General features: G+C 37.9%; 2 protein-coding genes across 4 annotated transcripts; both read left to right on the top strand.

Annotated features, from left to right (window-relative positions):
* Positions 1 to 7719: 7719 nt before the first annotated feature.
* CAV1 (caveolin 1) lies at positions 7720 to 42231 on the top strand. 3 transcript variants are annotated; one of them, XM_047763232.1, is made up of 3 exons: positions 7720 to 8027; positions 9448 to 9612; positions 40022 to 42231. In XM_047763232.1, the coding sequence occupies exons 1-3, from the start codon at positions 7998 to 8000 to the stop codon at positions 40361 to 40363; spliced, it is 537 nt and encodes a 178-aa protein (XP_047619188.1). In that variant the 5' UTR covers positions 7720 to 7997; the 3' UTR covers positions 40364 to 42231. The 3 variants fall into 3 exon arrangements, with proteins under 3 accessions (XP_047619188.1, XP_047619191.1, XP_047619189.1); XM_047763235.1 differs by lacking the exon at positions 7720 to 8027 and adding an exon at positions 8618 to 8748; XM_047763233.1 differs by lacking the exon at positions 7720 to 8027 and adding an exon at positions 9227 to 9315.
* Positions 42232 to 149045: 106814 nt separating this feature from the next.
* MET (MET proto-oncogene, receptor tyrosine kinase) lies at positions 149046 to 264772 on the top strand. Its single transcript, XM_047763212.1, has 21 exons — positions 149046 to 149427; positions 177758 to 178974; positions 205390 to 205581; positions 216168 to 216299; positions 217216 to 217389; positions 222390 to 222550; positions 224363 to 224465; positions 224572 to 224708; positions 225387 to 225548; positions 225848 to 225947; positions 230285 to 230503; positions 237272 to 237418; positions 239295 to 239451; positions 239653 to 239793; positions 242807 to 243037; positions 245421 to 245501; positions 247805 to 247986; positions 251509 to 251618; positions 252834 to 252999; positions 262359 to 262495; positions 262602 to 264772. Exons 2-21 carry the CDS (start codon positions 177772 to 177774, stop codon positions 262810 to 262812), a joined length of 4146 nt encoding a protein of 1381 aa, XP_047619168.1. The 5' UTR covers positions 149046 to 149427; positions 177758 to 177771; the 3' UTR covers positions 262813 to 264772.
* Positions 264773 to 288358: the final 23586 nt, after the last annotated feature.

The raw sequence follows: 288358 nt of genomic DNA, 5'->3' as shown, positions 1-288358 counted from the left end.
TCTAAAAGGTGGTCATACTTTTGTTTCACTTGAATAGGAGGAAATGTAGTCACTGTCCACATCTCTAAATATTCTACTTCTCTCAATTAGATGTAATGTAGTAATCTGGCTTACCACTTGACCCCAATTTTTCTGAAAAATTGCTATGCCCAAGCCTGATGTTAAACATTTTCAATCTTGGATTAGCTAGGGCAGTAATTATTATTTTTATTACTGCTATAAGTCTACCTAGATTAAAAAAAAGACACAAATATATTTATCTCTCGTGTCATGCTGATTATCCCTTGATTGTATTAGTATTTGGCCTAAGACTTTCTCTCTTTAATGAATGCTAGAATAATTATTTTGGTAGGGCTATTATAATCCAGTTATTAAAATAGTCAAGGTAACAGTTCTCATTGTGGCTCAGTGGGATAGAGTCTGACAATGTCTCTGTGAGGATACAGGTTTAATCCTGGCCTGGCTCAGAGGGTTAAGGATCTGGTGTTGCCACAAGCCGCAGCAAAGGTCACAGATGCAGCTTGGATCGGGTGTTGCCGTTGCTGTGGTGTTGGCTCACAGCTGAAGCTCTGATTCAACCTATGGGCAAGGAACTTCCATGTGCTGCAGGTGTGGTCATAAAAAGAAAAAAAAAAATAGTCAAGGTAGGTAGCTCTCCCAATTTCATGGCAGTTAGACTGTTTATAATGTCATCATAATAAGATGGTGAATTGAACTTGGAATTTTAAATGGACTTTAAGCACAAATAAGAAAGAACCAGTGTGATTTGTGTTTGCTTATCATTTAGCATTTTCTCAATATTTAGATTTACTTGTATGCTGGCAAATCAGATCATGTTATAATTTTGTTTTCAATGTAATTTTTGGGGAAAAAATAAAGTGAAAAATTTGCAGATAAAAGAAAAACCATGTGTGTAAATTTTGAATACCTACTTGCAGAGACAAAAATTGCTGCATTTTCAAAGAAAATCACAAGTTTCATGTTACTAAATTCTAAATCCAGAACAATAATAATGGTGATGACAATAAGATGGCCTAATTTTTGAAAGTAAGATAGTCATCTGCCTTGAATACTGTATTCTGCTTTAAGGCAAGAGACTATACCTTGTGGTCTGCTGGGCCACTCATTCTGAGGCCCTCTGACAAGCATCATTTTGAGAATCTTCATACAGAAAATCTGTATTTAATTTAAGAGATTTTAATAGAAGACATTCAAAATATCTTCTATTAAACAATTCTATTTCAATTGTTTAATAGAAATATTTTAAAAATATTATGTAAATCTCTCTGAAAATAGAATAAAAAATAGGAAAGGATATCTCAGAAATTAGATTAAAACTTGAAAAATTAAAAACCAAAAACCAGTTTCCAATGACCACACACGGATGTTGTAGATTTGGGCCCCTAGCACCTTGCTGCATTTACGACTTCGGCTTGGCCTCATTTTGGTGGGATTCAGTTCCTAGTCCCTTCACTTTGGGCTGAGTCTTGTGACTTGCTTTGGCCTATAGAACAGGGCAGAAGTGACAGTGTGTTTTCCAAGTATAAGGCTTCCAGAAGCTTTGCCTGCATATTTTATCTTGCCCTTGTGCCTCTGCTACTCCTTGAAGCATAAGAAGAACCCGCCCTGATTAGTTTGCTGCTCCAAGGAGGATGGGAAATGCGGAATAGAGCTAGCACAGATCTGTAATGAGAATCACAGCTGCCCCAGCCACCCCAGCCTAGATCAGCTGAGCCCCAGCTGAGCCAATTCATAGATCTGTGAGAATAAATGGTTGTTCTTTACAGATTTGTAGTATTTTATTTGTGCTGAATTATCATAGCAATAATTGATATACCCTAAAATTCAATTTTAAAATATTGTGTTAGAAATGTGATAACAAAAAAAAAAATAGTTTATTGCACCTTTCACTTTTAATTAGCTGTTGTAAACTCAGACATAGTCATAAAGCCTCATCTGTACTGATCTGGAACTTACAATACATTTATAACTTTACCAATTTTAGTTAGAACACAGGCAAGAACTGCACTTTTCTACACAGGATTTGCTACTCAAAAGTTTCCCATCAAATTATATTTATTTCAATAATACTAAGGAACCAGTCAGATTGATTTTTTCTTGAATAACAAAGATTTGATAAGACAATTATATAGTAAACTGATACGGTAAAAGCTAAAGGCTAAATATATTATCCCACCATCAATATTCTGAACTAATTAGAAAGATAGAATACTTAATGTAAGGCTATCAATGAAATATAAATATTGGTAGAAGTTCTAAAATTATATATTTGTAATTTGAACTTGAGAGTTTGTTATAATTCAGAAATTCCAAGTAGACCTTAAGAGATATTGCTAGTAATATCTTACCAAGATTATTTTTACTTCCAGTTTTACTGAGACATAATTGACACATAGTGCTATATAAGTTTAAGGTATGTAGCATAATGATTTCACTTATATACATCATGAAATGATTATCCCAATAAATTTAGTGAACATCCATTTCATACAGATACAAAGTTTTTAAAATAGGAAAAAAAAATTCCTGTGATGAGAACTCTTAGGATTTATTGTAACAATTTTCATATATAACATACAGCAGTGTTAATTATATTTACCATGTTATATACTACATCTTATTACTCTTATAACTTGAAGTTTGTAGTTTTTGACTACCTTCATCTAATTCCCCTCCAAGGGAAAAAGAAAAACTAGTGAATGATGACACTTTTGAAATGTTTACCGATGTTCTTTTCTGGATACTCATGGAGTGTTCCCCTACCCCAGCCACCACTATACCTAGAAAGATTATGACAATAGAAAAGCAGAGTAAAGGAGCGATAAGGCTTCTCTTGATTCCAAAAGCCTTAGTCCTGGGGGAATTCAGGACATTAAAAAATTGGTGATATATGAACAAGACTTCATGCTCAAGGGATAGGAAACTGGGAAAATAAGTAATTTTTGATACATACGCATCCTTAGCATGGGCCCAGATAAGCAGAAACTAAGAGCAGAGGTGCTTGTGCCTTCTGCTCTGGGTAAGTCCATGGAGATAGCAACCCTCTGACATTCCTCTGCGCAGTGGCTGGACATTCACCATAGGAGGCTCCATGAGGCTCCAACAGGCCTGCCCACCCAGATTCATTAGACTTGTACAGAGCCTCAACAAAAGGACAAAAGTAGCAAAAAGTATCTCAAGTCCTAAGGGTCATGTTGATTGAGCATGAGAAGCACTCTAGCAGTGTCCCCAGTAGACCAATTGCTGAGAATAGACCTGACGATATATCTATCAGCAAATCCAACATGTACAACTAAGGAAGAGACTCTCCTCTACAGACCTACCCCAAGATTCTTTGGTAATAATCCCCTCGAGTTTAAAAGCAATACAACCTTAACAAAAATGGAAGAAACCAGGAATTGATTGAGATGAAGGTTCTGCCACCTGAAGGAATGGGGATTTGTAAAAAGAAATTAAGTTCAATTATTGTTGTTGTTATTATTATTATTATTATTATTGTCTTTTTAGGGATGTACCCACGGAATAAGGAGGTTCCCAGGTTGGGGTTGAATTGGAACTACAGTTGCCAGCTTACGCCATAGACACAGCAACACGGGATCTGAGCTGCGTCTTGTACACACAGCTCACAGAAACTCCACAGCAATCCCAGCCGCATCTTGTACACCACAGCTCACAGCAATGTTGTACACCACAGCTCATGGCAACACCGGATCCTTAACCCACTGAGTGAGGCCAGGGATCGAACCTGCATCCTCATGGATGCTAGTCAAATTTGTTTCCTCTGAGCCATGACAGGAACTCCAAGTCCAATTATTAAAAAAGAGAAAGTTAATTTCATACAGGACTTGAATGGTATCTATGTTATCCACTTTAAAAAATCTGAAGCAGGAGTTCCTGCGGTGGCTCAGAAAAAGCAAATCTGACTAGTATCCATGAGGATGCAAGTTCGATCCCTGGCCTCACTCAGTGGGTTAAGAATCCGGTGTTGCCATGAGCTGTAGTATAGGTCACAGACTCGGCTTGGATCTGGTGTTGCTGTGGCTGTGGTGTAGGCCAGCAGCTACAGCTCCTATTTGACCCCTAGCCTGGGAACTTCCATTTGCTGCAGCCATAAAACAAACAAACAAAAAAATCTGAAGCAAACCAGGCCAAACAAAATTATTTGATCAAGGTGATAGTTGCTGTTCATTATAGTATTTGATATATCTTAAATGGTTGAACTATTTTACAATAAAAATACTCTAAAGGAAAATACATTTATTGCAATCTTGAATCTGTGGTCTGAAATTTGTCCCCTTAACCCAAGCATTTTTATGATTTAGGCAGCATCCTCAGCGCTTTAAATGCATCACCTCATTAAAAGTCCATAGCACCCCTCTTGGACAAATGCCAATCATAATCTTTCACTTTACATTACAAATAAAGAAAGTAAAGGCAATTTAAAGAAATCAGTATGAAAAGAATACTTTTTGAGCCATCTTGGTCAGAAAGACTTTTAAGATGTAGAAATAGTTGTTTTCTTTTTTTAAGAAAATAAGTGGGAAAAAATCATTTAAGAGAGTCAAAATGGAAATTTCCAAAAAGAGGAAGATTTCAGTGAGGCCTTCAAGCCAAAACAGAGACAGGAAAGAACAAGGTGATGAGGCGAAGTCTTCTACTAGAAAGCCATGTATAAAATGGAAAATATAGAAGAAGGTGTGGCAAATATGGGAAGAGGCCTGAATGGAATCTGGGTTATGGGTGTTAATAGGGGAAGATATGAAAGGTGGTGATGGGGAAAAAAAAAAAGTAAATATTCAACTGAAACACTGTTTGCAAAAATAATGATATTTATGTACTTGCATATAAATAGTCACTGCTCTAAAATGTACTCCCTCCCCTCTTGTCCTCCTCCCAAGGGTCCCCAACTTCCCAGGGAGCTAGCAGCAAGCCAGCAGGACTCTAAGGCATAGCTCCAGAGCTGTGACCCAAGACTGGAATGGCTGCTTGGTGGCTCTGTCATACTGATTATTGTTATATCACACCAAGTGATAACCCCTGTTATAATCCAAGCTATATTTCCCTTTTTGAACTAACAAAGGTACATTTGGGCAGTCTCAAGCTTCTGCAAGTTGGAAAATCTTAGAAAAATGACTGCTTTTCTAAGAAAAATTTTCTTAGAAATAAATCTGTTTTTTAAAACCTTCATATCATTAGATATGGTCAAACTTTAGATTCCTAATCCTGGAGTGTGGCATTAGATGAAGCCAGTTGAGAGTATGAAGAGGACCTAGGGTGGTGGAGGTGGGAAGAGGAAGCTGTGCTAAAGGGTCAGGAGGCCTGGAAAAGGAGAACACAAAAGGCAACAAACTTCTGTCTTGCCATGAGCAGGCCTTCATTACACTATTTAAAAATCACATGACACTTAAGTTGTTAACAGGTGCTAAGTTATTTATCAACTTTAAAACACTTCATTGCACTACAAAACTCCTTAAGAACATTTTCATGCATTTATTTTAAATTTCAATTTCATTTCGAAAATGGCTATCTGTGTCCCTTTTAGTCTCTATATAGTAACATAATGCATGAGCTGACCTTTAAGGCTGCTTCTTAAAAAAAAAATAGAGGGTAAATGATTGCCACTTACTTACTTTTTTTTAGTAAATAATTGAATATTTAGTAAATATTAACTTGCCTCTAAAGTCTAAAGTTATCTGTATATCAAAGAAAAATAATTTTTTCCACATAATTATTCATTTCAAACCTTTACTCTTCTAACAATGTACTACTTCATCTTTTCTTTATATCTGTATGAGTATCAAAGAAAAAAAATTGGTTTTTTCCCACATCATCTATTCATTTCAAATCTTTACTCTCCTAACAATGTACTACTTCATCTTTTCTTTATATCTCATAAAGTTGGATGGAGCCATTATCCAAATTAGCTGTTATAACCAGAATATGATCTGTTTCTCTTTGGTGCCAGATTCCTGTTGGGGCAGGTTAAAAAGAGTGTGTGGTTTTTCCTCTCATTAGGAATTCATTTTGGCATTGATAACACTTCCCTGGTCTTTATGAGTCCTTGTGCTGCTGCTGACTTTCAGGTGGACTTCCCCAGTAAGGCCGCTTTCCCTCTTTGAGTGCTAGTTAAGCATTCACTCACAGGCCTCCCCTCAAAGGCCATTCCTTGCTGGAATGCAGGACATGCTCTCTCCCTGTTCCTGTTGACTTTTTTCACAGTCAAGATTACTCATCGCAGCTGAAGACTGAATAACAATAGATGGGAAACAGCTTCCACATTTTTCCATAGAACAAAACCTAACAGCTTTGCAGCCAACATTTACAAGGAAGAGTTAGAGAAACAGCCATCTTTTAGCAATCATTAGAGGCTGGGCACTACACAACATAGTGGCCCTGACACCACCCTCTTCTAAAATATCACGTTTGTTAACACACAACCTGTTCAAAGTATTTAGAAGTGAAATTTGGTAGAAGTAGAATTACGAAAACTCAACTTTGGGAAGACCTTTAGTAGTTTAATAACTTGCCAGCATAATTAAAATCATGACAGCATTTGTGACATTTTCCTTACGATATAGTTGAAATTGATCTTTTCTTCAAAAATCGTATTAGCTTTTTGCTATTAACAATAACAAAAGCCTGTGCTTTGTCCTTAATGTCTTCTCTCCACCTAGATAATCAACTCTAGGAGTTCCATCCTCTATTTCCCCTCTCCTCCTCTTGTGCTCACCCTCGTACTCCCTTTTCTAGACTGCCAGTAATTTTAATGTATCCTGTGCCCTTTCAAGTATGGTCCCAGCTTTTTCATTTCAAGTCATAATTTGACTTTTGATTGCATATGGAATGTAATGTAAAATGTCCTTTCCATTTTTGGATAGTGAATTTCCTTATTATTGCCACAAAGTAAAAGGACCGATTCAATTCATCTTGTGCTGCATTATCATAAGGTAAAGAGAGAAGCCCTCAATTTGGGAACACATAAAATACTTTAATTGCTAACAACTTTTTAAACATTCTAATTAATTATTAGAAAAAACAAGCCTCCCTTAACTCACAGCCAAGCACATTTTTAAAAATGAACCTTCTCTGGTAAACTGGAAACAATCAAATATTTGTATAATTGTAAAAATTTTATGTATTAACCTGTTGGCACAAATCTCTGTTCCAGAAAAAAAAAATAGTGATAATATTACGAAAGTTAAACATTTTTGCTTCTTATTTCAAAGCATTTGGGAAGCATTTCAGAAATGGTTGGGAATTGTTAAATTCTGCCTGCCTGCTTCTCCAAGTTGCCATCCACACAGTGGAGATATAAACCAGTGTCACCAAAAGCTCGCCCCCGACACACACCCCACAGATTCCTTCCTTGTGTTTAGATGTGAAATGTACCTAAAAGTTCCCTGACATTTTTCACCCCTTCCTCTGTGAAAAGAGGAGACAGTTGTGTCTTAAGCAGCGATGGAACTTGGGCAGCATGAAGACAAATGGCTTAGAAGAGGGCAGAATTCTTCCTGAAGCTTGGGTGCCCATACTAGGCATCTCGGCAGGGAGTCAACTCCCTCTGCTCCCCACCCCTGCTGGGATGATGCACTGCGAAAACATCTGCTCGCCTCAGAATGCCTCTCAGTGGCTTACAGCTGGAAAAATGTTGCCCCAGGTTTAAAATATCTGCCAAAGCAACCCAGTGCGAGTGAAACGCTTTCTCATTGCTCTTAGCTCCCTACGGGCGCTCCCGCCCTCTGCTGCCAGAACCTTGGGGATGTGCCTAGACCCGGCACAGAGCACATCCCCGCCAACCGCGAGCAGAACAAACCCTTGGCCGATTGCCAAGAGGCTCCCTCCCAGCCACCGCCCGCCCCCCGCCGCCAGTGCCTCCCCCCCGCCCCCCATACAATACAAGATCTTCCTTCCTTAGTTCCTTTAAATCACAGCCCAGGGAAATCTCCTCAGAGCCTTCATCCAGCCACGGGGCCAGAATGTCGGGGGGCAAATACGTAGACTCAGAGGTAGGATTGGGTGGGTGCGCTCTCGGCTCGGGCTCGCTCGCAAGGAGCGCTGCTTCTGCTATCTCCCACTCCAAATAGTCGAACTGCTTTGCTTGCCCCAGCCCTCTCTCGACTTTGGAGCACTCGCGCTGGCATTGCAGAGGAATGGGCCTGGGCGGGGAGGTGAAGAGGAGGCAGGAATGTTTTATTATGTTTTCTATTAGGAAGGGACACCCTAAGCTAGAAGATCGCGGAAGAGATGGTGCTTGAGGTCCTGAAGTTAGGTCTGCCGAACCGACGAAGCGTTTCTGAATGGCTCAGGGGTGCTGACTTAATGCAGGGACCCTCATGGTCTGGCCCCTGCCTGCTGGGAGGCGGAGAGCTAGAGCGCTGGGTGGGAGGTTATTCACCCGCAGTCCTGGGGACAATCCCCGCCAGGCGCCTGCACCGGCTGGCCCCGGCAGCGGGCGCGCGTCATGTTTGCACTTTCCGAACCTCTTGGGCCACCTCAGGAACTCTTCCCGCTTATCGGTGCCTTGCAGGGGTGTTGGGAGAGGGGCACACTTCCCTTCCCCCTGACACTATCTCCCTCCCTAACACTGTCTCCCTCCCTTTCCAACCACCTCCTGGCGCTCGGGCTCCGCCTGGGTGTGGAGACCTCGTTTTCCCAAAAGCAGCCGCCGTGCAGCGACCGGCCGACAGCCTAGGAGTGACCTAAGAGTGGGTGGGGGAAGCTGTGCAGGTGAGATACTGTTCTAGAGGAGTTTAGGGGGTCTGACACTCGGCTCCGCACAAAGACTGGGGATGCACAAAGACTGGGGAGTGGAGGGAGCTGCTGAGGGACCTAGAGCGAAGAGGGAGAATGAAATGCGCGGGCAGATGCAAGGGAGATGAGACGCAGCCAGGCAGCAACGAAAATAAGGTCACTCCGTGGGACCGGAGGTTCAAAAGGGATCTTAAGGATGAAACTAGAAGGGATTATGGAGAGAAAGGAAATGGGGGCCAGGGACGCGAGCAGGTGAAGCACTCGGGGAGAGGGTGGCGTGTCGGAGAGAGAGGCTGAAGAAAAGTCAGTCAGGTCCTCTCCCTTGTGGGGGTCTCGGCAGGGTGCTGCGGGCAAGGGCTTGCACAGAGCTGGGGCCAGGGCTGACCGGGCAGCGGAGTTTGTCCCGACCCCTGGCGGTGGCGGGCGGGGGAGGCAGGAGCTCCCTGCCTGGTACCGAGGGGTGTGGTGTCCTCTCCTCGATCCTCTTAAAAAGCTTGCGGCGCCAAGGAGTTTACTGTGCGCGGAGCCACCGCCTCTGAAGCGGTTAGTTCGATTTTAAGCTTCGAGGTTTGCCCCGCTGCCAGGCTGACTTTTCTGATTGCTGATTTTTCTTTTTGAAAATTTCTTCCCACTGCCGGTGCCACCCTCCCGTTGCTGGCCGTCCGCCCTCTACAGGGACATCTCTACACCGTCCCCATCCGGGAACAGGGCAACATCTACAAGCCCAACAACAAGGCCATGGCAGAGGAAATGAACGAGAAGCAAGTGTATGACGCGCACACCAAGGAGATAGACTTGGTCAACCGCGATCCCAAGCATCTCAACGACGACGTTGTCAAGGTAAGGTGAGGCAGGCGGCCAGCAAGAAAGAGTTTTGCCCCAAGGAGAGGCTGGCAGGGCAGGGCCAGATCTCCTCTGTCTGGCCAGCAGCCTGTGTATCTTTCCCTGTCTTTGCCACACACCCACCATTTTCTGGGTTTGACCTGCGGGAACTCCCAAGGTCCTCGGAAATGTTACATCTCTCCCCTTCCTCACCACCACCACCTTCTGCCTGTTGGTTCAGATGGAACTTAGCTAGCTTGAGTTTTGTAGGAGTTCATGTAACTGTGCCCTTCTTCTGGCAAATGTACTTCCAGATCTCAACAACAAACAGACCTGCACTCCTTGGGAGGGTGAGATATTTGCGCTGTCACCCTCTCTCTCTCTCAGTTTTCAGGTTGACTATCTAGTTAGAGTGGTACTCCACTGTACACAGAATTAAAGCAGTGAGGGTTTTATTATTTTTTTTTTGTACAGTCTTGATTCAAAGGTGATAATGGAATACTAAGTGGGAAGATTCCCTCAGCTAAAATTAAGATAACTTAAAGTGATTTTCTTAAAGTGGGTGGAAGGAAATGCTTCTGACTAAAGATGAAGTGTGTGTGGGGGGGTGTATGTGTGTGTGTAGAATATTTAATATTTAGGTGAAGGGTATTTTAACTGGAAAAACATGGCAGATATTAAACATAGGTAAGCATATTTATGCAACCAAAAACAGTATGTGCCTCCTAATTTCTCCCACAAACCTCTAGTTAGGTATGGAAAGTTACTTCTTTAGTGACTACTTGGGTAAGTTTTCCCGGAGTTAATGGGACATTCAGGTTGGAGTTCCTTTTTATGGAACAATTTCAGGATGTGTTTGCTGGGATTAAAAATAGGTTAATTGAATGGGATAAGGGCCAAACTTAGATCTGTCTGGGTGGTCAGTTCATGATTATCATTATGTTATTCAACTTTGACCCTTTTAGCAAACCTCATCAGAGGAATTTATTGCTTGAACCCATTTTGATTGGGAAATCATAGGCCTGAACCATCCTTGGCAAAGGGTTTCCTTTCAGGAATGGGAAAGGCCAAGGAAATTCCTAGCCTGGAAGTTTAAAGTGTAAAGACCCCCAGAGCAGGGGTGGATAAGCAGTTTCCACCTACCCAGCCTCCTATCCAGCATGGGAGGGGCCATACTTCAGAGAGTGTTCACATTTACGAATAATATATTTCAAAAAGGGGAACAATTTAATCTGTAACTGGAAGGAATATGTAACTGTCAGAATTGACTCTCTTGGCTTGCTGGTGGAGGAAAAAGGAAAATTGGAGCATTAGCAAGCTTTTCTACTAGCCAGATTATGGACTATTTAAAAGCAGCAGCAACAACAAAAGTGCCTTATAAATTAGAAATTAGAATTGCTAAAAACTATTTACTAAAAATATTACCTTAAAGGAGTAAAGGGCATTTTTTCTTTTTTCCCTTCTCATGTAGTCTTGGGTAAGAAGGAGAGGTACCAGGAAAAGAGGTAGATTTCAGAAAGGCCTAGCTTCATTAGAGCCTCCCTGTTGTTCCATTGCAATGTGAGTGGGATTCCTGGAGCAAGCAAACCTCCCAGATGAGTCAGAGGCCAGCAGTGTGGATGTGGGTCTCCACACACAGCATGACTAACTTGAGAAAGAAAGGCCCCACTGGGAAAAGAGACTTCAACACAGATGGAAAAAAAGCATAACTGGCTTAGTGGAAATAGCAGTTTACAAAATAGCTTTTCAAAGAGCAAATGTGGGGATCCTCGCATTAAAGAAATTAAAAGGAAGAGTTAGAGCAAGCTCCTGCTGGCTTAGAGAAAGCAAACCCCACCCTCTTGCTCATAGAACTATGAGCAAAACAAGACAATCAGACAGAAAAATCCACTTTGTGAAGAATTTGGTAGGCTCACTTACTCAGATGCCTTGCCTAGAGAGGCCTTCAGAGAATGCCCTGCAAAGAGAAAGCAAAAAGTACTAACTGCTGGTAGGACCAGCAAAGGGGGCCTGTAGCCAAGAGAGATTCCTATTGTATAATTTTTAATTTCAAGACCAAATGTAATGATAAAAACAGGGATACTCCTCTCCATGTTACTATGACAATAAATAATAAATTTCCCTAAATTTTACTTTTGATGACATAGACTTCTTAATAGATATCCAAAGCTTCACTCTTAATGCATGGTAGCTTAAAACTTCACATTATAATAAAGAAACGGTGGTCAACTGAATCTACTGTTAGAGTTACCAAATCAGGTAAGAAAAGGTCTATTATAAAAGAAAGCTGCTCTGTAAAAGCTGTCAGTTCTGTCCAATTATATAATCACTAGCCACTTGTCACTAACTCAATTTAAATTCCAGATAATTAATATTAAATACAATTTAAAACACAGTTCCTCAGTTACACAAGCTACATTTTGAATTCTCAACACTTAAGGCTAGTAGTACTGGACAGCAGAGATATATAATATTTCCACCATCATGGAAATTACTATAGAACAGCACCAAACAAGAGTGTTTGTTCTCTCCATGTTAAAAAGGTCCCCATACCAAGCTTAGAAACTTGTAGATAGAGAAGAAATGAAACACTGATGTACAATGTGAAGAGCAGATACTATACTGGTACGTACTACAGTGCAAGGAGCTACATACTACAAAGGGTAATTCCTAAAATAAATCCTAGCAATCACAAAAATTTGAGTTGGTGAAGACAAAATGCATACAGATTAAAAATACATACATATAAACACAATATCACAACAGTAATCACTGCCAAATGGTAACTAATTGGTCCTTTTTGCTTTGACTGTCAGGAAACATAACTAGATTTTAAATTTCATTAATCCATGTTACTTACACTCTCCTACATATGTTTGAATTTTCTCTTTCTCATTCAACTGGCATGCTGTTTTATGTGGTCTCTATTGTAAACTTTCTCATCATCATTTTGGAAACAGACCAAATATATACTATAACAAACCAAAAAGTAAGTAGTATTGAATATTGCATAATAAGGTTTTTTTTAAAGTGAATCATCTTTATCTTGGTAATCATTCTACAATATGGATCTATATCAAGTCATCATGTTATACACTTTAAATATTATATTTGTCAATTATTCCTCAATAAAGCCTTTTAAAAGTGAATGGTATGGATATTAAGTGTTAGACCCTACTGTGGGGAGGGCAATAGGGTGAGAGAAAAAGGATACATTATAGATAGTTTAATGGAGAAGGGCATGAAGGAGGTGCAATCTGAGTTGGGTCAAAATGGACAGATGGAATGCAAATAGCTGAGAAAAGTACAAGAGGACATTAAAGAAGTTCAGTTTTGGTTTGGTAACTGACAAGGCATAGAGATGGGAATGTCTCACAAAGAGCATTAAGTCTGGAAGGATAAGTAGCCCATTTTTATTGAAATTAGAGTTCATATGGCATAGTGGTAGGTCACAGAAATGAAAAGACTAATTGTGGCCAGGTAATAAAGTCCTGAATCCAGTATTCTTGATAAGTTTGAACTTTATCATGTCAGCAGTGAGAAGCCAGGAAGACCTCAAATTTGGGATGCCATGATGAAGGTGGGCTTTTTGGAAGATGACTGGTTAAGGTATAGGATATAATCAAAGGTAGCCAGTTTGGATGAGGAGTAAGCCAGTCTGGATGAGGAGCAAACAGTTATGGTGTAATTGCATCATGGTCCAGACATGAAATGAAAAGGACAGGAGGTAATGACACTGCGAATAAAACCACATAAGCACAAAATGACAGAATTTTAGAACTGGAGGGGAATACAATGGTTACAAGTACAAAATTAACCTCCAATTTTTTTTTTTTTTTTGGCTTTTTAGGGCCGCACCTTAGGCATATGGAAGTTCCCAGGCTAGGGGTCAAATCAGAGCTGTAGCTTCTGCCCTATATCACAGCCACAGCAACATGGGATCTGAGCTGTGTCTGCAATCTACACCACAGCTCATGGCAACACTGGATCTTTAACTCACTGAGCAAGGCCAGGGATCGAACCTGAATCCTCATGGATACTAGTTGGATTTGTTACTGCTAAACACGATGGGACCTACCAATTCCTCTTTTTTAACATTAAGAAAAATTTAACAGTTAAAAAAGTTTAAATTTTTATCCAGGTTTATACACGGTTACTGTCCAAAATAGATATTTTTGAAATATATCATAAGGGAAGAATAATCAAGATTATGTGATGTTCATGGACTATTGTCAGGAGAGAAGAAATGAGATGATTCTGAAGCTAGCCCTGAGACAAATTAGTACACCTGGAGGAGATCTTTGTTGAAAATAAAAAATTTGTAACTTTCTTTTCTAAAACTTGAATGTAATGATTCTTAAATAGACACAGATACAAAATTTTCTTTAGCAATCAAGAAAAGACACGTGCAGAGTTCCCACTGTGACACAATGGGATCGGTGGTATCTCTGCAGTGCCAGGATGCAGGTTTGATCCCCAGCCTGGCACAATGAGTTAAAGGACCCTACGTTGCCACAGCTGTGGCTCAGATCTGTGCATGTGCACAGTAATCAGATCAGTTTGGGTTTGATAATGGCCTAATGCCACTATGATCACTTTCAGCTATAAAGCTAGATTCTAGAGCAGTTAGTGATTAATATCAAATAATAGTGATTTTAAATGTTATGTTTTCTTTATACACTTAGAATCAAAGCAAACATTTAAAAGATCAGATTATCCCAAAACATTCAGTACCATGTTAATAGTCTCTTCTGTTGGAATTGGATTTGGTTTGGCTTGTTTGTTGAGGAGATAGTCTCACAAAATGATGATTGGTATTCTGCCACACATGAGATTATGCATAGAATTCAGAATCTAAATCTTGTAAAAAAAAAAAATCTATGGTCATGTTCGGTGGGGAATTATTCTCACATCACTGAGCAAATAACCATATTAAAAAGGCAAACATCATTCATTCTTAAATGTCTGAAACACTTTCAAGTTTAATCAACAATAATATACATTTTAAATGCTTCTTAAAAAAATGTATGTTTTCTTTCTTCATCTCCTAATGGTGGTCAAAAAATATTGAAGAATTAGCTCAACTTTTATTCTTTTTTATTTTTATTTTTTTCTTTTTTTGGCTTCACCCACAGCACATGGAGGTTCCCAGGCCAGGGGCTGAATTGGAGCTACAGCTGCTGGCCTACACCACAGCCACAACTCGGGATCTGAGCCGCGTCTGCAACACACCACAGCTCACGGCAACACTGGATCCTTAACCCACTGAGCGAGGCCAGGAATTGAACCCACAACCCCATGGTTTCCAGTCAGATTCCTTTCCTCTGTGCCACAATGGGAACTCCTCAACTTTTATTCTAACAATAAAATTTCATATTATTTATTAAAAGTTAGGGAAAATACACCAAATATTCTTGAATTATTAAAAAGTTCATAATGTAGGTTATTATTCCAATTAACAGCAGTGTTGGCTACATTTTAAAGGGATTTAAAGTAAGAACAGCTGCAATGGTAAGCAGCATCTGGAAAGTCCAGTAATTTCAGAAACCATCTGCTTATGCATCCTACCCACTCAAGTCCATAAAATATCAAACACTTTCATATTCCAAATGAAATTGCTTTTTAGTTTGCTCTACTTTTAAACATAAGTTCTCATTCTCTATGGCGAAATGTTCAGAGTGAGCTGGTCCCTAGGAGAAAAGGGCTATGTGAACTGATCTATGTGATCCTGGGCCCTTTCATGATCCTCTGGCCAGATTTGCAGCAGGAAGAGTAGGGCTACTATTTTCATACAAAGATGATTTAGGCCAAGAAACACACACTCTTTTCCGTGCTCTGGACCTTATACATATATCGTCTATGTTCCTATACACTAAGGTCCTGGAGAAAACGATTTGCATACTACTTTTAAAAGAAGTTTTCTGAAAAAGGAGCCCTCAGCTTCTATAAATATGCTTAACCATAGGTGCTCAGAGGCACCTTGACAGAATAGAAAGAGTATTATGCCAAGAAATGAAATTTTTGCAACTTTTGTAACTTTCTTTTTTAAAATGTGAATGTAGGAATTCCCATTGTGGTGCAGCAGAAATGCATCCGACTAGTGTCCATGAAGATGCGGGTTCGATCCCTGGCCTCGCTCAGTAGGTTAAGGATCTGGCATTGCTGTGAGCTGTGGTGTAGGCTGGCAGCCACAGCTCCAATTGACCCCTACATTGGGAACTTCCATATGCCACAGGTGTGGCCCTAAAAAGAGAAAAAAAGAAAAAAGAAAAACAACAGTGAATGTAATGAGATATATAGACACAAAATTCTGTTTCTTTTAAAGTCAAGAAAAGGCATGCACCTAGTAATCATATCAGTTTTGGTTTCAACCTAAAGGTCAAATGCTTTCATCGTCTCTTTCAAATGAAAAATGTCCAGTCCTGTTGGTGTGGGACTGGATACCAAGGATGGAGGGCGAAGGATGTCAGGACAACAGATTCCTCTTCCTTAGTAGGCACTGAGGGTGGAGTTTATAAACAAAGAGTAAACTTGATTGGCTAATAAAACCTAATAAGCACCAGCTAATAATAAGCTAATAAGCTATCTTAGGCTTCTATGCTTCAACTTTTCTAACTATAAGGAAAAGAATGAGAGCTATCCTCATATAATAGCATTCTCCCCAAACCCATTCACCTTTCAATAAATGATTATTATATATCTACTATTGTATGTTCAGTGCTACAATATGGAACAAGATAGATATGAGCACTGCTCACACAGAGTTTATAGTAATTTCCTTGCCTCTCTTCATGCATTTTCCTTTGAAAACTTTGGCTGAAATTTTTTTACCAAATTCTATTGTCTATTAAAACTTTAAAACCTTCAGGGCTTAGTTTTTTAAAATGCCTCATCTATAATGCCTTGAATTGTTCCTAAGCTAGTAAATAAGGCTAGGAGAAAATAAGGGGCATATGTTTTTTAAACAATTTGCCCTTGCTTCAGTCCTATAAAAACTGTAATTAGCTTATGGAAAGTATTTCACTTCTTCTCTGATATTCCCTCCTTCCATATTGGTGCTCAATTTTTAATCTTCCTGTTGAAAAAAAATAAAATTTCAGCCTCATAAGCTCTTTACAAATCCAAGCAGGCTCTCATATTTGCCTGGACATCAGAATCATCAGAGGAATTTTTAAAAATACAGATGACTGGGCCTACTGAGATCTACTAAATTAGAATATCTAGGGATGGGGCCTAATCTAGGGCCTAAATTAAGCTCTCTAGATTATAAAGTCAAGCTTAGAAATGATTGTTCACAAAGGTGGTTTAAAGATACACATCTCTATATTTCGACCCTAAGAGAACAGATCAATCACATTGTGAAATTCTAGATGAGGTTCTCCCTGCCAGAAGAATACTTGGTTAAGTCAGTTTAAATGTTCCAGGGAGGGTTTTTTGTTTTTGTTTTTTCTTTTTTTTTGTTTTTTCTTTTTTTTTTTTTTGTCTTTTTGCCATTTCTTGGGCCACGCCCACAGCATATAGAGGTTCCCAGGCTAGGAGTCTAATCAGAGCTGTCACTGCTGGCCTACACCAGAGCCACAGCAACACCAGATCTGAGCTGCATCTGTGACCCACACCACAGCTCACGGCAAAGCCAGATCCTTAACCCATTGAGTGAGGCCAGGGATAGAACCCGCAACCTCATGGTTCCTAGTCGGATTTGTTAACCACTGAGCCACGACGGGAACTCCCCAGGGGGTTTTGAAACACCATAGAAGGTTCCCAGATCAGCCTTGCTCAATGATCCTTCATCCCTTGAGGCCACTTGGGTTTATAGCCAACCACAAGCTTGGAGCCTCAGAATGACCTAGGAGTGAGGTTGCCATGTGTTCTAGGTTGTCCCATGCAGACCAGTTAATATTCATCAGCCCTGAGTAACTATTAATAGTGCCCCTTCCATGCTCAAAAGTGTCCCAGTCCTAGTTTGGAATAAAAATGGTCATGAGTAAATTGGCAATGACCTGTCGCTAATTTCTATACCTGGAATACATCAGAAGTCCCTACTTGCAGTATTCTTTTAACAAAATGGACATATTTTCCACATTCTAGGAATGTCATGCTTTTCTTTCCTCTCCAGTCTCCAGTATCACCTCTCTCTTATCTTTCATTGAGACATCAAACTATCCTAACTTAGAGGAGGAGCTCTTAAGGGCCAATCTACTCTATCCTCAGACTTTGGTTTCTTTCCCTGCAGCTCAGGGTTAATGAAACTGATATTATTCCATCGCATATTTTGTCAACTACTCAATCAAAGATCAAAATGTTTAAAATAGTTTTAACTTTTTTTCAGTTAGTTCAGGAAACATAAAATGGCATGCTTTCATATGAGCCATTGTTTAAGGTGGGGGAAGTGTTTTTAATTTTGCCTTAAAGGAAATCTGCATGACCCATGTACTCTGCAACTACCAAGGGAATTTAACTGGTAAAACAGATTTACACCTGCAAAGAATACATATTTCCTGCCTCTCCTATATTGATATTTTAGATATAAAATATATTTTGTTTTCTTTATAAAACCTTGAGAAGATGTCTTTTGTTGTCCATTATTTCATACAGAGGAAATACATATTCCTCAACTTCCTCTTGGCCATTGTTAGCTACTTGGGTAATTAAGAGCCAGGTATTTTTAATTTTGAAGAGGCTTAAATAAGTTTTGATGGTATATATATGTGCTTAATGTACTATCTCATAGCAATTTAAAAGTGGAATTTTTTCAGGCTCATTCAATATATAAGCCTTTCTTGAGCCCAGCAAGGACATTACAATATAAATGGACATTGATAGATTCTATATAAAAAGATAGATTGCATCTAGAGATTGCACTGGGTCATCTCATTATTTGATGCATGCATCAATCACAATTTCTCATTTATAATGAAGAACTGAAAAAAATATGCTGATTTCTGAGCCCAAATAGTGAGAAAGTAGGATATTGAGAGGAAAAGGATCAAAAATAAAGGACAAGTCCCTTTCTGCCTCCTCTGCGATGCATTCTGTGCTAGACTGGGCTTTGCACATAGCAATTCCAAGATCCCAACATCCATTGCTTTGTACAGTGCTGCCATGTCTGATGATGCAATCAGGTTCAAGCACTGACTGAGTATTAACTCTCAGCTCCTGCCTCCTAGAGTTTATCAGGAAAACACATACATGTAAACAAATCTGAGTGAGTTCATGTAACTTAGAGATGGGCTAGAGTTGGACACAAAGCAGAGAGTTCTCATTAATATCCAAAGCTGAATGCCAGGCATGTGTTGCAGGAAAGGGATTCCAGCACAGGGAGAAGCAGAAGCAAAGGTCCAGAGACCTGAGGGAAGCTAGTATGTTCTGGGCACCAACAGCAGGTCTGTGTAGCCAGAACAAGGGACACAAGAGGGAGCCAGATTAGCAGGGCTTCCTATGCCCAGCCAAAGTTTTTGTCCCTCTGTAGGTTGCAGCAGTCCACAGAGGTGTTTTCAGGGCAGGAAATGACCTGATGAGGTATGGACCTCTGCTAACACAAAGAGCTAACTGGAGTGCAATGGGGCAAACCAAGAGATGCCAAATGTGCAGGGGGAAGTGAAAGAGGACATGGAGCTTCCTGCGGCATGTTCTACTGGCAAGCTTGGTGGCATAGATTATTTTATTTATTCCTCTAATGGCCCTTTAAGAAGGTGCTACTATTCTCAATGATATTCATTTATTAGATATGGAAATTCAGGCCTAACCATTTGCTCAGGATGGGTAGGGAGTGTTAGAGTCAGAATTTGAACCCAGACAGTGAGACACGAGGACCAAGGTTTTTAACAACTATTCCAGGGCCTCTCTGTAATAGATCATGATCCAAGCAAACAGTAGTGTCATCATAGTGAGGAAAGAGATAACTGTGTTCTCATACTGGGGTCTCATACTGCATTTTGCAGGGGGATTCCAGACCTGGTCTATTTTCGGAGTGACAGGGCTGCAGTTCTGAGGTCAGACTTTAGGTCCTGATAGGTGAGGTGGGGAAGGAGAAGGAAGGACCAATGTAAAGAGTAAGATAAAACCCCACATCTCAAGAAACAAGTTGGGTGAGCTCCTAGCAAGTCAGGGAGGGGTAAACCCCAAAGACTACAAGTGGGGTACAAAGTGAGGAGGTGTCCCAATGATTAGAAGTGGAATACACAATCAGAACCAGACAAGCTGCAATGCTGTCATGTTGACTTACATGAGTCTTTAAAGCACCATGACTGCCCAGGTTGGCCATAGCTCCTGGGCTGCTGCTGTTCCTGCCTGGATGTGCAGGGAGGGGTAGGTGAAGCAGGTCCTGACAGGCACTTTACATTTCACAGCTTCATCTAAAATCCTCAATTTGCCTGTTCAAGTTCTACAGATATTCGTGCCATTACGACAGTACATTGTAAAAACAGGATACAACTGAGAAAAACCCTAGTTTTACGCTAGTGGGAGAAATGCCTATTTAATCCTGAAAGTAGTTTCTCTGAGACTTCCTCCCTAGTGATTACATGTTTATGCTCAAAAACAAATACCAGAAGTAAGGAACAGACTTAATAGTGCATTTTACAAGGTATCATTAATCTCTCAAAAGAACAATTAAAATGTTCCATCAATCATGGCTTACTATTTGCCTTTTCTATATTATTAGCAGTAATGATATATAACTGGAAATGGGCATACCAAAACATGTCAAGGGGAAATGGGATTGTAGTCATTAGATCTCATAGCAAATTATTTTGGTTAGGTTAACAGATGCCTCTATTTCATTTGTTCTTGAGTGTCAGGCTTTTTAGTAGGGAAATAAATTGTTTGTCCAAAGAAGTTAATAACCACTAGTTCACCAAAATATTTGGGCAAGCCACTCTACTACTCTAGTTATAAAGGTAGGAATAAGAGTCATTCTCAAATAAGGTATTCCCAGAAAGGCCATTCAGCAAACATTTAGTAAGTACTAAATCCTGGTGCACCTGAGGCTGCACCACAGCCATCTGCCAAGGCTCACCGCAAATACTGGGGCCTCTGTCAGCCCAACCTGACTGCCCTCATCAAAATTTGTCATCTCTTCTCTTGACTCCCACCACATTTTGTTTCTGTTTTTATTTTAGCATATCTCAAAGCCTTCTAAGTATTCTGCTTCTCCATCCCCATGCCTTTCTTTCTTCTTCTCTTCCCATATCATAAGAGTCTTTCAGAACAAAACTATGGCCCCAGGACTATGGCTGCCCAGTGCCCACTCAGGGCCCCACACTGAGTCTGCTGTCAGAAAACCAATGCCACACTGAATCTACTGAAAAGAATCTGAAATTTCTTTTTTAAGTTTTTTAATGTCTTCAGTGAGTGAAAAGGCAGTAGGATTAAGTCATTGAGTGTCTTCCTTTGCTCCTTATCTCTATAGTGGCCACATTTAAAACCTTATAGGAAAAATATATCCAAATAATTAATAAAGAAATTAAAAAATCACTCTATTTTTAAGGTAAAGAGAAAACTTGTTTTATGTGTGTGTGTGTGTGTGTGTGTGTGTGTGTGTGTGTGTATATTTATCATTAAGAATTTTTTAAATATCCGGTTTGAAGATACAAATATGGCTTTCCTGAGCCTTCCAATAAGCAGGCTAAGGCAACTGGACAATCTCCCAGGGCCCATAGGATAAAGTCATAGCTAAGTATCTGGAAGGCAGAGCAGGCAAATTCCCAGACTGCCTAGAGAGGCCATCACTGCTACTTGGCATTGCTCCCTGGGGTGGCTAAAATTTGGGTCTCAGGCCACACAAAAACTCTTCTGCCAAAAGAGGGGTAGAAGGATGCCCTGTCAGACTCCCTATATACCCCTGGACAATTTCAAACATCAGAGGAATGACTAGGTCAGACGATAGCCCTGAAGAAAAAAATCCAAAACCTGAAGAAAAAAAAAAAAACCCAACACCTAAAAGAGACAACAGCCTTGAGAAACCCAAGACTCTTCTTGCTTCTCTTTCACTTTATTACTTCTAGATATTAAGCACAAAGATTTTAGTAGCTGGGAAGTAGTGACTATTAATCCACTATTTCAACAGTGCAAAAGTTGCTTTGTACCTGATAGATGGTCTCTCAGAGATCACAGATCTCTTTCTCAGGAAAAAAAAAAAAAAGGAGTTCCTATTGTGGCTCAGCAGTAATGAACCCAACTAGTATCCATATCCATGAGGATTCGGGTTCAATCCCTGGCCTCGCGCACTGGGTTAAGGATCTGGCATTGCCCTGAGCTGCAGTGTAGGTCGCAGGCAAGACATTGCTGTGGCTGTGGCTGTGGCTGTGGCCAGCAGCTGAAGCTACAGCTCCAATTCGACCCCTAGCCTGAGAAATTTCATATGCTGAGGGTGTGGCCCTAAAAAAATACAAAAAACAAACAAACAAAAAAACCCATTCAAAACACTTGTGTTCCTAGGAGAGGTTAGACATCACTTATTTCATTGTTAATGTCTGGGCCAAGTGAAATGAATGTTAACTAATTTTCCAGATATGCTTCTTTCTCTCATTCTCCTGTGATTGGAGTGGATTTACTATAACAAAGATAAGAGTAAGACTTGTCAATGTGACCCCAAATAGTTTCCCTATCAACAAACTAAGTATAGGAAACTAAGTATAGGAAAGGGTCAATATTCAGTTAAGCATAGGCAGAACTAGGAAGAAGCCATTTAAAAAGTGTGATGATATGCAAAGCGAATTTTAGGTGTGACTGGTATCTAATATACATCTAGGACCATAGTCCTAGAACATTTAATATTTTATCAATGACTGGAGCGAACAAGTTAAGAGGATCTCAACTTACAAATTACACCAATTACAATGACCTTGTTAACATCTCTGATAAAAATAACATTATTGATTTTGGCAAATTACAAATAGCCCATAAAAATAAGATAAAAACCAATACACAGTGAGATAATGCTAAACGACTAGGAATAAAATGTACAGACACTAAGTGGAAAACAAATATGTAAACAGATGAAAAATAAGAAAATATCAGAATTATCATTTCTGTGGGAGCTTATAATGTGGAAAATGAAGATGCTTAGTGAACACAATGATTCCACAGTCCCCAAAGACCAAAATCTCCTGGATGAGAATCACTATTGTAAACACACCCTTAAATGCTCCATACCCCTTAAGCAATAAGGGACCCAAACTAAGTCTATCAATTGTTTCTGAACATTAAATATCTCAATAATTTAATGATATTTTAAAGGAAGTATAATGAATGGAATGCTGTTTTAAAATGTCATAGACAAGATTCTTTATTTGCTGTTGGCCAGACTTCCTAATTATGGGTTCTGTTTAGATCTAATTAGGGAGGTAGAGATGCTGGAAAGATCCTAGGGAAGAACAAAAGGAAGGAGGTAAGGGATGAAGAGAAACCCACAGGTAGCGCTGGAGAGGGACTGTTTTGTCTGTTAATTTGTTAGGAGAGTTGAAAGGGAACATAATATGGCAACTGCCTTCAGGTATTGCCAAGTTCTTATAAGACTGACAAGGAAAATACTGCCCAGACACAATCATCATTCAAGACAAGGAAATGGGAGGACGGGATTATTTAAAAAAAAAAAAAAAAAAAAGGTGTTAGGGTGTTAGGTTACATGGGAGAAGAAATTCCAAGTAATAAGAGTGGTTAATCCAAGGAATGTATCACAAGAGGTTATTTTGAAACAGTTGTGTGCTAAATTCCTTCTCAAATCCTTCTATCTCTATAATTAAAACTTGGTGTATAAGAACACTGACACATAGTCTCGTACTTAAGCATAGGCATATGTATGAACACTTTCCTCTATTCCTGCAGGATACCTGGTTTGTTTGGGGGCAAAGAGGAGTTGATGTGGCATTGTTTTAACAGTGGTTGAGAAGGCAAGTGGTAAACATCTGAAAGTAGAACACTGCAAAATGCATGCATTGTATGTACCAAAAGGTCAGTATGAAACATTATCTTTATGGCAAGCCTGCCCAACCACTCCCTCCTACACATTGCATATTCACACAATTTTGCAGCTTGTATAAACCCCTATTGTGATTTAAATTCATGAAAGAATGCAGCTTCTGCAAAGGGTGGCTGTTTTGTGACCATCGGTTATTTTACCCTAGCTGCAAATCATGTGGGGGAACATTTAAAAATACTGTTGAGCACGACCCATTCCCTAGAAATTCTGTTGAATTGGTCAATGATGGGGCCCAGACTATGTATTCTTTTTTTTTTTTTTTGAAAGCTCCCCAGGTGATACTGATATACAGCTGGAATTGAGTATGGTTTTAACTCTCAGAATTTCTTGGTAATAAAACTGTATATCATGACAAAATTTCCAGGACCACAAGGGCCACAGTGGGAAAATTATTACTTCTCTAGATCCTCATGTTGCAGAGTCATTAGAAACTTTTTTGGAATATGATATTTGTCACTCAAATTCCTATGACAAAAAATACTTTCTGGAATTCCGTTATAGTAACTGCATAAGATGGACTTTGTATATGGGGATATATCTCATGTCATATCTCTTATGTAATCCAACCCTGTTGTTTTTTCCCTTTCCTTTGCTTGCTCTTTCTATTCTGCCCAAGAGGAAGATCAGCTGGTTAGAGTGTCAGAACATCATTCCCATCCCCCTTTTTTGGGTCAATGGTGCAGGCATACTATGAATGGAGCTGAGAATATGCACTGCTTTTTCTCCTAATGGTATAGAGGCCACAGGAAGCTTCCCTGGACTTAGGGATGGCAGAGAAAAGATCCCCAAGTCACTGAGAAGTGCTTTACTAATGCCAATCACTCCTCAGAGCAGATGGGGAAACTGAGCCTCAGAGGAAACCTGAATTCCAACTCTCTTTGACACTGACCTCAAGTGTCACCTTGGGCCTTGAAAAAGTCACTTGGATCCTCTAGACAGCAATTTCTTCATCTATAGCAATTAAGAAGTAGAACTAGAAGATCACCAGGTCACTTTATTTCTAAAATTCTATGATTCCAGTTAACCAGTATTCATAAAAGTGTAGAACATTGTAAAAGTGTATAAAAGTCCACGCAGAAAGAATGGTGGAGGACCCTTCATCAATACTATTTTTATTACCTTCTTCCTAGATTTTAACAATTGTCATTCTCACTCTTGATATGAAGGCTGTGGGATTTAATTAAATCATCTTTGAAATGCTGAACTATTAACAGATGGCATGCTGAATGCATGTATACCACAAACAAACATTTGGCCTTGAAGAAGATCAAGAACTGGAGTTCATTTCCCCTTTTCATTTGGGTTCAGAACTCTGCGGTCTTCCCTTTTATTGCTCTCGCCTCCAAATTGGCAGTTTGTGTTCCAAGATGGATCAGAAAATAAGTTCCAAAGTTGGTTACAAACTTTTTTTTTTTTGGTCTTTTTGTCTTTTTGCTTTTTCTAGGGCCGCTTCCTGCGGCATATGGAGGTCCCAGGCTAGGGGTCTAATCGGAGCTATAGCCACTGGCCTATGCCAGAGCCACAGCAATGTGGGATCCGAACTTCGTCTGCAACCTACACCACAGTTTACAGCAATGCCAGATCCTTAACCCACTGAGCAGGGCCAGGGATCGAAACTGCAACCTCATGGTTCCTAGTCAGATTCGTTAACCACTGCACCACAACGGGAACTCTGGTTACAAACTTCTGGTAATTTTTTGGTTATTTTTTTGTAACCAGTCAATTCCCCTTAGTTCATATAACAGAGAAGCACATAGTTACTTTCAGTGTGCGTTAGAGCAATGGTCTTAAAAAGAGCTAAATAGAAAATGCTCAGATTTTCTAAGTGCTGACAGTTGTCAAATTCACCTAGTTCATATGGTCACATTTCTGAAGTTCTTTTAACAGCTGTCTGTGAGCAATAGGATCAGATGACTAAGAACTATAGGGCAGAAGCACTATTACTTTAAATCAGGTTTTCCCATTACCTAGATATAAAGAGTTTGTTTCTCTCTAACCCATATGACGTTCAGCATTTAAGTAATTTTAATCTCATCACTTAGCACACCAGCTGTATTAATCTGAAGGTAAACATGAGGTTATTTGAATTCTGAACATTCTCAGCTGAAAATTCATCAGCTCCATAAGTAAGCTAAGCTATGTCTAAATCTGTGGGTTTGAACCAAAATTTCATGATAAACAAAAACTGAATATCTTCCCTGTAATTACTCAACTTTTTGGTCACTCTTTTACCAAAATTACTATGACTGGGTTAGAATAACAGCCAATAAATGCAATCACTTACTCATGGGCAGATAATAGCACATTCAGAACTTTCTTTCTTAAAGGAAATTTTATCAGGTTGGTGCTCTTATAAATAGAAGAGAGAAATATAATTTAGCAAATGGAAGCATTCACTAATTTATTCATTTATTCAACAAATATTAATGTAGTACCTACTACATTCCAGGGAGCTTACAGTCTGGCAGCAGAAATAATCTCCCATACATAAAAAAAAAAATCAAACCATTAAATCAGTGCGGATAGGCTGAATGAAAAAAAATGGTCTGATCTAAATTCAAAAGGTTAGTGATTTGGGTAGGATAGAGACTTCCTTTATTACCTTAAAAGTAAGAGAGTGTACCACAGAAAGGCATTGCCCCTCCTTGATAATGATTCCTCAGAAAACGTGAGCAGCCAGAGACCATGTCTATTTTATTTACACTATATCCCCCTTTCAGTGACCCACAGCCAGCTCATTGACCCTATCCTGGCTGTTTCCTCATTTCACTTATTCCATCCTCAAAAAGTAGCTACTTCATAACTACTGAATGAGTGAATGAATTAATTAATAAATGAACATAAAAGGCCACAGTACTGTAAATCAAAAGTGCCCCCAATAAATACACATTCTAATCTTTAAATATTTCTAAAGTTCAGGTCCTGTCTCATCATAGCATATTCTGATTTTCTAGAGAAATAGTTTTCAACTAGCAATAATTTTTGGCTTCCCGTCCCATGGGACATTTGGTAAAGTCTGAAGACAGTTTTAGTTAACACAATTTAGGGGCTTTTAGTGGCATCTAATGGGTAGAGAACAGAGAAGTTGAGAATCACTCTACAGTGCCCAGGACAGTACCCTCCCTTCACCTCAACAACAAAGAATTATCCAACCCAAAATGCCAACAATACCAGATGGAGAAACCCTGTGGTAGAAGTTGGAGGCTGTGTCATGAGAGCCACATAATGGGCTATGATTATCCTTGTTTAGACCTTACAAGGGCCCTAATGTAGATCCTTTCGCTCACTAGCCAAGCGGTGTTCAAACCTCCAGAGATTTATTTCACTCATCTTCTATTTGTTTAATAAACAGACTCAAAGCAGTGGAGGGAAAAATATTCCAACAGTGAGGTAAGATGAATACTATTAGTAACCCTAGTTTGACTTAAATGAATGGTAGGAAACAAGCTCTGCCATCAGGAAGTGAGTTGTAGAAGCTGAAAAGAAGTTAAGAGTGTTTAAAAAGCTCTGGTTCAAACAAATGTCTATGTGAACCAATGGGTAGCCTTAAAAACAGTGAAGACATTTCCGTTTCTTATGTCTTTGATAGAATGAAAAGAGCTTTTATTTTCTTTAGTGTGGTAATCATTCATATTTGTCCCATGACACACCCAGATGTTTAAAGAATAACAAACTCCCAATTGTAAACACAAAATTTTGTGAGCTAGTCAGGCCTCTGGATGAATCCTTATCATTGCATGTTTGGATTAAATAAGAATCCTATGTATTAAACAATATAAGACTTTCTATTTGTGAAGTGAGCTTCCAACACTTTGAAGGGCTAGAGTTATTTCTCCTCAAGGATAACAAACATAAGCACCCCCAAGGTATGGCTCTTCCTTATTCAAATTCCTATGCTCCAGTCTCAGTGCTCCTATCACTGGCCCTTGCCTGACCTACTTTTACACTGTTCACTGTTCCATGTCACTGTTCAGTAACACATAACATCAACAAATGTCACCAAATCAATACCAGAGCATAAAAATTAAAAAAGGAATAAAAAAAATATGCAGCCTACTTTGTACCAAGCCACCCAAAACTAGGTGCTTTTCGTAATAATGAAAATGTAAGGCCATGTGGACAGGAGCGATGGTTCCAGATTCCCGAGGAAGGCTCATGGTGAGTTGGTCTCAGATGTACCAAATGCAGTTTTAGGTTCCTGTCTGGGATTCCCAGAAGAAAGGAGCCTATTTGAGGAGGTATGCTCTGGAATCCCAAATCATCTTATCATTGAGGATAGTTTTTAGTAACTTCAAATAGATAGATATTCATTTTCAAGGGACACCTTAAAAAACCACAAACTAGGTGGCTTAAAGCCAAAGAAATTTATAGTTTCATGGTTCTGGGGGCTAGGTGTCCAAAATGAAGATGTCAGCAGGGCCATGCTCCCTCTGAAACCTGTAAGAGAATTGTTCTTTGTCTCTTTCTAGCTCCTCCTGGTTTTATGGCAATCTTTGGGATTACCTTAGCTTGAAGCTGAAAAAGTCTAATCAATTACATGACCTTCTCCGTGTGTCTTCACTTTACCACCTTCTTATGCCAGCCATTTCAGATGGAGAGCCTACTCTATGCCATTATGACTTCATCCTAATAACACAACAAGATCTTGTCTCCAAATCAGGTCACATTCTGAGGTATTGGGGACTGGGATCTCAACATATCTTTTTGAGATATGTTGTTATACAATTCAGTGCATAACAGGATGTAAACTGGGAATGTATATTTTTGTTATCAAAATAGGAAAATTAAAAAAAAAAACAGGGAAATTTAAATTTTGAAAGTATAATACAACCCAAGGATCACTTAGACTGCCTTCTAAGAAGAGCAAAAGATGGAAAAAACCTGGTGATTGCCTTCAGGCAAGAGGAAAGGAAGAGTAAGGCAAAAAGGAATTAAACTAAAGCAAATAGAGTCCTGTCTAGTTTATGTTGGTGCTACTTTCAGACACATCCAGACACTCAGTCAGCTGGGGCATCTTCTCCTCCAGGGCATATTTGATCTCAGCATACCTCATGTTTATAATAAACTCCAGGAGGCAAGGCACGGGCTAGAAATGAGCTAATCCTTCTTGTTTGCTAATGGCAGAATGCAAAATAAGAACCCACCTGCACAAAACGATTTCAGGAATGCCAAGAAGTTCTCCCTTTCCAAAATAGCTTCTCCATCCTCCCAACACTGTTACAAAATCCCTGATACTTCCCCACTTCTGATTTCCATACTTGGACAAAAGTTCCTGATGTAGTGCCCCTGGCACTGTCCCAAACATTTTGCATTAAGTCATTTGATACACAAAATAGTCCTATGAAGTAGGTACGATTATGCCTATAATTTTTAGATAAGAAACTAAGGCAGGGAGAGGTGTGGTAGCTTAGCAAAATTGAGATACAAAGTAGCCCCCATGCTATCAGTCAGGGTACCATACTGCCTTTCAACAGAACAACACAGTAACTAACTTACAATCATGCCCCCTCAGATTTGAGTGTTAGATTTTTCAGATCCTCTCATGTTAGCAGAGACAGCAAAGACAGCATAAGACAGCTTTTGTTTCTCAAAGTGTCTTCCCTATACCACTTATATCAAAATGGGGGAGGAGTACAGATACCTGGATCCTACCTTCAAACAACTGATTCAGAAGCTCAGTGCCGAGAAATCTTCATTTTAGCAGACAAATGAGTGTACTAACGTTTGAGAACCACTATCTCTACAGGAATAGAAGAGGTATAATGTCGTGGTAAACCAGGAGAAGCCACAGAAAGGTGAAGAGCAATGGGAACCATGGTAACCAATGGTCAAAAGAGTCAGAGGATCCTGACCAGAGAAGAGCTTGGGAATAAGGGTAATGCTGGGAACAGAGGTTTGACAGCAAAAGAAAGCTAGCCACATCCTCTGGCTTGGATCACACACCCTGTCCTTGTAGAACTGGTTATTTGCTGAGTTAGGGTAGCATGTTCTGTTAGTTTGGATGGGAAGCATGGTTGCAGGCAAGGGAGAGCAACCAGAGCATGTGGATTCAGAAATTCCTACATGACTCTGTTTGAATGAGCAGGGTTTCATAAGCAGAACAAAGACTTTTGTGTGGGGTTAAAGAGAGTACTGTAATGGAGGATCTAAGAGACCTATGTTCTGCGTTTTGTTCTGTCACTGATTACAGCCCTCCTGAGACTCAGTCTATTGGTCTGTAAAAGGAGGAAAATAACACTTGCCTTGAACGTCTTCACATATAGGATGTGATGAACCCACTGAGGCATATAATGCTCTATACTGTACCTTATTGCTATTCTAAAACCTCTGTAAAAGTTTCCTGTCTTAGAACATATCTTCCATAGCCATGCCCAAAGTCCACTAATGACACAATAAAGGACAATTGGCAATGATGCTCTGCCTTGCTCTTTGCATCCCTCTACACTCCTGACAGGAAAGAAAATATAATCACCTAAATTCATTCTAAAGTACAAATTACAGCACAGGCCTCCTCCACTGGGGAAATATACATACACAAACATGAGGAAAAGTGGAGACTAGAGACATCAAAGAACAAATTCACTCTCCTTGTCCTATCCCTTCCCCACTGGTGTGCTCTGCTGATCCCCCAAAGGGCTGGGCTGGACTGCTACTTCTGCTTCTGCCTCTGCTTCCCCTCCCTAGCATGATCCAGTGAGTGCCCCCTTGCTTTGGGGCCAAATCTACACAACTGTAATTATTCAAATCATTGGGGCAAAACCCAACCAAGCAACAACATGCTTTAATCAATATTTTCTGGAGTTCCCAGTATGGTGTAATGGGATTAGAGGCATCTCTGTAGCACCAGGACACAGGTTCAATCCCCAGCCTAGCACAGTGGATTAAGGATCCTGTGTTGTCGTAGCTGCGGTACAGGTCGCAACTGGGGCTTGGATCTGATCCCTGGCCTGGGGAACCCCATGTGCTGCAGGGTGGCCAAAAAAGAAAAAAATAAAGACAATTTTTAAAAAATCAATATTTTCTAAATCATCCTTCCTTAAAGGTGAAGACTTCTGAGTTAAAATTGTCCCCTCCTCTGTGGGCTCTTCATGCCTTTCAAGTAACCTAAATGATACCCAACCTTCCACTTTATTTTGATCAGACTGTGATATTATAGTACTATGGAGAAAAAGAACATAATTTTGTATAAAATGGGATAGCAAAAAAATTGACAAAGGAACATTTGTGATATCAGAAAAAGAATTCATAGTAAATAATATGATGGTTAGTGAATACCTACATACTTTCAATGAACATTTATAACTGCTTTAAAACATTACATATATTGAAGGAATATTTGCTAATTAATGTATGCCTAGTTCTACTAGGTATTATGCAGGATACCAAGATGAGTGCAGTGGAAACAGACCTGCCCTAAGTCCTGGTTTTGTTCAGTTATTTATTAGTTAAGTGACCTTTCCTTACTGGGGAAATAAAAAGGCTATTTCCCATTCCTATTATAAACATAACCTAGAACTTCACAAGCTTGTGAAGAGGAGCTGATGGGTTTAATAGCACACTATATGTGTAAAATATTATTATTCTGAGGCCTCTGAAGTGTCTGAGAAGCAACAACAGGAGGTCAGTCCAAAGGGAGAGACAAGGGTCTCAGCTAGAGGCCCAGGCCAAGGACTGCAGGTCCCCTCTGTACCCTTCCCCCTATCCCTGACTCTCTTCTATCACAGAAGTAGGTAAATACCCACTTTTCTGTCCTCTTCCAGTTTGAAACCCTGATAAGTAATGCAGCCCCCTCTCTCTAGATACAGAGGCAATCCTGTGCTCTTCTGCAAGACGAAGCGGCCTAGCATCTGCCGCTTGAAGGCACTCTAAGAACACATCAACGTTCCCATCACAGGTTTACATTTTTCCTAGGACTGTGTGTGGATGCTCTGGAAATCCAAGTAATCACAAGCATTAACAATACAATCCAAGCCTACTATTTTCAGGGGGGCCTGAAAGAACACTGCAGCTTTTTCCTGCAATAGTGCCAGTTTTGCCAGTAAATAAATGGGTGTTTGCCCTTGCCCATAAGAAAACACATGGGCATTGGAGAAAAGGTCCTATGTTCTAGTTACATTTAATTGTGCTTGTTCTCAACCCTCTCTAGCCCATACCCTCACACACAACATTTATTCCACTAACTTCAAAGACCATTCAACATGTTGGAAATAGGTGTGAGAACACCAAGGGGAATTTGAAATAAGTCTCAGCCTTCTTTCTGTATGTCTGGGTTTGGTTCTTGCATTAGGATTTTAGAAGTATATATTTGATTTTTAAAACATGCATTTGTTTATACTGGGTTTAGAATCATGAAAAATAAATCAGGATTTCTATTGCCAGTTTTTGTGTTTTTCATAATAAATAAAGGTCATTTATCCTTGCCAATGATAAATATTTATAGGTTTAAATCAGAAAAAGCTTTTCAAGAGAATTTCCATTCATTCATTATCCACCAATTTCCAGATACCACCCAGCACATGAGATGCTCCCAAAAAGAAGCAGGAAGTGGACTAGAGCTTCCAGGCATGGAAAGGAAAGAGTGTCAGGGACAAAAGAAGTTGTCACTAATTCCAAAGGATGTGACATTCTCTAGCTTTGTCTTTTGCATAAAATTCCCCAGGCCCAACCCCAATGCGTATGATCTGAGAATGAAGTGGGCCTGAGCATCTGCATTTTAACAAGCATCCTCCCTCTAGTTGATTCCTTTGCTATACTACCTCCTGCTATAGTGCCTTCAGGACATTATATTCCAAAGTCCAAATGTGGTGATGGGTCTTCTAGGTGGAGCTGGCTTTTAGTCTTTGGTACAAATCCAGGTATTAATCCAAGTACTTTAGGGATATGAGCTGATAGCACTATCAGTAGCCTAAAACTTTTCAAATATTTGAAAAGTTTGATATGAATTGTAGAGGGTTGGAAATGCTATATTTCCTTCTCATACATTTCTGGACTTTGCTCCAGGACCAATTTCCAGGATATTTATACATATTCATCATATATATTTTCCTATAAGCATGAAATCTGAAATATATAACAGAAAAAGCAATATAATAGAAAATAAACAATGATCATCAAAATAAAGGTGGATTGTGTTGGAATTATATTAGTTATCAATAGCTGCATAACCAATGACCCCAAAACTTAGTGGCTCAAAACAACTACTTATCTTCTAACTGTGTCAGAAACCCAAGTGTAACTTGCTGAGTGGTTCTAGATCAGGGCCTTTCACAAACTAATCCAGGTGTCAGAGCTGGTGTCATCTCAAGGTCCGACTAGAAGAATACCCACTTCCAAGCTCACTCACGTGGCCAATGATGGGATTCAGTTCCTCCCAGGCTTGGAGAGAGGACTCAGTTTCTCAAGGGCTATTGGCTAAAGTCCTCCCTCAGTTCCTTACACATAAACTTCTCCATGGAGCAATTCACAACATGGCAGCTGTCTTCCAACAGAGCAAGCAAACAAGAAAGTAATAAAGGAAGCAAATGATGTCATGGTCTTTTGTATCTTAATCTCAGAAGTAACCGCCCCATCACTTTTGCCATGTTTTATTATTTAGAAGGAAATCAGCAAGTCCAGCTCACACTCGAAGCGAGAGTGTTACACAAGGGCATAAATACAAAGAAGTTAAGGAAGGGGGATCATTGGGAGCCATCTTAGATACTGCCTATCACAGAATACATTCGTTTTTTTTCATAGTTAATTTATCATCCTACTTACATTTTGCTAAAACTAAATGTTAATGCAAGGCAAACATTTTCTGATAGAGGTGAGAGAGCATATTCTGGGAATAGAAGAGTGTTGGAAAGATATGTTAAGGTTACTAATTGAACTCAGGTTTCTAAATGAGTATATCTACTATGCCAATCAACAGGAAAGAGTGTTCATTACTGTATCATTTAAGAATGTTTTCTGCCATATCTAATTGAAAATCTGAATAGCTGTGGCTTTGAAATAAGGGTGTAAGAAGAGGTCAAGAAGCAGAAAGATACTGGCATTGTTTCAATAGTTTGGTAATTGCAAAAGTGGCATCTTCTATTCTCTTGGCCTTTTAATTATGCCTGTCACTTCATGGTCACAAGATGACTTCTCCATGTTAAGGCAACACATCACATTCTAAGTAGGATGAAAGGGTAAAAGAGCCACCCCCATATGCCTCTGCTTCTTTTCATAAGGAAGGTAAAAGCTTTACTGAAAGACTTGCCCTGCAGTCTTCTACTTAGATCTCATTGGCTAGAACTAGGTCACATGTTTACTCTAACCCAATTACTCACCAGGGAGACTAAGATTACCATGGCAAACCTAAACCAACTATAACTATCTCTGAGATTAAGGGATTATTTCTATGACCTGAATAAATGAAGATTCTGTTGGCAGAGAAGTGGGCCTGGGATGGTGGGCAGGCAACATACAAGTCTTCTCTAGACGTCTTGCTTATTATTATTTATGTGTTCCATATATCCAATACAATCACAAGTTCACAATTTTCACAAGAATCTAAAAATATATTTTCCCATAGAAACAGAATATGCAAGCATAATTATTTATTAAATTCCAATTGAACTTAAAATTTCCTTCTTGGGAGTTCCCTTCATGGCTCAGTGGTTAATGAACCTGACTAGGAACCATGAGGATATGGGTTCAATCCCTGGCCTTGCTCAGTGGGTTAAGGATCAGGTGTTGCCGTGAGCTGTGGTGTAGCCCAGCAGCTGTAGCTCAGATTTGATCACTAGCCTGGGAACTCCATATGATGCAGGCGTGGCCTAAAAAAAAAAAAAAAAAAGGAGTTGCTGCTGTGGCACAGTGGAAACGAATCTGACTAGGAACTATGAGGTTGCGGGTTTGATCCCTGGCCTCACTCAGTGGGTCAAGGATCTGGCTTTGCCATAAGCTGTGGTGTGGGTTGCAGACAGGGCTCGGATCTGGCATTGCTGCAGCTGTGGCATAGGCCGGCAGCTGTAACTCCGATTAGACCCCTAGTTTGGGAACCTCCATGTGCCATGAATGTGGCCCTAAAAAGCGGAAAAAAAAAAAAAAAGTTTCCTTCTTGAAAATTCCTTATTCAGAAATAAATTGTCTATATTTTGAGACAAAAAAAGACCGCATATTTTTTAATCCTCTGTACATATAAGATATTTTTAAAATACTGCCATCACATATATTTAACAAGATGAAATCTAAGATTTATTGAATTAGCCAACTATTATCAAAACACAACAAAATGGATTGCTTTTCTTGATGTCTGCTGCTAGATTTTTGTTAACTTATGTTTCTGAAATTAGAGCATTATAAGTCATAGTCAATTTATCATCCTACTTACACTTTGCACAGAAGTATTTAATGTCATTTATAAAAATCCACTAATATAAACTGTTGACTCTATAGAAAGCGTCTATTAAGACACAGAAATATCACTGAAGCATATTTATGCCTTTAATCTTGAGGTCTACATAATGATTCTTACCAGAAGGGCAACTTATTCCACAGATTACAGAACTGAAAATCAGTTCCTGGAGGAGCAGCTCAGCCTCATCAAAAGCATCCCATTCTAAGAAATTAAGTGGCACCTGCATATCTTGGTTTTTGTGTTTATTTGTTTAAATGCAAATCTCTAATTAATTATATACTCCATCTCTAGGTGAGCAGATAAAGTTCTGCTCTGAGCAAGACTTGTCCTCTTATAGAGGTGTAAGAGGAGCATGTCCTTGAGGAAATGGGACTTCATACTGACAACTCTGATGAGGGATTAAACCAAACTGATGATGCATGTGAACCACAAGCACACCAAGGATCATCAGAAACAGGCACCATTATTCATTCAATGATGTTCAAATTCGTATACAGGCCTAGCTTCCTTTTGCATTGGCTATGTAATGTAGAACCCAGATGACTAAGGATGTGTGATGATAATAGACAAGAGAAATAGGAGAGTTTCAAAGGCTGTGCCTGCCATTAAGTAGGAAAGTATCCTTGATCCAGTCATCCAACAGCCTTGCCCATCAATTGCCCACCAATTCTTTATCTCAAATGGAACTCTTTTCCTTTATGGATCCTTTCAGCTTTAAATAATTATGAATCTTCTGGAACAACTATGCTTTGATTGATGGAATTGCAAACTGCCTTTAAATGGAATGACTGATTACAGGCAGAACTTTGTTGGGTTCAGTGCATTGTGAATACATGTAAAAATGTATAATGAGAATTTTTTTCAAAATAATCCCTCCAGTTTTCTTCACCCTAGATAGATGTACAGAAATGTCTATATTTAACTTGAGAAAAGGACATTCCTCCTAACCTCACACAGAGGTACATTTCAAGTTGATGTCTTAAAAGAAAGGAAAAGACTTACAGGAGACCCAGAGATATGAGTCGGGTAAGCAGAGAAAAAACATGGAGAGAGAGCTATTAAGTTCCTGGGGGAAAAGTGCAGAGCACAGGGCTGGACCCAGGCCTGGGAATCAGGAAGTTAGAGTTCTAATTTCAGCTTTTCCACTTATTCACTTGGGACCTTGAGAATGCCTGGCTGATCTAAATCGTGCCTCAGTTTCCTTATCTGCCAATTAGAAAGAAAGTCCTTGGCTAGGTGCCCAGGATTATGAGAACACACTGTGCAGGACCATGAAAATACAATCAGTACCAAAAATGCAAAACATCCTAGTTACTAGATGTCCTTACTTAAAATGGAAACATTAACAACAGTAATTCCTTTAATAATCAAAACGTGAATGTTTTAGGAAGCATAGCTATCTGTGTGAAAATTAAGCAAATAAGACTATGAGAAGAATGTATAGTACCAAGGATGCATAATCAAAAAGAAGTCAGACTTAAGTAGGACAAGTTCCACTTTTGCCACTTAGCATCTGTGTGACTTGTGGTAATTTCTTAACCTTCCACAGCAGCCTCATATGTAAAATGAGAATAATGGCATGCGTCTCAGAGGTTTGCGGTAAAGATAACCCCAGATGGAAGTTAGTTCTTTTGAAGCACTGATGAGATTTGAATTCACAGCCACCATGTACTTTGCAGCTGATAGTTACTTTTATTGCAATTGCTTATTAAAAAGGTTAGTTACTCAGAGAAAGGAATTTTTCAATGCTGCTTTTTGAGCATTTACTACATGGCAATGTTCTATCCTCATGCTAAGCACTTTACATAAATTTTCTCCTGTACTCCTCACAAAACCTACTACTATTACTGTTGCAGAAATGGCGGTAGAGAGAAATTAAACATTATTTCTGGTTTCATTGTATTTCCTTATCTGCCTTACTTTTTCTCAGCTGTGTCTAGTTGGCGCTACTTTTAATATTCTTTTAAGCCACATTAAATTCGCAAGACTAAAGCAGCAACTAACTGAATATATTTATATAACATGTTATTTTTGTCATGCCGTTCTCCACCCCGGGAGACCTGCTCTAAATTCACTTGGATATTTGAGGATAAATCATGCTCACTGCTGTTTCTGGAAAGCACTGAGAAAGCAGCCACTCTGAAATTTTCTAAGCAACTTAAAATAAAGCTTAAGAATTTCCAATACGATCACTGAAAGAAAGCATTTACATTTATGTTTAGAAAAATTAAGTTATTATCAAGAAATTTTACATAAATGCATATGTTTATATATCCTAAAAACCAATTGTGTATATGTATGACCTCACTGTAACACTGCCTTCAGAAACTATGCTGTGGGAATTCTTACAATTACCAGATGGTTAAATACGGTAAAACTCTTTTTTGTTAATGTGACTTTTAATTATGAAATATTATAAACATCTCAGAAAATTTGAAAAAAAAATTTTTAAGCAATGTGGAATTGAAGAGTCAATCTAATCAAACTAGATTGGCACTTCAAATCTACCTCTTATTTACGTGGACAATTTATTAAGATTTTTAAACCTCACATTGTTTCTATGAAATGGAAATAATAAATTACAGAGTTGCTGTGAATTAAACAAGAAACAGTGTTTGATCATAATAGCCAGTCAACAAATGTTAGTAACTCTCCTTTCTCTTAAAAAAGAATCTCTAGGTAGACATGCTTAAAAGTCCATTCTGCAAAGAAATAGGAATCCCTTGCTCCTATAAAGTGCTTACCAATCTCCTTTGGTGATAGACTTTTTACTTTCTAATGAAAGTAATGGACACTCTTCTATTGTACACTACAAATGTATATACCCATATCAGGGCATTCATGGACCACCACTGCCCATCCTTTGGCTCAGATTAAGAACACCTGTTCTGGTGCATTCATTTTTAACTTTACCAAATACTCTTACAAAATAAAGTCCTCTTTAAAAACATAAAATTCTCTGAGTACCTTTCAGTTGAATGAAGGAAACCCAAGGGTCTTTATTTTGAAGACCCTTATGAAAATTCAGTATCAGAGCAAAATCCCATAGTAGACAAGTATATGGCATAGAAATTTCATTAAAGAATGATCTGACTTGCCACATATGTAGTACAACCTTTTAAAACATCCAAGCAAACGTTTACTTCTCAGTCTATATCTACACAGGGAAAGAAAACTTTAGAACCACAATTAATTTATTTAACTTCATTTAGATAATTGTGGACATACTATTTTTACATATAACATACTCTTAGGACAACACATCAAGAAATAGAGCGTTCTAGAAAATAACCTTTAGCTACTGGTAAGCATCATGTTCTTTTTCCAAAAGGAGTTTTATTATGTTGACTCAAAAGTGGCTCCTTGGCACTGAGAGGCTGCAGTGGAGTCACCCAAGTCCTCATTCTCTAATCTTGAGTTTGGCTAGATTGCAGCTAGTAGTCATAAACTTGTTTGGATTTCAAAACACATTAGATCCCTTCATATAGCCGCCACTGCCAAGCAGTTAAGATGGCTCTGTCTTACTCTTCCAGTGGTAATTTATTTTATCCTATGCTTCAGTTTTGTCTATATTATCCTTCCAGAGAGATAAAAGATCCTGAGAATGAATTGCTTAGATGAACATATACTGTGGGAGAGAATACTGTTGCAAAAGGGGCCAAGTTTTCATTCTGTCTTCACCAATGCTTTGTGTTTGACTTTAGCAAGTCACTTTCACATCTGAACCTATGTATCTTCTTTTGTAAAATTATAACCTTCCTTCCCTGGTAGATTAAAACCCCAGATCACATGGAGACAATGCATAAAAAAGCACTTGGTAAAAGTTAAGTGCTATGTGACTGCACACTCATTTGATTACTTCCTAGTCCACCAAAGGAAATTACTACAGGTGTGGACCACTGGTATTTGCATCTGTCCTTATTCAAAACTTTATTGTTTGGTCAGTTAAAAAAAGGAAGCGCTCTCTCTTAGCATTTTTTAAACTGCCTTCTTAATTTTCTTCTTGCTGTTAATATCACCTCTGTTCTCCTTAGCAGGCAAATACGAAGCCCAAAGCTCACCTTAGGCTTTTCTCTTCCCTATCCTTGAAGTAACCAAGTCCTATGGATTCCTCCTTTAACATCCCCCAAATTCTTTGTTTTTTCCCTTTTCTTTTTTCTTTTTTGTGGCCACTATTCCAGTTTGGGCCCTACCATCTCAAACTTGGGCTACATCAAGAGTCTCTCTACCTAGAATCTCTTTTCCCTTTCTCCCAGCCTGCACACTGCTCTCAAATTCATATTGATAAATGACTACATTGATTATGGCAGTGTTCTTCTGCTCCATCATCTTCGATAGACTCCCATTGTATTAAAATAAAATTAAGCCTGTCCTCAACCTCTCTTTCCAGACATGGCCACACAGGTCTACCTGTCTGGGATACTCACTGTTTCATTCTTCCTTATTCCTGGGGCCTTCCTCACAGCATTTCCAAGATCACTTCTTCCTTCATTTCCAAATCATATCCCATTTTCCAATTTCTGCTCAGGTCCCATCACGCCATGAAGACTTCTTGAATCCTCAGAGCTCACAATGATCTAATTTCCAAATATATTCTACCAGCTGAGTGAAGAGTTGAAACCCAGTTATGACCTCATTACTGGTTAACATTGTGTACAGAGTTGTCTTGGAGTACAATTAACTTAGGTCAAGTCACTTACTTCTTTCTGAGTGCCTCATATACTTATCCATGATGCTAGGTTTTACTTGAAAGCAGGAATCTTATCATATCCATAGTTTCCCCTAGAGCAGAAGTTCTCAGCCTTTCACAATGCAAAGAAACACCTGGAGAACATATTAGAAATTATCCTTGATTCCACCCCTAGAGATGCAACAAAGTCCAGGTGAGGCCAAAATCTCTGCATTTCCCGCAAATTCCAAATGATGCTGATGCTGCTGGATACCTTTGAGCACTCACACAGAACCTGTACATAAAAGCAAAAGTATATTCGTGCATATGTAGAAATGCTTTTTTCTCTTTTTTCTTTGATTTCAAGCTCATGTCTGTTACTTTTTCCTTTTAGATTGATTTTGAAGATGTGATTGCAGAACCAGAAGGGACACACAGTTTCGATGGCATCTGGAAGGCCAGCTTCACCACCTTCACTGTGACGAAGTACTGGTTTTACCGTTTGCTGTCTGCCCTCTTTGGCATCCCAATGGCGCTCATCTGGGGCATTTACTTTGCCATTCTCTCCTTCCTGCACATCTGGGCGGTTGTACCCTGCATTAAGAGTTTCCTGATTGAGATTCAGTGCATCAGCCGTGTCTATTCCATCTACGTCCACACCTTCTGTGACCCGCTCTTTGAGGCTATTGGCAAAATATTCAGCAATATCCGCATCAACATGCAGAAAGAAATATAAGTGACATTTCAAGGGTATAAGTATACCCGATTCTTCTTTGTCCCTTTTAATTTTCTTGGTGCCAATTTCGAGTTTCAATTTGCCAGTACAGCAACACTATATGAATGAATTTTATTGATTCAGAACAAAGAAATCACGCTCAGTTTTCATAACTATTATTTGTCTCTTCTGAGCTAATTCATCTATATTTGGGGTGGTGAATTTTTAAAAGTCATTTAAAATATTTTCCTTACATTTGGATCATTGTTTTATTGGCTGAGATATGAACCTACTGTTGAAAGATAATTTGAGGGAAATATGAAGAACTGAGAAGAAAAAAAAAATAAAAGAACCACCTCAACTTCCTATTCTAAAATGTTGATCATTTTATGGTAAGGGAAGAATTCCAGGCTATGGCCATTGAATGTACAGGTCTGTGGGCAGTTTTAAGCAAACTCTTCCCTCTGAAGTGTTAACGAATTGCTGCCATTCACTTTAATGATCCAATAGGATCAAATATCAAGTTAGTAAGTATAATCTGCACATATGACTAATGCCTTACTCTCTTGAAATTTTAACCTGTGATTACTTTCTATGCCCAAGTATTTGTTATATCAATGATGACACGTAAGTGCCTTCCTGTTCTTCAGGTTTTCCTTTTCAAATAGGGTCCAACTCACCAACTTTCATTAGGTCAGCAGCCTCCCTAAAGACCAAAATTAGAACAATCCATCACCTAGTTCTTCACACTTGTCTTTGACTCTCAGATACAGAATGAGATGAAGTTCATGTCTGCACTTGATCACACAACATCTTAATGCATATTGAGAATGGTCCACATCAGCGCCATGAAATGAATTAAGGTGGATAAATGGGGTCAAGCCCTCTCTGGGCTGGCAGGAGTGGAAGCCAACTTTTCCTGCCTCTCACCAGCTGAATGAGGTCAGCATGTCTATTCAGCTTCGTTTATTTTCAAGAATAATCACGCTTTCCTGACTCCAAACTAATCCATCACCAGGGTGGTTTAGTGGCTGAACATTGTGTTCCCTTTTCAGCTGATCAGTGGGCCTCCAGGGAAGGGCTCATAAAATGGAGGCCATTGTGTGAGACTGTCAGAGTTGTTGCAAATGTGACCCCTTCAAAGTAAAGCACTTGCAACTGTCTGTTATGCTGTGACACAGGGCCCCTCCCCCTGCCAGGGCTGTGGATCTAATCCAAGCATCACTTGTCTGAGAGAAAAGATGGGGGAGGAGGCAGTAACGAAAGATTGAAGTAATTTTGCTGGAATAAATTCAAATTCTTCTGAACTCAAACTGAGGAATTTTACCTGTAAACCTGAGTCATACAGAAAGCTGCCTGGTACATCCAAAAGCTTTTTATTCCTCCTGCTCATATTAAGATTCTTCCCTGGGGGACTTTATTTTTAACCTTCAGTTATGCTTTTATTTTTATTTTCATACACCTGTTGGAACCCTGCTTGATTTTTTTTTCTTTTGTCTCTTCCAATTTTCCTGACACTTTAATTGCCAACCTGTTACCTACTTAGGTTTTTTTTTTTGCATTTAAAACAGACACTGGCATGGACATAGTTTTACTTTTAAACTGTGTACATAACTGAAAATGTACTATACTGCATAATTTTTAAGTGTAAAGATATTTTTATCTTTATATGAGGAAAATCACTTGGGAATTACTTTGTTATTCAATCTGTAAACTGTGTATCCCAAGACATGTCTGTTCTATATAGATGCTTAGTCCCTTGTGCAAATCAAGTGCTGGTCCAAAAGATTGCTGAAATTTTATATGCTTACTGATATATTTTACACTTTTTTATCCTGCATGTCTTGTAAAGTCATAAGTCTACACAATAAAAATGTTTAACAGTTCAACAGTCAGCTTTATTATTTTCCCCCAAAACAGATGTGTACATGTTGATGTGTATATGTGTATGTAATAAGCTTGTACACAGTGTGTGTACATGTCTGTTGTGTGTTTTGGGGAGTAGTAGTCTTTCACTTCTCAACTATTACAAAGTCATTTAGTTGGGATCTTTCTTCCAAGAACATCACCATTCATGAGTTACTTCAGATAAAAGTTATAATTAATAAGAAATATTTGTTTAGCAGTTTACTCAATGTTTTATTGTATGTCATCTAATTTGAGGCCCCAGCAACTTTGTGTGATAGATATTAATTTTCTCCATTAGTAAATGACACATGCAGGTAGGGGGTAATGCCCTGATTTTTTGCCACTTCATAACTGGGAATTTTTTTAAGATTCACATTTCAGAAACAATTTATTTTGGCCTTGGCTAAGTTTACATTCAGAGCTTCTATAGCAGTCAGGGTTCTCCAGAGAAATAGGACCAATAGGAAATATACATATGAAATATACATATATATGAATATATAAGTATACATATATATATATATATATAGAGAGAGAGAGAGAGAGAGAAGGAGGCTAACAAGTCTTAAGGTCTGCAGACTAAGGCAACAAGCTGGAGACCTGGGAGAGCCATTGGTGTAGTTTCAGTCAGTCCAAAAGCTGGTAGGCTTGAGATACAGGAAAAGCTGATGTTTCAGTTTGAGATCAAAGGCAGGACAAAACCAATGTTCCAATTCAAAGGAAGTCAGGCAGGGGGAATTCTCTCTTACTCAGGAAAGGATCAGCCTTTTTTTTATTCAGTCCTTCAGTTGAGGCCCACCACATTAGAGAGGGCAATCTGCTTTACTCAGTCTACCAATTTAAATGTTAATCCCATCTAAGACCATCCTTGTGGTAACACCCTGAAAAATGTCTGACTAAATATCTACACACTCTAGTCAAGCTGACACAGAAAATTACAGCTTCCAAACAAAATTTTGCAAAGGGGATCTTCTAATTTCTCTCACCCTAAAATTCCTTTCATGTAGCTTACAGAGTCTTGCTCTTTACTGGGCTCTCAAGCGAGGACTGAGTCTGCTTATTTAGTAACTCAGTCTGGTATTTGTGTTTACCCAGCAAATTCAAATCTAGTATGCAGTGTGGAGATATGGCTTTGACCATGGCAGCATGTGAGATCTTGGCCAAAGTAATGCTCCCAATTCAAGCAGAATCAGTGAAGTAACTTTAAAGAAAAGCTTTTGTGTAACAAAAGAAACCAGCAAAAAAAAAAAAAAAAAAGACCATCCACTGAATGAGAGTAAATATTTGCAGATGATGTGCCTGATAGAGGTTAATATCCAAAATATATAAATAGCTCATACCACTCAACATCAAAAAAAAAAAAACACCCAATTTAAAAATGGGCAAAAGACAGAAAAAAACATTTTTCCAAAGATGACATACAGGGGACCAACAGGAACATGAAAAGATGCCCAACATCATTAATTATCAGAGAAAAGCAAATTAAAACCACAATGAGATATCACTTTATACCTGTCACAACAGTTATCATCAAAAAAGAACAAAAATAATAAATGCTGATGAGGATATGGAGAAAAGGGAACCCTTGTACATTGTTGATGGGAATGTAAATTGGTACAGCCACTGTGGAAAATGGTATGGAGATTTATCAAAAAAACTAAAAACAGAACTATCATATGACCCAGAAATTCCACTCCTGGGTATATAGCCAAAAAAGAAAAAAAAAGAAACGCTAATTTGAAACAATACACACACCCCAATGCTCACAGCAACATTATTTACAATTGTCAAGATATGGAAGCAACCTAAATATCCATTAACAGATGAATGAATAAAGAAATACATTATATATATTATACATATTATATATTGTATTGTATATGATAAAACACACACACCACGTCCTCTTTATCCATTTATCTGTTGATGAACATTTAAGTTGCTTCCATTATCTTAGCAATTGTAAGTACATAGTGGAATACTACTAAGCCATGAAAAAGAATGACATTTTGCCATTTTCAACAACACGAATGGACCTGGAGAGTATTATGCTAAGTGAAGTAAGTCAGACAGAGAAATACTAATACTTATGATATCACTTATATATGGAATCTAAAAAATACAACAGAGTAGTAAATACAACAAAAAAGAAGCAGACTCACAGATATAGAGAACAAACTACTGATTACCAGTGGTGAGAGGGAAGGGGGAGGGGCAATATAGACATAGAGCATTAAGAAGTAAAAATTTATAATGTATGAAATAAGCTACAAGTATATAGTGTACAACACAGAAAATATAGCCAGTATTTTATAATAATTATAAATGAAGTATGAACTTTTAAATTGGAGTCACCATATTGTACACCCATAACTAACTGATATAATACTGTACATCAACTCTAACTCATAAAAAAAGGATTATCTTTCTATTGGCTTTATTATTTGAGTTTCTAAATGAATGCATTTTGAGTTTTCTAAATGAATGCATATTAACAAAATCAAGATTTTACATATTTACACTTTGGCTCACTCACACAATACAGAAATATTTCCTACATGAATAACTACATGGCTTCAGACAACTTTTATTCTTCATTGTCAATAAACAACTTCATGCTTCACACATGTCATAAATGTTAGTTATATAATAATACACAACAACTTAGTGGAATGGGACTCCATCTGAATAGCTGACATACCTTCTCTAATATAGGTGCTTATATTTAAATGTTCTGGTTTTAAAAATTTTTATTACAAATGTTCTGGTTTTTAAATTATAATCCATATTTATAAAATTGAGAGAGGAGGGGAGGGCTAGAGAAAGACACCCTAACATTAGATAAAAGGATGAAACCATAAAAGATTGTGAGTATGATAAATACATTAAAATGTTATATTTCTATATATCAAAAACAGTAGAAACAAATACAAAACATGATAAAGTGCACTAAAAGAAAACATGTGAGATTATATATATATGTATATATATATAAAATACAAAGAATTATAACATTCCTAAATTATAGAGGAATTTTATAAATCAAGAAAAAGGTGAACATGCCAATAGAAAAATAGGTAAGCTATAAAAAGATAATTCACAAAAAGAAGTGTACAGCAATAAAATAAAAAATTTAATAGTAAAAGATTAAAAAAATCAAAACAATGAGGTACCATTTTTGCCTGTTTGCAGCACCAGAAGTAAAAATCATATCTAAGTTGGTGAGGGTGCAGGGAAGCAAGCCCATTCATCCATTGCTTTCTTATAAATGTAACTAGTAAGTCTTCTGGAGGACACTTAAATGTACATATGACTGAACCAATAATTTCATTTACTAATAAATAAAAATAACTGAGGTATGGAGTTCCTGTTGTGACGCAGCGGAAACGAATCCGACTAAGAACCATGAGGTTGCAGGTTCAATCCCTGGCCTTGCTCAGTGGGTTAAGGATCCAGCATTGCTGTAAACTGTGGGGTAAGTCACAGACGCGACTTGAATCTGGCGTTGCTGTGGCTCTGGCGTAGACGGCGGCAATAGCTCCCATTAGACCCCTAGCCTGGGAACCTCCCCATGCCGTTTGTGCGGCCCCAAAAAGACAAAAAACACAAAAAATATAACTGAGGTATACCAAAGGTTAATCATACATGTTCATTAGTTGATTGTCAATAGTAGGAAATGTCGCAAACACCATAAATATTCAGAAATAGGAAAAAATTTGGTTGAATAAATTATGGTATATACACTTAATAGGCTCTGTTAGCTTTTAAATATTTTTATGTAATAGAATATTTAATGACATGGAAATATGTTCATGATATAATGTTAACTTTAAAAGTAAAGTTAAAAAATTGCATGTAAGATATGCTGCTACTTTTATCTCTTAAAAACATGGTGGAGAAGTTCCCACTGTGGCTCAGTGGATCAAGAACCCAACACAGTGTCCATGAGGACGTGGCTTTGATCCTGGGCTTCACTCAGTGGGTTAAGAATCTGGGGTTGCCACAAGCCGTGCCTTAGGTTGCAGAGGCGGCTCAGATCTGGTGTTGTTATGGCTATGGCGTAGGTCGGCAGCTGCAGTTCTGATGCAACCCCCAGCTCAAGAACTTCCATGTGCCTCAGGTGCGGCCTTAAAAAAAAAAGAAAACAAAATGTTGGAGGGGGATTCAAATAATTTAATTATTTCTAAGTGCCCATGAGACACCTTATAGGCATTATGTCACTGACACAAGATTTCAAAATGGTATTGATGTCCTCTTTTCACAAATAAGGTTTAGTTTTAGTGAATCACTAGTTCATACAACTAATAAGCATCAGAGCTCTTATTTAACCCAGATGTGTCTGACATCAAAGCCCTGATCCTTTCACTCCTCTACCCTATTCTGTGTGGTTTCTGAGCTCTAAGCCTTCCTACTCTTCATGAAGTCTTCAGTTCCTGCTAGCTTACAGAATCATTTCATGCAACCTTAAATACATAATAACCAAGTAATGTGAACAGAGTTGGACTAAACTTTAGCAATAGTTAGGTAATAGTGGATAAAACATAATTTCTGCATGTCAGGCAATAACTCTGTGTGATATGTACTGTCATCATCATTCAGCTTTACAGATTAGGAATTTTAGGCACAGAGGCATCAAGTAACTTGTGCAAGGTCACGCATCCATTAATGGACATAGAGCCTGGCTCCAGAGTCTGGGAGCTTATCCCTGGCACCAAACCTTAGAGTTAGTGATAATGCCAAAAGCCTTAGAAAGCAAGTTGTGCCTATACTGAAAACAAGTATTGATCAACAATATGTTGCCAATTAAAATGCAAATTAAATCATTTTTAGATCTAAGATATAAAATTGAATTTTTCTCACAAATTTATCAAATTTTATTTAAATAAGTTTTCATGAAATAAAAAGTGTTCATAATCATAAAATGATCATAAAATGATTGAGTGACAAGTTGATGTACAGACTCCAGGACAGAGGATTCAGTGGTGGAAAGAAACACAAACTTTTTGAAATGAACCATAATAGTTATATTTATTCATACAAAATCTCAGTAATGTAATGAAATCAGATTAGATACAGGTAACTGATAGAACAATTTTGCCATTAAGATGCCAAACACTTCTAGCTTTTTCCCTCTAGGAACCCATTCATTTACTTGATTTTGATTTTCATTTTCAAGTTTGCCAGAGGCTTGAGCAAAAATGAATTTCTCTAGGTGTTACTAATCAGCCAACTTACTGAAGCCATCAATGTAAACTCTATCTCCTCTTCCCACAATGCCCAGCAAATCTATTTATATTTGTTTCCATCTTCTCTTCTCCTTCTGCTAAAACAGAGGAAGATTCCCTATTCCTACCAAAAGCTATTCCCTCCACATATGTTCTAAATCTCATTCTTTTTATTTTCCCAAGAAAGATCTTTGCTCCTTGGCCATCTCTTCTCATTCCTTTACCATAAATCATTCCCTGTGTTCTGGACTGTTCCTATCAGCCTACAAACATCAATTAAAAAAAAAAAAGTTTTGTCTGGATATATGCCCAAGAGTCGGGTTGCTGGGTCATGTGGTAGTTCTATATATAGTTTTCTAAGGTACTTCCATACTGTTCTCCACAGTTGTTGTACCAGCTTACATTCCCACCAACAATTCAGGAGGGTTCCCTTTTCTCCACACCCCCTCCAGCATTTATTTGTAGACTTTTTAATGATAGCCATTCTTACTGGAGTGAGGTGGTATCTCGTGGTAGTTTTGATTTGCATTTCTCTAATAATCAGGGATGTTGAGCATTTTTTCATGTGTTTGTTGGCCATCCATACATCTTCCTTGGAGACACGTCTATTCAGGTCTTTTGCCCATTTTTCAATTGGGTTGTTGGCTTTTTTGCTGTTGAGTTGTATAAGTTGTTTGTATGTTTTAGAGATTAGGCCCTTGTCAGTTGCATCATTTGAAATTATTTTCTCCCATTCCGTAAGTTGTCTTTTTGTTTTCTTTTTGGTTTCCTTTGCTGTGCAAAAGCTTGTCAGTTTGATTAGTTCACATTGGGAGTTTGGGGTTAATAGATGCAGACTATTGCCTTTGGAATGGATTAGCAATGAGATCCTGCTGTGCAGCACTGGGAACCATGTCTAGTCACTTATGATGGAGCATGATAATTTGAGAAAAAAGAATGTATACATTATGTGTAACTGGGTCACCATGCTGTACAGTAGAAAAAAAAAAAAGGTATTGGGGAAATAAAAAAATAAAAATAAAAATAAATAAAATGATTAAAAAAACCAACTTCCCTCCTTTGACCCCAGATTATCCTCTAATCATCAACCATTTTCTCTTTCTTTTACAGCCAAACTTCTCAAAAGTATTATCTACAAACATTAAACACTATCAAATTATCTTAACCATAACTATATTCTTAAGCAAAATACATTTTTTTTAATTTTTAAAAAATTTTAATGAATGTATAGTTGATTTGCAGTGTTTTAGGTATATAGCAAAGTGATTCAATTGCACATCTATATCTATTCTGCTTCAGATTTTTTCCATTATAAGTTATTACAAGATACTGAATATAGTTCCCTGTGCTATACTGCAGGTTCTGCTGTTTATTTTATATATAGCAGCCTGTATCTGTTAATCTCAAATTCCAAATTTATCCCTCTTCCTCTTTCCCCTAAGCAAATACTTTATAAAAAGAGCTCTCCCTGAATAGAATTGACAACTATGGCCTTCTATACATGATAATCAAGAAGGAATGAAATACAGTCAGCCCAGCACAGGATGGAAAATGAGGGCCAACTATTCAAGCAGGGCTACATTCATCTGAGGACCATTTTGATTTTACTCTGTCACTTTATACAAGGGGCTTGAGCATCTGAGGATTTCAGTATCCACATGGATTTCAGTAACTGCGTGGGGAGTGGGGCTCCTGGAACTATCCCCTCCCCCACAACCAGATAGCAAAGAACAACAGTACGAACAAAAGGAGAATAGCTGCCTCACTCCAGTTAATTCAGTGTTATTTAATATTAAGTCTTCATAGAACCTAAAACCATCTTTGGTTTTATATATATATATATATATATATATTTTTTTTTTTTTCCCACTGTACAGCAAGGGGGTCAGGTTATCCTTACATGTATACATTACAATTACATTTTTCCCCCACCCTTTCTTCTGTTGCAACATGAGTATCTAGACAAAGTTCTCAATGCTATTCAGCAGGATCTCCTTGTCAATCTATTCTAAGTTGTGTCTGATAAGCCCAAGCTCCCGATCCCTCCCACTCCCTCCCCCTCCCCCTCCCATCAGGCAGCCACAAGTCTCTTCTCCAAGTCCATGATTTTCTTTTCTGAGGAGATGTTCATTTGTGCTGGATATTAGATTCCAGTTATGAGTGATATCATATGGTATTTGTCTTTGTCTTTCTGGCTCATTTCACTCAGTATGAGGTTCTCTAGCTCCATCCATGTTGCTGCAAATGGCATTATGTCATTCTTTTTTATGGCTGAGTAGTATTCCATTGTGTCAAAATACATTTTTTAAATAATTGTTTACTTCAGGTACTCAGCTATAGGCATAGACATAATCACAGTCCAGTGTCACTATTGGTCTATGTTGTTGTTCTCTTTGCTTTGGTTTTACCTACTTTGTTATTAGTTATCATTAACTAGCACCTGTGAATTCATCACCTAATCAAAGAACTAGGACAATAATAAAAACCCAGAACTATACATTTGTTCCTTCTCTTTGCCATCACCTGTTCCTCTCCACCCATTTGAGGTAACCATCCTCTTAAATTTTGTATTTATCATTTCTTGTCTTTTCAAAAGAAATTTAGATAAAACAAACACCCAAGGAGAAAATAATAATAATCATGTTAGCATTTTTACATCTCTTTTAAGAAAAAAAAAGTGTTATGTGAAATGGATGATTCTGACACTTGATTTTTTTCTCTTTAACATTACTTAAGATTCATCCAGATTATTGAATACAGTTATCATGCATTCATTTTCCCTATATATTAGTTCATCGTTTAAACGTACAATTCCTCCAGTTGCCTCTTGATGGGTACATGAGGTGCCAGTGGTGCTGCTATAATCATACTTGTTCACTTCTCCCAAGGAGGCCTCATGGACCTAAGTTCCTCTAAGGGTTATCACTAAGACTGAATTGTTCAGTCTTGACACCTGACATATTCCCAACTTTTCTAGATAATGACAAATGGCTTTACAAAGCAATGATAGAAATTTATGCTCTCACCAGCATTTGAATTGTCACGCTTCTTAAATTTTGCTAGTCAAATGGGTATAAAATAGTATCTTATTATTGCCTTGATTTCTAACATTCTGATTACCAATAAGGTTGAGCATTTCTTTCATACGCTTACTGGTCATGTGGGTTTTCTCTTCTGTGACATGACCACATGTCTTTAAGCAATTTTTCTTAGGATGGTTTCTCTTTTATCATCAATTCACAGGATTCTGTCAGTTCCATCTCCACTATGTATCTTGCTTTTGAACTCTTGTCTCATATTCACTGTTACCACCTCAGTGAAAGCAAACATCATTTAAATCCTGGAGTATCCTAGTTAGTCTTTCTGTTTCCACTCTTGCCCTCTCAATCTAACTCATTTAGCCATTTTGCTATACAGCAACACAAACTGTCACACATACATTCATATACACACAGTTTAAAACCCTCTAGCAACTTCTCATTGCATTCAGTATAAATTCTAATCCCTTTATCAACGCTTACAGTCTTACACGACCCAGATCCTGCCTATCTCTTCCATCTTAGCTCATACCACAACCTTTTCAGTATCTGTGCTACGGACACACTGATTGTTCAATCCGAAGAACATGTTAAATCCTACCTAGCCACAGGACTTTGTACAACTGTTCACTTTGACTGGAATGTTCTTATATTTTTCCTCTCTACTTTACTACCTCCTTCTCCCACTTTAGGTATCAGTCTCAACATCATTTCTCAGAGAAGTCTTCCTTTTTGGGGGGAGGGAGGGGCTCCACCTGAGGCATATGGAAGTTCCCTGGCTAGGGGTTGAATGGGAGCTGCAGCTGCCAGCCTATGCCAAAGGCACAGCAACTCAGAATCTGAGATGTGACTTGCACCACAGCTCATGGCAACATGGGATCCTTCACCCACTGAAGGGGGGCCAGAGATCAAACCCCTGTCCTCAAGAATACTAGTCAGGTTTGTTACCACCGAACCACAACAGGAACTCCAAGTCCTCCCTTCTCAATCTCCATTTAAGCCTCTTGGCTACTTCCTTCACAGCATATATCATATTGAAAAATTATTTTGTCTTTTTATAATTTTTTAGTCTTTATCTCCCTTAAAAAATAAACTCCAGGAGTTCCCGTCGTGGTGCAGTAGTTAACGAATCCGACTAGGAACCATGAGGTTGCGGGTTCGGTCCCTGCCCTTGCTCAGGGGGTTAACGATCCGGCGTTGCCGTGAGCTGTGGTGTAGGTTGCAGACGCGGCTCGGATCCTGCGTTGCTGTGGCTCTGGTGTAGGCCGGTGGCTACAGCTCCGATTCAACCCCTAGCCTGGGAACCTTCATATGCCGCGGGAGCGGCCCAAGAAATAGCAGCAACAACAACAATAACAACAACAACAAAAAAAAAGACCAAAAAAAAATAAATAAATAAATAAATAAACTCCATTAAGCAGAGATCTTTACCATAGTAGACATTATTTAGTATTTGTTGGATGGATGGATGGATGGTTGGATGGATGGAAGAATAAATGGTCAGACCATCCTGGAGACTACAAAGGCATGAAATGCCAAGTTTCTGCTTTCCCACTAATAGTGTCATGATGAAGGTCACCTAACCCATTCTGAAATAAATACGGTATTATCAACAATATACTTGCCATTTGTTTTCCTTTTCCCACTTCACTTTATTTCTCCATGATTTTGTTCCCCCATCAAAACTTTATTTATTGCATCCATTTGAACACTTTGATATGTTAAATCATGAGTCTCCCCAATGAAAATTTTATCAAGGACTACCATGGATATTTGATACACATAATTTTCTTCCTTGAATAATAGCAAACACATGTTGATACAGTTATTAAAGAAAAAAGATGGTTTTCCAGCAGCTGTTGACTTCATCAACTCCACTATGTGATGAGTCACTAAAGCTTCCACAGAGCTAGAAATTTACAAGTAAGGAAGAGGGTTTTGTTCTGTTTTGTTTGTGATGAGAGAGGAGTGGGATAGGTTAGACATGGGAAAGTGAATAAAATCAACTGGAATGAGGGATTTGATGCTTTAGAAAGCTGAGTAATTTAATGTCAAAAGGAAAAAAGTAATCTACCTAGTACTTTAACAGAACAACTTAAAAGCATGTGGAAACTGGCATCAAGGGTGGGGTACTTGCAGCAGGAAGAAGGCAGTTATTTTCAAAAAGGCAGCAGCTGCCAGTCTGAGCCACTCTATGAATAGGCAACAAAGAAACCTACTCCTCTCCTTCATGTATATTAATATTGTGCCAACTATTAATGAGATAATAATTATGCCAGGCATTAGTCAAAACCCTTTTTGAGAGGATATTTCTTAAACCCTTTGTCACACTGCACAACCTCCTGGAAAAAATGAGATTTAGTTACCCACCAACTCTCAAACAGAAAGTCCTGTCAACTGTATAACACAAGTAAGCACTCTGTGAAATGCATAGCTCAATGTTCACGTTGATGGACACAATTTGTCTTGACACTGACTTCGCATTTTAATGGTGATTTTTGTCCTTTCCGTCATTGTCTTTCCTATTGCCCTCAAAATAAAAATAGCTTTCATTTGTTGAGCACATACTATGTGGCAATCAGTATGCTAAGCATTTTACAAATACTCCTAACAACAGTCCTATGGCTTATGTGTAATTATCTAGGTCAAGTAGAACCAGTGCTCTTTTTGAGATCAGAAAACAGAAGTTCAGAGGGGTTACATAATTTACACAAGGTTACCCAGAAAGTTTAACACCCATGACTATTAGCTCCAAAGCTCTTCTTTATGAAGAATCTCACTATGTTCTTGGGAGAAATTGTAAAAGTGGAGCACCATTTGGCAGTATTAAAATAGCACTGTGTCATCAAGGGGAAAAGAAAGAAAAATAAATGGTTAAGAGCCATGAAGATAACATATTCTCTAGACCAAAGTTCCGTTCACATAGTTGTTCACTTTATTCCTTCAGCAGGCATTTATAGAGCAACTCTTTGGTGCAGCAGGGAATAGAAAGCTAAGTAAGACAATGATGGGTAGGACAAAGGCATTTGTCTTCAACGAAGCCCAGTGAAGCATCAATGAAGACAAATCCAAGATGGAAATAATATTTTGCTATTTTTCTCTGAGAAAATAGCTCTTTGTAAAATAAAAAGTACAGACAATACTTTTATGTTTTAGTACAGTGGCTTTAAAACTGTAGAATATAGAAACTATGGAATACAGAAGTACTGACGAGCTGGCCAGAGGTGGGCTAGGAGCAGAGATGAGAGGAATAGCATTTACCACTTTCCTTCAAACAAACAAGCTCCATTTTCATTTCTTTACAGATGAAATTTCAGTATAAGATTTTGTTTGACTAAATAGTTCATTCACCAAAAAAAAAATTAAACATCACTGATTTGATGAAATAGACATCTTTTATACCAACTTACATCTTAACTGAAAAGCTAGTGCTTGCTTTTGTTATTATCACTCGAATATCTCCTGATAATGTTTTTGGAAAAGGCAGAGTCAATTGAGGTGACTAAACTCAGAAAATATCTATCAAAACCATGAATAAATATACAATAGCCCTGGAAACTCTCATACTCCATGTCTAACAGAAATGAGTAATAATTTGAGTAGGATGAGTAGGAAAAAACTAGGAGTGTCATTTATATTCCTGAGGAGAAAATAAATTTTAACAGTGAGGTTTTTGGCATTAGGACAAATATCTGGGATGATGTCAAATATTGCTTAGGCAACTTACAAATAAAATATTAGCTTTCAGTATCTACATTGGCCTAGAATAATTTATTTAGTTCTCATTTAAACTTCAACCTTAAACAATAATGAATGCCAATAATAAGCTATCCTGTAGCAGAAAAATCTTTGAACTTAGAAGCAGGAAACTGTCATCAAATCCTCAGTGAACTTCAGAAGCCGCTGTGTGGCCTTGGATAAGTCACAAAACTATGTTCTCTTAAACCAGCAGTCACAATGCCTCCTATCTCATGAGACTGTGGTTCAAATGAAAATGTGAAAATGCCAAAAATAGAGCCAGACCTCATGGGAATTAGAAAGTTACAGACAGTCCCTCACTCCATCACCCTATCTCATTCTTTCCAGTGCCTCAGTGGCACTTACCTGTTTTTCTTAACAGAGGCAAGCCATCCTCTTGCTTGTCTTTATAGACCGTATTTCTTCTTGAGCTTGTCAATATTAACTGAATCAAAATGTCAAAAATTTACCGACTTTTTTTTGCTATTTCTTGGGCCGCTCCCATGGCACATGGAGGTTCCCAGGCTAGGGGTCGAATCGGAGCTATAGCCACCGGCCTACACCAGAGCCACAGCAACGCAGGATCCGAGCTGCGTCTGCAACCTACACCACAGCTCATGGTGCAACGCCAGATCGTTAACCCACTGAGCAAGGGCAGGGACCGAACCCACAACCTCATGGTTCCTAGTCGGATTCGTTAACCACTGAGCCACAACAGGAACTCCTTACCGACCTTTTTTTGAAGGACCTATCATTGTCTAACTTCCATTTCTATCTCTTTATATTCATACTAAAGGGGAACAGCTAACTGGCTCAGACTAGATCATTGACTGGCTTCTCCTACATTTGTTGTCCATCTGGTCCCATTAGTGGCAGCTATGGCAGCAAAGTTACCCATTCAGGGGGTTGTAGAAGGAAGGGGATATAATTCCAAATAGGGATATGACCAGCAAACTAGCAAAAATGTCTATTACAATCTAAATAGCCATAATATTCTAATCTCCCATATCTTCCACAACCTGTGTCCTTCATATTCCCATGAGATAGGGTAGTGTACTCACAATCTCATTTTACAGATGGGAAGAATAAAGCACTAAGGACAAATAACTTACCTAGGGTCACTTAATGAAAGATGAGTTGAGCAAGAAACAAATCTGGATTTTCTGAGAGCTTAGGCAGACTGGTCCCTAACAATTAAGATCACAAAGATTTCAAAATCCATCAAGGGCAACAAATGCTGCATCAGTATCGATTGTAAAGGTGGAAACAGGTACAGCTAGAAGAAGGAACTACCCAAGCCCTCTATAGTAAAGGAATAAACCAGCTTGAAATAGACTTCTATCTTGACAGTACTGTGTTTTCACTCCTGGGCAACGTCGTTCTGAAGAGTAACAAGAATGCCAATCAGGAAAGAACCTAAGGGTTAAATCTTGGCATCAACCCTGTAGAGCAATGGAGAATTTTCCCTCCATAATTCAGCCAGCGAATAGATATCCCTCACAAAAATCTCAGAAAACACGGTTAATATTCAGCCATTACACTCAAATTAAATGAGGTGTTATCTTACTCTAAAGGAAACAACTCTTTTTGTTATTTGTGTAGATTTAAATGAGACATGATAAAAGGATAAGAGACACAAAATAGCTGCTGTTGAAAATTTCAAAGACTACCACTGGCCACTCTTAGTACTATGGGACTACATTAGACATAAATGTCTCCAGCACTTGGCCTATGGTGGGAATAGGAGACAGCAGGAAAGTTCTCCCTGATTTAAATAGCAAAGTGCAAAGAGAAGCATCTTTGGCATGAAGTCTAACTGCCCGCTTATGAACAATGTCAGTAAGCAAATTTGGGAGTTGTCATGGTTCCCACCCTATGGTCTAGGCTCATTTGTAAAAGAGAGCAAAGGGATCCCAGCGCTTTGAGAATGCCAATGCAAAATTATAATTGCTTCTTATATAATACAGTTATTAAATTATTTTCTGTGTTGGTCAGGAAACAAGTCATGTACATGGATAGAGAAGAAAAAAATGGGCATAATTGTGTTTTCCTTTTGTAACTTTCCCAGGCAGAGAAAGTTACTCTGGCCCTGGAGGCCCTGAGACATTTTATTCATATCTCCACTGAACTATAGGCTACTAGAAGGCAGAGACCAATTTTTAGCCATCAGTATGTCCACAGAGTTTAGCATAAGGTCTGACAATAAATATCTGCTTAACTGAACTGACACTCTGTTATAGAACTTACCATGATGTATTCTGTTCTGCTATAGACATGCAATAATTATTAGTTTTTAAAATGGAGGGCCCCAGTCTGATCCCTTTACATCTTTGTAACCATGGAGCAGTGCCATCCAAAGAATTTTCAAGTATAGAAATGCTCTATTTCCAGTATAATAAATGGAAAGCACTTAAAGGCATTTTCTTCCTTTTAAAAAGCTGTATCTGCACTTCCCAAAAGTAGCCGATAGCCACATGTGGCTGTTGAGTATTTGAAATGTGGTTAGTGTGACTAGAAACTGAATTTTTAAATCGTATTTCATTTCAACTTAAACCACCACATGTGGTTCATGGCTATTATGTTGGACAGAGCAGCACTGGAGTCTAGGCTGATGCTTGGCACATAGTGGTTACTACTCAAATGTTTCTGAATGTATCAATGACTACACACACCTAAAACTACATCCCTCCAAATAGCTCTCAGCTGCAGAGCACTGGGAGCATTTAATACCTAATAACTAACTTGGCTCAGCTGGGGTTAAATACGTCATCTAAAGGAAGAGAGAATTTGATCATTCACTGGATATTGGGAGGAAAGCCTCTGTGGATAATTTGAAAGATACATTTCAAAATAACCGATTTGCTTAAGAATAAGTCATCTACAAACCATTTCTTTCATTGCCAGTCTTATAGGTTAGGGCAGAATAGTCAAATGGAAAAATAGTCTACTTGGGCTCTAATCCCACTGAACTGTCTACTGGCTAATAGACTTTGGAAATCAGTTAACATGAAAAGCACTTGACTTTTCTACCTGCAAAATGACAAAATCCTATCTGGCGTGGTCAACAGCGAATGAGTCACATGCATGAGAATATATAATGCTAAGCAAATGTAGATTATTATTAAAATATTACTTATCTTGACTAAGTAATGCTTTAAAATAATGATAATCATTGTAATGATGCCTGTGCTACTCCAAAGGACTGAATGTGTACTTTCTTGCATAGAAAAAAAAAAATGTGCCCTCCAAAAAAGGTCAAATTACTTTCTTTCACTTTAATTTCTTTTTTTTTTTTTCCATGCCACTTTAGGAAGTATAGCTATTCCTCTCAATAGTCCCTCAATATTGTTGGATGTGGCTATAAGCACAACAGGGTTACATTATAGGATTAGTGTGTGTAGAAAAAATTTAGTATTGGCGTATTATTTTCCCAGCCACTCCTCCAAGAATGAGATTTCACATTGTGTTTCTAAAGACCCTTTGAATAGTTATTATATAGTATCCTTTCAGAAATGAAAGGAATGGACAAAGCAAGACTAAAAGGCAATTTGGAGAGTTCCCTTCAAGATTAGGGAGATAGCAGAAGTGTGTGGATTCTACAAGCACTGGGTGCCCCTCCGCTGATGTCTTGCAGTGACTCAACATGTGACAGGACCTCAGAAAGGAACAGCCACATAGAGAGTTCCCAAGGAGGCTGGATCCTGGGCACTGAGCTCTTGGCCTTGGCAAAAACAAAACAAAACAAACAAACAAAAAAACAAGGCCCTCAAGACCTCCTGTCTTGAGGAATAGTACAGCTCTGAACACTGACTACAAAAGCTGTGATCTTCAGAGACCAAATACAAGAGGACCCAGGGCATTCGCATGGAAACAAGAAGGACCCTATCATAGCACGGTTTGACTTTTCCATCAGTCAGGCTAAATAGGAACTTGGAGCATATTAAATTTATTTAGAGAAAGGAAAGAAATGTAATATTACTCACATCCTGTGTTTTGAAGAAAATCATGCTGCTATCAACTTTATGACTGTCTCAAAGCAGGGCTTCCTTCCACTCTACGTTTTTTATAGAGACCATAGTGAAGTAGCTTTTTGACTCACCCTTTCTCAGAACCTCTATCATAGAACTGTGAGGGCTAAGCTGGAGATAAGCTCAGTTACAATCACTAGGCTATCTTCAAAAACCACTGTTTCTCTTCAACCTCAAAAAATTGTCCTAGATCATGTGAGTGTACCTAGGGAACTGACTTAAGCAAATGTGGTTTTTCATGAGTTTTAGGCTATTTTGGCAGGTATCAGTCACCTCTGGTAGCTATGAATGGATGAGATTTGTAATTATCCTCCCCTACAATCACATTACCAAGGAATATAATGAAAGCGCATTTCAGACCAAAGAAGCCACATGTGCAAATACTCATTACAAGAAGACCCGGAAACAACTAGAAAACCTGAGACATGTGCAAATTAAGTCCCAGGAAATACTACGTATGTATAAAATGGTCATTCAAGGCAGATGTATAAGTATCCTGGTAAAGAATTCAGGTATATTTCTGGGTAGAAGCCAAGCCACAGGATCCTGCTTTGAGCTGCTGAACTAAGCCTTAGTGAAGACCTGGTCCAAGAAGGCCTCTGTGAGGCTCTTTCTAGATTCTTACTTCCTGTTGTTCAAAAAAGGCAGCCGTGCATGTATACAATATTTTCAGCTAATCCACATAACTTGATCACCACTCTTTTACCTTTGAAAAATCATTCTAGTATCTCTTATGCTAACTAGGAAAACTTCTTGTCCTTATTGGAGATAAAGTTATAAGAGGATTGCTGGTCACAGTTTTTCAATGCGAGTTGCCTATCCCTGAAATTGAAATTCCTTAGTCAAGTATTTCAGAAGTTAATTATCCACCTCTATCCACTCTAAAAAAGTACATGTGCATGTAAGCACACACGTATCCCTCTGTGAGCACTAGATAACTATAAAGTAATTCAGAGAATATAATAGCACTGCACTCTCTTCTGCAGAGTTCTCTCCTGAATGATTGAGAGGTTTGAACTCTTGCTTGTTCCCAGTCATAGGGCTTAACCTTGGAGTGCAGTTTCCTTTCATTGTCTTTCGTCTAAGTGTCCCATACAAATAAGTCTCTGGTAAACCACAGAGCTGGCTATAGATAACCACACATGTATGAGATCATGATTAATACACAGCTTGTATACACCTTGCACCTGGTTTTCCAGCCAAAATACTACAGCCATTTTTAAAAGCAAATACAAGCCCAGTAGTGCTGTTCTGAACCTTCAAGAGACTCTTGACTTCCAGTTCTCTATCTGTTACAGAATCCCATAGTGCATGTTCTCACTGCAATGCAGATACCTAGAAAAATTCCCACATGGAGAATCTTGGTACCTGCAATATGTTGATTTTTTTTTCTTTCTTCCAGGAACAGAGGATGTTAATAAATTGTGGGTTCTATCAACAAAGGTTATCGCACAACTATCCTGAGGGCCAAAGAACAACAATTTTGCAAATCTCCTTCTTGAACTTTCTTCCTTAAATAATACTGTAATGCCAGTATCTATTTTTAAATGGATCTCCTTCAGCTAGTGTTTCTCAAACTATTAGTGTTGACCTATCACAGAACAGAAAAATTCATTTAATGGGTAATGGCTTTCATTTTTAAATGAAAATAGAACAGAATGGGATGGATTGGAATGGGATTGGATGGGATGGGATGAGATAAGATAGAATACGAATATCAGAATAGATCACAGATAGCAAGGGTAATATGATGAGTTTAATAAGACGTTTCATTTTTATAAGTGTGTGTGTGTATGTGTGTGTATGGTGAGTTGCAACATAGAGCATATTTCTTACTGAGGATAATACCAAATAATCTTTTGGGACTTTCTTTGGGTCCCAAATAAAATAGAAGATGGTTCTAATGGGAAATTGCCATGTACCCATAGAGATTAGCTAGAAAGGAAGGTTGGGGGTAAATTACACCATGATCCCAAAACATTTGCCTGGGAAAACATTATTTTTCTAGTGTCAGAATAACCCCTTCATGCAGTCCAGACTATTTTCCGAAATAGTAGAGTCATAGTTTGCATACTCCCAGAAGCAGACCCTGAGACAAGAGATTCAAATGCAAAATATTTATTTGAGAAGAGCCCATCAACTGGGAGCTAGGAAAGTGATAAAAGGAAGAGAAAGCAGCTATAAGAGTCAGCTACCATGAGCAGTTTATGTACATGGGAAAACTCAGGGAAATGGTACAGGACATGCCAGAGAATTACCCCAACCAAGGTGCAAGAGAGCAGACATTTATATCCAATTCAGCTGAAGTCTGCTGCTGGGGCTGAGGGGTGGAAATGGCATGTGTTAATTCCCTAGCACTTCCAGTCTGCCGTGCTTCTGGGCAGAGTGAGGCAGAGAAGTTTCCACTCCTCCCGGGAAAAAACAAAACAAAACAAAATCCGTGTACCCTGAGATGCAGATGCTGAAATGTCCAAGAGTTATGGGTAGAGCACTGCTGTCAACATCTGTTCACATGGCTAATGCTATAGAAACTCGCCTAAAAGGTTGTGGCATCCTCTCCATCTTTGCCTACACACACACTCCCCTGGGGGACAATGCTTGTCCTGAGCTAAACACCTGGTGTGACTGTGGAAAGCAGTATGAGTAATTTCAAGTACTGTTTGTGCTCTAGAGTTTGGAAGAAAATGAAGGATGGGTAAAACTTTTTCATTGTCCTCAAATTTCAATAACTATGTGATAAGAACAAGGTATACATAGACCTAAGAGGAAAGCCCTAATTTTGGCAGATTTTAAACCACATATGCTAGTTTCTCTGGCTCTGAATGATCAGCCACATATTCCAACTTGGCCTGATGTGAATCTGGTCCTCCGAGATCTAGTTCAAAGATGAAATTCTGGGTTATGAACTTCTTCACAGTTTGCTAAGTAACCTACTCTTCTGACTTTGTTGTCCCCAGCCAGCTAGAGGGAGGAGTGGGGGCCAAAAGCAATCCTCTGACATTTTGCCCTTCCCTCACTCTTCCGCCTCAGGACTAGTGCTGAGTTATATCAGTTCTGCTTCCTGGGACCCTGCCACAGTGAAGGGAAGGGGAATTTGCTAAAGTTCTATGGCCACTTGGATTCACTGAGCTAAGACGGACAGATCCAAGGAATCCCCATATTCTGTACAGGGATATGTATTCTGTACATCTCCCCACCTGTGGGAGATGTTACTCACAGGTATGGAACAATTCCACAGAACTACCAAGAGGACTGGTAATTCTACACTTTCTCATCAATCATGCAACTTCCAAGTTCCTGGCACTTCCAAGTTGTTAAATAAATGTAATTACCAAGATGGATTTAGATCTGTAGTGAAACAGTCCTTGGAGACTCAACCACAATGTCAACTAGAGGAAAGAGGAAAAAGGGAGTATTAACTCTGAATCCTCAACCCTAACCAACTGAATAAATTAAACACCTCTGCCCTAATCAGATCCAGGGTTAATTCTGCAGAATCTGATAGAGACAACTCTCCATCAGGTGGTATAGTTTGTGCATGAGATTAGCTAGTTTTTGCACAAAACTCTTCTACCTTTTCCTCCTGGACCCATAGCTAGACATTTCCCAGCCTTTCTTGCAGTGTCCATGTGGCTCAGATCTGGCACTGAAATTTGGGAAGAAATCATGTACTCTATTTCCAGGTCTGAGGCATTAAAAACTTCCCATGTGTTCCTCCATCTGTTGACTGGAAGTCTAGACTAAGGGTATCTATGAAAACCATGTGTTGAAATGACAAAGCATCTCTCAGCTTGGGTCCTCCAAAGACTGTGTAGGAAAGGGCTATCCCCTATTCCACCCCACTCTCTAACCCTAATGGGCTTTTATATGAGGAAAACTGAACTACCAAGATTTCAGGGGTTATCTGTTATAGCAGCTGCATACACATTAAGCAATGCAGCCACCCGTGACAGAGACTCGGCTTGCTGCCAAGTTGGTTACCCTAGCTGTATACAGCCTGCTCCCCTCTTCCTCACAGCTGTGGAGGTCCCAGTTTTCTTTACCACTAAGGAGGCAGTTTTAGACATAAGGGGTGTGTAAGATGGCTGGGAGACACTGTTAAGGACATGATTCTCCACGGAAAAACTTTGTTCCATGTTTGTAACCAGAAGTTTCTGTGGTCACACAGTGAGTCAGAAACAAAGCAAGAATTCATGTTCTCCTTCTGCTGGGGCAACTCCCCTTCTGCAGGATGGGGGTCTAAGTTCTGTGCTTACAGATGTGGGATATAAATTACAAGAAAGGTCACGAAATCAGGATCCTACCTTCCAATGTAGACCATTGAGAAGGCTTTAAGCCCACCAGCCTCAGACAGGTGAAGAATTTTAAAATCAGCTGGATAGTCCCTTTTTGGTCTAAATATAGTACTTTTCACTCCTTCTCCCAAATGACTTGCTCTCACATCTGCATATTGTTAGGATGCATATTCCCATTATTTAATCTGTAAACTACATAGTTCAATTCTCTTGTACAAAGAAGCAAATTGAAAAGAACCACACTTGACACCTAAGTGCTGCTACCCAGATGCACAGTAAATTAGTTTAAGAACTAGGAAGAAAACAGGTTCTAACAGGGTGTCTTGAGGCTTTCAACTCTGCCTGGTCGCCAGGACCAGTTGTTTTCTCCACAAAACTGTTCATGCAGCTCCCGCAGTTTCGTTTGTCCTCGGGGAATTTAGGAACTCCCTACCCTGAGGAGAAAGATTCCTCAGAGCAATGCAAAAGGCACAGGGCAAAGCAAGGGGGAGGAGGCTCGTGACATGTAGCAGGCCTCTGTCTACAGAGAGACAACTGGGCCTGGGAGTGCTTGCTTGGCCTATATTTAGTTTATCCAGTGACATCTCTGCACCTCAAAGCCATCTCTCACGCTAGCAAAGGCCTGTGAGACCAAAAGTTTTTCTCATTGTAGCAAGGCTCTGACTCACTAGTTTTAAAAAAATATATGAGAACAATAAGACCCAAGAGGACAAGAGAATTCAAAAAAATAATAATAACACTGAAAGAAACAGTTCTGCATTCCTTGCAGGCTGAATTTAAAAAAAAAAAAAAAAAAAAAAGATGGCCCTAGAAAAGTTTTATAGGAGGCTTCTAATAAGCTCTTTTTGTTTTTTTGCTGGAGCACTAATCCAAACTGTAGCAAACACAAATCCAAACTGCAGTTTATAATTTCCAATAATTTCCAGAAAAAATAAGTCAATTTTTATAATGAATGTTTGCAAAATGAAAAACTGTCAGTGTCAACTACAGACCAGCATTGTGTTTCACTGCCAACAGACTTTGAGAAGTTGACTCCAAATGGCAGAGGTGCCACATTCAAGCCAAGTGATGGCCACTTTTGGTTTGGTCTTGACCCCCCAAAAAGGTTAGAGACAATCTGAATATTTTTCAACCAAATCTCCTCCAAATCTATGAATAACCTACTGCCGGGGTTAGCAAAAACTTTTTCTGGGCAGATAGTAAATATTTTTAGGCTTTGCAGGACATATGGTCTTTGTCACAACTAGTCAATTTTGCTATTCCACAAACTGGCTGTGTTCCAATAAAATTTTATTTTACTGGGGAAAAATATAGGCAACAGACTGAATTTGGCTTGTGGCCATAGTTTACTGATCCCTGACTTAGTGGTCAGAGCCAGTATTGATGAGGCCAGGCTCACAAATACTACCCAGGGCTTCACCCTGCCCCATGGCCAGGGATATCCCCCCACCCCCACCCCAGCAGGCTGTTTCACAAACTCTGACCTGGCTGAGAAAGCCAAGCAAGAAAAAGTGAATCTATCCCTGTGTTTCTATCTGTACCACAGGATTATCACTCAAACTCCAACACTGTAGGAAACAGAAAGCTAATGGAAATCTGAAAGAACTGCATATTCTTTTAAGTTTGAACCTGAAAAGAGAATGGAGGCGTTCCCATCGTGGCACAGGGGAAACAAATCTGACTAGGAACCATGAGGTTGCGGGTTCGATCCCTGGCCTAGCTCAGTGGGTTGAGGTTCCGGCGTTGCTGTGAGCTGTGGTGTAGGAAACAGATGTGGCTCGGATCTGGCGTTGCTATGGCTGGTGGCTACAGCTCAGATTAGACCCCTAACCTGGGAACTTCCATAAGCCACGGGTGCAGCCCTCAAAAAAGAAAAAAAAAAAAAAAGAGAGAGAGAGAGAGAATGAAGTTTCTGGCAACTCTTGTATACACCAACAGGAACTGGCCTCTTAGCCACCTTCTTTGAAGTTGGGCCTTTGTAAGACTTGGCTTTTATGATTATAGATGGATCATGTTCTGGGACCATTACACAAAATTTGGTTTCTAGGAAGCACACACATCCAGAGCTGTGTAAGTTGTTTTTGTGAAACAAGGGGGCTGATGGACTAAATTAATTATTGTCTAAATAAAATATTAATAGATGGTTGAGTGATCAACCCAAAGTGTGACCATTTCTGCTTTCATGGTATCAGGTTGATGTTCTTTAGAAAAATGACAAAAGGAATTACTCACCTGATAGAATGAGAATTTATAAGTAACACATTTAGGCATGTATAATTAATACATTTTTCCCAAGGAAATGGTAAACTCTTACTCTTCCACGTAAAATCTCAAAATCTAGGTCTTGGTTTACTTTTCATAGGGCAAAAAGCATGGGTTAGATACAAAAAGAGGAGGGTTTTGTTTTGTTTTGTTTTGTTTTCTTTTTAAGTCAGGATAACTTTTATAAGACAAAAATTCTGAAAAAGACAAGGGCCTGATTTTGATCCAGCCCAGCTGTGAAGGTCAGATACGGAATAGGGCACATCCAGCCCATGTGCAAGCAGGACACAACATCAGGGGAGGAGGTCAGGGGGCAATAAATAGACCAGTGTCATTTGTCCTGGTCACCGATGTCTAAACCTGACTAATTCACCCATCATCAGTAGCCAAGGAAAGAAGCAACACATGTGACTGTGTACAAGAAGAGCACCTGAGGTACTTTTCTCATGACTCTGTCCTTGCTCTCAGTCCATCCTCCCAGCTCTGCCCACCTTATGAACCTGGCCTTTAGTGCAGTGGTTCTAAACCCCAGAAGCACATTAAAAACCACCCGGAGAGTTTGTAAAAATCCCAATGCTGAGTCCTCATCCCAGACTAAATAATGAGGATTTCTAGGTGCAAAGCCAGCTATTAGTCTGTTTTAAAGCTCCCTGGGCAACTGGTTTAAAATCATATGCCTGAGTTTGAAGTCTAGCAAAATCAGTGACCTATTCTAAGTCTCAGTTTCTCCATCTGTAAAATGATGATGATCACAGTGTCCATACACATACTATATGTATATTATAAGGCTGTAGGGATTAAATGAGTTAATGCATGTCAAAATCTCAGCAAAGTTCTTAAATGTTAGCTCTTAACCAAGGATCTTCTTCCTGGCTTCCCAGTTTTGAACATCAGTACCTTCCAAATACTTAAGCTTTCCCTCATCCTGTGTCCTCCTGTATTAAGCTGCTTTGGGACCAGGTCTGGGTGCTGCCTCTAACTCCAGGCTCTGCAGTTGGCACCTTGGCCCAGGCTCATCCCTGCCTACAGTAAGGGCTATTGGACAGGCACTGGAGGGTCCAACAGTGAAGAATACATCAGCAGACTGAGGACAGTTACAGGTTAGGTGACCAACTGTCCTGATTTGCACAGGACTAAGAAGTTCCCCAGGATATGGGAATTGCAATGCTAAAACTGAGACAGTCTGACACAACCCTAGATGTTTGGTCACCCTAGTTAGACCTTCAGGGAAGTCAATGCAGGCAAGAGTTATCTTTAAGGAAGTCAATTAGCAGGAAGTAGGGGTCTCAATATTAGGCTCCACTTGTGAACAAGGATGAGGTTTAAGGAGAAAAGGGACTGCAAGGGCAAGGTAGACCCCAGCTCTAGAGATACCAGGCCAGTGCTTTTTAAGGAAAGCAAGAACCCAGTTAACAAATCTGGGATTCAAGAAGGCAATATTATAAGGTCAAGGCCCAACTAGAGCATAGGTGGCATGAATGTTGTACTAAAATTGCTTAAATCCTTAAGATTTCAATAAAACTGAACTATCTCGGCCCCAAGGAAAAGAAAGATGAAGATGCTGGCCAAAGCACTCTGCCCTGAACCATCAATTCTTGACCTCTTCTTTTTAACACTTCTTAAATTATGGTAAAATACACATAACATAAAAATTATCTTTTCATCAGTTTGGGTTTTTTATTTGTTTGTTTATTACTAGGCTAGGGGTCAAATTGGAGCTGCAGCTGCAGGCCTACCTACACCACAGTCACAGCAACACTGTTCTGCATCTGCAACTTCTGCCACAGCTTATGGAAACACCAGATCCATAACCCGCTGAACAAGACCAGGGATCAAACCCATATCCTCACAGACACTATGTCGGATCTTAATCCTCTGAACCACATGGGAACTCCTTCTTCGTCAGTTTTAAGTGTACAGTTGAGTAGGGTTAAGTATATTCACATTGTCATGCTACTAATACCTAGAATCTCTAATCTCGAAAACTGAAATTATGTACCCATTAAGCAACAATTCATTTCCCACTCCCCCAGCTCCTGGCAACCACCATTGTAATTTCTGTTTCTATAAGTTTGGCTGCTCTAGATAGCTCATTTAAGCGGAATTATACAGCAGTGTCTTTTGGGGCCTGGCATATTTCACTCAATATAATGCTGCATCTATGTTGTAGCAGGTCAGAATTTCCTTCCTTGTTAAAGCTGAATAATAGTCTATGGTGTGTACATACTACATGTTGTTTATCCATTTGATGGAGAGTTGAATCACTTCCACCCTTTGGCTACTGTGAATAATGCTACTATGAACATGAGTTTACAAATATCTCTTAGAAACCCTGCTTTCAATTCTTATGGATAAATACCAAGATGTAGAATTGCCTTCATCTCTTCTTAAACTCTCATCCAGACATTCACGCCTCTTTGTAGGGAGCCACAGAGATTCTGTGGCTATTCTCAGAGAGACAAGAGCTTGCCACCCTTCCTATGGAACAGCTCCCCTCTGCTACCACCACCAAGGATGTAGTTGCTGCCTCTGCTATGCCCTCAAATTCTTGGGATTAGGATATTAATTTTTTCTGCATGACCATCCATTCATTCATTTACTGAAGAAATACTGACTATGAAGCTGAAATACAAAGACTGAGAAGATGATGGCCAATGAAAAATGGTGGGGAGAAGAGCATTCAGAGTCAAGCAAAAGGCAAGTGTGAAGATTTGCACCTGATTCATGTCCTCTCACCTTCTCTAATTTTCTACTACATGCTCTTCTACAATCAAGCCACATGCCCCTTGGCTTCAAACAGAGTCAGTGACCTCACCTGGCACCTTCCTAATCCTTTGGCTGGAAAAGGTTGCTCCTGGACCTCCTGCTGACCCTCACCACCAGCTACAGCCACCTCATCACCTCCAGCAGCCTCATACTTTCTTATTTCCAATTCACAGCAGATGCTCTGAATTCAGTGACTCCTGGAAACAATGATTCTTCCTCTCTGCTCCCCAGTGGACTTGGGTGGGTTCTTTATCTTTCCCAAGTCTTCTGAGGTAGACAAGTACCACCCCCAAGGCAAAGATCCCCTTGGAAACTCCTGTTCCTTAGGGGAAAACATTCCATTATCATTTTCTCTTTCTCTTTTCAAATTCCCCTTTGATAAATCATTTTGGAACTCTATATAAGCCATTTTGCAGTATTTAACATTAATAACTCCTCCTACAATTACCCATGAATTATGTCTTCAACAGATAGGGGAAACTTTCCAGAGGAAGGTATGTTGCTAGTCACATTTAAAGGACAGCATCATAGTCTAGAATCACATCTTCTAATCTGCTCCTTTCTAACAAATCAAGAGAAATTAGCTTATTGAGTTTATCATTCCAGTGTTTGTGGACATTTTAATAATATCTCTTGCTTTATTGTGCCAAAATCATTTCATTTTCAAGCAAAATGAAACAAAAAGCAGACATAGGTTCCATTTATATTGGTTCCTGAAAGCTAAAAATGAATCAGGAAATAGCTTATAGTGACTTTCAACTTAATAGTATGAAACTTCATCAATGTTTCCAAGATGCAGGTTTTAAAAAAGCTACCATTAGGGTTTAATATGTGTTCTGTGAATTCTAGTGCATAGACCGCCATCTACTGGGCATTTATGATAAAAACTAGCTAAACTGCTCAAGGACTAGGCACATTTAATAGCAAGCAGGATCTATAATAGAAAAATACACCACAAGTGTTATTAACTTTTACAATAAAGATGAATATCTAAATGGATGAATGGAAAAATATATAGAATATGCAGTCATAGCAATATTCCATCTACAAATACTTGTTACTAAGGAGTTTTCATTTGTCTCTCTGATGAATATGGAATAGCTGTCTGTGTTGATGCTAATAAAATGATTTTTGATGTTGCTGTGGCTGTGGTGTAGGCCGGCAGCTACAGCTTTGATTCGACCCCTAGCCTGGGAACCTCCATATGCCACAGATGCAGCCCTAAAAATTTAAAGAAAAATGATTTTTTAAATGTGGTTCCTTGATATGGCAGAAAGCAGAGATAATTCATATCATGCTTCCTTGTGGTAAAGTCAAAGTAAATATGTAGAATTTCTCTTTTTTCCAAAATGATTACAGAATAAGACATTCTGTCCAATAATACATTATGAAAATATACATTTTAAGCATCTGTACAATTATGTAAATCTACAGAACTTACCATTTTCTAAGAAACTGAACTCACATCACATTCACAATGCTGAATTTTTCATAATTAGTTCAATCTTCATTTTAGAAGGTAGTTCAGGGTTTTGTAGTAGTACCTTGTGATCATTGTTGAAAACATTAATTTTTTATAATATTGTAAAAAATAAACTTAGTTAAGCTTTGGTATGTTGTTATTCTGGATAGATAAGTTGTATTCTTTCATAATATGGCATAAAAAATACAAGGGTTTTGTATTTTTAAATGTACGAAGTAACTAGTGATGAATATTTGACACACATATGGAAGTGGCAAGGTGGGTTTTTTGCACAGTAATTTTATAATAAGGCAGAATTTAGGGTACAGCAGGCTTAGGTGTGGAAAAGATAAAATTCATTATAGATGTTACAACCAAATTTTATAAGTCACATGTTATTTTTCTACTTATCCTGGACCAGATCTTCCCATGCATATGCACATTGTTAGAGAGGTTCTTTCAATAACAATATAATAAGCTATTTCTAGTCACCCTAAATCTTAAAAAAATGTGTATTTGTGTGTATAAACGTACATGTATACATCTTTGCGAATTAGTATGCATCATGTATATGTCTATGTGTATTTTTTGTGTGTATTTGTGTTCATGTGTGTGTGTCTGTGTTGGATAAGTTATCTGGGTAAAAGTAAAGGTCTTCTATGGGGTAAAATTAAAGTATCTTCCATGATGTCAATAATAGAAGTCAAGACAGATTATATGCTAATGAAAGAGTTTGATGAGTGGGTTTAATTTTAACTGCAAGACCACAAAAGAAAGTATATCTAATGATAAATAATTTTGAATGAATTCAATGGGATGAGGTTTCTATTCAAAATCCTTCAGATTTTTAAAAAGCTAAAATTTAACTTAAATAACATTTTAAAAAAACTAAGTATTTATTTCTCTGTGGACACCATTATAAAAAGAAAATTATATACTTAGTTATCTCATGGGACACAAGTTTTTTTTTAACCTGAACTCTCAAATGCAAAAAAAATAATAATTATAATAATAATAAGTTTAGAAAAATAACTGTAGGGGGTTAGACACTGAAATTCACATTTACTAAGTATTACTAAGTGTTCTCAATGTTTTTTCACGTTTTAATCCTTGTTTGTGAGGCAGAAAGAATATCTTTGCTTTACTTTAATTCAATTAAACCAGACCTACATAGCTGAAACCATGACAGAAAATACAATTACGGAATAGACCCTAAAGGGCTTGCATGGTGAATTCTGGCAAAAAAAAAAAAAAATCGGACTGGTGAGTGTGAAATAACAAGAGTAATGTACAGCCAATCTGCATAGAAAGCAAATTAAGTATATTTGGTGAATACCACCCCAAATTCATTGAGAAGTTCCCATATTTCCTATACTCTATAAATCTGTATTGTCCAAGATGATAGCCACTAGTCATATGAGACTATTAAAATTTAAATCAAACTTACATTAAATAAAATTAAAATTTAGTTCTTCGGTCTCACTAGCTACATTTTAAGTGTTAAGTATTGAGCAATGCAGATATAAAACATTTCCATCATCACAAAATCATTAAAATCCTATTTTAGTTCTTTGTTATAACTCCTAAGATCAGTTTTTATTTTTTAAGCAAATAAATAACAATACTCCTCCAACTAATTGTTTTAATTACTAATATATTGGGAATATATTCCAAGCTTCTGAATGGAGTTGGCATATATATCCATTGCTTTAAAAAGATATCTCACAGTGTACTAGAGTTTGAAAGGGCCTAGAGATAAATAAAATATTACATCGCTCTCATTTTACCAATGTGGGCACTCAGACAGACTTGAAAAGGAAAATAGTTTGCACAAGAACACAGGAATTAGCCAGTTCTACATCTAGAACCCAGCCTTCTGACTTCAAATTCTATTGCGCAATTTGCATGTAAAAGAGTAAGCTGAGATCTATTCTGAGGTGATGTCATAACCTGAATAAACCTCACAAGGTATATAAGATAATTAAATGAAACTTTTAACTAGAGACTTTAATACATTTTCTGCGAATTATTTAGCAATACCCAAAACTAACACTAGGTGTCGTATCCTTAGATTTGAGAAAAACACAGAGTTGCTATACATCTGATCAAAAAATGATCTGTCTTCCAAAATTCATAGCAAAGTTATACTACATAGTAAAGTAATTTTGCTTGACTTGGTTGTCTCTGTAGATTGGAGTGATACAATGAATCAGTCTCTACTTCTGATCTATGTTCTAAGAGAATAATATTTTCTGAATTGATTTTTGTTAATTATTTTGGAATATTTTTAATTGTTCTCTGCATTTGAGGAGAAACCAAAATAGTCAATCCTTCTTAACTTAAAGAGATTTAAGGTTGCATCATATTTCACCTTACAATGTGTGCTTAATATCTGATAAAGGTGGTATAGCTTCAGTGCAAATAATTTAAGTAAAAAGACTCAAATATAAGTCAAGAAATAGAGATCTAACCCTAACTGGCAGAAGACAACATAGCAGGTTGAAGACTATGGACACTAGGGAAGATTTACGCAGAGGAAGGAGACAGTCCATGGCAGAGCAGATCATGGGTTTAACAGAAGGGCATGTGGCAAAAAATGATGTGAAGGCCAAAGCCGGCTCGGGGACTGAAGGGCAGAGTGAAGAGGGAAGCTTGGCAAGAGAAGGGAACAGGAAGGAGTGTAGGTAGAGATAAGGGCTACAATCTAGCCAGCCAGGACTCTGCTCTTCCCTCTGAAGATGGGAACTTGGTATAAGGGTAGTCAGGGGACAAAGTCAAGGAAAGAGGCAATAGAAGTGGAAGACCTTGATAGAAAAATGAACTCGCTGTAACTCTGGGGAAAATGAGAAGGATGAGATTAAAGAAACCATCAGAGTTCAGATCCCAAGAGAAATTCAGATGAAAATATTCAAACAAAAATATGCACATATGATAGCACTTCAGCATTTGAGAATAGGAATTCCACAATCAGTGATAAAGTTGATTTGACTTGATAGAATTTGCAGCAGATCATGCCATGCATATCCTCTGATGTATGGATACCCTGAAAACATCAAGGTTACCTCATGCATATCACTCGAGATGCCTAGACTTATGTTCCAGTTGCCTGACAGCCTACGCAATCCTCCTAGGGCCATTTTCAGGTACTGCAGGAAACAGGCCATGTAGTTGAAAAAAGCAAGTGGACAGAGTTTGCCTCTGGGAAGATATCCTTTTAATGTCCTCTAACCTTTTTTAGGAGCCCATCTAGAAGTTTGCGAATCATTTAAAACTGCCTTTCCATAGCCCCTACTCCACATATCACAACATTCCACCAAATCTTATTCCCTCAGGATATCAAGTTTCTAGCCTAACAAAAAAAAAAAAAAAGGTATATGCTAATGGAAAAGTTTGAGGTTTACAACAAACACATAACACATTGGGCTAGCTGTGCATTACAAGAGAAAACCCATAATTACATTAAGAACACTTACAAAGCGAGGAAACTCAGTTTCCTAAGTGCATTTCTTCTTGTTATTTGTAGGAATCAGATTTCCAATGTTCTCAAACTGATCCCTTTGGTTCTGCATTTTAAAGACAATCTTATAAAACTGAGGGAAACCCTGCTGCTTTATGTCTGTATTTCTAAGTCTAGGAAAATAAAAATAACAGTTAAAAGTCTATACTCATAGAGTAAGAAAAAAAGGATTGTTTTTTCCAGAGGTTTTTAAATCCCAAGGAGTTATAGGGTGCCACAGGGAAGCCTTAGAGCTTTTTATTGGGGAATGACATGCTCTGGCAAGGGGAGAAGCCAACTGGGTGTGGCTTATGGCCCCTCTCCCCTAACTTCATTCTTCATTTGTTTTATATATTAGAGTTCACATAAAAATATTTTTTAATGGTTCTACTGGTAAATGTTTAACAACCAGCTTTCCAGAGAGTGCAAAAAGCTCTGATGCGTATTGTTTTCTACTTTGCATGCTGTAAGTACCCCAAGTATGGCCAATTTCAAACTGCTAATATAAAGTCTCTGAATGCAAACTTGGGAAGAAATGCATGGTCAGCTCTCATGAGCTGGTATGAGCCAGTTTCGGCACACTTCTACACAGCTCATTAATGGATGGACCAGAATTGGAGCTTAGCATGATCACAGTAAAATCAATCCCATTACACATTCTAAACTACAAATAATCCAGAGCTAAAATTACCCAGATTAATGTTTAAACCTCATATGCAAAAATTTAAGTTTGAACCTTCTTTGTCAAGGCTAATTCAAATGCTGCACAAGTAACAAACATTCAGTTAGGCATGTAAATACTGGAATCATATATTCAGGACTTGCAGCCTCAATAGGAGTTTAGAGGTTATTAGTCCAACTATGCTTCCTATGTCTAAATCCCTACCATGATTGATTTTTTAGCATATGAGTAAATTCCCCAATGACAGAAAATATACCACCTGTCAGATGACCTTTTACATTTTCAGTTATGAAACACTGTTTCTTAAAGTAAACCAAATATTTATCACTTTGATGCTCTATCCATTTTTCATTAACCTCTTGGAGCCAAGCAGAACAAGTCAAATTAAGTTTAACATTAACCACCTCTTGGCTTGAACACTAACATGTCCATGAGTCTTCTCTTTCCAGTCCAAGAAACCTCTGGTTTTCTTTGTTCAAGCCCAGCACCATCCTAACCTCTCTCTTCTGAGCTTACTTCAACTTGCTTGTCTCTATGCTTCTCCAAGCTTGTCATGAGTGTCCAGATGTGCTGTGACCGATTCAGAGTAAATCAGGACCAACTCCTTCTGTTCACCTATTTCTCCATAGCTGCGATTTACGTTATCATTCTTTGACACAAAGACTTTCCCACACACACCACTGCTAAGACATGTCTGTCTGAAACAAGCCTCTCAGAATCAGGTTCTTGAACCCAATTACAGATATTTACATTTACCACCACCTCCTTAAATCTTGTGAACTTTGGCGCATCACTCCTTACCTCTCAGTACCGTTTTGCTTCCTGATTCTCTCACCCAATGTGTCTCTATTTATTTTCCTGAGATTCAGGCAAAGGACAAAATCATGTAGAACCACCTGAAATTTCCCTTCCAATGATATCAAACTATTAATCAACAACATCATTTGGGTATCATTATTTCAATTCCCCTTTGGAGAGTTAAAAATTATAGATTAATTAAATGCTCATTTTGGATTCCTAAATAACCATCAGCTTATCACTATCACCAACACATGAGAGATCCAGAACATCTCGCAAATAGGATTGACCTCAAAGTACATGCCCCTTTTATCAGCAGAACAGTCTTCTTTCATTCAAAAGGTCAGAAAAAGAAAGAACTGGGGAGAGTAGACAGGGTTCTTGCTATCTGGTGTGTGTGTGTGTGTGTGTGTGTGTGTGTGTGTGTGTGTGTACTGTTCTTTTCAGTACTTGATCTCTAAATAAGTACCTAGATAATAGCCCCAGATAATGAAATCATCTATTCACAATGTCTGTTGTACCAATGTCATTCTAATGTTCACTTTTCATTCACCACTAATTTTTTTCTTTCTTTCTTTCTTTCTTTTTTTTTTTTTTTGCTTTTTAGAGTTGTACCCATAGCATATGGAAGTTCCCAGGGATTGAATCAGAGCTACAGCTGCCAGTCTATGCCGACAGGCACAGCAACATGGGATCCGAGCCATGTCTGTGTCTTACACCACCGCTCATGGCAACAGCCAGATCCTTAACCCACTGAGCAAGGCCGGGGATCGAACCCATAAACTCATGGATCCTAGTCAGGTTCGTTAACTGCTAAGCCACAAAGGTAACTCCACTGCTAATTTTCATTTGAATATTTAGAAGACTCTTTGAAATCAATACCAAAATAAAAGGACAGGTAACTGCTGGGAGAAGTCAGCAATTTGAACTATCTCAGGGTAGTTGCATTTGGTCAGGAGCTAGAATAAATGCAAAAGCTAAATGACTGTTGGTATTAATTAATGCTATATAACAAATCTGGTCCAATGGTTGAGTAGCTATGGAAAGCTCTAAAACTACTCAAGGGTCTCAGATAGAGAATTCAAAAGTCTGAGTGGACTTTCTACTATTATGGGGCATTGATTATGGAGTGGAGTTACTCCCAGTTCAAGGAAACCCTCAAGTGCAGGGGTTGAGGCCAGGTAAACTCTGAGACTAGCCTGAGTCCTCTGGTCATATGGAACCCTTTGGATCCTGGTCACCCAATAAACACTAACTGTGGCATATGCTGAGAACTTGGGTGGGATTGTTTTAGTATCCCTGAAGGTAATAATATTTTGTCATCCAAGTGAAAAAAATCTAGAACTAAAACAAAACCCTCAAGCTTAACTCTGTGGCCTATCTAGTTCACCTAAAGTGGAAGCTGAATGATGAACATAAAGGAAGAGTAGGCCTCATGTGGACACATTCCAAAATTTACAGGAGGTGACCTTGTTCATGGATAAAGGAAGGAAGTGAGTATGGCCCCTTGTGTTCAGTCAGGGAGATTTGGGGAAATTCATTCTAGGAAATGTGGACAGTCCCAAAGAAATCCTTGTCAAGGACAGTGCTACTCAGGAAAAGCAAGGAGGAATGCATTTGAAATTCCCCTGGAAACTGGAACTAGAAAATGGCCATGGATTTTTGTTGAGCGTGTAGTAAAAGGGGGATAAGAGAAAGATTTAGAAAAAGTGTGTAAATACCATTTTTTTCAGTTTTTATAACTTTAATTTTACTAAACTTATGAAATAATGATTTCTGAATCATTATGCTAATGAAAAAATTAAGTCTCAGAAAGGTTAAAAGATTGGCCCACGATCACAACTAGCAAATAAAAAGTCAGAATTCAAAAATGAGATTTGTCTGACACCCAAATCCATGCTTTCCACCAATAAGAAAGAAGAGAGAGATTAGAAAAGAATGGGAAAGAAACTTAATGTTAATTGAGTTCCTAATATAAACCAAGTACTTCCTAGCCACAGCAATCAGATAAACAAAACAAATAAAAGGTATCCAAATTGGAAGAGAAAAGGTAAATTTGTCACTGTATGCAGATGACATGATACTATATATAGAAAACCCTCAGGACTCAACACAATAACTACTGGAACTGATCAAGGAATTCAGCAAAGTAGCAGGATACAAGATTAGCATTCAGAAATCAGTTGCATTTCTGTATACTACAATGAAATATTAGAAAAGGAATATAAAAAATACAATACCTTTTAAAATCACACTCCCAAAAAATTAAATACCTAGGAATAAAACCTGACCAAGGAGGTGAAAGACATATGCTGAGAACAATAAAATATGAATCAAGAAAATTAAAGAGGATTGAAAGAAATGGAAAGATAATCTACGCTCATGGGTTGGAAAAATTAATATTATAAAAATGGCCATACTACCCAAAGCAATCTACAGATACAATAATACAATCCCTATCAAATTACCCATGACATTTTTCACAGGACTAGAACAAACAATCCAAAAATTTATATGGAACCATAAAAGACCCAGAGTTGTCAAATCAATCCTGAGAAACAAAAACCAAGCAGGAGGCATAACCTCTCAGACTTTAGGCAATATTACAAAGCCACAGTCATCTAGACAGTGTGGTACTGGTACCAAAACAGACATACAGACCAATGGAACAGAATAGAGAACCCCAGAAATAAACCCAGATACCTATCGTCAATAAATCTTTGACAAAGGAGGCAAGAATATAACATGGGAAAAAGACAGTCATTTCAGTTCATGGTGCTGGGAAAACTGGATAGCTGCAGTTTCACTGATTTAAATGAAACTGGAACACACTCTCACACCATGCACAAAAATAAATTCAAAAAGCCTAAATACTTAAATGTAAGATAAGACACCATAAAACTCCGAGAAGAGAACATAGCCAAAACATTCTCTGACGTCAACCTTACAAATGTTTTCTTAGGTCAGTCTCCCAAGGCAACAGAAATAAAAGCAAAAATAAACCAATGGGAACTAATCAAACTGACAAGCTTTTGCACAGCAAAGGAAACCACACATACACACACACACAAAAAGACAACCTACCAAATGGGAAAAATAGTTTCAAATGATGGAACTGACAAGGGCTTAATCTCTAGAATATACAAACAACTTACACAACTCAACAGCACTTTTTAACCAACAACCCAATTGAAAAATGGGCAAAAGACCTCAATAGACATGTCTCCAAAGATGTACGGACGGCCAACAAGCACATGACAAAATGCTCAACACCACTGATTATTAGAGAAATGCAAATCAAAACTGCTATGAGGTATCACCTCACGCCACTCAGGATGGCCATCACTAATAAGTCCACAAATAACAAATGCTGGAGGGGGTGTGGAGAAAAGGGAACCCTCCTGCACTGTTGGTGGGAATGTAAATTGGTACAACCATTATGGAAAACAGTATAGAGGTACCTTAGAAGACAAAATATAGGTCTACCATATGACCCAGCAGTCCCACTCTTGGGCATATATATCTGGACAAAACTCTTCTTGAAAAAGACACAGGCACCCTTATGTACACTGCAGCACTATTCACAATAGCCAAGACATGGAAACAATCTAAATGTCCATCAACAGATGAATAGATTAAGAAGATGTGGTATATATACACAATGGAATACTACTCAGCCATATATAAAACAAAATACTGCCATTTGCAGCAAAATGAATGAAATTAGAGACTCTCATACTAAGTGAAGTAAATCAGAAAATGATGAATACCATATGATATCACTTATATCTGGAACCTAATATATGGCACAAATGAACCTTTCCACAGAAAAGTAACCCAGGGACTTGGAGAACACACTTGTGGTTGCCAAGGGGGAGGGGGACAGAGTGGGATGGACTGGGAGTCTGGGGTTAATAGAGGCCAACTATTGCATTTGGAACGGATAAGCAATGAGATCTTGCTGTATAGCACTGGGAAACATATTTAGTCACTTATGATGAGCATGATGGAGGATAATATGAGAAAAAGAATGTATACATATATACATATATATATATGTTTGTGTGTGACTGGGTTACTTTGCTGTACAGTAGAAAATTGACAGAATGCTGTAAACCAACAATAATGGAAAAAGTAAAAATCACTAAAAAAAGAAAAATATCAGAAACCTTACTAGTTATCCATAATGTGATAAAGATTTTTATAATTAAAGGAGAGAGAAGAGGAAAAACATATTATAATAAAAGATAGGATTTAAGTAGTGAAATGTGAGGGTTTCTTTAAGATAGTCTATTTAAAATTATGACTTGCTGTGACAATGCTAGTGCACATCAATAAAATCCATCAATACTTTAAAAAAAAAACAACCAAGTACTATGCTAGGCACTTTACACTATATACTTATTTTTATTATGTAGTCTTTAAAACAAATGATACCATTGGTATTTTTGTTCTGCTTTACATTTGTAACTGTGGTTTCCTGTGTAAGTTTGAGAGTCCTATAGATCATTAATCCCCTCCTGTCACTTTTTACCCACCCCCATACTCTCTTCCTTCATATGCTCAAAGTTTTAGGCCAGAATCTAAGATATTGAAGGGCCAGACCTATTGATGTCTCTGGAGCTACAACTCAGACGAACCATCTTAAGGCTGAGGAATCTCATCATTGACACAAGAAGCAGATTGCTCCAGAGTAAACCAGTGCTCCTGGTGTTGCCTCAAAAATGAGAGACAACTGAACAGAGCGGGCAGCCTGAAGGCTCCTCCAATGCTAGAGGGCATTGTTCCTATTTTGTCCATGGTTGTACTTCTGCCACCACCATGTTCCATATCCCTGAGCTCTGTCAAGGAAGAACAGAAGGTATCCGTCCTCCTCTCCCCCAGTACAAATTACAGCCACTGACACTCCAAGGCAAAGGAGCTCTGGCCAAACCTTGCAGCCCTTTCAAGTGGTTCACACAGAAATCTCACCAAAGCAAAAGCAGTTCCCCTTAATTTCCCCAAACCAGTGATCACGACTCACCCAGTGATCCTCTCTTACTATACTCACCAGAATTTTATTTTAGGATCCTTATTGCCTATCCTGTCCCTGGGCCTTGCTCAAGAAATCCTGATCAACTCTGACAAATTTGCTGACTTGAATCACTGAATCATAGAAAGACTGGAATGGGGGGCAGTATGTATAGACAATAAGAAATCTGGGCCCCTTCCCTCCCTGGAGTTTTCTAGGCTCCTTATGCAAAATTACTAATTACCTATTCTATTCCCAAATTGTTATTATTTATCTCATATGAGTAAAAAGTTTGCCTCCCATGTTGCTGGATTCTCCCTACATAGATGAAAAAACTGAAGTTATAACAAAGAGGAGGAGGAGAAAGGAGAAAACATACCCAAGTTTTTTCAGCTAGTGAAATAGAGATTCAAACCCATGTCTGATTCCGCAATGCCATGAGCCTACACAAAGCAATTCTCTGAAACTCAAAATATGGACCATTCATTCTTGTGGTACTCCCCCAGGAACCCAGCCACCATGCTAGGAGAAGCTCAAGACACTGAGAGGCCACTAGTAGGTACTGTAGTCCAAAATTCCAGCTGAGTCTGGCCTCTGAGTTCTCCCAGCCCAGAGCCAGAAATGGACCCTCCACAGGATCCAGCCCCCAGCCATTCTAGTCACCCCCAGCTGTTCGAGTCTTCCTAGCTGAGGTTCCAGACACCAAAGAACAAAGAGGCCATCCCTGCTTATATCCTCTGAATTCCTGACCATAGAGCAGTGAGCACAATAAGATGTGGCTTCACCCCCTGAAGCTTGGTGTGATTTGTTATGTAGTAAAAGATAACTGGGGAAATTTGTCAGGAGGGCTAGGAGATCAAAGGCCCTAAAAAGTAAGGTTTTGTATCTTCCTAGACAAACATTCTGTCTAGAATGGAAAGTGCATTCTGTCACATAAGTCATCGAAGTGCAGGTCTATTCATTGTAATTTTGGGCTGAGGGACTCAATATACACATTGTTAGGTATTGTTAACTGAGCGTTGTTCCTGCTGGGCTGGGAAAACCTTTACTTGGCAACAGTGGAACATTTGGATGTGGAATTCTCTGCCATGGAAAATATAAAAAACATTCTTTAGTGAAAAACACTGATCATCTGGAAAAACCTTTATCGGTATCTTACTGATGCTTTTCGCTTTCTTTTGAGGCAAAAACGGTTTCCTCCTAGGGCTAGGTTATATTCATAACTTTTAATAAATTGTCCCTATGGAGCAAATAACATGAAATAAAACATGAGAAACTATCCAAATTGTGGAAAAGATTAGATAAACCTATGAAGTATAAGACCCATAAACATGGGATTACTTTCATATTTCTTGTTACTTTAACACATGTAGAGTATAATATATCATATACGTGTTGTATACATGTATGGATTTATAACTACGAAACAAAACAAACAAAATGGACTTCCATTAAATCTCTTTGTTCTGTGTAACTGAAACATAAGGATAAAATTTTTGATAGCCCTATTTTCATTTCTCTATTATAGCAGCAAGCAGTTAAAGTCAAGCAGGACATATAACTTTATATATGTTTTTATAGGCTTGTAACTGTATACATTTATTTATAGACTGTCGTAGTCTATTCATGATGCTATAACAATACCATAAACTTATAACAAAAATTTATTCCTGAATGTTTCTGAAGGCTGGGAAGTTCAAGATCAAGCCACTGGAAGCTGTGGTGTCTAGTGAGAATCCACTTCCTGATTCATAGATGGCCATCTTTTTATTGTGTCCCCACATGGTGGAAGGAGAGAGGGAATTCTCTGGGGTCTCCTTTATATGGACACTAATCCCATTCCTGAGGTGATTAGGTTTCTTCACATGAATTTGGGGGGTACATAAATATTCAGTCTATTGCATAGACTGTCTACTATCCATAGTCAAATATTGATTCATTGAAAAAATATATATCATCAACTATGTATCAGGCAGTACTGGAGACAACAGTGGTGAATAAAAGAAACAAGATCCCCTCCTTCATCTAGCTTACATTCTGGAGGGGAAAGTTAAATGATAAACATGTGACTAAATAACAAGAATATGGCCTTTGAGGATTCAAGGAAAAAACAGATTAGATAAAAAAAACTTTTAAAACCTAAGGTAACACAGCAAAGAAGCAGAGGAGACATTTGTTCTTCAGCTATCCAGAATATCACTTCCCTTCCCCTATCAGATTGGTCTCTGTTTAAGTGAAACCTCTTGATAAAAGTACAGCCAGCTCCCACAATGGAAACCAATGGCCAAGTGCCTCCCTCTCCTCACCCTGCTATAGTGCAGAAGTGGGCATACCACTGAGATTTGGCCAATCAGGACGTCAATCCTTGATTGACAGATTCTTCACAGATCTCAACAGCGGCAGGCTAACCAGGCCACACCTACAAAGAGAATTTTGCCATTTGCAATGGTAAATTTTAATGTCAACTTGGCTGGGCTATGACAGCCAGATACTGTGTCAAATATTATTCTACATGGTTCTGTGAAGGTATTCTTTAGATGATATTAATATTTAAATTAGTAGATTTTGAATAAAGCAGATTACTCTCCATGATATAATGTGTATAATGCCCATAATCAGTGGAAGGCCTATTGACTTCTTGATAAAAAAGGAATTCTGCCAGAAGACCGCGTTTGGACCCAAGCTGCGACATCATTTTTTCCCCTAAATTTCCAGTCTGCTGGCCTGCCCTGAAGATTTTTGGACTTGCAAACCTCTACAATCATATAAGTCAATATTCTAAAATAAATCTCTAGATAGATAGATAGATAGATAGATAGATAGATAGATAGATAGATAGATAGACAAACAGACAGATAGGGAAGTAGGTAGGTAGGTAGACTATCTCTTTCCCCCTGTCTCTCTCTCAGGATATATATAAATAATTTTCATATTCCATTATATATGTATATAATAATATATTCCATCATATATATTCCATTTCTTCAGAGAGCCCTGACTAATGCTCTATGTTTTTTGTCAACCTAGACCTCCAAATTCTCATGCTTCTTCCTCTTCCAAGCCTGGCCCTTTGGTCCTGTGTTGTCATGCCCACCCCTCAAATTTTGATAATAGTCCTAATTAAAGGAAAAAAGCTATGGATCAATTACACAGACCAGCATCACAGAAACACAACTGAAATTTTACAAAATCTAGCCATTTCAACTCATACATTAGTCCAAGGAACTTCCTCCTGCTCATGATGGGCAGAGGAGCCTGTAACCATGCATCTTGGCTGATACAGGAAAATTGTAGCTTTTGAAACTTGTCATCTCTCCAATACCTTCTGTTTAACATTTTTTGCCTTTTCTTCCCTGAAGTATTCCCAATCTCTTCCTGCCTCCAATAAATCACATACCTACTCAGAACATTTTTGGCATCCTTACATTAATTATAGTTTGATTTATGTGTTATGATTAAAGGTTTTCTTATCTCCTTAGCTAGCTCCTTCAGAGAAGAGATCATGCTTTATACTCCCTCATGCCACTCACGGCGACCCTTCAGGATCCTGCTTGTGATGGCTGCTCAGCAATGATCTCTTGAGGTGGTGGAGGTAAAATGCCTCAATGAATGATCAACTTTCAGTTTGAGAATTATGTTACCTCTGGTAGTACTGATTAATATGATTTATAGTGAATCTTTGTCCCAATGAATTCTAAACACTTGGGCACATGATTTCATGTGTGCAAGATAAATTTTGTCAAATTATTTACAAACAGACATCCAGTAAAGACAAAACACTGCAGTGATTTTTCTAGGGATAGACTCATTTAGTTAAGGACAATCTTAGAAAAAAGGCTACAATTGTCCTTACTTTCAGTAAGCTGTGTTTTTAAAATGCTAGTCTATGGGATTGATCTACAGCGTTTTTCTTTAATTGGGACAACATTTTGTCAATATTTGAGATGAAGATAAAAAAAAAATGGGATGTCTCCCCACATATCTTGACTAAAGGGGAGAGGACAAAGAGAGGGGAAAGAGTATGGAAAGTGGGAGAGGCATTAGAGCTATTCATATCCATTCAGAAAGTCAAGAGACAGAATCAAAGCAGCCAGAAGGAGATTGAGTGTATCATCTCTCTCACTTCACCTCTCTATATTGCTATGCATTAAAGAAATCAGGCAAAGGATTGAGGCAGATGGTAAAGGTTTATGGGCTGAACACAGCTAAGATGTGATATTTAGCACATTAATAATGAAGAACTATTTATCAATTCCTCTTAAGTAGAATTGTAGTTTTAAAGCATTCCTACTCAAGTAAAAATGTTTCCAAGGCAGCTCCCACTTTTCAATGTTTTTCATGAGCTTGAAGTTAAGTTTAAGAGTCACAAAATAAAAGATTGTAGATATGAGTCCCTCTCTTACTTGAATAAAAAAAAAGAGGAAACAGCTAAGAGATGTCAATTCAAATTCATTAAGGGTATGTTGCTATCTGCTACTGGCACCCATTCCAAATTTTAATTAGTAAATTATTAATTAGATGGCCAGAAAGTTAAAAGGCCCGAGATAGTGAAAATTGCTAGGGGAGAACTTAAGTAATAATGGTATGATGATGGTTTTACATAGCCACGAAAAAAGGAAAATTCAGCCCCCACAGTTTTAAATTCTCTTATTTGAATTTATTACAGAGACCATTAACTGTCAAGCTTAGATGCAAAAGGCAATGAGACAATAAAGGTAAAATTTAAGGCTGAGAGGGAACTTGGCTTCCAGTACAACTTTCCCATTAAATTACTCTCATCACAGACTCATTTTCTCACAGTCCAAGTTACTGGCTTTTACTATGAGACTCTAATAGGCAATACAGGAAAACTCTTGTTCTGCTACAGAGCTCCAAACACAGTGATTACATTACTTCAATGCCTCATACATACCAAGAGCAGCCATAAAAACCCATCATGAACAGCTCTCTGCATGCGGTGCCTAGTAAGTGTTATACAATGCTAATTTTTGTAGATGCTTAAAACATGGACAAAATGAGCCCCTCAAATGAAATCCAGCTCCTAAAAGTGTCATTTACAATTCTTACCCAAGAAGTAGGGCTTATACCTGGGCTTCAAGTACATAAGGGCTACCGGGGCTTTGCACAGTTCACTTTACCTCTTAGAGCTTCAGGGTTCCCATGTGTAAAATAAAGACAGCAGTGATAACAGCAACAAAAAAGATAATAATAACAGCCAACACTTATACAGCCATTACAACCTGTCAGGTACTGTTTGAGCAACTCACATGTTTAACCCAACATTCCAAACAACTTTATGAGGCAGGTACTGGTATTTACAGCCCTCCCGCCACCCCTTCCACTGCCACCTGAAGTCTCAGACCAACTTAATCTCACCTCATTTATAAATACATGAAGCTGATCTCAACAGAATAGGCCTTAAAAATCTAAGAGAGAAAACAGCACTAGGACTCTTCAAACAGAATGCAGATCTGTGGCATAATAAAAAACATACAATTTGGTCTTTGTCCCTGGTTTCTGGCACAGAGCTCCTAAAGCCCTTGGAATTTCTCCATTGACAGGATTATCTTTTATTTTTCATAGCCAGCCCCTTTCTACCATAACTGAGTTGGTAAAGAGGTGATTCATAGGGGCCCTTAGATGGCTTTGGCAAGAAAGCTGCTCACCAGGAAGTCCAAGTGCATGATCAGAGGGTTGGAATGTTCAACTCCACCCCTCAACCCGTGAGGAAGAGACAGGGGCTGGAGATTCAATCACCAATGGCCAATAATTCAATCAATTATCTTTATACAATGAAACTTGATAAAAACTCTTAAACAGTGAGATTTGGGAAGCTTCCTAGTTGATGAACACATTGAGGTGCTGAGAGGGTGACATGCCCAGAAGGAGTATAGAAGTTCTGTACCACCCACCCCAAATTTTTCCTGTGTATCTCTTTCATTTGGCTGTTCCTAAGTTATATCTTTGAAAATAAACTGTAATTGTTTTAAGTATAGAACTTCCCTAAGTTCCATAAGTAGTTCTAGCATACTACTGAACCTGAGGAGCAGTCATAGGAAGCTCTGAATTTGTAGTTGACTAGGCAGAAGTATAGGTAGCTTGGGGACATCATTTATAGCTAGCGTCTGAAGTCAGGGCACTCTTGTGGGATTCAGCTCTTAACTTACAGGGTCTGTGCTAACTCCTCGTAGTGCCGGGAATGAATTGAATTCCAGGACACCCAGTTCATGTCAAAGAATCAGAAAACTGGTTGTTGTTGGGAAAAAACAAAGACTATCCCCAATAGCTAGCTAATTGGTCAAATCAAGCTCAAGGGCAGCGAAAGATAACTTTAAAGTGAAATAGTAAAATTTTCTCTGTGAAATAAACTAGCAATTAGAAAAAAGAAACACAGAAAATTATTACTTATGACATAATATAGGAATTTTCCCAATCTTGCTTGCCAAGGTCATCTGACCCTAATTTGAATGAGAAGACATGTCATTTGTTATTAAGACCATGTTTGAAATTTTCTGTAAGGAATCTCCATCTTTTGAAAACATTTATTTAAAAATGCTTTCTTCAGGAGAAAATGGCTATATCATATATCTGTGAGGAGTTATAAAAATTGTGTGTAGTAATAGAAATTATTATAATATTTATTTTTAAGGTGTTCTGTCTACCAACTAGCATGCTATAAGTAGCACCCTAAATATCTATAAAAAATAAAGAATACTTGGACTTAAGTCACTACCACTGTGATCTAAAATACTTTGGCAAAAGTGGGAAATATATGGAGGAATGGAGAAAAGAAAGAGAAAAGGTGGGAGAGGGACAGGGAAGGAGAGGAAGAAGGTCTGCCTTTCCCTTACCCTGGCTTGCCGAGTAGGCTTCCTCATTGATTTGTAGTCATTCTTTTTGTCAGGTATTAATGTGATCTAATGAAACATCAACCTCTATCTTGATCTGTTGCTGCTGAAGCACCCTCAATTTATTAGGCATTTGCTTGCATTTCAAAACACAACAATGTTTTGAAGGATGATTGGCCTCCTCTGATCAAAGCAAATTTCATTAGCTGAAATAGCTTGACTTATAGCTGGCCTATAATACAGAATCGGAAAAAAATTTTAATGTCTGTATAAAAATACTTACCAAAAGCCTTTCAATAATGTTTATTTTCTTCAAAAGACAAAAGGAAGACTGGGTAGCTAAATAATTTCTTATCTAATTGAAACCAACTACTGCCCAGAAACCATTCAGAAAATTTTCATATAAACCAAATTAAAAAATCTTTGAAATACTACCACATAAACTGCAAAATCTTACTTAATATAATTGAAAATTATTTATAAAGACATGCAGACCACATAGTTAATTCTTTTTATGTTCGTAATTGATAGGATTTAAATACAGCCAATTCTTGGTGATTTAATAATTGATAATAGAAATCAGAGAGTTTTTAAAGGACCTTGTTTTTCTGGAATCTTCTTTCTTTGGCTGCATTTTGGGTATTTTACTACTTTTAGTCTCAACCACTGAGTTTGAATAAGGAGCGCAAGATCTAGCTCAATTTTCCCACTAAGAATTTATTTAATAACTTGGTTACTTGATTGGAAAAGTCCAAACCATGGACTAATAAGAGTTTTCAGATTCTCTGTCTTTATTTTATATTACTTCACTATTTTTCTGCTACCATTTGTTAAGAAAAGAATGTTGAGGTTATTAGTAAAAACTTTACAATGAAATATCTTAGATATTTTCCTGCTTAGGCAAAATGAAAAAAGTGATATTCAAATAACTTATTCAGTCAGTGGGGATAAGTTAAAAAGACACTGATTCATCAATACAAGTGCTAGTTCCCCTAAAATATTCTAGCACTTGCATTTTTATGTAATTTTGTCTTAGTTCTATATTTTTATCATTTATTTATTGAAATGTAGAATGACATGAAGTTGATGGATACACAGAAATGATTAACTTTCATCAAATTCTGGCACATGAGAATGAGGAGCTGCCCTTTGAAACTTGAGAAGGCAGTGGCTTTATGAAATTCCACATTAAAGTTCGCATAATCTGCAGAAAATGGAAACAGATTCAAAAGATAAGCATGTTCTTACGGAGCCATTACACACGACAAGTAAAGATTATATTTATATATGCATATATGTTAGAACATAAATATCTGAGATCATTAATATAAGATCATGTCATTAGTTTTATACCTCTTCCCTAGGGGAAATGCAGAAGATCAGATTCAGAGCACCAGTTCTGTTAGGTACACCTTTAAAGTTCATCCTGCAATGGATGGTGAAATTAATAAACAACTTTTGGGAGGAGCAGGTAAAATTCTAAGTTACTTTTCACATCCTGGATTACGGACATAGCCTAATATGGGAACTATTCTGCATCCTTTGTCTTATTAAGGAAAAGGGAAAATAAACTCTAGCAATGAAACTAGGGAATATAAGTGGTAGGTGATTTGGGGGCCATCTAAGAACCTTATGTTTAATGATGCTTAACTATCATTTAAAGACTTTTCTTAGTCAAAATGTGGAAAGGAAACTAGTATAAATAAAATTTTTTTAAAAATAGGTCTTTACATAGAGAAGAGATTTGTGGTTGCTAAGGAGAGAGTGGTAGGAGGGGATGGAGTGGCAGTTGGGGGTTAGCAGATGCAAACTATTATGTACAGAATAGATAAACAAGGTCTCACTATATAGCACAGGAAAGTATATTCAATATTCTATGATAAACCATAATGGGAAAATAATATTTTAAAAGAATGTATATGTGTATAACTGAATCATTTTGTTGTACAGCAGAAATTAACATAGCATTGTAAATCAATGATGTTTCAGTTTTTAGAAAGAGGACCTAGGTTCATTTGTGCTGTATATTAGATTCCAGATATAAGTGATATCATATGGTATTTGTTTTTCTCTTTCTGATTACTTCACTTAGTATGAAAGTCTCTAGTTCCATCCATGTTACTGCAAATGGCATTATTTTGTTCTTTTTTATGGCTGAGTAGTATTCCATTGTGTATATATACCACATCTTAATTCATTCATCTTTTGATGGGCATTTAGGTTGTTTCCACGTCTTGGCTACTGTAAATAGTGCTTCAGTCAACAGACATGTGGTTGCCAAGGGGGAGGGGGAGGGATTGGGATGGATTGGGAATTTGGGGTTAACAGATGCAAACTATTGCCTTTGGAATGGATAAGCAATGAGATCCTGTGTATAGCACTAGAAACTACATCATGATGGAGCATGATAATGTGAAAAAAAAAAGAATGTATACATGTATGTGTGATTGGGCCACCTTGCTGTGCAGTAGAAAATTGGCAGAATGCTGTAAACCAATTATAATGGAAAAAATAAAAATCATTATTAAAAAAGAGGACATAGGGATTATCATACTAATTGAAGTAAGTCAGTGAAAGACAAACATCATATATCACTTATATAGGGAATCTAAAAAAAGGATACATATGAACTTATTTGCAAAAGAAACAGACTCACAGACATTGAAGACAAACTTATGGTTACCAAAGGGGACAGGTTGGGAGGGAGGTATGGACTGGGGATTTGGGGCTGGCATATACACACTGTGGTATATGGAATGATTGGCCAATGGGGACCTGCTGTATAGCACAAGGAGTTCTACCCAATATTCTGTGATAATCTATATGGGAAAAGAATCTGAAAAAGAATGGATGTACAACTGAATGACTTTGCTATCAGCAGAAATGATCACAACATTGTAAATCAACTATACTTCAATAAAACCTTAAAAAATGAAAAAATACATGCACCCATATGTTCACTGCAGCACTATTCACAATAGCCAAGACATGGAAATAACCTAAATGCCCTCAACCCCTGGCAACCACTGATCTTTTTTACTATCTACATAACTTTGCCCTCCTTTCAATGAGTTTTGGCATATATATCCCACTATGACTTAAACTTTATCAATAAGGCATTTATACCATCCTAGAGTTCCCCTATGTTTCTTCCCAGTAAACACTTGTCTCACTTCACTACAATCAACCACTGATATGACTTTTTTCCTCCAGAGATTAGTTTCACTTGTTCAGGAAATTCATAAAAACTGAATCATAGAAAATGTCCTCTTTTGTGTCTGCCTTCTTTCATTCATCATAACATTTTTGATTCATCCACGCGATTGAATGTGTCAGCTGTTAAATCTGCTTTGTCATTAAGAGGCAATTCATCGTATTAATATACCACAGTATGTTTGTACCTTTTTTCTATTGGTAGATATATGGTTTGCTTTTGGCTGTTATGAATAAAGTTGCTATGGACATTCTTGTATTAAAAATAAATAACTACATAAACAGAAATCCAAAAGCATATTACAAGTTTCATTTTTCACATGAACAAACATTTATTGGGCAACTGCTATGTACAAAGCACTGTTCTAGGGACTGATGTCAAGGAACTTGAAATCCAATAACAGAACAAAACATGTATATAAACTATTACTATTAAAAAGTAATACTGCAAGAATGATATAAAATTGAATGTATCTAGAGAAGCTTCAGTAAGAAGAGCATCAGTGAATATGCCCACAGAAGAGTGTGTGGACTACATTTCAGAAGGTTTTGAACAGGGTAGGGGCTCTCTATTGACTTCAGCAAATATTGAAAGGAAATAACTGAAAGATTTTGAGCAGGGAAGTGATGATCAAAATTGGATTTTAGCTAGATTCTTCCAGAGATTTTATGGTATATTGAAGAGAGGAGAGCCTAGAATTAAGGTATCAGTGAGAATGCCTTACACCCAGGTGAGGCAGTAGAAGACCTGTCCAAAGGTGAGAGCAGTGAGAATGAAGGTGAGAATACATTTGTTACAAACAGACCTAGAGAACTTGGCCACCAATTACTTTTTTAATGCACCCTCTAATTATATTATAATTCAACACATATCCATATGCATAAATAACTGAGACAAAAGTTTCATAAAAACACACCCCTTAGTCTGTGTGATTCACACTAATATTTTCCATTTTTTATTCACTTTCTTTTCTTTATTTAAAAGCTGAGAGTAAACCACTGAACCAATTTCATAATCTGTTAGGTCATGAACTATGATTTAGAAAACACTTGACTGGAAAATGGTAATAAAGAAGATGACTCAGATTGAAACCTGGGCAATTGGGAGAATGGTGGTTTTGTGCCTTTAAAAATATTTTATTGAGGAGTTCCCATCATGGCTCAGCAGAAACAAATCCGACTAGGAACCATGAGGTTGCGGGTTCGATCCCTGGCATCGCTCAGTGGATTAAGGATCTGGCATTGCCATGAGCTGTCATGTAGGTTGCAGACGTGGCTTGGATCTTGCATTGCTGTGGCTGTGGTGTAAGCTGACAGCTGTAGCTCTAATTAGACCCCTAGCCTGGGAATTTCCATACACCATGGGTGCGGCCCTAAAAAGACAAATATATATATATATATATATATATATATATATAGAGAGAGAGAGAGAGAGAGAGAGAGAGAGAGAGAGAGACGTCTCAATTTGTTGAAGAATAAATGTTCAATTTAATTTTTTCCAATATTCCCTTCAGCTATGCTCTGTCACTCACCTTTTTTTTTTTTTTTTTTTCCCACTGTACAGCAAGGGGATCAAGTTATCCTTACATGTATACATTACAATTACATTTTTTCCCCACCCTTTGTTCTGTTGCAACATGAGTATCTAGACAAAGTTCTCAATGCTACTCAGCAGGATGTCACTCACCTTTCATTCTCACTGAATTCACACCTACCTGATTTCAAAATTTTATATTTATTTTAATGGACTTCAGAAGTACAACACTGGGTAAAACATAGTACTTATTTCATTAAATGCTATCATCATCCATGGCTCTCTCTTTATATATTTATTAATAATATTTCAAAAGCCATATATCAATCACCCAAACTGGAGAATTGAAACAATGACAAAAACTTATATCTGTCAGTGTTCACCTCCCCATTCTATCTCTTTTCTGATATGACTATTATTCCAAATTATGTTTATCATTTCCCTAATTAAAAAACATAATGTATTACAAATGCTGGTTTAGAACTAAGTGACAAAGCTATATACAATCTTCCAGGACTGGATATAAAGCTTTCTTTTGAACCCTTTCCCATCATGCCATTTTAGACCTGCAGCTCCAGAAGCTTGGGGTGGAGGTTGGGGCATAGTCTCTTTCACACGTCTCTGACTCCTCATTGCCCATGCTTCCCCTTTGGTCTTAGAGTAGGGAGGAGGGAAAATAGAGGCAGAAGTCTCCTTACTTGATGGCTCCAGACCTAATTTTACACTTTAGTTTCTAGGACACAATGATGGGGAAAGAGGATGGACAGAGATGGAGGCAGGAGAAATATTGAAGAGTTGGAGAGTACTGGTGGGCACATAGCAGATTTGGCTGAAACCATTCATCAAGCCCTGAGGGAAAGTGCCTGACTTATACAACCGAATGCTCTCTGCATTTAGAATGAGGACTTCCTAGAATCTTCTGTTTCCAGCTTTGAACCTTAATCACAGTTTTGAAATAAGTTTCACTCAGTACCTATCACCATTTTATTACAGAGAAGCAGCAGCAGACTGAAAGGAGAAATTCACCTTCAAAATGTTCTGAAGACATCCAGTTAGATGTCTAGTGTTGCTAGAGAGACATCCAGGTAGGGTTTCCTAGTAAGCAGTTGGTAACAGAGTCTTGGACCTCAGGGGAATGATGGGAGCTATAGAGAAGAATGTGGAAATTAGCCACATCACTAAAGTCACTAAAAGGTAGTTATTCTTATAATCTATTTTACTAATAAAAATTGAAGCTCAGGTGGTATAAATAATTTACCTAAGATCTTAGAGTTTGCCAGAGGCAGAAAGGAAATAAATTTTGTGACTACAAAATCTATGCTCCTTTGACTATATGATATCACATGAGGGTTAGCACAAAGAAGGGAAGGGGGAACCTATGACAATTATTATTTATCTTGGAAATCATGGAAATAAGATCACAAATGAGATTTCTATAAGTTGAATTATTTATTGTTTACACAATCTGCTTCTAACACATCTGAAGATAGAAGTATTCAGATAGATAGATAGATAGATAGATAGACAGACAGACAGAGAGACAGACAGATAGAAGATAGCTATGACTGTACCCTAAAGAAAGACCATTCATAAGAAACAATGAAGGTGTGGGGATATGTACAAGCTGTAAGAGAGATATAAAGCAGGACATGGCATGATAGGAATCAGCTAATGAAGCAAAGGTTAAAAAAAGCCACAGAGACAAATAGGGGCCAGAATATTGACCAGAAGACATGAGTATCTAGACTCTGATGTTCTTCCATATCTTACTGCAGTTTAATTTAATCCAAGTTTATAAGCATCAGTTTCTGGTGACATTTCCTATGAGGGTAAAGTTTGCTAAGTCAATTCTGGATGCTGATACCAGCTTTCCAGGCCCACAAACTTTGGGCAATGGTCACTCTACCGATGGTTAAGAGTTGGTAAGGTTCCATGGTCATCCAGTGCCTTCCACCCCTCTGCTTACATTCAGACTGGACTTCTTGGTCAAGAAAGAAAGCATTGCAGATGGCCAAAATAATTTTACAAAAGAAGAATAAGCAAAGAGCCACAGGACAGGAAATTTAATGGTTAAATGAGCAGAGGTGGGTGTCCACTGTGTCGAATGCTAGTGAGAAGTATGACTGCAACAAGGAGAATAGACTACTTTCTATTCAAAATGTAATGTCAGTATATTTTGATGACTAAATGATATATATAAAAAACTAATGGACAGCAATGAGAACTGCTCCTGAATGAGGATGTTAAATGGGGATTATTTAAATGTAGTTGGTAACTTAGAAAAAACATTATTTATAATCTTTAAAAGAAAGAATAAAAAGGAGTAAAATAAGTGCTTTGACTTTTTAAAAGCATGAGTTATTAATTCATTCAATTATACATAAGTGGGTTTGCACATTTAAGAACAATAATGTGAAACTAGCTCTGCAAAATGAAAAGAAACTGAGATGCTCTCCTGAATGTTTGGCCTTGTAGAGACACTCCCGCAGCATATAGAGGTTCCCAGGCTAGGGGTCGAATCAGAGCTACAGCTGTTGGCCCATGCCACAGCCACAGCCACGCAGGATCCAAGCCGCACCTGTGACCTACACCGCAGCTCATGGCAATGCCAGATCCTTAACCCACTGAGCGAGGCCAAGGGATCGAACCCACAACCTCATGGTTCACAGTCGGATTCGTTTCCGCTGCGCCGCGACAGGAACTCTGAGCCATGACATTCTTGATGAAACTGCACATGTTGATCACAAACAGGGATGGCTAAGGGAAAAAGACATTTTTTATTTTCCAACTTCAGAGTCTTTAATTTGATTTGAATGCTGTACCCTCAATATTAACTTCTGAGCTTTATCTTGACTTTCTTTTGTTGGCTTGGCTTTCCCAAGGAGCTGGTTATCTAGGTGGTGAGTGCTGCACACCATAATAAAATAAAGCACTTTTGAAATAAACTGTAATTAATGCATTTGCTTTATAATTAACCTTTTCCATGATGGGGGAGTAGGAATAGGAGCACCTTCCTTGTCAATTAGTCAAAATGAGGTTTGGTGTTAATTGACTCATGTGTTTGTTCATCCTCTTTAGGATCCAATTAGTCCACATTATGAAAATACTTTTAGTAAACTCGACTTTAAAAAGGTAAAGAATGCTACATCACCTCTTGCCAGCTGGTATATGATGTGTGTAAACTATTTCTTTACATCTCTGTTCATAATTACCAAATTCACATTCCAAGAATTTCCTGGAAGTATATATGCGTTAGATTTAGACGATTATGTCTTTTTCGTTCCAACACAGGTTTCAGTCTTGCCCCAACCTGAGACAGACATACCAGTCCCCAATTATCAGCAATTCCATCAAGTTAGCATGAAGGGTTCTCTCATACAGCTCAGTGATTCAGTGACAAGCAGCAGCCTGAGAGAGGTGGAAACGCACAGCAATGCAATGACTAATCCTTTTATACTTTTAGGGAAAATAATGAAACTGAATAGAAACGAAAGACATCTGTAAAAGAATAAAAGTTATACCAGGATATAAGCGGCTCATTAGGCTAGTACCTTGGATTTTCATATTTAGGAAAAAGAGTTGAAGGCCCAGAAATAAATGAAAAGACACTGCTTTTAATATCTGTGCTATTATTCATTTATAAAAGTATATGCACACATACCCCCCCACACACACACATATACTCACTCACATATTCACACTTACGTACACAGCAGAGAACTTAGGAAGTGGGTGCGCTGTGCCCAAGAAAGGAAAGGGTAGGAGCAGTGGGAGCAGGTCCTGTTGGCAGAAGTACACAACAAAAGACAAATACACACAGCGTGCAGTATCTGTGCTTGGCTCAAGTTTGTGCAATTAGTACTGCTATTTACAGCAAACTCCTTGTACGAGTGCTTTAAAAGTAAATGACAACTAGACTGAAACTGTTTAATCAGAATATAAAATTGAACCATGGTAGGTTCCAAAGCTGATTAACTAGCTTACATTTTTTTTTCCCCTCCTGCTAATTGCTAAGTACATTTGCTGGTTCCTGGCATTGATTTGCTGGATTCTAATTCAGGGTATGAGTTTAAAATATTAATCCACAAACTTCTCATTTTCTTTATTGGTCAATAAAACTCATGACAAATTGTACTCCATAAATTCTTCATCTTAATGCTTCCACTTTGATTTTTTTCTTATTCTTCCATCTATTTCATATGTTTGTTCCCATCCCCCACCAATACTACACTTTTATTCTTTCTTCTGCTAAATTTCCTTAAACAAGTACAACATCAGTCAGAAAAAAATGGGAATTTGAGTAACAGAGATTAATAGATACCACTTAGAGCCTAGGAGCTCAGCACAATGAGTGTTCTGTATTAAAGAACGGAAGCATATTAGAAACCTTAAAGAGACTGATACCCAAAGGGAGATGTGCACTGATTCCTTCCTTTCTATGAATGTTTCCAAATACTTTACTTAGGAAGCACTAGGTCTTACATTAATCAATATGTTTTCCTTTGGAGTTTGTGACTAATCTTATTTTACAAATATGCCCTTTGCCTGTTTGTTGGGGAGAACGATAATTATGCTATAGAGAGGACAGTTGACCCTAGCAAACATAATGCCTGATCCTTCAGCCTGTTCTTTAAAGATAGGGAATAAGCTAAGCTCTGCATTGTATGATAGCTTACAATGATATATGTAAAGCACCTTACATGCAGGTGATCCTAAAAATATTATTCCATCAGATAATGGTGATAGTACTGTATTTCGTGGTCCCTTTTGAGAAGTTGTTCCTCAAAGGATCTATTGTTTTAATTGCAATTCCATTTATATTACAACAGAAAAAAAATACACTTTTGCCAAAGAAAAGGCAAAACCATCACAGGAAGTTATATTTGCTCATTTCTAAAACAAATATTTCTCACACAGAGAACATTAACCAAGTAAAATAAAAATTTCTTGGAAAAATTAAACAACCTCTTAGAGATATTGATGCTAATATGATAATGCAGATTTTTTTAAACCTTACTATTTTATTTACAATAATATCTCTAAGTATTCAGCCTACTTACGATCCAGAGAAACTCTGAGGAGTTTTTAGAAATAAAGACTAAAGGGAATAATATTTTCAAAGATCACCTTCATGCAAGGTGCTTTACCTATATTATTTCGGACATATGATATATGAACAGAACAACCATGTAGGGTTCACAGGATTATCCAATAGGCAAAAAATCGAGGCTCAGAGAGACCAAGTAAATTGTCCCAGATCACACAGATAGTGAGATGTATATTTAGGATTCAAACCATGGAATAACTGCCTTGGACAGCCATGATAACCTTTCTACCATAACACATCAATCCCTAAAATTCTCTTTCTTCCTTTCCTCCCTTATTCCAAAACAAATTTCTTGTATCACAATGACTAGAAAACTATTCAGGAATATATCACTTAACATAGTAAAAGAGTTCCTATGTATAAATTAAATTAATTTTTAAGTGAACTAAGGGTGATTTCTTCTGCTTTAAATTTTTTGACAAATAAAAATTGTAATAATGTTTTGTTTAAATTATTAAAGCACATATCCTAGTTTGACTTCAGTATAACACATTCAAGCTGGGTACACAATAATTATGAGCAGTTCTTCATATGTAAACATAAATGACATCAGTCACCAGAGATAAACAGGTAATATTTTTTTATTCAAGGTGTTTTTCCAACAGTGGTGATAGATTTCCACTGATTCTTTCTTTTGCTGGTTCCCGTAGGACCATGTGTATGTACTTACATTTGTTAGAAAGTCTGTTTAAGATTGAGAGCATGAAAATAGTGCAAAGTGAACTGGCCCACAAGGGAATTAAACCTATGACCTTGGCCTCATTAGTAACATACTCAAATCAACTGAGTTAACCAGCTGTATTTTCTTAAGTCCAAGCACATATTTATTTGGTAAACATTAGCAGTTCAAACTTCCTCAAGTCCCTAAGGGGCCATTAAGTGGACTTCAGCATTCATTCATTCAACAGATACTAAGTACTTAAATTAAGCAATTTGTTCTTAGCAATCTGAGAGCTATCAAGCAGTGAAAGACATGGTTCTTGGTCACCAGGAATTACAAGTTAGTAATTACAAATTAAGGGGAGGAGACATATTCACAAGCAGAGTCTTATGTTAATAGTTAAGAGTCTGGGCCTGGAGACAGGGAAAGCTGTGGGACATCTGTCACATAACAGCTCCTCTAAGTTTCCACATCCCTACCTGTGAAACAGAAAGAATACTGTCATAGGTATCACTGAGATCTAGGTGAGAGCCCATTCTCAAAGCCCTCCTGACAGTTGACAGCATATAAACACCCAATGGATTGTAGCTACTGTGTTAAAGCTTAGAAAGTTGAAAATCAAAATGTTCTAATCTCCTAAAAAAATACTCAATTTATCCAGAATTAAAGCTTCTCCCAACCCAAACTACCCATATTTTTCTTCTCCATTTCTACCCATGGTGTCATCATTCCTCCAACCAATCTCTGCAAACTCGTCTTTTCCACATCTCCCTCAACCAGATTCCAACATCTCAGTACTATTTCTTGTCACTTCTTTTGCAGAAACTCTTTAGCTCTCCTCTGAGTCACTACCTCAGTTACACCTAAATTACCTGTTTTCTAGGCTGAGGTATTTCCTTGTTGACTTTAGAAGCCTCCTGATATATTTCTTTCCAGTTTGTCATTCATTCTATCAGTCCTCCATACACCTGTCCCCAACAATCTTACTAAGCACAGTGCTGGTCAAGTTCTGATATAACTTTCATTGGCTTTCCATTGTCTACAGAGTACACATTAATGTTCAACAGCCATATAAATATCCCTCTTTTTCTGCCTCCATTTCCCGTAGCACCCTCAATATTTGCCGTTAAATTAGATATATCACACAGAGGTCAAACTTCACAACTGTTCTGTACCTTTCCACCTCAGTGCTTTCACTTACACCATTTCCTGCCTCCTGAAACTCTGCCTATCCTACAAAACCCAGCTTAAATTCATTCTCCAAATCAAGCCTCTTATGATACTCCCAGAATGAATAAGCTCTCCCTCCTTCCACTTACACCTCATTTGTAGTTTCACATAACATTCACTAAAGTAAACCTTGTTTTTACTTTGTTTTGTTTTGTTTTTTTGTCTTTTTGCTTTTTCTAGGGCTGCTGCCACAGCACATGGCGGTTCCTAGGCTAGGGGTCTAATCGGAGCTGTAGCCGCCGGCCTATGCCAGAGCCACAGCAACAGAGGATCCGAGCCAAGTCTGTGACCTACACCACAGCTCATGGCAACGCAACCCACTGAGCAAGGCCAGGGATTGAACCCGCAACCTCATGGTTCTTAGATTCGTTAACCACTGAGCCACGACGGGAACTCCTGAAGTAAACCTTGTATTGGAGTTATTTGTATGTGTCTTCCATTTCTAAAGCAAATTCTCTGAAAGTAGTCAGAGCATCTTATACAAAATTCTAGAGCATGATCCAATCCCTTTACTTTGTCTACTTCTAGTACTAATGCTGCATATGATAAGGTTCTACACAAGATCTCTTAGCTCCTAAATCCTATGATACATTTCAGTTCTCATTTTTACTTTTTTTAAACTGGGCTCTCTGCAACATTTGGCACATTTACCCCTTCTTTCTATATTTAAATCTCTCTTCAGTTGGCTTTCACAACCCCACTCCCTCCAAATTTTGCCTCCTATAAACCTCCTTCTTCTAGTTTCTTTCACAGGGGACTCTTCCTCATCTACTCCAAAAATATTGGTATTCTCACGTTTCAATGATCAGTCATGTTTCCTTTCCATCGTGCATGCAATCTTACAGATATATAAAATTTGACCTGAATCCATCTAATTCTTCCCCCAAAACTCCTATTTCTTCTTTATTGAAAAGCTTCAACATAAACCCACTCAAGCCAAAAACCTGTACATCATCTTAGAGGTTCCCCCAACCTTGTGTCAGCTATCAATCTCCTGTTTTCAAGTTCCAAATCCATCCCTTATTGCCCTGCTTATCATATAGAGGCTGGATCTTGTGAACATTTCTCCTTTTCCAGCTGGCCCAAAGTTAAACTTGATCAGTGGAGAAAACTAGAGGGACACTACAGAAGGAAGGAGCTTCTCTTCCTGGCTCAAGTTTTCTTTTTTTCTCTTCTTGCTCCTGTGCTGCCTGTCCAGTGTGAAGGACACATAGCAGTGCTCTCACAGAGAGTTTTAGCAACCTCTCCATGGACAGCTTTCTAGTGATTTCCACTGGTGCCACAACCAACTTCCCAGCAAGGTCAGTGATGAAGCGGCTCCCCAGCAAATTTAGTCACACTCTTCCAGATGCCATCTCAACAAATTCCACCAGTACCCAGAAGCCAGCTTTACGGCAAGCTCTATCAGAACCCTAGCAACTTGTTTTCTGCTTGCCAGCTTCAGGCTTCTGCACCTCAGCAGACTTCCTCATCATCAGTGCACTACAGAAACCCTCTCTACTGAGATCTGGGTCAGAGCCTTGAGGAAGGGAGGTGTTCCCAAATTTGTTCCTTCCTCCGGTGCTCTGCCTCATCTCCAAAAGCAGTGGCTGCTCCTTATATCTGCCCTTCCTGTATTCTTTCAAGGTCTCTTTACCTTTTAGTAGTTAATCCCTTATTATTAGTTAATAGTTCTTTACGTTAAATTTTCCCTGCTCAAATCATTTTGTGGTTTCTACCTCCTGATTGGAGCCTAGTTAATAACTCCTTCTCATCTCAATTCCATGTCCTAAGCATCTCTCAGATCTTCACATCTCAGAGTCCTTGTCTGAGTTTAGACCTCTGTTATTCTTGGTTTAGTTTTTGGTATAAGCCCCATAAGCAGTTGCCTGCTTCCAATTTATATGTTTTTGAGTACTTCTTCCTACACCAGATAAATCATTCTCTAATATGCAATGGGTATGAATTTTGACTCACCATTTCAAGCACAGATGAAGTGTCAAATTATTTTCCAAAAAACCTAATTAAAATCTTAACTCTGAGCAGACAATCTTAATCTTAGTTACTACTGAGTTTTCCTAATCTCCCCAACCCTTATCTCCAGGACTGCATGAGATCAAGAGTCATGTAAATTAAAATATGATCCCTTGATGGTGGGTAGCACAGTTAGTTCTTCAAAAGTATGAGTCTTCGCCGAAGATGGTAGACCCATTACCATGAATTCACCCTACTGTATTCCCCTCCTAAACTGTGCAGTTTCCTGGGACATTATAAAAGAATGGAGCACATGCCTGAATGAACCCTGAAGACTATCCTTTCCCACATTGGAAGACCTCTTGCCTCTCTCCTCTCCTCCAAATTTAACAAGGTGAGGTACCATCCCAATAAGATTTATTTGTCCTGGCAGCTCTACTTTAAGGATGCTAGACACCAAACTCCCTAAGGCCAAGAAATACAAAACCCTGGCCACCCTCTAGAAATGGAAAAGGAAAAAAAACAAAAACAAACAAAAAAACACATGGAAAACCAAATAGAACTTGGCATCTCACAGAGGGTCAGAATATTTTTAGAAAAAATCTTTAGCCCCTTATGTTTCTGGCTAAGACATCTTGTATATATGCTGTATCCTGTATCCTCTTAAACTCCTTTTACTTTTTCCACAAATCCTCTGAAACTTTCAGTAAAAAGTTGAGGTTTCAGAGACAGAGTTGCTCAGACTTTTGGTACTTTATTTCTTGCTACAACTCTAAGGCAACAGGGTAGGGACAGCAGTCTGAATTTGTCAGACTGAGGCAGGCAAACAGTAGAGAAAGGGAAAATGAAGATACAGGAGAAAAGAAAACATCGGCTAGTCTCATACTATCACATCAAATGTTCAATAAACTATCCTTCCACAAATCCAAATTTAACTAACTTGTCCTCTCCTGTATATCACCTTCCATTATTATTTCTCAATTAATTATACTTAGGACAAAATTCAGTCCCTCTGCATTTGCACAAGGTCCTTCTCCGTGTGGCTCTTGATGATTTCTCCAGAACACCTAAATACTAGCAGTTTCCTGCTGGCACTTTCCCCCTTCTTCCCTTGTACTTTCACTAAGTGTTCTATCTTAGAAATACATAGATTTGCCTTTCAAAACTCAGTTCAGGTGACATCTCCACCAAAAAACTTGTAGGCATATCCCCCACTAAATCAGCCAAACTTCAGGGTGCTTCTGCATACCCTGTGCATTCCACACCCATAGCACCTGCATTGTTTTTTATTTTTTTTGTTTTTTGTTTTTTACATTCCTGTTCGCTTTTCCTTTCTTCTTTCCTCTCTAGATGACTTGAAGGACCACGTACCTCTCATCTCTGTATCCTAGAGCTAAGAACAAAGACTATTCTTGAAAGCTTCCATATTAGTTTAATTCTTTTGTGTTGCTACAAAGAAATCTGATGACAAGAGTACCCTGAAAGATGCATTCTTCTCCAAGGTACCAGAACTGAGTTGTCAAGTATTCTTTCATCTTTCTAAGAATACACTAAACCCATCTATAATTTTAGCTATAAGGAAGGGCCATTTAATTACTTCATCTTTTAATGCTACTTATAACATCTGCTGTGATGTAGTCTTTGGAATCTTCTAAATATGGAAAAGCACAGAACTTCTCATTCTCCACACTTTTGTAATCAGGTGTGCATTACAGAATGTGATACTTTAAAAGGGCATGTATTTCTGATGAGCAGTAGGTGAACTTGCTGACCATTTGCATTTTTAGGCTTCTAGAATTTGAATTATTGAGTTTTCAGAAGGTAAAAGATATTTTTCCCCTTAAAATTAGATGCTAATATTTTTATGTTGTTTATATATTTTGGCAGTCTCAAGAAATGCCATCTGGATTAACAAAATGAGGTATATTCTTAAGGACTGAAAAACAGTTCACAATTCATAAAATGTTAGTGTAGAAAATGTAAGTTACTCCAAAAAACAACTGCTAAAGGCTATTAAGTTAATGTAGCATGTGGCAAAAATATGGTAAAGGACTCAATGTAATTTGTTCAATGCTTGGTTATCCAAAAGTGAGGTTATCCAAGTACATTTCATTTTGCATACAACCCAACTTTCTTTTTTGATTTTTATGTAAACTGTTTTCACATTTTTGCAAATTGGTAAACTGCTTTTACAGTTCTGCCTAGTTGAAAACTTGCCTCTGCCATTCTCTAGCTATGCAGCTTTAATCAATCTGTGCCTTAGTTTTTTCATCTGTGAAATGGAGACAATAATATTACCTACTTTAGATGATTGTGGTGATAATAAATAATTGCACTCAAAAAAATTTATGGGTTGCCATCTGCAAACCAGGTGTCATTCACAGTGAATAAAATAGGCAAAAATCTCTGCCTTCATAGAGCTTATATTGTAGTTAAAATGTCCAGGGTTTAAACAGTGTCTTACACATGAAGCATGTAGAAAGAGCCATCACTGTTATTATTATTATTACTATTATTAATACTGTAACCAGAAAGTAAGTATGTGTTCACTGGCATATATACACAGTCCTTAAGCAATTGTCCAGGATCACAAGGCACATTTCTGTAGCCTGTCACACCCAAGGTTGCTGGATAAAGGTTGCAGAACATTGCCCAGGCAAGCCACGTCCTGAGTTGGAGGGAAAGGGAAGGATGGAGAGGGCAGAGTTTCATTTACTTCAAGATGCTTAATATTAGCACTAGCAATTGAATATCATGGGATGTATTTTTCCTCTTCACAAAAGCCTAGAGAAGAAAGGATGAAAACACTAAAAACTCAGTTCAAGTCACAGAGACTGACTCAATCCCGAGAGATTCTACTTTTGCCAATGGCACTTCTGGGAACATTCTAAAGAGGCTGCAACATGTGGTATGTGAACCTGAAAAGCATCATCAAAAGGGTTGGAGAAGCTTTGGGAATAAACAGATTTACTCTAATCTCCTATTTCCTCCAGAGCTTTGTATCAATTTGAACTTCACATAGACCACTTTTTCACAGAGAATGACTGATATAGGTAGCCTGTAATTTGCTTGCTCCTATCTTCGCTTCATGCCTTTTGCTAGTATTTTCTCTTCTCCTTCACAAGCTTTTATCCTTCTCTTCCTCCTCAAGGCTTCCTTTACAGACTCTCCCCTACACCCTTAACTATTTAATAGATCATAATTTTGAAGAAACCTGTTATATTCTTCTAAATCCCTTTTTGAAGACAGATACAAATAAGAAAAGCATAAGCAATGGTGGTCTTTTAAGACTAAACTTTACCACACCGGCAAGATCAAGACATTATTTGGTGGGCTCTCATTCCCACCTTGCACATTACCATGGAGGATGCTCACTGCCTCCAAGCTCCTTACCATGTGAGGCCAGATAAGAAAGACTGCTAACCACTCACTATGCCTGTGGTTTAAAGAATCAGGAGTCTCCCAAATAAGACCATATGTCCCTCAAAAGTACAGGTCAGCTGACATCCTTCCAGTGGGATCTGAGGGTCCCTGTGCCTCACATTCCTACAAACCATACCACCCTCCAAGACATAATTTTCTCTAATCATTTGTCTGCCCCAGAACAAAACTCCCCAATTCTCTTTGTTCCTCTCTAATGACTCAACTTGCCACATCTCGTCTTCTCCCAACACCTTCCATGGGTGCCCCTAGGCTTCCTTTACCCTTTCAGTGGTTAACAAACTTCACCAGCCTCCTCACTAAATATTCCTTCCACCTCCTGACCTTCCAGAGAGAATACTGCTTTCCCTATACCCTCTCAAGCTGAGTTGGGAGGTGGGGTCAGTGTCCTCAGGAATCTTCCCACCCATTTGAAGCTCACGGCATTTTGCCATCTCTCCTGGTTCCTATTATCTATCAGCTTGCAATCACTTTCTCTTTTTTACCAATCTCAGACACATGGTCTCCATCTACATCTGGAATCAAATGCTGAGAAAAATCAATAACCATAAGAGCCAGCTGGCAAGCACTTCCATCACCCAACATTTGGATAAGTTCATCAGCCAGAACAGATCGATCTTTTAAAATTATGAATGTGGTGGAATCCTCATCAAGCCTCAGCAGTAACGAACCCAACTAGTATCCGTGAGAATGTGGGTTCAACCCCTGATCTAGCTCAGTGGGTTAAGGATCCAGTGTTGCCAGCTGTAGTGTAGGTCACAGACACAGCTCGGATCTGGCATTGCTATGGCTGTGGCGTAGGCTGGCAGTATAGCTTCAATTCAAGCCCTAGCCTGGGAACTTCCATATGCTGTGGGTACAGTCCTAAAAATAAATAAATAAATAAATAAATAAAATTACAAACATGGTCATATGATAACCTGAACCTTCCTAATCTCAGACCTATCACACTGTTGACTCTCTCCCCTATTGGACTGTAAGTTCCATGAAGGCAGGGATTTTTGCCTGACTTAATTACTGCTGTCTTCCTAACCTCTATCACAGTGCCTGATACAGGGCAAATCTCAAATACTTGTTAAATGATTAAACAATGGCCTGTGTTTTCCCCAATGGACAAAATGGTTTCTCACAGGCAACGTGAATTTAAGAAATTCATGAAATTCCTGGGACTTGAGCTAATTTGCATTCAGTAACGTGGCAGATGTGGATGCCAAGCCACCCACATATTACTGTCCTTGCAATCTGGTTAACAACTAGAAAACCCTTTGCTGGGCTAAGAGTTGCTGAATCTTATCTCAAAGGGAGTTTCCAATAAAGCTTTCTTGATGGTGTTTTATGTCCATTTGTTATTTTTTTTAATCTTCATGTAAATTGTTCTAATTAATTTAAAAAATGCTTTCTTGTGGACTAAGACTAATCTTGTTGGAAATGACCTTGCTAAAGATTGCCAGGCTGCATGCTAGGTATCCCCTGGACTCAAACCTAACAACACCTCACTTGTAAGATGGCCAACAGGCACATGAAAAGATGCTCACAAATCACTGGAGAAATTGAGATAAAAACCACAATGAGTATCACCTCACACCAGCCAAAATGGCTATCATCAAAAATCCATAAATAAGAAATGTTGGCTAGGGGGAGTTCCCATCATGGCTTGGTGGAAATGAATCCAGGTGCAGCCCTAAAAAGCCAAAAAAAAAAAAAAGAAAGAAAGAAAAAAGAAAAGGAAATGTTGGCTAGGATGTGGAGCAAAAAGAACCCTAGTACACTGTTGGTAGGAATGCAAATTGGTGCAGCCACTATGGAAAATAGTATAGAGGGTCCTTAAAAAACTAAAAATAGAGCTACCACATGATCCAGCAATTCCACTCCTGGGATATATCCAAAGAAAACTAAAATACTTATTTGAAAAGATACATACACCCCAATGTTCATAGCAGCATTATTTACAACAGCCAAGATACGGAACCAAACTGAGGGTCCATAAACAGATGAATGGAGAAAGAAGATGTAAAATATATGTACATACAATGGGATGAATTACTCAGCCATAAAAAGAATGAAATTCTGACATTTGCAACAACACAGATAGACCTAGAGAGGTCTATCTCTAGATAGGCTTTGTGAAGTTAAGTCAGAGAAAGACAAATACTCTATGTTGTCATTTATCTGTGGAACCTACAAAATGAAACAAGCAAATGAATATAACAAAATAGAAACAGACTCACAGATATAGAGAACAAACTAGTTAACAGTGAAGAGAAGGAAGGGAGTTGGGTCAAGATGGGGGTAGGGAATTAATAAATATAAACTATCATATGTAAGATGAATAAGCAACAATAATATATTATACAGAATAGGGAAATATGGCCTTATTTTGTAATAACTTTAAACTGAGTATAATCTTTAAAAATATCGAATCACTATGTTGTACACCTGAAACTAATATATTATAAATTAATTATATTTCCAAAAAAAGGCAAGTTAGAGAGTCAACTATTTACCAAGATAGATGAATGTGGCAAGAATTCTTTTGCTTTGGTGTTCTCTTCGTGGCTCAGAAGTTGATAAACCCAACCAGGATCCATGAGTATGCAGGTTCGATCCCTGGACTCACTCAGTGGGTTAAGGATCCGGCATTGCTGTGAGCTGTGGTGTAGGTCACAGACGTGGCTTGGATCCTCTGTTGCTGTGGCTGCAGCATAGGCCAGCAGCTACAGCATAGGCCAGCAGCTACAGCTCTGATTCGACCCCTAGCCTGGGAACCTCCATGTGATACAGGTGCAGCCCTAAAAAGAAAAAAAAAAAAAGAATTCTTTGGGTTTGATCTGCTGAGGTATTTTGATACCACAAAAGAAAAAAAAAAGACTATAACAATAATATCACTGAACTCATTTTTAAATTTTTTTTGGGGGGGGGGCCACGCCTGTGGCATATGGAAGTTCCCAGGCTAGGGGTTTAATTGGAGCTGCAACTGCCAGCCACAGCCACAGCCACCACAATGAGGGATCCAAGCCATGTCTGTGACCTACACCACAACCCTCAGGAATGCTGGATGTTTAACCCAAAGAACGAGGTCAAGGATCGAACCTGCATCCTCATGGATACTAGTGGGTTCTTAACTACTGAGCCACAATGGAACTCCGTCATCAAACTCTATACTCCTCAAGACTCATTTACTATTTAACCTTGTATCTTCATTAGCAGAATATTTTCATTAGGATACTTTTTTCAATAGCAATTTAACTTAAGTGTGATTTTTTAAGCTGTAATTACAGTCCAGAACATTGATGAAGGACATGTGAACGTATGATTACAGAAGTAAATTGAGATCTAAGATTCCTGGGACTCCAGTACCAACTTCACAAACAGCAGACAAATATTTGGAAAAAGCTTCTCTCATCCAGAAAAAGCAAAAGCCTCCTTCTGGGCCCTTCTATGCAATCTTCAGGAACACCACAGAGATCCCCTAACATTAATACTTAGCCACACAGCATAAACACATAGTAACACTTCCGCTACTCACTGGGATGAAAAAATAGGTATTCTTTCAAAACTTTTATTTACTTTTACATAGAACAGATCTAAGGAAGAATATCTCTACAAGGATTTATTTAACAGTAATCAGAACAATTCTCTTTCATGTTTAGAATGATATTAGTGTGTTTCCCAGTTAGAGATCTTGAGAAATACAGACTTTTACAAACCACAGACCTTCATTCTTATAACTGGACTTTTGAATTTCAATATAAAAATAATCTTCGTGTTCCCGTAATGGTGCAGCAGAAACGAATCCGACTAGGAACCATGAGGTTGCAGGTTCGATCCCTGGCCTCACTCAGTGGGTTAAGAACCCAGAGTTGCCATGAGCTGTGGCGTAGGTCACAGATGTGTCTTGGATCTGGCATTGCTGTGGCTGTAGTGTAGGCCAGCAGGTGTAGCTCCAATTAGACCCCTAACCTGGGAATCTCCATATGCTGTGAATGCAGCCCTAAAAAAAAAAAAATAATAATAATAATAATCTCAATCAATTTTTGTAAAAATGCATAGGGATTTTAAGCCAAATAAAATCAAATAATAACAGCTACCATTTATTGAGCACTAGTTAGGCGTCAAGCTCTGTGCTCAGCTCCTTACATGTATACGCTTTCCCTAATGTAGAAAATTTCAGAAGTCCATGAAAAATGACAGGAATCTAAAAGAAAATTTGATTACCAAATACAGGCATGGAGTGCTGGCTCTGAAAAATAGTGGGCACATGGGAGGTATTATTAAGGTAATAGGCTTTAAAGATACAATCATAAAAATGTAAATGCAGGAGTTAAATCAATTTTTCCCTTCGGATCAAAACTGCAGTCTCTGTAGATTGAGAGCACGGAACCGTTGAAGAGCTCTTGGGAAATGTCAGGGCATGCTTACTAATTTCACCCCCTGACTCTCTCTTCTAACAGAGACTTTTCTATATGGTTGGTAGATTTCTCAGCCTGCTTTTGAGTAGTGGAGTAAATCTGGAGTGACTGAAATGTTATAACAAGTACTATGATTATTATCAAACAGATCCTAACAAAGTAAAATGATAAAAAACTAAAATGAAATATAAATCGCAAGTGATTTTTGAAATATAAATCGCAAGTGATCCCAGCAGTAAGATAAACACAACTTTATTTATTTATTTTTTAGGGCCACACCCTTGCATATGGAGGTACCCAGGCTAGGTATCAAATTGGAGCTATAGCTGCTGGCCTACGCCACAGCCACAGCAACTTGGGATCAGAGTCACATCTTCGACCTACACCACAGCTCACAGCAACACTGGATCCTTAATTCACTGATCGAGGCCAGGGATTGAACCCATGTCTTCATGGATGCTGATTGGGCTCGTTAACTGCTGAGCCACAACAGGAACTCCAAACACAACTAAAAATATTTATTAAATAAAAAATTAAACACTTGAATGTGAAATAATTCCATGAAAATGCACACATCGAATGAGTATAACCAACCTATATAGTATCAACAATAAGATAACCATAACAGTAATTTTTAAAGGACAAACAAAATTTTTTTTTACTTTTATCACATAAAGGCCAAGGTATATTTAAATTGATGGATATGTTATATGAAATGTGGAAACAAAACATATTTCACTGTTTGGAGTACTAAAAGGAAAAATGAGTAATTAATGGAAAATTAAAGTAGAGCACACCTAGTAATTACTATAGCTAACTGAAGTGATAAAATATGAACAGTGACTAGGAATAAAAATCAGGGAGTTCCCATTGTGGCGCAGCAGAAATGAATCTGACTAGTATCCAGGAGGATGCAGGTTCCATCCCTGGCCTCAATCAGTGGGTCAGGGATTCAGCGTTGCCATGGGCTGTGGTGTAGGTAAGGTTGCAGACATAGCACAGATCCCATTTTGTTGTGGCTGTGGTGTAGGCCAGCAGCTATACCTGTGATTCAACCGCTCACCTGGAAACTTTCACATACCTCGGGTGCAGCCCTAAAAAGAAAAAAGAAAGAAAGAAAAAAAAATCACAGCCACAAAAGAGGTTACCTTAAGTTATATGTTGTGATGATGAGAAATATAAGTAAAAGAGTTTAATTCCAATTGTAAGTGCTCTTTAAACTATTTCTACTGAAGTGATCTGAACCAAGCCTGACTCGGGAGTTGGAGTTTATTTGTAACCATGATTTAGCTGGGTACACATTAACTTCCTTAGCAGAACAGTGTGAGCATCAGCTCAATGAATATCTGCATAGTCCTGTTTAGGTTTTCCAGAAGAAAGTTTTTTTTTTTAAGAACAGTAAAAAGCACACAGAGATTTACGAAAACTTTTTGACATTGATATTTCTCTAAAATTTCTCTAGGAACAAAGACTGCCCTTTGTCAATGACAGAAAGATGAGAGGAGTTAGCCTCTGCTGACCTAAGAGTTTGCCTCTTTAGGATATGCAGAACAGAGATGTCGCTTAGGATAGCAGCTGGAAGTCTAAGACCTTAGGACAGGAGTTAGGCCCTTTTTTTCTGGAAAGGGCCAAACAGTAAACATTTTAGCCTTTGTAAAACAAGCAGCAAAATCAAGGATTACATGTGGATACTTACATAATAAGAGAGTAACTATATTCCCACAAAATTTTTATTGGCAAAATCTAAAATGTAGTGACAATAGCGAGTACATTTTTTTCAAATACAGATTAGGGAGATAATAATTCATTGAACTGAGGTTCAAAGTTAAGACACCCCTATCATCAAATCAATTACAAATATTTATCTATTAAAAAAAATTCTTAGCTTATAGCTATACAAAATCAGGTGGCCAGATCTGGCCTACACATCATAGCTTGTTGACTAAGAGACTTCTACTAGTGCCACAGAAGAGTTTTTTTTTAAAAAAAGAAGAAATCGAAGACCAGTAACTGGAGAGATTGTAACTTACTTTTTTTTTTCTAAAGTATATTTATGTGCTTCTTTATCTCACATTTCATTTATTTGAACTTCTCCTTGATTGGCCAAAGACATCTATTTGCCTTGGTGGTTGATTTGAATACTTAGCAGAAATGAAAAGAAGGGAAAGAATCAATGCTTAGCTATTGATTACCAAAATAGAAATTTTCAGTTCCTAGTAAGATCAGAATATTAAAGCAAAGCATAGATGAGAGCATGGAAATTTTTTAAAAATTACTTAAATTCCAGAGTTCCTGGTGTGGCGCAGTGTCAACACATCTGACTAGGAACCATGGTTGCAGGTTCCATCCCTGGCCTTGCTCAGTGGGTTAAGGATCTGGCATTGCCCTGAGCTGTGGTGTAGGTCACAGACTCGGCTTGGATCTGGCGTTGCTGTGTTCTGGCATAGGCCGGCAGCTATAGCTCCAATTAGACCCCTAGCCTGGGAACCTCCATATGCTGTGGGTGCAGCCCTACAAAGACAAAAAAAAAAAAAAATTACTTAAATTCCTATTTACATACCAAGAGCCTGGTTTAACTGACCAATATCTTCAGTTTTACTAAGATAGAAGAGAAGTCAGGATATGTCTTAAGGGAAGTCCTCCCCACATGATTTCTTAGTCAGCTCAGACAACATTAGTGCCAAATAACAAACCACCTCAAATCTCAGTAGCTTCCAACAATAAGAACTCTTTCTCATCTTCTTGGAGCCTCTAAGTCAAATTTAGTTCGGCTAGCTCATCTAGCCTGGGCTCAGCTAGGTGACTGTGCTGAGATCCTGCTAGACTTTGCTCCAGGTGATCGGTTCATTCAAATTTACTCATGTCTACCCATTCTGAGGCTCAGGCTAATGAGACAGCAGCTAGCCATGCCACACTCTTCTCATAATGGATCAGCAGAATGCAAGAGGCCGGCCACATTTCATAGCATATTTAAAGCTTCTGCCTGTGTCCTGTTTACTAATATTCCAAATTTGAGACATATACATTGCCCCCGTTAGAATAGGAAGAAAGTGAAATTTGCTGCAAAATAATACAAATTATCACCACAGGAGAGTAGAAAAACTCTGAGCTAAGAGTCCTATGATATATGCAAAGAAAGATGAAGGAGAAAGCGAATGGAAACAATTAAGCAGATACATTTGTCCTAATATCCTCATTAAATTGATCAGAAAAGCATTTGGCTATAGGTAACAGAAAATCCAATTACAGTGGTTTAAATGGTTTATTTTTCTAATAACGAGAGCCTTGAAGTGGAAAGCTGAAAGCTGATGTAGCTGCCTTTATCATCAGGTATCTAGAATCATTTTATCTTTCTGCTTTCACATCCTTAATCTGTAGGTTTCTCTCTCTCTCTTTGCTCTCTCTCTTCCTCCCTCTCTCTCTGCTGTCTGTCTGTCTCTTTCTCTTCCTAATGATCTTAAGAAACTGCAGCATGCACATATTCCAGATAGAGTTGAAGGGAAAGAAGTCAAAAACCTTCTCTTCTTGTGGCCTTGTTTTTTTAATTCAAGAAAGGAAATCCTTTCCAGCTTCTGCTGCATCATTTTGATCAGAACTGTGTTCCACGGCCACCTCTAACCAGATGATTAGGAAAACTGAGTATTTAGTTTTCTAACACCCACAGCACAGGAAAGCAAAACAAGAGGAAGCTGGAATTGGAGGCCAAGTGAGCTAATCCATACTCCATACCATAACTTCTCTATCCTAAAATCTTTGTAGAAAAGGTTTTGCTGTAACAAAGCTCAGAAAGGAATAGAAGAGCATGGGAACACTGCAGCAAGCAGGCCACTTTCCTGGGCGCAGCCTGGAAGGCAGGTCTGGCGTTAGCCTAGAGGCACATATAACATGGCTTAGAAGTGTTGGTGAAGGAAGGTTTATAGGGAGATTTACGTGAGGTATGGGTCTTGGTTCCTGACTGTGCATGATCTGGGATCCAGAAGCTTCCATTCTTGTGAAAGAAGTTGGGATACAGAAAGGGACACTAGAGGAATAAAGGCCCCGAGAGCAGAGGACTCTGGGATGAAGTGTTTAGTGCTCAATCCCCTTACTTAAGATTCGAAATTACTGAAACAGGTTGTGACAGAAAAGAGGAGTTCAAGCAAGTCTCAAAAACAGAAAAAGGCAACAGATAACTAAAATAAAGGGGGTGGCACAATGGAAACAAATCTGACTAGGAATCATGAGGTTGCAGGTTCAATCCCTGGCCTCGCTCAGTGGGTTAAGGATCTGGCATTGCCATGAGCTGTGGTGTAAGTCACAGATGCGGCTTGGATCCCCCATTGCTGTGGCTGTGGCTTAGGCCAGCAGCTATAGCTCCGAATCAACCCCTAGCCTGGGAACCTCCATATGCCATGGGTGCTGCCCTAAAAAGACAAAAAGACCAAAAAAATTTTTTTAAATAAAATAAAATAAAGGAGGTGGAGTAAAGCTCAGCCCAATATGTTAGCTGATGGGAATCATAGGAATGATGGTTATGGGTTTATTATGGAACTAAGGGCAGACTGCCAAGCCCTGCCCTCCCATACTAAGCTTGTACACCAAAGAAATGGCTCTGTGAATGCATCTAAGGGGTTGGAGAGAAAGAAGAAAGCAGGAGAAGGTGGGAATTTTCCTTCAGCACCTTGAAGAACCCTAGGAAAGATCAGAACCAGTACCAATGGCAATGAAGCCTACATACAGCTGTGGTCTATCCCAACGGACAAGATTGTAGCTGTGGATCTCATCTCATTAGCTATGACCCCATCTGTCTGGCCTGATGGTTCAGTTGTCCCTGCTTTAACAGCTAGATTCCAGAGATGGGATAGCATCTTCTATCACTAGTGGGAATGTTTGGAACTAACCCAAACACAACTATGGAGACAGGAAGCTTCTAGGGTTTATCTCAGGAGGATATTCTCTCTCTAGGAATGATAGGAACTCAAGGTAGAACTACCTTACCTTGAAAGCCAACAGAGAGTAGGGCCTTGTAAACTGGAGGAAAAGAAAGCTTTTTTTATGGCTTTGTTATTCTTTCTCCCCTGACAAATGGGATAAAAGACAAAAAACCTCATCATATCTTATTTACATAAATGATAGCAAAAATCTCAATTTTATTTCTGAGGAATATGAGTTAACAATATTTTGATTATTGTGATAACAGCTAACCTTGGTCTGTAACTCTTAAAATTGGGTAATAACGATGAAGAATAGGGTGCAGTGGAGGTTAGTTTATGGAGAATAAACTTTTTCAAATATTTATTTTTTAATAAACTTTATTAGAGTATAGTTGACTTACAAAGTCGTGCTAATTAGAATTAACTTTCTATTAACTGACTTCAGCAATTTTTTGCATCTCAATTATATACTTTCCAGAGGGATAACTGGAAATAATCATTAAGAATGTCCAGGAAAGAGAGTTCCAGTCATGGCTCAGCAGAAACGAATCTGACTACCATTCATGAGGACGCAGGTTTGATCCCTGGCCTCCCTCAGTGGGTTAAGGATCTGGCGTTGCCATGAGCTGTAGTGTAGGTTGCAGACACGGCTTGGATCTCACATTGCTGTGGCTGTGATGTTCGCCGGCAGCTACTGCTCCAATTTGACCCCTAGCCTGGGGACCTCCATGTGGCACAGGTTCGGCCCTAAAAAGACAAAAAAAAAAAAAAAAAGAATGTCCAGGAAAGAAGACTTCCTGTAATTATCTTCTCCAATAAATGTAAGAAGTTGTCACCCTCCAACAACATTCAACCCTTTATATGATGATGTTATTAGGGAATAAGTAAAGGGAGAGACAGAAAGAATGAGAGAGAGAATTAAAATGAGAAAAAAGAAGGAATAGATTCACAGTCTACCTCTAATACTGTGAAAACAAGGAAAAGGAAAGCAGTATAGCACAAGTACTTTACCTAATTCAAATCTCATATCCACCCATTTATTAGCTCTGTGTTTGTCACTGAGCATTATTTGAGACCCCTAAACCTCAGTTTCTTTATCAGTAAAATGGAAATAATACTCCCTACTTCATATAGTTATAATGATGATTAGAAGACCTAATGAGTATAAAGCATTTTCATAGTGGCTGTCAATAGTAATTGGGAAACATTAAGAATTATTAATAGTAAATAAATAAATCAGTCCATCTCTACCCATTACCAAGTGGATATCTATCACATTTGATGAAACCTAAAAAAGGGTTTTTCCTTAAAGGGATTTACTCTTTTTTATCATTGTTTGCAGTTGATTTTTCTACCCATCCCTTATATAGATCTTATTATCCTGATATATATATATAATTTTATATATATATATATATATATAAAATTCCTCTTTTACCTGATCCTTCACTTACCAGCTCCCCATTCCCACCTCCCTTACTACAGAACTGGCTCTGCCACAAATGAGTGGCCCAGAGTGCGCACTCGGCCTGCTCCATTCCAGCCCTCGGGCTCAGCTTGGCCACTTTCATGGACTCTTCCAGATGCAGAATTAAGTCAGCTAGTAGGTCAGTCAGCCAAGCAGTCACAGGCTTGACTGCTGTGATGTGTTCCTCCCCCCGGTCATTCAGTAGTCACAAGACTATAATGTGTGCTCTTAACTCTTGAACTGGACTCATCAGTAAGCCTCTTCCTTTCCTTCTAGCCATTTCAGAGTCTCATGCTTAAAAATTTCTCCCCAGGCAAAAAAAGTCACCCCACACTTGGAAGAAACTTGCTACCTGAGGGGTATTATGTCTGTAAAGATCCCAAAGGGACTATGACTCTATTGTTCACCTCACATAGAATCACATAATTTAAAGGGTAAACAGGGTACAGTCCTCTCATTTTATAGAAGAGGAAACTGGGACCCAGAGAGGCTGATGGCTTGTCTAAAGTAACATAGCCAGGTCATGCTACAACTGGGAGGCACCTGATTCCTAGTTCAGTATCTTTCCATTAGATCATACTGTTCTCTTCCTGTCTGATCCAGGGGCAAAGAGAGTGTTGGATTATATTACACATGTCCCTTTAAATAATACAATCTAAGCAACTACCATATTATAGAGATTGTTCACAAAAAGAGAGAATACCCTCCTCTTTAAGATCTACCTACACTGAAATTAACAAACATCTTACATTTAACTTGACTATCTAGAAATTGAATATACATCTCTAGGAACACATATCTAAGGTGTTGTCTACTCTCACCCACCTGGTGTGTGTGTGTGTGTGCACACGCGCGCATGCACGTGTGTGTGTGTGTGCGTATGTTTATCCCAACAGTGTATGACAGGTCACAATTTTCAATTGGTGAAGTTTCCTGCAAACAAGGAAAGGGCTGGCCTGACTGTGAATTTGCCCTAATGACTGTCCCTTCCTTTCTCTCTGCTGTTGGTCAAGCTGTAACTCCAGCTGGGATGAGATCCAGTACTATGGGCTTTGCAGTCAATGCTGTTTAGGCTGAGCACAGATCATCGGGACTCTGAGCTTGTCTAGACTTTGGTTAAATATAAAGAAAGAATAACACAGTTATAGAATGCATAAGTTACAGCATAAAGGAAGAATACATCATGTCAAGTATAGTCAAATCCATTTAAACTCTAACCTACTCAGCATACACATTTTAAACTAATCTGTAAACATTATCTGACTGATTAGTCTTCAATTTCACTACTGAGTAGATGACAGCACACAGTTACTGTGAGACTTGGGGTAGAAAATCTTTAATTCATTCCCCATATATATGCAAACATTCAATGCAGCTTATAATAAAAGAAACATATAAAAGAAGGCTATAAAATGTTAGTTACAAAAAGACGTAGGAAAAGGAAAAAGACACAGATACTTATAATGAAGCAGTTGCCTCACTTAACCACCAACTTCATCCTGGCTTCCTGACCAAAATAATATTGGTGAAACTAGCTCCTTCCTTTTATATATTTACTCTCACATAGACAGCACTCTGCTTATCTCATTTAACTCTCTTTAGTTAATATACTTTGAACTAAAGGGAATCATATACATAAAGGGTTTTCTGAGCTGCCTGACTGTAAGCCAAAACTGTCTAAACTAATTTAATGAAAATACATTATGGACAAATTGAAGACCTACAATCACTTATCCAAAACCACTGAAGCCAGAATTCAGAATAATTCAGGGTTTGAAATATAATAATTTATATGGAGCCTGTGTTATGTATCATATCCAGAGTCTGGGACAGCTCCCTCTAATCACACATATGGCTATTTATGAAATGAGATGCAGGAGGAGTCACACTCACTGGTATATAAGGAACTTTGTAAGATCAGTTCACAACAGGTTTTTTCACAGATGAAGTCTGTCACAAATTTGTGAAGTCTGTCACAAATTTTTTTATGAAAAAAATTAATTTTCAAAGCCTTTTGGATTTTGGAATGGTGAATAAGAAGTTGTACATGCACACTCACATATGCACACACACATAAATATATGTACACACATAAAGAACTACACATGACAAGAATGATTAGTGAAAGCTTTACCTTTCTCCTTAATATTTGTTTGAGCTGGAGAAAATCATATTATTCTGGGCTATTTTTGCAACCACAAAAATAGGAGTAAATGTGGAATTAACTGAAAGAAAAACTGTAACTAAATGCTATAAATACTCTTTGAAGCATTCTCGGGGAACGAGCATAGCCAGGAGGTTAGGAGATCTGAGTACCATCCCAGCTCTGCTATTGACTTTCCATGTGACCCCAGGAAAGTCATTTCATTTTCCTGGTCCTCAGGTTTCTCTCCTGTCAAAGAGGCAATTGGAAAAGATCTCTAAGGCACTTTCCGGTTCCACAATTTGTGCTTCTAAGGTTTTTCATTTTGCCCATTTAGCTCATTTTCATTTTTAAAAATTAAAATCCAATAACAATTTATTTAAATCATCTCTTGGTCTAATATGTCTATTTTTAGACAACTGCATATGTTGTAAGCCACACGGGAAGTCCAACAACTGCGTATGCTAATCATCCTCTAGTCACTGACTTACAAGTTTGGGGTCAGTCATTTCCCTTACCAGTTCTAAATATTATATTGTTTTACATACAAACAACATGGAATAACTAAGCATGATAATAAAAACAGAACCTTCCAACTCCCTTAAGCTGAAAACTGCAAATCTCTCTGTATTATTTTAGATGCCTTCGTGTCCTTAAATAAGAACAGAAAATGCCACAGATTATTTCTCAACTCTGGAAATATTTGTGTGTAATTTTGCCAAAGTATTAGTCAGAAATGCTAATTGAAAACTCCAGATGGCAGTATCACAGTTACCTTGCTTTGCTAATTTTCCTCTTTGAAATCTTGCCCTCCTAAGAAAACATGTTGAAATCTCTTTGAAACATTATCTTGGACATGGAAATTAGCTTCTCAAGGGTTTAAAAAGCACTCATACTTATGGCCTCTGTATAACATCTTTTTTTTGTAGTCACTGTTTTAATTTGTATAAAGTAAATTTTGGAACAGTCCAATGGTAGGAAATAGTAAGTTAAATTTCTATAAAAAAATATTTACCAGCTTTGAACCTTACTAAACTTCTGGCACTCAGGGGAACAATTACCGTGTTATCCAGTGTCCTCCTGGAGCCAATCCAAGTTCAAAGTTTCCAATGACCTTGAATGGGACTTTGTATTCATGTCAGCTGCTTGGTTATAAAGAATAAAATAAGAATCTAGGTCAGTATTGCTCGTGCTAACAGCATTATACTTTTAAAATTGTTGTCATGTGAATTTCTCCATGACTCACATTCTTGCTAATGTATATTCTCCTCCTTAACTGCAAAATACATCTCTAATATTGTGTATTTATGTGTGACAGGTACATATACACTCATTCAATAACCTGTCCATCCTCTGTTCTCAAAACTGGTAACTTATATCACTGTAATCATTTAGTTTACTGATTAAAATGCTGAAGAACCTAAATATCTTAATAAATTTTACTTTATAGTTCAGGGCCAGGTCCTCCAAATCCTAGCTTGATTTTCCACTTCTACTACATATACTTCCTGCCTTCTTCTAATCTCTATAGGTTTAGAAAGGAAGTTGGAAAGAAAATATAATGATTGGAATATTTTATCTTTTAACTCTTGTCCCAAGCACTAACCTACATCTCATGGTGTCTTTGACAATGGCCTGAAGTATATTAGTATATTTTAGTATATATTTGTGACTGTAGAGACATAACTTGATACATAGTATACCCAAATATATGTTATTGCAGGAATCTACTTGTAGCTTTTCTTGTCTTTATTCCTTTTTTAAGGAATATATTCTCTATTATATGTAAGAAATATTTTGTGGTTCTTCATATTTTTGCACATTGCAACTCACTTCCTAATACAGTTTTTCTAAACTTTTAAAAAATAACCATCATTACTTTTATTCATTGCTCTACTTATTTGAGTGATAGTCTCACTTAAATAATTTCTTTTAAAGTTCAGTGAGCAGAGCTTCTGTGTAACTTCTGCTTTAAGAGTATAGCTTTGAAAATATAAACAAAATTATGTATACTTAGGATGACTAGAAAATATATGAAGAAACATTTTGATAAGTTCAGAGATGTAAATGGAAGGATGAAAAGAAGGCAACATCTTCCTCCCAGGTCCACTCTCACCTATAGCATACCATTTATACAGCTTTCACCTATTTCACTATCCTTACCTGCCTTCCAAAGTTTGGTGATACTGCCTACTGGTCTATCTGCCAGTAGGGAGTAAAAAATAATCAGGGATTGGCTATTAAGAAGAGATGGAGGAGTTCCCATTATGGCTTAGAGAAAACGAATTTGACTAGCAACCATGAAGACACAGGTTCAATCCCTGGCCTCACTCAGTGGGTTAAGGATCCTGCATTGCTGTGAGCTGTGGTGTAGGTCGCAGACACAGCTTGGATCTAGTAGCAGTTACAGCTCTAATTCAACCCTTAGCCTCGGAACCCCCATATGCCGCAGGTACAGCCCTAAAAAGAAAAAAAAAAAACATGGAAACAAGGCTAAGAGGTAAAAGATGATAGATGAGGGAAGTATGGGTGATAAGCTACAGGGCACTTGCACTCTTGATACTAACTAAAAATTAATATACAAATTTTAGAGCAGACCAAAGAATAAGAGTTCCCAACAACTGCCTTCCTCACCCCTCCAAACATAAACACTTACCCAATTTCTTTTCAAGAATTTTCCTTTTAAAAAGATTAAGGATGGAGTTCCCATTGTGGTTCAGTGGTAAGAAACTTGACTAGTACGCAGGTTCGATCCCTGGCCTCACTCAATGAGTTAAGGATCCAGCATTGCCATGAGCTGCGGTATAGGTCACAGACACAGCTCAGATCTGGTATTGCTGTGTGTGACTGTGGCACAGGCCAGCAGCTGCAGCTCCAATTTGACTCTTAGCCTGGGAGCTTCCATATGCCACAGGTGAGCCCTAAAAAGACCAAAAAAAAGGAATAAGGAAATAAGCAATTATTAACAATCTCTAAACTATTTGTTTTTATGCGTTAGGCTAATAGATCTGATCATATTCAACTGTGATTAAGATTTTGGTGAAAGTAATAGTGTATTGCTAATAATTTGTAGTATTTCCAGTATACATTCAAAATAATAATAACTAACACTTATGGTATACTTCTATATGCCATAGACTTTCATGTATTCTAAACACTTTCCATATATTACATTAACTTAATAGTCAAAACAACAACAATCCCTATTTTAAAGACAAGGAAAGAGAGACACTGAAAGGTCAAATAACTTGTCTAAAATTACCTAGCTCATAAGTAGCAGACCCAAGGTCACACACATACAAGAAAATTTTTCACTAACTTGAGAAACTTGAGAGACTTACTGAAAACAGATAATTTTGTAAATTAAAAAATAAATAGCAGTACACTTCATTAAATGGCAACTGGCTTCATATCCCATATTTAATTAATTTCATTGTAATTTCTTGGAAGAGGAGGATTAAATTAATCAAACAAACAAAAAAACCCTTCAACTAGATAGTAAATAGTCAAGGAGCAACCATTTTAAACCAAGAACTATCCTCTGAAGTGAAAAGTTTTTATTATTTTCTTAAACTTAGATAATCTATTAGTTGAATATTCCCATCCTCCAGCAAAAGATGCAAAAAATATGTATGTGTATTATGGATAAAATTAAAGCTGTATTATGTCATCTAAAACTGAAAATATTTATTGGGAATGCACATTAATCCTCAAATGCCCCATGTCCACAGTATATTAAAACTACAGCCCTTCATGGCTTTATATTAATAATTTAAATTGCACGTGTTATTTAGCTCTAATCTTACCACCACCTCAGATGTTATGTTTGTAAACTTATACCTCCTGGTTCATTTTATAGGATGCAGTTAAGTGTATAGCTGCAAGTGGTTGTGACACAGTAATATATTTCAGTATGGTAGTCTGATTTAAGGCTATTGATACATTTGTTCAAAAGACTGAAGACTGAGTGTTTTACTAGACATTTAAAGGAGGTACAATAAAATCAAATTTCAGAAAGTACAAAGGTCTATATGCCTACCATAAATGCTCTGCCTTGCTATTATTTTGAAGAACTAAAATAACTTTCAGAAAACTTCACGGAATTAATTCTCCCTATAAAATCAAATAAAATAACTGCACTAAACATCCAGTTAATATTTTAAGCACAATACTAGAGTTTAAACACTTAATTAGAAACATTGGAAGGAAAGTTTAAAATTTTTCAAATAAACCTTTTAGAAATATTGCAAAGAAGTTAGTAATAATGGAACTACATTGGACCAAAGTAAATTCTACTAAACACTAAAGGACTGGTATAGGCATTACCCTCCTCCCCCCCAAAATTATTTTCATGTCAAATAATTTGGGGATATGCATCTCCTTACAGGTTTTTTTTCTATAATTCATCTTGATAATTTTTCTATGCTAATTGGCTATTACTCTCCAAGAAGGGAATACGGCATATAGCATTTCCTCAAATGTTTGACTATAAAGCCCCCTTTTCACAGACTATCTCAGAGAACTTGAATTACACAGAAATCATTTAGTGATTTTGGACTCAGAAACAAAAGACTCCGGCCACAAATATATTTGTTAGCCTCTAGTGGAAAGATGCTCCTAAGTTCAGGCTCTCATTTCTTGTAAGATTTCCACTTGATTCTCAACCCCTTAAGTTAAAAGCAATGCCTTTCATCATTGATTCCCCAGTCTAGCATATTGCTTGATAGATATTAAGGATTCAATAAGTATTTGCTAAACATTTCTATTCAAGATGTTGTCATTACACTACTATCTTACTATCTTTTCCCTAGTTTTCTTCCATTCAGCTCTCTGAAGTTGATCCACTGACCAACCATTTAAGTCTGGGCCTTTATACTTCCTGATTCAGTGTTTTCAAAGCCAAGACATGATTAGAAGCCCAAACATAGCCTCTGTGCACCCACAGTCTCCTTGACGGACCACCTGAGTGCCATGTATTTATGCGTATAAAAGGACCTCAGTTATTCTTTCCCAATCCCCAAATGAACTGGTATAGTCCAAAGACCTGGTCCCCTCCTTTTAATTTTTTTGTTTTATTTCTTTTATATAAAATATTTCCAATATACAGAAAATTGAAGAGAATATTATTTTTAAATGTACTCAATCCATGGCTTAACAAAATATTAATATTGCATCATATTGAATAAAACGTTGCAGACATACCTGAAGGCCTACTTATCCCATTTCTAATCTCTAGAGGTTAGGAAGGACTACTATCCTAACAAAGTTAACATAAATCTACAATTTAATATCTTTACTACATATTGTGCAACCCTAGCAATACATATTTTCTTATATGCTATTAAGATAATATAAATGATACAACTTACATGTACCATTCTTCGACTTGCTTTTTTTCATTCAACATTGCACTTTCAAACTTTATCCATATAATACATGTAAATTTCAACCATTCACTTTAAATTCTATATAGAATTCCACTGTATGCATATGCCATAATTTTTTACCCACACTCTTACTGATGAATATTAGGTTTAGTTGTATTGCATTGCATTTTTAGGGGAGTTGTAGTGTCCCACTCAAATCTCTCTTCTTCCAACAGTACATTCACCCCCAGCTGCTCACGCTAAGTGTTGGCTGCTAACAGCTCACAGCTGCACCTTTATTCAGTGGTTCCTCTTGGTTGACAAGAGCTACCTTGTCCTAGAGATACCACCTCACCCCATATACGCACCTCAGGTGGAGAGTTCAAAACGACGCCCTTACCTCAAGGAAGGGAGTCCTTCATCGATCTGACCAAAACTATACTTCTTCATCTGAGACTACATCTTCTCTGGCTTTTCTCCATCCTGCCCCTGCTTTCCACACTCCCTCACAGGTTTCTCCTGAAGAGCACACCCCCAGTAAATGCTACATACCTTCATGGCTGTCTCAGACTCTGCTTCTGAAGAATCTGATCATAGACAGGGTCCCAATCTACTATTACAAAAGTCTGTGACCATTCTTGTGTGTTTCCATGTGCATATTTGGTAGGTGGTTGCTTGGGTAAATACCAAAATTGCTGCCTATTAAGATAGGCTTATTGTCAATTAAATTAGACATCACCAAATTGCTTTAGAAAGTATTATCAATTTACACAACTATTCCTGCATTTGAGTTCTCATTTTCCCTCACAGTAACTACAGCACTTGCTGTTGTCAGGTACTTTAAATTTTACTACCAGATTGGGAGTGAAATGACACATCTATCCATTCCTTTATTCTGAGTTATTTCTTTTTTTTCTTTTGTTATTTTTAAAACATGTATATAGCACTTATCATGAGCCTTATAAATGTTTGAAGCACTTTACCAATATTAATACATTTAATACCCATAATGTAGGTACTACTACCATTATTCTCATTTTATACATGAGGAAACTCAGTCACAGGGGTCACAGGTAGGTAAGTAACTTGCTCAAGTTTGCACATATAGAAAGTGGCAGGACTTGTATTTAAACCAAAGCAGTCTGTCTAAAAAAATCCCTGTGCTTAATCACTATATTAATACTGTCTATTAACTACATAGAACTTCAGTGATTCTTTCAGTATTGATCTCTGCCTAGTAAGCCTCTTGAACTTTGACTCTCTGAAAAAAAAAATAAAAATAAAAATAAAAGTCTATATAACAACTGTGTTCTGCTGAATCATTCCTACTCCCCAAAGTGTCCAATCCTAATTCCCAGAACCTGTGAATGTTACCTTATATGGCAAAAGGGACCTTGCGGATGTAAGTTAAGGTTCTTGAGATGAGATTATCCTGGATTATCCAAGTGGGCCCTAAACATATGTTCCTATAAGAGGAAGGTAGAAAGAGATTTGACTACAGAAGCAGACATGACAACAGAACAAAAGATTGGAGTGACACAAGAATGATGAGCCAAGAAATGTGGGCTGCCTCCAAAATCTAGAAAAATCAATGAAATAAATTCTCCCCTAGAGCCTCCAGAAAAAACATCCCTGCCAGTGCTTTGATTTTAGCCCTGTGTGACACATTCTGGGCTTCCAGAACTGTTAGAGAATAAATTCACATTGTTTTAAACCACTAAGTTTGTGTTAGCTACATCAGTAACAGAAAAATAATAAAACAATCCACCCCAAAACTCAAGAACCTGAAAAGCAATGATTTATTTTCATGGATCTGTGGGTCAGCTTATGTCCTCCATACACAGATCAGGGCAGCTCTGCTCTTCACGTCTCATATCCTCCTCTTGGGACCAATGAGTTCGCCCAGGCATGTTCTTCTCCAAGACAATGGCATTAGCAAAGAGAAAACTCAATTGTGGCCTAGGTGGGAAACTGGCACATTGTTATTTTCACTTCATTGTATTGGCACAGCAAGGGCTGAGCCCAGAATCAAGCAGTAAAGAAACACACTCCACCTCTTTTTTATTCCAACATTTAAAAATACATTCCAGGAGTTCCCAACCTGGCTCAGCAGTTAACAAACCCCACTAGTATCCATGAGGATGTGGGTTTGACTCCTGGCCTCTCTCAGTGGGTTAAGGGTCTGGCATTGCTGTGAGCTGTGGCGTAGGTCTCAGATACGGCTTGGATTTGGCATGGCTGTGGCTGTGGCGTAGGCCAGTGACTACAACTCAAATTTGACCACTACCCTAGGAACCTCCATATGCCGCCAGTGCAGTCCTAAAAAAAATAAATAAATAATGCATTCCATTGTTTCCTGAACCTAGTTTCAGTGAGAAAATTTTTCAGTCTAAATGTCGGTCCTCCTAGGTTTTTGTTTTTTTTTTTTGGTTTGTTTTTTGTTTTGTTTTGTTTTTTCCATTTCTACCTAATAGCTTTGAAGAGTTTTCATTTGTTTTTGAGGAGCCTAGGTTTGGATTTGTTTTCATTTATCTCACTCACATGTTAGTGTATTTTGTCAAACTGAGGAGTCCTGTCATGCTTGAGGTCTACAAAAGTTGCAATCATACAACCTTGTTCTTATTATCTCAGTTTTGCACTTCTGGAATTCCTATGCCAGCCTCCTTATCTATCTTACATCTCTCTTCATAATTTTTTTTTACTTCTTTATCTTTCTGTGCTACATAGTAATTGATTTTTTTCAGAATAGCTCCTAATTCATTTATCCTGTGAGCCTAACCTGATATTTAAAATTTTAGTTTTCATTTCACTTATTATGTGTGTTTTATAACTATGCCTTTTATTTTTCCACACCAGTTTATTTTTTTATTATAGTTGTTACTCTTTCTTTTTATCTCTTTAAGCTTTTTTTTATGTGCCTATTATATTTCAGACCATTCTTTAATCTCTAGCTCTTGGAGTATAAATTCTCCTGGTTATTGCAGCTGTTCTTTCTCTCTCATAGTTTTCTTTTCTTTTTTCTTTTCTTTTTTTAATTCCCATGTGCTCTGCTTTGTGGGATAATCCTTTAAGAGCTGTTCCACTCCTGCTTCTTCCAGAAACCTGGGAGGTTCATGAGTTCTAGTACAATATTGGTGTTAATTTCTCAATTTGGGATTCCTGCACCAAGAATGGTGTAAATTCAGGACTCACACATCTTTGTGCTGTCTTTTCAATTCCTTGCAGACTTCTTTGTGCAACTCACTTCAGGCATGCCCCAAAGGGTAGAATTTCTTTAGTTCCATTTCATACAGGGGCAGTCCTTTAAGAAGCTCAATGATGCAGGGGATTGTCCCAGTGTCTGTCTCATTGGGGCCTCATATCCTGTCTCTGAGAACTGAACTCTAGTCCCAACTTTCAAATCTCAGTCTGGTTAGGAAACCCCTGTGAGCTTCCATGCCTTCGTCTTTTCCCAGCAAATCTGACTTTATACTCCTTCCTCATTTGTGGCACCAAGGATATTTATTTTCTTTCTTTCGATCTTGGTTTACCTTTAAAATATATATTTTCCCCATATTTCCATAACTAGGAGCAGAGGAAGAGATATTTGCTGTCATCTTCTTTTACCACATATAGTTACATCTGGTGTTCCTTGATTTTCTACTATGTAGTTACATCTGCTGATCTTATTTACTTTCCCAGTGTCTCTTTAGTATTGGAACCCTTTTCTAAATCCAGGCCCTAATGTCTCCTAGCCTTCCTTCCCCATGTTGAATCTTCCACTCACAAGCATCAATATATAAAGGTCTTCCAGAACCAATCAACCACTGTGCATCTGGTTAGTTTTTTTGGTGGTAGCAGTCCTGCCATATTTGAACTTCTATCTCCAAAGTCAAGCCAGAAGTTCCAACAGTGCTTAGATGCTAAAGAGCTTACTCTCACTCAAGGCCCAGCTCTACATCCAGGTTACTCCTTCCTATTCATTCCCCAACTGTGAGCTATACCCTTTTGAGTAAATCACTGCCAGTGAATGGACTAGCCTCTGCAGTCTAGCTCTGTACTCACCAAAATCCCATCAAGAACACAGTAAAATCTGTTCATCTGTCAATGGACATTTAGGTTGTTTCCTTGTCTCGGCTATTCTAAATAGTGCTGCAATGAACACAGGGGTGCATGTAGACTGGGAGTTTGGGGATAGTAGATGTAAACTACTGCATTTGGAGTGGATAAGCAATGAGATCCTGCTGTAAAGTACAGCGAACTGTATCTAGTCATTTGTGATGGAACATGATGGAGAATAATGTGAAAAAAGAAGGTGACTGGATTACTTTGCTACACAGCAGAAATTGACAGAACAATGTAAATCAACTATAATAGAAAACATAAAAACCTAAAACAAAAAAGGAACACAGTAAAATCCTATTTGAACAAACATCTATCTATTGTCAATTAAACAATTCCAATCCAAAACCATTAATAGAACTCCATTTTGACAAGAAGGAAAAAGAAGTTCATCCTGAGAAAGGAAGGTTATGTCAAAGATTTACTAAAACAATAAATTTCCTGGCTATGTGCTGAAATTACATATGTTCATCCCAATCTCTAACCAGACAATGATTACTGACATTCAGAAAGGTCAATATCACATACTGGAAAGTCACAGTGGCCAAAGAGATTAATATGTTTTTGTACTTCTCATGACACCAAATATTATGAATATATTCATCAAAGATTTTCAGTAAGAATTAAGGTGAAACATTTATTCTTCAAATAAGAATTAAAAAAATAATCAAGTAAAATAGCTAAGACCCAAATATCTCCATCAATTGAGGCATTTCTGTACATTTCTATTAAGATACAGTTTCATTCAATGAGATCTTTTAAGTCTCCTGAAGTTGTTTCCTATAGATATTTTAATATTAGGTTATAGTTTAATTCATATTGTTAAAACCTGCAGAAAATACTGTCTTTTAACAGGATAAAAAAAATCAATAGTGTCATTTGAAGTTGAGTTTTTAAGAATATTGTTATTTACCTCAGGATATGTACTATTGAAAACTTTTGGGGAATTGTTAAAAAGAGAAAAGAATACAAGTAAATCATAATATTCTTTTTTTGTTGTTGTTGTTGCTACGCCTGCAATTTGTGGAAGTTTCCAGACCAGGGATTAAGCCCAAGCCACAGCAATGACAACGCCAAATTCTTAACCACTAGGCCACTAGGGAACTCCTAATATTCTTAAATGTTATCATTTTTTTCAAAAAGAAAAGTTACCTACAGAATAATTAACACAAGAGTTCTCTTGTAGCTCAGCAGATCTGGCTTCATCACTGTAGCAGCCTGGGTCGCTGCTCTGGCAAGGGTTTGATATCTGGTCCAGGAATTTACACATGCCGTTAGTATGGCCAAAACAAACAAACAAACAAAAGTATAATTAACGTACATGAATTACCTATTCCTTAGCTTTTTTCCCTAGAATTCCTTAAAAAAAATTGCATATTTGTGTGCTCTATAGGTTTTTTCAGCTATCTCATTATTGGAAACTTTTTTAAAAAGGTTCTCTAAATAACTTTTGAATAAAGAAGCCACTTATGCATGCTATGCCATATTTTCTATTTGATTATTTTTAAAAAGTTATACCACAAAATGTTTAGCAACATTTTTGAGGGGAAATTTTTCCATGACTAGAAGTAAAAGATTTCTAGTAGTGAATATAAATCCTATATTTCTTACAGCTGATCTGTATAATCTCAAATACTTCCATATATAATTTAAGGTGGCTACAGATATGAATCGATACATGATATAACTAAACCATGACACAGGCTCTATGTTAAAAACAGATGTCTATGTTACCCTTAAAGAAATGAAAAAGAGAATATTCTCTTAATATAGGTGAATAATGAGGCATCTGTCATAGTATTTCTAACCTCATTTTAATGTCCAATCTCTCTGGATTAGAAAGCATCTAACACAACTCACTCCTATTGTAAAATAGACCTAACTATAATATATTTGCAGACCATTGATATTTATGGATCAGAAAAAATGCTACAAAAGGCATCTAGATATGCTTTGCTTTTAACTGGGACATTTCCAATGCCCATGTAGGACTGGACTTGCTGATAAAGCCCCAGAGGTCAGTTTATTGTGGTAGCTTCCAATAATGATAGGTAGGGCTTGTTTGTGATTAAATTTCCAAGGAATTAAGTTGCTTGAAGCAATGGTAGAGTCCCTCAGACTTTTCAGACCTCTGGCAACCAAGATTTCATGATTCTTCCCTTAAACTGAATATACAGCTCCTTATTATTTCTCCTATTCTAATGAATGTTTCCACTATATAAAAAGACATTTCTTTTAGCTATACTTTGCACTTTACAAGGTGACTTTCTGTTAAAACCATATTAGTTTTTAAGGACATGAAGAAATGCCCTTTTTTATATAAATATGATATTTGAATTGACAGCGCTAAATAATTTTAAACAATTTCACTGATATTGGCTCACTTAAATTTTTCAGTCTTCTGAATTTCTAAATCAAGTACACATTAATTTTAGAGTGGTGATAAAAGAGTAAATTTTTCTAAAAGAAAACTTCATAGAGATTCTCTTGTCATTTGTGCATAGGCAGCTTATAGAAATAACCAGAAGGCCTTTGATATAGTGACACAGCTCAGGCGCTGGAGCCTGACAGATCTGGTGTCAAATCTGTGCTTATCAACTCTATAAGGTGCATAATTCTCAGAGCCTCACTTTCCTCATCTGCCATATGGGAACAATAATTAGCAACTCTTACAATTAAAGAAGACAAAAATATATAATAAAATGTAAGTTCTACTCTCCCTTAGAATCTAAGGATGTTCATGCTTTTTGCTTCTGACAAGAAATAATAATTAACATAATATGGATTATCAGTCTGTCTTCTAAAACAGTAGCATGCTTCCCATTTATTCTGGTAAGTTACTTCCTATCAACAGGAGTTATCAGAAGAAGATAGAGGGCAGTTTATAATATAAACCAAGAACAAAATAGATCTTTATCAGTCTTACTTTAAATTAGTTCATGTCAGTCAACTAACTGCTGAGAAATTACCATGTTAGGTCCCTAAAGAGGTGTTTGCATCTCAGAGAACAAACTGGAAATAAAAAGCCAAGAGCTCCAGAGAAGGTTGAAGGAAGGCTCATAAAAACCATGGCATTTCCTGATTTTGAATTGCTCTCCCTTTGACAATAATCTACTCTAAGTCATTGAGATTTCTCCAAAAGATAAAGAAGTTCTTTTTCTTTAAAATTCTCACAATTTTATGTGTGTAGGGAATTGCTGTCTTTCATGAGTCTTTAAGCCTCAGACCCTGGGTCACTAATTCTCTAGAAATCTAGAGAGACCCAGAAAGTGTGTATAAAAGGCTGGCCTGTCTAAAGGAGATTATGTCTCAATTTCCGAGTGTCCCTTGGATGCCTTTATTGACACCCTGACTTTGACCAGGTGCATTAGCCTGTGGTTTTGTCTACTTCTGAATTCTAATTCTGGCCTGCTTCCTGGACCTTGACTACTGGTCCCATGTAAGAGCATCTGCTATGTTCTCACCTAAGTTTCTGTGATTTCGTAGTTCTCATCATTCCCATAAACTTCACACATGGTGTTATCTTAATGGTGTATCTAACCCAATACAGACTTCCAACCCACCTTCCCAATCTATGGTCAGTCCCAGCTCCAATATGATAACTTGTCCCCCCCAAAAAAACAGCAATAAAAATGCTGTCCCAGGGCTGCCTGCCTTCTTGGAATTTCTACTTAGAATTTTAGATAGTTTAACAGTACTTTTCAAATACAATTCATCAATCATAATTGTTGGACAACTAAGTTATATAAATTGTCCAAAGAATTCCAACTCCAGAACCTCAAGAGCTCTATGAGATGATTCTTGATAAAATCCTATAGACCAATGGTTCTCAGAGAATGGTGTGTGGTCCATTGGTGAGGATAAAATCTTTCTTTAGTCTCTTACATGGAAATGATAAACACTGCTACAGATTTTCATTTGTATATATGATCAAGGACCAATTTCTAAAACCTACTATCTCAGCCAGTTTCCTCAGAAAGCAGAGACAGAAGTTAAGCATGTGTGCCACTACTTTATTACAGACTGCAATCTAGCAAAGCAGGAGACTATGGCAAGAAAACTAGTGAAACCAGCTTCAGTTCTATGTCTGCTGTTGGCAGTATAATAAAACTGTAATTGCTATTCATCACCTCATCTTCCTCTCTCTAGCATCCATTCTAGATTCCCTACTTCTTGGCCAGTTTTGGATGGTCTGGTATTCTTGCCTAATGAGTGGCCCAAAACTAACCACAGGGTGTTGGCTCCTCATGGTTCCTAGTCGGATTCGTTAACCACTGAGCCACGACGGGAACTCCCTAAGCTGCTTTTATACTTTACTTCTTATCAACTCATTTTTTCATCTTGTCTCTTAAAAGGATTTGAAAAGGCAGACCAATATGATAGACATATAAAATGGCCCAAGCAAATGAGGGAAATACAAATATGCTAATTGTATGCTTAACATAATTGCAAAGATAGAGCTGCAAATTTGGCTTAGAGTTATAAAGTTCAGAAAGCACGGTAAGTTATATAGCTCTTGTTATCAGAAACGAAGAAGCATGCTTTAGGAGAAGCAAAGTTTTTTCTGGCACTGAAATCTAAAAAGAACTTTCTGATGTGGAGCTATAGAGAGGAAACTACGTGATGTAATGAACAATGTCCTCCTCACCATTTTTGCAGAAAATGTACAAGTTGACTTCATTTTATTATGAGGTGGGGAAATTTATTATTTCAACAAATGGTACTATAATTACTTTAAGGAGAAAACAACTTTTGCTAGAAGTAACAGTTGGAGTAGAAGGGTCCGGTGTGGACTGAAGGCCACAGAGGAACAGAAAAATAGTTCTGTCTAAAGAGGAAAGGAATTTGGAGGTCTTTGGGACAATTTGGAAATGAGTGGGTGAACTCACCTCAGAGCTGAGTTGAGAAGGGAATGAGGGAGAGTAAGAGCCACAGAACAGGTGGAAAATTCTGTGAACAAGTGATCCCTCATCACCTACCACCATCCCTAGTCCTCAGGAAAGTTTACTAAACTCAAAATTGCTTTGGGTATTTCAATACACATACTAAAACCAAGGAATGCTAAGTTTTGGTCAATACAGTGGTGGGGCAAGATGGTGACAGAACACAGGGAATCTAGAAGACAAAACAAAAAAGAAATCAGGCCATTGTAAGTCATTTGGTATTAATGAGAACTGGAGAGCAAAAAATCATGCTGATTAAGGGCAGGTCCACTGGACTTCAATATCAGATGAACAAATGTTCACTTTAACATCTCCTTATAAAAGCCTAAGTGCCATCGTGATAGACCATCCTTCCTCTGAAGCAGATAACACAGTCACTATAAAAGTGGCAGGTAACTGTCATCCAGCATTCATCTCCCCTCCTTCTTTTAAGTTATATAGAGCTTTCCCCTCCTTAGCTGGACACACGGGGTCCTCCTTAGATCCATTTTCTTACAGACCATTCAACTTGTTTAAAATGGCCAATGAGATGTAAGCAGAAAGGATGTGGACAATTTCTGGATCAGATTCCTTTGGGAGGCAACCTGCCTATTGTTTCTAACTTCTCCCATCCCCGAAGTCTACAATATAGACATGGTGGTAATGAGCCAGCTTTGACCACGTGGATAATGAAAATACTCTAGCCTAGAGATGGTCTGTAATGATTTAGAAGGAACCTGGATTTCTTTTGAAACAGAACTGCCTACCATCCTTCCCCTGACCCCCTACTTTTCAGAATTTTCATGAGAGAAAAATAAACTCTCATGTTTAAGTCACTGTTATTTGGTCGCTGTTAAAGCAGCCAAATCCGTATCCTTTACTTTGACTATATATTCAATCTACTTATACTATTCTATTCTTTGGGTATAGCTCTTAAAATTATATAGTATAAAGTATCTTCCAAACTTAGCCAAAATTGTACCTCATCAGTTATAACAATGGTTCCATCACTGACATACTGCAAGCACTTCATCAAATTTATTTTTGCTGCAATCAAGTATATTACTATTAGATGGAATGCTCTGCTGAGTATACCATGTTGCTCATTATAAAGCAGGGTTAAATATGCTGCAAATAAGAAGTAAGAAGTATGTCATGCTGTCACAAAGAGCCCATACTTACTGAACATCCCAAAACTTTGCCTCATGAGTATAAGCAAGAAGGCATTCAAAGAAGTAACTCCTCTATTCATAAAGAAACACAGTGAAGAGAGGCAAATCTGTGGTTGCTTTTACAGATCCTGTGGTAATACTGTTAATCTCTAATAGTAATTATAATTATTGCTGACTGTTTAGAACAGTAATTCCATTAGAAACTGGTTGACTTATGCAACAGAAACTCAATTGTTGTGGCTTAACCACATACAGGATTTTTAAGATCATATTTAAAGAAATCTAGACTAGACTGTAAGGTCTAGTTTCTCTTAGTAAGGAGAGAATAGATACATCTATGTCTGCCATATACTGTTACTGCTACTCTCTAGATATTATGTGCTCAAAAAGATTAGCTAGAATCTAATACACTGGAATATAAGATTCCAAGCATTTCTGAGCACTCAACAATCCATTCTATTACTTCCTTTCATAATATTCTGTCACTTTTTTCATAGGAAGAATGAATTCAACTGCTCATTATCTTATTCTTTGTGTTCTGTCTTCATTATTAATTTAAAATGTTTAATACACTTTAGAGTAAATATGTTCACAAATATTTAACATTCATAAAGTCAAATTCATGCGATTTGTGCCCCTTTTCTTGAATCTCAGTGGGTTCTGTGACTGCCTGACCAATAGAACACAAAAGAAATGGTGCTGTGCCAGTTTTCACGCCCAGGCCTTAAGAGACTGATATCTTCCGCTTTCTGTCTTTTCAAATACATACTCTTGGAAATTAGTCACCATGTTGGAAGGAGTTCAAGCAGTATTGTGGAGAAACCAACAGGGAAATGAACCAAGGCCACTAGCGTATAGCTCCAGCTGATCTCCCAGCTCAGAGCTGGCACCAAGTTGCCAGACATTTAATTAATAGATCCTCTACCTTTAGCTGAGCTTTCCTAACCAGTGTGTCATGGAGCAGAAATGAGCCGTCCCCTCTGAACACTGACCAAATTTCATATTTTTGAGCAAAATAACTGCTCTGTTTTAAGCCATTAAGTCTTGGGTGGTTTGTTATATAGTAATAGATTACATTCAGTGAAATAAATTAATGCCTTAATGAAATGTAAATATAGATGAATTTCCAGTAGTCAAATACTGTGAAGAATATAAATACCACCATGAACATGCCACTTATCTGTATTTCATATAAGCCAAACTGTATTTATTAATACAGTTATTATAATAACTGTACTAATACTTGCCTTTATAGTTTATCTTGCTATATATCCACAGAGCTACTGACACAAATATGTTTAAAAAATTGAGAAGGGTACATATATTCCCCATTCATATGAGAGCAAAAAGTATTTAAGAAAGTAAACAAAGAGTTCTTGTTGTGGCTCAGCAGGTTAAGAACCTGACATAGTATCCGTGAGAATGAGGGTTCAATCTCTGGCCTCATTCAGTGTGTTAACAATCCAGCATTGCCACAACCTGCGGTGTAGGTCACAGATGCAGCTCAGATCTGGCATTGTTGTGGCCGTGGTGTAGGTCGGCAGCTGCAGCTCCAATTTGACCCCTAGTCCAGGAACTTCCATATGCCTCAGGTGCTGTCCTAAAAAGAAAAAAAAGCAAATGAAAACCATATCTGGGGGTCCCCTGATGGCCTAGCAGATAAGGATCTGGTATTGTCACTTATGTGGCTTTAGTCACTGTCATGGCGCAGTTTCAACTCCTGGCCCAGAAGCTTCAGCATGCTGCAGGCGCAGCTTAAAAAATTAAAAAAAAAAAAAAAGAGTTCCCACTGTGGGGCAATGGGATCCACAGCATCTCTGGAGCACTGAGACACAGGTGCAAGGCCTGGTACAGTCAGTGGGTTGAGAATCTGGCATTCCCACAGTTGCAGCTCGGATCTGATCCCTGGCCTTGGAACTCCATATCCCATGGAGTGGCAAAAATGGAAAAAAACTATACCTGAAAAGCATTTGTTACAGTAGTATCACCTTCCGGAACTCTGAATAAATTTTGAACTCTGAAGGAATTTAAACTAAAAATCACCCATTTAAAAAAAAATAATGTAGAATTAGTTTCTTGGGTTTTACAATGTAGAGGATTCAATTACTGCCACTAACCCACCCAGGTAATAAATACAAGAATGAGAGCAGGACAGAGTGCAATAGTCAGTCAGGATGGTTTGTCTGCCTAATGTATCATAATTGCATAATTTTAACTTAAATATTTTCTTTTCAGTTTTAAGTGTATAATGTTCAGGGCTTTCAGAGGATGAAGCCATTTCAAAGTAGAGATCGCTAGTCTGTTTGGGGGCACAACTAAAGACATTTTTCTTTATGCATTTTAGGATGAGGAGTCATACCCCCAAACTAAAACTTTTTAATGTACCCAATACACAAATAAAAATTACAGTCTACTTTTCAATGAGATCTGATCCATGAGTGGACAATTTGGTGGGTGGCCTAAAAAACTGAATCACTTTGCCCTTTCTGTAAAGCTAGGGATAATAAGTTAGGATATAATCAGTGGTTTATAATCAAGACTCAAACTAATAATGTCTTAAACACATTCACAAATAGGCATTATAAGGCTGCTATGGCAGCTGTGTTCTACAAGTTGTTCAGGGACTCAAGTTCCTTTTGTCTTCTCTTCTTGCTCCTCTATCTTTAGGCTGGTTTCTTCACCCACATGTCCAAGGTAGCTTGTCGCTACATCTATTTCCCAAGCAATAGGACGTAAAAAGGCAGAAAGAAGGGTGTGTCCTCTCTTTCAGGATGCAACCTAAAGTTTTACAGATTAATTCTGCTCACATTCCGTGAACTGGAACTTAGTTATCAGAGGCCACATTCAGTTGTAAGAAAGGTGGACAATATGTAGAATTTTCGGGATGGCCATGTGCCCAGCAAAAAATTAGGCATTCTATTGCTATGAGAGAGAAATGGAGATTAGATGTCAAGGAACAAATAGAATACCTACCACATGGGCACTCAGTCAGGAACAAGAATGAATCTTCCAGCTAACATTTTACTTTATATGAGATCTTTGATTTGAATTTTCTGCCTGAATGAACACCAGACAAATGCTTTACCTAAATCTCCCTGACCAAAATTTCATAAAGAATTCCTTACCATGAAAAGAGATGATGCAGCTTTAAGTCATCTTTATGTACCATCCAATAAAATACTATAATAAATTAAAGAAACCAGAAGTCATTGATACAGGGATGGCTAATAGATATTCAGGGCAATTTTATCTTTGCTAAGCAACAATTTCTAGAGTGCTCTATATGTTGGCTTTTTATATAATTTTAACACACATAATATCTTTCAGCAGACAATCTCAAGAAGCTTTCATAAACATTAATTAACTGAACTTCATAACACTCTTGAGAACTGAGTATTAATACATCCATTTACATGGCAGGAAGCCAGATGAACATTATAATCAAGCAATATGGAGCTTACTTGGTTTCAGTCATGTAAGGACATCAAACAGGCAGAAATGGAATCTCAATGTTAATCTGAAAATCAGGTATTTAGCTATTTCTAGGCTGGCAAATGATTATAAACCTATATTCAATTCAAGCAAAGTCACATTACTAAAACAAACACGAAAAAAATACCACTTCAATTTAAATGTGACTGATATCTGATCTTCTATCTACATATATATGCGTATGTGTGTGTGTATATATATATATATATATATAATTGGAAACATTCTCACCAGATAGACTTTTAGCACCAAGCTTGATGAAATTTGTTTCCAGATTAAATTGGGGGGAAAAAAAGCTGTTAAAAAAAAGTTATTCAATTCACGTGTCAGGAAAGGATAGCACATATCGGATTTCTTTGAATAAAATAATCAAATTATATACGAATGTATGTTATGTGTACTTTCTGAACACATCATAGAGTTATTGTGACGAATAAATGATAAAAATATGGTAAACTACATTACTGTGAATACACTATTCAAAGAGCTAACTTCTCAGTGTGACATGAATTATCTTGACAATGTTTAAAATTCCAAAATTGTTATTCACTGAGAAACTAATAATATATATGTTGTATGTTTCAAGGAATTTCCTAAATACACAAGGAGACATAATCATCGTCCTTTAAAGAGGCAAATAAAGTTAATTCAGTCACTAAATAAATTTTTAACATTACGCTTATTTCTGGTGATCTGATCTATGTCTAAAAAAAAAGGACATCTAAGCCTTACTTTAACGGAAGCTAAAATATAAAAATAAAGGCAAGAGTGTCATTTATGTTTATAAGATGGGACAAATGTCCGGTGCGAGATTTACTAATGACAAACAGCACGAGAACTAGGGAAATATGAACCAATGGCTTTTAGCTCAGACCTTCATCACTGATCTTTCCAAAATGCACCTTAAATAGATTTTTTTAAACCTTCAAATATAGGCAATCTAAAGTTCACATACAGGACAATATCCTGAAAGGTATTTGAAGCTGCTCATTTTCCAAGTCACAGAGACTTAAAACAAATTTTTGGAAAATTGCTCCTAGGACATTTATCCTGACCAGCCTAATAAAGAGAGGGAACTAAGATTCCATTCCACCTGGCTCGCCCTTTCCAGTGGACTGACATGCTCAAAACATTAGAGAGTTTTAAGCCAGCTAAATAATGAAAGCCATTTCAAAGCTAATAGTTTAACCTTGTGGGTTATTTTGTTTGGTTGCTGGGGTGTGGGGGGTACTTTTCCAAAGGATTATCAAATTTAATTTTAACGACTTACCCAAGGAAAAGAATCCTGATTATCAAAACCTGATAAACATGGAAAGTCTCTGCTAATAATAAAGGTGGAATAGAAAAGATGAGAGTCATTTATGACAGAATGGGAAACAGCTTTATCCAGGGATACAACTCTCTTTAAGAAGGATACTTACACATGTATTCCAATATACATTACAAAGTTTTTGTTGGTTTTTTTGTTGTTGTTGTTGTTGTTGTTGTTTTTAATAAAACTATGGACTTTTGTCTTACAGATGGGTGATATGAAACTCATTTTAACAACAGTTATTGGGAGTCTTCTACTGAGTATAATAGAAGATATGGAGATGAACAAGACATGATTTTCACCCTCAAAAAGCATGTAGTGTAAGAGGAAGATAGGGAGGTATATTTCCACTGAGAATAAAGTAAGTATCACTAGAAAGGTACAATTAACATGTTAAGTGAGAAAAAGATTGAGCTTCTTGAGAGAATCAGGAAAGGCTGCTTAAGTAAGGAAATACTTAATATGGGCCTTGATGGATGGGTAAGATTTCGGTGCTTGGAGTCTGGTGATGTGGGGGAAAGAGGACAGTAATGGTCAAAGAATCTTAGGTAACAAAAACAAAGACACAGGACACATAAAATTCACCCAAAGTTACCCAGAAAGTTATCCAAACAAATTTTCAGAGCTAAAGATGGCATAAATAATATTCCAAGTAAGGGAGAAAAATTACTGAATTTACCAAAAAAAGTTTTTTCCTTTCCACTTCTATTGTCAAAGATCCTTTACTAAATTAAGACCTCTTGACTTATTTAAAATAATTAAGACAAATATATTTGAGACTGTTTCCCTCACTTCCACCCTGACCTCTTTGTTGATCCTCAAAGATGTCATGATAAATGGCATTGTATCTATTTCATATATACATATGAAAAAAAACTAGGGGATAAATCCCATGGATTTAACATGTCAATTTTGGAGTCCCAGAAAAGAGAAGAGAGAAAATGAATAGGAATAGGAGAAGTCAGATAAAAGATTAGTAAACTTTTCAAGAACAAGAATGAGGCTAGAAGATAATGGATACTTGTCTTTCAACCTAGACTTCTGCATCTACACAAGCATCAATCAGTAACGGAGTAAAATAAAAATACACCTAGACTTAAGGTGTCTTAAAAAAAATTGTCATCACATGCATCTTCTTTTTTTCTCCTTTAATTTTTTAAAATTTATGTAAAATTGATATTAACATTATATGTTTCAGGTGCATGACATGAAAATTCAACATCTATATACACTCCAAAGTCATCTCCACCAAAGATCTAGTTACCACCTATCACCATACAATTGACTGCCATCACCCATTTCACCCACCCATCAACCCCTTTCCCCCTCCAGTAACCACCAATCTGTGGTTACAATCACATGCCACCACACCACATGTGCCAACCACATGCACCCTTTTCCAGGAAGCTACCCACCAAAAACGAAAAAGTAAACCAAGAAAAAGAAAGACAGAGGACCTAGGAAACAGGTAAGAGGTAACAGAAGTGCCAGTCATCCTACCTCTGACCTTTTGGCTCATGCCTAGGATGTAGCCTTGATTCATCCCTTAGTCCTAACACAAAGAACTGCTTCTTAATTTTCACCTTTGTCTTCCCCTCTTCAATCTTATTCCAAATACTCTGGCTATATTACCACGGCCATCAGAGGTAAATAAGTCTTTCATTTGAGCTATTCTGACCTGCAGGACCTTGTGCTGTGCCTGATTCTTTAATGAGTGGGCTTCTGTTGAAGTTACTTCAGCCCAGTAGCAAGTCTCAGACAAAGCCCATGGGACTTGACTCATATAATCATGAAAGACTTTGCAACAACTGTGTATTAGTACCCCTTCAGAAGGATTTTTCTGTCCTTCAAAAGCCAAGCCCTTGCTACATGTTTTAGAATATTGCTGAAATTAGGGATCCTTCCTAAGTAAGGTTTCATTTCACTTTTTTTCATTGTAACTAGAAAGTAATTTCAGGACCCCAGAGACAAACACAGGCTGATGGGGTTTTCTATGCCTGAGCAGTCCAGGACCCCTGGAAGGCATAGTCTTAGGATGGCAAGAGGGCTTCTCCCCACCCTACACCCAGGAGCCATAAGCATGATCAGCAAGTGCTTCACAGGTGTACTCTGTCCTGGGTGACATCCAGGCAAAAGTCTCCGCCTCCAGGCCCATGAGAGTAGTTTATTGGTGGTACCCTCCAGTCACACACTCTACCTCACTTGTGATAGGTTTAATGGACACATTCAATTTCCAACATTTCTGCCTCCTTTGGGGCACTAAGTAGTGGATACCTTGTGAGTATTTGATAGAAAACAGTTAGCAAGCATGTTAGCTGGACAAAAAAAGTCATCCCAGGAATTTTGCATATATTGCATGATTCTCCCTTTGTGTGGTTTGTAGAATATATTCTTTGAGAAGGAGACACTCATCTCAGTGTGACTTCCTTAAGAGTAATCGACATTGGCACCATTTGCTAATCCCATTTGTTTCCCAGGAGAAGGGAAAGATTATTAATTACACAGCATGGGTCAAGGGTCATGAGGCCCATAAAGCAGGTTGCATAGGAGAAGGCTCTGCCCCCAGAGCACAATCTCCAATGCCTTCTACGCCTGCAGAGTAGTCTTCAGGGGACAAAGCCCAATTTCCAGACTTGCTTATGCCTTTTTAAAACTTTGCAAATACATAGATACCAATTATTTTAGGCAAATGGATTGAAAGGATGTTATTTCTGGTGCCTTGACTAATCAAGAAAATGTAAAGCTGGGTTATGTTGTATATGCAACAAGGCAGCCCCTTCTGAATGTACAACACTCTAAGAAATGTAAAATCTCCCACTTCCTCCTGTCGCCAGTGACAGATTTTCTCATTTTCTTTGCTTTACTGCTTTTTGATCCATAAAGGAGAAGACACAAAAAAATCCCACAAATTAATATATCATAGGGTTATAATGTCAACAAAAAAGATGAATTGCAATACACTGCAAGATATGCTAAATTAGGAGTATGAAGTGCCACTGGAAAACAGATGAAGCAATCTGTCAGTCTGCCCAGGGTATGTGACAGGGTAGGGTGGGAGAAGGTCAGTCAAGGAAGCCCTCCAACATTAGGTTTGGACCTTTAAGGGAGAGTCAGAGTTTGCCAGGCAAATATAAGAAGAAAGGGTATTCCCACCAAAGAAATAAACAACGCCAATAGCATTGCCTTTGCAGGCAAGGCTGCTAACACTGTCTCCTTTGCCATTCTCTTCTTTGAATAGAAGATATTCACGGTCTCCTTCGCAGGCTTTGAAAGAAAGGCAAAAAAAAGCAGAAAAAACAAAAACCAGAAAGTACTCTGCAGGTGCACCCTTTTCTAGATCAAGTCTCATTTCTCAATACAGACAACAAAGTCAATACCTCTTTGTTATCATGCCTGGAGTTGAAGTCCACTCTCTTTCCAGAGCAAGAGTGTAAGAATAAGCACCTTCCACTCACTCCTGTTCTTGACCTACTCATGACAAGGTCCATAGTGAGCCAATGACATCAGGACCTCTGCTCCACAGCTGTTCTTTCAACAAGAACCTACATGCCATACACTTCACCCCAAGGATGGCTCCACCTGCCAGCAGGAAGAAAACATCTTTTCTGGCCACAATCTGGCTTGGTCCTTCCTCCCTGTCCCCAAGGCATCTGAGATTTTCATGACTGGCTCTCTATAGTCCAGGCAGTTCTAGAGCACTAGATTATATTGAAATGTTCACATACAAATAATAATTTTGATTTCTTTTAGTAACATAAAAACAAAATGCTGAATTTTCTTGAAATTCATCTTAGTTATTCTGACAATTTCTCCTATTTAGGCACAGAAAAATCATCATTCTGCACTAGTGATCACTATGAAGAGGTCAGGAAAAAAAAAAAAAAACCTCAAAATCAAACAACTTCAAGTAATAAAAGAAGTTTCAAGCAGTGTTTTTTTCAATCAGTTCTTTTTGAAAATATACTTTAGTTGTAGCTTTAAAAAGATTCAATCTGGGAAGCAGAGCTACTATGAATTATACACAAGAAGAAATTTATGATAAGAATTAGTATTTACATAATTGTGGGACAAGCTGGAAGATAAATATGCAAAAAATGTAGTTGAGGAACAGGAAAAAGTTATGAACATGTCAGAACTTACACATAAGCTGCTATTCTGCTGCTGGGATGTGACCTCGATGTCTATGGAAGATTGCTGGCTCTTCATGGCTGCCACCTCTGTGAGTTGTCAGTAAAGTGTCCTGTAGAAGACTGAGGTCACTTTTGATGACCAGCATCAGGAAGGAGGGAAGAGCAAAAACAAATGGGCACCAAACAGCATCCCTGGGTCTGACAATAATCTTCAGATTATAATGACTGCTGCTTCTCTTCTGCCTCCCATAACTCACACAGTTTGTCTTCAGGCCAACTCCAATCTGGAATTACATAAAGAAGGAGGGTCTGAAAATGCAGTTCCCAGCAAAACCAAGTAGATGGTAGAACCATCAGGCACCTTGGTATTCTGACTATACGGCTAGACCTCCAACAGCTCCTTGTGAAGGGACATAAAAATACTCAAACTTAACAAGTCCAAAATTAAAGCATCATTGTGTCCCAGACTTTCATTAAACAACCAAAAATAAATTAAGCAAGTAAAAAGCAACCTTTCAGGAGTTCCCATTGTGGCTGAGCAGAAACAAATCCAACTAGTATCCATGAGGATGCAGGCTCAATACCTGACCTCATTCAGTGGGTTAAGGATCCGGCATTGCCTTGAGCTGTGGTGTAGGGTCACAAATATGGATCCTGTGTTGCTGTGGCTGTGGTGCAGGCTAGCAGCTGTAGCTCCAATTCGACCCCTAGCCTGGGAACTTTCATATACTGCGGGTGCGTCCCTAAAAAGAAAAAGAAAAAAAAGCAGCCTTTCTGAGTGTTGCTTAATTTCTATTACTTGTAAGCAGTCCTATATGTCCTACACCTTAGGCATCCATCAAACTTTCCTCCCTGCCCTGCACCCCAGGAGTCCTTGCCTTACATCAAATTTACATCATTGCTTCCCTGCATTAAAAAAAAAAAAAAGCCTTCCCTTTTGCCACCCTGCCTCCAATTCACCTTGCTCCAAATTTTCCATTAAGCCAGAATCATCTGGATAAAAAGTAAATTTCTAATTATTAAATAAATATTTAGATGACTCTATCACCTGCTAAACAGGTTTTCTTTCTTGGTGTGGTATACAAGGCTCTTCATATTGTGATCTTCATCTACTTATTTAGACTCATTTCCTGCCTTACCTCCAATGCACTGTGCTCCCAACTATTCTGAACTACTGGTAAAATGCTGAATATACAATTATAATTATTTTAAGCCTATATGCCTGCTCTCTCCGCTAAGAATTCATTTCCTCACCTCCAACCCCCTATAAATACAGTCACCTGGCAGACTCCTGCTTATCATACATAAAATATGTGGCTCAACTGTAGCCTCCTTTGCTGTGTCTTCCAAGGCTCCTTACCTCCTCTTGATCCCCATACAGACAGCCCATAACACCTTCCTAACAGTGTTTACCACTTGGCACATTGTATCAAGTCTGCTGATTTACATGCCAGTTTTCTGTGCTAGACTATGAGACCCTCAATGTTAAGGACCACATCTCATTCCTCTTTACAGGTCCAGACACTAACACTTCCCTGGCACATGGCAGGGGCTCAATAAACATTTGGTTAGAAATTTCGCTGATGGATTACAAAAGCTGACATGTTTAAATATTTTATTCCGTATTTATAACTGCTTCCATACAAATTATGATTCCCATAAAACATAGGTTTATATTTATAAAGGATTAATTTGGAAGTAATCTGATAGATGTAGACAGCCAAATATTGAAATTCAGTCTTAATCTTGAAATGCTACTAAATCATACGACCTCACTGACGAGGTTAGTAAGATCTCAATTTCTAAATCTCAATTTTACTAGGGCTGTTTAAACAGGCTCTTGACCTGCCATCAGAATATAGAACAACAAAGGAAACATCTGGTTTTTCTTAACTTTAGGGTGACAAATCCATTTGTTAACAGTAGCAATGGGAGAGCCGACAGTACCTGATAACAGCTCTAATATGGGGATCTCGGGCTAAAACAGATGCACAGATACTTCAGGGAAAGCTTTAAAAAGATGTCTTTTCTAATTCAGGTTACACACTCCTTGAAAGTTCCTTCAACATAAGCAGAATGTTTGCAGGTGATTTTATTGGCTCTGACAATTCTGTCTAGAGGTTAGTTTGCAGTTACCTCTTGGGGGTAGTTTGGTTGGATTTTGTTTTTCAAAGTAAGTAAAGGCAGGAATGTTTATAGTAGACCAACAAACTGGAAGTCTGAAGCAGTTTGCATCACCACTAACTTTCTGAACATGACCTTTGACAGGTCACAATTTATCTGTGCTCTCCTTTTTTTAATTCTTTGTTGGCAAACAGGTTAATTCAGAGTTACTGCCTTTCCTTCCATGTACATACGCTAATAGCAATTATGTATAGACTCTAAGTTTGTTAAGCAAAAGGTTAAAATATGGTCAATGAGAAAGTGTTGGAATGATCATTGTTACACTTTAGAATACGTTAGTTATGTGTAATAGTTACAGTGACTCTAATCAAACCTTTCAAACATTCTATCATTTATCAGTGCCACCAAAACTTAGATATTCCCTCTTAAACTGTTAAATTTTGTAGCCATTTCTAAACTGTCAAATTTACTTTTAGATTCATTGAAGATACTATCCCAGAGGTTTTTTTTTTTTATTAAATCAGTCATTGGAGTAGAAAAAAAGAATTTTATCATATTTGAACTAGGCAGTAGTTAATAAGAACCACACACTGGAGTACTTTCTTTCTAATATAATGTTCCTTTATGTATAAAACAATTAGTAAATTGTTTGCTATATTTACTCCAAATAACCAGTTTCAGTAAAATTTTGGTTAATACCTAATTTTTAAAAACCATTTTCATCAGACTTTGGAACTGCTTTTACAGCTGAAGAAACTGATCCACAGGGGTTAGGTGCCAAAGCCCTCACCAAGTTAGTGGTTAAAACCTAGAATTGCAGTAATTACACAAACGCACATACTTATACACACATTTTTAAAGCTCTGTCCATAAAGAAAAGCTGATCAATGAAGGAAACACATTTTCTTAAGTGCATTATTTCACAAGATGGGTTCATCCATCCGTACAGTGCCAAACAGTTTCAATTAACAGATGAAAGAGATAACCATTGGGAAAGTAATGCTCTACTATGCTGTATAAAAATAAAATATTTTCCCCTTTTTTCTTTCCAAAAATGATTTTTACCAATTTACCACAAGGTAAAAGAAAAGAGAAAAAGAAAAAGAAAAAAGGAAAAGAAATTAGCAAGGCTTCAAGGATGGAAGTACTGATAGGAAAAAAATTGAGGACAGCCTCTGGGACTTTCTGCAAGCTTTCATCTTTACTTCTCATATACTGAGAGAACAAAGACTCTCCAAAAGACCTTTTCTTAGGATCTCTGACTCTCTGTCCTCTGGTGCTTCCCTTTCCCTCACACATTCCCTGGGTCCCCAAAGGAGAGCTCTGGGGTTGTGAAAACAGAGACATTGGGGAGAGAGCATTCCAGTTCCTTTTCTCACTGGGAGGTCTTGATCTTATGCACCCACAGCCCACCACCCAGGCCACCCTGACTGCCTGGGACCCATGCCCCAACCTGCACAGTGTTTTACAGACAGACAACCAGACAGCATAGGCGGTGCCAGCACCTTTATTCTTCACAGCGATATCCAGTCCCCAAAAGTCAAGCAAACAGAAGAGTGGCCATGTCTTAGGTTGTTGTGGCTGACTTTTTAGACAGAGAAGAAAGGAAAATGAAAGGAAGCCTTAAATTCTGCTCTGCCTTAAAGACTGCATCATTCACCACAGGACAGGAGACAATTTATAACAGTTGCAATGGGAAGTGCAGGAGTTCTAGAAAGAGGCAGACATAGGCCAGTATGACCTTGGATAAGTTACATGATCTATCTAAGCCTCATCCCCCCGGACATAAACTGAGAAGGATGATACCTATCCTGGAGTTTTGTTATAAGGACCTAAGTGGAACCCAAACACGTTACTGATGCAATACATGGTAGACATTTAATAAATGAAAGGGAAATACATTAAACCTTTGCCTGATTTAGAGAGAGAGGCAATAAGCTGGATGTGAAAATGAACCAAATCACTAACAAAATTGTGGTACCCTGTTGGAGATATAAATTTATTTTTAATTTTTCTGGCTCCAGTTCCCTAGGACTTCTGATTAAAATCACGATTCTTATAACTTCAAGAGTCTAACAGTCTTATACTGGTCCTCAATAATAAATATGCTTAGTCATATTTTTAGATAACCTAGCATTGCATGTTTTATTTTTGGAGAGTCCAGCCACAAATGACCAATAAAAATCGACATAAAAGCAGTTCATACTCAAAGTGCTCCCTTTTATCCCTTTGTAGCTGGTATTTCCATTCTTTAAGGCAAAGCTTCCCAAAGTGTATTACTTATTAAACTAATTTTACAGAAAATCGCTACTGTTTTTGTTTTTGTTTTGTTCTGTTGTGGTTTTTCCACATAAATTTTCAGAAGCATGAAAATTCTAATGTGCATTATGTATCTCTAAAAAAGTAAGAGCAGACCTACACCTCTGAATTGTATTTGCCCACAGAGATGAGTTGAGAAACCATCATCTCAACGCTTCTTGTCCTTTTGGGGAGATATTTAGGCTCAATAATTGGAGCAATGGAGTTGGGGAATGGGAGAGAACAGAGAGAATCCAAGTAAATAAGAGAGGGGTCACAAATCCCAATGCCTAAAAAGGTGACATCAAGATCAGAGGTAGTCTGGATGCATTACAAGAGAGGATGGGAGGACAATGGCAAGCTGCAGAACATATATTCTGTCTGCACAAGTCAGACTTTTAAAAAACATTCTATGGCACTGTATATGTCTGTGGGCCTTACCTTCCACATGCTTCCATCAAGAAGCTACTGTTCTAAGAAGATTGCTTTCATTTTTGTTTCAAAAACAGTACCATATGGAGTTTCCATCATGGCTCAAAGGAAATGAATCCAACTAGGAAGCAGAAGGTTGTAGGTTCGATCCCTGGCATCGCTCAGTGGATTAACTATCCAGCGCTGCGTGAGCTGTGGTGTACGTCACAGATGCAGCTTGGATCCAGCTTGCTATAGTTGTGGTGTAGGCCAGCAGCTGTAGCTCCGAATAGACCCTTAGCCTGGGAACCTTCATATGCCATGAGTGTGGCCCTAAAAAGCAAACAAAACAAACAAGCAAACAAAAAAAATAGTACTGTGTGAATGAATTTAAAGAGTACCATCAAAGAGCCAAGTTTTCATGTGATTAAGGGAGAGAAAAAAGGGTATGGCAGGTTTAGAGTATGATTAGAGCTGCAGAGACATAATCCTGTTTATAGTTTAGCGCTGCAAGTTACTCACAAGCATGTGGAAAAGGATAACTCATAACTTTTGAGCATTTATATTTAACCAGATACTACTTCATGCTCTTTACTTATAGCTTCTCATTTCATCTTCACAATAACCCTATTATTTTCTCTGTTTTACAGATAAGACACAGAGACTTTAAGCCAGTGGCCTATAGTTACATAGCCAGTAAGCAGCAAAACTGGGATTGAAATCTAGGCTGTCTGGTTCTAAACCCACACTCTTTTTTTTTCTTTTTTTTTTTTTGTCTTTTGTCTTTTTTGTTGTTGTTGTTGCTATTTCTTGGGCCGCTCCCGTGGCATATGGAGGTTCCCAGGCTAGGGGTCGAATCGGAGCTGTAGCCACCGGCCTACGCCAGAGCCACAGCAACGCGGGATCCGAGCCGTGTCTGCAACCTACACCACAGCTCACGGCAACGCCGGGTCGTTAACCCACTGAGCAAGGGCAGGGACCGAACCTGCAACCTCATGGTTCCTAGTCGGATTCGTTAACCACTGCGCCACGACGGGAACTCCAAAACCCACACTCTTAACTACTAGGCTAAACTCAGCCTTGGAGATATCTTGGTTCCTATTTGAGGGGTGTATCAGTTTTGAATGCTTCTGGTCCCAGGTGAAAGATAACTCTGGCTAAGAGTGTCTGGAACAAGTATTTTTTCCACAAAATAAGAAAGCTGGAAGTAGGCGTCTACTGGCATTAATGCTGTAGCTCAGTAATGTCAAAGCCAACGTCTCTCCTTATGGTAACAAGACAGCTAACTCTATATAGTCAAGAAAGCAAGAAATGGGAAGGGGTGGCACAAACTTGCTACATCTCTTTAATCAGAAAACTAAATCCTTTTCCAGAAGTCCCCAACAGACTTTAGCTTGACCTCAATGCTAGAATAACATCACATTACCATAGCTGGCTGCAAAGAAGTTTATTAAAGCAAAAATTTCTCCTTTTCAACCCTAAGAATGGAGGCAGGCAAGGGGATATCTGCTTAGGAACAGGTGCTGGCTTAGCCAGCCAACAGTGTCAGCCACAAGGGTTTGGTTTGGTTTGGAAAATACCAACAGAACTTCATCATACAGTGTGTCACTCATGCCATGGACCCAAGGAAAGTTAAACAGCAACAATTAAAGTCTGCCGCAAAACCAAAATGCAACTGCAGAACTCCTATGGCTTTTTAAAAGTATCTGTTTCTATCCTAACCCAAATATGTGAAAATTACTTCTAAACTTTTTCTGATCAAATCTATCTAGTAACGTATAAAAACTAATTATTTGATTTTCACACACATACTTTTAGTTATGTTATTTTTATAATTTTTTTCTTATTATGGCTAAAAAATCAAAATAATTTTTAATCAAGTTTCAAAATTGGATTGAAATTTGTCAGTAACTAGAAACTAGGAAACTTTAAGGCTGAAAATATAGAATAGGTTAGTTGGATTTATAATCTATTTTATTTTCTAGTTTGCATTGGCTTTGCTGGGTCTTTCTACCACTTTAACTGTAATTTTTTTCTCTTATATTTTTATCATGGCACACAAACTCAGAAAACCTGTTAAGGCAACTACATAATGCAATCTAAAAATCCAGTTAACATATTGCTATGGAAACCAGGAAATAGAAAAATAGAAACAGCACTCTTAATCATTCCTTTGGACAGCTTATGGCTAGTTGTGTGTGTGTGTGTGCGCGTGTGTGTGCGTGCACGCACGCTCGCGCATGTATGCAAATTCAATCTTCACCTTTTGTTGAAAGTTGGTATGAATCCGAATACATGATGGATCTGGCCATAAACAGGCCCAGGGCCCTCCAATCAGTAAATTCGCATTTTAACATGAAGTAGTCATTGTTAAATTGTCATGTGATATCAGGAAATCTTCAGTAGGACCAGGTTGTTTATTTAACCTTGTCAGCCTGCCCCCTCTTGGCACAAAACGAAGAACACCTGGCTGGGATTGAGAGCTGGGTTCTAATCTCTCCTCTTTTACTAATCCATTGTGTGACTCTCTTAGGAATTCAAAAGCACTAGATTTCCTCATCTGCAAATCGTTCAATGCGGGGTTCTAGTATAATGCAAGGAGAATTTTCCTTTTCTACAAAACTGGGGACTTGTGAGGTAATCATTTTTAAGGGCTGAAAGTGCTCTGTGTAATGCCTGGCACACAGTAAGCTCTCAGGAAGATGCCAACTATCCTTAGCGTATTTTTCTGTTTTGCATTCTGTGGTAAATAATTCCTGAACCTGCATAGTAAATGGTTTGTCCCCTGACTCTCAATAACTAACACTTGCCATTATCTGACAGACCCTTATGAGAGTCAGAAGGAACGGAGTCCTGACAGGTAAGGCTGTTCCTGTGAGCTTGTTACCTCTGAGTTTTATTTCCTCTCGAAGGTTAATGTCAATTTTTATACTGACATGTTAGATATAAAAAATTACCAACGCAAAACCAAGCCCGCAAAACCTTTTTTTAAATATGATTTCAACATTCAAGAATTCGACTTTTGTTCTGTTATGCTTGTGCACTTCTGTTTGCCTAGTTATTTAATCAGACGGTTTCCTGCGCTTGAAGTTTAAAAAAATAAAAATGAAAAAGTTAAACTGAGCTTTCCTCAGGGTAAAACTCCTGTGGCGTTCCTCCTTCCAGAAACCTAAGTTACTACAGTTGGGGATAATCGCTGCATAATGAAATCATTGGGACAGTTCGTCCATCCACTCCTACCTCCGTCTCTGACAATGAATTCCTTGTCTGTGGTGCCCAAATCTCCGTGTCTCCAGGTCAGCATCCAGCCGCTAATGGAGACGCGGGAGAAGCTCCTCAGAGCAGAACCTGGCGCTTTTCGCACGGGAGGGCGCGGAGGTGCGCGCCGCGTACGCGCCGTGTGCGCGCTCAGCCTCTCGGAGCGCCCGGGCCGCTCGCCGCGGGGGCACCAGGAGGGGGAGACTCGGTTCCGCTCATCTCCCGCGGCGCTAACTTGAAACTGCTGGAGCTGGGGGGCGGGGGGAGAGTGCGCGCGGCCGGGGCGAGAAAACTTCTCCACCTAGAAAGTTTCACCTTGTCGTGGGCGGGGGAGGGGCAGGAGGAAACACGACCCCTGCGGGGCCCGGCGCGGCGCGCGGGCGGCAGGAAGGGCGGGGGCCGATTTCCCCCTCTGGGTGGTGCCCGTCCCCACCTCAGCGGTCTTTGGACCGGTGGACGAGGTGGACGCACAGCGCGCGAGACAGACCGACACGTGCAGGAGCTGGCGGGCGACTGCCCCGAGTCGGGTCGCCTGGCGTGCCTCCCGCCCGGACGCGCCCGGACCGCCGCGGGCCGCGCGCGCCGATGCCCGGCTGAGTCACGGGCCGGGCAGCGCGCGGGTGGGAAGGGGTGGAGGGAGCACGGCCGGCCGGCAGACGGGACGCTCGGCTGGGCTCGGCCTCAGGTGACCCGGAGGCTCTCGCCGCCCGTGGCTCCCCGAGCGCTTTGTGACCAGATGCGGAACCCAGCGGAGGGCGCGAGCCAGATGCGGGGCGACAGCTGACTTGCTGCGAGGAGGCGGGGCAGAAAGGAGCGCGGGTGGTCCCTGTGCTGTTGACTTCTCCGCGGCAGATTCCTGGGCACCGCAAGGTAAAAAACTACAGCCCCCTTCGGATCCCACACCCCACCCCTCGCCCCGGCGCTTCTGCTCTTTGTTCCCCTGAGAGACCTGACTGCTGTTTCAGAGGGCAAGACTGGGGGCGGGGTGGGTGGGCAAGAGTTCAGGGGCTTCAGAAACTGAAGGAACGTGGCCCAAGGGTGAGGACGGAACTAGAACGGGGCTTTTCGTTCTGGGCGGGGGTGGGGGGGGGTGCTTGTGACAGCCACCTGTGTGACTCGAGAGAGAGGGGCGCTGGGGAGATGATGTATGATGGTTACGGCCGGGCAAGTTTCAAGGCTGTGATCTGACTCAGCCTTTACAAAAGGGATATGGTCACTCTGTCCCAGGGTGATGCGGCAGTCAAAAGGTTCGAGCCGAGCCGTTTCCTTGTTCCCAACCTTTCTTTACTCGTATTACGTGGGGCCCCGTCCAAGGGGCAGGTGTCTCTGTGAGGATCTGAATTCTTCATTTCTGGCAAATACACAGGGCTTGTTGTGATCCATCATTTTCAATCTTATCTCTTTGCTGGAGCTCTGTGGACATCTATCTTATTAGGTGAAATAGATTATAACCAGAGGTCGGGCAGTCTGGCTAATGCTGGTACTGACCCAATAATTAAAGCACCAACGAAAGTATTTTTCACAGATTGTTGCCAATACAGAATTTACTTCTAAGTACGGTTTCCCATTTCATACCTTTTATGTTTTAAAAGAGCCATTTACTAATTTGGCAGTTGGAGAGAGTTCCTGTGGCTCATGCATGAATAGTTGCCCAGTGTGTTTTACCTTATCATAGTTTTTATGTTCAAAGGAGCCCTGGGCAGAATGAAATATTGTCAACTTTCTTAGGTAAAATAATCTGGATACTTTAATTGCCAAGTTAAGATGGTTGATGAAATGAGACGATTGTAAAACTGACTGACGTTGGAGAGCATGTAGACTATTTGGACCCTCTCCTGAATTTTAAGAACACTGTTCACATTTTGTAGAGTTGGGTGGAGGTTTATTCTGTCATTTCCATCAGCCAGACACATGCACATTGCCATGCAAATGGATTCAGAAAAAAACATTATTTTCCTTTATAGCTAAATTATTATAGCTGACTAATGAATTTTTTCTGCATGAAGATGATCTGAAATGATGTACATCGTGTTTCTCTGTGCCTCTGGGACATAAATTGTGCTTTTATGTAAACTGTAAGTAGTGCTTGGGTTATTTACAGGTATATAGCTTTTCTTTCTAGCTTCTAAGCTTATTGGGCGTTGTTTTAACTACTTCCATAATGGAACAGAAAGTGAGGTGCTTTGGTTCCAGTCAGACTGCAAGCCTGTGGTGTGTCCAGTGTTCATTCTTTTCGAACTGCTGAATAATACAAGTAAAATTTACATCAATTTTCACAATTTTCGAAGACTAAAAATGTAGCTGATTGCCTATAAAATTTACTGGTGATTTAAAAATTCTGTTCATGTCTTAGACTTAATGTGCAATGCATGAGCATATAGTTATTACCCTAAATATATTTAGATTTTAACATGATGGAATGTATGGCATATAGAAGATGATGTGCTGACTACTGCTTTTTCAAAGATTGCTTTGTTCTTGATACATCACAATAGAGGTTTGCATTTGATGTACCCTCCGCGCCGTCAGAATTAGTGGATGAGATTTACCTGAATGATATAGATGTATGAGATTAACCACAGCCCCTCAATAGGAAAGTTCATAACTAGTATTTTCAAGACTTTTAAATCTACAATAAAAGAAAAATAACACTTTTCTAAGCAGGAGAAATACCCTTATAAATTCCTTTTAAGACTATAGTAAGCATATGACCCACTGTAATCTTGAAATTCTTTAAAATTTGTTTTAAGGAGAGTTAGACAAAGAAATACATTTAAAAAATCAATTTCCATAGTTGTTAGTTTAAACAGTCCGAAACAGCATTAGTCTAATTTTCCTTTTGCACATTTATATAATAGCTTCAAATAAACTTTTTCTCCAATGTGGTCATTTTAAAACAAAGTGCATAATTCAAAAGGTCTAATAACATTCTCTCAGGACACACACTTTTCTCTAAGTGGCTGCACCAATGCTTATGGTGACACACCCATGATGAGTACACAGTTCCCTACACATTCAGAGCGCCTCCCATCTCTCTGCCACCTTCCTCTTCGACCCTTTCCCTTGGTTCGGTCAGAGCTGATTCCAAGACCTTCTGTGCCTCGTTTCTCAAATTTCATGGTTTCTTCTTCTTAGGCTCACCAGAATCATCTATGTGTTGCTTTACCCATCATCCCCAATATTTTTCTTAGGCTGCTGTGTTTGTTCATGGGATACCAAATTTCCTAATTGTTCCACCTTAAAGGGAGAAAATATGCAGAAACTTAAGTGCCAAGGAGTTAACCTCCTTTACTTGGCTGGTTATGTTGAAACTAGTATCTTTGATACTGAGCCCTCAGGGCAGAGTTTCTTCATGGGCTTTGCTCAGTGCAAATAAATAGTCACCTCTTAGTAATAAATGATAGAATACTGACTAATGTCAATTTAGAATCACTTTGATTCTCTGTTCTTAACAGAGTTGCTGCCAAGCCCACATTTCTTTCAGCAAAAATAGCTAAGAACTGTAGGTTAAACATCATATGTGTTTGGTACTAGAGGAACATTTTAAAAAGAAGAAATGAAATATCTGCCCTTGAAGAATTAGATATTTGGATAAATAAATCACATGCAAAATGGAATCAAGTTCCCTGATTTTTAAGGGGGGCATCTCATGAGAGTAACAACATTAGAAATTAGCCCACTTGCTATTAAATAATAGAAATTTTTTTAATCAAAAGATTGGAACTTAAGTCTTAAAATTTTCAAGCAGCTTCTGAGTATATCATCTTTCTGATACTATAACAATCTTACAAAATAGGCAAGGCTGATGTCAGTATCTGAACTTCCCAATGCTATAGACAGGGAAACTGTGCGTGAGCCTAGCCCCCATGCTATCTCGACAGCAGCACGCAGCCTCTGCCCAGCGGTCAAGGAAGGTTAACTGAAGCATTTTTCAATGAGGCATAGGCTGCAATCTTTAGGTTAGTAATAAATAATGACTATAACATTTCTAGTCTCAGGAGTTTTTCTCACCTTCTCTTTCTCCACTTTTTTTTCTTTCTCTTTTTTAGTAAAGTATCTGAAGAAAAAGCTCCATTCATATGTGTGGGGCATTCTCCTATTATCAGATTAAGAGCTGTGAGTAATTTTGTAATCTACCCTTCTATCAGAAAACCCATTCTCAGATATCTCTTCAGCTGTGTTTAATAGTTTAGTATGTTCCCCTTGGGATTTGCTTCAATAAAAACATCCAGTAAAATCTGACTGCTTTGCTTTTCAAGGGACAAAATGAAGACAGTGTTTTTATAAGCTGTAAAATGTAATTGAGAGAAAAGTCACATGTGTGGTATTTGTAACAGGAGGTGTGAGCACAGTGAAAATAAGAAAAAAAACAATGAACTGGTTAATTGCATACCCAGGTATACGTATTTCCTCTGTGATTGTATAAATTTGTGCAAGTATGTTTATGCAGGTTACTCCTGTTGTTTTAAATTTACATAATAAATTATGTAGCTTTAGGACAAATAGAAATTATATAAGAGTTTAAGAGCCGTATAGATTATATTATGGTCCATAGGATTTGAAAAGTATTTCTTCTAACATAACAAAGGAATATTATGAAATCTGGTCCGATCAGTTATTAAATGTGGTCAGAGAATCACAGGTTCTAGTGAAAGCCAGATTTCTGTACTCTTAAGAATGTGATTGAGGATTTAGGCATTCAGGATAATTTGTTGTGTACCTACCAGACATAATTATAGACTGTCAATGCAGCAGAAAATAAAACAGACAAAAAGTCTCCAGCCTCATGATGCTCTATTCCATATTGAAGAAGGAAAACAGTAAATAAAATATGTAAATAAAATGTATGTGAAGTGGTTCTGAGCGTATAAGGAAGCATAAAGTTGAGAGGGGAGTAGGGACTGTCAAGGATAAGAGGAATTGGGGTGGTGACTGAAAAAAATTGGCAGTGGGGTAAGAGAAGTTCTCACTTAAGTGGTGGCCTTTGATCTAGAACCTGAAGGAGGTAGAAGAATAAGACATGTGGCTATCTGGAACAGGGCTTCTCCTTTGCATTCCTTGGCAATGTCATTCTCATTTCTTTTTTTCACTGGAATTGTGCAATGCATAGGCTGCACGGCTGTACGTGGAGTCCCTGATTTTTTCTGGAAAGTACCTGGACAGTGCCTGCCATAGTCTGTTACAGTCTCAAAGGTGAGAATGAAGGGATGTACCACATCCCTTGGTTTGAGGGCAGCTGAAGAGGAGAATCATGTTATTTCCTTGCATTCACCTGGTCCCATACTTGATCAGGGATATTGCGCCATTGGGACAGTTTTCCTTATTTTCTACACTCTGAGCCTAGCCCAGTGGAATTTGTTGAGAGTAATACCTATAGTTTTTGTCACAGATCTCTTTCATAATATCAATTTGGAGACAGCAAAGGAAGGAATTGCTGTTGTTTTACAGCTTCTGTCTCCTGTATATTTCTTCTTATCTTTTCTCTCTCTCTCTTTCCTTTTCTCTTTCCAGTGTTAAACCACTGTGCTGAATTTTCTTCCTCTTTTCTTCCTTCCCCCTTTTCCCTCTTTATATCCTGAGTAAATATTTGCAAACAGGTAACCTAAATGAGTAAAGCTAACCCTTTCACTAGGGACTGACAACCTGCCCAGAAAAAAAGGAGAGGAAGAGTAGCCACTTGGCACTCATCAGAGTTGCTTTGAAATTCAGTGAGTGGTGTCGGCCCATGTGGTGGTATCTTTCACACTTTCAGAAGCTAGAAATCTATTTATTTTAAAATGTTGACTCGGCATCTTTAAAACTGTGCAAGCTAGAGAGACAAAATGCCTACAAACTAGATTTGGCTGTGGTGGTCCCATTTGCAATCTTGGTCACAACTATACCTGCCAAGTAGTCTCCTGAGTCACCCTCAAGTGCTGTTTAATTCAGCAGCATGCATGGCCAAAGAGCCCAGGACTGCTTCTGCAAAGTATTTTGTCATCTAGAATTCTCAGACTTTTTTCCTCTCCGGAAAATTAAGTTAGCAATTAAAAAAAACCAAAAAGATATTTTCTAATTCATCATCTGTTGGCACATACTTGTTTTCCTAAACTCATCAGCCCACATACTTTGTATCAAACTATGTTTATTTCTAAAGTAAGGAGTAATCTAGTTATTTCATTCTTAAACTTCAGCAGTAATTTTCTGAAATCTAAATTCATCATAACTTTATACGTAGATTTCATATTTCATTTCCAAGTTCTCATTCAAAATACACTCTCTGTTTGGAATACTGGTTCTTTGTTTTGTTTTTTTAAGATCTGCCTTACTTCACCAGTTGTTTTTCCTTTACCACTGAAATTCAAAACGTGTGCTGCACTGGTTTCGAGTGCCCTTTAAAAGCCATCAGATCAGTGTTGCAATCTATTTTTCCAAAGGAATAAAAACTTACAGGTTGTGCACTAACTTGTTTCCTTTAATCCTAAAAACTCAGTGAAATGCCTAGACTAGCGGCCTTCAGGAAGGCCATTGTGTTAGAACGGAAGATTATGTACTGTATTTCTTCCTACTATTTTAAATGCAAATATAATAATATATCATGAAACAAGGCACATATTAAGATCAGTGGCCTTTTCCTGTTTTGAAATGATCTCTTGTTCCCTGATAGTTGGAAATCTGAGCACCTAGAAACTTGAGTCCAATTTTAAAGTTGTCTATTAAAAACGAATTGACTTAGAGGAATTAAAATGTACTCCAGTTTTTCAGTAAGACCATGAGATATTTCTGGTTTTAAATAGTTTACGGAAAATATTAAGAAGAGCATTCAAAGCTAGAGACCTTTGAAATAATGTAGTCTTCACAAATCAGAGAGAGGTGGAGTAAATTTGTTTAGCAGAAGGCAGGTTGCCTCCTTTGAGGCCTAATCATGTGGGAAAGTAAAACCAAGCCAAGTTTTAGGTCCATCAGACAACTCTATCTTTAAAAATAACTTTTGGCTTTTCTTGGGACTAATGTGTGTTTAGACCAACATTTTAGCTCTTAAAATTTAAACCTAGGGTCTCTTAAAGGAAACTTAATCCATGTGTTTTTGATTCACTAAATCCTAAATCATTACCCATAAACTGTATGTCTCTCTGAGCTCTTTGATGTCTAAGAAATCTTTGAAATCATGTAAGGCCCCTTTTGTTCCAGAAAAATAGGAAGTTGGTTTTTGCTAAGGGTCAGTAAACAGCATCTTCAAAAATCTGAGTTGGGTCTAAAATCCTGCAACCATGACATAGTGGATGTTTGAATGAGTACTAATGCATTTTTCTGGTGCAATGTGAGAAATGTAAGTACTTCTAAAGACCTTGCTTACTATTGGTATTTCATTGTAATCCTTACTAACCCCAAGGAAATTATTTTGGAACAATTTCTCTTTCTATTCTAATACTAAGTCCAAATGTGTATCATTTTATCCTGGCACATAGTAGGTACTCAGGAATATTTTGTTAAATGTTACATGAATGAATTTTTCCTTTGCCCAGAACCTTCCACCTAATGTCAATCTTTTTATGCAGTATCAATATCCATCTGTCACATCTTAGAATAATGTCTATTCTGAGTCAGTGACCAGGTTCAACAAATTTTTAAAATAAGCCATATAACTAAATATATGACACTTATTGAAATTCATTCTGTGCCATGAAGCAACAGCCTTGCAAAGAGTCCTAAATATAAGAAGGAATTTCTAGGCTAATTTGATTAAATATTCAGTTGTTACCAGATGCTTTTTGAAAATTGATTTTTTTTTCCCTTTTGCTATTCCTGCCATCCTTCCACCCACCCTGACATGCTTACTGATTGAAAGCTTTGCACAGAAAAGGGCAGGTTGTTTGTATCTATAAGCAAGAGCAGCAAGTTCAAACAGGCTTGGAAAATGTAGTGCTATAATCATAAGTTGCTATAATATGGGAGGGGAGAGAAGAGTACTCAACAATAAGAGTGGTGTTGGATTTTGCTCCAGATTGCATACATAGATGACACATCTTTGAACTCTATTGTGTGAAGGAAAAAACACCTTCTTACTGCAGTTAGATTTCCTGTTTGTGAGTGTATATTTTCTGGTAACTAGACTTTCCATATAGACTTGGAATAAATATGTAGCTGTAAGTGCAGTTGAAAGGCACATGATTAGTTTAAAGGTACTAACAGCTATGGAAACAGCAACTCCTTCCCTCTAACAGCAAGTAGTATTTAGAAGGCATTAGTAGTAAAGCATAATCATTGACATTCTCTCGATATCATGTTGTGAATTTATAATATCTCATCACATTTTGTCCCTAGAAAACGTTTCCTGATTCTGTTGACATTAGGATGCCAGACTTTGTCAACTTCTTATATCTTGGCGGGGACAGAAAGGAAAATTGTGGTCATATTACGGTCATGAAATGGAGATTCTCTAAAGTGCTGAAGATTTGCTGAATATGTAAATATATTATAATTAAAATTTGTTTTGAAATTTAATTGTAGCTAAAACTGTATGAGGAGTAATTCCCTTATTTAGTTTCGACATGCTTAATTTCTATTTCAACGGTTGACCAAACCATCAGTAATAATTATATATCCATGCATTTGTACACATTCACATTTAGATGATTTTTTAACTCCACTTAAAAAGCCTCATAGGTTGATAAGTGAACAGTCAAATGACTCTGTATTTGTACATTTTGGGAAAAAAATGAGATTTAGTTTAGGACATTTTTTGTGACAACTCTCATGCTGCAGGAATTGGAAATAGATAACGAAGGAGAGGACCCTGCAGGTTTTACCAGGGCATCTGGTCAGTGAGGTTAAAGGAGGGGAGAGGTGGGTGGATTCACTGCAGGTCATGGATTTCAGTTCATTGCAAGTCATGAAGAGAGTTTCCCATTAGGAATCAGGCCTCCACCTTCCAAGTAGGAAAAAGGCTGGTCAAAACTGAGCAAGGAATCAAGGGGAGCTCACAAGAAAGTGGTAGGAACATGATAAGCAAAGTCTCAACTTCTTCCAAATCCGTCACATGGAGTTTGATTCTGAGAGAAACTAGAATGTCATCTATCCATTCCTAAATCAGGCCTCTTAGTCTATCCTACCCTTAGCTACCAGTAATAGCAGCAGGAATATGTAGCAGAACAGAAAGAATTTTTATTCTGAACGTCAGAGGCACATCTACGCACTCTTTTAGCAACTCAGAAACACTGTAAATGAAATTCTGTGTTCTCAGAAGAAATCGGAGTATTAAAAATAAACCTTATAAATGTTTTATACCATTTTTATGACTGAAATTTGCTAGCATATCAAGGCATTATTATTCATTTGTTACTGTTGGGACTAAAGTTATGGCCCTTAAAACCATCCATTTGGCTATCATCTTCTGTGGATGTATATTAGCTTTTTTGCAGATATTGTCTTGAGACCATTTCTTAGGGCCTTGATTATACAGAGTTCATGCTGGAATGTGCGTAAGAATTGTACTTCTCATGTTCTAAACGTTAACACAGGCAGTGGTCTAAAGAGTTGAGGAAAGCTTATATCAGGGCCTGCCTTCACTTCCTGTCTTTTTGCTCCTCTGGGAGTCTTAGGTGAACAGCTGTCATCTAACTCTGGACTCACATTCAGGCAGAATCCCTCCAGCTCCTACCAAAGGCTACACTGTCCCAAGTGAGCTTGTGGTCAGGCTTTCTCCTTAGAAATGAATATGCATTTTGGACTTTTAAAAATTCACTTTGTGTTATGTCAAAATTAAAATACCTCCAAATTGTATTTCGGTCTCACTAACACACAATTGGATTGTTCATTGAAACCTGTATGTCAAGGTCCATTGATTTTAAACATTTTTCTGGTCTTCAAATAGCTTACAAAAAATTGTTCTTTAAATCACCAGGAAAGTGCAGATAAAACCCCAGACAGTTTCATTAATGACAATGAAAGGCGACAGCTCTTGAATCTATGTCATAACTTGATTAATTGCTTTGCAAATGTTATTAAAGATTCTGAATGAATAACAAGACTGGTATTTAGGAAAAAGGCTCCCTCACAATTCCTAAATGAGTTTTAATTTTCAGTTAGATAATCATTATATCTGATTCATTTCTTTTACATCTTTAGACTGTTGATTTTATTGCAAATAGAACAAAGTATCTGTTTCAATATGTTTTTCTTTTCCCTGAAGTTATGCCTTACAGATTTCAATAATATTGGTTTTGAAATAAAAATAATCAAATGCTGGCATTTCTTCTTAATAAAGCTTCATAGATCTGATGAATTATATAAACATTACAAGGAATTCACTACCAAGGTTATGATTATGGGACCATTTAATTCCCAAATCTGCCTTGCTCACTGTTTAGATACTCAATGAGAATGAGCATTGTGCATTAGGATAAGTATTTCCTCAGGTGAACTTTTATTCTTGCTTTTGTCATTTTCCATTTTGGCTAATACAGATGAGAAGCACCTATTTCAAATCTATTTGTCTCATCTCATTTTTACCCATTCCCACCGCAATGATTACAAACTTTCAGTATTCTCTCAAACTCTTAACTCTTTTTTCGCTGCCTTTCTTAGTGTAATATCTTCTCTCATAGTTTAAGAGAGTAACAGAAGCCTAAATGATTTCCATGTTACCCATTATTACCTCCTTGCTTCTGTGTCAAATGATGAAATGATCTTTTCAACTTACGATCTTGATCCCATTCTTCCCCACATCTTTGAGCATCTTGCTCCATCGTTCTCTACCAACCCCTCTCATCTTTAAAATCTTCGTCACCTTTTTACAGTCAGCCCTCACTCAACTTGCTGCTGCTTCTAGAAAGAAAACATACATGTTACATACCCTGATAGATCCTTAATATACACTTACCTTAAGTATTCACTCCTATTTCTGCCTTACCTTTTAAATAATGAAATCTTAAAAATTTCTAATTCATATTTTTTACTGTTATTTATTCTTTAGCTCATTCAACTCAAGCAGTCTGTCCACCATTCCCAAGAAATATCCTCACTCTAACCACTGGAAACCTCATTGCCAAATTTGATGGACGGTTTTGTTATCCACTTGACCCCTCTTCGAGATTTGACACCATACATCTTGTTTCCTTTTCTTGAAAATTTCCCTTCAGCTTCTGAAATAATACTCAGACCTTTCCTTTGGCCTTTAGATTCTGGTCTTCATTAGGGCTCCATCTAAATCCCTCCTTTCCTCTTACTAAATAGGCCTGTGGGTGCTCTCACTCACCTGCATGACTTCAGATACACTTATGGACTAACACATTGCTACCTCTGATCCCCTCTTTTCTCTAGACCACTGTCCCCATGTTGCTAGCTACCTTAAAGACATTGCCACTTAAATAACCAACAGGCACCTCAAAGTTACTATCTAAACTCTTATTTTTGCCCCGGAACTCTTCTCTGCTTACTTTTCCTTAACTTTGTTTGTGACACCCAAGATAGACATTTTTTAGCCATCCTTGACTCTTAGTCTTCCCTGTGGTCAAAATCCATGTTGAATCATTGTCACATAAATTTCTAATCTAGTCTTTTGTTTCTAGTATATCCATACTGCCAGAGTTTTTGTTCAGAACCTTTCACATTTTAATTTATTCCATTATTTATTCTTCAACAAATCCTTACCAAATGCCGTGTAATGGCTCTATGCCAGGGGCTAAAATAGAGCTTACAGTCTAGTGGGAGTTATGAATAAGTAAGTTGTATCACGATGTTATAAAGTCTAGATAAGGGGAACATAGGTTTGGTGTATGAGTATAGGAGAGAGTTCCTAATCCCTTTCTTGAGAGCAAGAGAGGCATTGGAGAAGGCTTCCTAAGATGAAGTGTTTCCTAAATGAACTTGAAGAGAGAGTAAGAGTTAACCAGGTGAAGGTGAGGGAGATTGGGAGTGTTCCATAAAGAGATCTACATTCTGAAACCCAGAGTGGGAGAGTGTATGGCTTGCTTTAAGAACTCAGAGGACAGGGTAGCTAGGCCTAGGTTTCTAGGGAGATTATGGCAAGTGGCAGTGCTGGATTTTAAGCTGTGCTAAGGAGTTAAATTGTTTTTAAACATATAAATGACATAATCAGATTGTCTTTTTAGAAAAATATCTCTGTTACATTGGGGAATTGCCGATCAGGGATGAGAGTGGAAATGGAAGACCAGATAGGAAGCTGGTGTAGAAATCCAGGCAATAAGTGATACTGCCCTGAACTATAGGTGGAAGTAAGCATGGACACAGGTGGACATATTTAAAACACCTGTGGGCAGGACTCAAGGATGATGAACTGGGAATGTGGGAAACATCAGGCACTGAGACAGAATTTAGAATGGAAGAGCAAGTTTCATGGCAGTAGATGGAGGTATCAGAAGATGTATCCGACTGCTCCTTCTTAGTCACCCTCTTCTCCCCCAGCCTGTTGGCATTGGTGTGCCCCAGCACACAGTTCTTCTCTTTTCATGCCCTATGCTCCTTTCCTTGGTGGTCCCATTCAGTCTCATGGCTTTTCATACCAGTGATATACAGATAACTTCCAATTTAAGTCTCAAGTCTAGACCTTTCTCCTTAACTCCAGGACTCAAAGATCAGCTGCAAACTCAGCATCTCTGTTTGGATGCCTAAAAATATTTTAACCATGAAAACTAAACTCATGATCTTCATACACCCCTGCCAGATATGCTCCACCCATGAGTAGGTTACCCTTGTTATACAGTAGGTCCTTGTTACCTATTTTATGTTTAATAGTGTGTATATGTCAATCCCAACTCCTTAGTTTATCCCTCTTGCCCATTTCCTCTTTGGGAACCATAAACTTGGTTTCAAAATCTTTGAGTTTATTTCTGCTTTGTAAGTTCTTTTTCATCAATTTTTGTTAGATTCCACATATTAGTGACCTCATATGATATTTGTCTTTCTCTGTCTGACTTACTTCACTTACTGTATTAATTTCTAGGTCTATCCATATTGCTGCAAATGGCATTGTTTCATTCTTTTTTATGACCAAGTAATACTCCATTGAATATATGTACCACATCTTCTTTATCTAATCCTCTATTGGTGGACATTTAGGTTGCGTCCATGTCTTGCCTATTGTCAGAAATCCTTAGAATATTCTTGACTCCTTTATTTTCACATACCTTATCCCCAAATCCATCTGTCTTCAAAATACAGCCAGAATTCAGCCACCTCTCATCACTCACTCCTTCCTCTTGATCTAGACTGCTGCCATCACTCACTTGGACTCTGAGAGCAGCCTCCCAACTCCCAACCCCCAAACAGTCTCACTTCTCCATTTTGGCCCTGTCCCATGCCCCTGCCACCAGCAATTTTCTCCCACACCCAGTCAAGATGATTCCATTCAACTGTAGTCATTCCCTTGCTCAACACTGCAGCAACTTCACATTTCACTCCAATAAAAGCCCGAGTCTCACAGTGGCCTACTAGGCCCTACCTGCTCTGATTCTTTTTCTATTCTGATTTCATGTCTTGATCACCAAGATGCAGTCTTACTGGCCCCTTCACTGTGCCCCAGACACACCATACATAGATATATTTAGATGGCTAAGTCTCTCCTCCTTCAACTCCTTCCTTAAAATTTACCTTCAGATTTTTTAAAGCTACAGACCTTTTCCACCACCTTCTCTCTAGGCACTCTTGATCCCCCAATCTAGCTTTTGTTTTGTTTTGTTTTGTTTTTGCCTGTAACACTCATCCATTTCTAATATACTACATGATTAATTTAACTGTCCTATGTATAATTTGTTGTCTGAGTCCACCTGCTACAAAGTAAGTTCCACTACAGCAGGAATGTTTAATTTTTTTACTCATGTCCACCTAAGGACCTTGCACATACTAGGTCTTCAATAAGTATTTGTCAGATTTAATCTTAAATAGATAGCTATTGGACATAACAAAACTGATGCTTGAGAAGTGTATTTCTGGACTCTGGAGATAAAGAGATGAAGATACAGATCTGAGAATCTTCATCCACTCTATCATAAGTCTTCATCCTCTATTGCCTAGGAAGATGCAGTGACCTTCTGTTTTGTCCTCTGGCCTCAAACTCCTTTCTACTCCAGTTTACTCGCCGCACTGTCAACACACTTGTCTAATATATAGCTATAAGTATGCTGGATTCCATGTCCTGCCTAAAATCTCTCAATGACTCTTCACTACAGATAGAGTGCAGACCCCTCAACAGGATGTATATGACTTTCTCTGATGTGCTCAGCCTAACCTTCTAGCTTCTTCCACATCCAGCCCAACCCCCCACAACCTCTGTGCCAGTTACTGCTTCCGGAACAGGCCTGCACATTCTCCCCAAGGTGCCTGCAAGGCTGTTCTCTCTGTCCAGAGTGTCTATCCCCTGCCTCCACTGTGCTTGAGCAACTCCAGTTCATCTTGCAAGTAATGTCTCCATTCAGATACTCCTTGGCCCTGCCTCTCTCTGCCATAGTCAGCTCTTCTTCCCTATATTCCTCCAGAGATGTGCACCATCGGACGAAAAGAACCTGGAGGGCAGTGGGGCAGGAGGCTGGGATGCCAACCAGAGGGCAGCACTTATATAGTTAAAAAGTTGTTTTAATGCCTTACCTGCTTTTCTCTTTCTTTTTCCTCTCTCTCCCTCAAACACGCATACTCTATACACATACTCCTGCCCTGAATTATTTTTCCGTAAATTGATCAGTTATACAAATGCAATCCTGAGGATAGTTGTTTTTAAGTTGTACTAACCTCTTGGTTTATTGATTTTTCAAGAATCCAGACTGTTTACTGAGTTTTGGATATTGGATTCTGTACTTATTTTTCCGTACTGTTCTGTTTTTACAAGGATACCTTTGCTTGACATACTTTATTCTTTTAAAAGTATTTAAGATTTTTGTAGAAAGTTTTTTTTGGTTCTTTTATTCTCTGATTATGTATTGATCTCAACATAGTGATCTTTATATGCTTTTAATTTTTCTCTCAGTACTGTTAGAATTGCATTATATCCATCCAAGGAATCCACATCCATACAAAATATGGCCAACTTTGTTATTCTTTCCATTCACATTATTTTTATGATTCCTAAAAGTTTTTTCTACTTTGCCTGAAAAGGAAATGTTATATACTAATGAAATTCACCTTGAAAAGAGTCCCTAGTTCATTTCATGGCCAGATAGTCTACTTGCCAATTAATTTCCAAGAAAAGTTCTCAGGTACGAGCAAAATAAAATTCAGATATACCCTAAGAGCTCAGTGCAAATGGTGTTAAAGGGGAATGCCCACCCCACTTGACCACTCCATATTTCAGGTCATAGCCTGGCCTTTGGCATCCTCATGCCTCTCTCCTCTTTGTCCCTCTTTCCTTGGATGTGGATTTCTCCTTTCTGTGACAGTGGCCATGACAGGAATGGGGTCCACCTGTCACCAGCATTCCCTCTGTAGCCATTTGATTTCTGCTTTAGGTAGCACCAGAGGAGTTGTAGAAACTCAGTCCTGAGCACAGTTCTCCCCATTTGGAATTCACCGTGCCTTATGCTGTGGACATTATCAAACACTAAAGGAGGGAAATGTCTGATTCATTAGTGAGTAATATACCAACTTCCCCTCCAACGTGTTTCCCTTCAGTGGTTCACATTCTAACCATTCAGCCAGTTTATCCTTTTCAAACCCTGTATTTGAATGCAACTGAAAAGGTTGTTAGGGTTTTTTATTTTTAATTTATGTTTATACATGTACTTAGAAAGATATTTCTCAAGTGCGATGTGTGGATTCGTGTTATTCAAGGTTCCTGGATTAATCAGACAAAATCTGGTAACACTTCTGTGCAATCTGAACTATAAAATTACATCTATCCATTAGGATGAAAATTATTTTTAAATAGTTTTATAGGATTTCAGGCATCTTAGCACTTCCTTAGCACATTGAAAGTACACTCTTCACATTTTCAAGGGCAGTAAAACATTTTCATCTGACCTACAACTTATTTATAGGACGAAAGTCTGTCCAACATTCAAGACTCTGACAGTTCAATGTAGTTTCTGAATGGGACATTTTACAATATGCACAATGATAAAACAAATGTCCATTTATTCCTCTTTCCCAGAAGTTGAATACTTTTAGCCTTTCTTTAAAAGACAAAGATATTTAATAACAGATTATGACCATATGAGGGATAATCTTGAGAATATAATGGAATTCTATTCTTTTTATCTTTACTGTTACCATATCAGATTTGGACAATGATCTCAATCATATGTTATAACCAGAAAAAGCAAGTTTGCTTTTTCTTTTGCTATGAGTCAGTCATTTTCAATTTTTAAATTGTCTATTGGAAAAAGGGATACAATATTAGGTAAGAATCTGAATAAGAGCACTATTTAGGTTTCTTTCAAAGAAACAACATTTGTATAATAATCAAGAGTCTGTGTTTAGAGGAACCCTAACATTAATTATAATACATGAAAATTATTTTATACCATGTTTAACTTGTTTTCTCCTATAGCTACCTATATACAAATTTAATAAGATTTTTTATTGTAAATAAAGTATGCAAATCAACCTAGGAATACTTTTTCTGTTTCAGAAATTTCATGTCAGTGACAGGCTGCCATATACACAATAACTTTTCTCTATAAGCATGTAAATCTTTTCCTTGATTTTTAGTTTAAAAAAAAAAAAAAGAACCATTCCTTCCTTTTATACAGTTATGCCTCCATAAGATATTTAAACCCACCTGTTAGGAACAGGTTACCCTGATAATCACTTTGAAAACAGCATGTTTTAGGCCGCATCAAAACAACAACAAAATGCATGCAGTCTTGCAACATGTATGTGCTACAGAAACCTTAAAAATACTGTTCTCCAAAAGATAAATAAGTTTGGCCAAAATCTTTTCAATCTGAATTCTATTAGTAAGAAGGGTGATTATTCCCTTATTTTTCTCCACTTGCTTATAATGTTATCTTATAATATACATTCAAAGAACATACTCATACTAAAAAAATTATTCATTGTTTATATGAAATTCAGATCTCACTAAGCATCCTATTTATATCTTTATTTGCTAAACCTCAGTGAGGGCATTGGTTTGCTCATCTTTAAAGAGAGAAAGTAATGGTTCCTAATTTGTTGTTCTTCCTTCATATGGAAGGGCCTTACCATGGTCTTTGTCTTGGAGGACAATTTAAGAAGGACTTCAGGAACTTGAAACAGGTTTAGCAGAAAACCACAAGATGGCCAAAGTGTGGGAAAATAATAACACTATTTAAACTATAGATGAGCGGGCTAAGGTGATGAAACAGTCACCAAGTATTTGGAGTGGGCTCACCCAGTGGACTGTGCCAAATTCCTCATTTTTAATGAGAGCAAGCAGCAACTGGCTAAAACGCAACTTGTAATGATAAGCATAGTAGCTACATTTATTAAATGCCAGTATGTGCAGCATGACTGAATGCTGTTGTCTCATAATTTATCTCTAACCCTCCTGGCAAACCCACATATGCGTACCATTATTATCCCCATGATTTAGATGAAGAAGCTGACACTCAGGGCCAGAAAGTAAATAGTAAAGCCCACATTCACATTGCATCAAAGTGCCATAACACCAAAACCCATACTTTCCCTGCTACACCCTACCACTTCTGCAGGTTTAATGAGTTATTGGGAACAATGGTGTCGAGCAAACTAGTCCATAAATACTAGTCATGAGATCGACTCATGGGTATTTTGAATCATTTAAATGCGGTCATATAAAAGAGCAGTCATGTGGGATGAAAAATCCTAACGATTTCTTCTGTCCCTTTGACTTACTAGGGACATTAGGAACATTAGGACAATAGGAAATAATTATCAAGGTTACGTTTGGCTACATTAGAAAGGACTATTTTTTTGGCCACACCCAAGGCATGTCAAAGTTACCGGGTCAGGGATTGAACCAGCGCCACAGCTGTGGCAATGCCAGATCCTTAACATACTGAGCTACATGGGAACTTCCTAGAAGGGATTTTTTGACATGTATTGTTTTATCTTTCTAAAGTCAGCTTAGGTTTTTTTGATGATAATAACACTAAGTGTTAAAGATTTAGACATAAGATTCAAATGTTCAGCAAAGCATGTTTTTAAAATTTGCTTTCTCAACAACCCAATAAATCCATCACTTTTCAACTGAGATTACAAATTTATATTTTTAGCATTACCTTGCTGTCTTCAGATTCACAGATTATACACTTTTTTGTTATTATTATTAATAGTTATTTCCCCAATACAATTTTTTTTCTACTATACAGCATGGTGACCCAGTTACACATACATGTACACATTCTATTTTCGCACATTATCATGCTCCATCATAAGTGACTCGACATAGTTCCCAGTGCTACACAGCAGGATCTCATTTCTAATCCATTCCAAAGGCAATAGTTCGTATCTATTGACCCCAAGCTCCCCAACCATCCCACTCCCTCCCCCTCCCCCTTGGCAACTACAAGTCTAATCTCCAAGTCCATGATTTTCTTTTCTGTGGAAAGGTTCATTCTTGCCTTATATTAGATTTCAGTTATAAGTGATATCGTATGGTATTTGTCTTTCTCTTTCTGACTTACTTCACTCAGTATGAGAGTCTCTAGTTCCATCCATGTTGCTGCAAATAGCATTCTTTTGTTCTTTTTTATGGCTGAGTAGTATTCCATTGTGTATATATACCACATCTTCCTAATCCAGTCATCTCTCGATGGACATTTGAGTTGTTTCCTTGTCTTGGCTATTGTGAATAGAGCTGCAGTGAACATGCAGATGCATGTGTCTTTTTTAAGTACAGGTTTGTCCGGATATATGCCCAAGAGTGGGATTGCAGAGTCATATGGTAGTTCTATATATAGATTTCTAAGATATCTCCATAATGATCTCCATATTGGCTGTACCAGCTTACATTCCCACCAACAGTGCAGGAGGATTCCCTTTTCTCCACACCCCCTCCAGCATTTGTTATTTGTGGACTTATTAGTGATGGCCTTTCTGAGTGGCGTGAGGTGGTATCTTGTGGTAGTTTTGATTGCATTTCTCTAATAATCAGTGATATTGAGCATTTTTTCATGTGATTGTTGGCTATCTGTACATCTTCCTTGGAAAAATGTCTATTCAGGTCTTTTGCCCATTTTTCAGTTGGGTTGTTGGTTTTTTTGCTGTTGAGTTGTATAAGTTGCTTGTATACCCTAGAGATTAAGCCCTTGTCAGTTGCATCATTTGAAAATATTTTCTCCCATTCTGTAAGTTGTCTTTTTGTTTTCTTTTTGTTTCCTTTGCTGTGCAAAAGCTTTTCAGTTTGATTAGGTCCCATGGGTTTATTTTTGCTCTTATTTCTATTGCTTTGGGAGACTGACCTGAGGAAAATATTCATAAGGTTGATGTCAGAAAATGTTTTGCCTATGTTCTCTTCTAGGAGTTTGATGGTGTCTTGTCTTATATTTAAGTCTTTAAGCCATTTTGAGTTTATTTTTGTGCATGGTGTGAGGGTGTGTTCTAGTTTCATTGATTTGCATGCAGCTGTCCAGGTTTCCCAGAAGTACTTGCTGAAAAGACTTTCTTTTTCCCATTTTATGTTCCTGCCTCCTTTGTCAAAGATTAATTGACCATAGGTGTCTGGGTTTATTTCTGGGGTTCTCTATTCTGTTATATTGGTCTATATGTCTGTTTTGGTACCAGTACCACACTGTCTTGATGACTGTGGCTTTGTAGTATTTCTTGAAGTCTGGGAGAGTTATGCCTCCTGCTTGGTTTTTGTTTCTCAGGATTGCTTTGGCAATTCTGGGTCTTTTGTGGTTCCATATAAATGTTTGGATTGTTTGTTCTAGTTCTGTGAAAAATGTCATGGGTGATTTGATAGGGACTGCATTGAATCTGTAGATTGCTTTGGGCAGTATAGCCATTTTTACAATATTAATTTTTCCAACCCATGAGCATGGAATATCTTTCTATTTCTTTCAATCCTCTTTAATTTCCTTGATTAATGTTTTATAGTTCTCAGCATATAAGTCCTTTACCTCCTTGGTCAGTTGTATTCCCAGGTATTTGATTTTTTGGGGTGCAATTTTAAAAGGTATTGTATTTTTTATATTCCTTTTCTAATATTTCATTGTTATTATACAGAAATGCAACTGATTTCTGAATGTTAGTCTTATATCCTGATACTTTGCTGAATTTGTTGATCAGTTCAAGTAGTTTTGGGATTGAGTCCTTATGGTTTTCTGTATGTAGTATCATGTCATCTGCATTACACACTTTTTGAGGGTAGAAACTCTCGGTATCTAGATGAGGGCATAGTATGCAATGGGAGCTCACAAATATTTGATTAATATTATATGATTATAATATGACTTTTCCTAAGTAGTGAGTGTTTATAAATACAGTATTTTAAATGCCATCAGGAATCTCCGTTTGGGATCATCTTTCTTTAACTTTGTTTTTATGGGTCTGCTTTTAAAATTAATGGAAATAATATAAATATAGAAAAAGCTAAGAATTTTCCTTAGGATTTCACTCTGGCAAGTCCTCCTAGAGATTTAGCCATGACTATTTTTATGACTGTAATTTCCTTAATGTGGGGCCTCGGCCATTTTCCATCATCATAAATCCCTTTTATATACCTAAAAGCAGGATTGAAATGTTTTCTAGTTTTTATGTCTTGACTCTTCACTTAGATACATTATTTCTTTCTTAAGATTATGTTAAGTAAATGTTGTAGAAGAATTTTTTTTCCTACAGAGCAGGGAAAAAAAAACTAGTATAGCACCTCAGAAATTTTAACTAGTAGATATGTTTCCAAATGCAAAGTGAAATGTTTAAAGCATTTACTCAAGTAAATAAAGAAGCCATCTTTTCCAGTTACTTGAATATTTTCATTAAATTTCTCTCATGCACTTAATTTTGTGTTTTAATTCACAAGTTTGTAGAATCTTCGAGTGGACATTGTTTAGTCATGACTTTTTCAGGTGTGAGAAATGAAAGAATCGCAGAAACTGCTGATGAAAAAAAAAGAGAAATAAAGGAGGAAAGAAAAAATGTACTGGTTCTCATCAGTGGAAGACACGGTGGATATATGCTCCAAAAACAGCATTTGTAGCCTTTCTCCATGTCTAACATCCTCTGTTCCTTGGGTCACTTTCATGCTCAAGCAGGCTTTCTCCACACAGTGGCAAAGATGGTCATCAGACTCCCCAAGTTAAATCATCTTTACTGCTTGTGATTTTTGATGGAGAGAGTTCCCCTCCTAATGTCTTTATTAAACTCCAAAAGACTGATTGGCCTTGCTTTATTCACATGCTCACCCCTGACCAAGTTCTGGGTCAAAGGAGAAGCCAGCCTGGTTTGTAAGCGCCTTGTTTGTGGTAAGGAGATAGGCCATATGATTGACCAGTCCCATTAGATAGGGGAGGGCTTTCAAAAGAGTTGCTAGGAGTAAAGATAGTGGAAGCTGGCCAAGTGAAAAAAAAAAAAGATGTTTACTAAAATATTGTGCCTTTAGAACAAAAATCTCTCCCAGGAAATGCAAATAACTTGAAACAGTTCAAGTAAGCTTCCTACTTTTTTAAAAAAATTGAAATACATTCATAAGAACTAGATTGCGTTTATCATATTTTATGTACTGTTTTACCCTCCTTGAATCTCAGTTTTGTCATGAAAACATGGGTGTTTCCCCTGTTTTCCCCATGATGGTTTTCCCTGAAAACACAAGAATAATGCTTACCTTCTAAGAAAACATGCAGACTAGAAGGGAGGATGTGATTGGCAGCATCTTATAAACTGTGAAGTACTATCTATATAGTTACAAAATATTATGATTTTTTTTTGTCTTTTTACCCTTTCTAGGGCCACTCCCACAGCATATGGAAGTTCCCAGGCTAGGGGTCGAATCGGAGCTGTAGCTGCCAGCCTACACCTGAGCCACAGCAACGAGGGATCCAAGCCGCGTCTGCAACCTACACCACAGCTCACGGCAACGCCGAATCCTTAACCCACTGAGCAAGGCCAGGGAGCAAACCCACAACCTCATGGTTCCTAGTCGGATTCGTTAACCACTGAGCCGTGACGGGAACTCCAAAAAATATTATGATTTCTAAGAAAATCACTTCCTAACGAAAATAAAGTTAACTTTGTCAGTGTTTAGGTAGTTTCTCTTACAAAACATATTCCATGATACCTGTTGTGTTTTTTTGATGAAGTATCAGTACTTGCATACAACACACATATATTCTTTGAGGCAGATTTCTGTTGATGAGGACGATGATGGTGTCGGTAGTAGTGATGATAGGCGTGGGTAGTACTCGTAAATCTTTAGAGAATTAAATGTATTTCTAGATGAGGAAGGGCAAGAAAAGATCAATGTAAGCTAGCTACATGAGAAAACTAGAGGTAGACTGATGACAGAGTTGAGTAGCTGGTCTTATGGTTAGGCTGAGCTGATATTGGTTGCTAGTAGAGCAGTCCTCTTTAAAGGAAATACTCCTAAATACCAATAGCTTAATGACCAAGGTGCTATTGAGATAATCACTCCCAGGAAATGTTTTTCCAGTGAGCTTATCTTAACTATCAAGTGAAAAGAAATAAAGGAATGTTTTATGAATGATTCAGTTTCACCTGCTATGTGCATGACATTTTAAAAGAATGAATTAGTCAGTCTCTTTGAATCATCTTTACGTGTTCCTTTCAGTAAGGAACTCAGAGTTGATTAAATGGCCAACAATATTTCAGAAAAAAAGAAAGAAAAAACAAACAGTAAAAAGACATTTTATATTGAAAGCCTGTTCCAAGCACATCACAGGAATAAATATATCAAGGCGAAAATATATGAAAGATGAAAGTATTTCTGAAGTCACTTCCAATATAAATATTAAAATTGCTCACACAGCCTGCTCTGGCAGATGATATGGATAGAGAAAGCAATATATGCCAGTTCAATGGTATCAGAGTAAAATGTAATTGTAGACAAACAATCTCAGAGTTCAAAATTATTAGAGATGGAAAATACTTTAGAGTTCATTTGTTCAACCTGGGAGTACACTTATAAGTATTTAATAATCATCCCTCCGGGGGGTGGGGGGAAGCCTGAATTGTAGTGTTTGCCAATTTCTATCATGTAGATACTCTCAACATGGCGGAATTTAAGCTACCAAGATGAGGTCACTAAACACTAGCTGGAAAGAGATGCACATGATAGGCTATCTTTAGCCAGTTCAAGAGTGCTCCAGCACACAACTTGTTCAACGCTATAATTTTACAAATAAGGAAGCAGCTAAGGCCAAAGGAGTTAGGTGACTGGCTTTGGGTCATACAGCTGTTTAGCTGAACTGCCACAACTAACACCTGCTTCCCCCCCACTTCCCATGCTGAGCATCAATATTGTGAATGCATTGTGAGAAAAGGACCAGGACTGATTGATTGGTAAGCCTGCCTGACTCCCCTAGCCTGGTTAAGTTCCCCTTGAGGGGATCCTTTAGACCTTTCCACATTGAGTTTAAGCGCTTTATGGTCTGTTAGTCTGCCTCCCCTACTAGTCTGAGATCTCACTGACAGAAAGTATTTTATTTATTTTTGTATATTCAGCATTCTGCACAGTATCTGAAACGTAGTAGATGCCTAAAAAGTATTTGTTGAGGGCTAGAACAAGCAATAAGAGAGAATAGTTATTAGCCTACTATGTGCCAAACACTGCTCTTAGTGGTTTATATGCATTAACTCATTGAATCCTCAGAGCAATCATCGGTGAAGCAGGTACTATAGTCACTCCTATATTTCAGATGAGAAAATAGAGGCTCAGAAAAATTTACCCAAGGTCACAAAGACTGAGTGGATTCAAACCCTGTATTCGGTCTCCAGAGTCTGTGGACTTGATCATTCAGCTCTCACTCAGTTAACTGCAGTGTCATCAGGGTGCATAGTTCAACAACAATACCTCTGAAAGTATTCCTCTGTTCCTTGTGAAGGACACAAACATTTCCTAGAAAAGAACTCATCTGACCAACACACACCATTGTTAATGGGGAAGGCCTTAATTAATTAGACTAATCAAGGAAATAAAATGTTTAAGTTTTGTCATTATCTAAGAGTTAAACAGAAACCCCTATTTTAATTAAAACTTCTATTGTTGACAGTGGGTCTTAGTTCTATATTTTTGCTTTAATAAAAAATTTTATTAGCCTTTCTTTGATTTTTCACGCTGAAAAATAGCGTTACTTTGCTATCAAGAAAATGTAAAGGAGGTATAGGAGACTGGGTTACTAACTCCAGGGGTATTCTGTAGGGTTTTTTCCTTAAATAGAAAAAAATCCTCCTTCCCTACTGGTTCTCTTAGGATTTGCCATCTCATCAAGTGAGATAACAAAAAAGCCCATTAATACATTTGTACATTTTCTTAGATTCTAATTAACTGAGGTTTAGTACTCTGAGCAACTTATGTACCAGCCTTACCATATGAACCTTATTTTTAGAACATAATCTAATATAGTACCTAAGATTTTTTTTTTAAAGATCATTTTGATATGATCAAAAACATCTAGAAGAAAAAAGTCGTTCTCCTCCACACTGCATTAATGGGCATTAATTAAGATGCAAATCTGTTGTAATGCTTTTTTTTTTTTATTTTGGCAGTAACAGTTCATTTATTTTCTTTCCTTATTATTTTTTCTAGATAAAATATGGTGATAAATTACATATTAGGCTAATGTTTTGAATTTTAGAAGGTATCCTGATACCATATTGAGAAATGCATTTAATTTTTCCACACCATTTAGGTTTAGATAACATTTGGAGTCTGTAGTTTCTATTTGTCTTCTAATAGGACAACTTATCCCAAATCCTTTTCTTCAACTTGTCCCAAATCCTTTTCTTTTCCTCTACTCCCCTACCAGCACCAAAAATTTTCTAATACATTTCAAAATAGAATTATATATGAAAATAATAAGTTTACATATATATTCATTTATATTTATATGCTCTATGTAACAATAAAAGTGCTTTCAAACAGGAGATTTCTTTTGATACTAAAAATAGTCATGTGAAGCTATTGGACCCTGGGACTCAGAGGTGGATGAATTGCCTGAAGTCACATAGCCAGAGAGGGAAAGGGCTGGAACCAGACCTCTAACTTCTGCTGCCATGCACTCTCCCTCTTAGCTCGTGAAACTGCTTCAGTGTGAGTGAAGCATTCAACAGCCTGGACAGATTCCTGTCAGCCAGGCTTGGGATTGAATCCGGTACTAACTGTGTGACTTTTGGCAATGCTCATCTATAAGTAGAGAATAATAATACTTCCTACTTCACAGGGTGTTTATGAAGAGCAAATAAGAGGATTTAACAGAATGCCTAGCAAGCACTCAACACATGTTACTTTTATTTTACCTTAATGAAGCTTAACTTTGCCTTCTGGCGCAACTATAGTTTTCTAGCCAATCAGATGCCTTCATTTGGATCGTGAAAATCACTTTGTCTTTGACCTTCTTCCTTAGGTTTCTTCCATATCTCATGAATGTTAAGAAAAAGTCATATACATTGTCTCTTAACTTCAAGGAATCCTCAAAGCTACTATACAATCCTTTCTTTCGTTTCTTATTGACCTCAGTTTGCATGCCCTGCTTTAGGTACTCTAAACCTCCTCCTTCACTCTGAACTCCCTCGTTACTCCTCTATAACCATAATTTCAGTAGATGGTCATATACCCTATTTTATTTTATTTTATTTTATTTTATTTTATTTTAATTTTTATGACCCCACCCTTGGCATATGGATGTTCCTGGGCCAGGGTGGCATCAAATCAGAGGTGCAGCTGGGGTCTGTGCCATGACCTCAGCAACACCAGATCTGAGCCACATCTGTGACCTATGCTGCAGTTTACAGCGATGCTGGGTCCTTAACCCACTGATCAACAAGGCCAGGGATGGAACCTACATCCTCACAGAAATAACATTGGGTCTTTAAACCACTAAGCCACAATGAGAATTCCTCCTAATTCATTTTTAGAACATTGAGATCATATGCCCTGAACTCCTTAAATGTCCCTATATCTTTATCTGACTTCTCATCCTTTCCTACTGTCTCAGGAAAAGTGACCTCTCTTATGTTTCAGGGCTCTTGGAAATGCCTCTGTTTGATCCCTTGCAATATTACTACAACAATTTTTATGACCCTCTTTTTCCCTCAGTTGCCATCTTTTCCCTCTTCTCTAGGCTCAACTACTTGTATTTGTCCTGATTGCCTCCTGTGCTCTGTCCTGCCAAATATCTTTGCACAAATTGCTCTTCCATTAGGAATTTCCACTCCTCAACTTCTTTCAAAACTCAACTGTGGCATCATTTCCTGGTTTCCTCCCATATTTTCTGTCTCTCAGTCCCTCCACCAAGTGACTATGAGCTTCCCAGGGAAAGGCACTGTGTTTCTGTGTTCCCAGAACCTACTCCAGTGCCTAGCTCTCAATAGATACCCAACAAATGTTAGTAGAAGCAAAGAAGATCTGCAAATAATCATATGGCTTTCCTGCAATTTAAAAATAAAGTCCTCCTGATCCTGATATTGCCTTCTGCTTGTCCTTCCTCTGACAAACATTGTGCTTCCTCTTCACACATCCCATTGCAATTTAGCATCTGATACCACTATTGAATCTCCTGAAACTACTCTTTTGAAGGTCAATAGGAGCTTTTGTGTGGACCACGTGCACTTTCTTGAGATCCTCGCTTGCCTTCTTTGATACAGTGGAATATTGACTCTCTTGATGCCTCCCTGAATTTATCTTCCTTGATTCCTTCATTTGTTTCTCCAGTGCAGGTAACCAAGACCTGGTTCATTTGCCTTCTCTTCCTTCATCTTGTCCCTCTATGAACATACTGATTCTTGGTTATAATCATCACCTCTGTGCAGATAACATGCAAAGTTTATTTGTTTTCTGAATAGAATCCTAATTATTCCACTAAGATCAAGTTCTGAAGTTTCATTCTTTCTAGTACAGAGATGGCAGACACTTGGTACTCATGCTTCTTCTTGCCACTGTCTCATCCAAGATGGACAGTGTGTCACCCAATCGTGCTGCTTTCTCAGGAAGAGCAGGCTTCTCTTCAAAACCTTTCTCATTATTCTTCCCTATTGCTTGGCACAAATGCTCTGTCTGCGTGGAATCTTCAGTCTTCACTCATTCCAGCCATCTGCTTCCTGGTGAACAAAGTAAACCCTACTAGTCATCCCTGTAGCAGAACATTTTCACTCACTTCTCAATAATGTATCAAAGTTAATATATTTAATACCAACTTACCATATTCCTTGATCTTTAGCCTAATTTCATCCAACTAACTGCTGTGGTTTTACAACTTTTTCCACTTTTCCTCAGATGATGCTAGTTATCTTTGCCTTATCCTTTGTGTATCCATCAATTTAGGTATCAAATCTTTTTGTTCAAAGATGTCTCTCATTCATTCCTTCCTTTCTATTCTTGGGGCAGCCGTCTTCGTTCTGGTGCTTATTACCTGGTTATGGCTATAATAATAGCCTGTCATCTGGTCTTCCCATTACCAGGGTCTCCCGACTCTAAGCCACTTTGCCTCAAGATCAATTTCCCAGAGTAAAACCTTGCTTATATGACTCTCCTACTCAAAACTATTAAATAATGACTATAATTCTTAACAATCTAATAGAGTAAAATTATCTTTGATTTTTGAGTCAAAAGATTTGCTTTCAAGTTCTGGCTACTATACTAATCTATTCTTTGGCTTCGAACTTATTGTTTTAATTTTTATTCACTCATTTATCCAACATAAATTTAAAAACCTACTGTGTTCTAGGCTCTATGTCAAGTCCTTGAGATAGAATGATAAGCCAAACAGACATTGGCCTTTCTCTTCTGGACCTCACGACATATTGGGCTTGTTCGTATTTATCGTGATCACAGTAATCCTAAGTACAAGCCATGCCTTTCTCTCTTGAGGCTTTTAGCTTTTGGTTTGTGCTATATAGGGTATTATAATGCTGTGTATTATAGTAATTTGCGTATCTATATTATCTCAACCACACTAAGTTCACTGAAAGGTAAGTGCCACCTGCCACTTTCCATAGTGTAAGCACAAAGCCATGTACATACTAGTTACTCAGTGAATTCTGTTGTGGTTTGGTAGACCTAGAGTTAATCTTTGGCATAATTATAACGCCTAGTATGTTTTTCGAGGATTCCTTTGTCCTGTCAGAATTATGCATTTTAAAAGGGAAAAAAGTAATAATTATTTCAATTCTATTGCTTCTAATGTGTCTCCTTTCTAATCCACCAACAGCCTATAGCTGTTATAAGTAGAACTCACTGTGGTTATAAGGTGCATATTAAGTTTTTAAAACCTGAATAACAAATCCACTCGTGTCTCCCAGTAAAATGACTGTCCACATGCATACAATGGAATGTAAAAATAATGTTCTTTTAACGAAATAGCTTTTGACTTGGTAATGAACAATATGTTGTTTTTCCCTGAGAAATAATTCTAGGACTTTAGTCCTAAAGATATTTTATTTAATACATTTTCAGCTTGCTGTTTTTACATTCCCAGTGATCTTACATTAAGTTAAATATTTGTCTATCCAAAACAATAGGTCAGTTATAGCCAAATTATAACTGTACCTTTCCTCTGCACACACACAAAAAATCCTATAACAGCATGTGATCATATTGCTTCTAGAATTTATGATTGTTTTCTTCCAAAAGGAAGCTAAATTTAGCCTAGTAATTCTACATGCTCCCAAGGAAACAATGCCTGCTGTGATTTCTAGGATAAATGAATCTGCACCACAATTCCTTTACTTGACTGAGAAAGTTTAAATATCAACCTAGTCATTAACCACAGATATTAAACCACATTAAACAACCAGCAAGGGGTTAAGAAAGAAATTTGCTATGTTTCTGATTTCACTGCTGAATGAGTCTAACTTAGTTGCTGTATCGTTCTTAATACAGAACATTGTTTGCATCTCATAATGGGTCTCTAAAATTACTTGTTCATGGGTTGAGTTCTAAAATTAAACTGTGTAGAGTCATATCCAACTGCACAATACATCTTTATGTGAAACCAGCTAGAGTTTTTTGTTTTCACTCAATGTAAAAATTCCAGTTAGGAAGACTTATTTCTCATAATTTAACTGGTAAAGTTCTTTCAGTTTCTTTGTTTCTAGTGACAACTAAACTGTTCTCGCCTTGAACATGTTTTGACAGATAAACTTCTCACCATGAAGGCCCCTGCTGTGCTTGCACCTGGCATCCTTGTGCTTCTGTTTACCTTGGTGCAGAAGAGCAAGGGAGAGTGTAAAGAGGCACTGGTAAAGTCCACGATGAATTTGAACATGCAATATCAGCTTCCTAACTTCACTGCGGAAACACCCATTCAGAATGTCGTTTTACACAAGCATCACATTTACCTGGGTGCGCTTAACTACATTTATGTTTTAAATGACATAGACCTTCGGAAGGTTGCTGAGTACAAAACTGGGCCCGTGCTGGAACACCCAGATTGTTTCCCATGTCAGGACTGCAGCCACAAAGCCAATTTATCAGGTGGCATTTGGAGAGATAACATCAACATGGCTCTGCTTGTTGACACGTACTATGATGACCAACTCATTAGCTGCGGCAGTGTCCACAGAGGGACCTGCCAGCGGCACGTCCTTCCACCTGATAATATCACTGACATCAAGTCAGAGGTTCACTGCATGTACTCCCCACAGGTAGATGAAGAGCCCAGCCAGTGTCCTGACTGTGTGGTGAGTGCGCTGGGAACCAAAGTCCTGCTGTCCGAAAAGGACCGGTTCATCAACTTCTTCGTGGGTAATACCATAAATTCTTCTTACCTTCCGGATCATTCATTGCATTCAATATCAGTGAGAAGGCTAAAGGAAACGCAAGATGGTTTTAAGTTTTTGACAGACCAGTCCTATATTGATGTTCTACCTGAGTTCCGAGATTCCTACCCCATTAAGTATGTCCATGCCTTTGAAAGCAACCATTTTATTTACTTTTTGACAGTCCAACGGGAAACTCTCGATGCTCAGACTTTTCACACAAGAATAATCAGGTTCTGTTCTGTAGACTCTGGATTGCATTCCTACATGGAAATGCCTCTGGAGTGTATTCTCACAGAAAAGAGAAGAAAGAGATCCACAAGGGAGGAAGTGTTCAATATTCTCCAAGCTGCATATGTCAGTAAGCCTGGGACTCAGCTCGCTAAGCAAATAGGTGCCAACCTGAATGATGACATTCTCTATGGGGTATTTGCACAAAGCAAGCCAGATTCTGCCGAACCAATGAATCGCTCTGCCGTCTGTGCATTCCCTGTGAAATATGTCAATGAATTCTTCAACAAGATTGTCAACAAAAACAATGTGAGATGTCTCCAGCATTTTTATGGCCCCAACCATGAACACTGCTTCAACAGGGTAAGTCACCACAGGTCCCCTACTTACATATTATGTGGTAAAAGTCAGAATTGATAATCAGTCTAGAAAAGAATATCAAAGGCTTTTTGATGCTTGGTAAATGGTTTTTACCCAAAATATCTGCTAATTCTTTCCAAGAAAATTTAGAAATTGAATCTTTGTTTAAAGGTAAGTCGTAACTTGAGAAAAATTTAATGTGATTACCGAAAGAAAATATAAAATATTTTTACAATTTGTGTTTACGTTTGCCATCATTTTTCAGATTATTAAACTTATTTCTCATATAAGTTTTAGTAGTTCTGCTAATATGTACATAAATTTTAATACAACAACAGTTCCTGTGAAACACAGTTGTTGAGATCCCATGCAATCTTTGCAACTTTTAGAGTAAGTTGCTCAAGTTAATTTGTAGGTTGAAGACTTTTTTATGAGACCCCATTTGCTCACTGATATATGAATAAGCGGTCTATATTCTTAGCAATACTTAAAGGAATTTACCCAAAAGCAAACAAACAAAATCCCTTCTAAAATGTTGAGATATAAAACATTTTTAAGTGTGCTAATATACTTCTATGAATAAATGAGAAAACTAGATATGAAATTTTTGCTCTCAAATCTCTCCTTTAGATTTTGACTTCACTTATGGACTTCCTGCTTTAATAGGCATGTGTCTACCATGTTCTAATTTGGTGCTTTAACCTGGTTGATATTTGAAATTTATAGATATAAATATTTTTGGTTAATGATCACAGTTACATGAAATGATATTTTGACAGAAAGTGTTAGGGAAATTCTTTGTTGCTTTGACTTAGATATAATAAAGACTACTAGTAGAGGATTTTTCTACTACTACTAGAGGATTTTTCCTGCTAGTCGTCAGATCACTTGATGCTAGAGGAAGAGCATCAAATTGGGAGTCTATTGTGCCTTGGGCTTTGTTGGTTTCAGCCCAGATTTGAACATATAGACCAGGCTGTACCTCCTAAAGTAATGACCACTAGTGGTCATAATTGGATGAACAAATAGCACATCTTTTCTAAAGGCAATTTGGCTTTGAAAATGTATATCTCACTTACTCTAGCAGTTTTTAGTCTAAGTAGTAAAGGTTATCATTGTAAACAGAAAGAATATTAAACATGTTCTCAATAAGAGAAAAGTATATAATTTGCAGAAAGGTACCAAGGACATATGAATTCAGAAACATTTGCTGAAATGTCTGGGATACTTCTCCAGATGGAATCTCAAAGTAATTTATTTATAAAGTTAGAAAAACACTTTTGAGAAAATAAATCTGTCTTTTGGTGAACTAAAGATTAACTTCCCTTTCTTCTTCCTCTAGTCTATGAATATACATAAAATACATACATACATACTTATCCCAACTAAGACTTATTTATCCGTGAATACATTTAATATATGTTGCAAAATCTGTGAGAAGCAATGGGATTCCTCATGAGGTTGCCTCTTCTTGCTAGAAAATTCAAAAGAATGAAAGGAAATGAAAAGACTTTTAGAAACCTGGAATTAGTGTAATATTAATAGCATTTCAGAGAAAACACTTTTCCTGCATCCAATAAATTGCTTCAGAAACACAAGTTTAAAAGAGTCTATTAGGAATTCCTGCAGGGTCTCTAAAGCACATGACTTTGCTATTTAAATCTTGTTCTGTTAAAAATTAAAAAGACTTTACCTTACAAGGATATATTGATATCTTATTCTCATTGTTTTATTTTGTACATTTTGTCCCCTATGTAAAAGTATTTATCTATTCTAGGAATTCTCAAAACACAACTGAACTTTATCCTACCTCTTTGACTTTTTTAGTGTTCCAAAGGGAACAAAAAGGCAGGATTACCCAGTGAAATTCAGGTCAGTTTTATCTCCCAGGAAAAATGCCCAAAATGTACCAGCCACACCTGAAACCATTATCACTCCCATCACAAAAAATTCTTGTGGGAAACAAGACAGAACTTGCCAACATAGTCTTACAAGGAAAGCCAGCTTTTACACTAGCCAAATTCCATAAAAACAAATACCTTCAAATCTTCTCTATTTATTTGTCTGTTTATCTTCTCTGGTTACTAAAGGTCAAAATTATTCCAAGAATGAGACTACCCACGTTCTCGGTTTTCATATACATGTCACAGAAAAACCTCAGATAGTTCCAATAATCAGCATACAATCATTTCCAAGCTTCATCATAAAATGAAGACACCCAGGGCCGTTACTCACACGAAACCAAAATGATTTACAAGACCAAGTATGTTTGGAAAGACTCAAAGCAATACAACAACTCCATTTTGTCTTGGCAAATTTACTTGGCAAAGATATCAGGTGACCCATCTAACAATTTCTTGGAACTGAGTTTTTGTTTTGGCATAACGTTTAGTGAATAGGCACATATATTACAGTTTTGTTATTAATATGTCTAATCAATCAGATCTTTATGAAGGGACCATTGTGCTTTGTGGACAAAGTTAAGAAAGCTGCAGCAGTAACTTTCCACCAAGCCTTCTGCCCAATCCTCAGTGTGAGAGCACAGCTGGGTTCTCCTTGAGCTTCTGCCCTATGCAAAACACTTTTCTATCACAGCATCAGACAAAGCACCAGGAAAGGGACTTCTAGAGTCTAAGGGTCCAGCAAGTATATCAGACCTGACTTGCTTATTTTAGGTCATATATTATGTTGTTTTTTCTACTCTCATGTTTTATGAAAGCATCTGTGCAAACTTTTCATATACATCATCTCATAATGATGACATCACTAAAATCTTTGTTGGAGTCATCTGGTAGTTTCCAGAGCACATCATCTTCACCTCTGAGTTATTTGTGCTTCATAACTTGATGATGCTATATATAATCATAACAGTATAATGATGCTATTTCTGAAAACTTATGCCAAGCCGCAGATATCCATTCATGTAATTAAATATCCATTAAATATAATTAATAAAATTAATTAATATGTTTGTTTTTATATAAATAATATATAATGTATAATATAATTAATGTAATTAATGTATCATGTAATTATCCATTCATGTTGATTAAAATAGGTGTTCTGTAAGAATATATTCTTGATCTCTACAATGTAATCATTTTCTTCGTTGCTTTTGAAAGTGATTCTTAAAGGATTTGTTTACAATGATATCCAATATTTAGAATTATGAGATTATACACCCACAAATAATTAAATCTTTAGTCTTAAATATCTTTACTACCTTTTTTACCCATTCATCATTCGACATCTATAAGAATCCTAAATTAGTATTGATTGAAGTTGTCTTAGGCTAATGGGTATTCCCTAAAAGAGCACATTATTATTCAAAATAAAGTAACTGAGAAAATGCCTCATAATTGGAGACTTTGTAAATTCCCAAATTTGGGCATTAAAAAAAAAAAAACACCCCACCTTCTATTTGGGGATAAACTATTCAAATTTCATTTTAAGCACATTAACTGGAATCTGTAACAGTATCACATAAAGGATGTAGTAATATAACAGTTATTCCAGGAAAGAACTAGAATCAGTACACATTGGCCCAGTTTGCTCCAAATAAGAATCAATATTGTTTGAAGGAATTTTTTGTTCCCAAATCAGCAGAGATTCTGTTTCCTAAATTATAGTATACTCACTAATAGAAGTAGAATTACACATTTTGGAAAGATTTTTAACCAAAATTGAAATTAAAAAGGGCTCTTGAAATAGCTCTCACCTACCCAGAAAATACAATTATGACATTATACTTTTTCTTGCAATCCCACTATCAAAGTTTTGCTCTGTATATAAGCATTTGACAGAATATAAATAGACTTGTAGCAAATACTTTTACCAATATCTTGGTCATCTTAATGACCAATAATTGATCAGTTGAGCGGAAAAAGCATGCAATTTGGTGCCAAACTCACCTGGTTGGAAGTCCTGGTTTCCTTTGTACCAGCTGGGTAACTTCTGCCACATTACTTAATTCTTAGAGTCTCAGTTTCCTCATTCATAACATGCAGATAACAATACCTACTTCCCAAGGTTTTGTAAAAATGAGAGATAATAAAGTACCTGGCACAATAAGATCACCATAAATTTAGCTCTTTGGGAGGCATCATGGCCTAACGGAACAAGACTGAAATTGAAAAGATCGGGGTTCAAACTTATACCTCATGATTTTCTGTCTGGCCATGAGAGTTTTACTTAAACTATATGAACCCATTTTCGTCCATGCAGGACTATGATGTGGACAAGTGCAATAGTGTTTACAAAGGCTCTAACTTTGTCCTTGGCACATAATAAATAGGAGCTATTATTGTAAGGAATATTTGTATAAAGAAAGTCAAATTCAAATTATTGGATTGTTTTCTGAAAGAGGCACATTCTGGTTCTGTTGCTCATGAGGTTCTTTTACTTCCCTCACTAACTCTTATGAGTGACTTACCTCCATAATGCTTAATTCGTATAAGTCCTCCTTAAGACTTCATAGTTCCAAAAGAAAAAGTTAAAAAGGAGAGATGGGAGTAGTGGTGGTTCGGGCGGTAGAAAGACAACTGAATCAGAATTGCACTATACAGTCAGGCTGGAAGGTATAAGATGTGCTTCTTTCCCTGACTTTTAATCCTAACTACCTATGATGCTGTTAAGATATTATGCTAACAGAATTTGTTATATTATGCCTTCAAGTGTTGGTAGATAATGCAGTTTCAGAAAAAGTCAACCTCATAGGTTGTTTGTACTAAGCTTCCTTCTTTTTAAACATCATTTATACTCAAATTCAAAGAGTAGCCAACTGCTTCCCAAAATAAAGGAAACTTAAAGTAGTAATTTTCCATCTCCGTTTCAAAGAGTGCCAAAGTTAAAGGGTCACCACTCAGAGCCATCAAAGGAAGAAAGCAAAATAATTAGAACAATTTTGAATGAAAACAAAATCAAAACAAGATGCAAACAAGGGATAATAGGAATAGGCAGAAAAATAAACATACACTAATGTTTCTTTATTACTATTATAAAGATGATAGATGAGTAAAATTGGGTTACATTTAAGTTGTAATGGAAGAAAATAATTGCAGCCTTCCATCAGGAAACCACAAGGACCATTATTGATCTGTCATCCTCAGGGCATGTCTCGTAATGTTTAATAAAATAAACAAAGATTTATAACTCTTTATAAGCCATACATCTATAATCTCCTACACCACACCATTTGAACTGAGAATGTGGAGTCATTGTTACAAATAACATCCATGTAATTTTACTAGTTTGGCATGTCTTCTTTAAATAGTCTAGCACTCTCAAGAGAACGCATTCTGTATTAGGGATGAAAAATGTGAAGTCAGATTTCAGGGTTTTTTTTACTTTCTGTGCTCCAAAATGAGAGAACGTTATGCTATATGAAAAATGTTATTGAGGATTCTTCATTCCAAATACTAAATATCTTGGCCATATGCCAAATGTAATAGCTACCAAGGCAAAATCTTTAAAGAAAGAAAATCCTTGAGATAGAAGGATTAAATATACTTTTAAAAAATCTAAGTAGAAATTCATTAATTTTATGTTTGATTCCTTTCCTTCTATAAACTGTTCTTTATTCTCTCTTGGGCTCAGGGAGTCCCCGCTCCCTGACTTGCTTGTTTGAATTCTCCTTTCTACCCATCCTATGAAAAGAGCCATATTGCATTATTTTATTAAAAGGAATTTAAAATTATTTTCTTTCCAGGACTTTGTAACATTCTCTGAGATCACAAGGCACACCCTGGGGGTATTAGAAAACACATTACAGAGTGAGCCATTAATGCCATTTGCTTTTTTTATCGTCCTCCTGCTAACCCTTCTTTAAACCATTTTGTAGCTTATTCATGGGGACACCCCAGGAAACAATGCAAAGACATGACATTTTAATAAGCTAGACAAAAAAACACAGTTAATGCTGAAACTGTCACCTGTAAAAAAGTGTAAATAATCTTTACCTGTGGATTATATCAATTCATGATAGTATTTACCACATGTGCATGGGTATTTAAGAGTTAACTATACCACATGCAAATTAATTCTTCATTCTTCTTAATGTCCTTTGAAGCAAATCATGTGATCTGTGTTTTATTTAAGTAGTTGATGTCTACATGGAGACTCATTTGGTAAAATTAATGGAGCACACAATAAGGTCAGGCAAAAAATAAATAAATAAATCTTAAAGTTGGTTTTTGAAAAGCTGAAGTGTTAATAAAACTTTGAGGCCACAGCTCTGATACACACTCTAGGTGATTAGAGACTTCTGCAAGCATATGGGATCTTGGGTTTTTATTAGAATATTAACCTTCTTGAGCGATAATGAATTTTTTATTCTAAATAATGTATCAATTTTTGGGTGTTACACCCTTACTGCAGACTTCTAGCTCATTGATGGCATTCCTCCCTGCATTCTTATCTCCTCACTCTAATAAGAAAAATGAGTATCTGTCTTAATTTGGATAGAAGACCCTCCAGGAGTTTCTGCCATTACTTATTCATGTATTGGCACAGATACTGAAGTCAGTGGGCACCCAGAGTCCAGAATGACTCAGTGCCCAGTTAAGTCACATCTTCAGTGTCCTGTATAGGGCTCTTATAACAGGGAAATGAAACCAAGGGGCTCAGCTACTCTTGAAGTCATTAAAACTCTTTTGATTTTTTTTTTAATATAATAGTGAATGTGGTAAGTGATTCTAGGATCCTGGATACATTCCAGCCTGCTAATTATCTATTTTTTCTAACCAAAATGATCCAGGCAGCTTCATTTGCATATGAATGACTTGCTGAGCAGTGTTGACTTCAACGCTAAAAGCTTTGGAAAAAAGGTTTCTTGCACTTCACCTTAGACCTAGGCTATTGTGGAATGGGTGAAATGTGTCTACCTTCTATCCTTCAAATATATTCTCTAGTTTTTCAGCAAGAGGACAGAAAAATATCTTACAAATGCATACTAATCTAGGATTAAAGACTTGTTTTAACTATTCCCGATGTTCAGTGATGGAGATGGTTTATTTATTAATGATGTAACTATAAAACAAAAAAATGAAATTATGAATTCAGGCTAAAGTCTGACTTCAGTTGTTTGATTAGGGTAAATCACCAAAATATTCATCAATCAGAGGACATGAAGATGGTTAAGTGATATTTCAAAATGGTGTTCTGGGTAAAAGGCATGAGTTAAGGTCTGTTTTGAGTTATAAGGCATTCTTTTCTAGACCTGATTTTATGAAAGTTAAATTTGCTAAGTTGTCATCTCAAAATATATGGCTTATTCATGATTTGCTAGAATTTGTGTCCATATACCAGAAAATATAAATCAGTGTGATACTAAATTTTCTGGTGATATTTTAAATTTAAAATCCGATTAACACCTTTTTGCATCTAGCAACCAGACTACTAAAGTATAGGTGAGGTGCTACTCAGGAAATGGGAAAAATGCAAAGATTAAATTGGTCTTTTAGCGCTGAGTGAATCAATAGTATTTAGTGCTAATGCACTAAACAGATTACGAGCTCTATGCAGTGGCAGTCAATAGCAAAACGAATATCTCTAAAAATTATCTTGACAATAAAATGTGCAATATTTTCCAATTATTTTAAGCTAATTACATTACATGCTTGTTCTTTCATCTTATTAGTTTAAGCCAAGTGCTCGAGACCTAACCATTTTATTTAGTGCATAAAATAACCAAAAACTTGTAATCGTTGTTTTCAACAAGAGACAGAGGAAAAGATTTATTTATACAACTAAGATTCAACAGGAAATTCAACAGATCATTTACTGAGTGTCTAACCCTGCTGGTATTACAATGGTGAGTGAGATCGGCTTGGTTCTTGTCTTTACGAAGCAAACTTACTATGGGAGGAGATAACAGTAAGCAGTCATACCCGCAAACAATTACATCATGATATTTTATGAAATACAGTATGGGGAAAATAGATACCTACAAATGCAAATGAGGAGGAATATCTAAATTTGGCAGTGTAGTCAGAAAAGGCCACCCTAAGGAGGTGAAAGCTAACTTTTTCATGAAGCTAAAAGTTAATTAGAGAAAGCTTAGAATTTTAGAAGAAGCAATTATGTCGTTAATACATGGTCAAATACATAGCTAATATTTAACAAACTAATAGTCATCACCTATATCATAATCTTGAGGTCTTAACTATATACTGTGGCATTAAGCACCTTTTTAAAGTGGGTTCTGACTATGAGTACCTATTACTTTAAACTTAGATAAAGGTATCACAAGAAGTAAAACTGTTGGAGAATTTGACTTTTTAAAAATTCACTCTTTTAAAAAAGTTGTCAGTGTTTTCAAACTTTCTCTTTTTTCTTTGTCTGTCTCTTAATTTCTAAATGAATTAAGTTACTTTTCACTAAGTGATTCTTCATATGAAGAAGATAATGTGTACATTCCTCGAAGCCAAGGACGTAATTTAGGTATCTTTCCCTTTCATGCCTCTCATAGCCTATCATCTTAATCAGCTTCTTTGAAAATGAATTTCTTATATCAAAGTTGTTTCTTCTCTCCTTCTTTCTTCTTTGGCCAACACTTGGGATCCTACTCATCATAATTCTTGGGGATAGAAGGGACTGTTCTGTTACCAACAAGTTCTATGACAAAAAAAAAAAAAAGTCATGTAATTCTGAAAACACACAAAAGAAGCTCTTTTGAAGCTATCAAAATTGTAAAAGTTGATGGAATTCAAGGGAATGTGATACTGAGGCTCATTTCTGCACCTGTGAATTATCCTCCACACAGCTGCACCCATTTTAGACCGTTTCCTCCTCATGAGAATCGTGTGGCCTAGAGGGCTAAGTGAAGGACAGGTTCTCCCAGGACTCACAAGGATATCATGAGCACCTACTGGACATAAAGGAGCATACGCTCTACTTGGTGCTGCCTTTATGCTGCCCTAATGCTCTCTAGCTTTTAGGAAAATTTTGCCTTTCTCTTTTGTTTTAATCATGTTTATCTGTATCTATTAATCCTTCAAATATCTAAATGAGTGTAACGTCTTAGGCACTTTGTCATGCTTTTTTGTACTTAAGCATATGCTTTGCAGATCATAGACAATGGTGTTGATTTTGACACACACAAAAAAAATTCTCTTCCAAAAAGATGTATACAGTAAACAGAACTCATCTGTTTTGCTGCATTGTTTGGACAAAAGTCCTTGATAAAAATCTACAAATAAATTGTTATAACTGGATCACAAAAAGCATTGTTCTTTTCATCTCCACAAGCCACAAAGATTTGAAATGCAGATGCAAAAAATATGTATGAAGAATAGAAAGAAATTCTCACCTTTTCTATGTTCATTTTGTTCACTTTTGTTTGGCCAAGAAAGAAGTAGAGTTTACCAAGGGAGAACATGAGGGAATAGGAGGCATTTAAACTTCAGGGCTTATTCCTGTGCCTACAAGTCAGAAAGGTCACTGACTTGCCCCTTCCTGAAGGCTATAATTATAGGCAGAAGACTGTTTATTTTCCAGTAAAGTGACCAGAACCTTGAATGTAATTGTTTATAAGAGTACAGTGTGAGTAGAGGTTATACAAAACCTCAGAAAAGATAATAGGGAGATGAGATTATTTTTCTTCATATATTCACTAATATGAGAAGTTCCAAGACTTGGAAATGTTCTAAAGTGCAGTAACAGAGGTGAATGTGAGGTCAAGTTAGATGATCCTGATACTTAAGGAACTGAATTAAATTAATAAAGAAGAGGAATTTACAATAGAGTATAACATACCTGATTATTCACTAAATATAAATTTATTGTGGCTCAAATGTCATGGTAAACAAGAATCAGTAAATATATTAGAGTAATTGAGAAGTATTTCTAATTTGAAAAACACAGGTTTTATTGGGTTTATCTAGAGCTGATGTGGGGAAAAAAGGGGGGCAGTGTTTCATACTCTCAACTAAATTCATTCTCATTTCAGAAGAGTTATAGGAAAAGTATTGATTCCAAGTAAAATTGAGCAAAGTGCAAGATCACTTCTGTTACTGGCCCAATATTAAGGATATTAGACAGTATTTGCAAAATGATAAGTAGTATGTAAATGGTGGTATAACAATAGTAGATATTACTTGTAATTAACTTTGAAAGGTCAAAATACAGGGTTTTGACATATATAAAGAGGACTGAAATATGTACCTGCTTTAAAAACTGATATCATATTACGGTAAATCGTGACAATTATGGTATTTTCCGCTTAGATACATTTTTAGAATCAAATGCTTGTAAAAAAATACCAGCAATTTCATGTAGTTCCTGTTGTGGCGCAGTGGTTAACGAATCCGACTAGGAACCATGAGGTTGTGGGTTCGATCCCTGGCCTTGCTCGGTGGGTTAAGGATCCAGTGTTGCCATGAGCTGTGGTGTGGGTTGCAGACGCGGTTTGGATCCCAAGTTACTGTGGCTCTGGCATAGGCCAGTGGCTACAGCTCCGATTGGACCCCTGGCCTGGGGACCTCCATATGCCTCAAGAGCGGCTCAAGAAAAGGCAAAAAGACCAAAAAAAAAAAAAAAAAGCACCTTCAATTTCAGATTTTGAAGCAAACAGTGCTTTTCATGATTCTGACTGTGTTGTTGATGGTGCAGTAATTGCCCCCATGCCTCCTCTCCTGTCTTTGTTGGCTTTTAGTGTATTTTGCACAGGAAAACATATTCACCACAGTACTGAAAATTTGAAGTTCACCTTTTGTGGTACAGTTATAGATCCTAGAAAAACGCATACCAGGACTTTACTACACCTAAAACAAGAAAGTTCTTTATTAAAAAAAAAAAAAACCTCCAAATTATTATAGGATCTAGGGTAACCATGGTGTAAACTGTATGATATTGAGTATCTTTTGACCCTAGTGATAAGATAACAATCCAGTTGAATGCAGATGAACTCGTGAAAAAAGAAGGATTATTAAATATTTGGAAAGTAAACACCTAAATTTTCATAAGTAAATATTAATTTAGTATTTGTGTGAGCTTTAGATATTAATGCTTTCCCTGCACCCTCTGGGCCCTCAGAACCAGCTGTTATAACTCCTAATGCCTTGTTTAATACTCTATATGCTGAGGATTCAAGAACTAGTTAAGTAATAGTCAAATTTTCTATTTTCTCTGCCAGTGTATAATAAAATCTCTGTTCCATTGAGTGGCTAGACAATTACTTTAATAATTATGTTGACATAGCTTCATTTTACCTTTTTTGCTACTAGCAAGGCTTTCTAAATTCCAGGTGAATCACATGTTAAACTGAACTATTGTTTGTTTAATGCTCTGTTTCCTTCGAAACTTACTCTTGTCTATCAACCTCATCTCAGTTCCCCAGTGGCTCAGGAAACCCTCATTTGGGATTGAGTAATAGTTTACACAACCTCTCTAATTCATTAACCCACGTTGACATTCTCATTCTGTGTACTAGCCTTTTTTAAGACCTTCTTAAGTACCATAACCAGGTTTGGGTGCAAATAATACCACCTATTTAATCAAGAAACAATATTTCCAAAGAAATCTCACCTATTTCAACCTTCTTCATTTAATTAAGTCTGCTTCTCCTGTGCCTTCTCCAGAAGAAAACCTGGTCTCATTCATAGTAAGTAGGAACTTTAAAAATCTTTTATTTCTTTTCTTCTCTGTATACATAAAGCAGAAACAGAAAATTGTATATTACCATTCCATACAGATTTTGTTTTATTAGTGTGTTGCAAATGCGCCAGTAAGATAAAACTAGATTTCCCTGGCTCCATCCTCATCCCCAAGCAATCTGTTTGTTTCCAGACTGCTGCTGGAGTAAGGAAGGAATCTTTCTCGAAAGCAAACCTGTTTATGTAATTGCATCCCTTGAAATAATTCGAGGGCTCCCTGATGGGTTGAGAATAAAATCCACATTCTTTAGTATGATATTCAAGGGGTTTCTTACCTTGGCTTTAGCTATTTCCTAGTCCTCCTTCACATTCAGTGGTATTCTGGCAAATGTTTAACTCAGGGGTCAGGGAAAGTAGAAGCCCCTGATTTGTAATGTTTACAGAACTCTGTGGTGTAAATACCTCTACCAAACCAATTGCAAGCAATGAAGGTGAAGTCTCTGAACAAAAATCAAGAAGAAATGTTCACACTTGGCTCCTAAGCTAGTATGAGATAGCTCAAACACACCACTAAGACCTTACCCTACTCAGCTTTCCTTTTTTATCATTTTCTCTTTTTTTTCTCTTTTGCTACCCTCTTAGCAGTTTTAAATTATACAATACAGAGTTATCAACTGTGCTCACCATGTTATAATTAGCTCCTCAGACCTCATTTATCTTTTAATTGAAAGTTTGTACCCTTTTACCAATCTCTCCCTACTTCCCTCTCCCACACCCAGCCCCTGGCAGCCACTTTTCTGTTTCTATTAATCTCACTTTTTAAAATAAGATTCCATGTATAAGTGATATCATGAAGTATCTGTTTTTCTCCGTCTGGCTTATTCCGCTTAGCATCATACCCTCCAGGTCATCCATATTGTCACAAATGACAAGATTCCATTCTTTTCAAGAATGAATAATATTGAATAATATTCCATTGTGTGTGTGTGTGTGTGTGTGTGTGTATAAACCACATCTTCTTGACCCATTCAACCATTGATGAACACTTACTTTGTCTCCATGTCTTTGCTTTGTGAATAGTTCTGTAGTGAACATAGAAGTACAAGTATGTCTTAGAGATAATGGTTTTGTTTTGTTTCCTTTGGACTGCTGAGGTGGGACTGCTGGTTCATATGGTAGTTCTTTTTTTAATTTCTTAGGGAAACTTCATACTGTTTATTGGCTGTGTTAATTTTCATTCCCACCAAAGGTGTGCAAGGGTTCCTTTTTTCATATTCTCACAAGCATTTGTATCCCTTGTCTTTTTCTTTTCTTTTTTTTTTAATTTATTTTTTTCCACTCTACAGCATGGGAATCAAGTTACACATACACGTATACATAATTTTTCCTCCCATTGTTGTGTTGCGATGTAAGTATCTAGACATAAGTTCTCGATGCTACACAGCAGGATCTCATTGTAAATCCATTCCAAGAGCAATAGTTTGCATCTGTTAACCCCAAGCTCCCAATCCCTCCCACTCCCTCCCTCTCCCCCCTCCCCAGGCAGCCACAAGTCTATTCTCCAAGTCTATGATTTTCTTTTCTGTGGAAATGTTCATTTCTGCTATATATTAGATTCCAGTTATATGATATCATATGGTATTTGTCTTTCTCTTTCTGACTTACTTCACTCAGTATGAGAGTCTCTAGTTCCATCCATGTTGCTGCAAATGGCATTCTTTTGTTCTTTTTTATGGCTGAGTAGTATTCCATTGTGTATATATACCACATCTTCCTAATCCAATCATCTGTCGATGGACATTTGAGTTGTTTCCATGTGTTGGCTATTGTGAATAGTGCTGCAATGAACATGTGGGTGCGTGTGTCTTTTTTTTTTGTCTTTTTTTTTTGCCTTTTCTAGGGCCACTCCTGTGGCATATGGAGGTTCCCAGGCTAGGGGTCTAATCAGAGCTATAGCTGCCAGCCTATGCCAGAGCCACAGCAATGCCAGATCTGAGCCGCGTCTGCAGCCTACACCACAGCTCACGGCAACACTGGATCCCTAACCCACTGAGCGAGGCCAGAGATTGAACCTTCAGCCTCATGGTTCCCAGTCAGATTCATTAACCACTAAGCTATGGCGGGAACTCCTTCATGTGTCTTTTTTAAGGAAAGTTTTGTCCGGATATATGCCCAAGAGTGGGATTGCTGGGTCATATGGTAGTTCTATGTATAGATTTCTAAGGTACTCCATACTGTTCTCCATAGTGGCTGTACCAGCTTACATTCCCACCAACAGTGCAGGAGGGTTCCCTTTTCTCCACACCCCCTCCAGCACTTGTTATTTGTGGACTTATTAATGATGGCCATTCTTACTGGAGTGAGGTGGTATCCCGTGGTAGTTTTGATTGCGTTTCTCTAATAATCAGGGATGTTGAGCATTTTTTCATGTGTTTGTTGGCCTTCTGTATGTCTTCCTTGGAAAACTATCTATTCAGGTCTTTTGCCCATCCTTGTCTTTTTCATAATAGCCATCCTAACAGGTGTTAGATGATACCTGATTATGATTTTGAATTTCATTTCCTTGATGATTAATGATGTTGAGAAAGTTTTTATGTTCCTGTTGGCCATTTGTATGTCTTTTTTTGAAAAATGTCTATTCAGGTTCTTTGCCTATTTTTCAACTTTTTATTTGGTTTTGCTATTGAGTTATATGAGCTCCTTATTGTGTTTTGGATATTAAACCCTTATTGGATATGTGTCACCCTATCATCTGTATAGTTCCCAGAATCAATTAGTCTTTCTTACAACCCTGCCTTAAGATATATGATTTCCTCTCCTCAAATTCCCTTTAACACTCATTTTGTCAGGTTAACACTTTCTCCCTATTTTTTACAATTCTACTAAGGCATTTCCTTCCCAAGAAAATCTTCTCTTGCTTTCCCCTAACTCCCCATTCTGGAAAAGCTGCCTTTCCTGTGTATTCTAGTAGCACCCTTTGCTTATCTCTACCTTATCTTTCACCATACTTCATGGTACTGTGTTTACTGGTCCCTTATTAGCCCCTTGAAGATAAGTACTATAGCTTTTATCTCCACATTTCCAGTACCTAACAAAATAGCTTGAACAAAATATTCATTTATCAAATGTGCAATTAGTTATGACAAAGCCTCATATTTCAAATAATGTATTAAAATGCTGATTAGTAAAAATAATTTCATATCAAAGTTTTTATTCTCTCCCCAAAATCTCTAAAAACTAATTTATAGAATTAGAGAGTTTCCAAGAGTTAAAGAGCACTTAAAATTTTCTGGAAAGTTCCACTTACCATTACCTATGCCCTCTCTGTGACACACACACACACACACACACTCCTGCACCCATCAGTTTGGGATGAAGATGGATTAAAGAACAAAAGTTTAACAATTAAGAAAAGATGAAGATAAGGAAGGTGAATAGACAGAAATTCCTGAGCTTTGTACATAATCAAAATTGGGAAAATACACTTAAAGCCATTAAAAAGAATAAGACACCAAAATAAAATAAATAATCCATAGAGGGGGAAAAAAAGAGAAAGAGTAATCTCTGTGTTCCTTCAAGCTTTCTCAAGCCTTTCAGCAGAACTTCTCCTTTGAATGGGTGATACAGTCTGTATGAGGGACTTTAGCAACACCTCTGGTGCACATTGCTCAAACCATGGTGCCAGAAGAAGTGCCCTCCAGTGAAGTTTGCTTTTGGAATCCATAGATTTCACTATTGACTATCAATCTACCACTTCAAGTAATGTACAAGCTAAAGAAAAGAAGTTAATTGTGAGGGAATTCCCATTGTAGCTCAGTGGTAACAAACCTGACTAGTATCCAAGAGGATGCAGGTTCAATCCCTGGCCTCTCTCAGTGGGTTAAGGATCCAGCATTGCTGTGAGGCTGTGGTGTAGGCCAGCAGGTACAGCTCCGGTTTGACCCCTAGCCAGGGAATCTCCATGTGCCATGGGTGCTGCCCTAAAAAAAGACAAAAAAAAAGTGTGAAAGTCTTTTTGAATATCACGCTTACTGTGGCCTTAGGATTAGACTCCACAGTGGCACCACTTCATAGGCACTAAGTACATGCTTGGTACAGAGAGAAACTTTCTTGAGCTTGACCTTGATGGAGCGCAATAAGAATAGAAGAGAGTTTGGTAAAGGCCTCAGGGACCTTGGCCAGTGAGAAGAGTGGCCCACAGGTTGAGGTTTCTGATAGACAATTCTGGGCAGGAACAAGTAAAGAAGTAGACTTACTGCATAATGGTGAGATGGAAAGAAGGGAAAGAGGTGTTATAGCCAGTGATGGCAGGCTATAACAGTCACAAGTTTAAACAACATATTGGGGTGCAATTGAAGGAGTCTGTTTCATCTCTCCTAGCCCTCCACCATGACATTCATCAGCCGGTTGCTATTGAGCATGACACTGTTAGACATATAAACAGACCATGGCTCTTACACGGTACAGGAGGAACTGCTTTTCTTTTATTGGTTAGTGCAGAGTGACTGGTGTTCTGTCTTTTGAGTGTCTCTTATTCTTCTATGAGTAAGTACATTAAATTTTTGTTAACTAAATAAAGAAAAACAGAAATCTTCCATCCACTAAGCATTAAAATCTGCCTCACTTGGAACAACTTTCATTATGAATCACTCTGTCACTCCTGGCTGTGATTGAAGGGCAACATGAAGGCTGCTAACCAATACCACATGGACTTAGTCTGTTTTAGATCTGATTCACCTTAGGAAATGATGATAAAGAAGCAAACATTTTAGCATTTGGAATTCCAGTGCCCTAAGCATTGTAGAATTCTGAGTCCTTTGAATCCTGGGGATAGCTCAAGAGGACAGTGGACATCTGTTTATTCCATTTGTATATAAATGCATTTGTACACGTGTGTATGTGAATTCATACCCACATACACATAAAATATATTCTGCTCCAAGTATTTATCTCTTCCCTCTTTACTGATCCATCTTCTGTTAAGACCTGACTCAGATTTGGCCTCTGCCATGAGCCTTCTCCAGCAGTTTAAGCCCATTCTGATCTCATCCTTATCTAATATTATAGCATTTACTACCTGTACTGATGCTTTCAGAACTTATCTATCAATGGTGTTCTTTGTACTTTGCATTATTAGTTAGCTGTTTTGTGTATCTTGTCTCCCTTTGTGTACAGTGCCTTCACAGGACACTGAGGAAACAGACTGGGCTATAGGTAGAAGCATTTGCTAGGGCTGGCAAACTATGATCTGTTTTTTGTACACCTAGCAAGTTAAGAATTATTTTTAGGTGTTTCCGTTGTGGCTCAGCGGGTTAAGACCCAACATTGTCTCCATGAGGATTAACATGAGCAGATGAGGCTCGAATCGAGTGTTGCCATGGCTGTGATAGGCCTCAGCTGCAGCTCCAATAAGACCCCTGGCTTGGGAATTTCCATATGCTGCAGATGCAGCTGTAAAATGAAAAAGAATTGTTTTTACATTTTTAAAGGGTTAAAAAAATAAAACCCAGACTAAACTAAAATATGCTACAGGGACCCAATGGTGCTCAAAGCCAAAAATTTTGCTCCCCTGTGCTTTACTACAAAGGGATGCCAACCCCTGCTGTAGAGAACAATGAAAAACAGTAGAAGATAGATAAGAAATCTGACCTAATTATCTATAAATACTTCTGTTCAACGGGTATGGATGTTTCCATTTTACAGGCTTCTTAATGTAAATAATTAGAATTTTGGACTTTGTAGGCATTAGGAGGACTCTCTAGACCAGCCACCACCACCAGTAATAATAATAATGTTATAAAGCATTTGCTTCTATATCCCTCCAGCATCCAGAACAGTATCATGGTATGGTTTTGTATTAGTTTCCTAGAGCTGCCATAACAAATGCCCACAATCTTGGTGGCTTAAAACAACAAAAATTCATTTTCACACAGTTCTGGAGGCCAAAAGTCCAAAATCAAAATGTTGGTCAAGGTCATGCTCCCTCTTAAGGTTCTAGGGAAAAACACTTCCTTCCCTCTTAAATTCTGGTAGTCTGGGCATTCCTTAGACTGTAGCAGCATAACTCCAATCTCTGCCTTTGTCTTCACATGGCCATATTCCCTGTGTATCTCTCTGTGTCCTCTCCTTTCTTGGGGAGACACCAGTCAATTAATTTAGAACTCACATTAAATTAGAACCATTTCATCTCAAGATTCTTAACTAATTACTTGAAAAGAGGCCTATTCTGGGAGTTCCCATTGTGGCACAGCGGAAACGTATCTGACCAGGAACCATGAGATTGCGGATTTGATCCCTGGCCTCACTCAGTGGGTTAAGGATCCAGTGTTGCCATGAGCTGTGGTGTAGGTCGCGGACGCTGCTCGGATCTGACGTTGCTGTGGCTGTGGTGTAGGTCGACAGCTGTAGCTCCATTGTGACCCGTAGCCTGGGAACCTCCATATGTCATGGATGCAGCCCTAAAGAGCAAAAAAAAAGAAAAGAAAGAAAGGAAGGAAGGAAGGAAGAAAAAAAAAAGAGGTCTATTTCTAAATAAGGTCACATTTTGAGGTTCCAGTTGGATATGACTTTAGGGGGAACTCTAGTCACCCTACTGCAATTCTCAATAAGTGTTTCTGAATGACTGAATGAAGGAATTGACCATTCAATATATTGCGAGTACTACCTCGGAAAAATTCTGTTAGATAGGTGTGTGTTTTTCCATTTTATAAATAAGGAACTGAGGCTTGGAGATCTAAGTATCCCAAGTTCACACAAACAGTAGGGCAGGGTCATCCCTAAACCCATGTTCTTCTCCACTAGGCTTGTGTGATTACCACTGCACATGATTAACAAGGGGACTTGAGGAAAGAGATTATGGAATCAAGGAAATAAGGTTGTAGGAGGCTAAGTACAAGATTTCCATTAATTCAATAGAAAAATTTATAAGAATTGATAGGTGGACATAAACAATAAAGGAAAAGGAAGAGTCAAAGATGGCTAAGACCTCAGGTTTAGGGAAAGAGTGGATATTAATGCTGTATAGAAATAGGAAGCTAGAAAAGAGTCAGTTTGGAGAGAAAAGTGATGAATTTCAGTGTCATCAATGGCATATTCAAACTTGGCCTAAAGTCAGTTGCAGAGACTAGTCTGGCCTCAGAAGAGAGAATGCGGCTGGGTGTCTGAAGTTAGGTCATCACCACGAGGCAGATCCATCACCTCGTGAATCACCAGTGTTGAGCCAGCAGCTCACTGGCCATGTGCCTGGTTATACTGTGTTCATGACTGTCTCAGGCGCTACATACAGCCCAGGAAGGTGCCTTTTCTTCCTTCCTAGAGATGATCAACCCTTCTCTAACTGCTCCCCCATTTTGCTCCCCTGCTAAAACTCCATCCGAGGTCTCAGGTTGTTGAAGCCATGAGGCAAGATAACTTCATCCGGGGAAGTTTGTGGTAGCAGAAATACTGAGGACACATCTTTTAAACCACTCTTTTTAGCTGAGCCCAACATTAGGCATCCTCTTTATAGCACACAGTGTAGCATATTCTTAAGAGTCCAACCACATAACCCTAATAGTCTGGCCCTGCATTAAAGACCCCAAAGCGAAGGGCCTGCTGTACCAGAGATTGACTTTTCTGCATTTTACAGAGAATCCAGGCTTCAGTGTTGACGTATTAGTATGAACTGAGAGAAGTCATCTGAAAGAAACATAAGCAGACACCAAAGTTCACAGCTCTGTACCTCTGCCTGTGGTGAGCTCTATACCACCCACCTTCCAGTCCCTCATAATAAAGGGAAGAGAGCACACAAAGGAAATTTTAGGAAATAAATGATGTAGAATTCCTGAAATTAAAGCAGTTGTGTTTTTAGCCAACTGTATGAAAAGCCCCAGGCAAGGAGAGACTTACTTTTGGAAATATGTATGGACATTATTACATGTCCATAGAATCTGTACAAGGTTTAATTATGAATAAAGTTAATATTAAGTTGCTTCTGAGTCATGGGCAAGGAGGGAAGAGAACTTGTATAAGTGAACTGGCAAAGGTCTTACAAAGATAGTACATTTTTAAAAATCTATCTCTAAGACTGATTTAAATTATCTATAGATGAGCTAAATTTGGCCTAAAGACCAATTAGAAGAATCACTATTTCAAATATATCACATCCTTAATTATACTGAATTAAATGTAATTGCATATTCACTGCATGCATCATAATGTTAATTAGGGGAAACATTTTGAATCAAATACATTAAGGTATAAGCACTTTAGTTTTCTTTTTATGAAAAAAAAAAAAAGCAGTATATGTCTGAGTCAGGTTAAAAAAACCTGGCAAGTATTCATGAAAAGGTAAAGAAAGACTAAAGAATTGTTTCAAGGCTTATGAAGTGTGGAATAATTCCTATTATTTAACCCTATAACAGTATATAAACCTTTAACAGGTTTTTAAAAACACCGAAACAGAATGTTTACTAATGGTTCTCAGAGTTGATGTCACACAATTATTTTAGAAGAGAATAAATCTTGAAATGTTAAATGCTTTTCAAAACTTCTGACTGAAGAGGCATATGTGTCCAGAATCTATTCATGTTTTAGAGTAGCCTTTGGTGGTTGGGGGAGATTACTCATAGCATCTTAAACATCGTGAGCAATCATTTGTTCTGACAGTGGCCTGGTGGCAGTTGTGTGATTCCAAGCCCAAAGGAAGCTTTGAAATCCACCCATAGACGTAAGCATGGTAGAGCTGGAAGAGAACTTGGAAATCAATTTTGTCAGCTTCTCCCTTTATAGCCAAGGAACAAATAGCCTAGTGCATGGGTAAAGACCTAGGGCCAGATAACCTAGGTGTAGTTCTGGCCCTGCCACTGCTGGTCATCTAACTTTTCAGTGCCTTAGTTTCTTCGGTGGATCGTTATGAGGATTCAGTGAAGTAATATTTAGAAAGTGTTCATAACAGTGTCTGACACATTGTACGCACTATAAACAAAAGTTTGTTAAATGAGTGAAGTAAAATTCAGACCCAGAGAGATCAAGTGAATTGCCTAAATTCATGAGACTCATCAGATCCTTGCTGGGGTAGAACCAGTCCTGTGCTGTAGGCATGCTCATTTTTCTTTCCTCCCAGGTCCTTAGATTATCCCTAGAGTGTGGATTACCCTCAGAAATACTGTAGGAGCTTACAAATAAGTAGTGTGGTGCAGTATAAGGAACCCAGGATTTGAAATCAACAACTTGATTCTTACTGACAGCCCTTGAAATCTCAATTTCTTCATCTATAGAAATAGGATAATCATAACAAAACCAACTCACATCTGATCCTTGCTGACAGGATCAGATGAGATAATGGACTTTGAAAACTGTACTCCACCATAAAGATCTTAATGAACATCATTATCGTGAGCTCCTGTGAGCTGAGAAAAGCCAGGTTTCTCAAAGCTGTTTAGGGCATCAAGAAGTTGGGGTTGGGAGTTCCTGTCGTGGCGCAATGGTTAACGAATCCGACTAGGAACCATGAGGTTGCGGGTTCGGTCCCTGCCCTTGCTCAGTGGGTTAACGATCCGGCGTTGCCGTGAGCTGTGGTGTAGGTTGCAGACGCGGCTCGGATCCTGCGTTGCTGTGGCTCTGGCGTAGGCCGGTGGCTACAGCTCCGATTCAACCCCTAGCCTGGGAACCTCCATATACCACGGGAGCGGCCCAAGAAATAGCAACAACAACAACAACAACAAAAAGACAAAAGACAAAAAAAAAAAAAAAGAAGTTGGGGTTGGGAGAGTGCTTAATAGACTCTCTCCACTTTCTTACTTTCCATTTATTCATTGTTTTCTTTTAAATTTTATAATGGTATATTCATGTATATAAAAGAATAGTGTACTATATATATGTATGTATTGTGTGTGTATGAAAAAAAAATGCTAATTTTCTACCATGGACTTTAGAAGAGAGCCAGGCAGATAAAATGAGAGACATGAAAGCCAGTGAGGAACACCTAGCCTGGGGCAGAGGTACAGGGGTGGCTGGAGGGCTGCAAAGGAGAGATACTGCGGAAAGAGTTTAGTCAGACTAAGCAACTGCTGGATGTGAGAGATATTAGAGAAAGAGGAGTTGGTGATGATTGAAAGTCAAAGTTACCAAAATAGAAAAACTATAATGTTTGTTAACCAAAATAGGTGACAAAGAGGTAGATTTGAGAGTCACACTGATTAGGACAGCCCAAAATGCTAGTAGTTATCTCTATGCCATGGTCCAGAAAATAATGATTAATTCCAACCTTTCTCTCAGGAAAGGAATCAAAGGTAAATCTACATTTCCTACTTGGAAGAGTTGTGGGTTCACATGTTAAATGATAACTTTTGTTAAGTGATTCCAACTCTCTGAGAGTTACAACTTCCCTGACTCTCAGTTTCTTACACACAAAATGAGAGGCTGGAGTAAAATGGTCTCTAAGGCCCTTTCCATTTCTGTAATTGTGCAATTCTTGGAACTTTGCCCAGAGTAGTAAGCAGTAGCAAAAGCAATTCATGAGCCTGAGAATCAGAGAGAATTAAATTTGAATGCCTGTTCCAGTATGAACTTGTGGCTGCCACTCTTGGCTGCCCTGGGTCTCCTTCTCCTGAAACTCAGTGTGGTGAAACCTCACAGGGCTTGTACATGAAAATACCCAACTCAGTGCCTGGAGAATGTAGGTACAGGGTAAAGATTTCCTCCCTCCTTTCCTTCCTCCTTCTTCCTCCCTTTGTTAACAAAGGGAAAGCATTAGTCTGTCTCCTTAAATGGTACTGGGGTGAAACTTTCTCTGTAGACTCTTCTACAGTGCCCCCCCAAAACAGGTGTTGTACTAGAGAACAGCTTTCAACCACCTATGTTCAGTTTTACCCCAAAGCACAAGACTTCCTGGCTTTAAGAGAAGCGTGAGTGGGAGCTTCTGTTGTGGCTCAGCGAAAATGAATTTGATTAGCATCCATGAGGATGCAGGTTCAATCCCTGGCCTCGATCAGTTAAGGATGCAGTGTTGCTGTGAGCCGTGGTGTAGATCGCAGATGCAGTTCGGATCCCACGTTGCTGTGGCCATGGTGTAGCCCTGCAGCTATAGCTCCCATGTGATCCCTAGCCTGGGAACCTCCATATGCCAAAGGGTTGGCCCGAAAAAGAAAAAAAAAAAAAAGAGAGAGAGAAACATGAGTGGCAAGGAGACTCCTGGCAGGGGTCTACAGTTGTTCTCCAGCTGGATCCAATCCCACCCCAAATGTCACACCCAGGAACTGTGTGTAAAGTGAGAATAAGTCATTCTATCTTCCCTGCACAAATGAGCAACAAACACTTTCACTCATTATGTGTAAGGGACACAGTGAATCAGATGGTTGTTTCATTGTATTTACACAGTGCTTTATCTTTGCAATGCTAAGAGCTTAAATCAAGGCTTCCTAAAATAGTTAAATTCTACTATTCAAGCTTAAAGACAACATGCGGCTCTGTAAGCCAGTTCCTACCACCCTGACCCCAGGTGTCAAATTTATCAGGATTCTCAGAGGGAAGAGACAAGGAGTAGTCCCCTCTCCTGAAGTGAACACTGACTGGAATGTTACTTTTTCCTAGAAACTAGTGCCTCTACCCCTCTCCTGGTGATCTCAGCTGTGGAGAAAATGAAAAAGGAAAAAGTTTGGGTCCCTGTCTTATGAAATTTGAATGTCACTTGAACCTGACAAGATGTTTGATCTGGGGCTCCGAATTGCACAATTTTTCAAGATCAGGGAGTTCCGTAGATCCTATTTCAACATTGTTCAGTGTTTCTAAACTTTGGAATTTATTTAGGAGGGAAATAGAGACTTAACTAAATCCTGTCAGTCCTTAAGGAAGTACCATTTAGAGACCTTACTATTTCCTCAAAGAGAAGCCTTGAAGTATGCAGTATTTACATAACTGATGCAGAGTTCTACATTTATTAAGTCTTGCAGGTGAGAAAACAGACACATAGAAGCTAAAGGTCTGGTCCTGTTGCTCTTTCTCCATTTAGAAAAGATCAGCAAGTTCCTGCAGGTTTCCATGCACTTTGAAATGCATCTCACCTCCATTCTCCAGCTCCTCCATTCAGCAAGGCAGACCACAAAGCAAGCTGGGTAGGCAGATGGGCTTTATCCCTGGGTTACTTTGCAAATGCATTGATATTTCAGCAGTCTGTGGTTAAATACCTACTGTGTGCTAGGCATGATACACAGTGGGAATAAAAGATGAATGAGACAATTTCTGGCCTCTTCTTGATAGTAGGCTGCTACTAGTTTATAGCTTACCTGTCTTCTCCGTATGTGGCAAACTGTTTTATATCCTGATGAATTCATCATATCTCCACCAGCACTGAACCCCAGGTCAAATCTCAGGCTTTAAAGTTCCCAGAAAGCCACCTAGATATAGAAAAAAAGGGAGTTTCTGTTGTAGCTCAGCGGTAATGAATCTGACTAGTATCCATGAGGACTCAGGTTCGATCTCTGGCCTTGCTCAGTGGATTAAGGATCCGGTGTTGCTGTAAGCTGTGGTGTAGGTCACAGACATAGCTCAGATCCTGCGTTGCTGTGGCTGTGGTATGGGCCAGCAGCTACAGCTAGCCTGGGAACTTCCATATGCTGCAGGTGCAGACCTAAAAAGACTGAAAAAAAAAAGGTAAAAATAAGCAAGAAACAAAATCACAGCAGCTGACTCTGAAGAGCAGCCACCACTATAATGGAACACTTGAGAAGGCCTTTGATTTAAAACTGGCCTTTTCTCATTTAAGAAGCTTCCCTAGTTCTGTATCTCTCTGCGAAATGGATGATTGATCACCAATGGAAATTTAATTACCAGTTAATTGGTTACTATTGAATTGATGGTACATCTCAGTTATCTGCTACTCCTCAAAGCAATCCATAGCACTTTAGCAAAGAAAATCTTCTAATTAAATAGTGAAATAGCACTCATTAATATATCAAAAAATGTCTGGAACTAGAACATATTATTATGTCAGTGGGTTTAGCATCTCAGAGACTATCTGTTAGCTAACATCTCACCATTTAAAATGAAGAAGTAATTGTTGCTATATAAAACAGCTTTTTAAGTAACATTTAACCATAAAAGTTAATAGATATAAGAACTTTGCATTCTATCTGACAGAAGTTTGACATTAAGGAGTAAAGTTATTTTACATAAGGATAACAATTTTTTATTTCAGTTTGTTCTTAAATACTAAGTTGGTTTGAAATATACGCTAATGACTTTCTGACTATTACAAATATAGTAGAACAATAATAGAAAATCTCAAATCTTCAAGTCATTTTCCTGGATTTGTAACTACACACAAAGATGTGTAAAAATGAGCTCCTCTCTTTTTCTTCAAAGTTAGACTTGTTTTCCTTATACATCTTCTTGCCCCCACCCCCATTATCTGCCCCAAACTTTCCAATTTGCAATTATCTTGTGAGGAGCTGCTCACTCCATTTGTCCCTCATAAACTCTTAAACTACCCCCATTCCAAAAAAAGAAAAAAGAGCTTTAATAATATTGGTTCATATCTTCACATTCATTCTGTATCTACCCATAATTAATTTACTAAGTGATTTGGTTTCCACTTAGGTCATGTTGAGCCTGAGGTCTTTGAGAGATCTGAGTACAGATTTCATAGGCCGTTTGATAAATGCACAGTCAGCTCAGAGAAGCAAAGTAGCCTGGAGGTACAAATGTGTGTGTCAACTAAATAGTAATAGACATCACAGAAAAAAACTGAGATGTACTTGGGAGAGAGGATGAAGAGTGAGCAGAAGAACAGCCCTAGGATGGAACCTTGAGAAACCCTAATATTGATGGGCAAACATGGATGGTCCTTCAAAGGCGACAGATGTTACAGTCTGAGAAGCAGTAGAAGGAGAACCAGGAGACTGAAATGCCAAGATGAAGGGAGGAATCCACAGTGCTTAATTGTCATGTATTAGTGAACAATATTTTTTAAATCTTTTCATTTGAAGTTAAAGCTAAAAGATAAATACTTCATTGGGTGGTAATTGTCTTTTTGTAACCTGGTTATTAAGGCATTTGATGTACAACACTTACATTTTTTAAGCTTTTCACCATAATGAGGACAAATACTCTGTGTTCTCTGTGTACTGGGTTCTATTGTAAGAGATTTCTATAAGCTAGCTTATTTAATCTTTAAAATAGCTCTGTAAGGCAGGTACATTTCTGTAATTCTCTCAACTTTACAAATAGGGGAACTAAATAGAGATAACATGAATTTCACAAACACAGAGAGATTAGAGAAATTACATAAAACAAATAACCATTAGGGCCCAGGATTTGATCCAGGCACCTGGGTCTGGGTCCATGCACTGCTGCCTCCCCATGGGCTATCTGTCAAGCATTACTCCCTGCCACCCCAGGGCACACAAATGCACAACGACACAAATTTTAAAATATAATGTCCCAGTGTGAGTCTAACATTTATGATTATTCTAGCTGCAATTCATTTCATTGGGCTTGCCTGCTAGAAGCATTACTTTTATATCCAGGGCTGAGACATTCATAGTTTTGTTTTTCTTTTACTGACACCAGCTAAGTTCCATTTTTATGTACGTACATATCAAACCATGGTACAAACTGTAATGGTAAGATTTGCCCCTGAAGTTAGAGTCCACATGTACACAACAGCACCTATCAGTACTGGAGTCATTTAGGTCACTAGAATTGTTTCTGCCTCTCTGGGGCTATTTGTCTATTTGCATGATTCTCCTTTCTATCCCCTTCCAAGCTCTGAAAAGACACACCAAAAAGTTTCTTAACATCTTGCTCACATCTGGATTCACATTAATTCTATGATCATATTTTATTCCAGACACTTTTGAGAAATTCATCAGGCTGTGAAGTGCGCAGTGATGAATATCGAACAGAGTTTACCACAGCTTTGCAGCGAATTGACTTATTCATGGGCCAGTTCAACCAAGTCCTCTTAACATCCATATCCACCTTCATTAAAGGAGACCTCACCATCGCTAACCTCGGGACGTCAGAGGGTCGATTCATGCAGGTACATACTTTCTGAGAATGGCTGGGTCTGCTTTGTCCAGTGTTACACAGTTAATTTGCTTGTTTTTGCAGTAAGGGGTTTGCAAATACTGTCAAGTGAAAATCACAGTAGAAGCTAGACACACAGACTGAAAGCAAAACAATGAAGTCTGATCCCCTTTTTATGAAGTGCATGGCCTATTTTTGTTAAATTCTCAAAGCATTCAGTTTAAATGTGGTTGCTTTAGTTTTCTTGCCTGGAATGGTTTGGTGGTGGGTTTTTTTTTTTTTTTCTATTCATGATTTCTATCACATGATTGGAAAAATAAAATGAAACAAAGCACTTCCAGGCGATGTTTTCCTATTTCAAGGGAAGCCACAGATCAAAGGAAAGCTATTGTGTGAACTGTGCGTCTCCATGAGAAGAAACATTCACATCATTGAGAAATATTGGCAGGAGTTAGGAAGGGACGTTATCATCAAAATCCCATTGTAACTCCAGCTCTCCTGATTCTGCAAAATGATGGGGTCAGACACAAAGAAGTGCAAACACTGGGGGGGAAAAGATCTGGATTTTGTTAAGAAATGCTTTTAATGGATAGCAACAGTATTTCCATACAATGAAAGTTCACATTTCAAACTTGCAGTTAAAGTGCTTCCTAGATACAGGAACCCTGGCACTTTGCAGAAATTAAAATGCTCTTGTATTGAGTCTGTTTTACTGCTTTAATAGTTATTGGTAGTGCTTTCAAAATGAGTTCATTAATAGATTCTTGGTTAATGCATAATGACAGTGGTAGCTATGGAAATGTTGACTTTCCACAAAGACTAGAAATTTCTTTTAAAGAGAATGTTTATTTCTTAATCATCTGACGTAATTAACATCCTAGTCAGACAATGACTTCTAGTAAACATTAGGATGATGATGCTTTCCTATGACTTGTTCATCGTACATTCTCTACCTGTATTCTTTAACAAAACATATTTTTTAAAACGACTGCTGTCTTTATAGGAGTCAGATACTGATCATTGCAATATTTTGTTTACATCATGTTTTTCTTGTACTAGTGGACCTGGTAGAATTTTTTCAAAGTCATAAAACATGCAAATAAAGCATTCTCACCTCAAAATGAATCACATAGATCCCGTTGTCTAGATGGTCCCACACTTAGTTTCCCCTCCTCCCACTGCTCACACTTAACTACTCTTTTTCTCCCCTTTCCCTCTCTACCGGCCCAGTGTTGTTATTTACACACTTCAGACCATTTAATTCTGTCCTCAACTTCTCAGAATGTGCAGGAGAGATGCCCTGCACACAAGCAGGCTAACGTATTTGAAATACAGTCATATCTATTACCCTTGTAAAACATGTCATATAATGTGGTGTTTACATGTGTTTTTAGTTTACATTGGTATTATTCTACAGAATTCAAAAAAAATATGAAGTTGAGAGAAGTGAGCATCTATTGCATTCCTACTCTGTTCACTGTATTGCTTTGCTTCCCTTTATCTTTTTTCTGCTTTTCTTTTTTTTTTTGCTATTTCTTGGGCGCTCCCACTGCATATGGAGGTTCCCAGGCTAGGGGTCTAATCGGAGCTGCAGCCACCGGCCTACGCCAGAGCCACAGCAACCACAGCTCATGGCAACGCCGGATCGTTAACGCACTGAGCAAGGGCAGGGCCCGGAACCCGCAACCTCATTGTTCCTAGTCGAATTCGTTAACCACTGCGCCACGACGGGAACTCCTTCTTTTTTTCTTGTCTATTACTTTGCCAATCCAGTTTCATATTAGTAAGCTTTTTATAGTCACTTTAGTTCTGACACTTTTTTAAATCATAAGGTTTCTGGACTATTTCCAGATTTTAAAGTTCTAATAAAATTTCATTTTTAGATAAATTGCTTTAATAACTGAGTAAATTCTGCTGTGTGACAGATTGCACAACCCAAGTGATATGTTAACAATATACATCAGTCTCATTATAATAGAAATGCTGTGGTAAATGTTTTATTCCTGTCTCCTAGCATTTTCAAAACATATACCTGTGCATCCATAACACCAAAGATGAAAATAAATATATAAGTAGATATTTGTTTTATGAAAAGCACTGATATCCCTAAATTTTTTTAAAACCAAGTGGCTCATAATTCATCAAATATATATCAGGAACGTAATAATTTTGCTTTACTAGGCAGATAAGTCAAACAAAGGAAACAGTGACACAGAACCTGACTCTGAGGAGCTAAAATTTTCATATGGGAGACAAAAACATGTACCTGATACCAAGAGTTGAGGAGACAAAGACTTAAAAGACAAAGAGCTACTGAGAACCACGGAGGGAGAATCTATTTCTCTGACACTTGCCCAAGAGAATTCCATTCAGTACAATTTTATGTAAATAAACCCAAACCATTTGAAGGATCAAAGAATGAACATCACTGAAATCCAGTTTGTTTATAGCAAATAATGCTGGAGGCAGACTTAGGAGTGCAGCAGAAACTTGGGGATCATCCAGCTTAATCTATCTGAGCAGTAACCTACCAAATTTTGTAAATGTTTTGACTGCACTGAAGTGCTAAATCTGTGGCCAAGCCTAAGTTTCCACAACCCAGGTTTTAATAATGCTGTGAAGTTTCTGTTACAAAATAGAATGGACATAATTTTTTTTTCCCAAAGACAGCTGCCATACTTGAAAAGGAACAGAAAAATGATTTTACTTCCTTCCTACCCTGAAGCCTAAAGGCAAAATTACTTTGCAAATGTTTTCTCCCAAGAGTTTGCAGCTGTTTCTGCCTCTCCTATTGTGCTTATATTCAGCTCTGGCTGGGAATACAAGCTTCAGCCCCAGCTGTTGGGTGCAAAGTGAATCAGGTATTTCACAGTGGTTATTTGATTAGAAAGAATTATATTGTTTAGCTAACAATATTATATGTATGGAAGAGAAGACATTTTTGACATGTTTCTAACATTTAAACGTGTAACATCTCATACGGGTGCAGCTCTGTCTAAATACACTGATGGGTACATGTATTCAAGTCTATCTGTAGAGCCATGTCAATAAAGACATAGATTCGAAAAACAGTTTTTATTTATGTGATCACTCTCTTGGGGTGCTTTGAAGTAGAATAATATGATAAGCAGTGTTTGAGATAGTATAAATAAATAGTAAGAATGCTCCTTCTTACAAAATTTGGAGGGGGAGGGGATGTAGAGGAGAGTAAGGCTGGGGAACATGGGCTCAGTGTGCAGGACTACTTGGGAGGGGGAAGCAGGATACTCATGAAGATCACAGGACTAATCACAGGGATTGCCTACATCTCCCCTCCTGAGCTCCTCGTCTAATCTACATCCAAAAACAATACTTGCTTGATTTTTTTTTTAACAGCACTTATATAAGGCCTTTAATCTCTAGATGCAAGGCATTGCTATTAAAATATTTGTGCATGACTGTCAGGCCAGGGAGAGTGAGTAGGTGGGGGTGGAATGGGGGTTGGGAGGCACTTTCAAGATTTGTCTTAAACTCAGCTCTACAGTCATGGGGCAGCTACCTTGTCTATTTACATTGGCCATTGCCTGAGTGCTATCACAGATATCATTAGCTTCTTTGGCATCATCCTTGCTCTTCTCCCATCCCTCTCCTAATTCCCTGGTGCTTTTACCACCCATAACCCCTTTTCTCTTGTGCCTCTTAACTGGACCAGTTGTTCTTAAGCAAGAAACTTCAAGAGGAAGGGATCTCCTGAAAAGATATCCTTAGATGATCATTACTTTGACCACTACTTCCGTTAGTAATCAGTGAACTTGAGAATAATTACTCACTTCCAGTAAGAAGAATCAGTCCATCTACTGACCTCCTGTCTCCAAATTTCTTCAGTTCCTGTGCCACCATCATGGTATGCCAACTCTGTGTTGGAAGCCTGCAGCATACATTATATTTGGAATTACTGCTGTTTTGGAGAATGTAGACACGATCATCAATTCATCAGTGTCGGAGGAAACAGCCAAATGAAGCTTGAACTTGAATATTTCTCTTCGGGGATTACTAGTTTATCTGTCTCTTTTATAAAATACTCAGATAAAAATACCATCTGCCTTTTTTTAAAGGCGTATATCAAGTTAGTTATATTTCCTAAAGAATGGCAGCTTTGGTATATTTCTTTAGAAGAAAATATACATCATGGGTTCTGAAATTGCTTTTATGTGAAAAAGAATGTATTGTAAATAATAATTTCAGAGTTATGCCAATAACAAAAAAATTAAGCCCAGTTCATATATAGTCTCCTATAATAAATTAATGCATGTTCTTGAAATACATATTTCTTATAAACGGTTTTAGGCATAGAAATCTAAAACATCGTGAGTATTTGAAACCATGAGAAGATGCTAAGTTTTTGTTTTATTTTTTGGTAGCAGGGATAACTGGAATTTCATGTTTGGGTGCTTATTTGAAAAAATGGAGAGACATTTTAAAACATGAAATATATTTATCAATAGTTTTTTCAAAATTCAGGCAGATACACTGTATCAAATATACTGCAGTCATTATATTTGGAATATTGACTTAAAAGTATAAGATTTTTAAAATTTTTACAAATTTGCTAGCTTATTTTGTTTTTAGATACTTGAAATTTTTTGCAAAGGTCTCTTTGAAATTTTTTACAAAGGTCTTGTTATTGACTCATCTCAACTCAACTTGACTCATTTCAAAAAGTTGAAACTCTCATACATAACAGTATTGGAATAGTAAAGAAAATTGTTTCACTTTTTGTACATTCCTGGCCTTTGTAGTGTCAAGCTGATATAGAAGGACTTATGCCCATTTACCAGAAAGAGTGAAAGAACAGAGTAAAGTTTAATTTAATTCAACTTTTGCCACCTGGTACTTTGTCTCACTACTTCTAATTTTGAATTGTCAGCACCAATATACTTATTATGTTTCATTTTTTTCTATCCCAGAAAACTATTTATATTCTTGGTTGAAACAAAACTCTTCATATGTGATTTCTTTCTAAACAAATACCAATTTCTCTCACATATTTAAGATATAAACCTATGGCTGGTGTTTTATTCTGTTTGGGCCACTAACAAATTACCATAGTCTAGGTGGCTTAAAAAAAAAACAACATTTTGGAGTTCCTATTGTGGCTCTGCAGGTTAAGAATCCAACTAGTGTCCATGAGGATACAGGTTCAATCAGTGCATTAAAGACCCAGTGTTGCCTCAAGCTGCAACATAGGCCACAGATGAAGTTCAGATCCAGTATTGTTGTGGCTGTGGTGTAGGCCAGCAGCTGCAGCTCAGCTTCCATCCCTAGCCTGGGAACTTCCCTATGCTGCAGGTACAGCCCTAAAAAGAAAAAATATATATATTTCTCACAGTTCTGGAAGCTGGGAAGTCCAAGATCAAGGTGCCAGCAGATCTGGTGTCTGGTAAAGGCCTGCCTCCTAGTCCATAGGTTGCCATCATCTTGCTGTGTCCTCACATAGTAGAAAGAGGGCAAGTTCTCTGAGATCCCATTTATAGGGCACTAATCTCATTCATGAGAGCTTCACCCTCCTGATCTAATCAGCTCCCAAAGGCCTCATTTCCTGAAACCATCACACTGGGGATTAATCACATTGGGAATTAGGATTTCAACATATGAATTTTGCAGGGACACAGTTTATTGCACCAAGCAATAAGCAAGAGGCATCAAAAGTCGTACCCTGAAAATGCAAATTAAATTCTTGAAGATTGTCTAAATATCTGAAACATTAAAAAAAAAATCCCTCCATCAAGGCTTAAGTTGCTTCTTATTTCAGTTTATTGCTATATCTAAACAAGAAATATGCCTTTCGGGCCTGCTATAGTGTATCTGTATGTATCAGGAACTACCGAGAAAGCAGACTCACTCCCTGGACCTGTAAGGTCACATGCAGTTATAAACCAGTTTATTTAGTAATGATGTTGTCACCTTTATTCACATTTTCTTCTCTCAATTCCTGTTTTTTCTCAAGGAATCTCAAACTAATAATTTGCCTCACCTTTCATTTAAAACAAAGTTTTCCTTATTCCTTAAAATAAATTTCTATTTTTCTTAACTTTTAAATTAGAAATCAATCTAGACGATATCAAAGGTTCCATTCTATTTGCCTAGAAACAGAATGCATATTTTTTATAAAAGGAAAATTCACTTTAATCTTCAAAGTAAAGTAACACCTGGAGAAGGCGCTGTATCTCCCATTCTGATTCTCCTAGTGAGAATCCATTGTTGTTCCTTCTATATCTCCCCCACCTCCAGCCTCTCTAGATCCCTGTTTTACAAAAGTCTAGTCTGACCATGACATATGTTCATCAGGGCACTGGTTGGGAGGCTGAGCAGGTGATGCCCAAGTATCAGTCTCAGGCAGGAGGAATGGATGGAAGGCTGTGAACTTCCAGAAGTAAACTTGTCTTTTACTTCATTTAAGGAAACTTTTGGCAGAGAACCAAACCAAAGCCACAATGAAGTACTACTTCACACCTACTAGGATAGCAATAATCACGAAAATGGAAAATAACAAATGTCAATAAGGATGCAGAGAAATAGGAACCCTCGTACATTGCTAACTGGAATTAGAATTGTGCAGCCCCTATAGAAAATGGTCTGGCAGTTCCTCAAAAAGTTAAACAGAGTTACCATAAGACATAACAATTCCACTCTTAGGTATATACCGAAGAGAAGTGGAAATATATGTTCTCACCAAAAGTTATACTTAGATGTTCATAGCGGTATTATCCACAATAGCGAAAAAGTAGAAACCACTCAAACATTTATCCACTGATAAATTGATAAATAAAATATAGTATAGTCATACAAAAGAATATTATTTGACAATAAAAAGGAGTGAAGTACTGATACACTTTCTAACATGGGTGAATCTTAAAAACATGCTAAGCAAAAGAAGCCAGTCACAAAAACCCCGTATTTCAGGATTCCATTTATATGAAATGTCCATAATAGAAAAATCTGTAAAGGTAGAAAGTAGATTAATGGTTGCCAGGAATTAGAAGGTATGAGGGTCTGGAGTGGATGATGGCAAAGGGGTGTGAGGTTTCTGTTTGAAGTGATAAAAATATTCCAAAATTAGTTGTAATGGTTGCACAAATCTGTGAGTATACATAAAAAACCACTGGATTGTCTAATTTTTAAAAATGGGGAGAAAACCACATGCTATGTGAGAAATAAAATCTCGTATTTAATTATATTCATCCTTCATAAAGTTAAATTCTAAAACAGTTTAATCAAAAATAAAATTCTATGCGTGAGGTGAAGAGGTCTGGCCATGATGTATTTATAGATATATTGCACAAAATTACTTTGTTCAGGGTCATGAATTCAGGGCCCTAGTTACAAGGTTTTATTTTATTTGTGCATGTATTTCTTGCCCATATCCTCTCCCAGATAATTTGAGATTATAGCTACAACAATTGAGTGAATTCAGATTCCTCCCTACTTCCTCACCCTAAAACATATTAGTCTTACAATTTCAGAAACATTAAAGAAAAGATTTTGAGATCTAAATACTAAGGATTAGAGGTCAACACAGTAGAAACTCAGTTCTGTTCCTTAATGATTGTCCTAAGGCTGCCAGGTGATTTATCATAAGAAATAAATTTAAATGCTAGATTCTGTTGTCCTTAGAAATATCTCCGTAACAACAAAAAGGAACTTGCAAACATTGACTCAGGGGTATTTTGAGAGTGAAAGTGGTTACTCAATTATTTAGAATTCTTGCAATAAGAGAAAGTGAGGAATTAATGATAGAAAGGCATTCTTGGCATTTTATAGCAAATAGGTATCCCTCCAGAGAAAGGGCTAACGGTCAGCTAAAAAGATATTTGCGTCTTTGATACAACTTCTTAAAACTCCAAGAAGTCATCTCACTTTTCCACACAGCTTCCCTGTCTTCTCTGCTTCACCTCATTTCCTATACCAAGCGACACTCATCCTAGCGCCTGATCAAAAGTAGAGGCTGCCATCTGTACTAATAACATTTCCTCTGTGCCATCAAAAACTCTAGGTGCAGAATCTTTCTCCTTAGGCACACTTAACTTGTGCAGCCAAGATTACTAAAACAAGGAGTGTTTGGCAAGGCAAATATATTGTGAAATTTGTTTTAGTGCTTTGACTCACAAGTGGCTCTTGGGAGCTCTGAGGTGAAGTTTTTTATTGGTATTTGCTCTGGTTCTCCAAGGGTATATCAGTTGAGTGTTTAAGAAGAGGTCAAGCAAACAGATTCTGGCATGAGATAAAGCTCCTTGGAAACCTGCCTCTTGTACTTTCTAGCTAAAATTTTCGTATTTTCTTTATAGGAAATAATAATACTGACCCTGTAGGATTATTGTGAGTAAACAAAATATCTGTTTAAAGCACTCAGCACAATGCCCAGCTCAATTACCATCATAAATGGTATTCTCCAGACAAAAAGTCTTAACAGGGAATGCATCATATCACTCTGTCCACATCCCAGAGATACAAAGAGCTTTATGAGAAAAGAAAGGTTAATCCTTTCTGGGAAATGAATGTTTGGATGGGCTTCAGATATTTGATAAAGTTAAAGATGATGACCTATTAATTAAGAAGGGATTGCTTATTATAGATAAAGGAAAAGATAGTAAAAAGAGCAAAAAGATAGAAGGGAAAAAAGTAGTAGGAGTTGACTATTATGTAGCAATTCTGAATAGAATGGAAGGTACAGAAGAGACAGACAGAAAATGCAAAAATCTGTAGGAATGTTCAAAGGGATGAGTAATCGCCAATGAGGTGAAAAGCACAGGATGAGACAGAGCAGACTAACTGATAGTCTGCTTGTAACCAGCACCAAAAGGGAGGTAGAACTGGTCATTGAACTTCCTTTTACTTTCCCTACAAAAGTCACAAGAAACTATTTGGCCCTAAATTTAGGAATAACAGTAGTTTCCATCCTTTCCCATCCTGACTAAATGACCTTTGATCCATCACTTAACTTCTGTGCAAATATAGCCACCCTGCTTAATAGAGTTGTTTTTAAAGTGTTTGGGGTAGAACAAATGTTAGGAAAAAACATCATGATGTGTAACTTTTATAGCTCTTTGTGGGTTTGGTGGTTCTCTATCAACAATCCCCTCTCTAGGAGCAAATTAGGGACTTTGGGAATCTCCCCAATTTGTGTCAAGCTACTTAACTCCTTTATTGTGCTGAAGGAAAAAACTTACCACTGGTTGCCCAGAACATTTGTATGTTCTATGTTTAATAGAGTACTAAGCAGTTCATTCCCATTTCGTGGATAAGAAAGCTGAGATAGAAGGAGTGGTTATTTAATCCTAATCTCACAGATGCCCACTTGATTTCAAACCCACAGCAAATAAATACACCTTCACTGAAAAATAAAAGGGTATTTGGAAGTTAGGCAATTTCACAAAGTCAATTTCAAGCCCAGAGCTATGCTCAGCCTTCTGCACCCCCATGGAAATACAACCTTTTGGCTTATTTGAGAATGAGAGTCCCTCTGAGTGCTCCTAAACTCGCCTATAGTTTGAGCGTTCATCTCAGCTAATAATTGGATTTTATATCTGGACTTCATTATTACTGGGTTCTAGCAACTGGGCAAATGGAAATGATATAGCTGAGAACCATCCCAAATTAGAAATACCTAACAGCAAGAATGACGCCAATCATTTCCAAGGCATTGTTAAAACCATCAGGCCTTATTATAAAGCCAGGCCAAGAAGCAGAACTTTATTTATCATCAAAATAATAATGTACGATGGGACAGTGGTTTATAAAAAATGACAGCACATAATTTCAAAGTTAGCTGAAGGCCTGTTTTGACCTCCAAAGATCTATAAATATGGCTTAAGAGTAGTAAAGCTGAAACCAGATCCAAGTCTCCAGCCTCCCACTCAGTACCCTTTCCATTACGTCAAGAGAAGCTGCCTAGTGGAAAGGGTCAGGAGGATGATTAAAAAATAATCCAGCATCCTTGTAGTATAAGTGAGGTTTTCTGTGCTGGGGAAAATTTGGGCTCCTCCGGTTTCCAATACAATAGTGAGGATTTCTCTGACTGTACTGGCTGATGGACTAGAAGCTCACCTTCCCTAGAAATCATTAAAAAATCGTTGGAGATGGAGTTCCCATCATGGCACAGTGGAAACGAATCTGACTTGGAACCATGAGGTTGTGGGTTCGATCCCTGGTCTCGCTCAGTGGGTTAAGGATCCGGCATTGCCGTGAGCTGTGGTGTAGGTCACAGAGGCGGCTCAGATCTAGCATTGCTGTGGCTGTTGGTATAGGCTGGCAGCAACAGCTCTGATTGGACCCCTAGCCTGGGAACCTCCATATGCCGTGGGTGTGGCCCTAAAAAGACAAAACAAACAAAAATCATAGGAGGAACTCTGTCCCTGGGGAGGGGTGTCAGATGAATTGCCTTCAAGGCAGGAGATTAGAAGATGTTATATGATTTACAGTGAGATAAACTGCTGGGCCTATGGCTCAAACACCCAGGAACTTGTCTAATCTGTTATTACCATTATCATCCAGGGTTTTTCACTGACAGTATATTTAAACTGAGCATGCTGGACTAAAGGTGTTTTCTGGTTTGTTTCTTAGGTTGTGGTTTCTCGACCAGGATTGTCAACCCCTCACGTGAATTTTCACCTGGATTCCCACCCTGTATCTCCAGAAGTGATCGTGGAGCCACTAAACCAAAATGGCTATACCCTGGTAGTCACTGGGAAGAAGGTAAGCCCTGTTCCCCAGGGAGGTTCCATGAATGTGGTTCCTCCTGAGTGGATATTTACAACCAGCATCACCTGTTCCTTTTTTTTTTTTTTTCCTTTTGGGCCACACACTGGGCATGTGGAATGCCAAGCCAGGGTCCGAACTCACAACACAGCAGCAACCCAAACTGCAGCAGTGACAAGGCCAGCTCCTTAACCCACTGAGCCACAAGGGAACTCCCCATGTGGCCCTTTCTAATTTCTCTCTTCATCTGGCTTCACCTCTCTTCTATCAAGTTCTTTCCTGAGTGTTCCAGAGATCTTCTGAAGTCAAGTTAAATTTTTACTCAGGGAAGATTGGACCTATGGGAGGTCCTCTTCATAATGTGAACTTCTCCTTGTGTCCTGTATTTCTCAATGAGACAAACAAACACACAGAATGAGAATTATAGTCCTAAGGGCAGAATTCTAGAGCAGGCAGATAAATCCCAAAATGTACATTGGAATCTGATGCTGGCCAGTAATCCCTTTTCTCCGAGAGAAGGAGGTGCATCTTGATGCCAGAATGATGTGTAAACTTGCTTAGAATTTCCCAGAGGTTCAAATGTGTTTTCCAGCAACTTAAATTATACTCTCTTGTTATTTTAAAATTGTCTCAGAGAGAGCAAGATATCCCTACTAAATAGAACCCGTAGCATTGCATGATAATTCTTATGTTCACTGGACAGCAATGGTAACTTTTATCACATACATGCCAAGAGCAGAGGGAAGGAAGGGATTTGTTTTTCTATTTTAATCATTAAGCATATTACATGATTTGCACAAATATTTCACATTCTGTAAAATTATCTTTACATGTATATTTGGTATATTTAGTTTTTATTTAACAAGCAACCAAAAAACCCTCTGGAAGCTCTTTCCATCACTTGTCTTCGCAGATCACCAAGATCCCGCTGAACGGCTTGGGCTGTGAACATTTCCAGTCCTGCAGTCAGTGCCTCTCTGCCCCTCCCTTTGTACAGTGTGGCTGGTGCCAGGATAAATGTGTGCAATTGGAGGAATGCCCCAGTGGGACATGGACTCAAGAGATCTGTCTGCCTACAGTCTACAAGGTAGGAGTCTGTCAGCCATCGTGTATGTTCTTTGGAAAGCATAAATCCCACTGATTAAAATTTTCAAAAATTAATGTATTCATTTAGCTTTGAAACATCAGCCCATGCACCATCTTCCTTCAAGTTTTTCCTTTAGGGTGGCATTTGGGCACATGCCTCTGGGCCCTGCATTTAAAGTGCTTGCTTCACACTCTCCTTGGGCAATTGCTCTGCCTTGGTGCTACGTGAATAAGAGTGGTGACTAGTTAGCAACACTACTCCCAATTTCCTCACAGTGGAACCTGTTCCCTTCCAACCTGTTCATTCTCTGGTTCCTCACCAGCTACTTTATCTACCAGGTGCCTAGACATGAGCCTCCACTACACACGGAGATCCACTCATGGCATAACCTGGAACCCTAAACTGGACTGTGCAAGCTAGAGATCCCAGCTGTGCTGGAGCAGGCAAAACAAGAGGTTTCGTTCTCTCTGACACATGTATGGTGGCTGTCTCACCACTGATGAGACTAGAGGTTACATCTCAGGGCAAGGTGGGAGGCAAGTGGATGGTCAACACATGTGGGTGGCTGTGCACCTTCTGTCAAAGTTCCTGGAAGAGAAGTAGAGGCACCACTGATGACTACTCTAGCCTCTCTGCTCTTTTTTTTTTTTTTTTTTTGATTTTGTGCTATTTCTTGGGCCGCTCCTGCGGCATGTGGAGGTTCCCAGGCTAGGGGTTGAATCGGAGCTGTAGCCACCGGCCTACGCCAGAGCCACAGCAACGCGGGATCCGAGCCGCGTCTGCAACCTACACCACAGCTCACGGCAACGCCGGATCGTTAACCCACTGAGCAAGGGCAGGGATCGAACCCGCAACCTCATGGTTCCTAGTCGGATTCGTTAACCACTGCGCCAGGACGGGAACTCCAAGCCTCTCTGCTCTTTGAGCCAACTCATTCTTTAATTCATTCCGCAAATATTTATTGAGTGCCTACGACACAGCTGGCACTCTTCTAGACACTGGGGAGATACAGTCCCACACAAGACAAAAGTGCCTCCTACTCTCATTTAGAGAGCTGAGCTTCTAGCAGTGGACTTTAGCCATGGCGTTGCAGCCATCCTCTCTAACTCTGTTGCTTTAAGCATGTGTTTGGCACTCTGAAAATCTCCATGGCAATTTAAAAAAAAAAATTTTTTTTCTTGATCCAAACGCATTTTACTTGAAGCTACTTCCCTGGTGAGGACTAGTGTGTATTTTCTCTGCAGAAGGGTTGGACTTTAGTAAATGGTTCTTGTGAAAGATTCAAGGTAAAGGTCTCGGCCGCCTGGTTCAAGCCCAAGTAAACAAAGTGTGCAAGTCAGAACAGGAACTGCCCCCAAGCACATGGCTGTTTTCGTTTAGCTACGGTTCAGGGAGAGATTTGTACTGGGTGACTGGGTTTTTAAACCAAATCATTTTCTGTTAGGTGTGACACAGTTATTAAGACTTAGCTTGATTAGCTAGAGAATAAACTAGAAAATATGAGGAAAACAAATATAAAGCTGTACTGTATTATTTATGCACTTTTTCTTTGTAAGTTTACTATACTTTCAAAACCATATGCAATTTTATACTTTGAAAACACATAGCCATAGCAATTTGAGACACCAGAAATCTGAACTCAGCGATTCCATGAAAGAGATATGGGGAATGTCTGAGGCGTGTGTGTGTGTGTGTGTGTCTGTGTGTGTCTTTGTGCGTGTCTTTGTGAGCGCGTGTGTGCAGTTAAATCACAACAGTTTCATTTCAAAAAACAACCAAGCTGATTTTTATATAAAGAGCAGGTTGAGAACCTGTACAAATGAAACATTTAATTTTAACCAATGTACCTCCTTTTATTAGTAATGAAAGCTATGTTAAAATGGTTAGAAACAGTAAATATCTTAGAATTTTCTGAAACCAGAGAATTTCTCATAATATTTGAATCTCCCCCTATCTCACCTCCACTAACTCCAGCACTATAGCTGGAAATTTTAAAAAGGTTGCATTGCCTCATATACGAGTCACTGAGGCTTGAGCTATACAGTTAGAAAGAAAGTCATGCAGCCGAATCCATAAATCCCTTTTGATTCATAGTTGTTAGGAAGATTTCATGCTGCACTAGAGCATGTTACTTAGCATTTATTTATTTATTTTTGTCTTTTTAGGTCTGCACCCATGGTATATGGAGGTTCCCAGGCCAGGGATCCAGTCGGAGCTGTAGCCACTGGCCTACACCACAGCCACAGCAATGCCAGATCTGAGCCTCGTCTGTGACCTACACCACAGCTCAAAGCAATGCTGGATCCTCAACCCACTGAGTGAGGTCAGGGATCGAACCTGTATCCTCATGGATACTAGTCAGATTCGTTTCCACTGCACCATGGCAGGAACTCTGACACTTAGCGTTCTTACTGCAAAAAAATAAGACAGATTATTCATCTTTTTCTTATCTGTCTTAAACACTGCAGGCACAAAACCCAGCTAATGTGTATAGAATTTCACTTTTCAATAAATGAAAGTTAACCTACTTTTCAAGGTACATGATGTTCAGTGACTGAAATTCTTTGCAGTTCCACACATGAAAGATTTCAGGATTGCAAGCCCGTTATTTTGTTTCAAATGTTACCTGATCTTTTACTTAAAGAGCAATGAAAAATGCTTCAGGAAAAGAAGAGCACTTTCCAATATATCCTGAATGTATTAGGATAAAATGTCGTATCTTGTAGGATTAGAGTTCAGTTCCAGTGAGACAATGAAACAGTTTATTAATTAATCAAAAGACTCAGATAAGAAACGGCAGTGATATTTTATGAGGGACAGGTGTTGTGCCTACAATACACTCAGTAGTATATTTGTGACATTTACTAAAGAGGCAAATTTTGATTTAAATTTTAAGATTTTTATTGTTGCTGTTTTTGTTGTTTTAGCTTTCTCATGTATCATTTTAATGGGTTGTGAAAACATGATCATTTAAATCATTTTCACCTGTGAAAGGACAATAGCTATGTTTGTGGCTATTTCTACCCTACCCAGACCCAGCCTTCATGGCTTTATGCCGGACACTCATTTCCTTCCCACAGAGTTGCTCTACCCTCAGGATAACTCAGAGTTTGCCAGCCCATTGTTGGTATTGTCCAAGGGTGTGCAGTCCAAGATTGCGTCCTTCCTTTTCCCATGGAAGAGTGAACATTACTCTGTTAGCTAAGGGGGAAATGCTCAGATGCCCTCCTCTAATATTTCAGCTAGGATGGGAAAGCTAACTGGAGCTGGTCTTTCAAACCCTGTCAGTCTAGCAGAGGTTTTATGGTATCCATTTCTGTTGTCAGCACACCATCTGAACAACTCTCAGTGTCTATTCTCAAATCATCACCCAATCCTTCTGCCTTATATAGAAAATGATGATATATGTAGAGTGACAGACTTAAATTTTTACATAGAAGCGGGCGGTGGGGGGGGGGGGGATCTAGTCAATGGGATCAGGCCAACATCAGCCTTGGGCAGCTGTTTTCAATGGGGAAAAATCCTCATTAAAAGAGGAAATAGCAGCTGTGTGACTGCCTCAGGCTGGAGAGAGTTCTGAAGGGTTAGATGTCTTGTTCTCTCCTACTGTATTTCTAATATAATAATAAACAGATATTTTTTTCCAGCAGTTCTCATTTGACTAGACGTGAACGAGGTAGGTTTTCATGAAAGGCACAACTGTGTAATGGATTTCATGGCTAAAATATCTATCATAAAAGCATTAGGCTAAGACTTTTAAAGGGGTTTGGCAACAAGTGTATGACTTTGGTTGTGATTATTTACTTGGGAGGGATGGGAATGTCTGCAAATATGAATTTTTCTGAAAACTCTTCTAAATTGTAGAAGAATCACTTTTACACTTTCACTAACTGGTTTTTAGCAAATACCTTTACTGGTTTTGAGTTGCCTCTACAGCAGTGCTAAGTTTTCCCACCATTGTACTTTACAGCACAATTTACAATATGTCCCCCCAAAAGAGCATTTCCTGTCTCAATTGTCACAAAGCTGCTGAGGAGAAGCTTATTTTTAACTTGGAAATTTGTTTCACTTTAATAGTTTTAGCCAATGAGTGGTTGTCTTAACAGACTTCATAGGAACCTAATGCTGTCTTACATCACAGTTGCCAAATTTTTATTAATAAATTCATTTTACTTTTAATACACCAAAGATGAGCCTACAATAATAAAATAAACCTATTATATATTTAATACTGAGCATGAGGAAATCCTAGAAATGAGATGTACCATAATGCCAAGGGAGATAATTAGAAATATCGCTACCGTACAGATCACACTTGGGGCTCTCTCAATTCTGCTTTTATCTATTTCTAATAGAAATAATATGTTGAATATATTAAATAGTACATCATTTTAAACTCTATCAACTAACCAGATACTATATATCAAATAAAGAAAAAAATCACAAATTAATAATAAATATGAATTAACAAGTATAAAGGAATAGGTTAATTCATTTGTTGATGGCTGGCACATAGATGATTTGTAAATAATGAATAAATGAATGAATGGCAAGTATGAATGTAGCACACATCCAGCTGGTTACACAGAGCAAAGCATATATTGGTGCTTGGCTTCTAGGGCCCATGATGGAGTTCTGATCAGAGTTCAATCTAAAGGGCCATGAAGGAGTTATATAAGCATGTGAAAGTCTAGGCCCAAAGTGTGTCTACTCCAGCCCAAGAAGGCCCTTCATCCCTACCCAGGCTGAATCTGCTCTCTCCCATCTCTAGATCTCCTGAAAACAGCTTGTTTCATCAGCCTGTCATATAGTTTTAATATTAGTTCCAGATTCCCTGAAATTTGTGACTCTTTTTCCTATAGTAAAAATTCAGGTTTTTTTGGATAGAGAAGGGAAGGATTTCAGACTCTTTGAGGCTACGTATTTTGTTTGTTTGTTTTCCACACATATGAAAGAGAGTAATATATTGGGTTTTTAAAAGTTCTGCCTTGTCCTTATAGGTTTTCCCTACTAGTGCCCCCCTTGAAGGAGGGACAACGCTGACCATATGTGGCTGGGACTTTGGATTCAGGAGGAATAATAAATTTGACTTAAGGAAAACCAAAGTTCTCCTTGGGAATGAGAGCTGTACCTTGACCTTAAGTGAGAGCACGACAAACACGTAAGGATCTTAAATACTTTGCCAGGGTGTGGTTGCAAAACTGGTTTTGTCTTTGAATGAATACTTGTAAAACTTGCTCCAAAAGTCCACTTCTTAAATTAAGAAGAGTCTTGGCCTATCACTCCCCTTGTAGATTTATTTTTGTTGTTAAACCTATTTATTCACTAGGATTAAGGAGGGAGAAAGGTGACATAACTTAGGTGAAAAGAAGAAGAATCCAGCACCTGAGAGTTTTTCAGCCATTTTTGTTAACAACTCTTGAGAAATTGGGTAAATTTGAAAGCGTAGCACTGATTGGAGTCATTCCAAATTTAAAGTCTTCAAATAAAGAGTCTTCAACAGCCTTTGCTATAAAAATCAGAAAACAGCTCAGTATGGACCCTCTCTTCTAAATTCACTTCTGTACTTCAGAAATGTAGTAAAGCAGCTGGATCACTTTTTTTTTTTTTCTTTTTATGGCCACACCTGTGGCAAATGGAAGTTCCCAGGCTAGAGATAGAATCGGAGTTGCAGTTGCAGTTGCAGGCCTACACCACAGTCACAGCAATACCAGATCTGAACTACATCTGTAACCTACACAAGAACTTGCTGCAACAATGGATCCTTAACTCACTGAGCAAGGCCAGGATTTGAACCTGCATCCTCAGAGAGACTATGTCAGGTCTTAACCCACTGAGCCCCAACAGGAACTCCTGAATCACGTTTTTGAGACTCATTGTTTTTGATGAGTTTAAACTTATCTTTAGCTGATATTTATTGACACTGTAATGTAAAGGGTATACCTCATTTAGTCATCCCCAAATCCTGGGAGATAGCAGTATTATCCCTATTTTACAGAGAGAGTAACTGATGTTCAGAAAGGTGGAATGTAGATTAGCAGAGCTAATCCAGAGGGTAAGAGCTGAACAAGCCTTTAATCTCAGCTCTCCTGATTCAAGACCTGTGTCTGTTCTACTATATTCTACATGTGACTTGTGTAAATCTGAATCCCATAGTGAATAGAGAATCCAGAAATTTTTAGTTATCATATAGTAACAACCACCAAACATTTAAAGTTTTACGGTTGAACCTATTCTTTCAAGTAGAATTCTTTCTAGGGTTCTACAAAGATCTCAATCTACTCATTTTACTAAGGCCAAAACATCAATTAATGTCATTCTTGTTTAGCTTAATGGTAAAACAGATTTATTCTAGAAATCCCCCTTGTAAATTCTTGCTCATTGAATTATAAATTAGAGCCTATAAAAATGAAACATAATTCATCCTCTTCTTTAAAAAATTGTTTAATAAAACAAATTTATACTTTTTTAGAATTATAATAAGATTATTAAATTCAAAAATAATTTTATGGAAAGCCTATCACAATTTCATTATTTTTAACTAACTTAAGTAAGCATGTGTAACTGCAGAAATGTATCTTTTGACATACTTTAAAGAAGATATTTTGCTTACTTATAATTATCCCATTGTTTCATATGCTATTCTTTATTTTAAGTATGCCAAACATCATGCCTATAATTTTACAGGAGTAGACTTAGATTATTGTAAACTTTTCAGTTGACGAAGTCTGCACTGATGAGGTTTAGCATTTCCTGTTTTGTCTGTATGAATAACACAGGCAGTCAATATAAAGTTTAGCGTAATGGTACAGAAGTAGAATTATACAATTTTCAATCCTGATGCTTATCTTGAGACTCTGCTTGCTATTTTAAGTAGTCAGTTCACTATTTAAAGATAATGGCCTTTCGTATAAAACAGCTGAACCATAAAATGCCTTTTGGATTTGGAACATATTAAACTTTGTTTTTTCAGGTTGAAATGCACAGTTGGTCCTGCAATGAATGAACATTTCAATATGTCCATAGTTATTTCAAATGGTCGAGGGACAACACAATATAGGATGTTTTTCTATGTGGTAAGTCTAGTCATTAATTCTCTCGTGAACTGAGATATTTAATTATCACTCAATCTACTTAGAGTTATAAAGTTAACAAGTTATTTTGTTTTTATCTCTCATTCAGGATCCTGTAATAACAAATATTTCTCCAAGTTTTGGTCCTAAAACTGGTGGTACTTTACTTACATTAACTGGAATGCACCTAAACAGTGGGAACTCTAGACACATTTCAATTGGTGGAAAAACGTGTACTTTGAAAAGGTGTTGTAAATATATTTTTATTGCATCAATCAAGTCAGATTAATATGTGTGCCTTAAAAATCAAGAAAAGATTGTTCTTTTGCAGGGAAAAAAATCAAGAGGTTTATTATTAACTTTCCTTATAAAATTTCCTCCTCCCCAAATTCATCTATTCCCTTTTGCTAATTTTTCTACCTTTCCCTTATTATTTATTAATTCACCTTTTAAGTTTTGTCCTCACATCCACCTTCTTTATTGTTATACTTAATACCCCATCTATGCTATGAGCTGTGAAACTCTGGTAAAAGACAATAAATTAAACATTTCCATCAAGATTTACAATTAGACCAAACCACTTTGGGGAAATGAGAAGCATGAGGGAGATTGGGTTAGGAGGGAAGTTAGATTTCTGCTTCTTAGAGTTGGGAGAACTTGGTTTAATAAAGTACCAAAAGGATACTTTAAAAATTACTTAAAAATCCCAAATATTTTGAAGTCAATGGTAGCTTTTCTACAGTAAAGCTAAGTTTGGGATCCAGTCAAATGTAAACTACATTAGAAAGAACTTTTTTCTAAACCATATCAGGAAATTCCTATTTATGTGCCATTAAGTGATATCCTTTTGATGTATGGATGTAATTCTAAAATGTATATATATGTCTCTAATGTGAAGGTCCATTTTCTTAATCTTTTGTTCAGTGTGTCAGATAGTATTCTTGAATGTTATACCCCAGCCCAAACCACTCCAACTGAATTCCCTATTAAGTTGAAAATTGACTTAGCCAACCGAGAGATAAACAGCTTCACTTACCGGGAAGACCCCATTGTCTATGAAATACATCCCACCAAATCTTTTATTAGGTAAGTAAAAGCTGCTTTTTCTTTGCATTTTTTTCAGACAGGAAAAGACACTTCTTTTGCATATTTGGTGAATAAAAAGATAAGAGCATTTCTTCATCTTATGAAATACGAATTTTTTAAAAATACTTTCAAGTTAAATAAGTTGTTTCCAAACATAAGTTATCACTGAATTTCCATTTGACTTTGGCTGTGGCTATAACTTGCGGTCACTACATGTGATTTAGTTTAATTTCTCTCTTAAAATACTTGGTAGAGAAAGAACCTCTCAATATTGTTGTTTTTCTATTTTATTTTGCCAGTGGAGGGAGCACAATAACAGGTGTTGGAAGAAACCTGAATTCAGTTAGCGTCCTGAGGATGGTAATAAATGTGCATGAAGCAGAAAGAAATTTTACAGTGGTAAGTCCTTTGAGTGATAGTTGTGCTTAAGAGTTCTGCATTTCTGCCTCTACCACCAGCTTTCAGGATACAGGGGATATTTCAGTTGTGTCTTTAATGTTTGCTGGTTATCTTACTTGTAGCATAGGTCAAATAGTTTTGTTTTTTTGTTTGTTTGTTTACTTGCTTTTGCTTTTTGGGGGGTGGGGGGGCAATACCTGTGGCGTATGGAAGTTCCCAGACTGGGACTTTTGAATCTGAGCTGCAACTGCCAGCCTACACCACAACCACAGCAACGCAGAATCTGAGCTGTGTCTGCAGTCTACACCACAACTTGTGGCAACGCCAGATCCTTAACCCACTGAGCAAGGCCCAGGATCGAACCATCATCCTCATGGATACTTGTTGGGTTTGTTACCACTGAGCCACAATGAGAACTCTCCAAACAGTGTTTTTTATTCAACAACTAAAATTCTCTAGTGCCAGGCCCTTATAAAACACATATACATAATGTTTACACACAAACAATGATTATCAACTTGAGCGCACACCTGTGGCATATGCAAGTTCCCAGGCCAGGGGTTGAATCAGAGCTGTAGCTGCTGGCCTTTACCACAGCCACATCAACGCCAGATCTGAGCTGCATCTTCGACCTACACCACAGCTTGCAGCTCCGCCGGATCCTTTAACCCACTGAGCAAGGCCAGGGATCAAACCCACATCCTCATGGATACTAGTCAGATTCTAGACAGTACAAATGGAAACCACATCATTCCCTGTCTTAGTCAGTTCTGGCTGCAGTAACAAAAATAACATGGACTAGGTGGCTTGTACAACAAACATTTATTTCTCACAGTTCTGACTGCTGGGAAGTCCAAGACCAAGACACCAACAGATCTGGCTGTCTGGGGAGAGCCTGCTTCCTAGTTTACAGATGACTGTCTCTCATTGTATCTTCACATGGAGGAGAAAGAAAGAGGAAGCAAGCTCTCTTGTGTCTCTTCTTATACGAGCATTAGTACTATCATGAGAACTTTACTCTCACCACCTAATTACCTCCCAAAGGCCCCATCTCCAAATACCATCCCATTGGGGATTAGGGTACCAACGTATGAATTTGAGGAGGATGCAGACATTCCAGTCCATAGCATTTCCCTACCCCCCTTTTATAATTACCCATGGAACATCAACCCTTGTAGTCTAATAAAACCCTTAGATAAAGTCTCTAACCTTGCTGCAACATTTTTGTCTTCCTAAGTGGCAGACACACAGTGTTTTCTTACATACTTCTTTTTAACTATTACTCTTATCCCTTTATTAGCATGTTATCAGATAAATGAGAAAGAACATGGGAGTACTTACATCCTAGAGTGTGCATACTGTTTGGTATTTTTCCACCTTTTCCCTCATATTTGCAAGGTTGATCAATTTAACTGAATGCCTCCTTAAAAGTGATTGACCTATTTTGTTCTCTGACAATTTATATGGATCACATTAAAATGGTAATTTTAATTTAAACTTTAGGAAATTTGGAGTTATTTACAAAGATTTCATATTTTTGTTTTTTTCTGATATAAACTATCCTTAATCTAGTTGGACTTGTATACTCAACTTAGAACGATAGTTCTAAGTGCCCCCTCTCAAGCAGGGTCTTGATTGGAAGGTAAAAGATTGAATTACAGCACTTGCTTTTAGATTCCCATCCGATATTTCTTGAAGGCTAAGGCACAGTGTGCTTTAATTACAAAAACCAATTTGGGGCTAAAAATGTCAAACTAAATCACCAAACAATTAGGTCATTTCAAATGAGATTTTTCTTGACCTTCTCAATCAGCCACATTGCATCACCTCTAAAGAGTATTATTAGATTTTTATAATATTCCTGGGAGATTGTACTCCAGGGAGCCACCGTATGAAGTAGAGAGCTTTAAAGCCAATCCCCACACATGGCCACAAACAAAGTTAGGATACCGCTATTAATTTAAAGGACATCAGTTCTCCACAACCAGGCATAACAATTTTTCATTAACCTGTTAGAATAATAGTAACCCTTTTTGGTGTTGGCATGTGACTTTTTAAAATAGAAATCTGAGAAATTATTAGTTTAGCTAATTCACACCAAGCCTACATTATTAAAATAATGGCCAAGTTTTCTTCCTTCTCCCTCACTATCCTTATGATGACATATGGCTTAATTCATTCATTTGTAATCAAATAGTTATTAAAAAAAACATTCCACATGTAAGACATGAATCCACCGTCACAAGGAAGATTCAAACAATGGTAGAAGATTAAAATCTTATCTTTTTACATATCTGGAAATGTAAACTTTATTTTAGTCACAAACATATTAGTACAATGCAACTATGCATTCAAATTGAACAAAAATGAAAAATTCAGTGAGTCTATTTGACTATTGTTTGTGAAAACTACCTCATAAAGGTACGTGTGTTCCTTCCATATTCCCTGCTTTTTATAGAATTTGAAGCTAACTTGGATGAATTGAACCCATTCATTATTTAACAAATAAAAACTGTTAGGTCTGATTTAAATATACTGATCCAGCCACAAAAATTTTTAAGTCCAACAAACTCAAATCTTTTAAAATAAAAATACTAGTTACCTTCTTAACAAAATACACATTAATTTGTTAATATGCCTTAGGTCCCAGAAGCCAGCAGTTTATTGTCTAGTTTTCAAATTTCTTGTTACGTAGAGAATTATTGTAAGAGCAGTAGAATTGTTTATTTCTTTTTTTCAAGATGATATGATAAATAGCTTTTAGCATTATAATATGGATTTGATACAAAACTGAATAATGTTTTATTCATATTATATCATTATCAGTTTTCTTTATTTGCTTATAGCACACATTTTTTAATGTAGGAAAATTTCTTAATTACTTTTAAAAGAAAATATCAAATATCCAAATTTATTTGTGCTTTTTATGCATATCCTGAGCCCTTTTTCTATTGTAGCCATAAGTAATTGTTTTATCTCCAACTCTGTCAAAGAAAAGGAAATCTAAGGGATATTGTTGCTTGTTTGTCTTTTCCTTGGGGGAAAAAATGCAACCATTTAACCTTAAATGTGCCACTGTGTGTTGCTGGTTTAGTCAAAGTACAATCAAAAGGAAGCCACATTTTCCAAACTTCTATAAATCAGAATTACAAAGGGAATGATTTGAAATGAGACATGAAAGAGCATAAAATAATAATAGTAGAGCCTTTGTTAAAAAAGAAAAAAAGAGAGAGAGAGCATGTAAGTGTAGGAAAAGATTTACCAACATAGAATACAGAGTTAGCAAGAAACTCTGCAGCTTGGGAGTTATATAAATTTTAGAGGCAGTGGCCAAGGATTTATTTTCCCTACTTTGCCATCAGAGCTGTGTGACCTGGTCTGATGACATCAGCTCAGCTCGGGAAAAGTTCAGTTTCTCTATCTGTAATATATGTGTAATCATAGCACCTACCTCACAGGATTATTGTGAGAATTAAATGAGACCAGCCTTATAAAATATTTTGCACACAACCTGAAGCTCAGTAATGGATAGCTTAAAACACACTAATAGGGAGTTCCTGTTGTAGCTAAGTGGATTAAGAACCTGACTAGTATCCATGAGGATTCGGGTTCAATCCCTGGTCTCACTCAGTGGGTTAAGGATCTGGTGTTGCCGTGGATGTGGCATAGGCCAGCAGCTGCAGCTCTGACTCAACCCCTAGCCTTGGAATTTCTATATGCTGCAGGGGTGGCCCTAAAAAGGAAGAAAAAGAAAAAGCATCTTTGCAAAACACACTAGTAGGATGACCTAACTACGTGGTTAATTATAATGTGAACCCTATGTGCTTGGCAGTTGATGAAGCACTTTACCATGTAGTATTCCACACTGTGAAAAACATTTTAATCTTAATTCCTAAATGAGGAAACTGAGTTTCCAAGTAAAGACTTTGTCCTGATTCTCACAACCTGGTTTAAAGCTAAAATGTGAATGAAGACTTTAATTGCACCAAGTCCAGCTCCCACTCTGCCATAGCTGTTTGATAACAGTCATCCTCCGGGTGACTGTCCTGTCTTCTTAAGGAAAATAAAATGAAGGAGAGACAGCTTCAGATAGATCAGCGTAACTTGTTCCTGAAGTGAAACTCTGTAGCTCCTTTAAGACTGTATTGTTTAGGTAATCTTACATCTGTTGTGTTTCCAGAAATGTGTTCTTCAACATTAGGAAGTTAAATAGAGAATTTTTTTTTTCAAAAATTACAGATTTTCAGTAGATTGTCTGAAACAGTGAAATGTAAAACTTGCTGCCGATGTTGTCAAGCTGTGTTCTATTTACAGTGGATGATTGTGTCTTACTATAGGCATGTCAGCATCGCTCTAATTCAGAGATAATCTGCTGTACAACTCCTTCACTACAACAGCTGAACCTACAACTCCCCCTGAAAACCAAGGCTTTTTTCATGTTAGATGGGATTCATTCCAAATACTTTGATCTCATTTATGTACATAATCCTGTGTTTAAGCCTTTTGAAAAGCCAGTGATGATCTCAATAGGCAATGAAAACGTACTGGAAATTAAGGTAAGAAATGCTTAAAATAGTCTCTTAAATCATCAACTTACACTTAATTGACTTCATACCATGTGAATAGAATTGTTGTATTTGGTCATTATCTTGTACTACATCAGCAAATATCTAAGCTCTGAAAAACAAGTCTTTTTGACATAAGACTAAAATGTATGTATAATCAGAGACTGCTTTTTAAGGTAAGCACTTAAAAACTCTTTCTTGTGTATTTATTAAAAAGTAGTAAATGTGGGATATAAATCCATTAAGTAAGCTGCCTGGGATGCATTATTCTGCAGATGTTATGTCTTTTCCTGGACACCTAAATGTGCTCATTATAAGATAAAAGGTAAGAGTCATGAAAGTAAATGAATCAATTGTAGTTCTGTGCTTCCTTCTAATACTTGGAATTTTGTATCTGGGTGTGGTCCTCTCTAAGCTGATTTATAAATGGAGCTGGATTTCCTCTACCTTGGGAATATATTAGCCTCTAAATACAATTTAATTGGACAATAACAGATCATCTTTTCTAACCTAGCCTGCTACAAAGAATAGTAAAGCCCAGAGAGGCAAGTGGTTTAACAAGTGATGAAATTGTTGCAGAACAAAGACTAGAATACAACACTTTTATGTTGCTTCAGTCATTTTTACTTCAAATAGAAATAAAAGAGGCAAAAATAATCAAAACTTTAATTATCTATAGCCCCAATCTCTAAAAACAACAAAATATTTATCCTTCAATATGTTGTTTTGTTTAGACATGCAGAATTTTTCCCCATCAAAGATAGCCCAAATGCAAAATGAACAAAAACAAAGTAATAGGATAGTCCTTGTCTAGATGTAATATAAATTTCCGTAGATCATCTCCATCTAAGTAAGAACACATTGCCACTAAAATTTTTCTGCTTTTTCAACAAGATTTCATCTATAGCCAAACCCATGTACACTTTCACACTCATACAAGTTTACTAACTTGTTTTGTACAATAATTAAGCAAGCCCAGCATGAAATTAAATGGAAGCCTGCTTCAATGAACAGCATGTTTACCATAGCAGAGTTCTTTCATCTGCTTCTTTAATTAGTTTTAGAAAGGGAGAAAGAGCTTTTATCACTTCTTTTTTTTTTTCAATAAAACTAATCTAGTGTGACCTTTTGCTTTCAACAATTACTGTGTTTGCCATTTGAAAGATTCCATTTGGTTTTTCTTGATGAAAACAAAGGTTTATTTGCAAATATTTTTATACCCAGATACACTCTATTTTTCTGGTTCTATATTAATGATGGAAGGATTAGAGATAAATCGTTCTTTATCTACCCTTTCAAGCAGTCTTATATGAAAAAGAAAATTCCTTTTTCTATAAATACCTATTATTCAATGTCCCACAAAATTGTTGGACCAAGGAAAACATGATTTGACATCATCCTCAGCTTTTCAAGGCTATTCCTAATCTGGCCGAAAGAATCTCTGGAAACAAACACAAGACATTTTCTTTTCTTGCCTATGTACAGAATGACTCTTCTCTAACAAGTGTATAGCACCTATCATGTCACAAAGTGGCAATCTGGAGATAAAGGCAACAGTTTAGGGGGACTATTTTGGTGTCATGATTCAATCTTCTCCCATATTCCATTTTCCATATGTGTAAGAGGAAATCCAAGGTGTAAGAGAACCTTTGTGTGGCAGCAGTTTAACCCTTTATTAGTTTCTAAGTTGTTCACATTAAAACCTCAGCCTCTCTGAGGGCAGAAACAAAGGAACGTAGAGCAAGAGAAAAGAAAATACCTCTTCTGGACAAGCAGGGGATTGTTTTTATCAAAAGAAAGGGTGCCATTTTATTTCATGTTGTGCTCTTCAGTCACCATTCAGACCATGAATGTGAAGTATGTTTGTGTTCCATCAGTGAAAGCAGTGTAGAGAGAATTGTGTTTAGAATGAGATTTGCTTCTTATTGCCAGGAAGAGTTTGTGCTCCTCAAGCAGCCATGCATACAAGGATTCTTTAGCTAAAAAGAGATTGTGATTGTTTCCAGCCCTAGTTGGGAGAATTGCCTTAGTCAGCAGTTGGCTCAAGGACTACATCATGGCCAAGAGCGTTAGCCAAATTTGGATCAAGAGAACATGATAGAGACCAGGAATCCGTCACTCCTCAGGACAAATCAGAAGCCCTATCAATGTGGGAGGTAGTTTATGACCAAGGCTTAGGCACCAGCTGTGGACAGTGGTCATCAGTAAACATCTCCTTGGGAGTCAACAGTAGGGCACAGTGTTCACGTCAACAACAGCTTATGTTTGCATGGAATTTTAACTAACATGGTGCTTTGACATATGTTGTTTCATCTGAGACTTATGTGGACCTGTGAGCTTGGGAGGTGAGTGATGATTATCCCCATTTATAGATTAGTAAACAGGTTTAGAAAGGTAATTTGTCTTGGGTCAGCTGGGAAGCAAACAGCATAACTAGGGCTCACACTCTCAAGTTTCTTGTTTCCAAATTTGGTCTTCTTTCCACTAAATTAGAAAGCTTTTCATATTAACTTTCATTTAATGTATACCAAAATACCTTTCATAATAGAGTAATAGTCTATCATATGGTATAATATCTATACTGTTCTCTAAGTGAAATAAGTGGAAGGAGTTTAGAATTAGCTCTAAACTCTTTAAAAATATCTAAAAGTCAATCCTGTTAGAAGAAACCCTATCTTTTCCCCTAATTACCTTATATGACTTTTTGTTGATGAGTATATTTTATGGAAATAGAGAAGCACCGTATTTAATGCTGGAACAAGGACTGCCTGACACTGCCCTAGGGGTTCATCTTATTCTGGCACATATTGATATACATGGTAACAGAGATGCTTTAGAAGTCTAGCTTGGAGACTAGTTTAGTTTAGTTCACTAAAACAGGAACAAGGGAGCAAAAAGATCAGCTAAGGCAGGGAATAGGGACTCAGGCTATGACACTGGGGGCACAAGAGCTGGGATCTCATTTAGAGGCCTCCCAGTGTCTAGGCATCAGAAATATCTAAAAGAGAGAGTAGTTCTGAGCCAACTCAGTCTACCTGCTGTCCAGAGACCACCAGAGTTTGTCTTCCTCCCCCCTTCTGAGTAATGTACCTGCAATTATAGGTCTGTATCCTTCCACATCCACTCTGAGGCCAGTTCGGTCTCTAAACAGGGTAGAAACAAAGGGCTCCTTTCTTAGAGGCCATTTGGCCCAGTGTAAAGACCTATTCTTATTGATGGTGCTCATAAACTAATACAGTGGACCCTTGAACAACACGAGTTTGAACTGCACAGGTCCACTTACGTAAAGATATTTTTTTTAGTGAATACAAACTACGGTACTACATGGTCTACAGTTGGTTAAATCCATGGTTGCAAAACCTTAGATACAGAGGTCTGTCTGTGAAGTTTTACATGGATTTTCAACTGCATAGGCGTCAGCACCCTTAACCCCCATGTTATTCAGGGGTCAACTGTATTTACCTGTGCTGCACACTTAAAATGCATTCTGTAGAGCAGAACCCATATTCTAGGGCACATAGAGCCTGTGGTTTCCCAGTGTCCCAAGAAGCCAGTGAGGAAACCAGTTTAGTTTTGATTCACCCAGCCTTTCTCAAATGACTTGGGAACTTTTTCCCCCCAATGGCTATGTATGTTCTGTGGACTTAGTTTTGAAGCTTTCTGTGATGCTTCTTTGGCATAGTTCCAGGGTGGGGTGGCATAATCCTCTGGATAAAGTATAAATGCCCCCACCACCTCCACCACCGCCACCTCAATGATTTTCTGGTGCCAGCCTTGCTGGATCTTTGCCTGGCTGAGTTCTGATCCCATCACACCTCACTGCCTTAACCAATTTTCCCAGACCCAACACTGTGGCCACCTGGAGGTATGAAAACTTCTAACACCCCTCCTGTAACAATGCTGTTTTTCAAATCTTAACTCACTTCCACTCCTAGCTTCTATGTTCTGTAACCAGCTCAGAGACAGGTTCTCGGGCCTGTGTCCTAGGTAGAAACATGTGGTACCTGGCCAGAGTTGCAGAGGAAAAGGACAAGGGACATTAGGGATAATAGTTTTTTACTTTAGAAATGTATTTGTTTTAACATTATAGCGAGAGGAAGAAACTCTTATTCATCTTTATATTTTCAGTAACTAGGATTGTGTCTAACACAAACAGTAGTAGATGGTAAATAGATTTTGTATCAGGTAGAACTGATTTGCTTCATGACCATATCCCTTCTTAAATCTTAGTTCTCAACTGTAAAGCAGAAATGACAATAATACCTACCTCAGGGAAGTGTTTTTACAGGAGAAAATTAGATAATTATAACTCTAAGTTGCTCAATTTGTATAGAGGATTAAAGACCAGAAAGCTTCCTTCTACTTTGCTTTTTTAAAAATCTGTATATTACCATTTTAATGACTGAAAAACTAATCCAATTTTGCAAATATGTTCTACTGTGTATTAATAGTTAATATTAAATCATAGAAGTGAGTAATAAAATTTTGATACATACATCTTTTTATCATAGCTCCATAAATCTATGTTTATTTTAAAGAACAAAAAGTAGCCTATAATTTTTTTTTCCCAACTTGGGCCCTTCTGTTATACAGTATTGGGCTTCCTGTATCACTTTTGTGATATCTTGGATTGTAGACTTTTAAAATAATCACTAAACATACAAAGCTGATAGTAATTGCTTATGTAAGTCACTAATTATCATGCATTTCTTAGTAGGCACAAATGAAAAGGGTTTCATTGTTTAGCTGTGTGATTTGTTTTTGTTTTAGAGAAGCTTTTATGCAGCGTCCTAGGCAACCCTGAGCATGAAAGGAGTAGTATTGCAGATGTAAATGCAGTATGTTCAGCCCTTCCCCCAGCTTTCTAAGCAAGCAAGACACATCTTAGTCATTCCCTCATAAATCAAACCCTCCAGCTCTTTAATCTCTTTCCTTTATCATTCCCTGAATTCCCTCCAACATGTAAGCCAGGGCCTTATCCCTCCTCGGACCTAACCAACAAGTTGTCATTTGAAGCCCCAGAGTGACCTATTAGATTTATGTGCATCTACATTGACTTGCCCTATGTGGCTGACCTGGTTCAATGGAGTACACATACTGCCTCCAGAAATATCATAAGGATCGTGTTTGTCTATATCCATTTTTCTTAAACTCCAAATTCATGTTAGAAATAGCTATTTTCTTCCAACTTCTTTTCCCAGAATAGTATCTGACCTACCAATTTACTGAGATCCATATGAGACAATGTATGTAAAGCAATTTGCCAAGTATTAAAGATCAGGTAAAGCTGAGTGGGAAACAAAGTAGCTGTACTGCAGTTGCTACTGGCTACACTTTGTCTCTAAGAAAAATATTAATATGCTTTGATATCTCTCTCCTCAAAGAAATGGCTTTTTTAAATAATCATACTACTTAAATCTTTATATGAGAAATTATGCCTCTATTTTCACTTCTTTCCCCAGGTTAATTATTGGTTTGTTCAACAAAACATTGATATTTTAAATGCCTAATGGTAACTTCAGTTAACTGAATATATCAAATTGAATAATGTTTTGAAAGCTCACACATAACCATATAATTGTTCAAAATAATGTAATCATACTCTCAAATCAAAATGAGGGTCACACGGCATCTTATAGGAGTTTCTTCAAAAATTGATTCATTTATGTATAGGATTCAGCTGTGCAAGAGGGATGAAAAACTGCCCAATTCAAACACAAAAAGACCTAGATCCTTTACACTATAATCTCTGGAGATGCCACCCAGGCATTGGTATTTTATAAAGCCCTCAGTATGATTCTAAAAGTGAAGTCAGTGGGATGGACAGAAAGATTGGGGTTAGTAGATGCAGACTATTACCTTTATTATTATGATTTTTTGTCTTTTCTAGGGCAGCACCCACAGCATATGGAGGTTCCCAGGCTAGGGGTACAATCAGAGCCACCAGCCTATGCCAGAGCCACAGCAATGTGAGATCCGAGCCATGTCTGCGACCTACACCACAGCTCAGGGCAACGCCGGATCCGTAACCCACTGAGCAAGGCCAGGGATCAAACCCGCAAGCTCATGGTTCCTAGTCAGGTTTGTTAACCACTGCGCCATGACAGGAACTCCTTTTTTTTTTGGCAAACTATTACCTTTAGAGTGGATAAGCAATGAGTTCCTACAGTACAACACCATATACCAATCCAATCTCTTGGGATAGAACATGATGAAAGATAGTACGATAAAAAGAATGTGTGTGTGTGTATGTATATATACATGTATATAAATAACTGGGTCACTATCTTTTACAGCAGAAATTGATACAACACTGTAAATTAACTATATAAAAATAAAATTTTTAAAAAATAAAATAAAAAAGTGAAGCTAAAGCTGAGCATCCCTGCAGTAGGCAGCTTGACAACTGATCTCTGAATGGTTTCCCTTTTGCCAACCATCAGTACCCCCTGAAATATTAATAAGGTGATTATGAATAAGACATTATTTGATATAAGGGTGTGAAACACGAATCCCTTTTCTTTTCTCCAAAATCCAATTTGATGGAAAAGCTATTTGCTATGATTCCTTACTAATTAGTACACTGAAAAGGTCATATTCTCTTTTAACCATCCAAATTCCCATGAAAATGAGTGTCAGAAAATCATGTGCCTTGACAAATGACATGGCCTATGTTTGTAGTGTATTTATATTCCTTCACAATTGTTTGCATGCCTGCAAAACTGTCAAGTGTTATTAACAAGCTCTTTTTTCCCCCAGGGAAATGATATTGACCCTGAAGCAGTTAAAGGTGAAGTGTTAAAAGTTGGAAATAAGAGTTGTGAGAATATACATTCACATTCTGAAGCCGTTTTATGTACAGTCCCCAATGACCTGCTGAAATTGAACAGCGAGCTAAATATAGAGGTGGGATTCCTGCTTTCCTCTCATGATGTAAATAAAGATGCCAGTGTAATTATGTCACTTGCAGGCTTAAAATAAATCATTAAAGCTCATTTGTCTGTTGACTTTGGCTCATCAGCTCAGCCTTGATTCTTAGCTGTTATTTTAGAAATAGTTTTTTGTTGCACTGTCTCCTTCCTGAGCTTCAAAGAGTAGATCTCAAAAGCCCTTGCCAGCCACACTCTTCTCCACCATGCCACACTCCTGCGGAAGTTTGCTGTAATTCTCAGGAGGGATAAGGATTAATAATAAGGATTAATAATGCTCTTTCCCCACCCCAGGAGGCCAGAGCCAACACACTCCTGTCCTCCACAGTAATCTCAAATGCATTGACCCATAAGTAAAAGACTATGTGTGCACTGGATGAGGTAAAATAAGAATTAAACTATTTTACAGTAATTTCTTACATATGAACAGCTAAATCAGATAACTAGGAACCAGAGTGAGTGATTTTTTTTTTCGTTTTTTTCTTAAGAGCTTTATTGAGATTAATTCATACATTAATTCATACCATGCAATTTATACCTTTAAGGTACAATTCAGTGGTTTTAGCTGTGTCACATTATTATTTTTAATTATGATAAAGTATATATAATATAAAATTTGCCATTTTAACCATTTTTTAGTGTACAATTCAGTGGCATTAATTACATTCACAATATCACGCAACCATTACCACTATATAATTCCAAAACTTTTTCAGCACCCCAAACAGAAACTTTGGAATCATTAAATACTACCATCACATTCCTCTTTTCCAGACCCTGGTACAATGTCCTATCTTTATGAATTTTCCTATTATACTAGACAGTTCATATGAGTGAAATCATAAGATATTTATCCTTTTGGGTCTGGCTTACTCTACTTGGCATGTTTTCAAGGTTCATCCATGTTGTAGCATGTGTCAGAACTTCATTCCTTTTTTAAGGCTGAATAATATTCCATGTATAGATATGCCACATTTTATTTATCCAAGAATGCCTTTTTTTTTTTTTTAAGGCTGCACCTGTGGCACATGGAAGTTCTCAAGCTAGGGGTCAAATTGGAGCTACAATTGCTGGCCTACACCACAGCCACAGCAATGCCAGATCCTTAACCCACTAGGAGAGGCCAGGGATCGAACCCACATCCTCAAGGATACTAGTCAGGTTCATTTCCACTGAGCCATAATGAGAACTCCAAGAATGCCTAATTTTAAAGGGTTCCAAAAAGTTATGAAGTTCCCCAAAAAGTTATGAAAGTATGAAAAAATTTAAAAATGTAAGGCTGAATCATAGAATCAGAGTTTGGAACTCAAAAGGACCATAAATCTTAAAAATCATACCATGTTAGAGCTGAAAGAGACATCAAATATTTTTTTCTATGTATAAAAACTGAATTAAAAATATTGAGTCTTTATTATCCTATCATAATAAAATGATTATTTACTTCTTATGGGGAGTCCCCTCTGCCCTCTACCATACCCTCTATGGCAGAATTAATGTCGTATTGTCTCTATTTCTTACTATATGTTTATACGTTTACAATACATAATGCATTGTACTATCACCATTTATCTTTGTGTTTGTTTCCCTTTCATACTTCAGTTCCTCAAGATCAGAGACTGATTCTTATCTTTTTATCCCTAATACCTAGTTGCAGTTATAAATAGCTAAGCATCAGTAAGTTCTTCAGTTATCAGTAGCCCCTAATTATTTGAACACTGAAGCAGAATTGAGGGATATCCTATTACTCTGAAGGCAATTATCCCACTTCTAGAACCAGAGAGACTGTGATTCACCTGTGTAGTATATTTTGTATCTATCATGGCTAAATTATGACCTTTATTTGTCATTTTTAGTGGAAGCAAGCAATTTCTTCAACTGTCCTTGGAAAAGTAATAGTTCAACCAGATCAGAATTTCACAGGATTGATTGTTGGTGTTGTCTCAATATCAATAATACTCTTATTACTGCTCGGGCTTTTCCTGTGGCTGAAAAAGAGAAAGCAAATTAAAGGTGCATTTTTTTCTTATTATTGTTTGTTTTAAGGAGTTGCCTTAAGAATACAGTCATTACAGTTTAAAATTGTCATAGATTCCTGTGTGCAGTCTTATATGTAATCCATAAAACCCATAAGTTCTGGTCACTGGGTCAAAGTCTACTGGGACCCATGTCAGCCAAGTCTTTAACAAGTTCTTTCTCTCTCTCGATTTTAAGATCTAGGCAGTGAATTAGTTCGCTATGATGCAAGAGTACACACTCCTCATTTGGATAGGCTTGTAAGTGCCCGAAGTGTAAGCCCAACTACAGAAATGGTTTCAAATGAACCTGTAGACTACCGAGCTACTTTTCCAGAAGGTACATTTCAGTTTACTGTTCTGAAAAATACTTATACATACACCTAAGTAGATTGTAGCATTGTTGTTTATTTTTGGTTTTGCCTTTATATTTTTATAAAATTATAAAAGAAGTGTTCACCTCTTCTTTGGCCAAAGAAGTATTTAATTTGAAAGAGTTGCATTGCTCTTATTCTAAAATGAACTCATTTATATATTATATGAGATTTTTAGAGTCTTTAAGCTCTGTTCTCACAAAAAAGGTTCACTTTAAAATTATTTGTGCAAAGGTAACGTGTTTTTCATATGAATGTGATGCGAAGCAGCTGTGAAGCTCATTTTAACAACATAGGAAGAGTTGAGATATGAAACTTGTATTTATTGAAATAGAAGTTGGTACTGCCACATTTTTTACCTGTTGATCCTCAAACATTTAAATTATATCTTTAGCACTCCTTTGAAGGCTTCTCAATGAACTCTTAGTACTCAGCCTTTTGCCCGCATCTCAGAGTTGAATATATTTTGAATCTCATCCAATAAAAACCTTCAGTTATGCTATTTAAAATGGAAGGGTTAGCATCATCTATTTGGCGAAACACTAGGCCTAATAATGGTCAGGTTATCCAGAGCATTTTACATTGTTTTATTTAAAATCTCCTGGTAAAAGCAAAATGTCTGTATTGTATCTGCTCCATTATCTTTAGAAGTTACAGGACGTGAGTCAAGTACAACCATTTCCCTGGTTGAATATTTACCATTGGACAAATAAAATGAGTCACAAATGGTTGAGGATACTGGAAAACTTAGAAGTTGCTCATCAAAACAAGTACAAGAGCAATGAGGCACTTAACGTTTTAACTTTTTCAACACTTATTGCCTCTTACTTTTCCAAGTTTATGTTAGTTCTATAGAGGGTTCTATAGATGCTGTTAATAGTATTGTCTTTTCCCACATGACTCCACTCACCTTTCAGAATTCAAACCCTTAACAAAATGGACGAATCATCCAGTTTATAGTTTTGAAATTTAGACCTACTTATTATCTTATATTCACATAATAACGGCTCTAATCTGAGATCTTTAAAGTTCAGAAGTAATTTTTTAAAAGAAGCATACTAAATCTTCCTTCAACCTCATTACCCGCCAGACCTCTGTCATCATTGCTGCTAAGAAACTTGACTTTCATCTCCTTTCCTACATTGAACCTACACCTTGAAGACATGGAAAAATAAAATAGGCAAAGGAAAGGCATTCAAAGAGAGGAATAAAGAAATGCACAGCCAGCACCTAATAAAGAGGCATCTCTAGAGCTTCTCTCTGTATGTGATGGGGACAGCTTCCTTGTCAGTCTTTCATGCAGACCTAGAATTCTCTGTGTTACACCAGAATCATACATTGATGGTTTAAATTGGTTTGTGCTCATACCTGAACTTAGCCCAGAGGTCAGTAGAATTTCCATGCTAGAGGACTTTTTCCTGTGCCTCATCAAGGCTATCCCTCAATCTCTATACCTCTGAGAATTTAGAACCCTCATCTCTAGGTGCAAAGGTTTGAGAAATGAAGGTAAAGAAACTGAGTTTAGGGAGGCTCATCTGCATTTCTATCCCCTGGGGAAGTTTCCAGAAACCTGGCTCTGGTATTAAAGGAATTGATGCCCAGCTAGGCTTCTTCCTTCCCTTCCCCATTCAACATCTCAAGCACTCCCCTGATGGTCTCCATCTTTTCCTTAAGGTTTCATCTGTCTAATTTCCAGCTAGTAATTACTATAACTACAGGTGGTCCCAGAGCTGTTCTGGGACCACTGTTGAGATTTACTGCTGTAAAATTGATGTTTTAACCAAACCATCCAATCTGGAAAATACTAAAAATGCTTAAGTGGGGTTAGGAATAGGCAAGGTACCATCAACTTTCTTTTTATGCCCCTTTCTTAAATTCTGATTTTCCTGCTCATTTACAAACAAACAATATTTTCTTTTGGTTATGGGCCCCCTGCCCAAATAAGCTTATCCACTCTCCTGGCATTATATACTAATACATCTCAATTCCCATCCCAGTTTATCTTCAAGTCAGTTCCTGCAGACATAATGTCCTTTCTTTGACATGTACGGATTCCTAGGGAAAAGGGAGAAGCAACTGGTGGCTTCTCTGCCCTATTTGGCATTAAGAAATTTATTCTCAGCCCCACAATTCCTTACCCCTGAAATGGAAAAATTCACCCAGCAAAAGGGAACCTTGTCTGAAGCTCTTAGAGAGGTTTGGTTATAAAGATAAACTAGTAAGGAATGCTAATCTGGTCCCTCTCCAAGTGCCCTCAACTAAACCATGAGAAGAACACACTAACCCAATTCTAACCTGCTTTATCTAGGTAGCAGTAACACTAGATAAACTGCTGTCACGACGTGATGGAGAATTTACCCCTAATGGGAAAAAGTTTGACTCCTGAAAACTTAGCCATTATATATTTCTAGTCATTTGTGTGTATGTATGTTTATATACAGTATATAATATTTCACTATACATATTTTTCTTTGGCCAGGAATCCACATAGGTTTTGAGCAATACTAATTAATTCCATTAATAAACACTTATCTCTCAAAAGGCATCTTTTACATTTTCTTATATTTGTGTTGGATTTTTGTCACACACACTAGTAGCTTGACTACTTTTGCTGCCTTCCACTCTAAAGAACATAGTATATTAAAAAACAACCCCCAAGCTTAGCTTTTTGCTATATATTAAAAGAGACATGTCTAAGGAAATGAAGAGGGAAAAAAGCTTTTAAAGTTACTACTTAATATACTTAAAGGAAAATCGATAAATATTTTTTTAAATATACACATGTATCTTTTCCCAGTTTATCATTTTATTAAACCAATTCATTTGCAAAGATCTTCCTAGCCTTATTCATTGATAAAAACACTATTTCTTTAAACTTGAGTTTAAAATTTGGTTTTGCTGTTAATTTACTGCCACTGTTAAAGTCTCTCCTAAGTGAGATTTCACTATTGTTTCTAATAATTTTGCTTTATCTTGCAGACCAGTTCCCTAACTCATCTCAGAATGGATCATGCAGACAAGTGCAGTATCCTCTGACAGACCTATCCCCCATCCTAACTAGTGGAGACTCTGATATATCTAGTCCATTACTGCAAAATACCGTCCACATTGACCTCAGTGCTCTAAATCCAGAGCTGGTCCAGGCAGTTCAGCATGTAGTGATTGGGCCAAGCAGCCTGATTGTGCATTTCAATGAAGTCATAGGAAGAGGTAAGTATTTCCACTCAGCTTTTTGTTAAATACGATTTTCCAGTAAGCATTTTATCTTCTGCCTTTGCAGATTAGGAATTAGACAATGGCAAAAGCAACTGACAGAGCAGTGATAACAAGAGCACTTGATTTCTGTCCTGCAGAAATATAGCCCTGCAAATCACATTCATGGGGATTTGCCTCTGTGCATGGAGACAACTTGATAATCTCCCAAATGTATTTGAAATGAGTCACATTCCTTCCTCACCTTTTTCATAATTACAACTATAGTTTCTTGAAAGGTGCCTTTTACTTCTTTCTAAAAACCATTCTGTTAAGTTCCAATATTTTTACTTATATCTCCTTCCAATCTTTCTTTACCCTGAGAATAGTGACTAATTCTAAGAAACCCTGGTTTATAGAAGTTTGTACACTGCTGAACGCCATCAGAAGACAGGGAATTTATAGCCTTCCCTTGATCTGAAGCAACATACATCATCTCTGCAATGCGCTCCAATTTCTTTATACAAAGAAGAATGACTATTTGTAATAAGGCAGCCAGAGCAGCATAGCATATACAGTATTTGCGGAAATATTGAGAAGGAAGAGAAACCAACCAGAAGCCAGCAAATGAACTCCACTCTTCCCTTTTTTTCTACAAAGCTTTTGCCTTTAATACTGAGTGGCCTCTGATCCCCTGTATTTAATAATGTACTGCAAGAGGTAGCACAGATATCAGCCAGCATGATGCAGAGAAACTGATGGGACAATATGCTGGTGTGTTCATGAGGCCTTTCCATTTTCCTGTGACAGCATCCACACATTCTTCTATCACATATTCCAGATTTTAATCCTTAGCATGCCCCCTTCCCAAATAGCAGCCTCACTGTTAACAAATGTGTTTTATATCAGAGTAATATAGAGTCCTTTTACCAGCCTATAAATGCCAGTAATTGCACCAGTTTTAGAATGTGTGGCTTCAGTAATTATAGAGGAATTAATTCTAATTCTACATATTATAAAATTTGAATTTTATATTTTTATCATAAAAGGTGCTAAAAGTAGCAGTTATCTCTCTTACGAGTGATAATAATGATTTTATAAATATTCATATTATTTATTTATATACCTTTCCCTGGTAGAATGTGAGCCTTCAATAGCATAGGTTTTATTTATTCATTTTTGCTGCGCAAGAGTAGACTAATGCCCGACACTCTCATGCTAGGCACCCAGGGAGTCTTGGCCGGCTGGACGAATTAATTAATGACTTACACAGCTATCAGACTGGCACCTCTGGGGAAAATTACTGCCACTGGATGAAAGGCTACCATTGGGAAAGTGATGTGGCTAAAACCAGAGAGAACTAGATGAAATGACTCAGAGTGAATTTGCTTCATTTGGGCAATTGCCTTTCAGTTTCTGCCAACCTGGATTATGTATTAACCAGTGACTAATGGGGGAAATTCTTATTCTATAATGCTAACCTTATTTCTAATGGTGACATTTTTATTTCAGTTTATTAAAGCTTATTTTTTTGCATTTCTTCATGTGGGTAAAACTTTATATTTAAAAGATGTTATTTCATCCTTAAAAATAGTGGGGTTTTTGGGGGGGTTTGTGGGGGTTTTTTGTAGGGTGTTTTGGGGGGTTGTTGTTGTTGTTGTTTTTGCTTTTTTAGGGCTGCACCCATGGCATATATAAGTTCCCAGGCTAGGGGTCAAATAGGAGCTGTAGCCACTGGCCTACACCACAGCCACAGCAACACCAGATCCAAACTACATCTGCGACCTGCACCACAGCTCACAGCAACACTGGATCCTTAACCCACTGAGCAAAGCCAGGGATGGAACACGCATCCTCATGAGTACTAGTCAGATTCATTTCCACTGAGCCCTGACGGGAACTCCCTCTTTTTTTTTTTTTTAATGGCTCCACTCACAGCATATGGAAGTTCAGGGATTGAATTTGAGCTGCAGCAACTGAGCCTGGAGATTGAACCTGCTCTCCTGAAGTAACCCAAGCCACTGTGGTTGAATTCTTAACCCACTACGCCACAGCAGGAACTTCAAAAATAATGTTTGTTTTACAAGGCAAATGTTACTCCTATTTTCAGTGGTTCCACTGTGGTAGAACATTTTAGTATGTTAATCTTTTTTGGCAGTTAAACCACCTGGATACTTTACTACATATTAAATAATCATATTGCTTATATCTTTGGGTGAAATATATTACATCTGCATATTTCACAAACACCCAAAACTGTGGTATTGTTAGTCAAAAACATAAGAAACAATGCACTTTTTTGCCATGTAGAAAAATAAAGGAAATGAAGATCGTGAAGAGCTTATTAAATACTGCACAATTAAAGTATTGCAGCACTAACCAAGTTCTCTCTTTCATGTAGGACATTTTGGGTGTGTGTACCATGGGACTTTATTGGACAATGATGATAAGAAAATTCACTGTGCTGTGAAATCCTTGAATAGTAAGTTACATTTTATCTAACAGTGGAAAACAATTTTTTGGTTTACAAACTAATAAATACTTTGTGATAAAATGTAGATTTACACTTTCTCTTGTGGAGAAGTCAGCAGCTGCTGGAATTATGGATCGAATCCTGAAAATTTGTTTGATCTAAATTCTTATTGAAATATTTCCTCAGAAATTTCCCTCAGAACCCTCATAAGTAAGAGTGAAGGATAAATGAGGTTTTTGGATGAGCCTGAGTATCATTGAAAAATATGTTTGCCATATAATATTTGCTTTGCAAGTGACATTTATGGAAACTATTGGAAACATTTTGGCACATACAGTAGTAGTGACTCATTTTACCCAGAGGCATTACTATAATTATTTCTTAACCACAATTTCCATTTAAAAAGATAAAAAATGAAATAAGACAAACAGGAGAAAAATGTCAGCAGAAAATTGAAAGACTGCAAATGTGGTAATACCACATTTATCCACATTTTTGGTGAATGAAGTATTCCACATAAATGAACTCCCTTAACAGGTGATACTAACCCCCCTTTAATGCTAGAATATATGTTTTTAATATTATCTGTTATTGAAAAAAAATCTCTTTTAAATGTAATGCATACTCTTTTTAAGAAGCAGGGAGGAGTTCATGCTCAGCAGTAATGAACCCGAGTAGTATCCATGCGGACGTGGGTTCAATCCGTGGCCTCTCTCAGTGGGTTAAGGATCTGGTGTTGCCATGATCTGTGGTATGGGTCGTTTATACAGATCTGGCATTGTTGTGACTGTGGTGTAGGCTGGCAGCTATAGCTCTGATTCGACCCCTGGCCTGGGAACTTCCATATGCAGCCCTAAAAAGACAACAAAAAAAAAAAAAAAAAAAAAGAAGAAGAAGCAGAGGATGGTAGAGTTACTCGATTTTCCTGGGTCTGTCCCATGTATACATGTTATTAAACTTTGTTTGATTTTCTCCTGTTTCAAAAAAGAGAAAAGAAATAGGGAATGCTTCCAAACATAAACTAAGACTTTATTAATGACTCAGAACCATAATTACAGCATAACTTACTATCTTGTGTAACCCATTGTACTCCTCATGTTAAAGCTTTCCTGGCTCCACTTTTGCTGACAGGTTTCACATGTCAAGTCAGTGTGCTTGCCTTTTACCCCCATTTCTAAATTTCCACTAATAGTTTGCAGCAGCCTGAAACATGTTAACCAGCTATATTACAAATTTATTTTGGAATTAATAGGCTTTCAATGCACAAGTGAAAGGCTTTCCTGTAAGATTCATTATTGCCAGAAACATTTCAGCCTTTTTTTAACATAAATCTCCAGGTTGTACAGTGTTATGTATGGTTGATTTTGTTGGAAGTCTAACCACAAGGTAATTAAAGGGACAGTTTATATGAAGCCTAACTACAAACTGTGATGGATTAAGTATAATTGTCAATAAATTTACCTCCCTAAAGAACACTGCTGCCAGTTGTACTCAGAACCATCCTAACGCCAAGAAATCTTTCTCTGTCCCTTGTGTGTGTTGATTACTTTTTGGTCCAGATGGATTCCAGGTCTTGGAATTCATTGCATTTGTAAAAGAATATCGTCACTGACACTGATACTAATCAGATTAATAAATTAAAGATTGTTAACTCTCCATTAATGCTGACTAGTGTCAAGCCCTTGAGATGTCTATCTGGAAATGATTAGAAACTATTACACCAAAATAGTCTACTTAGATATCATAGACAACATTTAGTCTTCAAATCCTCCCCGTCCAGGGATTGGAAAACTATGGCCTGCTGCCTGTTTTCATAAACAAATGTTTTTTGAGACTCAGCCATTTATTGTCTCTGGCTGCTTTGCTTTTGCACTGCAATGGCAAGACTCGAGTATTTCCAACAGAGACTAAATGGCTTACAAAGCCAAAAATATTTACTATCTGACCCTTTACAGAAACGTTTGCCAACCCCAGCCCTAGATAATCACTACAGAAATGGACTGGCCTGCTTCCCTCTCCTTTTTTCTATATGAGACAAAGTGTGGTTCTGTATGGCACAAACTGGTTGCTAGACTCTTGTCTTACAAAAAAGGGTGCAGATTGTGAGTTAAAGGTGCAGCACAGGTGACATCATTCATTCAGATGTATTGTAAAAAAAAAAAAAGCACTCTGAGGATGAGCTATCAGGGCAAGATGTAGCCCAAGATGTAGCCCACTGGTTTTACATTCCATTGCTCTCCCTATTTGAACTTGACAAAGTAATAAGCATTGTCTCATAATGAAGTTAATGTCTCTACTGCTGGCTTTCTTAGGAATCACTGACATAGGAGAAGTTTCCCAATTTCTGACTGAGGGAATCATCATGAAAGATTTTAGTCATCCCAATGTTCTCTCGCTCTTGGGAATCTGCCTTCGAAGTGAGGGGTCTCCACTGGTGGTCCTACCATACATGAAACATGGGGATCTTCGAAATTTCATTAGAAATGAGACTCATGTAAGTATATTATCAACCTTACTAACTGATGAACTAGCTATAAGCTAGCTAGCCTTCCAAAATGTGCCCATTTTGAATATTTTTAAAAGCTTTTAGCAAAGGAAGCAAATATAAAATGAGGGTACCATTCAGATGTTTTGAGGCAAATTTAGTTCACTTGTACCTCAAAATCCTCTATCCTGGTAGGAAAACAGTGATACCTAGAAGGGTTCCCTGGGGGCAATGATTCTTACCCACCCTGTAAGCAGCCTTGCTCTACCAACGCCCAGAAAGGTACATTTAGTCATCTTTGAGTCCCTACTATGTGACAGGAAAAGCACAGCACAGGAGACAAGACCCAGAATGGGCCTGAGGCCACATAGAGTTTTAACTTTAGAGGGAAGGACATTGAAAATTAATTACATAGTTCTATAATAATTAATTATAAATGAGTTCCCCTTGTGGCGCAGCGGAAATGAATCCAACTAGGAACCATGAGGTTGTAGGTTCGATCCCTGGACTTGCTCAGTGGGTTAAGGATCCATCTTGCCGTGAGCTATGGTAGGTCATAGACACAGCTCAGATCTGGTGTTGCTGTGGCTGTGGAGTAGGCCAGTGGCTATAGCTCCGATTGGACCCCTGGCCTGGGAACCTCTATATGCCATGGGTGCGGCCCTAAAAAGACCAAAAAATAACAATAATAATTAATTATAAATGAGTCACCTACTATTTTTCAAACTTGCTGCCCACTCTTCTACCTTTGTACTTCCTAATCTCTCTCTAGAGTACTCTTCCACATGTCCGCATGTCTCACTAAGTCACTGTTCTTCCACTTTTTGCCCTAATGTGTCATCTTCAAAATGAAGCTCCCCTAACCTGTCTAAAATTGTAGTTGACCTGCACAGCCTCATGCTTTCATTCTGTCTCCTCTCCCCCGCTTTATTTTTCTTTATCCCACTTATCATCATCTGATACACTAGGCCTGAGTAATCCAATATTGTGGCCACAGCCATACATGAAATGTAGCTAGTCCAAATTGAGAAGTGCTGTGCTTGTAGAATACATCCCCGGTTTTTAATACTTGGCACAAAAAAAGAATGTAAAATATCTCATTAGTAATTGTTTATACTGATTACATGTTGAAATGATAATATTCTGGATATGTTGGTTTGAAAAGCGTTATTGCGAAAATTAATTTTGCTTGTTTCTTTTTAATTTTTTAATGTGACTATTAGAAAATTTTAAATTACTTATGTGGCTTGTGTTGTATTTCTAGTGAACAGTGTCCTACTAGGCAATAAATAAATAATAGCTGTGTGTGTGTATAGGTAGATAGATATAGATGTGTACACACATCCCTTTAAAATGCAAGCTTATGAGAGTAGGGCTTTTTATTTTTTGCTCACTTCTGTGGCTCTAACACCTAAAATATCAGATATTTGTTGAATGAATGAACTGAGGGTTACAGAACAGGTTCTTAGGCTCTTGCAGGTGAGGGTTTCCTTAGTGAAATTTATGCCAATCCCTAAAGGCTGAGCAAGCAATGTCCAGACCAGGAGGGGAAAAGGAGAAGGAGTACCCAGAACTGAAGTCGCAGATGGCCCCAAGCTCCTTCTTGGCTCCTTTGTCCAGGCCTCTGTGGGAGTTATGGATTAGCTTTACTCTCAATCAAAAACAACTTAATAAACATGGGGTCAAGTTCTCAGAGGAAATCATCTCTAAAGGGTAAAGAAATGTTTGCATCCAGCCAAAGAATAAGACTCCCTGACAGTGAATTTTGGCAAACATGAATTTACCTTACAAAGCATAAAGCTTTGGTCTTACCATACCCACTTTCTACTCTAACTCTTGCCGTTACCCTGACAAGTTTATCTGGTTGGATATGTTACCTTCTCTAGGTATTATTCCCCCAGGGCTAAAGCATGATAGAGATTTCCTATTATACAGTACCATGGCCTTTTATAGTCCAAAGAGTCTATACATTACAACCACTAACAGAGAAGCCAAATACACAGGAACTGGCCAAATAACAGGAACTGGCCTTTGAACATACTGTGCATTAAGAGGGCTGTAGCCCTCCTTGCAGGGTCCCCAGTGCCTACCTCTAAAGCTCACAAAGTCCACAGAGGCCGCTGAAGAAAACATATCCTATTCCTGATGGCCAGACACTAGAAAAGCTATCAGCCACAGTGACTATGTGATTTCAGATATAGTTCTCATAGTTACTAAAGGCATTACCCTATCCATCCACTTTTGTGTGCTGAGCTTATTGAGAATGAGATTTTTCTGTTCTCCGTGTGGGTCCAGACTACTGGAGTTGTGAGCTGGTGCTTCAGTACTAGCAGGATGGCTTCTGATGTGATTGATTTCACTAAATTATAGGCTTTAGAACCTTACAGATTTAAATTAAAATCCTAACTCAATAACTTATTATCCTGGTTTGGGGTGGTTTATTTTTCTCTGAACTTCCTATATTAACAATGTATTTCTTTTTTTTTTTTTTTTTTTTTGTCTTTTTGCTATTTCTTTGGGCCGCTCCTGCGGCATATGGAGGTTCCCAGGCTAGGGGTCTAATCGGAGCTGTGGCCGCCAGCCTACGCCAGAGCCACAGCAACGCTGGATCCGAGCCACGTCTGCGACCTACACCACAGCTCACGGCAACGCCGGATCCTTAACCCACTGAGCAAGGGCAGGGACCGAACCCGCAACCTCATGGTTCCTAGTCGGATTCGTCAACCACTGCGCCACGACGGGAACTCCAACCATGTATTTCTGATGCTCTAACTTCTAGGCCTTGCTAACCATGGAGGGACTGCCCCTCCCAGAACTAGCAAATTCCCAGAGGTATTAAACAACTCAACTTCAAAGGGCACGCCTTTCATCACCAAACCAGCCAGTCCAGAGCCCATACCTAACCACCTCTTTTAAAGAGCTTTCACAGTCTGGAACACTGTCTACCTGCCCTAATCACTTCAAGGCCAGGTACCAGTCTCCTAGAGACAGTCCCTACACCCCAGAGCCTGCTGAAATTACTCAAACCAGGCAATCCTGAGCCTGCTTACCCTGCCTCACCCATTCCTGCCCATAGGTATCACAGTAAAGGCTCTAACTACTATATTTCCCCCTTGTTCCTCTGCCTCCTAACTGACCCTGGTGCTTCCCTGGGTGACCTTTTATGACAGAGCATACCTCCTCCTCTTGGAATTTGTGGGTAACAGTCTTTTCCATGGTAGTTGTTCCCATCTGATGACCTTAACATACCTGAAAAATAATAAAAATCTACATTTAAAACACCTCCAGTTCAGGAAAATAGAGCCTGTATCACCTGCCTTACAGAAGAGTATAAGGACTAACCAAAATTTATAAAATTATATAGCATGGTACTTTTGCAAATAATAGATACTTAATAAGTGATTGCTGTTATCAACAGGGCGCAAGTTATTATTGAAACAAGGTGATGCTTATAAACATTTCAGAACTCTGAGGTCATAGCTAGAACAGTAAATGCTTAGTTTATGCATTTCCAATTCTCTTTGATTACAGAACCCAACTGTAAAAGATCTTATTGGGTTTGGCCTTCAAGTGGCCAAAGGCATGAAATATCTTGCAAGCAAAAAGTTTGTCCACAGAGACTTGGCTGCAAGAAACTGTATGTAAGTATAAAAATCTCTGTGCCCGCAGTCCAAATTAAGTGACAAGGAGGAATCTTTCCCACTTTCCCATTTCGGGCTAGTGAGGATGTTTTCTCTTCTCCTGCAAAAGTCCTTTATTTCCATTACAGTTTTAAACCGATATGTAAGCACTAGGGATGTGGGTGGGGCTTTTAGGCTTTGTCCATCAGAATTTAAAAGGAATTCTCCAGAGGGGTTCTGAAACAGCTGCTGTGTGCTCTTGCCTTTCTTTTTACTTCCCACCCATAGCCCCCAGTATTGTGGTTTCACACTGCGTTAGTTTTTGGTAGGGAGAATTTGATCTTCAGCATTTTACAGTGAAAAGGAGAGGGCTGGTAATACAAATATCAACATATTGTAACTTCCCAAGACTGGATTTGAAGTCAGCCTGCAGAATCCCTACCAAAAATGGTATTTGGGAATGAATATACAAAGAACTTTATTTGTGTCTGGCTGCCTGGGCTGTATAATTCAACAGTCAACAGTTTGTAATTGATTCAGTGCTTTCCCTTACATAGCACTGATTCATGGCTTATGGTATGTGTGAATGAAAGAACTGTGCTGTTAATTTCCTACCTTGGTTTCAGTCAATGTAGCAACATAAAAGCTAGCTTGAATGAAGACTACATAGCCTCAGATAGAAAAAAATGATTTTTATTGAACCTTGCTATTTTCCTAGGTGATACACTATGTACCCTTTTCCTATTTTACCTCACTGGTGGAACAGATAGGTTGTATGTGCTAGCCTAGCCCACTGAGAATGAAAAAGTAAAATAATAGTTCCTTGTCATATCTCCCTCATAAAGCTAAGTATTGCTAATAAGTTGACAAGTGAATATTAGTGATTACTTCAGCTAATCAGTTGGCATTACTCAATTTAGCAAACAAGGAAAGCTGGGAAGGTGGCCAATTTTACTACTTCTCCAGAGCTACATTAAAGCAAAAATGATTTTCTGATACCACATCATTCATAATCTCTTTGCTTGGCTTGTTGACTTTGAAATGCAAATGTCAAGCATCTTTATTCAAGAATTCCATTGTAATTTAGTGCTAAGTCAATACAGGCCAGATGAAGCCCTCCCTGCAGAAGTTATGGATTTCAAATACTAAAGACACTTGTTCTAATCTATAGAGATTCAGCATTGCTATAAATTGTTCTCTTTCAGTCACCAATAATAATTTTTCTCCTTTCTATAGGCTGGATGAAAAATTCACTGTCAAGGTTGCTGATTTTGGACTTGCCAGGGATGTGTATGATAAAGAATACTATAGTGTACACAACAAAACAGGTGCAAAACTGCCAGTGAAGTGGATGGCTTTAGAAAGCCTGCAAACTCAGAAGTTTACCACCAAGTCAGATGTGGTAACGTACTGATCACCCTGTCCTCTTTTACTTTCATATCCAATTTTTTAGTAGTTTTATGGGAACTTAATTTTAAAAAAAAGAACATTCAACACCACTAATTTCAGTTCTATACATGAGTTAAAATGAGCTTGTCTACCAGGTATCCATAATATGTTTTCATAAATTCATTCATTTATTCAAAAAAATTTTTTCAGCATATCAACATTTTAGGTCCTTAGGAAGACCAGAGCTGAACCAGGTATGAACCCTGTCCTCCAGGAGCTTTTTCTCAGCAGTAAAGGGAAGGCATTCTTTTAATAACGCACACAAAGTAGACTGGGCTTAATCCATCTACTCATAGCTCAAGGACAGAAGAATTCCACTTCGAGAAATCTGGAAGCTGCAGCTGAGGCAGTTCTAGCAGTGAGGGCATTATCTCTGTGCCTGGCTAGAAAGGTGCCCTCCTTCATCTGCAGAGATCATCCTCTTCTCACAGAATATGCTTTTAAAGGCATGCGCCTGAGCTCTGAGGATGGACAGGACACTCACCTGAGCAGCCATATCTACCACACTGCTCTTCCACCTGGTAGAGGAGGTGGTGCTTGAAATGGGCCTTAAAGGAGGATGGAATGGTCAATGAAGTATAAAACCCTAGAGTTCCCGTCGTGGCTCAGTGGTTAACGAATCCGACTAGGAACCATGATGTTGCGGGTTCAATCCCTGGCCTCGCTCAGTGGGTTGAGGATCCAGAGTTGCCATGAGCTGTGGTGTAGGTCGCAGACACGGCTCAGATCTGGCATTGCTGTGGCTGTGGTGTAGGCCGGTGTTTACAGCTCCGATTAGGCCCCTAGCCTGGGAACCTCCCTATGCCATGGGAGCGGCCCTAGAAAAGGCAAAAAGACAAAAAATTAAAATAAAATAAAATGAAAAATAAAACCCCATTCCAGGTGAGGCAGAGGGGCAGAAAAGTATGCACCTCTCTAAAATTCTAAGGAAACAGTAAGCAGTGGTGGGTTGGCAAAAGTAGAAGGCATAGAGGGAAGTTATGAGAATAACTTGAGAGAAATATTTGCGAGAAATATTTTCATAGTAGATCACAGAGATCCTTGGAAAGCAAACTGGAGAACCTGGAATTTATTCTCTGGCCATGTGGAAATATTAAAATGTAGTCAGATTACACTAGTCTTTCTTCATTCTGTAAGATGTTTTGAGAGGAGTATATGTGGAAAGACAAAGTGAGAGAACTTGAAATAATATAGAAATTGTAAGAACAGAAATGAGATGGAAGGGAAAACATCTCAGATATAGAATCAACAATATTTAGAAAGAAATTGATGAAACTCAAAGCTGAGCAAAGTTATATACTGGTACAATTACAACTACATGAAGCAGAGAAGCAAAAGCTAGTTTAGAAGGGAAATTACCAGTTGAGTCTTGAACAAACTGAGTTTGACTTGGGACTAGGACATACAGACAGAGAGGTCTTTCGGGCAATTGGAAATGTGGATCTGCAGCTTGTACAACCTCTTTGCTTGTCTTAGTCAACTCCAGCTGCCACAACAAAATACCCCAGACTGGGTGGCTTAAACTACAGACATTTTTTTTCATAGTTCTACAAGCTGAAAGGGTGAGATCAGGGTACCAGCATGGCCAGGTTCTGGTGAGACTTGAACATGGCCTCCTTCTCTCTGTGCCTCCTGCTGGGAAGAAAGTAAGAATAAGCTCTCTGGTGTCTCTTTCTATAAGAGCATGAATCCCATCCTCATGACCTCATCTAAACCTAATTCTCTCTCAAAGGCCCCGTCTCTAAATACCATCATATTGAGAGTCAGAGTTTCAACATATAAATTTGGAAAGTGGAGGCACAGTTCAGTCCATAGCAGAGGTCAGAGCTGGAAATAGCCTTTTGAGGGTCCAAGTACAATTATTCAGAGGAACCTACATATATGAAATGAGGGAGAAAAGCAGAGAGGTGGGAGATGCCCACGAAGAGAAAATTTAGAGAAATGAGATATGGTCAGCAGGGTCCACTACTACTCAGTGCACAAGAAGGGTCTTGGGAGCTGAGTGACTTGATTCATTTGGTCTAGAGTGTGCTGAGGAGCCTGAGTGTTGAATGGAATAGAGAGTACACTTATGCTATTTGCCTTTAATAAATCAAGAGGACTATAACATTAATGTCTCAGCCCTTGGGGATAACAGCTGAAAATGGGAAAAGTATAAACTGGTGACATCAGCAAACAAGGTGGGTAAAAAGTAATGTCAATGGGCAGCATACTGCAAAAGAGAAAGAGTTGGCAACTATTAAGCTATAACAAGGCACAGGGATCTGAGTGTGGCATTGGGAGGCAAGAAGTCATCCACCCTCCTCTCTGTGAGTCAGCAAGAGGGAGAGGTATGGCCTCTATTGGTAAGAGTTTGAAGACATGTGGTCTTCAAGTGAAAGCAGAGTTTCAGTTCCTGAGGAAGTGGGGGAGACACTAGAGAATAAGTTGAGGGTGACTAAGAGCCTATTTTCAATAAAGAGGTGCATCACAGGACATGGTGGAGGAATGGGACTTCGGGGTAGGTAAGATCGATAAGAGGATGTGATAGCCCATTCTAGAACTTAATGCCTGGGATCCTGACCCTGAAATACTCTGAAAAAGATGAAAGAAGTGAGTGCTAGAGAGGTAGACTGGGGGCAGTTTAGTGATGGTTGCACATGAAGATATAAGGTAGGGAGAATTAATCCTTCCTCAAAGAACATACATTTCATCCAGACTAGACTACCACCAGAAAGAACCAGAACCAACTCTTACAACTCAAGAAGAAGACGAAATAACCCCATTTTTTTAAATAGGCAAAAGATTTTAATGGACATTTTACCAAAGAGATATATGAGTAGCTGGCTTATTACGAAATGAAAACATATGGCCACACAAAGACTTGTCCATGAATGTTCACAGTAGTGTTATTCATGATAGCCAAAACCCAGAAGCAATCCTAATGCCTGTCAACTGGCAAATAGGTAAATATCTATACAACACAATAACACTATTTAGCAATATAAAGGAACCACCGATGCACACTATAACGTGGATAAACCTCAGAAAAATTACTTTAAGTGAAAGAAAGCAGACTCCAAAGATTACATGTTGAGTGATTCCATTTATATGAAATGTCTAGAAAGAGGCAAATCATAGGGACAGAAAATAGATCAGTGGTTGCCTGGGCCTGCGGGTGGGGAGAAGATTGACTGCCAGCAGGCATGGAGGAACTTTGTAGGGTGTTGGAACTGATCTAAAACTGAATTGTGTTGATAGCTGCACAACTAAATTTACTAAACCATCATAGACTACGCACTTACAACTGAGAGATGTTATAATCATAAATCACACCTCAGAAAAGTTATTAAAACAAAACAAGCCTGATGAAATTTTGGAAGTTCATGTCAAGAATTGCGATTCTCAGCTTTTTGACAACCCTGCATACACACACTGCTACTTCCACAAAAAAACACACACAGCAAGGAGGCCAGCATTTCTTATATGGCAACTATCACTCAGATAATTGACTGGAAATTTACATAGGCTTCTATAGATAAGACATGCTATATATCTCTCCCTTTCATTGAAAGACATTATACTGTACTGTGTAAAGGGTGAACCTGAGTAATCCATACAGTACTGCTTGGGCAAATGGTTATTGATTGCATGGATAAATTTGCATAAAGTTTCATTTACAGGACAGCACAATCTTTTGAATGTTGACATGGAACATTTCCAAAAGCATGTAATAAACTGTATGTATATTGAGACCAACAAGCAAAAACTTGCCTGCTTATAGAAAGGTCTATTTCCTCAAAAATGCCCAGATGGAATTCAGCTAAAGTCTGAATACTCTTGACATCCTTTCAAACAAAATGGGAGTATCCCTATACTTGCAGTTACTCATACCTAATATTGCACGTTGTATCATGCTTAGTACAGTGCTTCCATTAAAGTCAGTACTGACTTGGATTTCCCGTCGTGGCTCAGTGGTTAACGAATCCGACTAGGAACCATGAAGTTACGGGTTTGATCCCTGGCCTTGCTCAGTGGGTTAAGGATCCGGTGTTGCCATGAGCTGTGGTGTAGGTTGCAGACGCAGCTTGGATCCCACATTGCTGTGGCTCTGGCGTAGGCTGGCAGCTACAGCTCCGATTAGACCCCCAGCCTGGGAACTTCCATATGCCACAGGAGCGGCCCCAGAAAAGGCAAAAAGACAAAATAAATAAATAAAGTCAGTACTGACTTCTCAGTTTAGCCAGCTGTTTTTTTTTTCCATCCTGTTCATCATTCTGCAGCTTTTAACACTGTCAACCACTCCTCCTTTCTTGAAATGTCCTCCTCTGGTTTATAAGACAATCTACCATCTAGTTTTCCTCCTGCTAATAGACTGTATTTTCTTTGCCCTTGACAGTGTCTTTCTTCTCTAACAGCTGTCATACTACTGTCCTCCAAGATTTTGGTTTTCAGGTGTCAGCCTCTCTCAACAATTTCAACCATTCCCACCAACAGTCACCTTTTGTGTTTTTTTGTTTATTTTGTTTGTTTGTTTTGCCTTTTTGGGCCACACCCACAGCATATGGAAGTTCCCAGGCTAGGTATCAAATCAGAGCTGCAGCTGCTGGTCTACATCACAACCACAGCAATGAGGGATCTGAGCCGTGTCTGCAACCTACACCATAGCTCACAGCAACACCAGATCCTTAACCCACTGAACAAGGTCAGGGATCAGACCTGAGTCCTCATGGATTCTAGTCAGGTTTGTTACCAATGATCCATGACGGGAACTCCCTCAACGACCACCTCTGAAGTTCTCTTCCTCCATGTTTTTATCAACATCACAGATTTATTGTGTTCAGATTCTTTCCTGCCAACTATCAGTGCCTCACTTCTTAATTTCTTCTATGAATAGTATCGCCATTGTGCAATAAAGTAACTCTTCACACTTATTGTGTGGTTCTTTCAGTTGTGAAGATTGCATACCATTGTATTACCACCACTGCCACAACCAGGATATGAAACAGTTCCATCACCCCAAGAAAATTTCCTTATGCCTCTTTGTAGTCAGCCCCTGCCATAAACCTAGGACCTGAAAACCACTGGTCTGTTTTCTGTATCTGTAGTTTTAACCTTTTCTAGAATGTCATAAAAATGGAATCATAGAATGAATACCTTTTGAATGTGTCTCCTTCACTTAGCATAGTGCATTTGAGAGGTATCCTTTTCACTGTGGTAAAAAACATATAAAATTGGTCATCTTAACCATTTTAAAGTGTATTGTACAGTAGCGTTAATCATATGCACATTGCTATGCAACTGATTTCTAGAACTTCTTCACCTTGCAAAACTGAAACTCTGTATCCACTGAACAACTCCCCATTTCCCTTCCTCCAGCCCCTCTGGCAACCACCATTCTACTTTCTGTTTCTAGGAGCTTGACTACTTTAGATACCTCATTATAAGGGAAATCGTATAGTATTTGTCTTTTTCTGACTGCTTTTCTTCACTTAGTATAATGTCCTTAAGTTTCATCCATGTTGTAACATATGACAGGATTTCCTTTTTTAAGGATAAACAATATTCCATTGTTTGTATATACCACGTTTTCTTCATTCATCTGTCAACATTTACATTGCTTCCATCTCTTGGCTATTGTGAATAATGTTGCTATGAATGTGAGTGTGCAAATATCTAGATAACAATTTAATTTCCTGTGAATATATACCCAGAAGTAGGATTGCTGGGTCATATGGTAATTCTGTTTTTAATTTTTTGAATACTCTTTCCCATAACAATAATTTATTCCTTTTCATTCTTGAGGAGCATTCCATTATACACCTGTTCCACATTGTGTTTTTCTGTTCACCACTGAAGGACATTTGGGTTCTTTCCAGTTTTAGGCAATTGCTTATATGTAATGAAAACTGCTGTAACATTTGCTTCTAGGTTTTGTGTGAACATAGTTTTTATTTCTTTGGGGTTAGACATCTTAAAGTAGGATTACTGGGTTGTGAATTAAGTGTATGTTTAACTTTACACAAACTGCTGAGTGTTCCACAACAGCTGTATCATTTTAAAATCCTGACAGGAATAATTCTACTTGTTCAGTGTCCTCACCAGCACTTGCCATTGTCAGTTTGTGGAATTTTAGCCATTCTAATAGGATGTAGTGGTGTCTCATTTTCTTTTGAATCTGTATTCCACAAATAATTAATGATGTTGAACATCTCTTCATGTGTATATTTGCTATCCTTTTGTGGAATGTCTACTCAAGTTTTTTTTTTCATTTTTTTAAGTTTTAGAATCTATTAAAAAATTGGGTTTGTTATTTTATTATTGAGGTGAGCTCTTTATATATTCTAGATACAAGTATATGTTATCAGATACATATGTTAACAAATATATTTTATTAGTCTGTGGCATGCCTTTTCATTTTTATAATGGTATTTTTCAAAGAGCAGATGTTTTGATTTTTATTGAAAATGTTATCAGTTTACCAGTTGTTAAACTTTATCAATGTATCTATTTTTTAATCAATTGAGTTTTTTACAAATTGTGTTGTATCTCAATTTACCTATTCTTGAATGCTCAAATTTGGCTTGTCTGTTCCTTGGTTGCCTCAGTAGTGTGCCTTTCTATCACTTTTTATAGCTTATAACATTCTCTCACCTCTAATATCTGCTCTTCACCTGCTCTAACTTGAAAAAGTTAGGCAGAGATTCTTCAGATGAGCTCACCGCTGGTGCTCAGATATTCAGAAAGGCTTGACCATTCGTACAGCAAATATGAATGGCAGAGCTCTCCTGTCTTGAAACTAAAGCCAACTTGTTTCCATCATTCCTAATGCACCAACATTGTACACCACCCTCTTCCTTTGTCTCTCTCCCCTTCTCTCTCTCTTTCCCTCTCACCCCTCTCCTCTGCTCCCCCACCCGACCCTGTCTTCTCCCTCACTGCCCCTGCCCCCACCATCCTGTCTGTCCCAGATGTTAAGGGGAGTTTGGAATGCAAATGGTTCATTGCTTTTCCTGGAAACTGCTTCCCTCTAACCTTTTCTGTCCCATGAGTCCTCCAACCCTTCTCCAATACCCAGTTATGGTCCAGTTCCTGTCATTCTACATGAATTTGTCCATCTCTTCCCCCTTTTTGTGAATTTTCCTGCCAGTCCCCTAAATAGCCTAGGCTGTCAGTTAGGGAGACCTGGTCACACACAAGCAATCAGCCCCTCAGAACTTTGGTTTCCTCAGCCAAAGCAGCTACAAAACCTATTACATTACAACATTGTTACAAGGATTAAATACAGTCTTTTTTTAAAGGGCACGATGCCTGCCCATGCCAGGCTTATTCTATGACACATACTCTCTCCCACCACTCTAATTCAGGAGTTCAGTATCCTAAGGTTCTGTGTTGCTATTATGAGGTAGCAGCCCTCACCTACTCCTGTTCAGAAACCTCCTAACCAGTCTCCATATTGTGGATGGGCTTCTCCTGTTTGCCCAAGTAGAGTGTTTACAGATGCAATCTCCTAGAGCTCAACCCCAGTCATGTCCCATCGATTTCAGTTTAACCCACATTCAACACTGAAAACCCCCACAGAACGGTCCCCTTTCAACCTTATCTGTTCCCTGTCCCTTCTTCTATTCCACACATCAAGCAGTGACCTCCTGTCCTTATGGTTCAAAAAAATACATAAGTACTCTTACCCCTGGGCCTATTCCCTCCATCCAGAACACTCTTTCTGCCCTCACAGTGCATGTATCTATAAAACAAATTCTCCCTGTTCCTCAAGACATGCTATACTGTTACTTTCTTCCCAACACCTTTCTCAGTACCTCACTCTTATCCCTTTGCCTTTTTCACAACATTTGTACCTCTTTTCTATCATTGCTCTATATCACAGTTATTAGATCTACGTAGCAGTTAATTGCATAATACTCTTAACCCTGCTAAATCAGCCTTGGAGCCTATTCTGTAACTTGGAGAGTAACCTGCTAGTACATCTTCAAGGGTCAGGAGATATTGTTAAATTGATTCGAATTCTAATGTAAATGCTAGAAGTTGTTAGATTTTCAGGTTTTTAAAAGGCTGCAGAATAGAGCAAAGTTTTCTAGTGCCCACCTGGGAAGGAGTTGGTTTTCTCTCTTTGAATCAAGGAAGTCAATGACCTTAAAGGGATCTTGCTTTTGAGCAAAGAAAAAAAGTCATTAATGGAGATTTGTATCAGCAACTGCAGTGTCTACATGGTTTCTTTCTTTCATAAATACATGCTTTATTCTCCCTCTTGCTGAGCATAATGAGCTACACTTGCTTCTCAATGTTCTGTTTTCCTGCTCTGCCTGTCTTGTGTAAATTCTCTTTCCTCAGCCTCTTTTTCACAGGGCCTCATTTCTGCCTCCCTGTGCTTCTTGGTCTGTGAGTACCTGGAAATGTTGCTTTGTGAGAACTGATTTCCTGGGTCCTCTGCCCAGGAGTGACCTACACATGCTGACTTAACTCTCATTGTGCCATTCTTACCTTGGCACACGTCCAGGGCGAGATAACATGTATGACCTAATCTAGTCCAACTAGAGTACTTTAAATCAAGAAACTGCATATTTAGTGAAGTTTAGTAGACCAAACAAGATCCAAGACTCAAAATCTCTTGAGTGTTTATCCAAGGGTGCATTCAAATTTATTGGCAGAATTTTTAGCAAGTCAGTCGACCGTTCTGTGTCCTTGTGATTGTCCTATAAAATACTCTTACTACTGTTTTATATTAATCTCCTCAACATTTTAAAAACATAATTTATTGAATTCATTTTCAGTAGAGAGCCTTGATGCCTAGCAGATTTATTACTTCTGATTTTTAATACAGATTTTTACTTTTACTGACTTAAACCTTCTAGTTAACATTATGTTTTAGATACGGTTACATTCATTTGGAAATCCCACAAATTTAAATTTTGAAAGGCTTGGTTTTTTCTTTTCTTTTCTTTCTTTTTTTTTTTTTACTAATAACCTAAAATTGTAGAGAAGCTACTGAAATAAAAAGATATAAACATGTTAATAACAAGAGCAAACCAGAAAACACACTCTACTAACTAATGATGAAATCCTAATCCTCATGTGGACATCAGATACTTCTTGAAAACTTTACATTTACTTGTAATCTAAACTTTATCCAATTCTGGTTTAAACAAGTCATAAAATGTATAGCTTATTAACAAATTAGCTTTAAGGAAAATTTTGCCCAAAACAACAAGATTATTGAATACACTTAACCAAGTTGCATTATCAAGACTCATCACCTCTCACATCTATACAATCACACTTCCCTCACCGGGATTCTCCCTTCCCTTGTTTGACCAGTGGTCCTTTGGCGTGCTCCTCTGGGAACTGATGACAAGAGGAGCACCACCTTATCCTGATGTCAACACCTTTGATATAACAGTGTACTTGTTGCAAGGCAGAAGGCTCCTACAACCTGAATACTGCCCAGATCCCTTGTAAGTAAGAATTCTGATAGAATCTTCTATAGCTCTTATATTCTTTACATTTAGAGAAATGTTTGCCTTCAAAGGTCATCACAGCATTGCTTTCTTTCTGAAACAGGTACGAAGTGATGCTGAAATGCTGGCATCCTAGAGCTGAACTTCGCCCATCCTTTTCTGAACTGGTCTCCAGGATATCAGCTATCTTCTCTACTTTCATTGGGGAGCACTATGTCCACGTGAATGCTACTTACGTGAATGTCAAATGTGTTGCTCCATATCCTTCTCTTTTGTCATCACAAGATAATGTTGATGGCGAGGGGGACACATGATGGAAGGATGCACCTGCACCACCAGCCCTCTTTGGAAAAACATCATTGAACTGTCCAAACAGCAGTGCACACTTTGTCCAATATTTTTTTTACTGCCTGGCCACTGAAAGGCCACCAGGTATTTTTTGCTTTTGCCAAAATTGCACTATGATGGGATTTATATTATTGCTTTAAATGACTGTATTCTAAGGAATTTGTCATCTGACAAAGCATCAGAGCCAGAAGCTTGGTCCCACAGGTCAGTGATCAACAGCAATCCTGTAGCTGTGATGATGCTTCTGTCACATTCAGGCCAAAACCTGTGTGCTGGGTTAAAATTTTTAAAAATCAGGATCCCACCTGATTTCATACAGGGAAGTGAAGTAATGAATCTTGAGGGCTTCTTGATCACAGGAAATTCAAAAGACGTGGTAATGTCCAGGACGGATGTGGCAGCCCCAGGACCAGGCTACTTGTTTAGAATTAAAGTGTTTCAAAGAACTTTTATATGTTGTATGGTCACTAATATTTTTCATTAATGATGTTTTCATTTGCCTATTAGGTAAACATTCCCTTTTAAATTTTTGTCTACACATTCCTTTTATTGGAGAACTATTCATAGAAAACACAGTCAAGGTTTCAAAACAGCAAAACGTGAAATGTGTTTATAAATCAGTAGGAATATTTACATACTGTACATAGGCAACATTAGGGTTTTCATAAAATAGCTTAGTTAGAATGAAATATTTAATTGTCATTTAAAAATCAACTGAGAATGATACTGTTCTGAACTGAATGTGGACATTTAGATCTTTTGTTTTTTTTTAAATGAGGACTGAAAATAAAACAAGTAATTTGTGATGATAAATGTTTTTAAAGGTAACTCAGCATGTTTTTAAAGCAAAACACAACTGACTAAAAGCTTCATTGATTCCAAAGCCAAGAAAGGATCAATGAACTGGAAACAATAGCCCCTTTTTCAGGTGGCACCTTCCTACCCACAAACAATTGGAGAAAATAAAATCGGGGGGGAGTCCAGTTTTGTATTAGGACATGTTTTGTGTTAAGCAGAACATATTTTAGAAGAAAAAAAAAGTCAGTTAAAGGTTCTGGCCATTTCACCTGGATGAACAGTCACTCTGGGCAAAACTTTTGTGATGTTTTGTTCTGTGGGATTTTGTGCTTACTACTGTATAATGCATGTGGCACAGGATACTCTGGTTTTGTCGATGTAAACATTTAAAGTATTATATTTTTATAAAAATGTTTATTTTTAATGATACAAGAAAACTTTTGTTAGGACACAAAAATACTACACTGTGAACATTTCAGAAAAGGTATGTCGAACTTGGATTAATAACAGCATGATTCTAAATTGCTGTAAATAGTGATAAGGAAATGTCCTCACTGCCAAGACACCCCACCCTCATTACATCACCAGGACTTGAAGCCAAGGGTTAGCACAGCAGCTAAAACCCAGTGATAGAGTTGGGCTGTCATTGCAGGAGAGTGATTACAACCCAAAGCTCTTTGACAATGGTGGAACTTACCAGAAGACATAAGGAATTGTACTGCAGAGATATTCCTGATCACATATTACTCTTTCAGAAGTGTAAAGAGTAGTACTAATTCACAGAATGTTGTAAATGATGGATGAGGAAGAAAAAATCTGCTCTGCAAAAGAACTCTCTCTACTGGTATCAAGAGAATGAACACATCAAGTAGAGACAACCCATCAACAAGATTACACAACTGTATATATGCTTGAGAAAGCTACAATGTGAAAATCATGTTTGCTATTTATAAACCTATCTTTGGGTTAATGTATCTGGACAGACTGTGGGAGTAAGTGATTCTTCTAAGAATTAGATACTTGTCACTGCCTATACTTGCAGTTGAGCTGAATGGTACTTTGTATGTTAATAGGTGTTGTTCTGATAAATCATACAATTAAAGTGATGTATCATCTTGTATACTGAGAGTTGGTTATCGCTGGTCATGCTTGATTACCTATTCCATTTACATAGTGACAAAGGAAGCCTAAGATTTATTTCACCTGGCTACATCAAGTCATCCATTTATGAGGTTGTTAGTCAAGTTAATGCCTGAGCACCTAAAGGAATTTGCATCCTTGGATCTCAGAAAATCTGTGCCTTTCTAAGGGTGGTTTCTCCTGAGCTGCTGAATTACCTAGCATTTCCCTGGCAGTCTTTCAGCTGCTATAGCACCTGGCCCCCACATCGGCTTGGTCTTCTTCTCCAGCAAGAAGCATCCTTGGACCAGAAGATATGACAGTGGAGCTGCAACTCCACAGTTGGCACAGAGATACTGAGTTAGGTATTAGAGAGAGGCCTTCTTACCCCCTTAAAACTACCCTTTTTGGAGTTTCCTTTGTAGTTCCCATTGTAGCTCAGTGAATTAAGAACCCAAGATAGTATCTGAGAGGATGCAGGTTGGATCCCTGGCTTTTCTCAGTGGGTTAAGGCTCCAGTGTTGCCGCAAGCTGCAGTGTAGGTCCCAGTTGCAGCTTGGATCTGGTGTTGCTGTGGCTGGGGTGTGGGCTGGCAGCTGCAGCTCCAATTTGACCCCTAGCCTAGGAATACCATATGCCATAGCTATGGCCATTAAAAACAAACAAACAAACAAACAAAAAACTACCCTTTCTATCTACAATTCCCACTCTAAAGGAACTGCCTTCAGGTTATATCCGTAAGTATTCTTGTAATGGTAAGGAAATTCAAAAGCGATATTTCGGTCATCTAAGAATCATGTGGTATTTTAGGGCAATCTGAACCCAAACTCCCTCTGCGCCAAGAGATGCATTGCCACAGGAAGTTCATCAGACCTCATACCCCTCACTCGCAACTAATGAATATTAGAAATGTTCATTTTTTAGATTTATAAACCATCTTGAAGAGAATTCACAGTTTATAACTAAGTTTGTAGCTTTTAACCCTTGACCTATTTCTCTCATCCCTCATCCCCTCTGGCTACCCCCTACCACTAATCTGTTGTCTGCATTTATGAGCCTTTTTGTGAGGGCTCTTTTTTTGGGGGGGGGGTGTTGGGGGAGTTTTGTTTGTTTTTAGATTCCACATATAAGTGAGATCATATGATATTTCTCTTTCTCTGTGTGATTATTTCACTTAGCACAGTGCCCTCACAGTCCATCTGTGTTGTGGGAAATGGCAAGACTTCCTTCTTTTTTGGCTAAATAATGTTTGCCCATTGATGGGCACAAAGACAGTTCCCATGTCTTCTTAGCTATTGTAAATAATACTGCAGTGAACATAGGCATGCATATACCTTTTTAGAGTTAGAATTTTCATTGTCTTTGGATAAATGTCCAAAAGTGGAATTGCTGGATTGTATGGTAGTTATATTTTTTTAATATTTTGAGGCAACCCCATACTGTTTTCCACAATGGCTACATCAATTTACATTCCCAACAGGGCACAAGGGTTTTTCTCCACATTGTCACCAGTATTTATTATCTCTTGTCTTTTTTTTCCTTCTTGTCTTTTTAATAATAGCCATCTTATGGGGTGTAAGCTGACAGCTCATTGTAGTTGGTTTTGATTTGCATTTCCCTGATGATTGGTGATGTTGACCATCTATATGTCTTTGGAAAAATGACTATTAAGATTTTCTGCCTATTTTTAATTGGATTGTTGTTTTGCAACTGAGTTGTATGAGTTCTTCATATATCTTGGTTATAAATCATTATAAGATACATGATTTGAAAATATTTTCTCCCATTCTTCAGTAGTTTGACTTTCTGTTTTATTGATGGTTTCCTTTGCTGTGCAGAAGCTTTTTAATATAATCACACTTGTTTATTTTTGCTTTTGACGTCTTTGCTTTCGGCATCAGACTCAGAAAATTATCACCAAGACTCATGTCAAGGATATTACTATTTATATTTTCATCTAGGAGTTTTATATTTCAGGTCTTATGTTCAAGTCTTTAATCCATTTTGAGCTGATTTGTGTGAATGGTGTAAGATAATGGTCCAGTTTCATTCTTTTGCATGTGCCTGTCCAATTTTCCCAACGCCGTTTATTGAAAAGACTGTCCCTTTCCCCATGTATATTCTTGGCACCTTGTTGTAAATTAATTAACCATATATGCATACACACATAGGTTTATTTCTAGGATCTCTCTTCTCTCCCATTGATCTATCTGGTTTTATGTCAGTACCATAATGTTTTGATTTTTATAGCTTTGTAAAATAATTTGAAATTAAGGAGGGAATCACAGTTTAAACATATCAAGTAAAGCCTCTTAGTAAAGAAAATAGATCAAGCTCTGACTTACCTGGGCAAAACACTCTCTCAACCTAAGTTTCTTCATCCATCCAACTTACTGCACAAAGTTGTTAAAGGACTAAAAAATAGTATGTAAATTCACCTGGCACACCATAGTTGCTCATAATTGTGATATTGTTATTATATTCATTCTTGTAAAAGCCCATGTGAATGTAGCCTGTAGTTGATGAAAGGGAAATTAAGCCTAAAAGAAACCTTGCAGATGTTTAAATACAAACTCTTACCCCATCCTTCACTTCATACCTGCTTTATACAGTAAAGCAAAGCTGTGATTCCACCTCATCCTTGGGCATTGATATGGCAGTACAGCTGGGGGTTTAGAAGGATGACAAAGCAATAGGATGGTGGCACCTCTCCTCTTAGAGCAGGACACCTGAAAACCACCTCTATCCCTTTTTGTTTCTCCAAACTCCCTACTGTTCCTTTAATTACTTCTCCAATAACTAGTTTCCTTTTTCTTATTTAGCCTTCAGACCCAGAATACTCAACAGACAGAAAAAAAAACAACCTTCCTAAATTATAGGAAAGTTGCAAGAAAGCACAAGGATAGGAGTCCCAATTCTTAGTATTAATGTCTAAAGATTGTTTCCTTGCTTTGCTCAAATGGATGGTTAATGATTATTCAGACTCAGGAAAAGTACACTAAGAACAGTATTGTTATACGGTGTCATATGTTATACGGTGTGTGTTTTTAAGATAAGGCATACTTCATTAATATTATAATCAATTCAGATGACTAGACATACACAGATGAATATACAGATATATAGTGGTGCCTTAGACAATATCAGGAGATATGTATGCAGACGTTGTGCCCCAAAGGAAGAAATGCTTATTGCCTTTAATTCCATAAAATGTTTTTTCCTTTTCATGCTTGACATTTTTCTTCAGGACTATTTCAATTCCCTATCTATCAAAAACTGGAAATAACTTCAGTCATAAACCTGTGAAATATTTCAGTTCGTGAATTGAAGGTAATAAAACAGAGACTTGCCCAAACTGTCCTTTGTTGTAAATTACACTAGAGGTCTAGATTACGTCAGCCAAAGGTATTGATCACAACGCTGAGAGGTTTATAACTACTATTGACTTACCATGTGACCCTGGAGCAGAAATCTAGGAAAATTGCAAAAGCATATCTATGGTAATGAAAAGCGGCATCATTAATAGAACTGTGCTGTCGTCCAGCTGGTACTATGTTGGCTTCAAAGAAAACATTTAACAAATGCTGGAAACAAAAGGAACTTTTGTCTTCATCCTTTTCTCCATTCCATGTTTCTGAGCTATTCTGATGGATGTGTTTTCCTTCTTATCAATAAAAAGTATAGGGTTTTTTTTAAATGATATGAATCAGTTGCAAATAAAATTAGCATCAAATATCCAAATAGCTCCTAATCCTTTATGATTAATTTTTTTAATGAAGGGCTAGTTCCCTATATAGACCAATTTAGAATAGGGCTCAGGTCCTAGTCTCCTGGGAAGTTAAACCCTACCTGGTTTAAGCATTCTGAAAACTAGTTAGCATTGAAGCATCAACTCTGAGATGAAAACGGCCATATTTAGGATATATAAACAGGAATTTTTAATTTTAAGTAAACTACAAATTTAACATTAGTTTGAAGCACTGGATTAAAATGATAATTAATGTATATCCTTTGTTTAAGAAGAAGGCCTTTGTCTTTATACATTTATTCTTTTACTGTCACATGTGTACATTCTTTTTATCACATGAGTTCCAGGCTTGCAGAAACATCCACTAATCCTTAGACCTCTGGGCTGGAACGACAAAAATGCATAAAATTTTACCAGGCCAAAAGAGATCAACTTTCAAAATCTTTGGCATCCAAACATGTCAAAACCGTTTTTCACTGACTCCCCAAACCATTTGTGTTCCCCATTATGGTCCATGGGATATGTAATATCAGTTCTTACTTTTATTGGGTAGCCTGGAATTTTTACACACCACATTTCGTTTCATTTTCCTTTACCTTTCTTGGCTGTTTATACTTTTCACAGTTGTTTTATGAGTTTTCTCTCTGTCTCTAATTCTAAAAGTGTTGGAAAGTGGTAACGGACAGACTACTGTCTGCCAGCCGAAGCCGTCACTTTGACGTTTGCCACTGTGTTCCGGTGACATCTGCTCTTTCCATTATACTCAAGCTGGGCCTTCCCGTCTCTAGAACTGTGACTAAACAGCCACCATATTCATCAGTGGCAACAATCCTTGTAAACACGAAATGCCAAATTTAGAGCCTTTGTGAAATCCTGCCCCAAACTTCTGAAGTGAGACATATGATCTTCAGAGATTATCTCAGAACTACCAATAAAGGAAAATTACAGAGAAACCCAAATATCCTATCAGGATACTTTTGCAAAACTGTTCCTGATTTTTTTTTGTGAGACTTTGAGAATTTAAACTAGCTCCAGCAATATCTAAAATGTCTATGAAAACACATGGGTAAAGCAAGAAATTCTCATCACGAAGATACTAAAAAAATTTTTCATATAGAAAATACCCACTGTTAAAACTGCACAGATTTTTTTTCTGAAAATGAACTTAATTGATAAAAACAATAATGAAAATAATAATGATCTCATCCCAAGACATGTCATAGGAATTAATGACTGTCTGGAAGCTAATGGGCTAAGGTAATGCTCTCAGGAATTAGTCTTGCTTAATGAAATGCTGTTAGTTTAGTAAACGAATGCTTATAATGACAGAAAGTAAAAAAACAAGGCTGCCACCATTGAGCCTGCTTGACTCACAGGGGGAAAAAAATGTTAATTTGTCATGTGCTGTACTTATTCATTTTTTTCTATTCATTTGTAATATATCCTTTATATTTTTTCTTTCATACATCGATCTACTTTTACTCTGAAGAAATGTTTACTTAAGGGTTGTTATACTGACAGAGATTTAAGTTGCTAATAAAAATGTAACTCCCTCTAGTGCAGACGTATCAAATTTTAAATTATGATTACTTTGAGTCATTTTATTGTAAGTTCTCTGATGTGAAGGAAATGTGGATCCTCCATGTGGGTTTTAGAATATTGTCTCCACATTATAGTTAGCTTATATGTCATTACTCAACTTATTATTCCGAGGTTATTCTAACAACTGACCTCCTGATTCTGCCCTCTCCATATTGATTCTTTCTTAGAATCTAAAACCAGCTGCCAGAATCATATATCTGTCTATATCATTTGCCTTCTTGAAAACCCATGCCCATTCCTAGATGTTCCCTACATCAGTTCTTTGTATTGCTAGGTCTTGTTTTGTTATTTTTATTACAATCATAGCCTCGTGGAAAAAAATATTAGTTGGACAAAAAGATATAAAGTGGACAAGAAATGTCTGACCACTCTTCCACACTTTCCATCCTCACTCCCTACAGGTAACTGATGCTAACCCGTTCTTATTATTCTTCCAGAAATTTCCACCCTGCATTAGTTCTAAACTAAGGCAGACACTTCTGAACATCCTTCAAAAGCCTCCATTTCACTGACCAGACTACTACTCAACATAATCTTTTTAGTCGAGACTATCTCTCAACCTCTGTCACTCTGAAATTCCACTAAAAATATCCCCATTTTGATATGAGCTCTGTAAACAGGGTCAGACCAAGCTGTTTGGACCACCCTCCCTCCATCCCCCTAGCTGGCTTATAATTTGGTGTCACTTAAAACTGATATTCTTTAAATATTTTTCTCAACTTTTATTTAAATTGAGGAGATTTCAATGATTTTCTCTTTAAAAAAATGAAGAACAGATTTATTCATTTATTTTCACTTAAAAAAGCAGAATTGATATACTAAAAAAAAATCCATAAAATATTACATTTTTCTGAAAATTCTAGTTCTCTTTTGCAATATTCCAAACCAGACTGCTTGGAAGTTATAAAGATTTTAAACTTAATAAAAATAAAACACCTATTCCTCATAAGCTGCATTCTGTGAGGATTATTTCAGAATTTCAGCTGACAACTTCTGACTGGAACTGTTTTAACATGTGGCAAATATACACCACAGAGATGGGTTGTTTACTGTAGCAGGTTACTTTGCTTCACTCCAACTGTCCTTTTGGCAGGAGCACATGCAACCTAATTTTGTCCGTTACATAAGGAGCTACATGTGGAAACCTGAATCGCCTGACATCGTATTACCGACTTAATTCAGTCATCATTCAGGGCCCAGGGACCTGGCAGGCATCACCCCAACCCTTACTCTTACTCTAGATAGAAGTGCTACAGCATAGAGCTTTAGGTGGACATACTTTGGAATCAGACACTCTAGACGTGAATCATTTCCACCACTTACCAGTGAGGTGATTTTAGACTAGTTGTTAAACCTTGCTAAGCCTCAGTTTCCACATTTCTAAAATGAAAATGCAAATAGTGCCTTCCTCATAAGAATGTGTGAGAAATAAATGAAACAATGCTTGCAAAACTCAATAAGTGGCACTAATATTTCTAGGGGCCTTGATTTTACTACTACCACTACTACTATTATTGTTATTATTATTTATTACCTGATAATGATGATGATCATCACCTGTTTTCTCCACAAAAAGATTCAATGTGGAAGCTGCTAGAATAAAATTACCACCAAACTTGTCCAAAGTTTGGCATAATCTAGAAATATGTGAAGGGAAAAGTCCTAAAAACAGACTCTGGTTTCCCTCATTCTTTTTAGTAATACCAGTGTGACATCAAAAACAGGGTCCTAGTATAGTCTGAGCTGACTTTACTACCTGTGTGACTCTCAGTGTCCCTTAATTTTTTAAGTTGTACTTTTCCTGAATATAAAGAATGCAAATGGAGTTGCCATGGTGGCTCAGTGGAAACAAATCTGACTAGCATCCATGAGAATGCAGGTTCGATCCCTTGCCTCGCTCAGAGGGTTAAGGATCTGGTGTTGCTGTGAGCTGTGGCACAGATCGCAGACACGGCTCAGATCTGGCGTTGCTGTGGCTGTGACGTAGGCAGGCAGATACAGCTCCGATTTGACCCTAGCCTGGGAACTTTCATATGCCAAGGGTGCGGCACTAAAATTAAAAAAAAAAAGAAAAAGAAAAAAAAGAATGAAGATAATTTTAACTTACAATGCTGGTAATAAATGTTAAATGAGATAAGGTTTTATACAAATATAAGGTATTGTTTTAGTTATTAGATTCTTCAGTATATATATTATTTATTTCAAAAGTCTCCTTGGGATTCATCTGATTCATAAAATTCCCTCTAGCCAACCCAGTGCTTCATTTGCTCCAAGAGAATGGCTGGAGTTGCTGACAAAAATCTGCACTTAGAATCAATCAGCTCAGGACTGGGAAAGGCCTGGAATCTGGCCCTGGCCTCCACATGGGGGTTCTGGGTGCTAATTGCTTGCTGACCCTTAAACAACTCCACGTCCTCTTTGGAGTTTAAAGTTTAGGAGTGAAACCACTACCCCTTCTCAAAGATAAACACAAATCCAGATCTGAAAGGTGTCCTGAGTTAGCATGAGACACTGAGTTTGAATCTCATCACGGCAGTGTTTTTCCAACATAATAAATTGCTCTTTGTTCAAATCAGAAACTGAATTCACTGTATTTTCCAAAATCAGCCCTGCCAGGTTTCCTTGATTTAATTGTATCATTTTTGTCTGCTGACAATGGAAAGCAGAAGAAAATAGTCTTGCTAAGGAAATGAAATATGACCAAGAAAAACAGGCATTCTCACACTATATGAGGTGGTTTTTTTTTTTTTTTCACATTCAATTTTTTATAAGAAAAAAGGTCTTTACCCTCTGAAACAACAGCTTTATTGCAGTGACTGTTAGGTCATATCTACAGAGCCAAAAAGAAAATGTTGGAAAGAAAATTAACTAGTTCACAAGGGTATGGGCAACATTATTTTTAAAAGGAAATGGTTCTTCATACAAGAAAGAATAATAAATGATAGCGAAGAAAAGTGAGAGTTAAGGCAATTAGTTAAATAATTCAAATAAAATATGTAAGATTTACTAAAGCACCTGTGGAATTCAGGTAAAATCATTTGGTTAACACAAGTTAACCAAATCATTACTGTAAGTCTTCCATATATTTGGTGAATAGTCCTTGCCTTCATAAAGTAGTCTTGCTCAGAGAAGAACCTTGAGCCCTTATTGACTGGTAGGGAGATCTTGCAATGGATAAATAAGGACTTAAAGCAAGAAAGGGCTAGTTCTCACCCCAGCTCTGCCATCTACTCACCTTTTGCCTATAAACAATTATGGTTATCCATTTATTCAATTTCAAAATGTTATTGAGAGCCTTCCACATAACACACACTCTTCTAAGAAGGGAAGATGCAGCAAGGAATAGACTAGACAAGACCTTGCCCCAGGGCATTTATTCCAAAGTGGGGAGAAAGAAAGATGATAGATAAAGTTAGGTAGAGAGAGAGAAAGAAATAATAGATGATAGATAGGAAAATAGATAAATAGATAATGAATAGATTATAGATATATACACAGAAGAGATAAATGTACAAAAGTTAATTACAAATTTTTATAAGTGTTACAAAAGGAGCAAATAGGGTAGTAAAATAAAGATTAAAATGACTATTTGGCACAAGGTGATCAGGAAAGGCCTCTATAAGAAATCAAAATGTGAACTGAGACCTGAAAATGAGGAGGAGCCTGCAAAGCTAATGCAAAGCAGTTGAGGCAGGGGGAACACCAAGTGCAGAGCCTGCTTCCTAAGACAGGAAAGTCTGAGGGCCCAGGAAATAGATGTGCATGGCAGTAATATGTTGAAGGGAAAGCATGGTGTGAGGCCAAGTTAGAAATGTAAGAAAGGACCAGTTAGATTTCTATTCTAACAGCAGTAGGAAGTTACTGAAGGGTGTTAAGCAAAAAATAAAAAAATAAAAAAAGATTTATTTTTAATAGATCATGCTACAGAGTGAAGATAGATTGTAGCAATGTAAGAGAAGAAGCAGGGAGGCTACTGAAAAACTCCAGCCAAGAGATCAGGGCGGGCTTGAAGCCGGATAGAGGGATTGGAAGTGGAGCTAAGTGGATGGACTTGAGATGTATTTTCAAGATAAAATGAATCCACCATGCTGATGAATTTTATGTGGGTAAAGGGGAGAAGGAATGATCAAAGCTGACTCCTAGATTCTTGGCTTAGCTCACTGGATGGATAGTGTCATCACTATCTCTGAGAGAGTCAGAGATCAGATCGAGAGTTCTCCTTTGCACAAGTCAATTTCAGATGCCTCTTAGACCAAAAGAAAGTGGAAATGTCAAGTAAGCATTTGAATATGTAATTCTAAAGCCTGGAGAAGCAAAAATATAAACATTTTGTGGTATAAAGCTATGGAACCAGATGAGATCATGTAGGCATAGAAGCTAGAAAGGGCCAATGCTAGAACCTCAGGGCACTACAATGTTTAGAGGTCAGGGAATTGAGATTGAGAAGGAGTTATTTACATCATCATAAAATGAAAAGTTATCATTTGGAAAGATTAAGAAAAGTATGTGGGTTAGGGATGGAAATGTTCTATAATTAGGTTGTGATGATGGTTGTACAATTATAAATATAATAAAAGTTATTGAGTTATATTAAAAAGAAGTATGGAGTTCCCGTTGTGTTGCAGTGGTTAACGAATCCGACTAGGAACCATGAGGTTAGGGGTTCGATCCCTGGCCTTGCTGAATGGGTTAAGGATCCGGCATTGCCATGGGCTGTGGTGTAGGTTGCAGACGCGGCTTGAATCCCGTGTTGCTGTGGCTGTGGCGTAGGCTGGCAGCTACAGCTCCAATTAGACTCCTAGCCTGGGAACCTCCATATGCCACAGGAGTGGCCCCAGAAAAGACAAAAAGACCGAAAAAAAAAATTAAATTAAATTAAAAAATTTAAAAAAAATAAAAAGAAGTGTGTGAGTTTCACTACTAGCTGGTTAAAAATACTCAACAATCATTAACGTCTTCCTTTTTTCTTAGCCCTCTTTCTGTTCACCACTCCCGCTATCCAAATTTAAACAACCTTTGGTTCTAAAAAAGAGAAGTGAGCCATACCAACCCTAAGGAATAAAAAATTAACACATTTTATATTAATTTTTGTACACCCCAACTGAGTATAATGGGTGAATAAAGATCACACACTAAGAAGTCACTATGCATCACAGCTAGTAATCCTAAAAGAAAGGTCTCTCCTCCGTCCTTCTGAACTCCATTTCACTCAAATTGTTCCAAAGTTTACATTACTAAGTTGACACAAATTATACCCAAGCTTGTCTTCTTTCATTTTGAAGTGGAAAAATGTGCATCCTGCACCTACCTGTTCACTTTAAACACCTCAACTACTGCTCATTCTCATTTGAGATGTTTACATGATCATTACCATACTTAGTGAAAGTCTCTGAAAACAAAATCAAGTAATGACCCACAATTAATCTAGATGGTGTGCATCAGGATTAGGTTCAGAAAATCCCAACCATGCGGCTTAAATGAGAAAAGAGTTTCCTTCTTTTACACAAAACAGGTTGGGAGACAGGTAGTTGGGGGCTGGGATAGAGGCTGCAAGATCCCAGTGCATAGCTTCTGTCCTCAAGGTCACCTTTGCAGTCCAGATGGCTTCCTGAGTTTCAGGAAGAAGAAGGAAACACTGAATCTACATTCTTTAAGAATCTTCCTAAAAGGCCTGCAAAACTTTTCTACTGCTATATTCAACCAGAATGTAGTCCTAGTGCTACACCTAGATGCCAGGGTTGACTGGGAAATGCAGTTCTTTATTTTTTGGCCCCAAAATGTCCAGCTAAAAACCAGGGTTCTTTTAAGGAATAGGAGGAGAATGGATATTGATAGACAACTAATTATGTCTTACACAGTGTATCTACAAGACCAATACCAACCAGTATTTTTATGGAATAAACCATTTAATCTTCCTCTTTTAATGATTATTCCAAGAAAAATGAACTATCCCTGACACAGCCATCCTCTCTGAGTCCTTTGATCAAGTTTTACCCTATCTAATTTCAGTAAATTCAACATTTATGGACCATTAATTAGTATTGTATGAAGCACTTGGTTAAGCAATGAAAGAGATACAAAGAGTCACAAATCCTGACATAATTTACAATTTTATCAGGAAAGAAAAATAAGGACACAAAGCCTAACTGCCATAGGTTACTGTGATAAGCACATAAATTAAGAAATTTGGAAGTTCAAATTCCTATAATGAGATTCATTATGCTAGAAGGGGCTGAAAAAGATTTTGTAAAAGAAGATGTATATGAATTGGGCCCAGACAGATAATACAGGAAAGTTATTCCAAATGGAGAGAGTTATGTCAGCAAAGAAGTCAGGAAAGTACAAGAGTGTTTAGGGAACAAGAGATGTTAATTTGAACATAATAATATTTGGGAAAGACATGGTAATGCATCCTGATAATAACTCTTCTATGAAGGACTGTGAGCCTCCCCTGCCTGCAACATAATGATCTTTCTTATTTTCTCATGATCCTGGGAAGTGATCAAAGTGAAAATTCAAAGATAGTGTTGGGTGATGGGAGGATATAATCAGGATGAAAAGGTGTGCGTGAGGGGGTTGTTTGTCCTTTGTGGCTTCCAGCACCTCAGCTCTAGCCATGCCACCCCACTTCCGTCCTGGGAGTGAGCCCATCCAGACCCTCCATGCCCATGGATGTGAGGCAATATGGCAGCGGCAGTGTGTTGTTACCTCTCATGGAAGGACATAGGACACAGCCACACAGCATGGCAAAACTATTGTGAACAAAGACTCACTTGGCTCTCCTGGAGCTAGGGCGCATGCTCCAGGAGCACAGAGGACTCAAATCATGAAAAGCCTTTAATATCACCTTAAGGTTTTAGGAAATGGGGAGTGACAGCGTTTCCTGGTGGCCTCGTCATTAAGGATCCAGTATTTTCATTGCTGTGGCTCTGGTCACTGTTGTGAGGCGGGTTCAATCCCTCAGGAACTTCCACATGCTGCAGGGGAGTCCAGAAAGAAAGAAGAAAGAAAAGAAAGGAAAGGAAAAGAAAAGAAAAGAAAAGAAAAAAGAAGGAAGGAAGGAAGAGGGAGGGAAGGAAGGAAGGAAGAAGGAAGGAAGGAAAGAGAAAGACAGACATGGGGAGCGACAAAGGCTTTAAAAACAAAGACAACAAAAAAATCAGAACTGCTGTTTGGAAAAACAACTCCAATTGCAGAAGAAATATTTTAAAAGCTCTTATTAGATTATTTCAATTTTGTCTAGTTAACTGAAGCAAAAACTGCAGCTGTCCTGAAGGAGAGTGACTGGATAGGTCAGCATCCTGTGACCACATTGCACTATTGCTTTATGATGGTGTTTGATGGCACAATTGTTTACAATCCTCCGTTTTCTTCCATGACTTATCATTAGTGTTACTTTAGAATAATGAAGCCTGTTCCATCCATTAACTCCGCTAACATTTGATCTCCCCATGGACTGAGGTTAAAAATTAATTACTCTTCCAACATATTGATTACATGACTATAAATATAAAAACAGAACTACAGAGCAACTACAGGGACTTTTGTTTAAATAGCATGTTTGCTCTTTTTAAAGGAAGGAATTAATGTTGAAGGACTTTAGAACTGGTGGAAGACACTAGAAAAGCAACCCTAGAGTGCCATCTAGTGTTAGCCACATATTTAAGTGCAGTGTATCAAAACAAGGTCTGGTTTCTGTATGTAAAAACTAGGCAACGTCTGTCTAGTTAAAAACAAATTCAGCTGCCTTTATTGCTTATCATTGAGGTATAGTTCTAAATTTTAAACAAAACAAAAAAATTCATTCTGGAACTGCAGCAAGACGGAGGCTTTAGTTCAACTACTAGGTACTGGTGAGTTACCAGATTGGAGGGCACTATTTGGCAGTTTTGCATTACCCCTCATTCAACTCTATTTTATCATTCTAGGAAAAGGTTGACCCTAAGGCAGAGCTAGCTTTTAACTCATTATTTTCATCTCTTTAACTCAGTAGTTTCAGACCATCTTACCTAATTAAAAGTGAACTCATAATATTTCATGAATTACGGAAAGGAGAGTATGGAAGAGGTTAAGAACTGGTGTTAAAATCTCCTGCTGTGAAAATTCATTGTTACTGAGGTGGCTCATATATCAGTGCACTGCCTTCTGCAGACATTAAAATTCACTTTGTTTCGTGTCCTTAATATTGCCCAGCCCTTGGGAAGCACGAATCTGACATTATATTAGGCAATTCACACTGACCTAGTAACTCAAAGCAATCATCACTGGTAACTTAAAGTGACTACACTCCAAAAGAAATAGAGCCTAAGGTCACAGTTGTAAATCTTGCCACAGAAAGGCCAAAGATTATAATCTTTATGCCAAGTGCTGCAGATTCCTTTCTGCTGAGCAGAGTCATATTTCAAAGACTTTACTAATCTGAAACCTATAGGTGGTTGTGACAATAGCAGATATGGCTTAAATGACATCAAACACAAATTTTAAAGAACACCGGTAAATCAGTAGAAAAAAGGCAATTACATTTATTATATCTGATGCTGAGATTTTATAGCTCTAGCTTCGCAGTCTACTGAAATTCAAGTATCATAATTTTTATGAATTAAAAAACAATTAGATAATTAAATCATGCTTAATTATGGAGGCATGTGATCCTGTGTCAATATATATTTATACAGTTTGCAAGCAGACTGAATTTGCTATGATTATGTGTAAATAGAGGGTATTAAGTCATTTGGAGCTTTGTGCTATGGAGACCAAGGTCAGAGGTTTGATTTCTAAACAGTACTGACAGCCTCACTCTTGGGTGCCTCCAGGCATCTTATCAATGTTTCCTCAAGATCAGTGGGTTTGGGAAGACAATGTATAAATTGGCCATTGCTAAAGGAAACATTTTTTAATTTGCTCTTATTAGATTTCTTATTATATAAGTAATGTATGCTTTCCTGTATGTAAAATAATGTCAAGATGAAATGTTTTAAAAGATAACATTCTTGCAAATGCTAACAATCCTCTCCAGTGCTACCCTGTCCCAATAGTTGCTTTCACCCCCATATTTTCATGTCTCTCTTACTTATAGGAAGATATACAGATATGTTGATTTTAAGGCTTTTAAACAAAAATAGGATCATGCTATGTACATAATTTGCAACATGATTTATTTTCTCTTGGCCATATACTGCTGGTATTCCTCTGGTTTATAACTCCATTTTTTCATGATAGTCTTTAGAATGGATGTTTCCAAATTCACTTAACCATTCCCCTCTTCCTGAGCATCGAGTTTGTTTCTAGGTTTCTTGTTTTGTTTTGTTTGGCATTACAAACAATACTGAAAAAAATTCTCATAAATACAATCTAATATATCATCCTTTTATTCTTCTCAAATACAGTCCTAAAGACACAGAAAGGCAATAAGTGGGTGGGACAGCCTCTAATATCATGTTAAATATTTGGAGTTGAAAGCGAAGTTTTCTCTTGTGACACAACAGATTTGAGCATGTTTCATAACAAAAAGACATGGCACATTTGCTGTAGGTTTGAAATTCTGGAGAAAAGCATTAAAATGTAAAAGAACCACTCTGATGTTGCTGTTAGGATCCTCAGCATATCCTCTGCCAAAATTACATTCTATGCTGTGATTGCTTATGATGTAGCAAAAATAAGTTATTATTTCTCTGCAATCCAGTTACAAGTTAAATAAAAATCCAAACAAAACATCCTTGGCTCACATGCTCCTGAAAAGAGCATTTGAAAAGGAATTTATTCCAACTTGTTTTTCTAAGACTAGGACTAACTTGAATGATAGACCACTAGAGTTGGAGCCAGGGAAGTAGGTCCAAGGTCTGGCTCAGACACTTTTTAATAGCCAGTGCTGACTGAGAGCTTACTATGAGCCAGACACTACACAACATGCTTTACATGGATTAACAGAAACAATCCACGCAATAACCTGATGGGGTACATACTATTATTATCCCAATTTATAGATGAAGAAACTGGGGCAGGGAGAGTTGTGGAACTTGTCCAAGATTACATAGGCTAATAAATACTTGAACTGAGAATCACACACACAGGCAATGTTCCTCCAAGAACCCATGCTTTTAATCAGTGTTGTGTTAGGGGGTAACCTTGAGCCCTTTTCTTCCCAAGACTCAGATAACTCATCTGGAACGTAAGGATAATAAACCTATTCTACCTGTTTTCCTAGGTCATTTTGAGGAATGAGATTATTAAACGTAAAAGTCTCCAAAAGTTATAAATTATTATAATTTCTTTCAGTTTCTTTCCTGGTTTTAGAAATGAGCAAGATGCATCCTAGGTAAAATTCTAAGGTAGATGTCCCTTTTCAAGAGAAGGGTTTATACTTAGGCAAGCTCATCTGCCATTGACCTTACAAGACTGCTATACTTTGAACAGGGGGATTATATCCTTTAGATAGAAAATATAAGTGTAGCATGTGGAATTCATAGGAGACCCAGAGTCAGGGAGGTGGGCCCAACACTGGTTTCAGCCCTTATCAACTCTACATCATATTCTCTTATCCTTCAAACTTCATTCTCCCCTCAATTCACTCCAATCATGTTTCCCATTCTGCTAATTCCACCGGATCTCCTCTCTCATGAAATCATGAGTGGTGTTAAATCTGTCCTCAGTTTTGCACCATTTTTTTCACAGCATTTGACCCAGGTGATTGCTTCTCCCTCACTGATTAGCCTTTTTCCCCTGGCTTCAGTGACACCACACCACTCTGGTTTTCTACCTATATCACAGAAAGCTCCTTCCAAGTCTCCTTTCTGAATGCTTTTTCCAGTTCAAACTCAGTATCTTGGGTTCAGTACTAGAGGCCCTTTTGTTTTGTGACCTCACTCTCTCCAAAGTAATATTATCCAATCCTATTGCTTTAAATACATCTATGCACTTCTAAATTTCCATCTTCCCCTGAACTCCAAATTCATATATTCAGCACCTCCTTGACATCTTCATGTGATGAGCACTTCAAGTTTGACAGATAAAAAAACAGAACTCTTGACCTCTCCGATTTCTCATGTCTCGTGTCGTCTTAGTGAGGTAACATTATCATTCACCCAGTGGTACTCTATGAAAGTCTAACCCTTCAGCACAAACTGTTAACTTTTCCTAAAATATATCCACAAACTGTTCCATCTATGCTACCGAACCCCAAGACCAGGCCCCATCATTTCTTACTGGGACTATTGCTCAAATGGTCTTCAAGACACCACTACAATCCATTCTTGCCCAACTAGTCATTAAATTCTATATCTTAAACATCTCTTATTACCCTCTGTCCTCTCCTGCCCATGTCTACTGCCTATCCTCAGTATCTCATCATCTTTGACCTTAATGTTATAAAGTCTCCTAATTGTACTATCGCTCTCCAGTTTCACCAATCTTAAGTCCACTAAGTTTTCTCATACACAAATTTCACTTAACAGCCTTCAGAATTTCCACCTTTTTCTACAGATTCCTAAGTAAGATGGGGAAAGGTCCTCTGTGATTGGGCCCCTGCCTTTTGTGTGCATTGCAGTCCACAGACTCCCCCTATGCCCCAGCCATTCCAAATGACTTTCAAATGGCTTCCAAGTTTCACCCTTTTGCTCCAATACAGACTATTCCTTCTTCTGTAAATGCCTTTCCACCAGCCTATACCCTTCCCATCTGTATGTTAAACTCATAATCTGCCTTTTTTATGTTTATTTTACTTATTTGTATTTATTTATTCTATTTTTGCTATTTTTAGGGCCACACCTGCAGTTTCCCAGGCTAGGGATCGAATTGGAGCTGCAGCTGCCAGCCTATGGCACAGCCATAGTGACACAGGATCCAAGCCTCATCTATGACCTACACCACAGCTCACGGCAACGCCGGACCCTTAACCTGCTGAGCAAGGCCAGGGATGGAACCCGCAACCTCATGGTTCCCAATCCGATTCATTTCCGCTGCGCCAGGAAAGGAACTCCCATAATCTGCCTTTAATACACAACTCAAAAATCTCCTCTTGTTCAAAATCTTCTCCAATCTACCAAATCCACATTGATTGCTTTTCGCTGTGTAGCCTATTTAATAAACATATTCTTTTGTTATTTTACTTTTCAAGCTATATAACAATTATTTATGAGCTCGATACTATCTAGATTATAAGCTCCTTGATGACAGAAACTATGTTTTATCTTTGCATCTCTAGTACTCATCCTGAAATATTGTAAAATATCACTAATAAACATTTGTTGATAGAAACAAAGACGTTAAAGCCAAGTGCATTCAGCCACTTAATAAACATGCGCTATAAAAAATAAGTTGTATTTCCAAATCATCATTTTAAAAGTATCAATGAAAGATGTCATACAATATTTCCCTTCAGCATTTACCAAAAAGGAGTGATGGGAAAATAGAAATGATATATCATGAAAACCTGCTTAATACTTTTGATCAAAACTCAGAGACTTGGAAGTCATACAGTTTTGAAAATTGTTTTCACCGCAAAGCCTCTCCACTCCATTTGCCACTTTGAAAATGGTTGGTTAACACAATCCCTTTATTTTGCATACATTTCATAATTGTTTTGATTGAAAAAAAATAGTCAGCAATCTGCTTATTATGAGAGCTCTAGGTTGTTTTTGGAATTCCTGAACCAAATGTACAAATTATTTCTTCCAAGAGTCCTTGGAAATACAGAGCAACTGAGAAAACACCAAAGGAAGGAAGATGCTTGAGGCTCTTTTGGTGGAGCCTGAAAACACTATGAATATTAACAAATTCTAAAACCATTACACTGCAGAGTCAGTGTTAACTGTAGAGGTGCACTATAAACGTAAGCCTCTTTTTTTTTTTTTTTTGCTTTTATCCGCTAAAAATATCTGAAATCCTAAAACTGGCTGCATATCTAAACTGTACCATAGGTTCTGTCCTGCTCAAAACAAAATAGAAGGCAATCTTCCCTACTTCTTAAGGCCTGTCCTTCCTATCACTAAATTTAGCATATTATCTTTATTAAAATCCTACTTAAAAGCACCTATGAAGTTTTCTCCCATGCAAAACATAATTCTCATTACTCTATTGGCTGCACTAGTTTGTCAGATTTTCAAAAAGAGACCAACTCCCAAGAGGTAAAAGGGGTAAGAAATAGGAAGTTGTTGATAGGAAACGACGCCTGAAAAGGGAAGAACAGAACTGGAGGCAAAACTCAGTCTACTTTTGACTAAAGCATGCCTCAACTTTTGCATAACAAATGTGGTGAGTAAAATATGCATATGGAAGTACCAGAGCAATGGCTTCCTACAGGATGCCCTGATAAGAGGTAGAAGTTACTCACCTGAAATAGACTGCCAAATGGTTTTCAGCAAAGATGAGATTTTTCAGGAGCAGGAGAGAATTGCAGTGCAGGGTCTGCAACCATGTTAAGCCTTAGGCAGGTTCTTGCAGGGCTAGGGAAGGAGAACTCTTTCACGGAGAGGAAAAGGAAGGTGGGGGGCGGTGTGTTGTAATAAGTGGAGAGTCCATAGTTCTTCATTACCATGAGTCCTTGCCGGGAAAGAAGACTCTTTCTTCTTCCTGTTGGACTCTGCTGTCATTGCAGGACATAGGATCTCTCCCTTCTGGTTTCCCAACTGTATTTAAATGAGGTTTCTGTTTATTAATTTTTATAGATTAAAACTTAAGAATCTCTGGGGCTGGGGAGTTCCCGTCGTGGCGCAGTGGTTGACGAATCCGACTAGGAACCATGAGGTTGCGGGTTCGGTCCCTGCCCTTGCTCAGTGGGTTAAAGGATCCGGCGTTGCCGTGAGCTGTGGTGTAGGTTGCAGACGCGGCTCGGATCCCGCATTGCTGTGGCTCTGGCATAGGCCGGTGGCTACAGCTCTGATTCAACCCCTAGCCTGGGAACCTCCATATGCCTCGGGAGCGGCCCAAGAAATAGCAACAACAACAACAACAACAAAAGACAAAAAAAAAAAAAAAAGAATCTCTGGGGCTCAAGATGATTCTCAGTTTCCAAAGAAAGCAGTCTTTGTGTTGTACTTACCTTACAAGTGAGAACTTATAAATTAATGAACTGCAAAAGCATCAAAGATTAAAAGAAAATATGTACTTCCTATCTTGGAGCGGGCTTCCTTTACAATGCTTTACGTGAGACCACACTGAATGAGACCACCCTACATTTGCATTTTCAATAAAAGTATGAGAAAACCTTAGAAAACCAAGAACTCCTCCTTCAGGCGTTTCCTGGTGGCCTAGCTGTTAAGAACTCAGTGTTGTCACTGCTGTGGCTTGGGTTCAGTCCCTGGCATGGGAAATTCCACATGTTGTAGGTACAGCCAAAAAAGGTCAGTGCTAGAAGGGAACCCTACAGTAATGAAATGTTTTACTTGTGGAAACATAAGAAACAACACGAACACAGAACTGCCTGTACTTCCTACACCAGGGTGGAACAGACTCCACTTGCAGCAGATTCCAGATTAAAATACTAGAACAGGCCGCTGAAGACCAAACACCCTTGAGGGAGAAACAAAGTGGCGATAGAGGAAGCTGGAAATTGAGAAATAATAGGCTAACCAGCAAAAAGTTATTATATTAAATAAAATCGCTTTGCCAGACACACAATAGCTTCTAATATGGTTCCTGAGGGCAACTGTTAACTGAAAATTTATTTATAAGGGCACACTTAAGGTTTTGAAAATGACTTTTAAAAAAAGCTATGACTAACTGCCTGAAAAGAACACTCTTCAATAGCAACTGACGGTGACAATACTTATTGCCAACAGCAAACCCATGTATTTTCATTTTCTAGGACTACCATAAAGACCACGAACTGGGTGGTTTAAAACAACAGAAATTTATTCTCTCACAATCTGGTGGCTAGAAGTCCACAATCAAGGAGTCAGCAGAGCTATGCTCCAAGACTCTGAGTAGAAGCATTTCTTGCCTCTTTCTAGCTTCTGGTGGAAGCCATAAGTCCCAGGTGTTCCTTGGTTTACCTGCACCACTCCAGTCTCTGCCTCTATCAACCACATGCTGTTCACCCTGTGTGTCTCTCTTCTCATGATGTTTTCCTTTTCTTCCAAAGACAACAATCATACTGGATTGGTGGTACCCACCCTAATTACTTTACCTTAGCTTAATTACATCTACAAAGTCTTTATTTCCAAAGTCACATTTACAAGTGCTAGGGTTAGGACTTCCACATATTTTTTTGAGCAACACAATTCAACCCATAAGACCCGGGTACTTTCCCAAGATCAAGCTCCCATTGATAATCTAAAATAGGTTAATCCCTAAAATAAGAATGTCCCAAGCTCTAAAATAAATTTGTTTCAAACTCACGACTTCCACATGAAAGCTGATGTCTGTCTTTTACCATAACCAATATTCATCTGGTAATCTTCTCTCTTCCATTTCTAAAGTAACTTTACCTTTGATTTATACATCATATAAATAGGTAAACACTTTATATCTTCATGCTTCTTTTGTTCCATCTATATGTCCCTTACATGTATGTCTGTTCTTGATTGTGAGCTCCCAGAAAGCAGTGACTAAAAATACTTACTTCCCTCTTTCTGACTAAGCTCCTTAGAGGGATTCCTATAGCAGAGTTCTTTGAAACCCTAAACAAATAATTCATACATAGCAGCCTGGTGGGGTTGATGCTATGGCAGGGTTTGTTCTCATGAAGCCACACATTATATTTGGAACATTTTTTTTACCTTTCTAGCCTGGACTTTTACCTTAGTGACCTCAGCTAACAGACTCCCTACTCTCTTGTAAAGATTTTTATTTCAGAGATCTCATTGCTCTCCCTATAATCTGGTTTCCCTAAATCCATCCTCCTCCCCACCCCGTGAGTACATCAAACATTAAACACCAAATATGGCCACGAGCCAAGTTCTCCCCACTAACAGTCCTGAGACCCAGACAAATTAAGAGATATAGCTGAAAATCTGTTTAAGTGGTCTGAGAGTATTTTCTTCACTGTCATCATTATCATAATCACCTCTGTCATCATTAACATTTGTTAAGTCCTTGACAGATATTTTCTCATTAAAAGCCCTATAAGGCAGGTCCTTTATCATCCTAATTTAGCTGGTGGATAAGGAAAACTGAGGTACAAAGACATTAAGTAACTCACCCAAGGTCATGCTGCTAAGTGATGGAGCACAGGATGTCACGGTGTCCAAGGAAGTTTATCTGTTTGAGGACACAGAAGACTCCAGGAGACTCTAACCTGACTTTTCACATGCAACTAACTGGTAGCTGGGGCCCAGGTAAGATGCCATGTTACAAAGAAGTTACATGGAGAGGAAAAAAAGCTAAGTAGTGTGGTGTCGGCTCCTGGTTAAGCAAGGAAACTGTGTTTCTGCAGAAGTTCAGAGAAGAAGAAGTATGAGGGACCACAAATGGCTCTCTGAGAACATGCTTATCCTTCAAACAACTCCAGTTTGCTCTTCACCTAATTAGATGAGCTTTTGCCTCTTTGTTTTTACTTCACTTTATTTCTAAGGAATAATTTAGATAATTTTACTAAAAATATCGAGTAAGCCAATACATAATGAGGAAAAAAGTGGGGAAAGAGTGAAAATAGAAATACTAAGTTTGAAATAATAACATTAGTGCTAGAAAAAATGGAAAAGAGAGGAGAAGAGATAAAAATAGATTTTTAAAAATCTTTATAAAATCCCATAGATTGGTTTCTCCTATGCAAAAATGTATTCTCATTACTATGCTGGCTGTGTTAGTTTGTCAGATTTACAGGAAATAAACAATGGCATATAGATTCCAAACATGTAAACCAAACATTTTTCTGTTGCAAGCATAATATAAGATTACAGATTTATGTACTGCCCTGCATTCTCTTTGGAAGAGGAAAATATTGGTTAGTGTTTGGTATTTTGTTATCAAGGACATAGATTCTGAATGTAATTTTTGTAAGTCAGTAATTTAAAGTGTATCTCAATCGGCCCTCATTCAGGATAGTAGGGCTACTTTTCCTTTCTATTTGAATAGAAAATAATACACAGTTTACTGACACACGGCTTCTTTTTCAAAATCCCTTTATGTGAGATAATGTTAAAAATACTATTTGCTCCATAAAGTCAAGAGGGGTGAAGCAAATACCATTCCATAACCCTTACTAAAAATTTCATTTCACAGGCAATTTTTTGCTTTGCTAATTGGTTGTCCTTTCTTCTTTTCCAAGAAATTTATTTATACAATGAGTTCAAAGTGTCACAAAATAGAAGAGCTTTTGAAAATACCACCGCCAAGAGCTGTCTCGATGCAATCTTGTCAAGTAAGAAGTCTGACTTTGGTCCTTCATGCTTTTCACCTTTACTTCACCCTCTCTGGTTTTTTAATGAATTTCTCATCCAATCTCTTGTTATGTATATATGTTTATATAATTAAGGTATTTGAATTGTTTAAGTGGACTCTGCTAGAGGCAATACCAAACCTAAAAAAATAAATATTGAGGATATATAAATGGTCAGAATGATCAAGGAGATCTTTTTGAAGAGTGGAATCTTTTGGTGGTCCTCTAATCCTGCCATGAAGCATTGTGCTCCATTCCAGGGCCTGATTTGATTGTTCCCTTGACTTCAGACAGGACAAAGTTAAACTCATAGTATATATGACTAGCAATAAGTGGGCCTACCATCCATGTATCTAGCCATGATAATAGTATTTTTCTAAATCATTATGTTACATGTTCAAAACTTGCAGAGAAATCTACAAATTACAAATGCTAGAGAGATTGTAGAGAAAAGGGAACCCTTCTATACTGATGGTGGGAATGTAAATTTGTACAGCCGCTAGGGAAAACAGTATAGAGATTCCTTTAAAAACTATCTATAGGACTATTACATGATCCAGCAATCCTATTCCTGGGCATATATCCAGACAAAACTACAATTCAAAAAAGATACATGCACCCATATGTTCATAGCAGCACTATTCACAATAGCCAAGATATGGAAGCAACCTAAATGTCCATCAACAGGAGAATGGATTAAGATGTGGTACAGAGTTCCCATCATGGCTCAGCAGAAACAAATCTGACTAGCATTCAGGAGAACTCAGGTTCCATCCTTGGCCTCACTCAGTGGGTTTAGGATCCAGCATTTCTGCAAGCTGTGGTGTGGTTCACAGACACAGCTGGGATCTGATGTTGCTGTGGCTATGGCATACGCCAGTGGCTACAGCTCTGATTTGACCCCTAGTCTGGGAACCTGTATATGCCATGG

The sequence above is a fragment of the Phacochoerus africanus genome, chromosome 16, assembly GCF_016906955.1.
Source record: "Phacochoerus africanus isolate WHEZ1 chromosome 16, ROS_Pafr_v1, whole genome shotgun sequence".
NCBI lineage: Eukaryota > Metazoa > Chordata > Mammalia > Artiodactyla > Suidae > Phacochoerus > Phacochoerus africanus.
This window is presented reverse-complemented; position numbering and strand designations above follow the sequence as displayed.

What these genes read in the sequence shown, in the direction of transcription:
- CAV1 (XM_047763232.1), top strand. Translation starts at nt 7,998, where the DNA reads ATGTCGGGGGGCAAATACGTAGACTCAGAG. An exon ending in GCAAATACGTAGACTCAGAG is followed by an intron (nt 8,028 to 9,447) that starts GTAGGATTGGGT and finishes CGCCCTCTACAG; the next exon opens with GGACATCTCTACACCGTCCC. An exon ending in TCAACGACGACGTTGTCAAG is followed by an intron (nt 9,613 to 40,021) that starts GTAAGGTGAGGC and finishes TTTTCCTTTTAG; the next exon opens with ATTGATTTTGAAGATGTGAT.
- MET (XM_047763212.1), top strand. Translation starts at nt 177,772, where the DNA reads ATGAAGGCCCCTGCTGTGCTTGCACCTGGCATCCTTGTGCTTCTGTTT. An exon ending in AGTGAGAGCACGACAAACAC is followed by an intron (nt 222,551 to 224,362) that starts GTAAGGATCTTA and finishes TTGTTTTTTCAG; the next exon opens with GTTGAAATGCACAGTTGGTC. An exon ending in AAAACGTACTGGAAATTAAG is followed by an intron (nt 230,504 to 237,271) that starts GTAAGAAATGCT and finishes TTTTTCCCCCAG; the next exon opens with GGAAATGATATTGACCCTGA.